This window comes from Somniosus microcephalus, chromosome 2 (assembly GCF_052327205.1).
Source record: "Somniosus microcephalus isolate GS21.2 chromosome 2, FLI_Smic_1.0, whole genome shotgun sequence".
Lineage (NCBI taxonomy): Eukaryota > Metazoa > Chordata > Chondrichthyes > Squaliformes > Somniosidae > Somniosus > Somniosus microcephalus.
Genome location: NC_140988.1, coordinates 141,512,243 through 141,799,384, shown reverse-complemented (window position 1 = coordinate 141,799,384; position 287,142 = coordinate 141,512,243). Strand labels below are relative to the sequence as shown.

Sequence of the window (287,142 nt, the reverse complement as noted above, 5' to 3'; positions counted from 1 at the left end):
TGTGTGTGAGAGAGAGAGAGTGGGAATGTGTGAGAGAGAGAGTGGGAGTGTGTGAGAGAGAGAGTGGGAGTGTGTGTGAGAGAGAGCGGGAGTGTGTGTGAGAGAGAGAGATTGGGAATGTGTGAGAGAGAGAGAGTGGGAATGTGTGAGAGAGAGAGTGGGAGTGTGTGAGAGAGTGGGAGTGTGTGTGAGAGCGAGAGAGAGAGTGGGAGTGTGTGAGAGAGAGAGTGGGAGTGTGTGAGAGAGAGAGAGTGGGAGTGTGTGAGAACTGAGAAAAACCTTGACAAGGTACAGACTTAGTGAACATAGCCTGGCGATCAAAAAAGGCAGACACAGACAGACCCGGCTGCCAAGAGAGGACAGGATATGCTCTCACTGCAGTCAGGGAGTGGTGCAGACAGAGATGCACTTCCTCACAGCTTGTGGAAAATATCAGGGCATCAGGGAGAATTTCTACCAAAAATTCACACAAATATGCCCTGAATTCAGAAATTTGAATGACGACCAAAAACTCCCATACCTACTAGGGGAACAGAGAAACTGTGTAACCTTAGCGGCACACTACGTTACAGCTTGCCATAAACAGAGGGACAACCAGTAAACCTAAGAAAAGAGTATATACAAATTATACGAATGTATATTTATACACTCAGGGATATATCTGTTTATACACTGTATGAATAGCTCTGCGTTTATGTGTTCAACCATAAATGTTTTTCGATGCTTTGGCAACATAAGATGTACCTTATCATGCCAATAAAGCGATTTGAATTGAATTGAATTGAGAGAGGGAGAGTGGGAGTGTGTGAGAGAGAGAGAGAGAGAGAGTGGGAGTGTGTGAGAGAAAGAGGGAGAGAGAGAGTGGGAGTGTGTGTGAGCGAGAGAGTGGTAGTGTGTGTGAGAGAGAGAGACTGGGAGTGTGTGAGAGAGACTGGGGGTGTGTGAGAGAGAGAGAGACTGGGAGTGTGAGAGAGAGACTGGGAGTGTGAGAGAGAGAGACTGGGAGTGTGTGAGAGAGAGAGTGGAGGGTGTGAGAGAGAGAGAGAGAGAGTGGGAGTGTGAGAGAGACTGGGAGTGAGAGAGAGACCGGGAGTGAGAGAGAGACCGGGAGTGAGAGAGAGTGAGAGAGAGAGAGACTGGGAGTGTGTGAGAGAAAGAGAGAGACTGGGAGAGAGAGAGAGAGAGTGAGAGACTGGGAGTGTGAGAGAGAGAGACTGGGAGTGTGAGAGAGAGAGAGAGACACTGGGAGTGTGTGTGAGAGAGAGCGACTGAGAGTGTGTGTGAGAGAGAGATTGGGAGTGTGAGAGAGAGATTGGGAGTGTGAGAGAGATTGGGAGTGTGAGAGAGAGAGAGATTGGGAATGTGAGAGAGATTGGGAGTGTGAGAGAGAGAGAGAGATTGGGAGTGTGAGAGAGAGAGATTGGGAGTGTGAGAGAGATTGGGAGTGAGAGAGAGTGGGCCGCCGCGGCCGCTCACCTGATGGCTTTGGGTCGGGCTCTGGGGCGGGGCTGTTGATGCCGTGGGGAAGTTTTGTGCGCGGCAGCTCCCGGCACGGCCCGCCGCGGCCGGTGACCTGGTGGCTTTGGGTCGGGCTCTCGGGCGGGGCTGTTGACGCCGCGGGGAAATTTTGTGCGCGGCAGCTCCCGGCACGGCCCGCCGCGGGCGGTGACCTGGTGGCTTTGGGTCGGGCTCTGGGGCGGGGCTGTTGACGCCGCGGGGAAGTTTTGTGCGCGGCGGCTCCCGGCACGGCCCGCAACTCAAGGCCCAGGCTTCCCGGGCTGCTAGGCCGCGCCCGGCGCCGGCACAGCCGCTCGAAATGGCCGTCAAAGTAGGCGAGCCTCCGGGCGAAGGGCAGGGGATCACTTCATTTCCTACTGTTGCTAAATACAATTTAAAACACAAATAAATTGTTATTTTCCTTAGTTCCCTAACACACAGAAAGTGTGGGAAAAAAATCGTGAAGAATCAAGATGGCGGCCACTCACCTCGGTTCAGAATGATAAGGCCCGCCCACACACGCACCGATTGGTCAACCGTCAGGTCACTGAACTGTAGGATTGCTTAATCGTCAAGTCACTCAACACTCAACTGTAGGATGGCCCGCCCCCGTGACGCAGCGATTGGTCAACCGTCGGTCAACTGTCAGGTCGCTCGACCGCACGATTGGTCAACCTTCATGTCACTCAATGCTAATGAGCAAATGAGCGGAACTTTTCCCATTTAATGAGCGGAATTTTGAACATTTTTTGGATACCGTGGGCACGATTTTTGTCTGACGGAAAAGTAAATACGCCTTTGACCGGTCCGTAATCGTAAGCTTTCTTTTGATGTGACGCGCGTGTAGGTACGCTCTATAACTTTCGAACGTATAGAGAACGGACAGACAGACAGACAGAAGAGGTCTTTTATATATATAGAAGATAGAAGATAATGATAGGGGCCGAGGTTATGATCTGAAATTGTGGAACTCTATGTTGAGTCCAGAAGGCTGCAAAGTGCCTAATCAAAAGATGAGGTGCTGTTCCTCAAGCTTACGCTGAGCTTCAGTGGAACAATGCAACAGGCCGAGGACGGTGAGGTCTGAGTGGGAATGGAGCGGAGAATTAAAGTGACAGGCAACCGGAAGCTCGGGGTCCCCCTAACGGACTGAACGGAGGTGTTCCGCAAAGCGGTCACCCAATCTGCGTTTGGTCTCCCCAATGTAGAGGAGACCGCACCGTGAGCAGCGAATACAGTATACTAAATTGCAAGAAGTACAAGTAAATTGTTGTTTCACCTGGAAGGGGTGTTTGGGGCCCTGGACAGTGGGAAGGGAGGAGGTAAAAGGCCAGGTGTTGCATCTCCTGCGCTTGCACGGGAAGGTGCCGGGCGAAGGGGAAGGGGTGTTGGGGGTGATAGAGGAGTGGACCAGGGTGTCGCGGAGGGAGCGGTCCCTTCGGAATGCTGAAAGGGGAGGTGAGGGGAAAATGTGTTTGGTGGTGGGATCACGCTGGAGGTGGCGGAAATGGCGGAGGATGATCTGTTGAATGTGGAGGCTGGTGGGGTGAAAGGTGAGGACAAGGAGAACCCTATCGTGGTTCTGGGAGGGAGAAGGGGTGAGAGCAGAAGTTAGAACGGACACGGTCAAGGGCCGTGTCAACGACAGTAGAGGAGAATCCTCGGTTGTGGAAAAAGGAAGACTTGTCGGAAGCACTGGTGTGGAAGGTGGCATCGTCAGAGCAGATGCGGCGGAGACGGAGAAACTGGGAGAATGGAATAGAGTCCTTACAGGAAGCGGGTTGGGAGGAAGTGTAGTCCAGGTAGCTGTGGGAGTCAGTGGGCTTGTAGTGAATGTTTGTCAATAATCTATCCCCAGAGATGGAGACGGAGAAGTCGAGGAAGGGAAGGGAAGAGTCGGAGATGGACCATGAAGGTGAAGGAAAGGTGGAAATTGGAAACAAAGTGAATGAAATTTTCTAGTTCAGGGCGAGAGCAGGAAATGGCACTGATACAGTCATCAATGTACTGGAAAAAGAAGTGAGGGAGGGGGTCTGAGTAGGACTGGAACAAAGAATGTTCCACATATCCCATGAAAAGGCAGGCATAGCTAGGGCCCATGTGAGTTCCCATAGCAACACCTTTGATTTGGAGGAAGTGAGTGGAGTCAAAGGAGAAGTTGTTCAATGTGAGAACAAGTTCAGCCAGGCGGAGGAGGGTGGTGGTGGATGGGAATTGGTTGGGCCTCTGTTCAAGGAAGAAGCGCAGCGCCCTCAGGCCATCCTGGTGGGGGATGGAGGTGTAGAGGGATTGGACGTCCATAGTGAAAAGGAGGCGGTTGGGGCCAGGAAACTGGAAACTGTTAAAGTGGCAGAGAGCGTCGGAAGAGTCGCGGGTGTAGGTGGGAAGAGACTGGACAAGGGGAGAAAAAATAGAGTCGAGATAGAAAGAGGTAAGTTCCGTGCGGCAAGAAACGTTAACTCCGTTACTCTCTTCACAGATGCTGCTTGACCTGCTGAGTATCTTCAGCATTTTCTGTGTCCATTCTTATCTATCCAATCGTAGCCAGAGAATCACCTGCAATGGCTTCTCTTCCCGCTCCGTTACCTCTGGTATCCCTCAAGGATCTATCCTTGGTCCCCTCCTATTTCTCATCTACATGCTGCCACTCGGCGACATCATCCGAAAACACAGCGTCAGTTTCCACGTGTAAGCTGACGACACCAAGCTCTATCTCACCACCTCTCTCCACCTCTCCACAGACTCTAAATTGTTAGACTACTTGTCCGACATCTAGTACTGGATGAGCAGAAATTTCCTCCAACTACATATTGGGATGACCGAAGCCATTGTCTGCGGTCCCCGCCACAAACTCCGTTCCCTAGTCACTGACTCCATCCCTCTCCATGGCAACTGTCTGAGGCTGAACCAGACTGTTCGCAACTTTGGTGTCATATCTGACCCCGAAATGAGCATCTGACCACATATCCGCGCCATCACTAAGAACACCGATTTCCACCTCTGGAACATCGCCCGTCTCTGCCCTTGCCTCAGCTCATCTGCCACTGAAACTCTCAGCCATGCCTTTGTTACCTCTAGACTTGACTATTCCAACTCATTCCTGGCTGGCCTCCCACGTTCTACGCTCAGTAGAGGTCATCCAAAACTCTGCTGCCCGTGTTCTAACTTGCACCAAGTCCCGTTCACCCATCACCCCTGTGCTCGCTGACCTACACTGGCTCCCAGTTAAGCAACGCCTCGATTTTAAAATTCTCATCCTTGTTTTCAAATCCCTCCATAGCCTCTCGCCTCCCTATCTCTGTAATCTCCTCCAGCCCCACAACACTCAGATATCTGCGCTCCTCTAATTCTGGCCTTTTGAGCATCCCTGATTTTAATCGCTCAACCATTGATGGCTGTACCTTCAGCTGCCAAGGCCCTAGGGCTCTGGAATTCCCTCCCTAAACCTCTCCACCTCTCTTTCCTCCTTTAAGACACTGCTTAAAACCTACCTTTTTGATCAAACTTTTGTCATCTGCCCTTATATCTCTTTATGTGGCTCAGTGTCAAATTTTGTTTGATAACGCTCCTGTGAAGCGCCTTGGGACGTTTCACTTCATTAAAGGCGCTATATAAATACAAGTTGGGCGGGCTTAACAAGGTCAATCAAGGGAAAATAGCGTGGGTTGGCCAGAAGTTGATGGAGACGGGCCTGAAACCCGACAAGTGGGAGTCCCGCCTCCAACAGCTTCCCATTGAGAAACTCACCCCCTATATATTCAAAATCAAGACCAAAATCGTAATGAAACAATTGAGTTGTATGTAGTAAGTCTCTTCTGAACATGGAACTAATGAGATCTATAAAAAAAGCCAAATCAGAGAGAGATTAGTTATTGGGATACAGAACAATGATAGGAGAGTTTTAAACAAACCAAAACTGACACTTAGGTTAGGTCCACATATGTAAAACTAGTGAATTGCTAGCAAAGCAACTGAAATAAGTAGCCAGGAAGAATTGCCACGTTTAGTTAGGATAGAAAGGAGAAAATGACTGCAGATCGGAAGCCCACATTTCGGAAAGCTCCTGAAAACGATTGTAAATACTGTGAAAATCACCATGTCAAAAAGGTAGAAGCTTGTCCAGCTTGTGGTTAGAAGTATAATACACATATAGAATTGAACCATTTCTCAGCCAAGTGTCCAAAGTCCAGAAATCAGAACAGCACTACATAAAGCTAACTGTAACTCAGATGAAGGTTACATTCTCTCATTTGAAGTTGTTGAATCTAGAACAAGTTATATGCCAACATAATCAAACAACAAGCAAGTCAGATTGCCACTGTCAACTGTCTACCTGAGAATGAACACTGAGACTGTCTAATGATCCAAGTGACAGAGAGCTTCATGATTCTAACTCTTCATTGCTCATCTTCAACAAACAGAAATGAAGCCCAGTGTTGAAATAGACAAACTATCTGATAAAAACGGAAAGGATTCATAGCTAAGATGAAAGCGGATTTTCCATGCCATAGTATTTCAAATGAGGTTTTATCAGACAAGGGACCACGACTTAATTCAAGGGAATCAGCCATGTCATCAGCTCACCAAAGTTATCGATAGTCAAACAGCAAGGCAGAGAATACTATAAAAATTGCAAAACACTCATACCTCACTATTCTTGACAGGTAAATACATCAAGTGAGACACTGGACAGCTCACCAGCTCAAATACAACAAGCAAGTTCTGAAACAGAGGCTAGTAAGCGATATAAAAGAGCTATACTTTAGAAAAGTCAAAAAGACTAATTTCAACAATAAAACTACGAAAGAGCTTGATAAGCTTAGAGAAAGACAAGTCTCACAATACGTTCAACAGGAAAAGAGAACTGAATGCTAGAAGTGCAACAGCAAGTAGATATCAGATCCTACAGTACAGCAACTCACCTAGGCTTCTTCGGCAGCACCTCCCAAACCCTCGACCTTTTCCACCTAGAAGAACAAGGGCAGCGGGCGCATGAGAACACCACCACCTCCAAGTTCCCCTCAAGTCACACACCATCCTGACTTAGAAGTATATCGCCGATCCTTCATCATTGCTGGGTCAAAATCCTGGAACTCCCTCCCTAACAGCACTGTGGGAGTACCTTCACCACACGGACTGCAGCGGTTCAAGAAGGCGGCTCACCACCACCTTCTCAAGGGCAATTATGGATGGGCAATAAATGCTGGCCTTGCCAGCAACGCCCACATCCCATAAACAAATTTTTTTTAAATGCTGCAGATAGGTGGTGTTTAGGATCAACACACACCTATGGAAAAGAGGATCATTTGTGGAGAAACACAAGAGCCTGGATACACACACTGTAACACACGTGAAACTACCCAGTCAGTCCACAATAAGCCAAGCACAGCCACAAAAGACGACCCTGGCCAGTAACCAACAAAATAGTGAACCAGCACCACAGAAACCTCAGATGGAAAAGACTCCCATCAACACTGTGAATAACAATCTTACTGCCCGAACAAGATGCTGAAAGATTGTTTTCCCTGGCTGGAGAGTCTAGAACTAGAGGGCATAAGACTGAGATGATGAGGAATTTCTTCACTCAGAGGGTTGTGAATCTTTGGAATTCTCTGCCCCAAAGTGCTGTGGATGTTCAATCGTTGAGTATATTCAAGGCTGAGATAGATAGATATTTGGATTCCAGAGGAATTAAGGGATATGGAGATCAGGTGGGAAAGTGGAGTTGAGGTCGAAGATCAGCTATGATCTTACTGAATGGCGGAGCAGGCTAGAGGGACTGTATGAACTACTCCTGCTCCTATTTCTTATTTTATGTTCTAAGGATGGTGGAGTGTTGCAAAAACCATGTAACAGTGACCTTATATAGTCTGTTACATTTTATAAGCAAGTTTTTATTCTTGTAAACAAGTTTGAATTTCCTTTCAGGAAAGAGCTCTATTAATATTGGTGTAACTCTCCTTGCTTTCAAAAGCCTCCTTAAAACCTATCTTTCTGAACATGGTCATCTCTCCTAACTGTACTAATTATTGCCCAGTGTCTGTATCGCCTTTGTGATCTGGCTTTGTACATTTTCTAAGTTAAAGTCGCTATATAAGTGTAACGTGTTCATCTCGATGGATCTGTGGTGGTGGCATTATGAGCGGATCTGTTATCTGGAGTTGTTTTTGAATTGTAAACAAAATTTGCTTTCCTTCCTCATTTGAACAAAATCCTTTAATTAATTCAATATTTATATTCTCCAGCCACACTGAAAGTAACTTCTCCCTATCTCTGTAATCTTCTCCAGCCCCACAACCACGCCCTCCCCCCGAGATATCTGCGCTCCTCTAGTTCTGCCCTCTTCAGCATCCCTGATTATAATCACTCAACATTGGTGACCGTGCCTTCCGCTACCTAGGCCCTAAGCTCTGGAATTTCCCTCCCTAAACCTCTCACCTCCTTTAAGATGCTCCTTAAAACCTACCTCTTTGACCAAGCTTTTGGTCATCTGCCCTAATACAATGTTCCCTCTAATTTTTTTTCCGTGTACGGTCATTTAAATTTGCTGCGCGGTATCTCTTCCAGCTTGTGAGTGGCCTGTGCAGGACATACTGATTGATGCACGGCCGCGCAACTTAATGGGAACATTGCCCTAGTATTTCCTTATGTGGCTCGGTGTCAAATTTTGTTTGGAACGCTCCTGTGAAGCACCTTGGGAGTCGGACATTTTACTATGCTAAAGGCGCAATATAAATACAAGTTGTTGTTGTTATCCAGGAGTCACAGGCAGAAAATTCCCCGACTGTTCCATCTGACCTGGAAGGGTTGGGAGGACCCACACAGAGATTAAATGGTCTAAACGTTGTTAGTTACCGACTAACAAACGCCAGGCCAAAGTCAGGGCCCGGCGGATGGCATGGCGGCCCCGCCCCCCCGCCCGGTGGATGGCATGGCGGCCCCGCCCCCGGTGGATTTATTTATGTAAATATTAGAAATGTTCAACCCACGTCATGAAGACCTAAAAGCGAAGCAGAATGAGTTTAAAAAACGTCATTAACTGACCTCCGCACAACCTGCCCGCCGCCATGCTGATTATTCCACAAGTGTTCCGTTTACTTTATGTGTCCCCCCACGGCACTGCAAACTCCCGAACATCAGTTCCTATCTCGTTCAGATTAAACCAGTGCATTTGAGCAACTGACGTGTGCAGCAACGACAGATTTCCAAGCGACACTGAATATTTCATGCTGCTTGTCATCTCTGTTGTCCCCAAATCATACCCGACTATCAGATTTTAATCAGTGAAATAAAAAAAATGGAGAAGTTACTTTCAGTGTGGCTGGAGAATATAAGTATTGAATTAATTAAAGGATTTTGTTCAAATGAGGAAGGAAAGCAAATTTTGTTTACAATTCAAAAACCACTCCAGGTAACAGATCTGCTCATAACGCCGCCACCACAGATCCATCGAGATCAACACTTTACACTTATATAGCGATTTTAACATAGAAAATGTACAAAACCAGATCACAAAGGCGATACAGACACTGGGCAATAATTAGTACAGTTAGGAGAGATGACCATGTTCAGAAAGGTAGGTTTTAAGGAGGCTTTTGAAAGCAAGGAAAGTTACACCTGTAGGAAAGGAGGTTCCTAGCTGAAGAATTGAGATCGACGCAGAGAATCAAAAACAATAAAATTTAATGAACAAACGAAGTTAAACAGTAAACTGCTGGATACAATGCAAATAGGTCTGGTCTGGTTGAAAGCCTCTCTAGAACTGCTAGAAGGTTCCGAGCACTGACGTCATCACGTTCTTCCCACCGTTGGGGGATCACGTGACGGGCAGCATGACGTCATCACGCGGAGTAAAGGAAAGAAGCCATAGTACAGTTAACAGATAAATTAAAGGTGCAGCCCCCGGTTGCACTACATTGCTGTTAAAGGAATTATAAACAATTGTCCTGAATCCCCTGGTGGCTCCGCCACATACGCCGCCCCCCCCCCCCCCCTAGAATTGTCTTTAACAGAAAAGGTAAGACGAGAAGGGGGTCTGACGAGTTTGTCCGACCGACTGCGATACTCTGGCAACTGGAACGGAGCGCAAGAAGACGAACTGGCAGTTGGCCGTGGTTGGGATGGTGCCGCAGGCGTAGGAGAAGAAGTGGCTGGCTGTGGCTGTACTGGACCGACGGTCAACGGTGGACGCCCACGATGAGGCGGTTGAGCGGGGACGACTGGCTCGCTCAGATCCAGATGAGCCGGTTTTAACCGGTCGATGGAGATGTGGTCAGGCTTACCGCCGACGTCGACTGTGAAAGACTTGTCACCTGACGAGATGACGCGGAACGGACCAGCGTAAGGCGGTTTGAGCGGGTCTCTGAGCATCTTGACGAATGAAAACGTATTCGGCGCTCTTAAGCTCCACCGGGACATGGGAGCGCTGCAGGTCGTGATGATACGTAGGCACTGGGATGAAATGCTTAGCCGCCTCTTGGTGGCTGACGAGCTGCTGAGCTGCGGACCAGGGTTCCGTGTGAGGAGGAAGAAAATCGCCAGGAACTCTGAGTGGTTGGCCGTAAACCAGTTCTGCAGAAGAAGATTGCAGGTCGTCTGTGGTGTATGTAACCTGTTCCACCTTAAGAGAACTTAAGCCTGTTCCACCTTAAGAGATGTACTACTTTCTCTGGCTGCTGTATACGTAATACCGGTGGTGACCACCGGTATATAAGTACTGTGTACTGATATTGCTGTTAGTATAGCCCTGACCTCTGACTAGTAAAGACCTGTTGAAACATTATTCTTGTAGTCTGTGTCAGTAATTAATCTTAAATACAACTAGAACACACAGACTTAACAGTGGCGACGAGTCCGATTCTTACCCTGCGGCAGTTTATATCCACGGCGGCTTCGTCCACAGAACGGGCGTCGAAGAGAGGCATCCACCCTCATCGCCCTGCTGGAAGACACGTCGCGCGGCAGGCATCGAGAACCCGGAGTGCAGAAGATATCCTGAACTCGAAGCCTCCATCAGCGGCAGTCAGCTATCATCCTTCTACCTCGGTGGTGGGTAAGCCGGTCAGCGACGCGAGCAGAAAGTTGGCCGCGTTGGCTGTACAGACGGGGAGGGAAGACGGAGGAATAAGGGCGGTGAGATCGATCGCGACCGGAGATAAGGGCCGGGCCGCATTCGGGCCGAAAGGCGCAGCGCGGGGACATCGATCGCGGCTGGTGATAAGGGCCGGGCCGCATTCGGGCCAAAAAGGCGCAGCGTCTGGGGCGACTGAAGGCGAGAGCCGCGGTGAAGGCGAATGCAGCCGGTGCTAATAACCGGGCTGCAAGAAGGGCTGCGAGGCGCGACATCGGGGAAGCGCGAATGCCCGAGGGAGCCGCGGTGAAGCGGAGACAGCGTCGGGGGAGTTACTAACCGCTGGGAAAGGGGAGCAGCAGCGGCACGCCAAACGCCATTGCAGCCAGCGGGTGAAGAAGGCGAGCGCGGGAAAGACCGCCAAGCGCGGGAAACCGCCATTTTGTAGGCGGAGGGCGAAGACAAGAGCGGGAAGCCGCCATCTTGGAAAAAGGGAAATCACTAAAAAAAAATTGCAACGATGCCTAAACATGGGAACATTAATACCTTTGATAGCGACATCGAAGATTGGGCCACGTATGTAGAACGCATACAAAATTACTGTAAAGCAAATAAAATCCCAGATGATGAGAAAGCACTAACTTTATTAAACTTAATGGGTGCGAAGACATACGGGCAATTGAAACACCTTTTATCACCAGATGAACCGGCGGAGAAGACGTTCGAGGAGATTGTTACTGTCCTGAGAAATCATCTAAACCCCACGCCGCTGATGCTAGCGGAACGATTTAAATTTTACAGCAGAAAGCAGCTGAAAGATGAAAGCAATGCTGAATATTTAATGGAATTGCGTAAGCTAGCAAAGTACTGTCAGTTTGGAACGGGACTAACAGATGCGCTAAGAGATAAATTTGTGTGTGGTTTATTAAAAGAAGATACACAAAAGCGACTGCTCGAGGAGAATGAGCTGACGCTTGAGAAAGCGGTCTCTATGGCAGCATCACACGAAGTCGCAGCGAGAGGCACGGCAGTAATGCAGCTACGGTCACTGGAACTCAGTACAAATCAATTGGTTTTGAGTACTGTAAAATGTTATCGTTGTGGAAAGACAACGCACGATCAGAACCAGTGTTGGTTTAAAAACCAAGAATGCAGAACGTGTGGCAGGCTTGGCCACATAGCTAAAGTATGCCGGTCAGGAAAGAAGACCAGCAACAAAAAGTCACCGCAAGTAAAATACATAAAGGTACACAAGGTGACAAAGAACAGTTCGAACGAACAGAAGTCAGATTCAGACGCCAGCAGTAATGAACTGGGTAGTTTAAGAGTACACAACGTTGGTAAGGATGCAGATCTCCAGACAATTTGGGTCACTCTTCAGATAGCAGGAGTCCAAGTAAAGATGGAATTGGACACTGGATCGGCATTGACAGTCATGAATAAGAAAGATTACAAAAGGTTATTCCAACATATTCCCCTACGGGATACGGAGATTATATTGAAAACATACACGGGGCAAAGAGTGTACCCCATCGGAAAGATAGAGGTAAAAGTGGTCCACAAGGGCAAAGAAAGCCAAGTCGACAGCGGAAGCACGGAGAGCTTCATCCACCCAGACACGGTGAGCCACTACTCCCTCCCCGTCCTGCCAACGCGCAGCCGCATCTCGATGGCATCGAGGTCGCACGCCACAGACATCAGCGGCTACTGTGTCGTGACATTGTCGGTTAAAGGGACAGAGTATAAAAATTTTAAACTCCTCGTACTCCCCCAGCTGTGCGCTGCCGTCATACTAGGGCTGGACTTCCAATCCCACCTCCAAAGTGTAACCCTAGCATACGGTGGACCCCTCCCCCCACTCACAGTCGACAACCAGTGAAAGTTAAACCGCCCACCGCGTAACACCTGCAGCCTATCCACCCTCAAGGTACCGCCACCTTCCCTGTTCGCTAACCTCACCCCCGACTGCAAATCTGTCGCTACTAAGAGCAGGCGGTACAGCGCTGGGGACAGAGCCTTCATTAGCTCTGAGGTGCAGCGACTCCTGAAAGAGGGCATTATTGAGGGGAGCAGCAGCCCCTGGCGTGCCCAGGTGGTGGTAGTCAAGACCGGTGACAAAAATCGCCTGGTTATCGACTACAGCCAGACCATAAACAGATACACCCAGCTGGACGCATACCCCCTCCCCCGCATATCGGACATGGTCAATGAGATTGCACAATACCGCGTATTCTTGACCATCGACCTCAAGTCGGCCTACCACCAACTCCCCATCAGCCCGGAGGACAGCCAGTACACCGCCTTCGAGGCGAATGGCCGCCTCTACCAATTCCTTAGGGTCCCCTTTGGTGTCACCAACGGGGTCTCGGTTTTCCAACGGGAGATGGACCGGATGGTTGACCAGAACGGACTACAGGCCACTTTCCCCTATCTCGATAACGTCACCATCTGCGGCCGCAACCGGCAGGACCATGACGTGAATCTGGAGAAATTCCTCCGTACGGCCCAACGGCTGAACCTCACCTACAATAAGGAGAAATGCGTGTTTAACACAGCGCGCCTTGCCATCCTTGGCTGTGTAGTAGAGAACGGAGTCATCGGCCCCGACCCCGAAAGAATGCGCCCCCTCATGGAGCTACCCCTCCCCCACTGTCCAAAAGCACTTAGGAGAACCCTGGGGCTTTTCGCCTACTATGCCCAATGGGTACCCAATTATGCGGACAAAGCCAGACCCCTCCTGAAAACCACATCCTTCCCCCTCACGGAAGAGGCGTGCGCGGCCTTCTCCCTCATTAAGGGAGACATAGCCAAGGCCACAATGCACGCAGTGGATGAGTCAATCCCCTTCCAAGTGGAGAGCGATGCATCCGACTTCGCCCTAGCCGCTACCCTTAACCAGGAGGGTAGGCCGGTAGCCTTCTTCTCAAGGACCCTACAGGGCCCCGAGACCCGACACTCGTCGGTTGAGAAGGAAGCCCAGGCAATTGTGGAGGCAGTACGGCGCTGGAGGCACTACTTGGCAGGCAAACGATTTACCCTCCTCACCGACCAACGCTCGGTTGCCTTCATGTTTAATAACAAGCTGAGGGGCAAGATCAAGAACGACAAAATCTTGAGGTGGAGAATCGAGCTTTCCACCTATGATTATGAGATCTTGTACCGGCCCGGTAAACTGAACGACCCCCCTGATGCTCTTTCACGCATTACATGCGCCAGCGCGCAAAGTGATAGACTTCAGACCCTCCACAATGACCTCTGCCACCCCGGAGTCACCAGACTCTACCATTTCATTAAGGCCCGCAACCTGCCATACTCCATCGAGGAGGTCAGGACCATGACCAGGAACTGCCAGATCTGTGCTGAGTGCAAACCGCACTTCTATAAGCCGGACAGAGCAAGCCTGATCAAGGCCACCCGCCCCTTCGAGCGTCTGAGCATCGACTTCAAGGGGCCCCTACCGTCATCCGACCGTAATGTGTACTTCCTCAACATCGTTGATGAGTACTCCCGTTTCCCCTTTGCCTTCCCCTGCCCAGACATGACCAGTAACACGGTCATTAAATGCCTGAACAAACTCTTCGCCTTGTTCGGGTTCCCGAACTATATACATAGTGACCGGGGCGCCTCCTTCATGAGCGAGGAACTCCGTCAGTTCCTATTGGAGAGGGGTATTGCAGCAAGCAGGACCACCAGCTACAACCCCTGAGGGAACGGCCAGGTGGAAAGAGAGAACGCGACGGTATGGAAGGCCACCCTCTTAGCCTTAAAGTCTAAGGGCCTCCCAACCTCCCGCTGGCAAGAGGTCCTCCCGATTGCGCTGCACTCCATCCGGTCACTACTTTGCACTGCCATTAACACCACCCCCCATGCTCGAATGTTTGTCTTCCCCAGGAAGTCGACTACGGGAACCACCCTACCAACCTGGCTGACCTCTCCGGGACCCGTCTTGCTGCGAAAGCACGTGAGGGCCCATAAAACGGACCCCCTGGTCGAGAAGGTGAACCTCCTGCACGCCAACCCCCAGTATGCCTATGTGGCTTACCCAGACGGACGGGAGGACACTGTCTCCTTACGAGACCTCGCACCCTCACCTCCCCCTCCCAACCCCCCGAGTCCAGCCGAGGTAGACGGCATGCCGGAACCCCACGAGCCTTTGCCGACTACGCAGACACCAGCTTTAACACCGGATAATGTAACACCGCCGCTGCGACGATCGGAGAGGCTAACGAAGCCTCCGGACAGACTGACATACCAGAGCTGGTAATACACTTCACCCCGCCGGACTCTAATCTAAACAAGGGGTGAATGTGGTAAACCACTGTTATAGTTATCACTGTATATTGTTCTCACTGTTCTCACTGTCACATCACTACACGAGGTCGCCTCTTGTCGCACTGTTATACCTGGGCTGACCACCTCCGACTCCGCCCATTACCTGCCCAGGTATAAAGGTAGCTGACTGGCTAGTATTCCTCCCTGTTGGATCGGATCACCCACGAGGGTGGGCTCTGTTATTTAGCCAATAAAAACCTTCAGTTACGTTCTTAACTCGTCGCCTTTTATTGGACTAATTGATAGGCATATCAGGACTTATATGTGCTACCTGAAGGAGGTCCACCACTACTGGGACGGGAGTGGATTAGGAAAATGAATATGGACTGGCACTCCTTGAAGGCGCTAACGGTAGATTCCGGGGAAACAGATGTCAAACCTAAACGATTGTCCAGAATATTGGATGATGCTAAAGAGGTGTTCCAGCAGGGACTGGGAACACTGAGAGGAATTACGGCAAACATCAAGATTGATGAACATGCACACCCAAAATTTTTCAAAGCCAGACCGGTACCCTATGCAATACGACCTGCTGTAGAAGCGGAACTGGAAGCGCTAGAACGTTCAGGTGTACTGTCTAAGGTAGATTGGAGTGAGTGGGCTACGCCCATTGTTCCCGTTATGAAACATCCTTCGAGCAACAAGCCAGGAGAACCAGGGAAGGTTCGCATCTGTGGAGACTTCAAGATCACCGTTAATCCGGTGCTTCACACGGTGCTTCCGCGGATTGAGGATATTTTTGCTTCGTTGTCTGGCGGGAAACACTTCACCAAGATAGACCTGGCGGAGGCGTACTTGCAGATGGAGGTTGAAGAAGAGTCACGCCAGTACCTCACGATCAACACGCATAGAGGTTTGTACCGGTATAATAGGCTGGTTTTTGGAGTGGCATCGGCTCCAGCAATTTGGCAGAGGGCCATGGAGCAGGTATTACAGGGAATTCCAGGCACACAATGTTACCTGGACGATATTCTGATTACAGGAGATGGTGATGAAGAACACCTCGCAAACTTGGAACTGGTGCTCAACAGACTGAAAGAGTATGGACTTCGAGTTAATCGGCAGAAATGTGAGTTCTTTCAGAAGCGGATCTCGTACTGTGATCATGTCATTGACCGGGAGGGGCTTCATAAGTCTCCTGACAAGATAGAGGCAGTTGTAAAGGCTCCCGCTCCGGATAATGTCTCTCAGTTGAGGTCGTTTCTAGGATTGATTAACCATTACCATAAGTTTCTACCGAATCTATCCACGGTACTGCACCCGCTGAACGCTCTTTTACAGAAGGGGGTACCATGGGAATGGAGCGAAAACTGTAAGCAGGCATTTCGCAAAAGCAAAGAATTGATCACCTCAGAGGAAGTGTTGGCTCACTTCAACCCGACACTGCCTATTCGGTTGGCTTGTGATGCTTCTCCATATGGTATTGGGGCAGTACTCTCACACAAGTTGCCAAATGGCACGGAAAGGCCAGTCGCGTTTGCATCCAGATCATTGACCTCCGCTGAGTGCAACTATGCGCAGATCGATAGGGAGGCTCTCAGCCTTGTATGGGGAGTGAAGAAGTTTAATCATTACCTGCAGGGCCAAAAATTCACACTTCTGACAGACCATCAGCCGTTGGTATCCATTTTTAACCCTTAGAAGGGTGTTTCGGTGATGACAGCACAGAGACTCCAGAGGTGGTCCCTTTTCCTAGGGGCACATCAATATCAAATAGGATTCAAAGGTACAAAGCAGCATGGCAATGCTGATGGGCTGTCACGCCTGCCACTACCTGAAGAAGAAGAGACGACGAAAGTTGACCCTGTTGAGTTATTTCATTCGACCATCATCGAGTGTTTACCAGTCACCAATGCAAGTATTGAAAGAGAAACCAGGAACGACCCGACACTGTCCCGAGTCTACGAGGTGACAGTGAAGGGATGGCCAACACATGGTGATCCTCTGTTACCGGCATTCTCGGCAAGGCGAGACCAGCTGTCCGTCTGCCATGGTACTTTGATGTACGGGACAAGAGTGATTATTCCTCCCAAGTTAAGGGAAAGAGTTCTAAAGGAACTGCATGAAGGTCATCTGGGGGGAGTTAAGATGAAAAGTCTTGCTAGGGCTTATGTATGGTGGCCGGGTATTGACCAACAGATAGAGGAGTTGACAAAAAGCTGCGCTGGGTGCCAAAAAGTGCAAAATGCACCTCCGATCGCACCGCTACACCCATGGGAATGGCCTTCAGCCCCATGGCAACGCGTACATATTGACTTTGCTGGTCCATTCATGGACTCCATGTTCCTAATTGCGGTGGACGCACATTCCAAATGGCCAGAAGTGATCAAGATGAATACCACTACTTCAGAAAAGACAATTGCGGTGTTAAGAACAATATTCGCAAGGAACGGGTTGCCAGAACAGATATGTTCGGACAACGGACCACAGCTCGTGTCGGAAGAATTCCAAAAATTCTTAAAGAAGAATGGGGTGAAACATTATACCTCTGCCCCATATCATCCGGCGACAAACGGGTTGTGATGTAAGAAAAAGGAGACTTACCATCAAGTAACTTTAAAGTAAGCTTTAAGTAACTTATAAACACACTATATACACAAGAGAGGTCTTTACCATGCCTCTGGTAGAAGCCTCTTACAATACTGAACAGACCAGTATTTATACCAGTCCAACAGGAAGTGACATATGACAGGAAGTGAGGTATGTACACAGTTGATAGTTCATAGTTCATAGTTCACAGGAAGTGATGACATAACTTCCCGGAAGTTATCATTTTTATCACATTCTTCCCTCCTGCAGGATTAGGAGGCTGTGGTCTACCTTTTGGTCCGCAGCCGCCGAACAAGGAAGAGTCGCACCCGTTTGGATTCCCGTCGTAGAGGGTCGCTGGTCCGCTTACATGCGGTTGGCCATTGGTCAGAGTCTGTGTGGCCTGGATTGCCCTGTGAAGGGTCGGGGAGATCATGGCTTCGAGTACGAGCCCCAATAGGTTCAAAGTCGGACTGCCTCTGTTCAGAGGGAGGTGCAGAGCTGGTCTGTGGCGGATCAGTACTTTCATGCGCGGTACTGGGAGGGTCGCAACCTTGAGCACGGGGTTCTACCGGCACCAAGCTAGTTGGTGTCCGATCAGGATCCTGGAGAGGGGTACCCGATAGGTCCCAAGAGTTTCCTGGTGAAATGCCATCACCCGATGTCCCACTAGGTCCTGGTGGGCAGGGAGCCAGATCCCGTAATGATACGGTAGATTCTCGGCCGTCGGAATATCGTATGTTTGCATAGGTGGGGTTGGCATCGGTTAGTTCGACCTCGTCTACAAGAGGGTCATTTTTAGACGTCCGACCGTATCTTCGGAGTAATACAGGTCCAGGAGTAGTTAGCCACGACGGGAGTGATGTCCCATGAGATGAGCGACGCTGGAATCCAAAGAACCGCTCATGAGGTGTAGTATTTGTGGCTGTAGAAAGCAGGGACCGTATAGAGTGCAATGCATCCGGAAGCACTGTTTCCCATTGCTGGTCTGGTAGGCCCCGAGATCTTAAAGCGAGACGTACGGAATTCCAGATGATACCGTTATACCTCTCTACCTGCCCATTTCCGATGGGATGGTATGGTGTTGTTTTGCTTGTAGCAATTCCCCGTTCTGAGAGGTAGTCCTTGAGTTCCCTCGACATAAAGGATGGACCCCGATCTGAGTGAATATAAGCCGGCATGCCACAGAGAGAAAATACCTGCTCAAGGCAGCAGATTACTGTGGACGCCAGCATATTGGAGCAGGGGAAGGCAAACGGAAAACGTGAATATTCGTCGATCATGGTGAGCAAATATGTGTTCCGAGTTGAAGAGGGCACTGGGCCCTTAAAATCGATGCTAAGTCGTTGCATCGGTTGGGTTGCATGTATGAGTATACCATCTGAGGGGCGGAAGAACTGAGGTTTTAATTCCGCACAAAGCCGGCATTCTGAGCATATTTTCTTTACATCTCCAGTGGAAAAAGGGAGATTCCGTGATCGTACGAAATGTAGCATGCGCGTAACGCCAGGATGACACAAACCATTGTGGACATCCATGAGAGTGGAGGATGACATAGTGGAGCAGAATGCCCGTGTGAGGGTGTCCGGGGCCACATTCTCCTTGCCAGGCCGATAGAGAATGGTATAACCAAAAGAGGCCAGTTCCATCCTCCAAAGTTGTATTTTATTATTCTTAATTTTGGTTCGTTTTCGATTATCGAGCATGAAGGCGACTGATCGTTGGTCCATGATCAATGTAAAGTGCTGGCGAGCTAGAAAATGGTTCCACTTCCGTACTGCCTCTATGATGGCTGTGGCTTCTTTCTCAACCGGAGGATAATGTAGCTCGGCACCTTGTAAGGTCCTGGACATAAATGCTACAGGACGACCTTCCTGATTCAGAGTAGCCGAGATCGCCACCTCCGAGGCATCACATTCAACCACGAAAGGGAGATTCTCATCAATGGAGTGAAGAGCCGCTTTCTCCAACTGTTTTTTGAGAAGGTTAAAGGCTGCAACAGCCGCTGTTCCCAGTGGAAATGATCTAGCATGCAGCAAGGGTTGGATTTCGTCCGAAAAATGAGGAATCCATTTAGCGTAGTATGCAAACAGACCGAGAGCCCGACGTAAAGAAGCCGGATTCTTAGGTGACGGGAGCTCTTGGAGCGGGCGAAGTCTTTCTGGGTCTGGCTTAATGATACCATTGCCTACGCAGTAGCCAAGGATGTTGATGGTCGGTTGCGACTCAACAGATTTGGATTCATTCAGGGTCAAATTACGGCGATGGAGGGCATCCCGAAATTTTTGGAGGTTGGAGTCGTGTTCCTGTTGATCGTGACCTGCAATGGTAATGTTATCAAGATAGGGAATAGTGTCCCTTAGGTTTTCCTGCTTAACCAGGCCATCCATTGCCCGTTGAAAGACAGCCACTCCATTAGTAACCCCGAATGGGAGGCGACGAAATTGGTACAGCCGTCCATTAGCCTCAAAGGCTGTGTACTGCTTATCTGAGACCTTCAAGGGTAACTGATGATAGGCACTTTTTAAATCGTAAGTTGAGAACACTTTGTATTCGGCCAGTTTATTAACCATATCATCAATGCGTGGCAATGGGTAGGCGTCCAAGTCGGTATATTGATTGATGGTTTGCGAATAATCGATGCATAGTCGCTGTTTGTGAGGTTTTAGAGGGTTCTTGACAATGACGACTTGAGCCCGCCAGGGCGACGAACATGGTTCAATGATATCCTCTGCTAGAAGTCGAGAGATTTCAGCCGCAATAAAAGATTGGTCTTCCTGATTAAAGCGATTTCGTTATTATCGGTTGGCATTGAGGCGGAATACTGGCAAATAATGAGGGTTCATCAAGTGAAGCTGCTGATAATGCACAAAATGGTAATTTAGACGGTATATTAGAAATAGTAAGTCCGGGTTTGGATCCACCAAACTCAATGGTGAGTTTCTTATGCTGTTTTTGGAAGTCCAGCCCTAAGAGGAGATCACTACATAAGTCCTTGAGCACCGAAAGTCGGGTGGAGGGATACATACGACCATGAAGTGTCATATCAACAACACAAAAGCCGGAGATTCTGGTATTAAGTGATGACTGGGCCATCGCAATTGCCTGGTCCGATGGGAAGACATGTAGTTTCAATTTCGCAACAATTTGTTCCTTAATGAAACTATCAGTACTTCCTGAGTCAATTAAGGCATCTAAGGTATGCCCTTTAATTGAAATTTTTGTGGCTGCATGAGACAGGTTCTGTGGGCAAGCAGCTGTAATTGGTGTCGTTGCACAGAGAGTGGCTAAAACTCTCGGTGTGCTTCTTCGGGAGAGAGCTCGAGAGGAAGCTTGATAGGTCCTAGCTGGAGCATCTTGATAGGCCCTAATTGGGGCAGTTCGGTAGGCCTTAGCTGGATTGGCCCTCGTAGAGGCCCTTGATAGGCAAACTTTAGCAAAGTGTCCTTTTTTCCCGCAATAACTGCAGATTGCATTGCGAGCAGGGCAGGTTTTCCTAGGGTGAAAAGCATCTCCACAAAAGAAGCATTCCTTCCTAGATTGCCAAGAGGCTGCTAAAGTGGGGTCGTCCTCCTCTTCTTCATCAGAATTATCAGAATTAGATTCCCCCATGATAGGGTTCACCCGAGACCGCTTGAATTGTCTGGTTGCAGCTACAGCAGCAGATCGAGATCTGGGCAGCTGATAGAGGTCTGCATTTCTCTTTGCCAAATCCAGTGAACAAGCTAGGTCAAAAGCTTTTTGTAGCTCAAGTGTTTTACTTTCTAGTAGACGCTGGCGTATAAATGGAGAGGCAATCCCGCAGATGAAAGCATCACGAATCATTTCTTGGCGGTACAGCTCAGCTGAGGCTGCCTGAAAGTTACAATCTACGCTGAGCCTGCGAAGTTCTTGCAGGAATTCGTCAATTGATTCCCCTGGCCCTTGTCGGGCTGTGGCCAATAGATGTCTAGCATAGACCTCATTTGGGGTCTTCGCATACAGTTTCTTAAGTGCCCGAATCACCTCTTCATAATTATCCCAGTCATCAACATATTCGAACACTTTTGGGGTCACATAATTGACAAGTATCTTCAATTTAGCAGGAGCATCCGCTTTACATTCATCCAGAAAATTCTCAAAAGTACGATACCAATGCTTCCATACCCTGCCAGCTGCTGGTGTATTCGGGTCCAAGTCCAGACGAATAGGTCTAAGGATTTTCTCCATGATGGGTGGTTCCCTGGATCCTTAACTTCCGAGTTTGTCTGAAGGTCTAGTATTTGTCAGTGTAAATACTAAGTTACTTAAATTGATGTAAGAAAAAGGAGACTTACCATCAAGTAACTTTAAAGTAAGCTTTAAGTAACTTATAAACACACTATATACACAAGAGAGGTCTTTACCATGCCTCTGGTAGAAGCCTCTTACAATACTGAACAGACCAGTATTTATACCAGTCCAACAGGAAGTGACATATGACAGGAAGTGAGGTATGTACACAGTTGATAGTTCATAGTTCACAGGAAGTGATGACATAACTTCCCGGAAGTTATCATTTTTATCACAGGTTGGCCAAGAGATTTGTCCAAACAATCAAAAAGGCAATAAAGGCCATGAACGATGATCAGATTCCGCTACAACACAAGGTGGACAATTTCCTAATGGCATATCGAAACGCCGCTCATGCAGTAACTAACCAAAGTCCTGCCATGATGTTTTATAACAGGAGGTTGCGGTCCAGGTTGGACTTGTTAAAACCAAATGTGCGGAGGGAAGTGGAAAACAAACAGTTCCGGCATATTAATAACAAGACCACTCGAAGTTTCGACGTAGGACAACCAGTGTTGGCAAGGGACTATGGAAACGAAAAATGGCAGTCCGGAACAATTCGGGCCAGACAAGGACCTCTGATGTACACAGTAGATATTGGTAACAATGTGATAAGGCGTCATGCGGATCAACTGGTAGAATCGAGAGCAAGGGTCGAACCCATGGTTGCGACAGAGACAACTGTGGAAGACGTTAATGAACCTGAAGCATCTACCTCGGCAGGGAATGTACCTGATGATGACGTCCAATACATAGGAAACCAACTAGAGGAGTCACCTCAGGAGTCACCTCAGCAACAAGAATCAGAGACCACTGAAAGGCGTTATCCAACCCGAATCAGAAGGCCTCCTGAGAGACTGAACCTTTGAACTGTTTATACCTGAAGTTATATATGTATATATGTTATTATGTTATGTTAAATGGGGATATGACTGTTAAGCTAAAAAGGGAGGATTGTGGTGTATGTAACCTGTTCCACCTTAAGAGAACTTAAGCCTGTTCCACCTTAAGAGATGTACTACTTTCTCTGGCTGCTGTATACGTAATACCGGTGGTGACCACCGGTATATAAGTACTGTGTAGTGATATTGCTGTTAGTATAGCCCTGACCTCCAACTAGTAAAGACCTGTTGAAACGTTATTCTTGTAGTCTGTGTCAGTAATTAATCTTAAATACAACTAGAACACACAGACTTAACATCGTCCTTAGGAGCCGTGCGAAGACCCAGCAGCACCCAAGGGAGCCTGTCCACCCAACCAGTCCCACGAAGACTAGCACGCAGTGCAGCTTTAAGGGACCTGTGAAATCTCTCGCACAGACCATTTGCCTGTGGATGATAGGCGGTGGTGCGATGGAGCTTGGTACCCAAACCCTGAGCCACGGCATTCCAAAGTTCCGAGGTAAATTGAGGCCCTCGGTCGGGGGAGATGTCGGCCGGTACCCCGAACCGAGCCACCCATGACGAGATGAAGGCTCTGGAAACGTCCGCCGCTGTGGTAGCAACCAAAGGAATTGCCTCTGGCCACCGGGTGGTGTGGTCTACCACGGTGAGGAGATGCGTGAAACCACGAGAAGAAGGGAGAGGGCCAACCAGGTCCACGTGAACATGGTCGAAGCGACGCTCTGGAACTGGAAAAGTGGCCACTGGGGCCTTAACATGGCGTTGGATTTTGGACTTCTGGCAACTCACGCAGGTATTGGTCCAGTCACGGATGTCAAGATGCATGCCTTTCCAGACGAACCTCTTTGCCATGAGTTGTTGTGAAGCCCTCATACCAGGGTGCGACAAACCGTGGATTGCATTGAAAACTCTCCTGCGCCATTCGACTGGTACAATTGGTCGGGGGACTCCCATCGAGATGTCACAAAGGAGTGTGGTCCCTGCGGCCTGAAAACTGACATCAGCCACTTGTAAGCTGGAAGGTGTGGTCCGGTATGCCTGCACTTCAGGGTCTGCCATCTGTTCTTCTGCCAAACCAACATAGTCGATTCCCAGGTGGACTGCGTGGACCGGGGCGTGGGAGAGTCAATCCGTCACCAGGTTGTCCTTGCCAGACACATGTTGTATGTCTGTTGTAAATTCTGATATGAACGTAAGATGACGTTGTTGCCGAGCCGACCATGGTTCCGCTGTCTTGGCCATGGCAAACGTAAGTGGCTTGTGGTCTACGAAAGCCATGAATGGGCGTCCTTCCAGTAAGAAGCGAAAATGGCGGATGGCCAGGAAAAGTGCCAACAACTCCCTATCAAAGGTACTGTATTTGCGTTCATTTTTTCGCAATTGGCGGCTGAAGAAAGCCAGTGGTTGCCACGTGCCGTTGACCAATTGCTCCTGCCCTGCCCCGATGGCATAGTCAGATGCATCTGTGGTAAGGGCGATGGTTGCACCTGGAAGAGGATGTGCTAACATGGTTGCATCAGCCAAAACGTCCTTAGTGTTGAGGAACGCCTGGTCCATCTGGGGTGTCCAGCCGATGGGGTCTTTACCCGATTTACCTTTTAGAGCCTCGTACAACAGTTGCATTAACAGGGCTGCCTTGGGGACGAAACGATGATAAAAATTGACCATCCCCAGGAATTCCTGGAGAGCCCTGATGGTCTGAGGATGCGGGAACAAGGTAACTGCCTCCACCTTCGTAGCCAGCGGAATGGCGCCTTCTGAGGTGATTCTGTGTCCCAGAAAATCAATGCCTTGTAAGCCAAACTGGCACTTGGCCGGGTTGATAATAAGGCCATGCTGGCTGAGACGAGAAAAAAGGGTACGCAAGTGCGTAATGTGCTCTTTCTTGCTGGTACTGGCGATGAAGATGTCATCAAGGTAGACGAAGATGAACGGCAGATCGCGCAACACAGAATCCATGAGACGCTGGAAGGCTTGCGCTGCGTTCTTCAACCCAAACGGCATACGAAGGAACTCAAAGAGCCCGAAAGGCGTGATGACAGTGGTTTTGGGGACGTCCTGAGGATGAACGGGCACTTGATGATACCCCCGGACAAGGTCTACTTTGGAAAAGATGGAATTCCCTGCCAGGTGGGCCGAAAAATCCTGTATGTGAGGAATCGGGTACCAATCTGGAGTAGTAGCTTCATTCAGGCATCTGTAGTCGCCGCATGGTCGCCATCCGCCACCTGATTTAGGAACAATGTGTAATGGTGAAGACCAAGGACTATTCGATCGTCGAATAATTCCCAGGCGCTCCATGGTATGGAACTCCGCCTTTGCGGCTGCGAGTTTACCGGGTTCCAGCCATCAAGCCCGTGCATAAACTGGGGATCCTATCGTGGTAATGTGGTGCGCCACACCGTGCCTCGCGACTGAAGAAGAAAAAGTGGGCCTGGTGAGCTCCGGAAACTCATCGAGAAGACGAGAGAACTCATCTGGAGATGGGACTGCACAGGCAACTGACCAAGACACAGCGCAACTCCGGCGTGTCCCTCAGGCCCTGTCGCCCTTCTCAGAAACCGCTGGTTTGAGGTAGGTTTTTTTGGGGGGGAAAAACTGCAGGGGGGACGGCAGCATTGGGCTTTCACGCCAAAGCGAGCGTGGTATGCACACCAGGCTGCTGGCGGAGGAGTCGGCTTCGCTCTTGTGGGGGATGGGCACCTCGTGGCCGCACAACATTGTTGTGTGACGGTGAAAATTTTATCTCCTTCTGCAGCGAGTTCAGCACAGTCCATGATCGCGGAATTGGCCAAGGCCGCCTGTACTGGCAACTGGCAGAGAAACAACTCCCGGAACAGAAAACATTCCGATTCCGAGCCCAAGAGCGTGGGCATCTGGCTCATGAGTTCTGATGGCTTTGAGTCCCCGAGGCCGGGCATGGAGATAAGTCTGCGAGCGCGCTCCGACTTGGATAGACCGAAAACCTGCAGTAACCATGTTTTTAAAGCTTCGTACTTGCCATCGTCTGGAGGACTCCCGAGCAGGCTGACGACCCGCGAGGCCGTGGCGCTGTGAAGGGTGGAGACCACGTAATAATAACGGGTCGAATCCGCTAATACTCCTCGGATTGCAAATTGGGCTTCCGCCTGGAAACCACGCGGCTGGTTGTTGCTCCCAAAATTGCAGCAGTTTGAGGGTGACGGCGTTCGTGTCCATGATGTAACTTCAACGAAAATTGTTCGAAGAAATCGGGGTCACCAATGTAGGAACGGAGGTTCCTAGCTGAAGAATTGAGATCGACGCAGAGAATCAAAAACAATAAAATTTAATGAACAAACGAAGTTAAACAGTAAACTGCTGGATACAATGCAAATAGTTCTGGTCTGGTTGAAAGCCTCTCTAGAACTGCTAGAAGGTTCCGAGCACTGACGTCATGACGTCATCACGTTCTTCCCGCCGTTGGGGGATCACGTGACGGGCGGCATGACGTCATCACGCGGAGTAACGGAAAGAAGCCATAGTACAGTTAACAGATACATTAAAGGTGCAGCCCCCGGTTACACTACATTGCTGTTAAAGGAATTATATACAATTGTCCTGAATCCCCTGGTGGCTCCGCCACACACCAATATTAATAGAGCTCTGTAAAGGGAGCAAGATTGAAAGAGTAGAGTAGAGCTAAATACTCTGCCACCAATGGTGAAGGGGATACACAGAACACCAGAGTCAAAATGTCAAACAGTGTTAGCTGGGACATAGGCTGTTTTTGATTGACCTGTAGAAGTGACGCTAAATTGCCCCAGTGTCACCAAATAGAAACATAAAATCAATATAGCAAGTGCCCTTGTAAGGCACCATTAATATAATGAACAAAAAAATCCAATTAAATAATAAGCAACAGAAAAAAGACCACCAATTAAATTGCAATATTGTCATTGGTGTCATAGAAATATAGAAGATAGGAGCAGGAGTAGGCCATTCGGCCCCTCGAGCCTGCTCTGCCATTCAATGAGATCATGGCTGATCATCCAAATTCAGTACCCTGTCCCTGCCTTCTCCCCATATCCCTTGATCCCTTTAGCATTAAGAAATATATCTAACTCCTTCTTGAATATATTTAATGAATTGGCCTCCACTGCCTTCTGTGGTAGAGAATTCCACAGGTTCACCACTCTCTGGGTGAAGGAATTCCTCCTCATCTCTGTCCTAAATGGCATACCCCTTATCCTTAGATTGTGACCACTGGTTCTGGACTCCCCGGCCATCGGGAACATCCTTCCTGCATCTAGTCTGTCTAGTCCTGTTAGAATTTTATAAGTTTCAATGAGATCCCCTCTCATTCTTCTAAACTCCAGCGAGTATAAGCCCAATCGACCCAATCTCTCTTCATACGTCATTCCTGCCATCCCAGGTATCAGCCTGGTGAATCTTCGCTGCACTCCCTCCATGGCAAGAACATCGTTCCTCAGATAAGGCGACCAAAACTGCACACAATACTCTCGATGTGGTCTCACCAGGCCCTGTACAACTGCAGCAAGACATCCTTGTTCCTGTACTCGAACCCTCTCGCTACGAAGGCCAACATACCATTTGCCTTCTTAACCACCTGCTGCACCTGCATGCTTACCTTCAGCGACTGGTGCACAAGGACACCCAGGTCTCGTTGCCCTTCCCCTTCTCCCAATCTATGGCCGTTCAGATAATAATCTGCCTTCCTGTTTTTGCCACCAAAGTGGATAAACTCGCATTTATCCACATTATACTGCATCTGCCATGCTTCTGCCCAATCACCCAACCTGTCCAAATCATACTGGAGTTTCTCGGCATCCTCCTCACAGCACACACGCCCACCCAGCTTTGTGTCGTCTGCAAACTTGGAGATATTACATCTAGTTCCCTCAGCTAGATCATTTATATATATTGTGAATAGCTGGGGTCCTAGGACCAATCCCTGCGGTATCCTAATAGTCACTGCCTGCCACTCGGAAAAAGACCCGTTTATTCCAACTCTTTGCTTCCTGCCTGCCAACCAGTTCTCTATCCAAGTCAGTACCTTGCCCCCAATCCCATGTGCCTTAACTTTACACGCTAATCTCTTATGCGGGACCTTATCGAAAGCCTTCTGAAAGTCCAAATACACCACATCCACTGGTTCTCCCTTATCTATTCTACCAGTTACATCCTCAAAAAATTCCAGTAGATTAGTCAAGCACGATTTACCTTTTGTAAATCCATGTTGACTTTGTCCGATCCTGTCACTGTTTTCCAAGTGCTCTGCTATTACATCTTTTATAATGGACTCTAGCATTTTCCCCACTACCGATGTCAGGCTTACCGGTCTATAATTCCCCGTTTTCTCTCTACCACCTTTTTTGAATAGTGGGGTAACATTAGCTACCCTCCAATCCATGGGAACTGTTCCAGAGTCTATCGAATTTTGAAAGATAACCAGCAATGCATCTACTATTTCTAGGGCCATTTCCTTAAGTACCCTAGGATGTAGATTATCAGGCCCTGGGGATTTATCGGCTTTCAATCCCATCAATTTCCCTAATACCATTTCCCTACAAATACTGAGTTCATTCAGTTCCTCCCTCTCATTAGACCCTATGTTCCCCGACATCTCTGGGAGGTTATTTGTGTCCTCCTTTGTGAAGACAGAACCAAAGTATGTATTTAATTGGTCTGCTGTTTCTTTGTTTCCCATTATAAATTCCCCTGATTCTGACTGCAAGGGACCTACGCTTGACTTCACCAATCTTTTTCTCTTCACATATCTATAAAAGCTTTTACTGTCAGTTTTTATGTTCCCTGCAAGCTTACTCTCATACTCTATTTTCCCCCTCTTAATTAATCCCTTTGCCCTCCTTTGTTGAATCCTAAACTGCTCACAATCCTCAGGTTTACTGCTTTTTCTGGCCAATTTATATGTCCTCTCCTTGGATCTTATGCTATCCCTAATTACCCTTGTTAGCCACAGTTGAGTCTCCTTTATTGTTTTATTTTTATGCCATACAGGGATGAACAAATTCTGTAGTTCATCCATGCGATCTTTGAATGTTTGCCATTGCCTATCAACCGTCAACCCTTTGAGTAACATTCCCCAATCAATCCAACCCAAATTACGCCTCATACCATCGTAGTTTCCTTTACTTAAATTCAGGACCCTTGTCCCTGAGTCAACTACTTCACTCTCCATCTTAATGAAGAATTCTATCCTATTATGATCGCTCCGACCGAAGGGGCCTCGCACAACAAGATTGCTAATTAATCCTTTCTCATTACATAATACCCACTCTAAGATGGCCTGATCTCTAGTTGGTTCCTCAACATATTGGTCCAGGAAACCACCCTGTATACACTCCAGGAATTCCTCCTCCACAGTATTGTTATTAATTTGGTTAGCCCAATCTATATGTAGATTAAAGTCACCCATGATAACTGCTGTGCCCTTATTGCACGCATCTCTAATTTCCCGTTTAATGCCATCCCCAACCTCCGCATTACTGTTTGGAGGTCTGTATACCACTCCCACTAACGTTTTCTGCCCCTTGGTATTTCTCAGTTCTACCCATACAGATTTGACATCATCAGAGCTAATATCTGATGTGCCTCAGTGAATCCGAGACTCAACGTTAACGGAGCAAAGCAAGGCTTTTATTAACTCAGAAAGTAATACACAGTGGAGAAGTGTCTCTCATCCAGAGATCTGCTGTACTCCCTGTGAGACACGCTGGGGCCTGCTTAAGTAGGGGCCAGGTATGGGCGGAGCCCTACACGCAATACAATACAGGTAAGGAAATGAAACTGAAACTAAACTCCCCTGCTTGTCACAGTCACAGGCACAATCAAACACAGAGAATACAGAGTGCCTGATGAATGGCATATTTCATCACATTCACCCCTTCTACAGATTTAGTCTGTTCGGGGGTTTGATAGTCCTCTGTGACCGACGTAGCTGTTGTGGTGCCGCGGGTGTTGGCTGGGTGTCCCCGGTGGCCTCCTGGGTCTCTGCCGGTGGCGCGGCCAGGGTTGTTGAAGGGGTAGTTGGTGGGGGCACCGTTGGTCGATGTTCTTCCGGGGGTGATGAAAGGATAGTGGGTGGGGAAGAGTTGCTGTGATCGTTGTTGCTGTTGTTGTCGTGGTTGTTGTCGTTACCGGCTGGGGCGACGTCTTTTATGGACACGGTGTCCTCCCTTCCGTCGGCGTGCCGGACATACGCGTATTGGGGGTTGGCGTGGAGTAGGTGCACTGACTCCACGAGAGGGTCCGTCTTGTGGCCCCTCACATGCCTTCGTACAAATACCGGACCTGGGGTGGAGAGCCATGACGGCATGGATACGCCTGAGGTGGATTTCCGGGGAAAGACAAACATTCGTTCATGGGGCGTGGCATTAGTGGCAGTACACAATAGCGACCGTATCGAATGGAGCACATCTGGGAGGACTTCCTGCCAGCGGGAGATAGGGAGGCCCTTGGTCCTTAGAGCTAGAGTGACTGCTTTCCATACTGTCCTGTTCTCTCGCTCCACCTGGCCGTTACCCTGGGGGTTGTAGCTGGTGGTACGGCTCGTGGCGATCCCTCTGGACAGCATGTACTGGCGTAGCTCTTCACTCATGAAGGACGCCCCCCTATCCGTATGGATGTAGCTTGGCATACCGAACAGGCAGAACAGGCTGTTGAGGCATTTAATGACCGTGGCGCTGGTCATGTCTGGGCAGGGGAAGGCGAATGGGAAACGGGAGTATTCGTCCACAATGTTCAGGAAGTAAACATTGCGGTCGACTGACGGGAGGGGGCCCTTGAAATCTAAGCTGAGCCGCTCAAAGGGCCGTGTAGCTTTGATTAAGTGGGCTCCATCTGGGCGGTAGAACCGAGGCTTGCACTCAGCGCAAGTGCGGCAGTTCCTGGTCAGAGACCGAACTTCCTCAATCGAGTAGGGTAAGTTGCGGGACTTTATGAAGTGGAACAGCCGTGTGACCCCTGGGTGGCAGAGGTCGTTGTGGAGGGTCTGTAGCCGATCCCCGGTGGCGCTGGCACACATCCCTCGTGAGAGGGCGTCGGGGGATTCGTTAAGGGCCCCTGGCCGGTAAATGATGTCATACTCGAAGGTGGAGAGCTCGATCCGCCACCTGAGAATCTTATCATTTTTAATCTTCCCCTTCTGTTTATTATTAAACATAAACGCTACCGACCGCTGGTCGGTAAGTAGGGTGAAGCGTTTGCCGGCTAGGTAGTGGCACCAGTGGCGCACTGCCTCCACGATCGCTAGGGCCTCCTTTTCCACGGAGGAGTGTCTGATCTCGGGCCCTTGGAGGGTCCTCGAGAAGAAAGCTACGGGCCGCCCCGCCTGGTTGAGGGTGGCCGCCAAGGCAAAGTCAGACGCATCACTTTCCACTTGAAAGGGAGTGTTCTCGTCCACTGCCTGTAGCGTGGCCCGCTCAATATCCCGCTTAATGCTTTTGAAGGTGGTGTGGGCCTCAGCAGAGAGCGGAAAAGAGGATGCTTTCAAGAGGGGGCGGGCTTTGTCGGAGTAGTTGGGGACCCATTGGGCATAATAAGAAAATAACCCCAGGCACCTTTTCAGGGCTTTGGGAGTGTTGGGCAGGGGCAGCTCCCGTAGGGGGCGCAGTCGGTCGGGGTCTGGTCCGATTTCCCCATTCTCCACCACGCTGCCTAGTATGCAGAGGCGCGTGGTGTTGAAAACGCACTTGTCCTCGTTGTAAGTGAGGTTGAGTTTTTGTGCGGTTTTCAGGAACCTCTCGAGGTTCGAGTCGTGATCCTGCTGGTTGTGACCGCAGATGGTGGCGTTGTCGAGGTAGGGGAAGGTTGCCTGCAAGTGGTGGTCATCGACCATGCGGTCCATCTCCCTCTGGAAGACCGAGACCCCATTCGTCACCCCAAAGGGGACTCTGAGGAATTGGTAGAGGCGTCCGTTCGCCTCGAAGGCGGTGTACGGGCGATCCTCTGGTCTGATAGGGAGCTGGTGGTACGCTGACTTGAGGTCGATGGTGGAGAACACCCGGTATTGGGCAATTTGGTTCACCATTTCTGATATGCGGGGTAGCGGGTAGGCGTCTAGTTGGGTGTACATGTTGATCGTTTGGCTATAGTCGATCACCATCCGTTTCTTCTCGCTACCCCTCACCACCACCACTTGGGCGCGCCACGGGCTGTTGCTGCGTTCAATAACGCGCTCCCTCAGCAGCCTGTCCACCTCGGTCGCGATAAACCGCCTGTCCTCCCAGCTGTACCTCCTGCTTTTGGTCGCTATTGGCCGGCAGTTGGGCGTAAGGTTCGCGAATAGCGAAGGCGGCTTTACCTTCAGGGTAGCCAGACCGCACACTGTGAGGGGCGGCTGGGACCCACCGTAATTGAGCGTGATGCTTTGGCGGTGGCACTGGAAATCCAGGCCCAAGATCACGCTCGCACATAGACTCTTCATGATTAGTAATTTAAAATTATCGTATACAGTTCCGTTAACGGACAATTGTATCGCGCAGTAACCCATAATGGTCGATGTCTGGGTTTTATCAGCCATAGAGATGGTGCCCCGAGCAGGGACCACCGTTAGAGAGAGTTGTTGTGCTAGTTGAGGGTGGATAAAACTCTCCGTGCTTCCACTGTCAATTAAACATTTAACCCCGCACCCGTTTACCTCGATGTCCACCATTGATTTGGATGGCGGGTGCGGTCTGGTCTGGTCCACTGTGACCGATGCCACTGTAGGGCCCTGATCGAGACAAGATGGCGTCCACGCTGTCTGCTCACAAGATGGCGGACCCCACGAGGTCGGGCAAGATGGCGTCCAAGATGGCCGCTCCCACGGCGCACACGCAGCGGTGGCGGGTTTTCCAGCGGGGTTCCCTCTGCACACCTTCCCGAAGTGCCCCTTCTTACCGCACTTAAAGCAGGTGGTGCCTTTCGCCGGGCACAGGTTTCTGGTGTGCTTCGGCTGCCCGCAGAAGTAGCAGTTGGGGCCCCGACGCATCGTGGCTGTCGTAGGGCTTCTGGGGGGAGAGCAGGGCCCCGACGGTGTTGGGCTGCCAGGCGGGGAAGATGCCTTCCAAGATGGCGGCGCCCTTGGTGCACACGTGGCGGCGTGGGCGGCGCGAGCTGAAGAGTAGGCGTCCGAGTTTCTCTGGGCCACATCCAGGGATCGCGCTGTGTCCACAGCCTGTTTCAGGTCCAATCCCGTTTTTTCCAGTAGTCTCTGCCGGATGTAAGTGGAGCTGAGGCCTGTGATAAAGGCATCACGAACAAGCTCGTCAGTGTACACTGCGGCTTTTACATCTTGGCACTTGCAGTCTTTGCCAAGCGTTTTCAGGGTGACTAGGAACTCATCCAGCGATTCCCCAGGTCGCTGTGTGCGAGTAGCGAGCAGATGCCTAGCGTACACCTCGTTCATAGGCTGCTGGTAATGCGCCTTTAGGATGTCGCAGGCGGCCGGGTACGTGTCGGCGTCTTGGATGAGGGGGTAAACCCGGTGGCTTACCCAATTCTGCAGGATTCCGAGTTTCATACTTTCAGCGTCCGTAGCGTCTGTGATGGCTGCGGAATTGTCCAGGAAGAATTCCATACACTTAAACCAGTGTCCGAATCGTGCCGATGCGTCCGAAGCATGCGGGTCCAAATCCAAACGTTCGGGTTTCAAGAGTTGATCCATTGCATTGAAAATTGAGTTAATAAAATTGATGTGCCTCAATGAATCCGAGACTCAACGTTAACAGAGCAAAGCAAGGCTTTTATTAACTCAGAAAGTAATACACAGTGGAGAAGTGTCTCTTATCCAGAGATCTGCTGTACTCCCTGTGAGACACACTGGGGCCTGCTTAAGTAGGGGCCAGGTATGGGCGGAGCCCTACACACAATACAATACAGGTAAGGAAATGAAACTGAAACTAAACTCCCCTGCTTGTCACAGTCACAGGCACAATCAAACACAAAGAATACAGAGTGCCTGATGAATGGCATATTTCATCACAATATCCTTCCTTCCAATTGCGTTAATCCCTTCTTTAACCAGCAATGCTACCCCACGTCCTTTTCCTTTTTGCCTATCTTTCCTGAATATTGAATACCCCTGGATGTTGAGTTCCCAGCCTTGGTCACCCTGGAGCCATGTTTCCGTAATCTCAATCATATCATATCCGTTTACCCCTATTTGCGCAGCTAATTCATCCACCATATTATGAATGCTCCTCGCATTAAGACACAAGGCCTTCAGGCTTGTTTTTTTAACACTCTTACAGCTTTTAGAATTATTATTTACTGTGGCCATGTTTGATTTAAACCCTTGATTTCTCTGACTGCCACCTTTGTTTTCCTCCTTCCTGTCTTTTGCTTCTATCCTTTTTTCCCTTTCCTCTGTCTCCCTGCTCAGGTTCCCAACCCCCTGCCATTTTAGTTTAAATCCTCCCCCAGAGCACTAGCAAACACTCCCCCTAGGACATCGGTCCCGGTCCTGCCCAGGTGCAAACCGTCCGGTTTGTACTGGTCGCACCTCCCCCAGAACCGTTTCCAATGTCTCAGGAATTTGAATCCCTCCCCCTTGCACCATTCCTCTAGCCACGTATTCATCTGAAATATCCTTCTATTTCTACTCTGACTAGCACGTGGCACTGGTAGCAATCCTGAGATTACTACCTTTGAGGTCCTATTTTTTAATTTACCCCCTATATTCAGCTTTTAGGACCTCATCCTGTTTTTTACCTATATCGTTGGTACCTATATGCACCACAACAACTGGCTGTTCACCCTCCCCTTCCAAAATGTTCTGCAGCCGCTCTGAGACATCCTTGACCCTTGCACCAGGGAGGCAACATACCATCCTAGAGTCACGTTTGTGGCCGCAGAAACGCCTATCTATTCCCCTTACAATAGAATCCCCTATTACTATAGCTCTCCCACTCTTTTTCCTCCTGTCCTGTGCAGCAGAACCACCCACGGTGCCAGGAAGTTGGCTGCTGCTGCCTTCCCCTGATAAGCCACCCTCCCCAACAATATCCAAAGCGGTATATCTGTCTGAGAGGGGGATTGTCACAGGGGACCCCTGCACTACCTGCCTGCGTCTACTACTCTGCCTGGTGGTCACCCATTCTCTTCCTGCCTGTGCAGCCTTTACCTGCGGTGTGACCAACTCCCTAAACGTGCTATCCACGACGTCCTCAGCAGCGCGATTGCTCCAGTATGTATCCACTCGCAGCTCCAGCGCCGCAATGCGGTCTGTCAGTAGCTGCAGCTGGATACACTTCCCGCACACTTGGTCGTCAGGGACACAGGAAGTGTCCCTGATTTCCCACGTAGTGCAGGAGGAGCATACCACGGCACAGAGGTCTCCTGCCATGACTTACCCTTTAATTAATTCAAATTAACTTAAATCAAATCAATACCACCAATTAAATGATATACTCAAGGGCCCTTGGTTACTAGCACTAGAAACTATAACCACAAAAAATTAAGACCTTCTAAGCTTTATAAAGTATGAACCTTAACTGTCAAACTAACCTGGCCGTACTCACCCAATCAGCTGCTCCCTCCTGCCCGCGTCACGTTTTGAATCGTGACGTGGCTCTGGAATGCCACCGCCGGTCTGAAATTGGTAAGCCTCTGTAAAAAAGCCCGCGAAAGTGAGTTTAAATACTCACCGGGCCTCGGGTCTCTGGTCTCACTGCTCCCTCACCAGCCTCTGTAAGAAAAAGCCCGCGAAAGTGAGTTTAAATACTCACCGGGCCTCGGGTCTCTGGTCTCACCGCTCCCTCACCAGCCTCTGTAAGAAAAAATCTGCGAAAGTGAGTTTAAATACTCACCGGGCCTCGGGTATCTGGTCTCACTGCTCCCTCACCAGCCTCTGTAAGAAAAAGCCCACGAAAGTGAGTTTAAATACTCACCGGGCCTCGGGTCTCTGGTCTCACCGCTCCCTCAGCAGTGTTTACAATACATTTCATACCCTGTGGTTCCCACCAGTCGTCAAAGGCCTCAAGCGTGCTCCCTCTCCAAGGACAGCTGGAGTAAGTTGTGAGGTATGGTGGAATGAGGTTACAGAAGGATGATGACATCGATTTTGAATTTGATACTTTGGCAACCTCGGGAGTCGCCCGGAAATGGGCAATTGGTCTCCCGGCTGCTGCTGTTGGCGACCTGGGAGAAAAAGCCCTTGTATGCGTGGTGCACACATGTCCATAACCCTGCAGCCAATCCACATTGTCTGGGCCCTGCTGGTCACCTCGCTGGCTGAAACGCAGCTTGTTGTACTTCTGGGGAAGATATGTTGGTGGTGGAGGGAGCTGCTGCAGAGTGTGCAAGGGAATAGTTATGATGGACAATTATTAGTTTAATGTGTAAAAGTTCAGTATAAATGATATCAACTGAGTATTGCACAAAGACAAAGCAGGAAAGCAATGTCATGATTAACTGTCCCTCATTAACAGACATAATAAAAACTAACTCTCGTGAGAAATTCTTGAAAAGTTAATAAAAACGAAGCTTTCTGGAGAAACTTAATTTTGTTTGGGATTTGTGTTCAAGTGAGGGAAGTATGAGCTTGTGGGGCAGGATATCTTGGGGGAAGATGAGAATTATTTTTACACAGCTAGTTGTTATGATCTGGAATGCACTGCCTGAAAGGGGGGTGGAAGCAGATTCTGTAACTTTCAAAAGGAGATTGGATAAATACTTGAAAAGGAGACATTTTCTGGGCTATGAGGAAAAGGCAGGGGAGTGGGACTAATTGGATGGCTCTTTCAAAGAGCCAGCACAGGCACAATGGGCCGAATGGCCTCCTCTGTCCTCCTCCCGTATCGTTACCTCTGGTGTCCCCCAAAGACCTATCCTTGGCCCCCTCCTATTTCTCATCTATATGCTGCCCATTGGTGACATCATCCAAAAACACAGCGTCAGTTTCCACATCTACCCTGATGACACCCAGTTGTACCTCACCAACACTTCTCTCGACTCCTCCACAGTCTCTAAATTGTCAGATTGCTTGTCCAACATCCAGTTCTGGATGAGCAGAAATTTTCTCCAATTAAATATTGGGAAAACCGAAACCACTGTTTTCAGTCCCCGCCACAAACTCCGTTCCCTAGCCACTAACTCCATCCCTCTCCCTAACATCTATCTGAGGCTGAACCAGACTGTTCGCAACCTTGGTGTCATATTTGATCCTGAAATGAGCCTCCGACCACATATCCGCGGCATAACGAAGACCGCCTACTTCCACCTCCATAACATCACCCGTCTCCGCCCTTGCTTCAGCTCATCCACTGCTGAAACCCTCATCCATGCCTTTGTTACCTCGAGACTTGACTATTCCAACACACTCCTGGCTGGCCTCCCACATTCTATCCTACGTAAACTTGAGGTCATCCAAAACTCGGCTGCCCATGTCCTAACTCGCACCAAGTCCTGTTCACCCATCACGCCTGTGCTCGCTGACCTACATTGGCTCCCGGTTAAGCAACGCCTCGATTTCAAAATTCTCATCCTTGCTTTCAAATTCCTCCATGGCCTCGCCCCCTCCCTATCTCTGTAATCTCCTTCAGCCCCACAACCCCCCGAGATATCTGCGCTCTTCTAATTCTGCCCTCTTGAGCATCCCTGATTATAATCACTCAACCATTGGTGGCCGAGCCTTCTGTTGTCCAGGCCCTAAGCTCTGGAACTCCTTGCCTAAACCTCTCCACCTCTCTACCTCTCTTTCCTCCTTTAAGACACCCCTTAAAATCTTGCTCTTTGACCAAGCCTTTGGTCACCTGCCCTAATTTCTCTTATGTGGCTCGGTGTCAAATTATTTATCTCATAATACTTCTGTGAAGTGCTTTGGGATGATTTACTATGTTAAAGGCGCTATACAAATACTAGCTGTTGTTGTTGTTATTGTATGCTTCTATAATATAAATTCAAAACCATGATTGTTCCACATGACATAAGCAGGGATTGAATGTTATATAAAAGAGTTCCTGCTCCAAATAAATTCAGGCAGCATGTTAGTGAGGCAGCATCTGACTCAACTTTATTTTATTGCTTTCACCAATCTTTCCACTTAGGTTGCCACACTTCCGAATTGTTCGGCTGTTTCCCAGAATTGAGGATTGCTGCTAGCAACCAAAAAGCATACCAAAAATGGTGGGGAACCAAGGCTCTAATGAGGGTGAGGAACTTAACGTAATTAATATAAGTAGAGAAAAAGAACTAGAGAAACTAATGGGACTAAAAGCTGACAAATCCCCATGACCTGATGACCTACATCCTAGGGTTCTAAAAGAGGTGGCTGAAGAGATAGTAGATGCATTGGTTTTGATCTTCCAAAATTCCCTAGATTCTAGAATGGTCCCAGCGGATTGGAAGGTCACAAATGTAACACCGCTAGTCAAGAAATGAGGGAGAGAAAAAACAGGGAACTACAGGCCAGTTAGCCTGACATCAGTCATCGGGAAAATGCTGGAATCCATTGTTAAGGAAGTGGTATCAGGGTACTTAGAAAATCATAACATGATTAGGCAGAGTCAACATGGTTTTATGAAAGGGAAATCGTGTTTGACAAATTTATTAGAGTTTTTTGAGGATGTAATTAGCAGGGTAGATAAAGGGGAACCAGTGGATGTAGTATATTTGGATTTCCAAAAGGCATTCGATAAGGTGCCACATAAAAGTTTATTATACAAGATTAGGGCTCATGGGGTTGGGGGTAATATAGCATTGATAGAGGACTGGTTAACAGACAGAAAACAGAGAGTGGGGATAAACAAATCTTTTTCAGGTTGGCAGGCTGTAACTGGTGGGGTGCCGCAAGGATCAGTGTTGGGGCCTTAGATATTTACAATCTATATTAATGACCTAGATGAAGGGACCGAGTGTAATGTATCCAAGTTTGCTGACGATACAAAGCTAGGTGGGACAGTAAACTGTGAGGAGAACACAAAGGGCCTGCAAAGGGATATAGATAGACTAAGTTAGTGGGCAGTAAGGTGGAGTATAATGTAGGGAAATGTGAGGTTATTCATTTTGGTAGGAAGAATAGAAAAAAAACATTTTAAATGGTGAGAAACTTTCAAATGTTGGTGTTCAGAGAGATTTGGGTGTCCTCGTGCAAGAAACACAGAAAGCTAACATGCAGGTACAGCAAGCAATAAGGAAGGCAAATGGCATGATGGCCTTTATTGCAAGGGGGTTGGAGTATAAGAGTAAGGAAGTCTTGCTACAATTGTACAGGGCCTTGGTGAGACCATACCTGGAGTACTGTGCACAGTTCTGGTCTCCTTATCTAAGGAAGGATATACTTGCCTTGGAGGCAGTGCAACGAAGGTTCACTAGATTGATTCCTGGGATGAGAGGGCTGTCCTATGATGAGAGATTGTGTAGAATGGGCCCATACTCTCTGGAGTTTAGAAGAATGAGAGGTGATCTCATTGAAACATACAAGATTCTGAAGGGGATTGACAGGGTAGATGCTGAGAGGTTGTTTCCCCTGGCTGGAGTGTCTAGAACTAGGGGGCATAGTCTAAGTATAAGGTGTAAGCCATTTAAGATCAAGATGAGGAGGAATTTCTTCATTCAGAGGGTTGTGAATCTTTGGAATTCTCTGCCCCAGAGGGCTGTGCATGCTGAGTCTTTGAGTATATTGAAGGCTGAGATAGAGAGATTTTTGGACTCTTGGAGAATCAAGGGATATGGAGATCAGGCGGGAAAGTGGAGTTGAGGTCGATGAGCAGCCATGATCTTATTGAATGGCGGAGCAGGCTTGAGGGGCTGTATGGCCTACTCCTGCTCTTACTTCTTATGTTCTTATGTTCGTAGCACTGGAGAGAAGCACTTCACATCCACTGTAGATCACAGAACTACACGCCAGCATGCATCAGCCTTACAATTACCCCCACCCCTATCAGACCTGCTCGAGGAGGCTGTCTGAGTATCTCAACCTGTCCCCGCCTCCCAGGATCCGAGCTGGTCCCGTCCCGCAACCTCCAACAAAGTTATGGCATGGAACATGACCGGCCACAAGGAAATTCCTTGCCTGAGAAATTCTTCTCTGTTTACTAACGGTCCCTTATTAACAGACACAGTAAAACCTAACTCTCGGGAGAAGTTTTTGAAAATGTAATAAAAAAATAAACTTTCTGGAGAAATTTAATTTTGTTTGGGATTTAAGCCCAAGTGAGGGAAGTATGAATTTCTGGGGCAGGATATCCACATTTGTCTTCATCAAATCAGTAAGATCAGGGTGAGGAGGGGAAGCAGACGATGCGACTTGGTCTCCAGTGACTGAAGGAGGGAAGGATGGAGAGGAGCCACTATCTGCAGCCCCTGGGGGTGATCTACCTGGCCGATGGGAAAGAGACAGTTTATGTCAGCCTCTGTTGTGTGCTGTGCACTACAAAACAAAAAGTCAAATATTTTATTTGGGGCTTGGAGATACTAAGACACTCAACTAAGGTAAATACAAAAACATTTGCAGAGGCAAATGCCATGTGATCAATGTCACATGATCAAATCTCCAGAAATACATCAAACCAGAGTTGGCAACCCTAACTTTGGAGGATAGAGAGTCAAAATAGGCCAGCGAAGATGGGAGCTGTGAACAGGCAGGACAGTGTGTGGGCAGAACAAGTTGGAATTTGTTCTGTTGGAGCTCAGGAGATCAAGCAAAGGGCATATGAAAAATCAAGTGTGGAGGTAGCAAAAGCAGGGACAAGAGTTTCAGTGAGTGTAAAGTAAGGGTGGTGGTAGACAATATTGCAACAGTGGAAGTAAGCGATCCTGTTGATGGTTTGATTGTGTTTTTTTTTGTCTTATAACACTCCTATGCAGTGGGATGTTTTACTAGGTCAAAGGCACTATATAAATACAAGTTGTTGTTGAAACTTAGCTGAGGATTGACCAGACACTAAGGTTACACGTTGTCCAGTTCTGGATGACCCGGAATTTCCTCCTAACTAGGTATTGGGAAAACCAATGCCATTGGCCCAGAAATTAGGTTCGGGGGCTTGCCGTGCGTGCAAACCCCTGATGTGCACTTACCCGGCGCGCTGACATTTCAATCCTGGCCCGCATTGCATTTCCTGTCACTGGCCCGCTTCAGGTCCTGCCGCGCTGTGCGTGCGTGACCCAGCGGCGTACTCAGTGCGATGAGCCAGCTGGGATCACGTGAGCACTGGGCAACCAATGGGAGGTTGCAAAAGTTCATTCATGAGTTTGATAGTAAGAACTGTCAAACTCATGAAAACTCCTGGCCCCAAAACACTACTTAAACTTGAATTAAAATTTAAAAAAAATCGCACTACTTAAATGAACTATAAATAACTGTAAAAAACTATTTTAAACAATAATTTTAAATTTTGAAAAAAATTATTATATAAAAAATCAGGGCTAAAAATACACTTACCTTACTGTAAAGTCTTCAAAAATAATGAACCTGTGGAAAAATTTTCTAATTTCACTTACCTGTTAAAAGTAAGTACTTACGGCTGCTTTTTTCACGCGTAAAAACCGGAGTCTTTTCCCCACGGGCAACTCTTCAAAAAAAAGGAAAGTTCAGCGCGCACGCACTACCTGAAACCTCGCACGCATTCTGCCTCTTAACCCCTTGGGTCAGAGGAGAGGAAATGCCGGTTTTCCCCGCATGCGCTGTGCATGCTGAAAACCGGCAATTCCTCCGGGCCCACGCGTGAGTACCCCGTCCGTACTCACGCGTTGGGACAGGAATTACTGGCCCAATGTCTTTGTCCCCTGCCACAAACTGGGTCACCGATTCCATCCCCCTCCCTGGCTACTGGCTCAGACAGAAACCAGACAGCTCGTAACCTCGGCGTCCTATTTGACCCTCAGCTCAGCTTCCGACCCCATACCCTCGCCATCACAAAGACCACCTGTTTCCACCTCCATATTATCTGTCCTTGCCTCGGCTTCTCTGCTGCTGAAACCCCCATCCATGCTTTTGTTACTTCCAGACACAACTATTATAACACACTCCTGGCTGGCCTCCCATCTTCCACCCTCAAGAAATCTGAGCTCATCCCAAACTCTGCTATCTGTATTCTAACCCGCATCAAGTCCCGGTTATCCATCATCCCTGTGCTTGCTGACCTGCTCTCAGATCATGAATGCCTCGATTTAAAAATTTTCATCCTTGTGTTTAAATCCCTTCATGGCCTCGCCTTTTCATATCTCTGTAAACTACTCCAACCCTACAACGCTCCAAGAACTCTGCTTTCTCCAACTCTGGCCTCTTGTAAATCCCTTCCTCACTTTGCACCACCATTGGTGGCCGTGTCTTCAGCTGTCTAGGTTGCACATCCTGGAATTCCCTCCCTAAACCTCTCTGCCTCCCCACCAATCTCTCTCCTCCTTTAAGACTCCTTAATAGCCTACCTCTTTGACTAAGCATTTGGTCACCCCTCCTAATATCTCCTTCTTTTGCTTGTCATTCATATTGTCCGATTATGCATCTTTGAAGCACCTTGGGATGTTTTTCTACATTACAGGCACTCATAGTCATAACATAACAACACAGAAGGAGGCCATTCGGCCCATCGAGTCTGTGCCGGCTCTCTGTAGAGCAATTATATAAATGCAAGTTGTTGTTGTTTACTGTGCATATATTGTGCACACAATATATTGTAAACACGTTGGCCTGGATTTTGCAGTCAGCAGCAAATGGATGGCGCTCACCGCTGACCTCGACGAAAGCTGCCAACAAAGATCGAACGATCTCTGAGGCATTGATTTCCCTTATTCCAATGTCAGTTTCAATCTGGCGTGATCTATAGGGGATCTTTTTCGACGTGCAATTGAGATCAGTGTAGTATTGTGGGATCCCTAATGCGATGCTGCTGTGACAGCAACAAGCTGTCTAAGCAGCCAATCACAATGCAGATTTCTCACAGACAGAGAACTAGGATATGAAGAAGTTGCTTTTATTTGGACTTTAAAAAAATGCTGGAGAGCAAAACAAAGATTGGGGCTCTCACATGGAGAAAAGGTAACCTGAAATAAAGATAAACAAACTTTAAAAAAATATAAGTTTTTTAAAGTTTCTTAAAAAATTAATTTTTATCATAATGGAGAAATTTGACACACCACAAAATTAAAATTAGTTGTTCAGGGCCATAACATTTGCTTATCAGCCAATACATTGTTAAATCCCCAATAACACCTAATCCAACAACGCCAGCCTTTAATGGGGTATTTAACAGCGATATTACCGCGGAAAAGCCCAAGTTTTCATCAGGTTCACTGATTTCACTGATTACATTGACTGCCGGTTATGGGGGGCGGGGCACAGCGCAGCCTGTGTCGGAGTAGTGAATGACTGATTCCAACTTCAGGATTTACACGTTTAGATGCACATGCGCTAAATCCTGAAGTTGCGGTCCGTTTCAAAGGGGTAATAACAGCAAACGCTGTTAATACCCACTGCAAATTCCGGACCATTGTGCCCACCATACATATTGTGCACACTCCATATATCGTGCACACTGTACATATTGTGCACTCTACATATATTGTATATGTACTGTATATATTGTGCACTGTATATTTTGCATGGCATATATATTCTGTACAATGTATATATTGTTCACATGTTGTATACTGTGCACACTATATATTTTACACCATGCATATTACAGACAGTTTGTATATACTATGCATACTGTATAAATTTGCATGGTGTATTTATAGTTCACACTTTGTGTATTTATTGCATAGAATGTATATATATATGGTGCACATTGTATATGCAGTGCACACTGTATGTATTGTGCACAGTATGTGTATTGTATATAGTGCATATACCATGCCTACACTATATATTATGCAGTGTATAAAGAGTGCACACATTGTATATATAGGCCTAGAAATTGGGTATAGCCCCACTTGAGGCGTTAGAACTGGCGCTGCGCAAAGTTTATAGCCAGACGAAACTTATCGCTGCCTGGCGAGATATTGGGTTGCATCGCCCCCAAAGGGGATTGAAGCGCGAACTCAGACGTTGCACGGGGCTCCCAAGGCGCAAAAGTTCAGGCGCTACCCAATATCAGTGCGAACAGGCGCAGCGCAGGTGATCTCAATTACCGGAAACCACGAGACTTCCAGGCGCCAGCCGGCTCTTAAAGGGGTGGGTCAGTCAGCCTGCGCTGCCACACTCAACGCCCTGTAGGCCTCAGAATCGGCGCTCGCCCTTCTCTGGCGCAAGAAACTTGGTCAGGATGGAGAAGGTGAGACAGAGAGCAGAGCGCTTCAGCACTGAGGCTCTGGACCAGTTGGTGTTTGCAGTTGAGCGCCGTCGAGATGTTCTGTATCCTGACAATGGCAAGAGGCCGAATCAAAAGGCTTACCGGCGATCTTGGAGGGAGGTTTCTCAGAGGGTCAACTCCAACAGCATGGCGACCAGGACCCCTGTTCAGTGCAGGAAGAAATTCAACGACCTCACTCGGGTCGTTAGGGTGAGTGCTGGTTATGCAAACTTCTGATTCCCTCCATCTGCACCTGACTTCGAGCACCCTGTTGCCATGATGCCCCAATGGCCATCTGTCAGCAAGCACCCATGGCCCTTTCTGGGCACACACATGGACATTTCACTCAAGGCCACATGTAAGGGCTCTTGCACCATGGGGGGCATGCAATGATCTCTCAAGGCCTCATGTAAGGGCTCTTGCACCATGGGGCGCATGCGATGATTTCTCAAGGCCTCATGTAAGGGCTCTTGCACCATGGGGGGCATGCGATGATCTCTCAAGGCCTCATGTAAGGGCTCTTGCACCATGGGGGGCATGAGATGATCTCTCAAGGCATCATGTAAGGGCTCTTGCACCATGGGGGGCATCAGATGATCTCTCAAGGCATCATGTTACAGAACTTCCCCTTCTTTCCCCTGCAGTCCAAGCTGGCGGCGAGGCAAAAAGACCAGCTTCGAACCGGTGGCGGGCCTCCACAAGTCGTCACTCTGACGGATCTCGAGGAGAGAGTGCACCAGATTCTTGGAGGACGTCTGTCTGGTCCTGTTACCACTGCAGCTGCCGACCCCATTTCCGACAGCAAGGGTAAGGCTCTCTCCTTTTTCAGCTGTTTCCTTCCACTTGGTCCCCCCGCCAGCATGCTTCCTCAGTGTGCAGCCATGTCAGAGCCTTGCTGCAATCTGGCATGCCTTTCCGCCAACCTGTCCTTTTGCTAAAGCCACTCTTCCACCTCCCTGCTTTCAGATGATGCATCACCAACTCGGGCTCAACGCCCTGAAGCTGCCAGTGCCAGTGCCTCCGGAGGCGAGGATCAGGAGGAAGCCGGACCATCCGTTCCAATCTCAGGGGAGCATACACATCTACAGACTGGGGATAGTAGTTCCCTGGAGGGGAGGGGGGGGGGCTCTGAGGATCAGCCAGTTGCCGGAACAAGCGGCATGCAGCAACGCAAGGGGGGTAGGCAAGTTCGGCCACCGTCTCCCCGGAGGGCAAGGCAGGTAGTGATGACTGCTGCACAGAGTACAGAGGAGGTGCGTCGCCTGGCTGAAATGAGCACCCAGGCCTGGCTCAGGCACACTGAGCTGATGGCTGCAGTGGAGAGGATGCCTCAGTCAATAGATACACTGGCAAAGAGTGTGTTGGACTTCGGGGCAACAATGGAGAGGACTCTCCAGGGCTTCGGGGCAACAATGGACAGGACTCTCCAGGGCTTCGGGGCAACAATGGACAGGACTCTCGAGGGCTTCGGGGCAACAATGGAGAGGACTGTGCAGGGCTTCGAGGCCACTATGGAAAGGACTGTTCAGGGCTTCGGACAATCCCTGGAAAGGTCTGTCCAGGGCTTGTCCGAGGCAGTGGAGCGGTCGGCACCGGCCTTGTCCGAAGCAATGGAAAGAACTGTCCAGGGCTTCTCCGAAGCACTGGTACCTGGCTCACAGGTCCTCACTGCTGCCACGCAGTCACTTGCCGGCCTCATCCACACCCAGATTGAGGCAACGCGAACTCTCACTGCAGCCACCCTATCTGCATCAGCTAGGATCACCCCGGTCCCTTCCAGTCCCATACAAGGCCAGGAATCAGTGGAGCATGCGATTGTGGCGGATGAGCCGAGCCGGTTCCCTCAGAGAGCCAGTGTGCCGTCCGACCATGGTGCAGGTGTCCTCTCTTGGCAGGTGACCATTGCACATGCCAGCGCTGGTACGTCTGCAGTGCAGCTGCCACCACTTGCAGGGCACACTGCTTCCAGCCATGCTCAGATCAAGCATCCTGCGTCCGCACCCTCCAAGCCCAGAGGTCGGCCAGGCCGTCCTTCAGGGGCTTCTGCGCTTCCACACAGTCAGCAGGCGTCCCCCAGCCTTCACCCCGCCACTGGGGTTCAATTACGTAGGAGCAGCAGGGAGGGAAGGGGCCGACTGCGAAAGAGAAGTCGTTCTCCATCAAGGGGCCAGCAGTAGAGGGAGGTGCTGAGACGTTTCTTTGGCCAAAATCAAGGAGACCCTCACCTGTTGTAATTGTTGGAAATGGTTTGTTTAGTTTTGCGGCTTTGCCGAAGAGTTAACTGTTATTTTGTTAGTTATGGTTTCTGTTGACATGATGTTGTTTTGCTGTAATGAAAGACTTTTGTGACAATAAAGAGAAGTTTTAATGTGCTATGGTGCACGTGACTAATTACAGTGATGCTGGCCTTCAGAGGCTTTCAAACATCCAAAGTGCGCAGGAGTAAAGACACCCATCATTCCGCCAGAGGGGCCTCGATACGAGTCCTGATGAGCCTCTGACGGATGGCCCTTCCACTTTCAGGAGCCCTTCCATCTTCCTCCTCCTCCTCCTCGTCCGCATGCTCCTCCTCCTCCGCCTGCTTCTCCAGGGTCAGAGGGAAGGTGATGAATTGACGCCTTCGCCTATAAAGGGCAGCTGTAACTTGCCAGATGCAGCAGTGGACTGCAACCTGAGAGATATTCGCAATGTCCCCAGTGGCTGACTGAAAGGATCCGTTGCCATAAAAATTGAGGGCAACAGTCAGTTTAACGGCCACCGACAGAGAGGTCCTGCACCGTAGACGCGGCTGCAGATCCTCAGCAAGCAGGTGGCACAGCTCAGTAATAACGTCCCTCCCGATTCGGAGCCTTCGCACACACTGCTCCTCCGACATGTCAAGGTATAACACCTGCTGCCTAAAGACCCTCGCAGCATACCCTCGGATTGGCCGACCTCCATTGCCCCTCCTCCTTCTGGCCAATCCTGGCCCTCTCTCCCGCCGTCTTTCTGCCCCTTCATAGTGTTCGGCCATGAGGCTGTCGCCCTCCAAAGCATCTCCCATTCCGATGCCAGTTGGTCAAAAGGCTGTTAGGTCTAGTGCTCCAACTTCTCCGGACAGGTTTGAGGGTCCCAAGTACTGTAATGCTAAATTCCAAAAACTCTGCTCCACAGTAGCTCACCAACACTCTCCACCAACGATCGCAATGAACAGGCCAAGTGGCTGAAGCTTCTATACTAGAGCTGTCCCCTTTAAATAGCGCCCCCCGACTCCGAGAAGGGCCTGCTAACGCTCCTTCGAACTGTCACTAATAACGCTAGGCGTAAAGGCTCCGGGCGCCACCCGATATCCGCTCAGGCGCCCTTAAAAGGCGTTGCACAATGAAATGACGTCATGATCTGCTTGTGTTCGCGGGCGCGCGCAAACACTTAGCGCAGGCGTTAAATGTATAGTCAATATGGGAGTTGTCGCTATCTTCATTGCGCCCGCCCCAACATTAGGTAACGCCCCAATTCTCGGTCTCTTTAGGCGCTAACCGCTGGCGCAAACAACCGAATTTCTAGGCCATAGTGTGCACACTGTATAGTGCACATACTGTATATAGATTGTGCACACTCTGGCCAGAATTTTACCGGCGCTCAGAGTGCGGGTTTGGAGGTGGGTTCACTGACAAAATCAAAAAGATTGACATCGGGTCACTATTGTAGGGGGTTTCTCTTGCTCGTTCTGATCTCCTGCCAGGCTTTGTGCAATAATTACCCTTGAGTGGTTCGACCCACTCTCCCCTACGGTTCTAGACCTTGGACTTAGATGCAGAGAACTGTAGTGCAGAGAAAGGACTCAATAGACCAGGTTGAATAGCACGAAATGGATGCTTTTATTTTTAAACAGTTTGAAGCATTACAAAATACATGTCATAGGCACAGATTAAAGTAACTACAATCATGCACAAATTTATGAACTTGACTCTATGGAAATGGGGAACACACGGCACATCGAAAAAGGGAAAACACATTACGATTACCCTTAACTCCCTCCCCTATACCTAAACTAAGTTTTGACCTGAGGAACTCGGGATCATGCTCACCACTCTCAAAATCGCGAAAAAGGGGGTTCGCAGCCTTTTGGCACAGCTTTCCGTCGTCACGTGGATCTGGAAACTTCTGTCGCAGTCGATATTCTCTCTCTCTCGAGGCGGCGGGGTAGACACAGCCTTGATGAGCGCTCGTCAAGGTTGAGATCCACTAGGTCTGTTGTCGATTTGGGTTCATGGAACAGAACAACAACCCGATGGGATGTTGAGGCACGGAAGTGTCAGGCCCGGAATGTCCTTTCTCTCCGGCCTGGATCATCGGTTTTCCTGAGGGTGTCTTCTCCTTCGGCCTGGGTCGTCGATGATCTCCCGACAACAGCACCCGGGCCACCCTCGTCGTCTTCCCGTTGTGGCCGAGCCTTGTCAGGCTGAACACCGACCACGTTGTCTTTTTCACCGAAATTGTCCGTCCGAAGCGTCTTTAAAAAGACGAAGCGTCTTGATCGATTCCGAAGCTACCGAGGTAGAAGAGGCGCCGATGGATCCTGGATCTGTGTAACTGTCACCGTCCGTAACTTTGATGGACTTTCAATCCATAGTTATACCCTTTTGGGACAGTCTTATCTCCCGCCAAATCATAGTCCTGTCTTTGTATTAATTTTGGCGGGCAGAAATCTCTGCAGGGGCGCTTTGTCTTGTAACGGGAGCCGGTGATAACTTAACTGGCCTTCCTGGCCGATAATGTCTTTTAATGTCTTTTACATTGTCACCGTGACTCGGTTCGCATATTGATCGGTCTGGAGATTTCCCTTGATGGCTGTTAAACGGTTTCTCCTTTGTACATTAAATGGGTATAAGTGTTCATGCATTGTCCGCCCATATCTTGATGGGCCCCATCCTGTACTTAGAATCCATTGAATATGTATGCTGTTTCCCTGAGTTTCGGTTCCCCGATACTGGCTTTCGCGGGCTTACTGTCTTCAATCCACAAGCCTGTCTGGCTTGCAGTAACAGAAATCAAATGGTCCAGAAAACTGATCACGAGGCCCGGTGGCCATTTTGTATGCCCTTTTATCAAAGGTTTTTCTGTGCAAGCTTACTTTGGTCAATAAACTGTCTTATTTTATCCTGTTTTCTTGCGTGATTATTGCTGAAAATTTCGAATCTTGCAGGCCCCCCTGTGATACTGATAGCTTGCTAGAGGTATCAATGATCCTTGGTGAGCAAATTTTCCCTGATTCCCCACATCCAAACATTCCTGGCACTTAACTATCTATGACCCTCACGACACATGCAGTTCCCATTTCCGAAAAAAACAAAAATTACTTTGTGCACATTTGGATTACCATAGGCAGCACTTCTTAAACTATAACACATTCATCTGTCAGATGTGCAGGGGTTGATACCCTCTTGCACCACCTGCATACACCTTTTATTAATCCAAAAACTTAAGAACGACTAATAACATAACAATATTCATATCCTTAAAACAAAAACACGCAAATGGCCAAAATCTAAAAATGGAGGGACGCTTAACCTTCAATACCAGCAACTTAAAGTGGGGTGTCTTCTTCCCCCATTCGCACATAGCGTCCTCTCCATTCTCCTGTGTTCTCGTGCCTCTGGAGGCGTTTGCCTCTTTTGCAATGCACGAATAGCAAAAATATCACAATTAAAACCTGACACACTACTAGGATGTGGGATGCTATTCTAATCCAGGCCGGGACATCTATGTTAGTGAACAAGTCCCACCATGGTGGGATGACTATGTCCAATATGTCTTTTCCTATCTCTAGAGTCTTCTGCTCCAGTGTGTAAAAATGTTTCTGTGAAACTATGATGGCTTTTAAAATCTTGGTGAGGTGTTCGGGAAGAGGGGGAATGACATAACCAAAATGCGCGACGAATCGTTGCAAGTCCATGAAATTCTCTTTGACAGTGAGGTGAACGGTGGAGGGTGCAGGAATGGGGACAATTAGTTGTTGTGCCACTTGAACCTCGGCCCTGGGTTTGAAACAGAAACTGCTATCACTGATCGAACACCACTCGTGTTGTCCGTAGCGGTAGTGAGGCGCTGCAGTGGTGACGCAGTATGTCCCACCCCCGATATATGCTACCTGCGGGGGCACATGGTCCTCTGCCATTGCCTCCATGGTGCAATTTATCGGCTTCACGCTAACGGTTCTGAACCCGCACTGTGGTTTCAAAAAGGCATTCAAGTGCTGGGGACACAGGATGATGTGTGCTCCCCGGCTCCGACACCCCGAGAGGTCGGTGCCTGTCATCGTACGCTCCCATCTGATGACGTAAGGCGGGACCACTGCGTAACGAATGTGTGCGCCCCCCTGAATGACTCCAATGTTCTCCACCCTGTATACCGGGGCGGGCTTTGCTGCGGGACCCAACACCGGCATTCTTACCACTATTCCCATGATAGTATGATTTGAACGTCCGCAGTCCACTGGGACTGGGTACGCTTCTGCAGCTAGTCTGAGCTGGCACGGGCTTAATGCATTCTCAAAAGGGTGGAGTGCTTGCAAGTGCTTGTTGCTGATCCAGGACGGGACCAAACCCTGTTTTAAATCCTTAAGATTACTGCGGCCCTCGCCCAGTAACCACACCCCGTATAGCACACAGGCCTCGTTTTGCGCAGCTTGATCGGACGCATTCCGATCCTCCTTAATGAGCGCATTTACCGTCCTCGTGTGTTTCTCCAGCTCAGCTATTATTTCCTTAAAGTGTAGTGTCATGGCCTGGTCCTCATGTAACTCAGAACCCACTACCTTATTTTCGTCTGTCAGTATGTTCCTTAACTGGGCTTTTAAACTGTTGATCTGTGTCTGCAGCTCCACGTTATCTAGAGCGTTGATGACAGATGTCCCAGTATTAAAAGCAGTGAATATGTCATTTACTGTACCCCTTCTTTGCCTCCCGACTCGATCCAAAACTTCTGGTGGTGTGGTGTATAATTTGTCTTTGTCGATGTCGGCAAAGTCAAACTCGTAAAACTGTCTAAACATTCGGGTTAACAGGACCTGGTATAATTGTTCCGTTTCTTTGGGACACCACTCCGGCAATTGTACCTCAGTGAGGTTTAAAATCACTGAGGCCACCGCGGAGTGTACCCCTTGGTACAGCACCTGACCGGTGGGTACCAACACTAAACCGTTCCCGGGTCCCTTGGTGGTGGTTGGGCACCCTTCTTTCTGGGCTAGTGCTACCGGAAGCGTGGGCAGGGGCTTGCGTGGGCGGGTGATGAGTTCAGTGGCGTTTACCGGAATAGGGGAGTATGGGGCTCCGCACGCTCGAGTGCTGACATCCCATCTCATCCCCTTTCCTTCATCCTGCCACTGCCTCTGGAAGAAGATGGATACGCCCTAGGGGCAAACGTGTTTTGAACCCCACATACAGACATATATTCCTTCATCTGGTTCCCACCATTTGTCCCAACACACACGTAATTGTCCGTGAGTCCCCGTAATAGTCCGATGGGTATTATTACCCAGTCGCTCCCACTCGACCGTAGAGTTCCTCATGTCCTTTCCCAGCTTCCGCAGCCACCACCATCGCCTTAGTGGTACGTTCCCATTACACACCAGACAGATCCTCTTTCCCACGGTAACGCTGACTCTGGGTGCAAGGATCCTCACCCGAGGGCACGTTAACGAAGTCTCTTGGTAGGCAAAACCGAAATTGCTGGAGTATTCCGTAGAATTCGTCCCCAACCAACCTGGCCATCTCCCCTAGTGGAAGTAGGTGGCGGTTTCCTCAACCTCTCGCTCCCCTGTCCCATCCGTTGCAATGGGGGCCGTGTCCCCGGAACACTCGAAGATGATGACGTCCTTGGTGCGGCCTCGGTAGGCCCACCCGCACCCGATCGCCACGAACACGATGAGAATCCTTTTCATCATATCCCAGGTTTCTGTAACCAATAAAATGATGTAGCCAGGCTCCCAAATAGGTGCTGGCCTAATTAAATGGACACGCGGGTTCCTGGACCCCACTCCCAAACAAGCACACATACCGGGCAGACTTCAAAATTGTACTCTTAACATTTCTTAACACCGTAAACTTTATATTCCTTAAACTATGATCATAATTACCTAACTTAACTTATGTACAGCGCCGCCCTCCGCGGGGCGGCCTACTGAATTCCTGTGAGGGCTGCAGCGTGCCACACCCTGCGGTGGGGCTGCACTGGCCTTCGGCTTTGATCCCCCGCAGCCTGCCGCTGTTGAACGGGAACCATGCCTTTCTGGGGCTGCTCTAAACCGAGGTTGGGAAAAATGGGGAGAATCTGGCCAAAACTTTCTGGGCTGGGGCGCTCGAGTTGACCTACGAGGGGCTGCTTTGGGTGGGGCTCCCGGGGCTGAGGGACCGGGGGTTGGGACTGTCACCGTCACAGCCTGTGGTTCCACCACAGCTGCCGGCTCCAGCTCCCCTCCCTCAGGCTCCGCCCCCCGGGGCCGGGATTTGTGGCTTCCGACTCCACCTCACCTGTCCCTACAGGTAGTGAGTCTCCGCCCCCATTCCCTACCTCCCCCAAGCTTGAGTCGAGGGTGGGATCGTCGTCCTCTGACTCTTCCTCCTCCGTGATTGGGTCTAAGGCGAGGTCGAGCTGTTCGGGCTCTCCCTCGTCCGAATCCCAAATTAGAGGGGAGACCTCCCACTCCGATGGGGTGGCCCCTCCCTTCACGCAGGCTACTGTTCCAGCCTGTGTGGTCTGTGACTCTGTTACGGGCTGAGGATTTTTGTTCTCAGACCTGGTCCCTTTTGTTGGCCCTTGTGCACCCGATTTAAACAGTTTACACTGGTTAATGTGAAACCATTTGGTACGTCGGGGCACCTTCACTGCATAAACCATGGGGCTGGCCTTGTCCACAATGCTGTAAGGCCCCATGTACAATGGTTCAAAACTCCCTACCCTGGCGTAGTTTCGGACCATGACCTGGTCTCCGACTACCCACTCTTGTTGCTTACGAGGTTCCAGTAACAGTCTATTTCCCTGGTGCTGTCTTCCCATGTTCCCAGCCGCCTGCCCATAAATCTGTTTCAGGCGCTCCAAAAGGGTTTGGATGAATTTGTCTCGTTTCACCTCTCGGAGCTGGCCCTCAGTGAGCACCGGGGCTAGTACATGGGTGGGGGTTCGCATGATCCTTCCAGTCATTAATTCGTGCGGGGAATACCCCGTACTTTTGGACTGGCTGGCTCGGATCCCCATGAGGACTAAAGGCAGGACCTCCGCCCATTTCTGGGGCGAGCCCATTGTCTCTTTCCTCAGCTTTTCCTTGAGGGTCCGATTCATGCGTTCAACAATCCCGGATGACTGGGGATTGTATGCTACGTGCCACTTCCCCTCAATGCCCAAGAGCATGAGGGCGTTCTGCATTACTTGACCGGTGAACTGACTCCCTTGGTCGGACTCTACAAAACGGGGGAGTCCCCACCGTGAGAACACTTCCCGAATCAAGATCTTAGCAGTGCCCAGTGCCGTAGTTGTTCTGCACGGGAAAGCTTCTACCCATTTGGTGAACACATCTACCAGGACAAGGCAGTACTTATATCCTCCCTGGGCGGCGGGCAGGGGCCCTATGTAGTCGACCTGAATCGACTGCCATGGTCCCTTTACCCTCCTGATGTGCCCCATGGGCACCTTCCTTTTGTGGGGGTCTGGGTTGTTTGCAGCGCACACAAGACAGCTTGTGCAGAATTCGCGGACATCGTCCCGAAGTCCCGGCCACCATCCCGCCTGCTCTACCCGCTGCCAGGTAACCTCAGGCCCGGGGTGTCCCGCCACTGGACCCTCGTGGGCCAGTTGCAGGAATTCCCTCCGGTGCTGCTGCGGCACAACCCACTGCTCCTCTCGGAACAGCATGCCTTCTTTGACTGAGAGGGCTGCCGTACTGTATGGACCCTCTACCTGCTTGCCTTCTGTGATGGCTTTTAGGACTGTTTTTAGGGCGGGATCCAGGGTTTGGACGGTCTTTAGGTCTGGGGGCGGTGTCACCCCTGTGTTCCCTGGAATTCCCTCCCTGCCCTGGATTGCCGCCACGGGTCCGGGTTCATAGGGGTCCCAGAGAATGCCGTTGCGGGCACCCTCCCTGGCTAGCGCATCCGCCTGCTGGTTGCCCTGACTGCGGGGTTCTGTGGTGGAATGAGCCTTCACCTTATGGATGAACACCTCCCCTTCCTCTCCCACAGCTGCCAGGATCTTTTCCAGCAAGGGCTTAACTGTTAAAGGCCGCCTGTCCGCAGAGGTATATCCGTGTCGGGACCAGATGGCGAGGTACTCCGTATACGAATTGCATGTGAACATGCTGTCTGAGCAAATCGTGTATGGGGTTGGGAAAATCTCGGGGTGGGTAACCACGTACGCCACCGCGGACAGTTCAGCCTGCTGTGCGCTCATAGTGCTGGGGAGCTTAATTGCCAGGGCAATGTTTGCCGCAGGGTCATAAACTCCACACCCTGTGAGTCGTTCGCCAGCAGATACAGTGCTAGAACCGTCTACGTAGATTTCGCGGCCTGTGGGGTGTATCCCGGCCCGTAAACCTATGTTGACCTCCCATACCCCTTCTACGGAACACCGATGGGCTGTTCCGGGATATACCATGTTGGCTGCGAGCTTTGGCGCGCAGAGGTCTTTAACTTTGAGATCCATCTGGGAAAGGAGGAGGGTCCAGCGCGCAATCCGAGCGCTGCTTACGGTCCCATCCTTAATCCTTCCATCCAGAAGCATCTTTGTGGGGGTGTAATGGGTGAGGAGCGTGATGGGAGAGGTTCCTGTGAAGATCACTGATCTGTTCACAGCCCAATGCGTGGCCAGGAGATGCCGTTCGCAATTGGAGAAACTCCTCTCTACATCCGTGAGCACCCTGGAGGAATAAACTACCGGTCTCAGCTTGCCGTGCCGCTCCTGGAGCAACACGGCGCTCAGGCTGTCCCCACTAGCGGCTACCTCCAGGAAGAACTCCTCTCCCCCATCTATGGTCCCTAGGGCTGGCGCGGTCTGCAGATCTCTTTTCAACTTCTCGAATGCTGCCTGGCACCCTTCATCCCAAGACCACTCGACTCCCTTGTGTAAGAGTCGAAGTAGCGGGGCTGCTGTGGCAGCATAGTCCTCGATGAAATCTCTGCAGTACCCGGTCAATCCCAAAAAGGACCTTACACCCGTTACTGTGTTGGGGATCGGCAGATCTTGTACTGATTCCCTTCTGGCCTTATCTATGGCTCTTTCTCCAGCGCGGATGGCCAGACCCAGGAATTTGACTTCCTGCTGGCCGATCTGTGCTTCCTTTGGGTTTACTTTGAAACCCTTCCTTTCTAACAGTTCCAATAATTCGGCTAATAGTGGACCGTGCTCCTCCCTTGTGTCCGTGAACAGGAGTAGGTCGTCCACATACTGTACTATCTGGATAGCAAAATACTGCAGATGTTGGAAATCCGAAATAACAACAGAAAATGCTGGAAAAACTCAGCAGGTCAGGCAACATCCGTGGAGAGAAATTTGAGTTGACGTTTCGGGTTTGACCCTTCTTCAAAACTGGAGAGAAAAGGAACTAGATCGAAGGCAGGGCTGCGATCGGACAAAAGAATAAAAGAACCAAAAGAAGTAAAAGAGATTAGAAGCTAGACGAGATGGTAATAGGCTGGGATTAGGTGTAAAGTGTACTGGCAGGGCAAAAGATAGCTGCCAGGTGTGAGAGAGAAACAAAAGGAAAGGGGGGGGGGGAGGAAAGGAGTGGAAAAATATAAGTAAAAATGAAATAGGGGCCGAGGTTATGATCTGAAATTGTTGAACTCGATATTGAGACCGGAAGGCTGCAGAGTGCCTAATCGGAAGATGAGGTGCTGTTCTTCGAGTTTACGTTGAGCTTCCGTGGAACAGTACAAGAGGCCAAGGACGGTGAGGTCCGAGTGGGAATGGAGCGGTGAATTGAAATGACAGGCGACCGGAAGCTCGGGGTCACCCTTACGGACTGAACGGAGGTCTCCGGTTCCGACTTACTCCACGTGGATTCCAACTAAACTTCCACCCTTCGTGCTTCGGATCCACCCAGGATTACAAATATCTCCAAGATATTCATCGTTCCTCGAACTACTGCTCTCGCCGCATCCTGAGATCCACGCTCAACGCCATGCGGCGCCACATGAACACACTCGACTTCTCTCTTCAGCAACACCGGCGCACTCTATCTCAAAGCTGTCCGGGTCCTCAGTTCCACTTCATCCTTCGACTCATCCGACGCTTCAACAAAAAACTTTTCTTCTTCCTTTCCGATGTCAAGGATCGCAAGCTTCATCAACTCTTGGACACCAACGCCCCTCCGGAACCTTCTTCCCCTTCACTTTCCTCTGACCCCCCTTCTCCCAATCTCACCCCCTGCCGTGTGTTCACTATCCCCTCTGACCTTCCACTCTCTGACCCTGAACGATCAGTCCTCAGCAAAGGCCTGAGCTTCATCCCCTTACGCCCCCACCTCAATGAATTTCGAGCTCGGCACGATGCTGAGCTCTTTTTCCGCCGCCTTCGTCTCCGTGCCCACTTCTTTGGCCAGGAGTCTTCCCCCCGCACAACTGACCCTTTCTCCCGCTTGCAGAATTCCCATTCTACCTGGACCCCTCCCCCTGGCCTCTTACCCTCTCTAGATCTTTTCATCGCTAACTGCCGACGTGACATCGGCCGTCTCCATTTCTCTGCTCCCCTCACTCACTCCAACCTACCTCCCTCTGAACTTGCAGCACTCCATTCTCTTAGATCCAACCCTGACATTGTCATTAAACCCGCTGACAAGGGTGGTGCTGTTGTTGTTTGGCGTACTGACCTCTACCTAGCGGAAGCTGAACGCCAACTCTCCGACACCTCCTCCTACCTCCACCTGGACCATGACCCCACTACCGAACATCAAACCACCGTTTCCAAGACTGTCACTGACCTCATCTCCTCTGGAGATCTTCCCCCCGCTGCCACCAACCTCATAGTTCCCCAACCCCGCACAGCCCGCTTCTACCTCCTTCCCAAGATCCACAAACAGGACTGCCCTGGTAGACCCATCGTTTCAGCCTGTTCTTGCCCTACGGAACTTATCTCTTCCTATCTTGACTCTATCTTTTCTCCCCTTGTCCAGTCTCTTCCCACCTACATCCGCGACTCTTCGGACGCCCTCCGCCACTTTAACAGTTTCCAGTTTCCTGGCCCCAACCGCTTCCTTTTCACCATGGACGTACAATCCCTCTACACCTCCATCCCCCACCCGGATGGCCTGAGGGCACTCCGCTTCTTCCTTGAACAGAGGCCCGACCAGTCCCCATCCACCACGACCCTCCTCCGCCTGGCTGAACTTGTTCTCACATTGAACAACTTCTCCTTTAACTCCACTCATTTCCTCCAAATCAAAGGCGTTGCCATGGGTACCCGCATGGGTCCTAGCTATGCCTGCCTTTTCGTGGGCTATGTGGAACAATCTTTGTTCCAGTCCTACTCGGGTCCCCTCCCTCACCTCTTTTTCCGATACATTGATGACTGTATCGGTGCCGTTTCCTGCTCTCGCCCCGAACTTGACAATTTCATTCACTTTGCCTCCAATTTCCACCCTTCCCTCACCTTCACATGGTCCATCTCTGACTCTTCCCTTCCCTTCCTCGACTTCTCCGTCTCCATCTCTGGGGATAGGTTATCGACCAATATTTACTACAAGCCCACTGACTCCCACAGCTACCTGGACTACACTTCCTCCCACCCCGCTTCCTGTAAGGACTCTATTCCATTCTCCCAGTTTCTCCGCCTCCGCCGTATCTGCTCCGACGATGCCACCTTCCACACCAGTGCTTCAGACATGTCTTCCTTTTTCCGCAACCGAGGATTCCCCTCTACCGTGGTGGACACTGCCCTCGACCGTGTCAGTTCTATCTCCCGCACCTCTGCCCTCACCCCTGCCCCTCCCTCCCGGAACCACGATAGGGTTCCCCTTGTCCTCACCTTTCACCCCACCAGCCTCCACATTCAACGGATCATCCTCCGGCATTTCCGCTACCTCCAAAGTGATCCCACCACCAAACGTATCTTCCCCTCCCCTCCCCTTTCAGCATTCCGCAGGGACCGCTCTCTCCGAGACACCCTAGTCCACTCCTCTATCACCCCAAACAGCCCTTCCCCTTCGCCTGGCACCTTCCCGTGCAAGCGGAGGAGGTGTAACACCTGCCCCTATACCTCCCCCCTCCCCACTGTCCAGGGCCCCAAACACCCCTTCCAGGTGAAACAGCGATTTACTTGTACTTCTCGCAATCTAGTATACTGTATTCGCTGCTCACGATGCGGTCTCCTCTACATTGGGGAGACCAAACGCAGATTGGGTGACCGCTTTGCGGAACACCTCCGTTCAGTCCGTAAGGGTGACCCCGAGCTTCCGGTCGCCTGTCATTTCAATTCACCGCTCCATTCCCACTCGGACCTCACCGTCCTTGGCCTCTTGTACTGTTCCACGGAAGCTCAACGTAAACTCGAGGAACAGCACCTCATCTTCCGATTAGGCACTCTGCAGCCTTCCGGTCTCAATATCGAGTTCAACAATTTCAGATCATAACCTCGGCCCCTATTTCATTTTTACTTATATTTTTCCACTCCTTTCCTCCCCCCCCCCCTTTCCTTTTGTTTCTCTCTCACACCTGGCAGCTATCTTTTGCCCTGCCAGTACACTTTACACCTAATCACAGCCTATTACCATCTCGTCTAGCTTCTAATCTCTTTTACTTCTTTTGGTTCTTTTATTCTTTTGTCCGATCGCAGCCCTGCCTTCGATCTAGTTCCTTTTCTCTCCAGTTTTGAAGAAGGGTCAAACCCGAAACGTCAACTCAAATTTCTCTCCACGGATGTTGCCTGACCTGCTGAGTTTTTCCAGCATTTTCTGTTGTTATTACTGTACTATCTGGTTGGGCTGGCTAAACTCTTTTAAACTCCCCGCCATGCATTGATGGAAAATGCTGGGGCTGTTGTGAAAACCCTGTGGCAAGCAGTTCCAAGTGTACTGTTGCCCTTTGAAAGTAAAGGCAAACTTGTACTGATCCTCCCGCCGCAGCGGAATGGACCAGAAACCGTTCGAGATGTCCAGCACCGTGAACGTGGTCGCCGATGCTGGAATACTCCCTATTAGGTCTGCAACTGCTGCTACCGTGGGCGCGCAGGCTGGGATGTTACTATTGAGGACTCTGTAGTCCACCGTGGCTCTCCACGAATTGTCCGGCTTCTTTACCGGCCATAAGGGGGAGTTCACGTGAGTGGCTATTGGTCTCAATAAGCCCTGCTGCACCAATGAAGATATTGCGGTCTCCATGTCGGGTTCTGCCTCCTTGGGGAAATTATACTGCTTTTGGGGTCGGATCATGGGGTCCCCATCTACGCTGACTTCAAACCCAGTGACTCTCCCACAGTCGTGCTTGTGGGTGGCAAACGCGGTCAGATTTTCCGACACACACGCCTGCAAGTCCGTTGGGACGTTCGCTACCATGAGCTCGAGATCGTAACCTCCTGACGGCTTCATGGTGCACAGGGCCCCCTTTTCTTCCCTCCCTGGGATTACGACTACCTTACCTAAACCGCTCTCGGCTACCCAGAGACAGTGATTTCTCAGGTCCACGAGGATCCCGTGTTCCACCAAGAAATCAGCCCCGAGGATGCCTTTTCCACCCCCCTCACTCCACTTCAATAGGATACACGTCCATGTGGTGTGGAGTGCTCCCAAATGAATGGAGAGCGGGATGGAGTACGCGCCAGCCTGTTCTCTGCCTGTGAAACCCGCTACTAAGAATGGAGCCTGGGCGGACAGAGGTGAGGTAAAAGGTCTATCTGTGTGGATCACGGTACACGAAGCTCCCGTATCCAACAGGTAACTACCCTTTTCCCTTTCCACCTGCATTTCCACCACAGGTCTTCTCCAGGCGTCATAGCGGAGCGGACACAAGTAGACGGGCTGCGCAGGCGTCAGTCATTTAGGTGTTTCGGTTGGGGTCTCGGGAGCGATAGGGCTGTTGGCGACCGCTACCTTCCCCTGCCAGGTCATCAGAGACTGCATAGTCTCCAAGACTGACTCGATCGTAGCGGGATCCACAACCGCACCACCCCCTGTTGTTGGGGCAGGGGCTACGGTTGGGTTCTGGGCTGGTGCTGGGGCAGCGGTCTGGGCTTGGACTGGTGCTGGGGCAACGGTCTGGACTTGGGCTTGGACTTGGGCTTGGGCTGCGGCGAACATTCTCTCTCTCTTATCCTTCCATGGATTTCTACAGTCCTTGAGCCAATGATCCTCCTTCCCACACCCGTAACAACTGCTGTTGGCTTGGGGAGGGCGGTTTCCCTCCTGATGCCATTCCTTTTTAGCAGAAGCTGCGGGCCTTGCCTCATGTACCTTTCCTTTTAAAACAGGCGTTTTCCTACCCTTGTTGTTCCTGTAACTGATCGTGAGCTGATCAAGTACTAGTTCCTCCGTGGAGCGGGCGTTAGTGGGGTCAAACCATGCTTTGGCCTGCTCCCTCACTATTGGCAAGCAACCTGCTACCAGGCACCGGAGCCAATGAGCCCTTTGTTCATCGTTTAGCGCGTTCCGTTCCGGTCCTCCCAGGCAGCTGCGCCGATACACGGGCCACAACCTTCCGGCGAAAACCCGTGGGGGTTCTCCCTCTAGCTGCACTGTCTTTTCTAAACGGAGGAACGGAGTTCCGTCACCCTCTCCTATAATCTCCAGGATCTCGTCCCGTAACAACTCATATTCCCTGTGCCCTCTCTTGCTCTCGTCAGGGAGACACTGGAGGAGCGAGCTGTCCAGGGAGAACAGCAGCATCTTGGACTGTTCAACCCCGTCGCAGTCATTAACTGCTGCGGTCTGCTTCACGTCCCTAAAATGGACGGAGGGATCTCCTGACTCGGAGAGTTTTGGGATGTGACTTATCATTGCCCTCAGCTGTTGTGCGCTGTGGGGCATTATGATCTGATTCACAAGGGGTCCGTCCTCGCCATTGTCTTCATTCGGACCGAGCCTCCGGTGTCGAGTTGGACACATCGGCGCCGGCCCCGACTCTACTATCTGGTGTTGCTCTACCTCAAGAATCTCTTCATCTACCGTCTCCGTTTCCTTCCCCGGAGTCCAAGACTCATCATAAGCAGGAGGCGCAGAGGGTTCGGGGGTTGGTTCCTGAACTATCTCTTGTGGAATCGGTCTTTTGGATTCCTTGGCTATCAATAGCTGGCTCGCTGGTGGGCTTATGAGACACACCAACCCGTTTGCCTTGGCTAGGGCCGTCCTCGGGTTCTCTTGCTCCCGGCGGCAAGCGCTGTGGTCGGTGCTCTCAGATCTATCCTCCATGGCCATCTTATATGCTGCCCTGGCTCCCAGAAGTTTTTCCTCTTGGGCCTCTATTTGCTTAGCTAGACGGAAACACTTCTCTCTCATTCTACCTTCACAGGCCTTGGCTTCAATGACCTGACATTTTAAATACTCTACCCGGGTTTCGTGGCAGCGAGTTGTGGAGTGGCGTTCCTGATTCAGCGCGTTAAGCGATTCAATCAGTTTTTGACCTCCCGCAACCTTTTCCTCTACGTCTGTAAGCAACCCTTTGATCTGGGCTGTTTGTGCTACAACGGCTTGGTCCAAAAGCTGGACTTGCTTCTTGTAGCACATCAGCCAGACTGCCTTTTCTACAGATTTCTTATGCTCTTTACCCTCTGTCCACTTGATGGCTGCGTCTAGCGGGCGCCTATCCCTTAATAGGTCAGATATCCATTGTTTTGTGAGGTTGACTTTTCCAAAAACATAATCTGCTATTCTTTCATCCATCACATTTCGTTTATTCAGACCTTGATCTAACACACTACTTTCCTGCTGCCAAGGTCCTGCCGCGGTCGCCATTTCTGTAGGGGGTTTCTCTTGCTCGTTCTGGTCTCCTGCCAGGCTTTGTGCAATAATTACCCTTGAGTGGTTCGACCCACTCTCCCCTACGGTTCTAGACCTTGGACTTAGATGCAGAGAACTGTAGTGCAGAGAAAGGACTCAATAGACCAGGTTGAATAGCACGAAATGGATGCTTTTATTTTTAAACAGTTTGAAGCATTACAAAATACATGTCATAGGCACAGATTAAAGTAACTACAATCATGCACAAATTTATGAACTTGACTCTATGGAAATGGGGAACACACGGCACATCGAAAAAGGGAAAACACATTACGATTACCCTTAACTCCCTCCCCTATACCTAAACTAAGTTTTGACCTGAGGAACTCGGGATCATGCTCACCACTCTCAAAATCGCGAAAAAGGGGGTTCGCAGCCTTTTGGCACAGCTTTCCGTCGTCACGTGGATCTGGAAACTTCTGTCGCAGTCGATATTCTCTCTCTCTCTCTCGAGGCGGCGGGGTAGACACAGCCTCGATGAGCGCTCGTCAAGGTTGAGATCCACTAGGTCTGTTGTCGATTTGGGTTCATGGAACAGAACAACAACCCGATGGGATGTTGAGGCACGGAAGTGTCAGGCCCGGAATGTCCTTTCTCTCCGGCCTGGATCGTCGGTTTTCCTGAGGGTGTCTTCTCCTTTGGCCTGGGTCGTCGATGATCTCCCGACAACAGCACCCGGGCCACCCTCATCGTCTTCCCGTCGTGGCCGAGCCTTGTCAGGCTGAACACCGACCACGTTGTCTTTTTCACCGAAATTGTCCGTCCGAAGCGTCTTTAAAAAGACGAAGCGTCTTGATCGATTCCGAAGCTACCGAGGTAGAAGAGGCGCCAATGGATCCTGGATCTGTGTAACTGTCACCGTCCGTAACTTTGATGGACTTTCAATCCATAGTTATACCCTTTTGGGACAGTCTTATCTCCCGCCAAATCATAGTCCTGTCTTTGTATTAATTTTGGCGGGCAGAAATCTCTGCAGGGGCGCTTTGTCTTGTAACGGGAGCCGGTGATAACTTAACTGGCCTTCCTGGCCGATAATGTCTTTTAATGTCTTTTACATTGTCACCGTGACTCGGTTCGCATATTGATCGGTCTGGAGATTTCCCTTGATGGCTGTTAAACGGTTTCTCCTTTGTACATTAAATGGGTATAAGTGTTCATGCATTGTCCGCCCATATCTTGATGGGCCCCATCCTGTACTTAGAATCCATTGAATATGTATGCTGTTTCCCTGAGTTTCGGTTCCCCGATACTGGCTTTCGCGGGCTTACTGTCTTCAATCCACAAGCCTGTCTGGCTTGCAGTAACAGAAATCAAATGGTCCAGAAAACTGATCACGAGGCCCGGTGGCCATTTTGTATGCCCTTTTATCAAAGGTTTTTCTGTGCAAGCTTACTTTGGTCAATAAACTGTCTTATTTTATCCTGTTTTCTTGCGTGATTATTGCTGAAAATTTCGAATCTTACACTATGCCGCTGTAAACCCACCTCCTTGTCAGTTTCCCAAGTGTCGGGTCTGTTATCCCTGAATGGACCCGACACCAAGCGGCGGAACATTATGTCTCACCATTCACTGGAATTCACTAAGACACTTCCAAAGGTGCACACGAATCTGTCCAAGAAGGCAAAGTGTTGAAAATAAAGATATCAATGCCTGACAACACATTAACAGAAACTTAACACGAACATTGGCTAAAGCACACAAGCGCCTACCCATGTGTGTTGTTAGTTTGAATGATTGGACAAGGATGAGGGTGAGTGTGAGGGGTGAGGAGTAAGATGGGGAAGTGATAACGTAGATAGAGAGGGATGGGTGGAGGTATAAGGTAAGTTGGTGTGAGTAAGGATGCGCAGGAGTAGGGGATGTGATGAGTGGCACAGGAGGATGAGGTTGAATGTGGGTTGGCAGTAACATTTCGTGATCTACTGTGATCATTGAAAGGTTTGCGCCACTGCAGCCTAGCCCTCTTCATGATATCCATGCTTGTGCCCTCTGTGTATATACACAGTGTGTACACTGTGTACATAGTGCACACTGTGTATATATCGTGTACACACTGTGTATGTATGTACACAATGTGTGTATATATAGTGTACACACTATGTATGTACAGTGTACACACTGTGTATATAGTGTACACACTGTGTATGTATAGTGTACACACTGTGTATATAGTGTACACTCTGTATATAATGTACACACTGTGTATATATAGTGTACACACTGTATATATAGTGTACACACGGTGTATATAGTTTACACACTGTATATATAGTGTACAGACTGTGTATATAGTGCACACTGTGTATATATAGTGTACACACGGTGTATATAGTGTACGCACTGTGTATATAGTGTACACACTGTATATATAGTGTACACACGGTGTATATAGAGTACACACTGTGTATATAGTGCACGCTGTGTGTATATAGTGTACACAGTGTGTATATATAGTGTACACTCTGTGTATATAATGTACACACTATATATAGTGTACACACTGTATATATAGTGTACACACTGTGTATATAGTGTACACACTGTGTATATAGTGTATGCACTGTGTGTATATAGTGTACACACTGTGCCTATAATGTACACACGGTGCGTATAGTGTACACATGGTGCGTATATAGTGTACACTCTGTGTGTATAGTGTACACTCTGTGTGTATAGTGTACACACTGTGCATATAGTGTACACACTGTGCGTATAGTGCGTATAGTGTACACACTACGTATAGTGTACACACTGTGCCTATAGTGTACACAAAGTGTGTATAGTGTACACAAAGTGTGTATAGTGTACACACGGTGCGTGTAGTGCACACATGGTGTGTGTATAGTGTACACACTGTGCCTATAGTGTACATACTGTGCCTATAGTGTACACACGGTGCGTATAGTGTACACATGGTGTGTATATAGTGTATGCACTGTGTGTGTAGTGTATGCACTGTGTGTATAGTGTACACTTTGTGTGTATAGTGTACACATTGTGCGTATAGTGTACACATTGTGTGTATAGTGTACACACTGTACCTATAGTGTACACACTGTGCCTATAGTGTACACTGTACCTATAGTGTACACACTGTGCGTATAGTGTACACACAGTGCGTATAATGTACACATGGTGTGTATATAGTGTACGCACTGTGTATATATAGTGTACACAGTGCGTATAGTGTGCACACTGTGTATATATAGTGTACACACTGTGTGTATAGTGTACATACTGTGTATAGTGTCCACACTGTGTACATATAGTGTACACTCTGTGTGTATAGTGTACACACGGTGCCTATAGTGTACACACTGTGTGTATAGTGTACACGCTGTGTATATATAGCGTACACACTGTGTGTATAGTGTACACGCTGTGTATATATAGTGTACACACTGTGTGTATAGTGTACACACTATGTATATATAGTGTACACAATGTGTATATAGTGTACACACTGTGTGTATAGTGTACACACTGTGTATATATTAGGGTTGCAAAATTCCAGGAATTTTTAAAAGAGGAAACTTTCCATGGGAATTTTTGGGAATTTATGGGAATTTGGGGAATTTATGGGAATTTTGAGTTTTTTTGCACACTGATGGTTTTTGTCTCTGACTCTTATATTATCTTTGTCATCAAAATAGACATACTGTTCCATACAAATAAAAACAGGCTTTCAAAACATTATTTAGATTATAATTTTGAACTTTATTGAACCCCCACAAAAAAGACCAATTTAAAATAAAATAAGCCAAGTAAGAAGATAAACATATATTAAGAAATTCCTTAATAATTAAGATCCCATCTCTGTTAGTAATTTTAAGAGAGGACCTGTGAAAATAAAATGAAAGAAATAAAAAAAAACAATATTATGCTAGCATGTGCTTTTTTGGGCATAATTCCCAAAATTCCCAAACCAAACTTCCCGTGGAAAATTTCCAGAAATTTCCCGGAAACTTTCAACCCCTTCGCAACCCTAGTATATGTAGTGTACACTCTGTGTGTATAGTGTACATACTGTGTATAGTGTACACTCTGTGTGTATAGTGTACACACTGTGCCTATAGTGTACATACTGTGTATATATAGTGTACATACTGTGTGTATAGTGTACACATTGTGTGTAGCGTACACTTTGTGTAATAGTGTACACACTGTATATATAGTGTACACGCTGTGTGTAATAGTGTACACAATGTGTATGTAGTGCACACATGGTGTATATATAGTGTACACTGTGTGTAATAGTGTACACACACTGTATATAGTGCACACATGGTGTATATATAGTGTACACTGTGTGTATATATAGTGAACACACTGTATATATAGTGTACACTCTGTGTGTAATAGTGTACACAGTGTATATATAGTGTACACTGTGTGTAATAGTGTACACACACTGTGTATATAGTGCACACATGGTGTATATATAGTGTACGCACTGTGTAATAGTGTACACACACTGTGTATATAGTGTACACATGGTGTGTAATAGTGTACACACACTGTATAGTGTACAGTGTGTGTAATAGTGCACACACACTGTATATAGTGTACACATGGTGTATAATAGTGTACACACACTGTGTATATAGTGTACACATGGTGTATAATAGTGTACACAGTGTATATAGTGTACACATGGTGTGTAATAGTGTACACACACTGTATATAGTGTACACATGGTGTATAATAGTGTACACACACTGTATATAGTGTACACATGGTGTGTAATAGTGTACACACTGTATATAGTGTACACATGCTGTGTAATAGTGTACACACACTGTATATAGTGTACACATGGTGTGTAATAGTGTACACATACTGTGTATATAGTGTACACATGGTGTGTAATAGTGTACACAGTGTATATAGTGTACACATGATGTGTAATAGTGTACACACACTGTATATAGTGTACACATGGTGTATAATAGTGTACACAGTGTATATAGTGTACACATGGTGTGTAATAGTGTACACACACTGTATATAGTGTACACATGGTGTATAATAGTGTAAACACTGTATATAGTGTACACATGGTGTGTAAGTGTACACACACTGTCTATAGTGTACACATGCTGTGTAATAGTGTACACACACTGTATATAGTGTACACATGGTGTGTAATAGTGTACACATACTGTGTATATATAGTGTACACATGGTGTGTAATAGTGTACACACTGTATATAGTGTACACATGATGTGTAATAGTGTACACACTGTATATAGTGTACACATGGTGTATAATAGTGTACACACACTGTGTATATAGTGTACACAGTGTGTGTAATAGTGCACACATGGTGTGAGCGCCATGTCAGGGATGCAGTGAGTCGGCGCGGCTCGGGATCGGTCCCTGGCGGGGCGGCGGCCGGGCGCTGTGTTGGTGTCTCTCGGTCTGTCCCGCGCTGCGGGTCCGGGGAGATGTGAGCGTCAGTCAGGCAAAAGGTGAGTGTCGAGCTCCGGGGAGACGCTCGCCGAGCGGGTGGTTACTGGGAGCCGGGGCGGTGTGTCCAGCCTGGCGGTTTAGGAAATGCCCAGGCCTGCGAGCTGCGGAGCCCGAGTTGGGGCTTAAACTGGCGGAGAGCGCGGATTGGGGGGGGTGGGGATGGCGGTGGGCTCGGGGTCTGAGCCGGGCCCGGAGCCCGCTGTCCTTTTGCTGGGTGTCGCTGCAGCCGCGGTTCCGGGTTTGTTTGTGGTGAGAGGGCGGTGGGCCGGCGGGGAGGGCAGTGAAGTGAAGAACAGCCGCTGCTGGTGCCTGTGTTCAGGGAGCCGGGGTCGCCGCTGCCCTTCACTCCTTCATCTTTCTGCGCCCCTGAAAGCGAGCCACTGGGTTTCTGTTTTGAGACGTGAGATGTTGCTGGAAATGTTTCCCTTTGGGGGAAAGTTCAGGCACAACGTCCTGTGTCTTTTGACTTTTATTTTAACGTCTGTATTGCACTCTATCTTTGCTGAGGAGGCTGCAGGATTTCAATTAATACCCAATTTGTAGGAGGGGAAAAAACCTTTTAATTTTTAGCAAGGAGTTTGATTTGCTTGGGCTGTTACTATGCCTGTGGGCCCACTTGATGGTGAATTTCAGTTATTTTGATAGGTGAGGTGTTTTATGAAGAAACTCGTGCCGAAGAGGAAGTATATAATAGAAAGAGGGGTGGAAATGACATTTATACACAAGCTGGTAGAGTGGGTTGTCAGCTTCTTGATGTCATGATTTAGATAATCTTCCATATTTCATTGTTCACGAGTTAATACTAGATTTATAATGCACTTCTGTGCTGTAATAATCAATTTTAGTTGCATCACGTATTGCAGCCTCATCAGCATTACTTCCTGACTTAAAAAGCCCACTGATTTCCATTCCACGTGTATTATAATTCTTATAACTTAGCAGAACAAGTACTGTTGTTTGAAATTTTGTAACAGAACTGTATATTTAATTGGATTGTGTGACTTGAAGAAAAAAACACTAGTGTAACTTATTTTTCAGTATTGCACCTAAATTAATACCACTCCCTAAGTTAATACTAACATCCAGTTTGTGTTTGAGTAGTGTCGCAAGCTCTGATGGATGGTGACCTTCATGATTGGATTGTGGTCCTGAATGAGGTTTTAAGGGGGTCAAGACCAAATATAGTCTCCAGGTGAAATAGAGTTTGCAGGTGGGGAATAATGGGATCAGGGTAAATGGATTTAATTCAATCCCCATTTTAAAGTCATACCTTCTGTCCCTTTATTTATGTATCCTTTGAAAATGCCTGTGTCCACTTTTATAATGGAAAATACCTATGTAAAATTGTCACATAATTACACACCTCTGCCAGTGGTGACACTGCAACACCCATTGCAAGTGTAACTGCAGTATAACAGATGTACATGGGAGTATCCATTATAAACCTGGGCATAAGAATTGATAATGGAAAAGGTTGACAGTAAGTTTGCTCAGATGTAAAATTTCTAATTTAATAAGATGGTAGAATGGGCAAAAACTGTCAGTATGCTTTGTCAGTAAATATGAAGTTGACATTTTTACCTTTTTAAGCAAAGTATTAATTGTACTGGGGGAGAACGGGTGATGTGGCTGAGCAGAAGGATTTGGGGTTCAGGTTCACAAGACATTAAAAGCAGCATCTTAAGTGAGTTACACCATTTAAAAAAAAAAAGACTAATGGAATACTGGGTTCAATGGCAAGAGGCATAGAACATTAAGTGTGTATTGGTGAGTCTATATTTGGAGTACTATGTGCAGTTTTTGGTTCCACATTTGAGGATGTTGAGGCAATAGAGAGAGAGTACAGCACAGATTCACCTAGGATACTGCCTGGTCTGAGGAATACAAATATGAAGAAAGACTTGGAAAAATTGGGACTGTTTTCATTAGAACAGGGGAGATTATGGGGTGGTGTATCGACTATTTCAAATGATTCAGCAGTCTTGAACTTGGGGACAGAAGATTAAATGCAAGAGGTTTAGGATAGCGAGCAGGGGAATGTTCTTTTACATAGATGGCTGTGAGGCTGTGGAATGCACTACGGGAGTTAATGATTGAAGCAGATGCATGGCAGCATGCAAGAATAGGTTAGTTAGGTGGTTGACGGAAAGGGGAATGAAGGAATATGGGAACGGAGCAGGCACATAGGATTAGAACTGCTGCTCATGTTGGGGTAAATACCAACTTGGACTGGTTGGAATGAATAGCCTGTTTCTGTATTGATTTTTTTTTGTATATAACTATGTAAGAAGGTGACACATGGATGGAGAGAGGAAGTGAATACACACGCTGAAGATGGGCTGCTGAATTTTTAGTGTTTTTAGTGTTTAAAGTGGGGAAAAAAAAGGTTCATTTCAAGTTTAAAAAGGTTTTAAAGTTAAATTTAGTTCTAGTTAAGTTAGTTTAGTTTGTTTAGTTAAGTTTAAGTTTAGTTTAGTCTAGATTAAGTAAGGAAGGAAAAGACCACCAAAGGAAAAAAAACCAGAGGAAACTAGAAAAAAAAAGCCAAAGAAAAAAAAAAGAAATAAGGGAAAAAAAAAAACAAACGGGGCCACAGCAGCAGCAGAAGCAAGGTGACTCGGCCGCATCGGGAACCGAGGCGCGAAGGCCGCACGGAGACGCAGCGGCAGCCGGAGCGAGGAGACTCGGGGAGGCCGCTTCGGGAAACGAGGCGAATCGGGGAGGCCGCACGGAGACGCAGCGGCAGCCGGAACGAGGTGACTCGGGGAGCCCGAGCGGCGAACGAGACACGGCCCGATCGGCGGCCGCAGTCCAGCACCCGAGCGACGACCGCAGTCCAGCACCCGAGCGACGACCGCAGTCCAGCACCCGAGCGACGGCCGCAGTCCAGCACCCGAGCGACGACCGCAGTCCAGCACCCGAACGGCGAACGAGGCACAACCCGAGCGGCGGCTGGGCTAGAAAGCCCGGGAAAGGCCCGAGGAGCCAGGCCCAGAGACCTCTGAGGAGAAGGGGAGCAACCAGAAGGCTTCCAGAAGCAAACCAAGACTGTGAGTACAGGGCCCAGGGAGGGAGACTGAAGCCAGGGAAAGGCCCGAGGAGCCAGGCCGAGACAGAGGCACAGAGGCCTCTGAGGGGGAGGGGAACAGCCCGAAGGCACCGGGAAACAGCGGCTCACAGACCCAGACCTGAGAAGGGTGAACCCAGAAGCCGAGGCCCAGGGACCACGGGGTCGGAGAGGGGGACCGGGAAAGCTCGCGAACAGGGAGAGGGAAACACCAAACCCGGGGCCCCAGAAAAGCTTATTCTAAGATCAACAATACTTTACCAAAAATGAGCGAATCAGAAGATCCACAACAGCCCCGCTTCCAGATTCCCCCCAACACTGCAAAAAAAGCTATAAAAGCGATCAAGCATGAGCAGATGAGAGAAAAACCAGAAACACTTTTTGCTGACTGTTACAACAATGGGACAAAAAGTAACCTCATTTTCTACTCAGATCAGCCAGTGGCTTGGATCACAGCAATAAAATCACACTATACCAATGTTAAGCTAGAAAATACCGCAAATGGGTCCATAATGAAAATTAACACACCAGGAGACAGTTCAACTACGACGGTCAACGCGTACAATACCGGGACAATATTAGTGCAAGGCAACCTCGACAAATTTGCAACGGCCTTCAGGACACTGAGAAAATTAACTAAGGGGGGAAGGAACAGCCCCAGAGTGGCCCGCACTCCCCCCAACATTGACAACTTACCAGGAGAAAATCTGCCTGGTCAGGAGGTGAACGAGCCACACAGTTCAAACCAGACACTAACCCCGGGGAACCACAGCCACACGATACAACTGACAAACCCCAGCATAACTACCAGGGAGGAAGCCACACATAGTCCCCCTACCATTCCCAGCTCACCAAGAGAAGAGCAGCATAGCCAGGAAGTGAGTGAGCCCTCCAGGGCCGACCAGCCTAGCCAGGAAGTGAGTGAGCCTACCAGGGCCGACCAGACACATACCCCGGGATCACACAGCCAGATACAACCAAAAGATAAATTTAATCAACTAGAGATAGAGGTGGTTAAACTTAGAGAGGACTTCCTCAAAATGAATGACAATCAAAATCAGGAGAGGGAGAGACACAAGAGAGAGCTGAAGCTACTTGAGAACCAGGTGAATCTACTTAGGAATCAGGTGAAAGAGCTGCAGGAAAAAGAAGAGAGCCATAGAGGAGAGAAAACACCATTAGACCAGCAACCAGAGGCTAGAGATAAGACAAGACAGAGCCGGACGGAACGGCTGCACTCCCACACGGAACAAAAGCAACAGACACACAATACAAGGGGTGCCACACAGACCGACCAGCATACTGATTCTCAATCTTCCCCCACCACCGTGGAACCACAAGCGGGCCGCTCACAAGAGGTACGCACACACCAGACACCCCAGCCCAGCACACACACTATGAGTCCAAGCGAAAGCCACCAGACAGTAAACACAAACAAGGCTGACGTCGTAATACTCATAGACTCAAATGGGAAATTTCTATGGGAGAAAAAGCTATTCCCTAGAAGTAAAGTAGAAAAGATCTGGTGCCCAACAACAAACAGAGCCATGGGATGGCTGACCAAAGCCAGATTAGGCTCCCCCCAACACATAATAATACACACGGGCACAAATGACCTAAAGACCCAACAGAAAGAAGTAGCAACATCGCTCAGAGCAATGATTAGGAAAGCAAGCAGTACATTTCCAAACACTAGAATCACTGTTTCCACAATATTGCCGAGAACAGACTTCAACAACAACACAATTCATGAGATAAATGCCAGCATAGCAAGAGACTGCGAATCAAACCACAACGTACACCTGGCCCAACACCCCACCCTCGATGAGGAATGTCTTTACGACCACGTCCACATCCAAAGGCAAAGAATATCGATCCTTGCTAAAGCCCTGAAGGACGTCGCTTTTAACCGGGTCCATACCCAGACTCCAAGAGGACCCCCCCCCCGACCACCAGAGATCAGCGGGGTACATATCAGGAACACTACAAGGACCACCAACACACCAACCGAGACCAGAGAGGATCCCCATGCAAAACAACAATGTCAGACCTGCACCACTCCTGTCCCACAGGGGAATAGGACTGCTCCCAGCCAGACAGAGGGAGAGATGCACAGGACGTACGCAATACCTCAGACAGAAACAATCCATTAAGAGACAATAAGCAGATGTGCAGCAGCATCTACTTCCGCCTTCTGGATCAAGGACTAATTAATAGAAAGAACTGTAACCAAATTGTATTAACTTTTGTAGACACTTGATGTGATCTTTTTTTTTCCCACACTTAGACACGACAAACACGTACCACTCTTTAACCTATCATAGTAAAAGATCAAACTTAACATGAGATCCTTATATATTTCGACCTGGAATATCCAAGGTCTACGCTCTTCACTGCGAGAAGTGAAAAGTAGGACCCCAGAGTTCATAGATGAAACTAAAGACCTAGATATTATCATTTTACAGGAAACTTGGTATAAAGGAAAAGGACACACTGGCTGTCCCCAAGGGTACACTGAGCTGGTGGTGCCCTCCAATAAATTACCAAGTGTAACCCAAGGCAGAGACTCCGGAGGCATACTGATCTGGTTTAAAACAGAACTTAAGAATTACATCAAATTTATAAAAAAGGGCGAAAACCATATGTGGCTCAAACTTGAGAGGGAGATTATCTCAAACACGCAAGATGTTTACATTTGCGCACTTTATATCCCTCCAATCGATTCCCCGTACTTTAAAGAGGACACCTTCTCCAACATGGAGGGGGAAATTATCCAATACCAGGCCCAGGGGAACGTGTTGATCTGTGGGGACCTCAATTCAAGAACGGGCGAAGAACCAGACTTCACCAATAATCAGGGAAACAATTATGTTTTCGGGAATAACCACTTTGACATCCCTTCCCTTCCATACAGGCATAACTGCGACAAGCAGTCAAATACCAACGGAAAACAGCTACTACAGCTCTGTCGAAACCTGGGTCTGTACATTGTCAATGGTAGGTTCATAGGAGACCTCCTAGGAAGATCGACCTATTGCTCACCTCTTGGCTGCAGCACAGTAGACTATATGATTACAGACTTAGACCCATCCTCTTTCAGAGCATTCACAGTCAAACCACAAACAACACTGTCAGATCACAGTCAAATTACTATGTTCCTCAAAAAGACAGAAACAAACAACATAGAAACACAACCCAGTAAACTGTACAACACCAAAAAATCGTACAGATGGGCCAAAAACGACACGGAAAAATACCAGAAAACAATTAGCAATGCATCAACTCAAGCTCTCTTAGACACCTTTCTGGATAACATATACACTCACAATAAAGAAGGCGTAAACCGGGCAGTTAGTAAACTAAACAATATTTTTGATAATTTGGCAACAAATGCAAACTTGAAAGCTCGCAAGAACAAACCCAAAACAAAAAACTATGAAAAATGGTTTGACCGAGATTGCCATAACATGAGGAAAAAACTTAGAAAAATATCAAACCAAAAACACAGACATCCAGAAAACGAGGAACTACGCCTTACTTATTGTCAGACACTAACACAATACAGAAACACACTCAGAACCAAAAAAGAGCAATATATTAAGAATACACTCAGCTCCATGGAGGAATCCATTGATTCCAATTGTTTCTGGGAAAACTTGAAAACACTACACAAAAAACAACACGACGATTTGGCCATTCAAAATGGGGACACATGGGTAAACCACTTTGAAAAATTATACCAGAAAAAAACACTAAGACCAGAGCAACACCAAATATGCAAAAAACTGGAAAAGCTAGAAATGGCCATAAAAGATAACCAAAACCCGCTGGACGCCATAATAACAGAAAAAGAACTTCTTGAAAAACTCAAGGACCTGCGACCAGGAAAAGCCTGCGGGACAGATGGCATACTAAACGAGATGATTAAACACACAGACAACAAAATGAAACTGGCTATCCTAAAACTCTTCAACTTGGTTCTGAGTGTCGGTTATTTCCCTGATATCTGGAACAAAGGACTCATAACGCCCATATACAAAAGTGGGGACAAAATCGACCCAAACAACTATCGAGGCATCTGTGTAAACAGTAACCTGGGGAAGGTATTCTGTAGCATCATAAACAAAAGACTTATAAACTTCCTTGAGGAGCACAATGTCTTGAGTAAAAGCCAAATTGGATTCCTGCCAAACTATAGAACATCCGATCATATCTTCACCCTACAGACCCTAATTGACAAACACGTTCACAATAACAAAAGCAAAATCTACGCATGCTTTGTAGATTTCCAGAAGGCTTTCGACTCCATCTGGCATGACGGTTTATTCCTGAAACTTATCGAAAGTGGGGTAGGAGGGAAAACATATGATGTAATTAAATCAATGTATACAAACAACAAATGTGCAGTTAAAATTGGAGACAAACAAACAAAATACTTCCCACAGGGGCGGGGGGTGACGCAGGGCTCGCCAATCTCACCGACACTCTTTAATATTTACATAAATGGATTGGCAAAACTACTTGAACAATCTACAGCACCCGGCCTCACCCTATATGAATCCAAGGTTAAATTCCTCCTCTATGCAGACGACCTGGTTCTGCTGTCACCTACTAAAGAGGGGCTACAGCAAAACCTGGACCTGCTGGAGTCGTACTGCCAGACTTGGGCCCTGACAATAAATCCCCAAAAAACCAAAGTCCTTGTGTTCCAGCAAAGATCCAAACATCAGGGACCCAAAATAAATTTCACAGTAGGAACAACCAAAATTGAACAAACCACTAACTACACATACTTGGGCTTAAAAATCAGTTCTACGGGAAACTTCAAACTGGCTGTGAATGAACTGAAAGAGAAAGCAAGAAGGGCTTTCTATGCCATCAAAAAATCAATCCAAATAGAAATCCCAATTAGCATTTGGCTCAAAATTTTCAAATCAGTAATTGAACCAATTGCACTCTATGGCAGTGAGGTATGGGGACCGCTAACTCAACAAGAATTTGCAAAATGGGACAAACACCCAATTGAGATCCTACATGCAGAATTCTGTAAAAGTATCCTCCGGACTCAAAGGAAAACAGTAAACAATGCATGCAGGGCGGAACTAGGCCAATATCCATTAATAATCACTATCCAAAAAAGAGCCACCAAATTTTGGAATCACCTACAAATGAGCAATCCCCAATGCTATCACTACGACGCCCTGAAATGCCAAGAGCTGACCATAAAGAAGAATACCCTCAGTCAATTAGTCCTGGGACTCAGTGAAGTAACTACTAACAATACTAACAATAACCAGCCCCAGGACAGTGACAGGGTAACACAAAGAATTCGACCCAACACAATCGTCGCTAAGCAAAAGGAAAAATATCTGACATATTGGGCAGAAACAACAAAAACCCAAAGCAAACTCAATTGCTACTTGGCCCTAAACAGACAATACAACATAGCTGATTACCTGACCATGGTAAAGGATAACAAACTGAGAAGAACCTTGACAAGGTACAGACTTAGCGAACATAGCCTAGCGATCGAAAAAGGCAGACACAGGCAGACCAGGCTGCCAAGAGAGGACAGGATATGCTCTCACTGCAGTCAGGGAGTGGTGGAGACAGAGATGCACTTCCTCACAGCTTGTGGAAAATATCAGGGCATCAGGGAGAATTTCTACCAAAAATTCTCACAAATATGCCCTGATTTCAGAAATCTGAATGACAACCAAAAACTCCCATTCCTACTGGGAGAGGAGAGAAGCTGTATAACACTGGCGGCGCACTATGTTACAGCTTGCCATGAACAGAGGGACAACCAGTAAACTAAGAAAAAAATATATATAAACAATGCGAATGTATATTTATACACTCAGGGATATACCTGTTTATACACTGTATGAATAGAACTGCGTTTATGTGCTAAACCATAAATGTATTTTGATGCTTTGGCAACATAAGATGTAACTTATCATGCCAATAAAGCGATTTAAATTGTAAAAAAAAAAAAAAAAAAAAAAAAATTGATTGAACCCAATTTTAGTTAGCACCATGTTTTAAAATGCCCGTGCGCTGCGCCTCTCAGCCCACCTAACATTTGAAGTAGGTTTCCAGCTGATTGTTATAACAGCTGGTTGTATGATTGCCAAGTGCGCAGCTCACTGGCATGGTTTTAAAATTAGTTTGGATTAAATTGCTGGCAAGTGTGTCGCCACTACAAGCAGCTGCTAGAGTAACCAGGTGGAAACGTCTTTCGCTCTTGGATAGTTTGAGAGACGCAGAACAATGCACATTAAAACTTGCTGCTAATTAACATTAACATTTCATGGTGTAACACTCCTGTCATAAAACAGCATGTCCTTTGCGTTCTCATGAGCAACACCGTCGGAGATCTCCCCGTATAATGTAACAACATTATGAGCCTGAATTTACGGTCAGAGGCTTCCCGTGAGGAAATGCCTCCGATCCGCAAATAAAGTCCGCGCCCACCTTCTACCTTGGGATCCACGGAGACTCGCGCTCCTGGGACCTCTAGGCGTAGACATGTGTAGAGGCCCATGTATCCTGGGACGCAGGCGGTTCGCAAGCGCCCCTGGGATCAGCTGGGCCCGCCCAACCAATAAAAAAAGGGGATCCCCATTCATGCTTGTGGGGATTCCATTTTCATACGGAATCCCCATAAGCATGAATGGGGATCACAAAAAACACATTTATATACCAAATACATTTAAAAAAATTACATTTAAAATTAATTAAAATACAATTTAATTAAATATTTAAAACATTTTATATTTTTCAAAATTAATGTTTTAAAGGGGCTAAAAAATAACGAACTTATTTTACAGGTTTTTTATGTTTAAATAATTAATAAAAAATATTTTTATGGTCATTTAAACTCTTACACTTGTAAAAGCAGGCCATAAATTTCACGGGCATTCGTTGGACAAATAGCCCAACTCGCCACACGCGAATGTCCATTTCCTGGGGATGAAGCGGATCTGTCAAGAAAAAGACTTACACTTATATAGCGCCTTTCACGACGTCCAAAGCGATTTACAGCCAATGAAGTACTTTTGGAGTGTAGTCACTTGTAATGAAGATTTTTGACATTGCAAGTTCTGGGTTTTCTCGCATGCGGTTTGCACGTGAAAACCTGGATCTTACGGGCTCGTACACGCTGCGCATGCACCCGTAGGCCCCAGAAAATCCGGGCCTATTTTGCATGCATCTGTGTCCTTGCTGTTCAGCGGTTAGTGCCGCAAATGCAAATTTCTGTATCTCACTTCCCATCTGATCTCTAATTAATCTGAGTAAGACACCTTGTGCCTTAAAAGGATACGCTACTACCATTGTTGCAGAGGTTTACACTTTAGCAGCATAATGACGCGTGACGCGTTAAGTGTTGCGTGATATAATCTTGTTCTTTTTAGAAAGCTGACAACCTGGGAGCAGCACCGTGGGAGATCCACTAGTCTATTTAAATGCATCTACCTATTGTCACCCAGCCAAGATGTCCCTACCATACAGAAAAGAAAGGCTATCCCAAAGTGTTTCGCATCTAGTGAAATAGTTTGGAAGTATAGTCACTATTGTAATGTAGGCGAATTTGGCAGCAAATTTATCCACGGACCCACAAATGGCAATGAGATAAATAAACGATTGGATTATGCTGTTTTTTTAACGATGTTGGTTGAGGGATAAATGTTGGCCAGGACATCGGGAGAACTCCCCAGCTGCTCTTTGAGTAATGCCGTGGGATCTTTATGGCCACCTGAGAGGACAGACATGACCTTCGTTTAACATCTCATCTGAAAAATGGCACCTCTGACAATACAGCACTCCCTCAGTGTTAGTAGGGATTATGTGCTCCAGTCCTGGAGTGGGTTTTGAACCCATAACCTTTTGATTTGGGCGAGAGTTCTAACACTGAGCTGAGCCTGGTATCACTGCAGCCATTGATTTATTGTGACTGATGAATAAGTCAAACTACATTTTTGTCACGTGCTTTTCAGATTTTTACCTGTCTTCTCGGGATTGATTTCTGTAATTCTGGCCAATTTTACATGACAGCCATGAATCAGTAACTTTGCAGTTTAGCTTTGACATTTTGGTATTAGAATTAATTTTCTAAGTTGTATATCTGCAACTTTTTAAAATAATTTCAATTCATATACTGTAATATGCAATAGTCCTAAAAGGGAAATCACTTTGTTCTGGCTTGTATGTTATTTCTTCTTCTTTTCATTCCAACAAGAGAGAATAAATGGATTACCTTGAACTAGTGCTAATTTATCTGGATCACTGCAGAAAAACTGGAGGCATGACTTTTAAATGCAGGAAGTGCAACGAGAAAGGCAAGTTCAGGATACAATTGGATGTGCATTTCTTTGTAGAATCTGGAAGCATCACTGAAGATTTTTTAAATTCGTTCCTGGGATGTGGTGTCGCTGGCAAGGCCAGCATTTATTGCCCATCCCTAATTGCCATTGAGAAGGTGGTGCTGAGCCACTGCCTTGAACCGCTGCAGTCTGTGAGATAAAGGTACTCCCATAGTGCTGTTAGGGAGGTAGTTCCTGACTTAGACCCAGTGACAATGAAGGAACGGCGGTATATTTCCAAGTCAAGATGGTGTGTGACTTGGAGGGGAACTTGGAGATGGTGGTGTTCCCATGCACCTGCTGCCCTTGTCCTTCTAGGTGGTAGAGGTCATGGGTTAGGGAGGTGCTGTCAAAGAAGCCTTGGCGAGTTGCTGCAGTGCATCTTGTAGATGGGACACACTGCAGCCACGGTACGCTAGTGGTGGAGGGAGTGAATGTTTAAGGTGGTGGATGGGGTGCCAGTTAAGCGGGCTGCTTTGTCCTGGATGGTGTTGAGCTTCTTGAGCGCTGTTGCAGCTGCACTCATCCAGGCAAGTGGAGAGTATTCCATCACACTCTTGACTTGTGCCTTGTAGATGGTGGAAAGGCTTTGGGAAGTCAGGTGGTGAGACACTCATTGCAAAATACCCAGCCTCTGACCTGCTCTTGTAACCACGGTATTTTTGTGGCTGGTCCAGTTAAGTTTCTGGTCAATGGTGACCCCCAGGATGTTGATGTTGGGGGATTTGGTGATGGTAATGCCGTTGAATGTCAAGGGGCAGTGGTTAGATGCTCTCTTGTTGGAGATAGCCATTGCCTGGCACTTAAGTGGCAAGTAACATTCGCGCCACACATTAGCCCAAGCCTGAATATCGTCCAGGTCTTGCTGTATGCGGGCATAGTCGGCTTCATTACCTGAGGAGTTGCGAATGGAACTGAACACTCTGCAATCATCAGCGAACATCCCCACTTCTGACCTCATGATGGAAGGAAGGTCATCGATGAAGCAGCTGAAGATGGTTGGGCCTAGGACACTGCCCTGAGGAACTCTTGCAGCGATGTCCTGGGGCTGAGATGATTGACCTCCAATAACCACAACCAACTTCCTTTGTGCTAGGTATGACTCCAACCAGTGGACAGTCTTTCCCCTGATTCCTATTGACTTCAATTGACCAAGGCTGTAATGAGGTCTGGAGCCGAGTGGTCTTGGCGGAACCCAAACTGGGCATCCGTGATCAGGTTATTGGTGAGTAAGTGCCGCTTGATAGCACTGGCGACAACACCTTCCATCACTTAGCTGATGATTGAGAGTAGACTGATGGGGCGGTAATTTGCCGGATTGGATTTGTCCTGTTTTTTGTGGACAGGACATACCTGGGCAGTTTTCCACATTGTCAGATAGATGCCAGTGTTATAGCTGTACTGGAACAGCTTGGCGAGAGGTGCTCGTGGCTAGTTCTGGAGCACAAGTCTTCAGCACGACAGCCGGGATGTTGTCGGGGCCCATAGCCTTTGCTGTATCCAGTGCACTCAGCCGTTTCTTGATATCACGTGGAGTGAATCGAATTGGCTGATGACTGGTTTTTGTGATGGTGTGGACCTCAGGAGGAGGCCAAGATGGATCATCCACTCGGCACTTCTGGCTGAAGTATCTGTCAAACACGCAGTTTGGAGATCTGTCTGAGTTAATTTTTTTTTTAAATAGCATATTTTCATTGGTATTTCTCATGGGTAGTCTGTGTTCTAGGAGAACATGTTGCTGTGCCCCTTTTAAGACCATTGCTCGAGCACGTTCTGTAGTAATCAAGATAATTGCTGGTGAATTGGAAATTAGTAAATTGCTTATAAATTATAGGTTCAAGATCAATGGTTGACTTCTTGATATTGAGCTGGAGGAAGTTGACTCAGGCCTTGTTGGACAGTCTGACAGCACAGAGGCAGTCAGCTGGTTGAGAGAACCAGTGGCGAGGTAGTGCTGGGTATCTTCAGCTTCCACACCATCACTGACTGTGCCTGTGGATAATACTACCAAGGGGCAGAATGTGGAAGAGGGGTCTGAGGATAGAAGGAGAGGTGACTGTAAGGGGATGGGTGGAGAACCAGTTGCTGGCTGTGTTTGAGAGGTAGGAATGGGTAGTCAAATGAAGCTGGTTGATGGAGGAGAGGTGTCAGCAGAAGATGGTATGGTGTTAATGCTGTGCTTTGATTGAAAAATTGTAGAAATTAAAAGATACCTAGCAATGTGTGTTTTAAAAATTACCTAGTGATCAAAAAAATCATGTTTTACATGTTATTTATGTTTTGATACAACCAAAACAAAAGGTGCTTGCTGATCTGCATTGGCTCCTGGTCCAGCAATGCCTTGCATTTAAAAATTCTCATTCCTTGTATTCAAATCCCTCCATGGCCTCGCCCCTCCATGGCCTCGCCCCTCTCTATCTCTGTAACCTCCTCCAGCCCTCCGAGAACGCTGCGTTCCGCCCAGTCTGGCCTCTTGGCATCCCCAGTTTCTTTTGCCTCTCCATTGGCGGCTGTGCCTTCAGCTGTCGAGACCCTAAGCTCTGGAATTTCCTCCCTAAACCACTCTGCCTCTCCACCTATTTCTCCTTCTTTAAGGCGCTCCTTTAAAATTTACCTCTTTGACCAAGCTTTTGAAAAGCTATCCTATTATCTCCTTATGTGGCTCGGTGTCAAATTTTGTCTGATAATGCTCCTGTGCAATGCCTTGGGACGTTTTGCTACATTAAAGGTGCTATATCAACAGAAGTTGTTGTATTTAAGCTAAAAAGAATGCTCTTCTGTTAGCCAGTCTCCTCGGTCACACATTTATAAAACTTACTTCAGAAAAGATTGTTTGCCTCAGATGAAAGTCCTGAAGTCTATAATTTACAATGTTTTTATTCCCAAACAATCAAATTAGTTTATATATTTTGGGTTTTGTGCTCTACTGCATGGGCCCTAAAAACAGCAAGTGCTGGTATTGTAGTTGTATAAAAGATCTATTATAAGGAATGATTTATTTTGAATTCTGAGTATAAATCAGTAGAAAGGCATGTGCTTTCCCTCTCCATTTTGGCACATAAATAAACATGTCATCTTTGATAGTATAAACTGGACAAATAAATAAAATTACCGTATAAAATGTTCAATGGTAATTACTTTACACTGTTTCCATGTTTTTATACAATTTAATTTTTTTTTACCATCCAGCCCTTTTGTTCTGTTGATGAATTTTAGTGAATGTTACCAACTTCATCCATATCAACTTGGTATTATGGTGTTAAATGTTGAATTAATCATAAAGTGTGACATGAAATCTAAGAACAGGAGTTGGCCATTTAGCCCCTTGAACCTGTTCTGCCATTCACTGAGATCATGACTGATCTGTATCTTAACTCCATCCACCTGTCTTGGCTCCATATTCTTATATACTCTTGTCTAGCAAAAATCTACTGATCTCGGGTTTAAATTTTTAAAAATTGAGCAAGCATCTACTGCCTTTTTGTGGGATAGAGTTCCACACTTCTACTACCCTTTGTGTGCAGAAGTGTTTCTTAACTTCTCTCCTGAATGGCCTGGCTCTGATATTAAGGTTATGTTCCCTTGTCTTAGACTCCTCCACCAGCAGAAAAAGTTTCTCGCTATCTACCCGATCAATTCCTTTCAAAATCCTAAAAACCTCAATCAAATCACTTGTATTCCAGGGAATGCAAGCCAAGTTTATGTAATCTCTCCTCATAATCTAACCCTTGGAGCCCTGGTAACACTCTGGTGAATCTGCGCTGCACTCCTTCCGAAGCCAATATATCCTTTCTAAGGTGCGGTGCCCAGAACTGTACACAGTACTCCCAGATGTGGTTTGACCGGGGCTTTGTATAACTGTATCAAAACTTCCTCTTTATATTCTAGCTCTCTCATTATAAAGATTAACATTCCATTAGCCTTTTTGATTGATTGTTTTTTGTACCTGACTACTACATATTAGTGATCTGTGTAAATGGACCCCTAAATCTCTTTGGACTTCCACTATTCCTGGCTTTTTACCATTTAAATAATCTCTCCGTTTATTGGTCCAAAATGGATGACCTCACACTTTCCTCTGTTGAAATCCATCTGCCACAGTTTCATCCTCTCACTTAATCTATCAATGTCTCATTGTAATTTTATGCTGCTGTCTGCACTACTTATACCATATCTCTCTAATAATTACACTGAGCAATTTATCTCAGCCAAAATTACTTTTTTTTTTCTACCTCAAGATTCTGGTAACTATACACAAGCACCTTTTATAGTTGTAGAAAGTACTTGTATTTTTTTTAAAGTGTGACCTTCCCACCTTCCTGGTTGATATGTCAATAATTGACGTGAATATTTAATATTTTATTAATGCAGAATTGAATGTCTTTTTGACTTTTGGGGTTAAAGCATTTTGAAGGGGTAGTGTAAGAGCTTCATGTTGCATCTTGCCTGTGCCAGCTGTGGCTCAGTGGATAGCTCGCTAGGTGGGAGGGGCTAGGAGTGAGCAGGTGCTGCTGGCTGCTTGATTATTGCAGGGAGTTGGAGTGAGTTTGTAAAAAGTTGGTGGTGGATTTTTTGTGTTTTTTTTTCCATGTTTTAGGGCTGGAGTGCTGGGCCCCTCCGAGGACAATGTTTCCAGGATGAATTTAATCACGGGAGAAAATGTTTGGGGAACGGAGAATAAAAGGCCCAAAGATTTGGGCCGGGACCCCAGGAGGTTTGGAATAGAAAACACAATGGTGGTTCAGTGCAAGGATAAGGAGACACGAGCTTGGGATATTATCCAGGCGCTACATGAGGACAGTGGCAAGAGAAGCTGCTTTGCCTGCCAACCCAAGCCGAATGTTAGGTTCGAGGTGACAGTCAGTGGCCGAGAGGAGGTGGGAAGACTTTTACTGAGTTTGAAAGTTGGAGATAAGTTCTTGGAGGTATCTCTGCTATATTCTGAAGAGGTGGTGGTCTCATTCTTAAACGTGCTGGTTTATATTGAGGACGATGTGCTAATAAAAAAGTTGGAGTCGTGGGATATTAAAATTTGCTTGGCAATAAAGAGGAGATACTATCCAGGAACGCGGGTAGCAGATGGAACCCGTTATGTAAAAGTATGGTTTCCAGAGCGGGTGAAGTCATTGCCATATAGCATGAAATTCGAGACAATGGAAGGAGTGCAGCACTTCCAAGTACTGCATGATAACCAGGTGAAGGTTATTGTCTTGGACACGACCATCTTGTAAGAAGCTGTCCAGACTTGTACTGTTCTAACTGTGACAAGTCTGGATACATTGCTCGGAGCTGCAAGGCGGAGAGCTGTGGGGTGTGTCACAAAGGCCCCACCCGCTGTGAGTATGAGGCAGAAGGAAGCCCTTTGAGTGACTAGGAGATGGGAGAAGGAGCAGGAGATGTATGTGGAGTGGCCGGAGGAGCGCAGCAGGCAGAGGACACAGCTGTTGAATGGAAGGAGAAAAGCGTGTAGGAAGAGGCAGAAAATTGTGGAGCAGAGAACAGGATGGAGGTGGTGGCAAGCACACCAAGTATGGTGGGAAAGGACAAAGACAGCAGAGGGCAGCACGGGTCGAGGACAGAGTCGAGCCTTGATACGGCTCGGCTCTTCCTAAAGAATCTGCTGTCCACGGGGGGGTGGGGGCGGGAGTGGGGGGAGGCGGGGAGAGTGCAGGGGCGGGAGGCGGGAGAGGGGAGGTGGGAGGGGGGGGCGGGAGGCGGGAGAGGGGAGGTGGGAGGGGGGTGCAGGGGGGGGCAGGTGGCGGGAGCGGGGGGGCAGGAGGCGGGGGGGGCAGGAGGCGGGAGCGGGATGGGGACTAAGTGCAAGTACTCCAAAGAAAGACGGGGAGTCTGACATCTCTGGTAGCAGGCGGGAGCAAGACGAGGAGAGGGTGCAAGAGGCAGGAGCCTTAAAGGGGCAGCAGGATGGTAGCTGGGAGACAAAGGCGTCAGAAGGGAGCAAGATAGGTGCAGATGCGCCGTTTTCCCAGAGAGAGAAGAAACAGGGAGCCAGGGTCAGCGGTGGAGATGAGGCTGAAGGGAGTGGCACTGATGGAGAAGCCGTGATGGCAGGAAGACTCTCCTAAGGGAGATTATGCATCTAACGGGGAGCAGGGACGGGAAGTTACAGAAGAGCTCGATAGTGAGGAGTCAGAGGGGAACCGAGACATGGAAGTGGGGGGTGGGGTGGCATCGTGTGGAAAGGGAAAGGTTAATGAGGGCAGAAGGAGCAGCTTCTCGGCCCAAACCTAATGTAAGGAAGATACTGAAACTGCAGGGAAGGTTCAAACAGGAGGTGAAACAGAGCCGGCGGCTGCAGGAGAAAGCAACAGCTGCCCGAAAAGTTGGGAAGGAGCATGCGCGGAGGGAAGGGCCGGAGATTAAATGATGGGGGGGCGGGGGAAATTATCAGGCACATCTCTTATTTGATTACATTGGTCTCGATTAATGTGAACGGACTGAGGGATGAGAAGAAATTGCAGGGGATGTTGCAGTGTTTTAAAGGCACTGACCTGTTGTGTCTGCAAGAAACCTGTTGGGCTGAGGATATCTCAAAGGGTTTGGAAGGGAGAGGTGTTTGTAAGTTGCGCAAACACTGGTCCAGAAATTCCGATCGCAGGCCTCCCGCCAAGACTGGAGGGGCTCCCGGGAGGCAGAGTTCCGTTGCTGGGCCTCTCCAAACTGTCGGTGCGCAGGGCCCATGTATCCCAGAGGCGCAGGTAGTTCGCAGCATCCCTGGGATCACGTGGGCCATGGGGAGCCAATCGGAGAAGGGAATCTCCATTCATACATTTGACAGGAAGACCTGTCAAATATATGAATAGAGATCACCCCCAAAACATAGGAAAACATTAAATACATTTAAAAAAAAATCACATTTTTAAAATTACTTTAAGTATTTTGAACAAAAATTTTATTTTTTGATAAAAGTAAAGTTTTTAACGGGGCTAAAAAATAAACTTACCTTTAAAGTATTTTTTAAATATAAATCAGTGGAAAACTTTTTAAAAACTTTTTTCAACTCTTATCCTGGTAAAAGCAGACCTTGCACCTGCTTTTACCAGGCGCAAGAATTGTAAGTGTTTTCTGCGGGCGGAGGGTCTCCAAAAAACGGAACTCTCCGCCCGCAGAGGCCCTGCTCCTGGACAGGCATATTTGAAAATTCTTTATCTGAATGCACGTAGCATTCGTAACAAAATGAATGAGTTAACGGCACAAATAACTACATATGGGTATGATCTTGTGGCCATTACAGAAACATGGCTGCAGGGTGACCATGACTGGGAATTAAACATACCAGGTTATTTAACAATCAGGAAGGACAGGCAGGAAGGGAGGGGAGGTGGGGTGGCTATGTTAATAAAGGAAGGAATCACTATAATACAGAGAAATGATATTGGGTCAAAGGAGCAGGATAATGAAACAGTTTGGGTAGAGATAAGGAATAATAAGGGGAAAAAAACACTAGTGGGCGTCGTCGAAAGGCCTCCGAACAGTGGCAACTCTGTTGGACGGAGTATTAATCAGGAAATAGTTGAGGCTTGTAATAAGGGAACAGCTATAATTATGGGGGATTTTAACTATCATATTAACTGGACAAATCAAACTGGGCAGAGCAGCCTTGAGGATAAGTTCATTGAGTGTATTAGGGATGGGTTTCTTGAGCAGTATGTAACTGAACCGACCAGGGGACAAGCAACCTTGGATTTGGTCCTGTGTAATGAGACGGGATTAATTAAAAATGTCCTAGTAAAGGATCCCCTTGGAATGAGTGACCATAACATGGTTCAATTCCATATTCAAGTAGAGGGTGAGAAGGTTGGATCTCAAACAAGCGTGCTGAGCTTGAATAAAGGAGACTATGAAGGTATGAGAGCGGAATTGAGTAGAGTGGACTGGGAAAATAGATTAAAGGTTAAGACGGTACATGATCAGTGGTGTACATTTAAGGAGTTATTTTACAACTTCCAAAAAATATATATTCCACTGAGGAAAAAAGGGTGTAAAAGAAAAGATAGCCATCCGTGGCTAAGTAAAGTAATTAAGGATAGTATCTCACTGAAAACAAAGGCATATAAGGTAGCCAAATCTAGTGGGAAGATAGAAGATTGGGAAGTCTTTAAAAGACAGCAAAAAATAACAAAAAGATTGATTAAGAAAGGGAAGATAGATTATGAAAGTAAATTAGCAAAAAATATAAAAACAGACAGCAAAAGTTTCTATAGTAAAAGAAAAAGGGTGGCTAAAGTAAATGTTGGTCCCTTAGAGGATGAGACTGGGAAATTAATGGTGGGAAACATGGAGATGGCAATAGCGCTGAACAAATATTTTGTATTAGTCTTTACGGTAGAGGACACTAAGAATATCCTAACACTGGACAAACGGGGGGCTCGAGGGGGAGAGGAGCTAAATACGATTAAAATCACTAAGGAAGTGGTACTTGGTAAAATAATGGGACTTAAGCCGGATAAATCCCCTGGACCTGATGGCTTACATCCTAGGGTCTTGAGGGAAGTGGTGGTAGGGATTGTGGATGCATTGGTAATAATTTTCCAAAACTTCCTGGTCTCAGCAAAGGTCCCGGCAGATTGGAAAACTGCTAATGTAACACCCTTATTTAAAAAGGGTAGTAGGCAGAAGGCTGGAAACTATAGACCTGTTAGCCTAACATCTGTGGTTGGTAAAATGTTAGAGTCCATTATTAAGGAGACAGTAACGGGACATTTGGATAAACATAATTTAATAGGACAAACTCAGCATGGTTTCATGAAGGGGAAGTCATGTTTGACAAATTTGCTTGAGTTCTTTGAGGAAGTAACATACAGGGTGGATAAAGGAGAACCAGTGGATGTAGTGTATTTAGACTTCCAAAAGGCATTTGACAAGGTGCCACACAAAAGATTATTGCTCAAGATAAAAAATCATGGGATTGGGGGTAATATTCTGGCGTAGGTGGAGAATTGGCTCTCTAACAGAAAGCAGAGAGTTGGGATAAATGGTTCATTCTCAGACTGGCAATCAGTAACTAGTGGTGATCCGCAGGGGTCAGTGCTGGGTCCCCAACTCTTTACAATCTATATTAACGATTTGGAGAAGGGGACCGAGTGTAACATATCAAAGTTTGCAGATGATACTAAGATGGGAGGGAAAGTAGTGAGTGAGGAGGACATAAAAAACCTGCAAGGGGACATAGACAGGCTAAGTAAGTGGGCAGAGATTTGGCAGATGGAATACAATGCTGGAAAGTGTGAGGTTATGCACTTTGGCAGGAAAAATCGTAGAGCAAGTTATTATCTTAATGGCAAGAAACTGGAAAGTACTGTAGTACAAAGGGATCTGGGGGTCCTGGTGCACGAAACTCAAAAAGTTAGTATGCAGGTGCAGCAAGTGATCAAGAAGGCCAATGGAATGTTGGCTTTTATTGCTAGGGGGATAGAATATAAAAACAGGGAGGTATTGCTGCAGTTATACAAGGTATTGGTGAGACCGCACCTGGAATACTGCATACAGTTTTGGTGTCCGTACTTAAGAAAAGACATACTTGCTCTCGAGTCAGTACAAAGAAGGTTCACTCGGTTAATCCCGGGAATGAGGGGGTGGTCATATGAGGAGAGGTTGAGTAGATTGGGACTCATTGGAGTTCAGTAGAATGAGAGGCGATCTTATTGAAACATATAAGATTGTGAAGGGGGTGGATGCGGTGAGGATGTTCCCAATGATGGGTGAAATTAGAACTAGGGGGCATAATCTTAAAATAAGGGGCTGCTCTTTCAAAACTGAGATGAGGAGAAACTTCTTCACTCAGAGGGTGGTAGGTTTGTGGAATTTGCTGCCCCAGAAAGCTGTGGAAGCTACATCATTAAATAAATTTAAAACAGAAATAGATAGTTTCCTAGAAGTAAAGGGAATTAAGGGTTACGGGGAGCGGGCAGGAAATTGGACATGAGTCTAGGTTCGGAATGGTCATGGCCCTGTGGGTAGTGGAGTGGGCCCAGGGGCCGTGTAGCCTGGTTCTGTTCCTACTTCTTGTGTTCTAATTCTGTTAGATTTCAGGAGATGGTTTTATTCCTGTTCCTGGCTGGGGTGGAGATCGCCTTTACAGAAGGTAAGTACTGTAGAAAATATAGGGACAGAGTGATCTCCTGGAAGAGTTTCGATTGCCTAGATGGGTCGGAGAGGAATTTCCCAGATTTTTTCTCCCAAATTGGCCATTGGGTTTTTTATCTGGTTTTTAGCCTCTCCTGGGAGATCACATGGGTTCGGGTGGGATGGAGTGTGATAGAAGATTTGAGGTTAGGATCAGATCAGCCATGATCTTATTGAATGGTGGAGCAGGCTCGAGGGGCCGATTGGCCTACTCCTGCTCCTATTTCTTATGTTCTTATGTTTCCAGCGCATGCACAGTGTATGCCTAAAACCGGCATTTTCGTTGGCCCGACGGTTGAGCACACAGCACGTACACACCCGTAGGGATCGGAATTTCTGCCTCAGTAACTGTAGAGGAGTGGCTGTATTGGTGAGTCCGTCCATAAAAGACATTGTTGCCTTGGCGGACAAGGACACTGAGGGGAGATTTTTACGGTTAAAGGTAACAATGGAGACATTTAATTGCAATCTTTTTAATATCTATGACCATTGCAAGTGTCGTGAATTTTTTCGGTGGTTATTCACAGAAGTGGCAGAGACGGAAAACCCTTGTATAGTGGGGGATTTTAATGTATTTTTATTTCGGATGGACATTTCAGCCCAGATGACCTTTAAGGATGATAACTCCAGAGGGATGATTGTAAAAATATTTTAAAAGTACAATAGATTAATATATGTTACGGGAGACAAATGAAACTTCAGTTTTGATGTTAATATGTGTTCGATATATGGCTGTGCAGAGTGGCAGAATGTATTTGTATGATACAATGGAATGATCACGATGTGCAGAGAAGATTTACAAGGATGATCCCAGAAATGCGAGGGTATACCTATCGGGAAAGGATGAACATGCTGGGTCTCTTTTCTCTTGCAAAACGAAGGCTGAGCGGTGACCTAATAAAGGTCTTTAAAATGATGACAGGTTTTGATAGAGTGGATACAGAGAGAATGTTTCCACTTGTGGGGAAGAGCATAACTACTGGCCATCAATATAAGATAATCACCAAGAAATCCAATAGGGAATTCAGAAGAAACTTCTTTACCCAAAGAGTGGTGAGAATGTGGAACTCGCTACCACAGGGAGTGGTTGAAGCAAATAGTAGATGCATTTAAGGGGAGGCTGGACAAGCATATGAGGGAGAAGGGAATAGAGGGTTCTGCTGACAGATTTGGATGAGGAAAGACGGAAGGAAGCTCGTGTGGAGCATAAACGCCGGCATGGACTGGTTGGGCCGAATGGCCTGTTTCTATGCCATATATCCTATGTAATCCTATGTTGTAAATGTTTTTAATGTTCAGTAAATATATTTAAAAAAAAAAAAAAAAAAAAAGTGGGTAGCACCCTCGCCTCTGAGTCAGAAGGTTGTGGGTTCAAGTCCCACTCCAGGGACTGAGCACAAAAATCTAGGCTGACACTCTGGTGCAGTACTGAGGGAGCGCTGCACTGTCGGAGGTGCCGTCTTTTGGATGAGATGTTAAACCGAGGCCCTGTCTGCTCTCTCTCGGGTGACACTATTTCGAAGAAGAGCAGGAGAGTTATCCCCAGCGTCCTGGCCATTATTTACCCCTCAATCAATATAACAAAAACAGGTTATCTGGTCATTATCACATTGCTGTTTGTGGGAGCTTGCTGTGTGCAAATTGGCTGCCGTGTTTCCCATATTACAACAGTGACTACACTTCAAAAGTTCATCTTAAAGTGCTTTACAGCCAATGATGTCCAGTGGTCGTGAAAGGTGCTATATAAATGCAAGTCTTTCCTTTTTTTTGCCTGTGCTGCACCTGATCTGCTCTGACTTAGTGGCACTTGTCTTGTTGAGCACAGCACCCAGCCCCACCCCCAAAAATTGTATTTTAACTTTAATTTATTACGAGTTAATGTTTTGTGGCATTGCACGTGGCAAGAATATGATCTCCCTCTTACCTGACTCTGCTGTCTCTATTGCTGTTTCTCGCAATATCTTGTCTTTTCTGCTTATTTCTCCCTTTTTGGTACCTTCTCCATCTTCTAATGTACTCTTTGTCTCCCTTTTGGGTGGAAGGTAGTGAGGGGTGTTGCAGAGAAAGGCGTGACTAAGGGCTGTAGGCTGCATTTGAGGGAGTTTGTAGGGAAAATGTGGCTCCCTTCCCTTCGCTATCTATTTACCTTCCCACTTCCTCCTCACAATTCTACAACTGTTTCACTCCCATTGCTATCCCAGACACTTTCCCTTTGAGCTACCTACTCAACCCCTGTATCCTCCCCTCCCTGTTGCTTCGCTGTCACTTGCTTCACCTGTTACTTTCCATCTGCTCCACCCACTTCCACTTGTAGCTTCCCCAGGATTGTGAAGCTAGAGGCCCACATCCTCTTTTGCTGTCTTCCTTCCCCCTCCTTCACTCGCTTCATATCTGTTTCCATCGGAGGCTTTATTTGTTTTCAAAATCCAATCTGCTTGTGTTTTTTTAAAGAAACCAAATCAGAATGAGGCAAGACCATGTCTCAGTTTCTGCTTAATACACTGAGGTTTAAAGAATGCAAAACAATAGCTACAGTTTATACAGACAGAAGCCAGCCCGGCCACTGTATACAGATAGAAGCAGGTCACTATATACAGACGGCAGCCTGATATATATACAGACAGATCAGGAGTCAATATACAATTTCAAAGTTTGTGGAAGACACCAAATTGAGGGGTAAAGTTTATGCAGAGGAGGACTGTGACAAAGTACAGGATGACATTAACAAACTTGCAGAATGGGCATGTAATTGGCAAATGAACTTCACTATAGTGTGAGGTGGTACATTTTGGTAGGGAGATTTAAGAGGCCACATACGCCTTGGAAAGTAAGGGGGAGAAATTTGGTATCGCCCCGTTTGGGGTGCAATTATCGGCCGGGTACAAAGTTTAGTGCCTGGCGCTAATTATCGCCTTCGATTACAAACTTGGCTTCTATCGCCCCTGGAGGTGATTGGAGCGCTAAATCAGGCACTACACACCTCTCAAGGCGCTAACGCCGAGGAGCGAGGCACTACCTCAGAGCGCTGGCGAAGCTCAAGTGATGTCAGTCAGCAATGGAACACAGACACAATGGTGCCGGCCAGCTCTTAAAGGGGAGGGTCGATCTTGCTCTCCATCCACACCCTGCTCATTGCAGCCTTGAATCTCGGCCTGGAGAGATCCGTACATCAAATCTGCTGGAAAGAACAATGGAGATGCCTAGGGAAAGAGCTCAGAATGCATCTCCCATAGCCTCTTCTAAATCGATGCAAGGAAGGTCAAATCAAAATGAACCTGCAAAGTTCCTTCACACAGCATTGAATCTCTCCAGAAGTGTCTCAATGCGTGGTGCAAAAATGTCACCGACAAAAAAAGGCAGGAAGCTGTTGCCTTTAAATAGCGCTCCCCCAGTCCCTTCCCGACTGCAAAACGCTCCCCTCAACCTGTCACTTGTTAGCGGCAGGGGGCACCACTCAATATCCGGTCTGGGGCATTGCACGCTCAACTGACATCATGATCTCCTGCGCCTGCAGATCGTGGCGATAGTGTTGAGTGTCGCTGCAAAATGTCTGGTCAATTTTGCGAGTGGCGCAAACGTCGCCGCGCCTGGGCACTAGTTGCTTTGCGCCCCATGAGTGCCCTTCAACAGAAGGTGCAAAGCAACCGAATTTTTCCCCCCAAGTGTCTAACTGGGGTAGAGGAACGGTGATTTGGGGGTACAGATACACAAATCACGAAGTAGTGACGTAGTAAGACCATTTATTAAAAAAAAAACCTAAGCACTGGGGTTCATTGCTTTTCAATTCAATCCCTCCAGAAAATAAGTTATGTTAAACTTGTATAGAACCTTGGGTAGTCTACACTGTGAACAGTTCTGGTCCCCATATTATAAAAAGGATACAGAGGAACTGGATGAGGTGCAAAAAAGATTTACTAGAATGATCCCAGGTATAACCTCTCAGTTCTATCAGGAACTATTGAACAGGCTGAGGCTCTTCTCAAAGAGAAGTCACTGGGTGAGCTGACCCAGCTGTTTGATTATGCGACGGTTTGATGGGGTAAACGTAGAGATGTTTCCACTTGCGAGGGAGACAAGAACTAGGGGTCATAAATAGAATACAATAGCAAAATACTGTGGATGCTGGAAATCTGAAATAAACAGAAAATGCTGGAAATACTCAGCAGGCCAGGCAGCATCCGTGGAGAGAAAAACAGAGTTAATGTTTCCGGTCAATGACCCTTCGATAGTCACTAATAAATCCAATGGGGAATTCAGGAGAAACTTCTCTACCCAGAAAGGGGTTAGAATGTGGAACTCGCTACCACAAGGAGTGGTTGAGGTGAATAGCATAGATACATTTAAGAGGAAGGTGGATAACCATATGAGGAAGAAAGGAATAGAAGGATATTATGTTGATGGGTTAGATGAAGGGTAGGAGCAGGCTCGAATGGAGCATAAACCCCATCATGGATTTGTGCTGAGTGGCCTGTTTCTGTGCTGTAAATACTTCGTAATACAATAAATGTGTAATCGGAACAATGTTTTTCTCCACATACCGACAGCATCTCTGATTTTTTTTTGAAAATAGTGCTTCATATAAATGCTACACTCCAGCTTTAAGCACAAAGCTTGATGAGAGTTGGGTCAGTCTGCTAAACCGATTGGCTTGCTAAACAGCGTGATGACGGGAATTTGGTGAGAATGGGGAAGGAGGTGCTAAGTAATTTAAACCAACGAGCAACAATAAATGAGTAAATATATAAATAATCAGAATAATTAATTCGATCTAAGCGGTTAAAACCCTGTACAGAAATATATTGGGAATAGTTTCTGCAACTAATGTAGCCAGTTTAAAATCCAAAGGATGGAAAGGTACGCTTAGTAGATCACAAACCTACTTTTGAAAGTATTTGTGAACAGTATTTAACGATTATCATTTAAATGGTGTGTTGCTTAGCTTCAGTGGCTTATAGTGTCTGTTTTTATTCACTTTGTGGCAGTTAACAGTAAATGCTTTGTGACAATTAACAATAAATTCGACTTGTCTCCTGATCCCAGTGGTATTTCTTGCAACATTACCGTAAGAAGCACTCTATAGAGCACAAGCCACAATTGAAATTATTTGTATTTATGCAGATCTTTGGAATTATGACCATGTTACATGCACTCACGAGATCTCTGCTATTTTGAATCCATATAGAAAGACCTGTTTGGCGTTTTGAAGAACCCTGATATTTGCCTGCAGAATTTTTTTTTTGTTTACCATTTTTAGCAAAAACAACAGTATTTGCAGAGAACTATTTTGTATGACCTTTATCTCTGCATGAAATCTTTGATCTTAAATTTGCTTCTATGGCAGAACATTGCTTAATTTAGTAAATGTAAGTGTTGCTAGAAACCTGGGTATTAATGTCTGCCTGTCTAAGGTGGAGGACCCACCAATGAACAAACTACAGCCTTTTATAAATATATGTATTTTTTAACTTCCTCGCGTTACAACAATGAGCTTATAACTGACCTCAGGATGTACCTGTTTGCCATACATTTCCTGTGCCAAGCAGCTGAATGGTACAGGAAATGTATGGCAAACTCTGGTCTCGTTTGACTTGGTAGCCTTAAAACAGTTCCACCATGGCAGGCCAGTTTTTAGAAAGGCAGTCCTTTTAAGGCCATTAGGAAAGGTCTATCCAGCCATGAATACTCACCTTGTTACATAATATGTTGTGCATTTCATGGTACAGTGAAACCTGTATAAACAGACACCTGCAAAAAGAAACGAGCACATATTGAGAGATCCAAATAACGTGCATGGTTAAATGTGAAAGAAACACTCTGAAATCATGGGTACTCACAAATTACGAATTATGGGCCGCCTTTAATGCACCAAACCCATTTTACAACTTAAAACACCAGACACCGCCTGTTGCTGTATCTGGAACTTTCACTGAGTTGGGATTGCTGGCGCTTCCCTTTACAATTTGCTTCCTTTCTGCCCCCAAATTTTTGAGGTCAGTGTATGCCGGTCAGTGCGAGGCGGCAGCAGATTTTGTGAAGGAAATGGCTTTTGTGGAACGGGGAGCTCTTTATCGAATATGTATAGTGACATAGAAAGTGCTCTATCTCTGGGATTGAGTGCTTGCATAGCTCTATCCCAGGGTTTCTCTGCTGTTATGGGTAACAAACTCTCGATTCTACTGAGAATTTTTACAGTACAGTGACGCCTGCAAAAAACAGACACTTGCTGACAGTTCCAGATAACTTGTATTGTAATAGATAAAAACTGCATCTTTGAAACCATGGGCATGCGCAAATTATGAACTACAGCCAGCCTTCAGTGCACCAGGTCCATTTACAACTCAAAATACCAGACAGTGCGAAGTGGCAGCGGGTGGGGGAAAAAAATGGAGATGTATTTATCCAGCATGCATAACGGCAGCAAAACTGCTCTATCTCTGGGATTGAATACTTGCACGGGCTCTATCACAGGGATACAGAGGTTTCTCTGCAGCTATGGATGCTGGGTAAAGAGATCTCCATTACACAAAAGCTGGGAACAGCCAATGGGGGGAGGGAGTTGGGGGCCCTGAAATTTGTTTGGTGGGGGGGGGGGGTGAAGTATGGGGGAATAGAGATGGAGACTGGGGTCTTGGGTTTGTGGTGGGGGAGAGAGATGGAGAGACTGGTTCCCTTTTTCTCCAGCTCTCGGTTTCACCTCTTCAACTGCATTCATGTGGCCTCCTGATTCTTGGAACCTCTCGCAGCAGCTGCTGGCGCAAAACCACAATGAAGTTTCTCAACTACAGGAGACCAACGTTCCCTTCAAGCTGCGCGGCCACATCCCAGGGAACCCGCGCAGCCAGCTTTTCAATGTAGTGTTTTGAATGGCCCACACAGCCCCTTAAAGGAGCCAAAGAAAAATGAGGAACATTGCAGGGGACCCAAGGTAAATCCAATAACATTTATAGAGGTCCTGTGCTCTGACATCGCTTGGCCTGATCATCACATGATCAAGCCTCCAGGAATGCCTTCAACCAGAGTTGGCAACCTTACTCCACCAGTACATCAGGTATTGATGAGCTTCTAACAATACCCGTACCCACCCCCAGCACCTCAAACATTAACAGCTGTGGCACATGGAGGGAGGGGGTCCCGGACAGGGGTCTGCAGGACATTAATGCCCCCCAATTTGACTGGGATCTGCCAGGCACTCTGGCCCTATAGCAGCCACCTCACCCTGTGCAGTTTGCCAAAATAGCAGATCTCCCTCAATAGAAAAGGACCCTGGGATGGCAATGAATAGGACAACGTGCACAAGCAACTACCTTGCCCAAGTGGCCATTTTTCATCTGTGAACTATATTTGTTGACTGGCTATTTGACCGTGGAGGACTGATTCTGACCTCGCCCTGACTACTTTTTTTGTTTCCAATTTGCTGAAGCTGATTGTAAATGGTTTTCTTGCGGCATTTGTATGGTCACGGTTCAAACTGTAAAATTGAAAATAAAATTAATCATTTTTAAAAACTATTAAGTCAGTGAATGACAGCCTTTGATGGTTACATAGAATATACAGCACAGAAACAGGCCATTCGGCCCTACCATTCCATGTTTATGCTGCTCTTGAGCCTTCTCCCATCCTTCCTCATCTAACTCTTATCAGCATAACCCTCTGTTCCCGTCTCATGCTTATTTAGCCTCCCCTTAAATGCATCTATATTGCCTCAACTACTCCCTGTGGTAGAAATTATTTATATATAATTACACACTACAGACAAAGATCCCAGCTCATAACAAAATTTTTGTTTCCACTTGTAAGATGTACTGAGAGATGTACATTTTCCCCCATTCTTTACCCCCCATCACTTTTGAGTTACATGTCCACCACCTTACGTCTAACAATAAAGATCTTGTGTTTCTTCTTCTGTTTCTGTTTCCATGTTGCTGTTAGCACTGTCCTCCCTATTCTGAGCTATTTAATTTTATATCTAGACTAATAGATTGTGCAACCTTCAAAACTTCTGTTGGATTTCTTGCAGGGACTGAAATTAATATTGGTCCATGATATAGAGAGATGTACATTTAGCAACCGTGACTCAGGATTCAACTGTAATTTGTCAGTGAATACATTCCCACGTCAACATGTACTCGCTACATTTTGCTTAGGAGGTTTCTTGTGCAGGTGTTTGCTTTTGTTCTTCGTGTACTGCCCCAAGACCTGTGTATAAGACAGTTAAGTACACTTGTTAATTTGCTGGTACGGTTTTTATCTGACTGCAGTCTTATTTTTGAGTCTTGGTTTGCAAAAGGCAAGTGTATCTTGTCTCCCAGGATCTGATCCAAATTTATACTGGCTGTACTAGTTACAGCACATGGACATGAGAGAATCTTGTTTATCTGTGTGGATGACCTTGTTTCTAATTATGAAACACCACATGTGTTCAGGAACATTATTGATTCTTGGATCCATCTAGTGCAGCATTGTGAAATCCAGACTAATTGATTATTCATATGTTTTTATTGTATTCGAAAACCTATAGACAGGAACTAAGCAGATTTCATTTTTATTGGTAATGATTGGATATGATACTTATACAGTTACGTTTGTTGTGTTTTGGGTTAAGTATACCTGAAGCTGGAGTGTCTAAACTATGGACCCATGAAGTCCCAGTGATTTAGTCTGCATTTGCTCATGTACTTCAGATTCTGCTCCGTTCACCTGTCTGGATTTTGTGAGTTTAGTGGTTTGGAACAGTCTTTTTTTCTCTGCTGCTATCTCTTTTGCAGATAAATCTTAAGTCCACCAATGAGGAACTAAGGCTATGTAGCACCATAGACTCCACATGGGCACTGTTCTCCCATGGTCTAAACTAAACATGTGCTGCTGCAAAATTGCCTTGGGATTTGCTTGAAGGTGCCCATATTGAGTGAGGTCAGGATGAAAATGTTTTCTTGTTCCTTACTCCTTGCATGGGTGAATAGCTTGCCAACATGCTCTTTCTAAGCAGGCAGATGAAACATGGCCAGTTGGGTGAGGTTAATGGAAGGCTGGCGGTACACCTCAGCCAGAGTTTACGAAGGGAGATACTAGAAAAGGGTAACTGGAACATACTTTTAGCAGGATGTGTGTGTTTTTGTTTTAGATATAATTGTAAAAGCTGCATCATTGACGCCTGACTGATGAGGCTCTGGGAAAGACACAGATTCTCCCTTTTGTTTGGGTGACAAAAGATCCAAAGCAAGTCTTAATTTGAGGCAGTGTCATTCTATGGGTCCATCTAGAATGATGCATGTGGCTGCCTTGCTGATTTGTCTCGGAATGCATTTTGCCTGAAGCTAGCCCAAATATTGGCACTTGCATACTTAGAATTCACCCTGCTAGCTGGGAACAGAGCAGCACACAAGCAATGTTTTTAATTCTATTTTGTCAGATGTCTTCTAAATTCATAGGTCCATAGGGTATGGTAGTATGGAATTGGTCTTGTATGACAAGTACTGTTAACGGCTGAGTGCTCATTTTACATTGGCTTGTAGAAGCATAATTCCTCAGTCCTGAGACAAGGTGTTTTTTTTTTTATTGTGTTCTTGCCTTCAATGGCACAAACCTACCCACAGACTCCAAATGAATTACAGAATCTCAATTTGACATGACCAGCAGTGAAACGAACTTTGAAGTGATTCCTCTGTATAATAAACTATACTATTTGTTCCAATAATCTACAAGAGGTAGCAGATGCTTAAATCATGTATATATGGAGATGGGAAAGATACCTACCCTAAAATGCCATTCACGTAAAAAATAGCACAACTGGAGCTTTGGGGAGCGGAGTAATAGAGGTGTCGAACCTGTGCTGTGTGTAAAACTCAATTTTTATTAAAGGGAGAGAGGTCTTTTTATTAAAAAAAAATGACTCGTGACCTAATTTATTTTAGTAGAAATTGAGCAATTATCAAATTGGTGTTCTTATACTGGACATTTCTGTTTCAAATGGAGTATTGATTCATTTTGTATTACTTCGACAATTCGCTGGCTCACCAAAGATCTTTTTTTCTGTGCAAATTATTATTTGGTAATTACATAGAATTTATGGACCTAATGTAATCCTTTTTCTAGTTCTGGGCTCTTGCTTGTTGATTGCTGTGGAAAGTCCCCAATTGCGGCTTAGTAATTATTGACAAATTGACCTGGAGGAAGTCAATAAAAGTCTGAGAATTTGAATCTTTTTAATATCAGCTACAGAAAGAACCAACACCTTTTATCTATGAAACAGTGTGAAGCTGTTTACATGCACTATTCATATAAATGCTGGTTAGTATAGGAAAATAAATGTGGTCAAATAAGATTCTGATATTGAGTGATCTGGAAAAACATTTACCCAAACACTGTTGAAATCCATTGCTTAAAATATGAAGCGCAGTTGATGACCAATCCCCAACTGTGCCTTTCACACACTGCTTTTGAATTCCTTGCATGTTTTTTTTTTTTCCTCGGCTATATTGGCTGAAGGCTACATTTTCCCCCTTCCCTTCCCCTGCCCCCAATGATTGCTGGAAATTGCATGATATTGGTCCCATTCTTGGAGTGGTGTGAGTTGATAAGGAATTTTACTGCAACCTACACCAATCTAATGGGTAGAAAAGCAGAGGTCTGCACATGCCGACGTAAGTGCATGTGTGGAGATCTGCTCCCTGGTCTTCAATGCTGGAAAATGTTTTAATTAGGAAAGAACTGATCATCTTTTTTCTGTCAGCTTTCCTCCACACTGGCAAATACAGTATAATGCAACTGTGGCACAGTTGTAACCGTTAATCTTGCTTTGGTGTGACATTAAAAGTATGTTGCACTGATGGAAAATGTTAAGTATAGCTTCCGTGTTAAAGAATGTACACCAGGGATTCCTGATCGCGCAGCGAGTAGCTGCACCATAGATACCAGGAAAATCCCAGGCTCAGTTGCTGGTATGTGTTGAGTTAGCTAGGGCGGTGGTAGGAAGGCTACACTTGGCTTTGGTACCCCTGGGCTAGGAAGGAGAAATCCGCTGGGGTTCCCACTCCTGATCACTATCAGTGACTCCTTTTGGAACAGTTTGTCTTGGTGAGTGGCTCAATATAAGGTAAGGGCAGAGATTGGGATTGGCCCCTGTAAGTTAAATAGCCTGCCAGTATTCACTGTTGATACCATTGAAATGCATAATGGCCATTTAGGCAAGGTAATGGTCAGCCTTGGCTCAGTGGTAACACACTTGCCTTTGAGTCCGAAGATTGAGGGTTCAAGCCCCCTCCAGAGATTTGAACACAAAATCTAGACGGATACTTAGTACATTGTCAGAGGTGCAATCTTTCGGATGCGACGTTAAATTGTGGCCCTGTTTGTCCTCCCAGGTGAATATAAAAGATCCCATGGCACTACTCTCAAGAGTAGGGGAGTTCTTCAGGTGTCCTGTCTAATATTTATCCCTCATTGCTATTTGTGGGACCTTGCTTTGTACAAATTGGCTGCTGAGATTTTCCTAATATTACAGCAGTGACTCCATTAAAAAAAAAAGTACTTGGCTGTGAAGTATATTGGGACATCCTGTGGTCGTGAAAGATATATAAATGCAAGTTCTGTCCTCCCCCTCGTTCTTCTCTCCCTTCCTGAGTCAGAAGGTTCTGAGTGCAAATGTCATTGTTGAACTTGAGCACATAATCTAGGCTGTCACTGAGGTAAGTTTTGAGAGATACGATGAGGCATTAAACAACTACAAAGCAAAACTTCATTCTATTTGCTACTCAGTATCTGTGTAACTGTACCCCAGCATTCAGCTTGGGGCCATTGGTTTGGACTAATTGAATCCAAACAGCTTCAGCTGCTGCTGATATCTCTTGCCACAGCAGGCAGATTATCTCTGACCAATGAAGCTAGACCTCCTCCCTTCTGGATGTGGAGGTGTTGCTGTGTCTGAGAAGGAAAAGGAGAATTTTTATAAAATTATACAAGGTTCTGTAGTGTTTGAGAAAAGGGTTTTGGGTTTAATTTGAGAAACTGCTGGGTGATACACCCTTGACTGTAGATTTAGTTAACTCAACTTGTCTAGGTTTGATTTAGTTTGGTAGCGCTGGGAAATGTACTCTCTGAACCTGGATGAATCTTGCCAATACAAATTCTGACTTGGGCAGATGAAAATAAATCGCTGAAAACTTCCAAGCATTTAAAACTTCTTTCTTGCTGACAAATTTCAATTGGTAGACATTGTAGAATTTCCCCTGGCATGGTGATGTAATGGATTGTTGTTGCAGATGAAAAGCAGGGTGTAAACTGAGCACTAAATAAGTTGTGTGGGATGATTGAATTACTAGTACAGGTACAGTAGTTGGGTGTGGATTTCCACAAAGAGCATACTCCGCTCTTCCTACCAAGTCTCCAATTTTGCCTATACTGATTTTAAGCAAGTGTAGTATAGCACAAGGGGAAGCCAGTATAGATCAGAGTAGGTTTAAAATACTGAAAATGAGTATAGATTAGTGATGAAGTTGTAGGAAGAGCAGTGTACCCTCTAATCCAAGTATAGGATTGATTTTGTAATATGGTTTTTAGAATCAACATAGGAGCAGGAGTAGGCAATTCAGCCCCTCGAGCCTGCTCTGCCATTCAATGAGATCATGGCTGATCTGCGACCTAACTCCCTATACCCACCTTTGCCCCATATCCCTTAATACCTTTGGTTAACAGAAAGCTATCAATCTCAGATTTAAAATTAGCAATTGATCTAGCATCAATTGCCGTTTGCGGAAGAGAGTTCCAAACTTCTACCACCCTTGTGTGTAGAAGTGTTTCCTAATTTCACTCTCTTGAAAGGTCTGGCACACCTGGAGTACTGTGTACAGTTTTGGTCTCCATATTTAAAGAGGGATATACTTACATTGGAGGCAGTTCAGAGAAGGTTCACGAGGCTGATTCCGGAGATGAAGGGGTTGTCTTATGAAGAAAGGTTGAGCAGGTTGGGCCTATACGCATTGGAGTTTAGAAGAATGAGAGGTGATCTTATTGAAACATATATGATTCTGAAGGGGCTTGATAGTGTAGATGCAGAGAGGATGTTTCCCCTCGTGGGGGAATCTAGAATTAGGGGGGCATAGTTTCAGAATAAAGGGTCGCCGATTTAAAATGGAGATGAGGAGGAATTTTGTCTGAGTGTTGTGAATCTTTGGAATTCTCTTCCTCAGAGAGCTAAGGAGGCTGGGTCATTGTCTATCTCCACCTTAAATATATTCAGACAGATTTTTGAACGATAAGGGAGTAGTCCAGGGTTATGGAGAGCGGGCAGGGAAGTGGAGTTGAGGCCAAGAACAGATCAGCCATGATCCTATTGAATGGTAGAGCAGGTTCATGGGACCAAGTGACCTACTCCTCCTATTTCTTATGTTCTTATGGCTCTAATTTTTAGACGATGCCCCCGAGTCCTAGCATCCCCAACCAGTGCAAATAGTTTCTCTCTATCTACCCTATCTGTTCCCCTTAATATCTTGAAAACTTCGATCAGATCACCCCTTAACGTTCTAAATTCTATGGAATACAACCCTAATTTGTGTAATCTCTGCTCATAACTTAATCCTTGAAGTCCGGTTATCATTCTGGTGAACCTATGCTGCACTCCCTCCAAGGCTAATATATTCTTCCTACAGTGTGGTGCCCAGAACTGCTCACAATACTCCAGGTGTGGTCTAACCAGGGCTTTTATAGCTGCAGCATAACTTCTGCCCCTTTGTATTCTAGTCCTCTAGATATAAAGGCCAGCATCCCATTAGCCTGCCGATGCAGCGATTCCATCATATACTGAAGCAATTATTATTGTGTGTGTTTACGAAGGAGATCATGGGCGGGCTCCCCAGCACAGAAGTTGGATTTTTCAGGAGGATGGGCCAGAGGAAGAACTAATGGAAATAGAAATTTTAGATAAGGTGGACACTCAGTAACTGTGGAAGATAAGGCAGCAGATCTGGATGGACTTTATTCAAGACTACTTTATCATTAGAAATGTGTGTAGTGCCTGAGGATTGAAAAATAGCTAACAGAATCCCCATCTTTCAAAAGGGTCATGGGGCCGACTCTGAAAACTACAAGCCAGTGAGCTTAATGTCTGTTTTGGGATTGGAAGACATCCTGAACGAGGAGATAATTAAATACCTAGATAGGTATGGAACATAGGAACAGGAGTTGGCCATTCACTGAGCTTATGTCTGATCTGTATCCAAACTCCATCCACCCGTCTTGGCTCCATATCTCTTAATACCCTTGGCTAGCAAAATTCTATCGATTTCAGATAAAATTATTAATTGAGCTAGCATCTACTGCCTTTTTTGTGGGCAAGAGTTCCACTCTTTGTATGAAGAAATGTTTCCTAATTTACCTCCTGAATGGCCTGGCTCTGATTTTAAGGTTCTGTCCCCTTGTATGAGGAATCGGCAATATTTTATGGAAAGTAGGTTTTGCTGAGCAAATTTACTGCGGTTCTTTGAGTTAATGATTGGTCTTGTTGACTAGAAAATTATGTAGATGTGATCTGTGTAAATTTCAATATGACTTTTACTATTGTCTATGCAACATTCATCAACAAGATAGAAAGTCAAAGAAAAAGAGGCAAGCTTATGAGATAGATTGAAAATTGGCTTAACCAGCAAAAGCAAATGATAGTTGTGAATAGAGCTGTGTTGACGTGGCAAGTGGTTAACTTACGAACAGGATGCAGTAGGAATCTGTGCTGCGGCCATTGCTGTTTATAGTTTCTGTAAATGATTTGGAGTTGGAGGCAAAGCCCCTTTGTATAAAACCTAGGATCCCATGTCTATTTAATGGCCTTTGCTACATGTACTCTCACTGTTAAAGGTCTCTGCAACCCTGGACCTTTTCGGATCCTCCATTCTGTTAGCGCCTCAACCTAATTTCTAGGCCTAAGGCTCTTAAGTTCGCCTGGGCGCTGATTTTTGCGCTGCGTTGGGATTAATACCGATTGCCAGAAATTCAGTTTCAGAAACCCTCGAGGGACACTGGGCGAGGCTCGAGGCGCTCCGCGTCCCTCTTGGGGCGCTGAAACTGAATATCACAGTGGCGCTGCGGCACGGCACGCTGCGGTACTGCAGGCCTTCCTCCCATTGTTAAGGGGGAGGGGCCTGCAACAGCGCGATCCCCGATCGCGAGTGCCGGCAAAAGAGCCCGGCACCGAGGAGAAGTGCCGGGCTCTTGGGAAACAGCTGGCAATGCCGCGGGGGTCAGGAGGCCGGGGACGGAGGTGCTGCCCCGCACCTCCACCTTAACTTGTGCCGCTGCCAGCACAGCAAGGCCCCGTGAACCGGGCGCATAGCGAACGGCGCTACAGCGGCGTTCGCTATCAAATATCGCGAATGGGGCGCTGCGCACACCGATGATGTCATCGGTGGCGGCGCAGCGCAACAGGCTGATGCCACCATTAGCGCCCCTGCTGAATATCGCGGGAGGCGCAGCCAGTGGCGCTACAGCCACTGACTGCCTCTTTAGGCGCTAACAGGTGGCGCTACTCACCCAATTTCTCCCCCTTACTGTTTCGAGTAAAATTCCTTTTTCTCAATGTATTTCTGCACATTTTTTTCTGGATTCAACTGTCTCTGTCACTTATTTGTCCACTCTACTAATCAACAACAATGACGCAAAAGGTTAGTTAAAGGAAGGGTGGGTACGATTAAGGGCCAAAAAGCAGATGATCTTGTGGAGGCAGAGGGCATGGCTGAGGTACTAAATGAGTGTTTTGCATCAGTCTTCACTAGAGAAGAGAATGTTGTCAATGTAGCAGTAAAGGAGGAGGCAGTAGCAATATTGGATAGGGTAAATAGATAAAGAGGAGGTAACTAAAAGTTTGGCAATTCTCAAAGTAGAAAAGTCACCAGGTTCGGTTGGGATGCACTCTAGGTTACTGAGGCAAGTAAGGGTGGAAATTGCGGAGGCTGTGGCACAATCTTCCAATCCTCCTTGGATATGGGAGTGGTGTCAGAGGACTGGAGGATTGCAAATGTTACACTCTTTATAAAAAGGGGAGAGTGATTAAACTCAACAACTACAGGCCAGTCAGCCTAATGTTGGTGATGGGGGAAACTGAGTCAATAATCTGGACAGAATTCATTGGCATTTGGAAAAGTATGGGCGAATAAATGAAAGCCAACATGGATTTGTTAAAATCATGTTTGACTAACTTGATCAATTTCTTTGAAGTAACAGATAGGGTTGATGAGGATAATGCGGTTGATGTTGTGTATATGGACTTTTAAAAGGCATTTGACAAAGTACCACATAATAGACTTGTTAGCAAAATTAAAGCCCATGGATTAAGGGGCAGTGGCAGCATGATACAAAATCATCTAAGGGACAGAAAGCAAAGAGTAGTGATGAACGATTGTTTTTCAGACTAGAGGTGTCATACAGTGGTGTCCCCCACGGCTCGGAGTTGGGACAACTGCTCTTTTTGAGATATATTAATGACATTGACTTGGGTATAGAAAGCATAATTTCAAAGTTTGCAAATGACACGAAACTTGGAAATGTAGTAAACAATGAAGAGGATAGTAACAGACTTCAGGAGGATATAGACAGACTGGTGAAATGGGCAGACACGTGGCAGATGAAATTTAACGCAGTGAAGTGTGAAGTGATCCATTTTGATAGGAAGAGGCAACATGAACTAAATGACACAATTTTAAAGGGGGTGCAGGAACAGAGAGACCTGGGGTGTATGAACATAAATGTTTGATCAGAGCAGGAGAAGTTGAGAAGGCTGTTGAGAAAGCTTTATTAACAGAGACATGGAGTACAAAAGGAAGGAAGTTATGCTAAACCTTTATAAAATACTGGTTAGGCCTCAGCTGGAGTATTGTGTTCAATTCTGACACCACACATGAGGAAGATGTCAAGGCTTTGGAGAGGGTGCAGAGGATATTTACTAGAATGGTACCAGGGATGAGGTACTTCAGTTATGTGGAGAGACTGGAGAAGCTGGGGTTGTTCTTCTTAGCAGAGAAGATTACGTGAATATTTGATAGAGGCGTTCAAACTCCTGAATGATTTAGATAGAGTAAATAAGGAGTCCATTGGCAGAAGGTTCGGTAACCAGAGGACACGGATTTAAGGTGATTGGCAAAAGAACTAGAGGCGACATGCGGAAACATTTTTTTACACCGCATATTGTTATGATCTGGAATGCACTGCCTGAAAGGGTGGTGGAAGCAGATTCAATAGTAACATTGAAGAGAATTGGATAAATACTTGAAGGGAAAAAATTCCACAGGACTATGTGGAAAGAACAGGGGAGTAGAATTAATTGGATAGCTCAACCAAAGAGCTGGCACAAGCACGATGGGCCGAATGGCCTCCTTCTGTGCTGTATCATTCTATGATTTATATAGCTCTTTTTAGAAAGCATTTAGGGTCTATTACTTTTTGAGGTGGGGGAAGGAAGCAGAAGGAAAGAAGAGTTTGTTGGCCTGGATGTAGGACAATAGTGCAAGAATTGGGAGAGATGACTGAAACCTTGGTCAGCAAGATGGATATTGAGAAGGTTTTTAAAGGTGGTGAGTGAGAAGTGGAGTGGTGGAAGGGTTTATGGAGAGACTTCCAGAGAGTAGGGCTGAGATACCTGAATGCTCTGCAAAAAACAGAGGGATGTACAAAACTTCAGAGTTGGAGGACCAAAGAGTTTGGGGGGGAATAGAGTGGAGGAGGTTGCAGTGATGGGCTGGGCTGGGGGAGACCATGGAAGGATTTGAGGATGACGATTTTAAATTTAATGCATTGGGCGACGGGTAGTCATTGAGGACAGGGTAATGAGTGAGCATGACAGGATTATGGGTGGTTGAGATTTCAACAGGTTTATGGGGGGGTGGATAGAGGATGGAAGGAGCCATCCTGGAAAAAGGGTGCAATGTTTACCACCCTCCGGTCCTTCGTCACAATTCCTGTTTCCAAATCGTTGTTCATTTCTCCACTGTCACCTCTCCAGCTTCCTTTGGTATTCTTTTCTAATATTAATCCCATTAATTATTAAATATTTATCCCCAGTAGTGGCTAGTTTGTGTCCTCAGTTACTCCTGCAATTTCCTCTAATTAAAAACTGATGCAAAATATTTTTTGAACATCTCTGCCAATGCCTCACTCCTTTACCTGTCCTTTTGCTGATAACTGCTTATAAAAGCCTTTGCTGTTCCCCTTTATATTGACTCTGTCTTCTTTCAAAACCTCTTGGTCTTTCTAAACACACTCTCTCTACTTCCTTTTAATACTTCTTGTATTGGTCACAGCTTCCTTCTGTATTATCCTGCCCTAATATTGATAATCTGCCTCATAAGATTATTGTTCTGACCCTGAAGTGTGCCTGACCTCCAATATCTGTAGGAATAAAGATTGAAAAATGCAAGTAAGTACAGTATACCTCCCCAGTGATTGTTAGTGCCACAAAGGTCTTGCCAAATGGACAGGGAAAGAGTTGCTTTTCAGGTTCATGTAACTAAAAATTTAAGGGGTGACTAGCTTCCAGTTAATTGTTTCTCTTCTAATGTCAGAGAGAGCATGAGCAGGCCATTCATCATGTATAGCTTTTTCCTGCTGTACATGTCCATGTACAGAACCATCAGACTGTTTTCATCCCTGTTGTTGCCTTGACACCAAATCCATATTCTTCTACCCCCTTCAATGGTTTGTTGTTTCTGTCCTCTTCCTATGGCCTGTTTCCATCTTTCTATTGCCCCACTGACTGACTTGCCCATATCAAAGGTTTTATTTTGTATATTGGGATCATTTTCTTAAGTTAAAATGATGTGTCTGATTTTAGGAGAAAAGTTAATTTTAAGCACAAATTCTGTCCACTTGTACCCACTCCCCTCAATTTAGTCCTGCCGTCCAAGTGGTGGGGAACCTTTGAGATGTTTTTTCAAGGTTGTCCCCTTCTGAACTTTAGTGCTGTCAGATTATGGCTGGTGTATCCAAATAGCATGCTATTATAAATTGACTGACGATATATAGTTGTCAGCTTGACTCTGTTGGTAGGACTCATCTAAGTACGCTAGGACTCGTGTTTTATACCCATTTATATTAAGTAGATCTTAAGCATACATTGCGTTGAAGATTATATGTTTTATGGAAGATGAGAACCTCTAGGATATAAACCTTAAAAAAAGACTTGAATTTAATTCTGTACACAATTGTAAGAGGCACAGTATGTTGTAGAATGTACGAATAGCTGGTCTCTCTGAGTGAGCTGGTCTTGCCAACTTTGTTCTTTGATCTAAAACTAGCTCTTGTATCTTGTTTTGTGGAAGCCGTGTTAAAGCTTTGGCAGTTGGAGTGAAAAATGTAAATGTATTGGAATAAATTAATTTGCAGATGCTAATAAAAGAAATTAGTGGCAACAAATGTATGTGTTAATGCTGTCCAGAAAAGTAAATGGCAATCATTAACGTGGGGGTTTGTTGATGAGCAATTCTTTTGGGATCATTAGTTTATCAATGACCTTGCTTCCTTGGAATGTTTCTCTGCAATTAACTCAGACTTGACTCTCTCACAAGTAATTAATTAGTGGAGATATTTATAACACTGGTTGAAGTTGCACATGGTAAGTTGGTAAATATAGTCTCTCTTACCTGTCTTAGCTTTTGTTGCTCTCTCTCTGCTCTCCCCTTGCTCCTATTCCCCTAACTTTTTTGCTTCTCGCTCTCAATAAATCAAATTAGAACAAGAAAACAGTTTCTATCCGTGTGCATGTCTGTCCCCTGTTCTCAAAAAAAAAAAACATTTCAGTATAAACTTTACCCGAATAAAGCTTTTAAAATTTGACCTCACGCTTTTATTGAAATAATATTGAAAAACAACAGTGTAGAAGCTGAAGGAAAATGCCCCATCATTACAGCTGACTAGTACTGATGGACCCCGGGAAATTAGGTAGACTGCACAATCGAAATTCAGCAAAAGGCTTCACTGCTGCAGTGGCAACAATATCCAGTCGAAGCACAGACTTTTGGGAGAAGCTGAGGCCTTTAAGTAAAAACTTAAATACATTTTACAATAAGATAATGCCTTAAACACCTATTTTAGCCTTTTTTTGACATTAAAAATTTCAGTTACTTGGGGGGAGATGGCAATCAAAAATTTTCAGATGAACATTTATCAAAGGATCAAGAAATTTATGAGTGAGTTATGATCTGGAATTTGCTGCCTGAATGGGTGATGGAAGCAGATCCAATAGTACAAAGGTACAGCCTCTGCAAGTTGTCTTGAGGTGTGGAAATGACTGTGTTCCGACAGGCCACAGCGAAAAATCGTATAGACCTCCTCAGAAGACAAACACGGGACACAACCAACAGAGTACCCTTCGTCGTCCAGTACTTCCCCGGAGCGGAGAAACTGCGCCATGTTCTTCACAGCCTTCAACATGTCATCGATGACGATGAACACCTCACTAAGGTCATCCCCACGCCTCCACTACTCGCCTTCAAACAGCCGCCTAACCTCAAACAGACTATCGTTCGCAGCAAATTACCCAGCTTTCAGGAGAACAGCGACCACGACACCACACAATCCTGCCACAGCAACCTCTGCAAGACATGCCAGATCATCAACACAGATACCATCATCACACGTGAGGACACCACCCACCAGGTACATGGTACATACTCGTGACTCGGCCAACGTTGTCTACCTCATACGTTGCAAGAAAGGATGCCCCGGAACCATGCAGACACTGCGACAACGGATGAACGGACACCGCGCAACAATCGCCAGGCAGGAGTGTTCCCTCCCAGTCGGGGAACACTTCAGCAGTCAAGGACATTCAGCCTCCGATCTTTGGGAAAGCATTCTCCAAGGCGGCCTTCGAGACACACGACAACGCAAAATCGTAGAGCAGAAACTGATAGCCAAGTTCCGCACCCATGAGGACGGCCTGAACCGGGATCTTGGGTTCATGTAACCCCACCTGACGTAGGGTCATCCAGACTCGAGTCGTCGTTGGCTTGTCCTCTCTATACAGATGCAGCCGGACCTGCTGTGATTTCCAGCCAAAAAAAATCTTTGTCTTTTTTTGTTTTTCACACAGACCCCAGCATCTGCAACATTTGACCCCTTGTGACCCCACCTCATTGTTCTTTGATGTAATGTTTTCCTGACTGACCTGTTTGGACACCATTCACATCTTTGATTGCTGTGATTATCTCTCTGCCGAGGTGTGATAAATGGCAGTTAGAAAGATTACCTGTAAACATCTGACATTATTCTCTGACTATATAAGCTGTGTCTTTATGCATCTCTCCACTTCACCTGACGAAGGAGCAGCGCTCCGAAAGCTTGTGACTTCAAATAAAGCTGTTGGACTATAACCTGGTGTTGTGTGACTTCTTACATTTGTCCACCCCAGTCCAACTCCGGCATCCCCACACCATTGTTCCTTTAAGACCACCCGTGCATTTATCAAGTGCTTTACGTCTGTCATTGCTTCACATACAGTGAATCACTTTGACATGCAACTGTTATGTAGGCAAGCACTAATGATATAAGCCCAAACAGCAACTTTTTACATTCGCAATAGAAATTGCCATGCATTACAAATGAGGCAGAGCAGGTGCTTCTATATTAATGAGCTGTCTGATGGTCCCCCAACCAAAATCACTTCTTGTCCCTCCCTCCCAAATATAGCTATAACTGAACTTAAGTAGTTTGCATGCCCAAAGTAATGAAGCTGTATATCTGATAACATACATACAGGCAGCAGAAACTTTCCTACTATAGGTTGAACTCCTAAAAAGGATGTTCAAAATAGTGTGGAAGTTCCTAGTATGACTGTGCCAAATTTTAATAGTTCACTCCCTATGCAATAGTTACATTCTGGTGATGCCTTGTAAATAAATCTATTTTGTAATGTTGCATTTTATTCTATGACCGTGGAACCCCATTCTTTCCTTGTATACTTTGATTATACAAATATTTCCATTTATAGAATGCCACCCAAAATATAGAACAATGCCTGTACAAAGTGGCGATGAGGATGATTAAGGGGAGAAGGAACCAAATGCAGTTCAAGAAGTAGGTTTGTAATAATCTTTTGAATAAGTGAGTGGCAGCAAGACAAACTGGTTTAAGGAGGGACTTTCCAAAGAACACCAACCTTGGAGAGGGTGCAGAGGAAATTTACCAGAATGATATTGGGGACGAGGGACTTCAGTTCTGTGGAGAGACTAGAGAAGCTGAGATTGTTCTCTGAGCAACGAAGGTTAATAGAAGTGTTCAAAATTATTAGGAGTTTAGAGTAAATGAGGAAGAACTTTCCACTGACAGGCGGGCTGATAACCAGAGGATACAAATTGAAGATAATTGGCAAAAGAACCAGAGGGGATATGAGGAGAATTTTATTTTTCTGCAGTGAATTATTGTCTGGAATGCACTGACTGAAAGGGTGCTAGAAGCAGATTCTGTACTAACTTTCAAAAGGAAATTGGATATATATTTGAATGGTAGTGACTGAAAGATGAGCCTGTAACAGTGGAGTGGAGGATGTGAGGTACTTGTTTGTATATTTAATAGCTTGCTGGAGACTGGGATTGTTCCCATGGACTAGAGAGAAGCCCATGTGGTACAAATAATTAAAAAGAGCTATAAGTCAGAACTGGGAAACTATAGGCCAGTTAATTTGACTTCAATTCTTGGCAAGTTGCTTTAATGGATCATTAACGAGGCACTATACGACCACTTTGAAATAGAAGGGGTTATTCGTGAATCTTCGCATATCCTCTGGAAAAGAAGGTCCTGTCTCACTAACTTGGTTGAACTTTTTGTGGAAGAATGTAAGAAGTCACACAACACCAGGTTATATAGTCCAACAGCTTTATTTGAAATCACAAGCTTTCGGAGCGCTGCTCCTTCGTCGGGTGAAGTGGAGAAATGCATAAAGACACATTTTTGTGGAAGTTACATAGTTGGTACAGGATAGAAGGCCAGCCACACACAAGGCTAGGATGAGTATTGTGGCGAGCAGATTTTGGGTTGACTTAGACAGAAGTTAGTTACTAATGGTGGGGGCCGATCACTAGTGGAGTCCTGCAGGTGTATCTGTGTTTGGGCCGTTGCTCTTCACCATCTTTATCACTGATCTAGCTGAGGAGGATTAGGGGAACTATCCTGCAAGTTTGTGGATGGCACAAAGATAGGTTATAAAGACCTTAGATGAAAAATAAATAGCAGGTAGGTCTAGATGCAATGGGGGAAATAGGCCCGTGTCTGGCAGATGTCTTTTAATGTGGACAAATGCACTTAAGTAAGGGATCTCCAAGCATGTATACGCCACGCACGGTTGCGTGCTTAAAGCTGCTGATCTGAAGGAGGATGTGGGGGATTACTGTGCATGATTCATTGAAGGCCTGTGACCAATGCCATTAGACGAATGTGGAAGTGAATGGGGTGTTCGGATGTATTGCAACAATTAAATATATAAAGCCAAAAAAGTATCCCTTCTTTGTATAAAGCTTTGGTCAGGCCACATCTTGTGTCACCTCTGTCCAGTTTTGGTGCCGTCATGTCATGGTTAGCATATTAGTCTCATTTCAGTTGTTTCTATGTAATGAGCATTATTCATGACATATAGAGGCCCTGGAAAAGGTTCAGAGGAGAGCCACTAAATTGATACCCAGTTTTACAGCCCTTTGTTACCAGGACAGCTTTAGAGACTGGGGCTTTTTAGTTTGGAAAAGTGTAGACTTGAGCAGATATGATTTGAGGTCTTTAAAATTATGAAAGAATTAGACTCGGTCCAAGTGGATAGGCTGTTTGAGGTAAATAGGATAGGGAGGCTAGAGGGGTACAAGTACAAATTACAAAAGCGTAGAACTAGGTTAGATGCTAGGAGCAGTGTACGGATTTGCTGTAAGCATTCAAAAGGGAGCTGAACGAGTTTGAGTGGCAAAAATCTTTTCACGTAGAATGGAAGTGGGTCACGGGGGTTGTGGTCTCCTGGAGCTTGCTTGGTCACCTTTAGGGGGTCGGAGAAGAATTTTCTAAAGTGTTTTTTCCCCCCAAATTGGCCTAAAGTTTTACGTTTCAATTTGTAGCCTCTCCCAGGAGATTACGTGGCTGCACAGGGGAAGAGAACAACAACTTGTATTTATATAGCAGCTTTAACGTCGTAAAACATCCCAAGGCGCTTCACAGGAGTGTTATAAGACACACAATTTGAACAATTTCAGATCATAACCTCAGTCCCCATTACATTTTTACTTATTTTTTATCCAAACCTTTGTTTTTGGCCCTTTCCCCTCTCTTTTTTTTTTCTCTCCCACATGGCAGCTGTCTCCCATTCTGCCAGAACATTTCACACCTAATCTAGAGCCGTCTTTTGTCTCCACTAGTCCTATCACCATCTCGTCTCGTTTTGAATACCTCTTAATGTCTCTTCACTTCTCTTTTGTTCTCTCCCAGCCTGGCCTTTTAATCTATTTCATTTCCTGTGCTTTTCCAGTCTTGACAAAGGGTTTGACCCGAAACGTTGACTCTTTTTTCTCTCCACGGATGTTGCCTGGCCTGCTGAGTTTTTCCAGCATTTTCTGTTATTTTGGATTTCCAGCATCTGCAGTATTTTGCTATCGTTCAAAATTTGAAGGGTTGGGCTAGGGAATTGGGAGTGCAGAGAACCAGAGAGAGGAGAAATGAAGGGAGGCATGACAATGGGAGAGAGCGGTCAGGGGGGGATAGACAGAAAAATTAAGGGGAGAAAGTGGAAATAAAGTGATCAGCTTGGGTCCGGAGCAGGCAGTCAAAATGCACATGCAGATGCACAGGGAAAACTCAAGTTACATAGGCCTGGTTATGTAGCAATTATTGGGTTACTTATTTCCTGGTAGTAACAGGGAATAGGTTAGAGACAATAGTAGGCAGTCCAGAGTTAAAGCCAGAGGTCCCGAGAAGGGAAAAAGTAGGATGGAGTCCACATGGAGCATCGACCAACAGTTGTCCAAGTTTGGAGACGGGTGTAACAGGCGAGTGAAGTCCAGAAGCTATTTGAAGGGTAGAGAGTTGGAGGATGGAGGTTATTGCCGTGGGAATGAGAATCGGTTGCGGTGCAGAAAGATGATGGTGAAATTGCCACAAAGTTGGAGGTCGCCGCAGATCAGAAGTGGCATAGAAATGTAAAACCACTAGCCAGCAACCAACAAAGCTGCAAAACCAGTAGAACGAGTTACCCAGTTCAGCAGAGAAACAGCAGTGGGGGAAGATGGCCAATGCTACTTTACAAGTTTTTTAGCAATAGAATCCGAGACACAGCAGATGAGCCTTGTGGTGTAGTTCAGTATAGTCCAGTGCAGAAGCATACTCTTGATATCCAGAGACGTTCAGGAATTCGGAAACCAAATTTGAGAAGAAAATTCAATGAGGAGCAGGGGTGAGGGGATGGATAATGACCACCGGACGTCCCAAAGTGCTTTACAGCCAATTAAGTTCTTTTTGAAGTATAGTCACTGTGGTAATGTGGAAAGCGCGGCAGCCAATTTGCGCACAGCAAGCTCCCACAAACAGCAACGTGATAATGACCAGATAATCTGTTTTAGTGATGTTGATTGAGGGATAAATACCGGCCAGGGCGTCGGGGATAACTCCCCTGCTCCTCTTCGAAATTGTGCCATGGGATCTTTTATGTCCACCTGAGAGAGCAGTTTAACGTCTCATCCGAATGACGGCACCTCTGACAGTGCAGCACTCCCTCAGCACTGCACTGGAGTGTTGGCCTAGATTCTTTTTGCTCCCGTCTCTGGAGTGGTCTTGAACCCACAACCTTCTGACTCCGAGGCGAGGGTGCTACCAACTCAGTGGAAGAGAATTGAGGTGATGTGAAAGTTACACCATGCCTGAATGGGACAGGCTTGATGGATGAGCTGGTATTTGTCTGGCCTTTTTCATTTGTCCATGAGATTACACTGGCGAAGACCATGGAGAGATTGGGAAATGAGGATACGGACTGCTGGGGGTTAGGGTGCCAGTGGAGCTTGACTAGGACAGATGTTGGAGACTTGGTGTGGGAGAGGACATGGGCTACAGATTTTTGGATTAGCTGGAGTTTTTGAAGGGGAGGCTCGTGAGAAGGTGTTCAAGAAATCAATTATAGATTGAATTACACACTGATCAAATTTTTTGGCACATATTGACCCTTCAACAAATCACAGAATCACAGAAACCCCACAGTGCAGATAGAGGCCATTTCGGCCCATCGAGCCTGCACCGACAAATGTGACAATTATCTCTGCTTCAGCGTTTTCTAACATATTTGTGGCAATGTGTATAATATTTTAGCATGTAGTATATTTTCTGGTTATTTGCTGCCAAAATCCTCTAACACACACTATGCTTTCATCTTTTTTTAATCTCTTTTATACTTCGATGTACAGCCTCGACTATCTCCTCTTCCCTGTCCTGTGACCCATCCTCTCCCTTCACCGGAGATAATAAAATGTTTATACTTTATAAAAGTGTTTGGGAGTGAATTTGAGGTAATAATTCAGTCTTGTGGTTCTGCAAATGTTCATTAAAGCTGCTCAGCTGGATTGTTGCATTGTCACTTGTTGCCGACCATCTGATGTTCTACATGCGAACAAGAATTTGCATTTTAAAATTCATCTGTAAGAGGAAAAGGGCAAAGTGCAATCTGTTGTGTTATAGTGGGAAACTGACGAGAGATTTTTTTTCTAGACTTAATAGGAATGCCAAAGGAAAAATATGAACCAAAAGATATCCGGAGAATATATGCAATCATGTCATTAGAAGAGGCAGCCAATGGGAAGAAATCACACTGGGCAGAATTGGAAATCTCGGGTGAGTAGATGTGGCTCTCATGCTGCTTTTTCATCATGCAGAGAGTGTTTTTGGACCTTGGACCACAGACCACGTGTCAGCAGCTATTTGAAGGATTAAATGTGAATGTTCCGTTTGTTGTGTATGTACCTTTAAGGGAATAACTGGTCTCAGACTGCAGTACCGGCAGTGACCACCCCTGTATAAAAGGCGCTAGCAAGCCTCTGTAGTTTCAGTTTCCCGATTGACTCCATTCAGTAAAGACTTGTTTAAATCAACTCCTGCTGTCCGTGTCTCAATTATACACGGACATAATACTGGCGACGAGCAGATACGAACTTACCTACAGTCTGCACCACCTCCTGGGATCCATTTCTGAAGCGAAGTGAGCAGAAGTCGAGGCCAGAAGGAAGAAAGAAGCAGTAGAAACGGGCGTCGACCGTGGGCATCCGCCCCTGAGTCAGCGGAGTTGAAGATTGCTGGAGAAGCTGTCGAGAGCGGGGCCTGGTTCCTGTCGACAGTGCTTCAGCTAATCGGGCTGGTGGCAGGTCGTACACTGATCCTTCCTGGGCTGCGGCGGTCGCGAACTCGAGCGGGTGGCTTGCAACGGGGCCGAGCAGCGTTGTCGGGAAGAGGAGAGAGAGAGAGGGTGGAGCACACCGGGCGCGGCCGGTGCTATGAAGCCGGGCAGCGTACGGACCAGAGAAGAGGGAGGCAAGAGTCCCACAGGGTTGTTCCACGACGGGAAAATAATAAAAAAAAGAAATAAACGCGCAGGAAACTGCGAGGAGCTGCAGGTTGCAACGGAAACCGCGGAAAGCAGCGCTAGCAACAGCGGGGAAGAAGGCAAAGCGCGGGAGGCACCATTTTAGGTTTTCACGATGCCGAAGACTGGCTGTATCACTGCCTTTGATAATACAATAGAGGACTGGACCACGTATGTGGAAAGAGTTGAGGTATATTGCGAGGCAAACGAAATAGCCGATGAGAAAAAGGCATCGGTATTGCTAAACTTAATGGGCGCTAGAACGTACGGCCTATTGCGGGACCTGATTACTCCAGCCAAACCGAAGGCGAAGAGTTTTAACGAAATTGTTGCTGTCCTACAGGAACACCTAAACCCTGCACCGCTGCTGATAGCAGAAAGATTTAAATTCCACAGGAGAACTCGGCATAAAGATGAGAGCAATGCTGAGTACCTTACGGAACTACGCAAACTATCAAAGCACTGCCAGTTCGGAGCAGGACTGGCAGATACCCTACGGGACAAATTTGTCTGTGGACTCCTGAGTGAAGGAACACAGAAGAAGTTACTCTCAGAGGAAGAGCTGACGCTAGATAAGGCTTTCAGTGTGGCAGTATCGTACGAAGCAGCAGCCAGGGGAGCTGCGGAAATACAACAAAAGCCACAGGAATACGGTACCCACGAAATGACACGGGGATTTGCAAAATGTTATCGCTGCGGCAGAACTAACCATGACCAGAAGGACTGCTGGTTCAAGGACAAAATATGCAGGCAATGCAGAAAGATGGGACACATTGCACGAGTTTGCAGGTCTGGGAAGAAGACCAGCGACAACAAAAAGGCTACTAAGGAACCGTACAAGAAAGTACAAAAGATGACGGACAGTAGTTCCGAAGACCAGATGAGCGATAGTGAATCCGGGAACAAGAGACTAAGCTGTCTCAAACTTCACAATGTAATCGCAAAAGAGGATCACCGAACCATTTGGGTCACCTTCACGATAGCAGGGTCCCAAGTTAAAATGGAATTGGATACAGGATCAGCGCTAACTGTCATGAATCGACGAGACTACAAGCGGCTATTCTCACACATACCCTTGAGAGAGACATCCATCGTCTTGACGACGTATACGGGGCAAAAAGTATACCCCAGAGGAAAAATAAGGGTGCCTGTCGAATACAACGGCAAGAAAATACGGAAATTGTATCTCGACATACTGCAAAATGGTGGACCACCGTTATTGGGACGTGAATGGATCAGGAAGATAAGCTTAGATTGGCACTCCATTCATGCAATGACGGTGGATGGTAAAAAAGATGACGACATCACTCCTGGACGATTGTCAACAATCTTGGCTAACGCCAAAGAGGTATTTCAACAAGAACTGGGCACGCTTAAAGGCGTAACCCCCTCGATAAAAATAGAAGAGAATGCAATTCCCAAGTTTTTCAAAGCAAGACCGGTACCATATGCAATTCGCCCAGCCGTCGAGGCAGAGCTGGAGAAGGCAGGCGTGTTGTCTAAGGTCGACTGGAGCGAGTGGGCGACACCCATCGTTCCTGTCATGAAGAAAACGTTAAGCAATAAGTCTGAGGAGCCAAGGAAGGTTCGCATCTGTGGGGACTTCAAGGTGACGGTGAACCCAGTCCTTCACACAGTACAATATCCTCTTCCAAGGATAGAAAACATCTTCGCCTCACTATCTGGAGGGAAGTGTTTTACAAAAATTGACCTAGCACAAGCATATTTGCAGATGGAGGTTGAAGAATCCTCTAGGAAGTATCTCACGATAAACACTCACAAAGGTCTTCACCAGTATCATCGATTGGTATTCGGAGTAGCATCGGCTCCGGCGATATGGCAAAGAGCGATGGAACAAGTCCTGCAAGGGATTCCGGGGACTCAGTGTTACTTGGACGACATCCTTGTGACAGGTGAAGATGACAGTGAACACCTTAACAACCTAGAACAGGTGCTCACTAGACTACGGGAACATGGGCTACGATCCAATCGCCCTAAGTGCGAGTTTTTTAAGAAACAGATATCGTATTGTGGCCACGTGATTGATGAAGAGGGGTTACATAAGTCCCCTGACAAAATTGAAGCGGCTGTTAAGGCCCCAGCGCCTGAAAATGTGTCGCAACTGAGGTCATTCCTCGGATTGGTGAATTACTACCGTAAGTTTTTACCGAATTTGTCCACAATTCTGCACCCACTGAACGCCCTACTACGAACGGGAGTAGCATGGAAATGGCGCAATGACTAAGCGGGCCTTTCAGAAGAGTAAGGACTTAATCACTTCAAGAGAAGTATTGGCTCACGACAACCCAGCACTGCCGATCAGACTGGCGTGTGATGCGTCTCGCTACGGCATTGGGGCGGTACTGTCACACAAATTCCTTGATGGTTTAGAGAGGCCGATAGCTTTTGCGTCACGCTCATTAACTTCTGCCGAGCGTAACTACGCCCAGATTGACAGAGAGGCCCTCAGCCTAGTGTGGGGGGTGAAGAAGTTCAATCACTACCTGCACGATCAAAAATTTACTCTACTAACTGATCATCAACCTCTTGTCTCCATTTTCAACCCTTAGAAGGGTGTACCGATAATGACCGCGCAACGGCTGCAGAGGTGGTCCCTTTTCCTAGGGGCACACCAATATGACATCGAGTACAAAGGAACTAAACAGCATGGGAATGCTGATGGATTGTCGTGCCTGCTGTTGCCGACGGTGGAAGAAGACCTTGCAGTGGATCCAATGGAGATATTCCACTCGACCATAGTCGAATGCCTCCCTGTGACGAATGCAAACATAGAAAAGGAAACACGAAATGACCCGACACTATCCCGGGTCTATGATTTAACAGTGAAGGGATGGCCAGCACATGGCGAACCACTGCTGCCAGCATTCTCGCCGAGAAGAGAACAGCTGTCAGTGTGCAGGGGAACTTTGATGTGTGGATCCAGAGTAGTAATTCCACCCAAATTGAAGGATAGAGTGCTCAAATGAGCTTCATGAGGGTCATCTGGGAGGGGTAAAAATGAAGAACTTAGCCAGAGCGTTCGTGTGGTGGCCGGGAATCGATAGAGAAATCGAAGAGATGACCAAGAGCTGTACAGGATGCGAGAAGGTCCAAAACGCCCCACCACAAGCTCCTCTACATCCATGGGAGTGGCCCTCATCTCCATGGCAAAGGGTGCACATTGATTTTGCTGGTCCCTTTATGGACTCGATGTTTTTAATTGCGGTGGATGCACATTCAAAGTGGCCAGAGGTAATAAAAATGTCCTCAACCACCACAGAAAAAACTATCTCAGTTTTACGAACCATATTCGCCAGGAATGGGCTGCCTGAACAGATTTGCTCTGACAATGGACCACAGTTTGTGTCTGAAGAGTTCCGGAGGTTCTTAAAGAACAATGGTGTTAAGCATTACACATCCGCCCCATATCATCCAGCCACTAATGGATTGGCCGAGAGGTTTGTTCAAACATTCAAGAAGGTTATCAAGGCAATGTGTAATGGAGATATACCCCTACAACACAAGGTGGACAACTTCTTGTTTGCCTACCGGAATGCGACACATGCGGTTACCAACCAAACTCCAGCCATGATGTTCTTCAATCGAAGACTACGATGCCGATTGGATTTGGTTAAGCCAAACGTCAGAAGAGATGTGGAGAACAGGCAGTTTCAGAATATGAATGAAAGGCCGACCAGGAGTTTTAAGATAGGTCAACCAGTTTTGGCCCGGGACTACCGCACTGAGAAATGGCAGCCAGGAACGATTTGTACACGGCAAGGACCTCTCATGTATACCGTGGACGTTGGAGAGAGCATTATAAGACGCCATGCTGACCAGATTCTAGAGTCACTGGAAAACGTCAACTCCACACCACGATCTGATACACCTGGCGATGAAATCGACGTACCAATTGCAGCTACCGCAGAATCGGTGATATTGGAAGCAGATGAACCAAACAACGACATTGATCCAGACTCAACCTTGCCAGAAGAACCTGATACTCCAAAGAGGCGTTATCCAGACAGAATCAGGAAGCCTCCTCAAAGACTGAACTTATAATTGCTTAACCTCAACCAATGTATCTAGCAACCGTAATTGTGAGTGTAATTAGTTATCATTTAGTTGTTAAATGAATGTTATGTACTGTTTATCTAAAAGGGGAGGAATTGTTGTGTATGTACCTTTTTTAAGGGAATAACTGGTCTCAGACTGCAGTACCGGCAGTGACCACCCCTGTATAAAAGGTGCTAGCAAGCCTCTGTAGTTTCAGTTTCCCGATTGACTCCATTCAGTAAAGACTTGTTTAAATCAACTCCTGCTGTCCGTGTTTCAATTATACACTGACATAATACCGTTCATGTGAAATTTGATATGTGAAAATTCAACTTTTGAAGTTCCGTTTTGGGCCTGATGTTGCTGCCCTAATTTCAGAATCACTTGGCTTTCTATTGCTTTGTTGTGTCTGAGTCACCTCTCTCTCCCTGCTTGTTTTGCAGACTGCCACAGTTCATTGGTTTTGAAGAACTAGATGCATTTATACTACAGCCTGAGTTTTGGGAAAGCGAACTAATTTTGCCACTCTCCTGTGTTTACCAGTACACAGTGCAGTCTGCTGGTCTTCCAGTAAACCCACTGCACTGTGGGGCCTGTTGATTTGCAAATATGCAGACTGGCAAGTGACAGTTTGGCTAGTATGCATGAACAAAACATAATGTCACTGCCAGTAAGCGTGCTTCTGCTTCAGAGCAGCATTTACTGGCCCCAGGAAGACGGGCAGAAGTTTGGAGAACTAAAGAGCAGGTCTTCTGGGCTGCTGGTCTTGAAGATAAACATGTTGCATTTTTTTAAATGTTGCTACCAGCTATATGAGACCTGCACTACGGAAGATGGCAACATAAGGATAATCTAAAAGTAGCTACTGTTGCAACATGATAAGCAGGTGTTAAACTTGGATCAGCCCGAAAAGCATTTTCATCATAAAAGCAGATTCAATAATAACTTTCAAAAGGAAATTGAATAAATACTTGAAGGGAAACATTTGCAGGGTTATGGGGAAAGAGCAGGGGAGTGGAACTAATTAGTTAGCTCTTTCAAAGAGCCCTCTATGTTTCTATGAAGACTGGCCACTTGGGCAAGGTACCAAAAGGTTGTCGGCGTTCTCTGAACCGTACCATAGCAAGTTTTGGTGCCTTCAGGGTAGGAAGAGAGAAAAGGAGAAAGTTAGAGGAAACCAAATATAAATGCTTTATTTTAAACACCCCTTGAATCAAATCTCATTCTTGTGTTCAGGGCACACGGTGTGTGTCTCATCAAGGTAGCGAGCAATATGGTGACTTAAAAAAAGGTATGATGGTGAGGAACTCTTGTGTTTGAAGTCTCGGGCTACCATTCTCTGCATCAAGCAGAGAGTAAGTTGGATCTGGAGACTAGTCTGTGTCCTAAAAAGGTGCCTTAATTGCAATCTCGAAAGATCCTCACCTATGCCACTATTTCTCACACCAGCCAGCCTTGTGATCAGTTAATGCCATTTTTGTGTTGTGGTTTTGCAAGTAATGGTATGGAGACTAAAATGATATTTAACTCTTCGGCTATTTTCCATTTAAAGACAGTGCCTCTTTTAAATCTGTTGTGCATTTTGCCCGATCACTCAGTAGATTAAATGTAGTTTATACATTGTACATAGATTATACGTCTCAAATGTCCCGGATTCCATCCCTGATCTGTGTGCAGCTGGCTGATCTCAGTTGTGACAGTGGTACAAGTGCTACAGGTGGCATCTGCAGCCCTGGGTTGGGAGGGGAAAAATTCAACTGGCTGTCTACTTCTGTCCAGTGCCTGTGTGTCAGATAGGGGTGGATTGGACCCAGCTGTGATGTCTCCCCACCCCCAGTCATTCCACGATTCCAACTAACAATCACTACTAACGCACAATAATATCTATGCTTTTGCAGACTGACGGATAAAGCAATGCTACCTGAACATTTATTCTGGGTTTCTAAAGGTGCCATGACCACATACCAGAAATCTCGCTGATTGCAAATGCTCACATTAACTTGGAGTCTCTAAAGGATTGTTGAGTAAAGGTGCACATAATCCCACAATTCTGATGGGTAACCAGCAACAAATATTTTATGATGTACAGTCAGTACATGAATATTTTAAAATTTCAGTCTAGGTAAGCTCACCATAAGTTTTTGTGTTTCTAAATTCTTTCTTTTCCTCGTGCAGGTAAAGTGAGGAGCTTGAGTACTTCGCTGTGGTCTTTGACACACTTGACTGCACTGCATCTGAACGACAACAACCTTGCACGCATTCCACCTGATATTGCCAAGCTCCATAATCTAATTTACTTGGATCTATCGTCCAATAAACTGCGCAGTTTACCAGCTGAGCTTGGAAACATGGTGTCACTCAGGTAAGTGACAAAGGCCAGTTTCTCTACTAGCACGTTGGCAATGGCAAGTCAGAGGTTCTCATGGGTTAGTTTTATCAGTAGAAATGGTTAAGAACAGTTCTAAAGTGTATACCTTGTTGAGATCATCTTTATTTTTCCTGAACAACTATTCAACAGTTCAGTCCTGAAGAGTGTGTGTGTGTGAATAAATGTCTAAATTATGACTCAAGTTTTACAACCACACATAAACATGATCTCCATAAGATTTTAACTGTTAGTGATCATTTGCATGGTCTATGATGTGAGTTTTTTGTGGCTTCAGCATTTGAAGGTTGCCTTTAGGATGTTTTAAACCACTATCTTGGATCTATGAATGAATAATTCAAATAATCAGGCTGGGGAGGAGTACATTTTCCATGTCCCAAATGTTCCTATGGCTGAGTGCACATTTACTAGTCTTTGACTAGTAAAAACGAGGGTTGGATCTGTCTGGTTTCTGAATACATATCAGCTTAGTAATGAGGCATTTGGATCTGCGATTCTCTTTTTAGCTTTTTCCTTTTGTTGTAGTTGCTCATCAGAAGACTTAAAAATGAAACTATACCAATTCAGAAGTCCCAGGAAACGAATGGATACATAAAGCCTGGTGAGACAGTAATGCAAAATGCACTGAAACCTAAAGCTTAAATCCCAAAGAAAAGAAGTTTCTTTCTCCTGTGCATCTACGGAATTTGGAGGTGTGTACTAGAATTCTGGAAGAATGCAGCATCAAACCAACATTCTTGGCAAATGCAGTGTCGTCAAGAAATACACCAAGTACTGATTCAAATGTTGCAGTGAAAAATGACAAGAAACCTAAAACCTACTTAAAGAACTACCCAGAAACATCCCACAGCGTGAGGTATAAAAGTTTCTGACTCCTTAGGTATCTGAAAGGAAACCAGTCTGACTATATGGAACTCAAACCTTGAAGTGGGAAAACAGAATTACATTACATTTACTTAACCCCGTACCAGTAATAGTTTTTTTTAAGAAAGTAGACTGAAGTCATTCCTTGTTCAGTCAGGATGACTAGTGGGGAGGGGAGGCGTCACTGCATGAGAGGAAAGCTAAATGGAAGGCAAACTGGCTGGGGCGAGGGAAGAAAGAAATGGATAACTTAACTGGGTGGATCTGAAAACTGCTGTTAGTATGAGTATAAATTTTGTAGAACTTAATATCTGTTTACATACTACAAGTCATGTCGACATAAGCATCCTTCAGTTCCCAGACATGTTATTTTACCTGAGAAAAGATCTCCTGTTGGTGTTGAATTGAAAGTGTACCTTTTACTATAATGTAAGTGAGGTTACAGTGCATGAGTAGCAATGGAAACAGTGCCTCTGGTAGCAATGAAAGCTGTCTTTTTTGGCTGCAGGTGGCCCAAGTGGCTTGGTCCATACTAATAGACTAGTGATGCAGTCTCAATAGCTGGCTTGTGTATGAGCCCTCCCCAACTGTCAGGTAAAGGCAGGCGGACAGAAAATAGTCACAGAATGTAGCTTTCAAATCTTCTGATGCTGTGGAATCCATTTCAAAAGCAAGACAGATGAATTCTACAGCACTCGTAGTACTGCAGAACTGGCTCTTGAAGCAATGCTATGATATAAATGTAGAGATCAGTACTACAATTTGAGTTAGGTGTGTGTGTATATAGTGAGATCCAGACTAAATCTTAGAAATAAATTTTCACAAACTACAAAGATATAAAAACATTTGGCATGCAACAAAAGAACGCCAATAGAGAGAAACTCTGATCAAAAGCCTCAATACAAATTTCTCAAGACCCTAAACTAAGAAGAGCAGTCTTGCAGATCATTGCATCATTTACTAATCAACATCAGGGACAAAGTGTATTAAGCCACAAGACTCCATGTACATTATCAGAAACCTGAGTTCATCTGAAATCTGACTATTTGAACATTTTTGAAGCTGGGGCCCTGCACCAGTGAGAACCTCTGTCTGTCTGAATGGGGGCAAGATCAGATGGAATCGCTCCACGTGCCTGAGCCTCCTCAAGACACCTAGTTGCGTCAGGCCAAAGTGTGACTTTCAGCACCTGGATGGCTTTGACCACAGGCCGGACGTAGCACCAGGACATCCGGCCAGCCACGTCTCTGGCGACATCCAACTCGCTCAGTTGCCATCCAGTACGTTCCTGACTCTGGCCCTCCTCTCCGCCAGCTATGAACACGGAGATGTGGGTTTCAGAAGAGTGGCTGTGATAACTTGGCTGCTACCACAGATGGGGAGTGCTCCTGAAGGCAAGCATGTTCCAGACTCTAATTAGGTCCCGATAGAAGTCAGGCTGCTCCTGCAAAGACCCGTGTATTTCGCGAAGAAGAGCTGCCTGTCATAGTTCAGGCTGTGCATCTGGTAGAAGAAAAACGTTACCAGAGCTTGCCATTTGGGAGGAACTTCCAAGTACATGTATATCTGCAGGGTCTTGGCAACATATTCAGGGGGAGGAATCAAAGCCAGTACCATAATCTAGCAGCCATCAGCTGGTTTATAACCAGCGCATGACCCCTGTAGGATCGCACTGAGTAGTTCTGTCCAGTGCCCATGATGAGCAGCGTCATTTGCTTCCAGCTCTGTCCAGTTTGCTAGCCAGGCTTCCTCAGTGTGGTTGGAGTAGATTTCCAGATGCAGCAGATGAGTGGTGCTCTAGGGGAAAGCCCAGAGCTCCTCTGGCAGGGAGTGCACCTGCCACTGACTGATCTACCAAGGCACATTTATCCCAGTAGATCTTTGCGGAGGGTGCAGCAGAGTACACCTGCTGGCACTCGCGGATTCTCCACTGGTCAACCAGATCCGTGATCATGAGCACATCGTCGGAGTAAGTGGGAAAGACAATCTCCAGCTTGCGCAGAGCCAATCTCGACAGCCTCTTACACAAGAGGTGCAGGAATGGCTCCACATAGTTAGGAGGAGACTGATAATTAGCTAGGTTAGATTTGTTCTGTTTTGTTGTGGATAGGATATACAGGGATAATTGTATATATTGTGGGGTAGATGCTTGTGTCATAGATTCCCAGAAACAGCTTGGTTTGAGGGGCGGCTAGTTCTGGTGCGTAGCTCTTAAACACTGCAGCCAAGATGTTGTCAGGGCATATAGCCTGCACTGTGTCTAGTGCATTCAGCCACTTGTATTAATGTCATGTGGAGTGAAACAAATTGGCTGGACACTGGCATCTATGAAGGTGGGGACCTTGAGATATGTGAAGAGAAAAAGATTGGTAAAGTCAAGCGTAGGTCCCTTCCAGTCAGAATCAGGGGAGTTTATAATGGGGAACAAAGACTTGGCTGACCAATTAAATACATACTTTGGTTCTGTCTTCACAAAGGAGGACACAAATAAACTTCCAGACTTGTCGGGGAACATGGGGTCTAATGAGAGGGAGGAACTGAATGAAATCAGTATTTGTAGGAAATGGTGTTGGGGAAATTGACGGGATCCAGGGCCTGATAATCTACATCCTAGGGTACTTAAGGAAGTGGCCCTAGAAAATAGTAGATGCATTGCTGGTCATCTTCCAGAGTCGATAGAATTTTGGAACAGTTCCCATGGATTGGAGGGTAGCTAATGTAACTCCACTATTTCAAAAAAAAAAAAGTGGTAGGGGAAAAAACGGGGAATTATAGACCGGTAAGCCTGACATCGGTAGTGGGGAAAATGCTAGAGTCCATTATAAAAGATGTAATAGCAGAGCACTTGGAAAACAGTGACAGGATTGGACAAAGTCACCATGGATTTACAAAAGGTAAATCATGCTTGACTAATCTACTGGAATTTTTTGAGGATGTAACTGGTAGAATAGATAAGGGAGAACCAGTGGATGTGGTGTATTTGGACTTTCAGAAGGCTTTCGATAAGGTCCCGCATAAGAGACTAGTGTGCAAAGTTAAAGCACATGGGATTGGGGGTAAGGTACTGACTTGGATAGAAAACTGGTTGGCAGACAGGAAGCAAAGAGTTGGAATAAACGGGTCTTTTTCTGAGTGGAAGGCAGTGACTAGTGGGGTATAGCAGGGATTGGTGCTAGGACCCGAGTTATTCACAATATATATTAATGATCTAGACGAGGGAACTAGATGTAATATCTCCAAGTTTGCAGACGACACAAAGCTGGGTGGGCGTGTGTGCTGTGAGGAGGATGCAAAGAAACTCCAGTACGATTTGGACAGGTTGGGCGATTGGGCAGATGCATGGCAGATGCAATATAATTTGGATAAATGCGAGGTTATCCACTTTGGTGGCAAAAACAGGAAGGCAGATTATTATCTGAACGGCAATAGATTGGGAAAAGGGTAAGTGCAAAGAGACCTGGGTGTCCTTGTACACCAGTCGCTGAAGGTAAGCATGCAGGTGCAGCAGGCGGTTAAGAAAGCAAATGGTATGCTGGTCTTCGTAGCGAGAGAATTCGAGTACAGGAGCAAGGATGTCTTGCTGCAGTTGTACAGGGCCTTGGTGAGACCACATCTTGAGTATTGTGTGCAGTTTTGGTCGCCTTATCTGAGGAAGGATGTTCTTGCCATGGAGGGAGTGCAGCGAAGATTCACCAGACTGATACCTGGGATGGCAGGAATGACGTATGAGGAGAGATTGGGTAGATTAGGCTTATATTCGCTAGAGTTTAGAAGAATGAGCGGGGATCTCATTGAAACTTATAAAATTCTAACAGGACTAGACAGACTAGATGCAGGAAGGCTGTTCCCGATGGCGGGGGAGTCCAGAACCAGGGGCCACAGTCTAAGGATAAGGGGTAAGCCATTTAGGACAGAGATGAGGAGGAATTTCTTCACCCAGAGAGTGGTGAAACTGTGGAATTCTCTACCACAGAAAACAGTTGAGGCCAATTCATTAAATATATTCAAGAAGGAGTTGGATATATTTCTTGAGGCTAAAGGGTCAAGGGGTATGGGGAGAAAGCAGGGACTGGACACTGAATTTGGATGATCGGCCATGATTACATTGAATGGCCTACTCCTGCTCCTATCTTCTATATTTCTGAGAGGAGGCCATGTAGGATATTTCACTCGACACTCTTGGCTGAAGACTCATGCACTTCTGCTGAGTTTCACCATGGTTGGGAATGAGGGATCTTCATGGAGTCGGCTCCTCCCATTAGTTGCCTGATTGTACACTACCTCTCGTGATTGAATGTGATAGGTCTGCAGAATATACTCTGATCTGTTGGTTTTGGGTCTGCTTAGCTTATGGCATGCTGCTTTTGATGTTTAGCATGTAGGTAGCCTTGTGTTGTGTCCATATTAGCTATCTGGAGAAGTTTAACTTCCAGTAGGTGACGCATGTTACATATTGCTTTACTAATCCCTTTTTAAAAATTAAAACTCTTTTTAAATTATAGATCTGATTGTGTAATGATATCATCACATTATTACTTCTGTTTGCAAACAGGTTACTCCAACATAGTGGTAGTGAATCTTTTTTAAAAAAAAAACCCAAAGATATAACATTATTTCAAGGTAGAGGTATTTAAAGCAAAATGATTGCTAGTGGAGTATGAATTTAAATTGTAGCCAACGTGAACAGATGAAGATACAGAGGCATGATGATCTGTGATTAAAATTCATGTACTTAAAGTTGTCACAAGGCCAGAGATGCTGGTGGAATGTCCCTGTGCCATGACTCAAAGCCATTGGCTTTCTTCTTTGCTTGCCGTGCTACTTTTATATTTTAAAAAAAGTTCTTCTATATGATGAACAATATTTTTGTGATTTAAGAAAAATTAACTATACAGCTGAAGAAAATTCTACATTGAAGTATTTTTTCTTCTTCTGCAGGGAATTGCTTTTAAATAACAATCTGTTACGGGTTTTGCCTTACGAACTAGGACGACTGTTCCAGCTACAGACCCTGGGTTTAAAAGGTCAGGGCTGATGAGTATCCTTATACACATTAAATAGCCTGTCTTGCACTTCTGATTTATAGCTTTTAGAAGTTTACAGATGATTTTGTTGAGCCTCCTCTTTCCTTCCCCCACCCACTCTCCATTGCCAGGGTATATTTTATGGCCATTTTGTACATTTGTTTTGTAGCTTTTATGTGTTTAGTGTTCTTTTATCCTGTGGTGTGATTTCAATTTTAAAAAGAAGGGGTGGATGTGATTGAATAAGGTTGAGGTGGTCATTTTTTTTAGTGCTTTTGTGCACTGTGGTTTGATTTTAAGTGAATGAAATGCTGCCATTAAGATCCAAGTAGTTTCTTAATTGTGGATTTGCTGTGCGATGTCTGCCAAAACCACATGTTTGAAGTTCACAGTTGCCAAAAGGACACGAGGAGCAGTATTTTCCTTGCTGTCATGTCATTTTGTAATTGATTAAATTAGACCACAGATGAAACTTTTTCCCCAGCTCTTGTTTCAATTTAAATTATTGATGGCTGGCACGCGTTTCAAAGGCTATTTCTCGAACTTGGCTCATCTGAAGGAGCGTTTTTCAAATGTTTGTGGGAAAACCCCCCAGCAATACAAAAATAAATTCTTGACTCACTGTTTGCGGTGTATACGTCTAGTTCTAGGTGGATGGAAACTGATGTCCACATGGCCTTTTTGGGTCCTTGGACTCCTTGAAAAGCAGTAACCTAGATTTAATTTTTTTAAAATGCATTGCTTACATTTGATTGAAGATATAGATCTGAATACAAGTATAGGAAAAATACTTCCAATCAGCGAGTGAGAGGTGGCATCCTTCATTGCAAAATTTTTTTTTTTTTTGTCATTTACGTCCTTACTTTTAGGTTGCCTACCCTCCATGGTATGCACCAATTCCACTGTCAAGGTGGCAGATCAATGATTTTGGTCAAGCTTCTGCCAGTACTGTTTAATAATTATCTACTAGTTGTGTGAAAGTGACTGATCTATTACTCTTTGATTTTTGTTCTTATCCCTACTCCCAAGGGGGAAATTCTTGGCCACCTCTCAGCTCCTCACCTTGGTGGCTGAGCTGAGATTGGGAAAAATGTCTTTTGGGAAACTAATGAAATCAAATTGTACCACTCTATGGCACAACACCATAATATTCTTTGATTTTTGTGGCAGTGAGTCACCTTGTATATTATCAAAATATATATAATTTAATGGGTTTTTTTGCTGACAGGCAATCCTTTGTCACAGGATATTTTGAATCTCTATCAAGAACCAGATGGAACAAGAAAGCTACTGAACTACATGCTTGACAATTTAGCAGGTATTTTAATGAGCTCTTTCTATTGATGACAAAAAAGTTTAATGCTTACGCTTACTACAGTTACAGCGGTTAATGCATGTAATTTTTTTGAAAGAATTTTGTTAGAATTCAAATTTTATTAAGCTGAAACACAAATCCTAGTGAGAAAGGGAAAATTGTGTTGCACAGTTACAATATACGTATTGCATTTTGATTTTTTTTGTACGTGTAGTAATTTATTTCTATGTTAACAACTTAACAGTGCCACAGACCAAGACATCATTGTGTGTCTCATTCCTTCCTCTCTCCCACTGTTGACCTTCCATTTTCTGCCTTCTTACTATGGCAAAATACTATATGGAGTATGAGTGGCTCTTCATGGAGTAGGAAGAGCAAGCTTTTTCACAGCTTCCGGTGATTGGTTTAGAAATACAGATGCACTACTACAAGTTGCCCATTCTGCAAGCTGCAGCTGATGTGTAGCCAGGGAGACAAAGGAATGAATAGAAAAGCAGGAATCTTGCATTTTAAAAAGAGTGGGTTTTTTTCTCTTCTAAGTTCATCCAGAGCAGCTTCCTCAGAGGCCATGGATCACATTGAAGGAAAGAGACCAAGTGTTGCCAACAGGTAAATATATAGCATACTGACTTCAGTAAACTTGGTTGTATATTTAAGGTGAATCCGTAGCTTCTGACTTTCCCTAATTGTTGCGCAAATAATGTGAAGGATTGATTGATTGTTTTGTGCACAATATATTTTATGATCTATATATTATGAAAAAGTTGATTAATTTAGATAGGGACTTAAGTAGTGAATCAATGGCATATGGTTTGTCAGAAGTTAAAAGATGTTTATGAATTCAAAATGAAGTGTGATGCTACAGTAAACATTTTATCCTGCATCGAGAACAGGGGTTCAGTTGGGACAATGTGCAAACCCTTTTTTTATTCCTAAGATTATTTAGGTGAATTGTAAGTGTAATAGAGGATGATAGGTAGCAGTTTGATGTTCAACGTCGAACATGCCAAGTACACAAAACAGACTTGTGGACTGAAGAATGAATAGTACTTCTTCTTGGATTTGCCCATTGGATAACACATTTGATAACTATTTCAGTAAAATGATTTTGCTGTTATAGTGTATCTTTGTATGGATGTGCCATGTCATGTCTTAAGGATGGCATTTATGAACTGCACCCAGCTTGAAGGACCATATTCTCAGATTCATATTTCTATCTACAAAACAAACATTGTCATGCACCACACAATCTCCTTTCCTTGACCATGTTGTGTTCATTACAGTTCCCCTCGCTTTATTGCTCTTAGACCCCACTTTGATCATCAACTAAATTCTCCAGTGCTAGGTCTTTGTATTGATTTAATGCACTGCCATGTTTTATTTTATTTTCCTGTCCTCAGTAGGTCATTTAGTTCAAATGTCATTCTTCTCCTGATAACAACTGCTTTTGCAGCTGCTGCCAATAACATTCTTTTGTAACTAACTGACCTCTGCTGGTCATTCCATAATATCTGCTATCCAAAGGGCCATCTTGTAATAGGTTGGCTGAGTACACTTACTTTTCATGACAACATAATTACGCTGCTGCATCAACTGGCTTACATAAGAACATAACATAAGAAGTAGGAGTAGGCCACACGGCCCCTCGGGCCTGCTCCGCCATTCAATAGGATCATGGCTGATCTGAACCTGGACTCACGTCCACTTCCCTGCCCGCTCCCCGTAACCCCTAATTCCCTTATCAGCTAGGAAACTGTCTATCTCCGTTTTAAATTTATTTAATGTCGCAGCTTCCACAGCTCTCTGAGGTAGCAAATTCCATAGATTTACTACCCTCTGAGTGAAGAAGTTTCTCCTCATCTCAGTTTTGAAAGGGCAGCCCCTTAGTCTAAGGTTATGCCCCCCAGTTCTAGTCTCACCCATCAGTGGAAACATCCTCCCCACATCCACCCGATCAAGCCCCCTCACAATCTTATATGTTTCGATAAGATCGCCTCTCATTCTTCTGAATTCCAATGAGTAGAGGCCCAACCTACTCAACCTTTCCTCATAAGTCAACCCCCTCATCTCCGGAATCAACCGAGTGAACCTTCTCTGAACTGCCTCAAGAGCAAGCATATCTTTTCTTAAATATGGAAACCAAAACTGTACGCAGTATTCCAGGTGTGGCCTCACCAGTACCCTGTACAACTGAAGCAAGACTTCCCTGCTTTTATACTCCATCCCCCTTGCAATAAAAGCCAAGATTCCATTGGCCTTCCTGATTGTTAAGTCTGTGTGTTATAGTGAGAATTACTACACAGACCACAAGAGTAAATTCAACAGGTCTTTACTGGTTGGAGGTCAGGACTATACTGAATACAATATTATTACACTGTGCTTATATACCGGTGTGGTCACCACCGGTATTACGTATACAGCAGCCAAAGAAAGTAGTACCTTTCTTAAGGTGGAACAGGTTACATACACCACAATCCTCCCTTTTTAGCTTAACAGTCATATCCCCAAATAAACATAACATATATACATATATAACTTCAGGTATAACAGTTCCAAGGTTCAGTCTCTCAGGAGGCTTTCTGATTCGGCTTGGATAACGCCTTTCAGTGGTCTCTGATTCTTGTTGTTGAGGTGCCTCCTCTAGTTGGTTGCCAATGTATTGGGTGTTATCATCATCAAATACATTCTCGGCCGAGGTAGATGCTTCAGGTTCATGAACGTCTTCCACAGCTGTCTCTGTCACAACCATGGGTTCGACCCTTGCTCTCGACTCTACCAGTTGATCCGCATGACGCCTTATCACATTATGACCAATATCTACGGTGTACATCAGAGGTCCTTGTCTGGCCCGGATTGTTCCGGACTGCCATTTGTCGTTTCCATAGCCCCTTGCCATCACTGGTTGTCCTACGTCGAAAGTTCGAGTGGTCTTGCTGTTAATATGCCGAAACTGTTTGTTTGTTTTCCACTTCCCTCCGCACATTTGGTTTTAACAAGTCCAACTTGGACCGCAACTTCCTGTTATAAAACATCATAGCAGGACTTTGGTTAGTCACGGCATGATCGGCGTTTCTATATGACATCAGGAACTTATCGACCTTGCGTTGCAGCGGAATCTGATCATCATTCATGGCCTTAATAGCCTTTTTGAATGTCTGGACAAATCTTTCAGCCAACCCGTTTGTCGCCAGATGATATGGGGCAGAGGTATAATGTTTAACTCCATTCTTCTTTAAGAATTGTTGGAATTCTTCCGATACAAACTGTGGTCCGTTGTCCGAACAGATCTGTTCTGGCAATCCGTTCCTTGCGAATATTGTTCTTAACACCGCAATTGTCTTTTCTGAAGTAGTGGTATTCATCTTGATGACTTCTGGCCATTTGGAATGTGCGTCCACCGCGATTAGGAACATGGAGTCCATGAATGGACCAGCAAAGTCAATGTGTACGCGTTGCCATGGGGCTGAAGGCCATTCCCATGGGTGTAGCGGTGCTATCGGAGGTGCATTTTGCACTTTTTGACACCCAGCGCAGCTTTTCGTTAACTCCTCAATCTGTTGGTCAATATCCGGCCACCATACGTAAGCCCTAGCAAGACTTTTCATTTTAACTCCCCCCAGATGACCTTCATGTAGTTCTTTTAAAACTCTTTCCCTTAACTTGGGAGGAATAATCACTCTTGTCCCGTACATCAAAGTACCATGGCAGACGGACAGCTGGTCTCGCCTTGCCGAGAATGCCGGTAACAGAGGATCACCCCGTGTTGGCCATCCTTTCACTGTCACCTTGTAGACTCTGGACAGTGTCGGGTCGTTCCTGGTTTCTCTTTCAATACTTGCGTTGGTGACAGGTAAACACTCGATAATGGTCGAATGAAATAACTCAACAGGGTCAACTTCCGTCGTGTCTTCATCTTCAGGTAGTGGCAGGCGCGACAGGCCATCAGCATTGCCATGCTGTTTCGTACCTTTGAATTCTATCTGATATTGATGTGCCCCTAAGAAAAGAGACCATCTCTGGGAGACGCTGTGCTGTCATCACCGAAACACCCTTCTTAGGGTTAAAAATGGACACCAACGGTTGATGGTCCGTCAGAAGTGTGAATTTTTGGCCCTGTAGGTAATGATTAAACTTCTTCACTCCCCATACAAGGCTAAGGGCCTCCCTATCGATCTGCGCATAATTGCGCTCAGCGGAGGTCAATGATCTGGATGCAAACGCAACTGGCCTTTCCGTGCCATTTGGCAATTTATGTGAGAGTACTGCCCCAATACCATATGGAGAAGCATCACAAGCCAACCGAATAGGCAGTGTCGGGTTGAAGTGAGCCAACACTTCCTCTGAGGTGATCAATTCTTTGCTTTTGCGAAATGCCTTCTTACAGTTTTCGCCCCAGTCCCATGGTACCCCTTTCTGTAAAAGAGCGTTCAACGGATGCAGCACCGTGGATAGATTTGGCAGAAATTTATGGTAATAGTTAATTAATCCTAGAAACGACCTCAACTGAGAGACATTCTCCGGAGCGGGAGCCTTTACAACTGCCGCTATCTTGTCAGGAGACTTATGAAGCCCCTCCCAGTCAATGACATGACCACAGTACGAGATCCGCTTCTGGAAGAACTCACATTTCTGCCGATTTACCCTAAGTCCATACTCTTTCAGTCTGTTGAGCACCAGTTCCAAGTTAGCGAGATGCTGTTCATCACCATCACCTGTGATCAGAATGTCGTCCAGGTAACATTGTGTGCCTGGAATTCCCTGTAATACCTGCTCCATGGCCCTCTGCCAAATTGCTGGAGCCGATGCCACTCCAAAAACCAGCCTATTGTACCGGTACAACCCTCGATGCGTGTTGATCGTGAGGTATTGGCGTGACTCCTCTTCAACCTCCATCTGCAAGTACGCCTGCGCCAGGTCTATCTTGGTGAAGTGTTTCCCGCCAGACAGTGAAGCGAAAATATCCTCAATCCGTGGAAGCGGATACTGCACCGTGTGAAGCACCGGATTAACGGTGATTTTGAAATCTCCACAGATGCGAACCTTCCCTGGATCTCCTGGCTTATTGTTCGCAGGACGTTTCATAACGGGAACAATGGGCGTAGCCCACTCACTCCAATCTACTTTAGACAGTACACCTGAACGTTCTAGTGCTTCCAGCTCCGCTTCAACCGCAGGTCGTATTGCATAGGGTACCGGTCTGGCTTTAAAAAATTTTGGTTGTGCATGTTCATCAATCTTGATGTTTGCCGTAATTCCTCTGTGTTCCCAGTCCCGGCTGGAACACCTCTTTAGCCTCATCCAATATTCTGGACAATCGTTTAGGTTTGACAGCTGTTTCCCCGGAATCTACCGTTAGTGCTTTCAATGAGTGCCAGTCCATATTCATTTTCCTAATCCACTCCCGTCCTAGTAGTGGTGGACCTCCTTCAGGTAGCACATATAAGTCCATTACTTGGCTTCCTTCGCCCTTGTGGACCACTTCTACCTCTATTTTTCCGATGGGGTACACTCTTTGCCCCGTGTACGTTTTCAGTATAATCTCCGTATCCTGTAAGGGAATATGTTGGAATAACCTTCTGTAATCTTTCTTACTCATGACCGTCAATGCCGATCCAGTGTCCAATTCCATTTTTACTTGGACTCCTGCTATCTTAAGAGTGACCCAAATTGTCTGGAGGTCTGTATCCTTACCAACGTTGTGTATTCTTAAGCTATCCAGTTCATTACTGCTAGCGTCTGAATCTGACTTCTGTTCGGTCAAACTGTTCTTTGTCACCTTGTGTACCTTTGCATATTTTCCTTGCGGTGACTTTTTGTTGCTGGTCTTCTTTCCTGACCGGCATACTTTAGCTATGTGGCCAAGCCTGCCACACGTTCTGCATTCTTGGTTTTTAAACCAACACTGGTTCTGATCGTGCGTTGTCTTTCCACAACGATAACATTTGACAGAACTCAAACCCAATTTGTTTGTACCGAGTTCCGGTGGCCGTAGCTGCATTACTGCCGTGCCTCTCGCTGCGGCCTCGTGTGCTGCTGCCATAGTGACCGCCTTCTCGAGAGATAGCTGATTCTCCTCGAGCAGTCGCCTTTGTGTATCCTGTTTAAATAAACCACACACAAATCTATCTCGAAGTGCCTCTGTCAGTCTCGTTCCAAACTGACAATATTTTGCTAGCTTATGTAATTCCATCAAATATTCAGCATTGCTTTCATTTTGCAGCTGTCTTCTATCGTAAAATTTAAATCGTTCCGCTAGCATCAGCGGCGTGGGGTTAAGATGATTTTTTAGGACAGTAACAATCTGTTCGAACGTCTTATCCGCCGGTTCATCTGGTGATAACCGGTGTTTCAATTGCCCGTATGTCTTCGCATCCATTAAGTTTAGTAATGTTAGTGCTTTATCTGCCTCAGGAATTTTATTTGCCTTACAATAGTTTTGTCTGCGTTCTACATACATAGCCCAGCCTTCTATATCACTGTCGAAGGCATTAATGTTCCCATGTTTAGGCATCGTAGCAATTTATCGTATTTTTAATGTTATCTAAGATGACGGCTTCCCGCTCTTGCCGTCGTCCTCCGCCCACAAAATGGCGGTTTTCCCGCGCTTGGCGGTCTTCACCCGTCCCCCGACGCTGTCTCCACTTCACCGCAGCTCTCGCACCTTCAGTTTCCCCAGACTCTGCGCCTTTAGCCCGAATGCGGCCCTTATCTCCGGTCGCGATCGACCTCACCGCCCTTATTCCTCCGTCTTCCCAGCCCCGTCTGTACAGCCAACGCAGTTGACTTTCTGTCGCGTCGCTGCCCGGCTTACCCACCACGAGGTAGTAGAAGAAGCTGACAGTCGCTGATGGAGGCTTCGAGGTCAGGATGTCTTCTGCACTCCGGTTGCTCGATGGCTGCCGCTCGACGTGTCTTCCCGTAGGTGATGAGGGTGGAAACCTCTCTTCGACGTCCTGTCTGTGGACGAAGTCGCCGTGGAAATTACTGCAGCAGGGTAAGAATCGGACTTGTCGCCACTGTTAAGTCTGTGTGTTTATAGTGAGAATTACTACACAGACCACAAGAGTAAATTCAACAGGTCTTTACTGGTTGGAGGTCAGGACTATACTAAATACAATATTATTACACTGTGCTTATATACCGGTGTGGTCACCACCGGTATTACGTATACAGCAGCCAAAGAAAGTAGTATCTTTCTTAAGGTGGACCAGGCTTAAGTTCTCTTAAGGTGGAACAGGTTACATACACCACACTGATCACCTGCTGTACCTGCATACTAACCTTCTGTGTTTCATGCACCAGGACCCCCAGATCCCTTTGTACTGTAGCACTTTGCAGTTTCTCTCCATTTAGATAATAACTTGCTCTTTGATTTTTTCTGCCAAAGTGCATAACCTCACACTTTCCAACATTATATTCCATCTGCCAAATCTCTGCCCACTCATTTAGCCTGTCTATGTCCTTTTGCAGGTTTTTTATGTCCTCCTCACTCACTGCTTTCCCTCCCATCTTTGTATCGTCGGCAAACTTGGATATGTTGCACTTGGTCCCCTCCTCCAAATCGCTAATATAGATTGTAAAGAGTTGGGGTCCCAGCACTGGCCCCTGCGGAACACCACTAGTTACTGATTGCCAACCCGAGAATGAACCATTTATCCCAACTCTGTTTTCTGTTAGCTAGCCAATCTTCCTCCCATGCCAGTATACTACCCCCAATCACGTGATTTTTTATCTTGTGCAGTAATCTTGGCTTGCAAGATCTTTTCCTGGGGGGTGTTAATGAAGTACCAAAATGGTGTAAAAATATAAGGGAAAAACTTGATGGAATGCAAATCTTCCTTCTCAGAATTATAGAACAATACGGCACAGAAGGAGGCCATTTTCCCTGTGACGGCTCTTTGAAAGACATATCCAATGAGTCCCTTGCTCGTTCCCCACAGCCCTGCGAATTTTTCTCCTTCAAGTATTTACCCAATTCCCTTTTGAAAGTTGTTATTGAATCTGCTTCCACTACCCTTTCAGGCAGTGCATTCCAGATCATCATAACTGTCATTTTTTTCACCGCCTCTGCCAATTACCTAGCACAAAGGAAGGTGGTTGTGGTGGTTGGAGGTCAATCATCACAGCCCCAGGACATCGCTGCAGGAGTTCCTCAGGGCAGTGTCTGTAGTGTATGTGCCTTTAAGAGCCCCCTGTGTACTGTAATGCCGGTAATGGCCACTCGGGCTATATAAGCCTGTATATTGTGTTGTATCAGTTAGTTCCCCTCCAGACTTTGTTTAGTAAACACCTATGAAACCAACTCCTGTCTTCAGTGTCTCTATCAACACACAGACAGAACAGTGGCGACGAATTGGAAACGGACTTACCTGCAATTTGGCAGCACCTCAAGGACATTGATTCCTCTGGCGTCCAAAGTTGAAGAAAAATCAAGAAAAAGAAAAAGCTGTGGTTTCACCAGCTAGCCAAGCTGGTGGCAGGTACTGCAATAATCCTTCCTGGGCGTCGGGCTGGGGCTCCAGCGACTGGCTCTACAGCTAGGCCAAGCAGCGAAAGCGGAGGCAAGCAGTAACAGACGGGGAGGGAGCAGTATTATCGCATAAATTCCCTGATGGCTCGGAACGGCCGATAGCTTTTGCGTCACGCTCATTGAACTCAGCTGAGCGTAACTCTGCCCAAATCGACAGGGAAGCACTCAGCCTGGTATGGGGAGTGAAGAAATTCAACCATTATCTACACGGACAAAAATTTACCTTGTTGACTGACCATCAACCCCTCATCTCCATATTCAACCCTAAAAAGGGTGTTCCCATTATGACAGCGCAAAGGCTACAGAGGTGGTCCCTTTTTCTAGGGCACACCAATACAACATAGAATACAAAGGATCAAAATAGCATGGGAATGCTGACGGGTTATCGCGCCTACCGTTGCCAACGGCAGAAGAAGCACCTACCGTAGACCCAGTGGAGATTTTCCACTCTACCATAGTCGAATGTCTACCAGTAACAAATTCTGCCATTGAAAGGGAAACTAGAAATGACCCGACTCTCTCACGAGTCTACGATTTAACAGTGAAGGGATGGCCAGCACATGGCGAACCACTGTTGCCAGCATTCTCGCAAAGAAGAGAACAGCTGTCAGTGTGCCGAGGAACCTTGATGTGTGGATCCAGAGTGGTGATTCCACCCAAACTCCAGGATAAAGTTCTAAAGGAGCTTCACGAGGGGCATCTGGGTGGAGTGAAAATGAAGAACCTAGCCAGGGCGTTTGTATGGTGGCCAGGTATCGATGGAGACATCGAAGAAATGACCAAGAGCTGCCTAGGATGCCAGAAGGTCCAAAACGCTCCACCCCAAGCCCCTCTACATCCATGGGAGTGGCCCTCATCTCCCTGGCAAAGGGTACACATCGACCTTGCTGGTCCATTTATGGGCTCAATGTTCTTAATCGCGGTTGATGCACACTCCAAGTGGCCGGAGGTAATAAAGATGTCCTCCACCACCACGGGAAAAACCATCACAGTATTAAGGACCATATTTGCCAGGAATGGGCTGCCGGAACAGATCTGTTCTGATAATGGACCGCAATTTGTGTCCGAAGAATTCAGGAAGTTCTTAAAAAAAAAAAAAAATGGGGTTAAGCACTACACGTCCGCCCCATACCATCCCGCCACCAATGGATTGGCTGAAAGGTTTGTCCAGACCTTCAAGAAGGCCATAAAGGCCATGGGTAATGAAGACATAAATCTACAGCATAAGGTGGATAACTTCTTGTTCGCATACAGGAATGCAACACATATGGTTACAAACCAAACTCCCGCCATGATGTTCTTCAATAGAAGCCTAAGATGCCGGCTAGATTTGATCAAGCCCAACATCAGAAGGGACGTGGAGAACCGGCAATTTCAAGGCATGAATGAAAGGCCAACTAGAACCTTCCAGATAGGTCAACAAGTTTTGGCCCGGGACTACCGTACCGAGAAATGGCAGCCTGGAACTATCTGCACACGACTAGGACCGCTGATGTATACCGTGGACATCGGAGAAAGCATAATAAGGCGCCATGCTGACCAAATCATAGTCATCCGAAAAGGGACAACCTACACCACAACTCTATACGCCTAACGATGAAGTAGAGATACCCATACCTACCTCCGATCCGGTGATACTGGAACCCGATGAACCCGACACTGGCATTCAAGCCGAATCAGCCTTGCTAAAAGAACCTACTACACCACCAGAAACTACTACACCACCGAGGCGTTATCCGGACCGAGTCAGGAAGCCTCCAGAGAGACTGACTTATAATTAATTAACTGCAGCAATGTGTAGATTATTTTTCTTGTAACATGTAATTAATAATTACTTAAAATATTATGTACTGGTTGGCTAAAAGGGGAGGAATTGTAGTGTATGTGCCTTTAAGAGCCCCATGTGTACTGTAATGCCGGTAATGGCCACTCGGGCTATATAAGCCTGTATATTGTGTTGTATCAGTTAGTTCCCCTGCAGACTTTGTTTAGTAAACACCTATGAAACCAACTCCTGTCTTCAGTGTCTCTATCAACACACAGACAGAACAGTGTCCTAGGCCCAATCATCTTCAGTTGCTTCATCAACGACCTTCCCTCCATAAGGTCAGAAGTGGGGATATTCACTGATGACTGCACAGTATTCAGTGCCATTCGTAACTCCTCAGATAATGAAGCAGTCCATGCCCACATGCAGCAAGACCTGGACGACATTCAGGCTTGGGCTGATAAGTGGCAGGTAACATTTGCGCCACACAAGTGCCAGGCAATGACTATCTCCCAACAAGCGAGCGTGTAACCACCGCCCCTTGCCATTCAACAGCATTACCATCACCTAATCCCCCACCATCAACATCCTGGGGGTTACCATTGACCAGAAACTTAACTGGACCAGCCATATAAATACTGTGGCAACAAGAGCAGGTCAGAGGCTAGGTATTCTGTGGTGAGTGTCTCACCTCCTGACTCCCCAAAGCCTTTCCAGCATCTACAAGGCACAAGTCAGGAGTATGATGGAATACTCTTCACTTGCCTGGCTGAGTGCAGCTCCAACAACACTCAAGAAGCTCAACATCATCCAGGACAAAGCAGCCCGCTTGATTGGCACCCCATGCACCACCTTAAACATTCACTCCCTCCACCACCGGCGTACTGTGGCTGCAGTGTGTACCATCTACAAGATGCACTGCAGCAACTCGCCAAGGCTTCTTCGGCAGCACCTCCCAAACCCGCGACCTCTTCCACCTAGAAGGACAAGGGCAGCAGGCGCATGGGAACACCACCACCTCCAAGTTCCCCTCCAAGTCACACACCATCCTGACTTGGAAGTATATTGCCGTTCCTTCATCATTGCTGGGTCAAAATCCTGGAACTCCCTCCCTAACAGCACTGTGGGAGTACCTTTACCACACGGACTGCAGCGGTTCAAGGAGGCGGCTCACCACCACCTTCTCAAGGGCAACTAGGGATGGGCAATAAATGCTGGCCTTGCCAGTGACGTCCACATCCCACGAACGAATAAAAAATAAATTAAAAAATCTGTATCCTCTGGTTTCAGACCCTATGGCCACTGGAAACAGTTTCTCATCGTTTTATCAAAACCCTTCATGATTTTGAACACCTAGCAAATCTCCTTTTAACCTTCTCTGCTCCAAGGCGAACAATCCCAGTTTCTCCAGTCTCCACATAGCTGAAGTCCCTCATCCCCGGTATATTCTAGTAAATCTCTTCTGCATCTTCTTTTAAGGCCTTCGCATCCTTCCTAAAAGTGTGGTGCCTAGAATTGGCCACAATACTGCAGCTGGTGCCTAACCAGTATTTGATATAGGTAGAGCATAACTTCCTTGCTTTTGTACTCCACGTCTCTATTTATAAAGCCATGGATCTCGTATGCCTTTTTAACAGCTTTCTCAACTTGACCTCCCATCTTCAAAGATTTGTGCACGTACACCCGCAGGTCTCTCTGTTCCTGCACCCCCCCTTCAAAAGTGCACCATTTAGTTCATATTGCCTCTCCTCATTCATCCTACCAAAGTGAATCACTTCACACTTTTCTGCATTAAATTTCATCTGCCATCTGTCTGTCCATTTCACCAGTCTATGTCCTGAAGTCTTTTACTATCCTCCTCATTGTTTACTACATTTCCAAGTTTCGTGTCATCTGCAAACTTTGAAATTATGCCCTGTATACCCAAGTCCAGGTCATTAATAGACATCAAAAAAAGGAGTGGTTCCAACACTGACCCTTGAGGGATACTATTGTCTACTTCCCTCCAGTCTGAAAAACAACCGTTCACCATTAATACTCGGCTGTCTGTCCCTCAGCCAATTTCATATCCACGCAGCCACTGCCCCTTTAATCCCATGGGCTTCAATTTTACCAACCAGTCTACTATGTGGTAATTTATCAAAGGCCTTTTGAAAGTCCTTATGTACAGCATCAACTGCACTATCCTCATCAACCCTCGCCATTACGTCATCAAAGGTCTCAATCAAGTTAGTCAAATACAATTTAGAATCATAGAATGGTTACAGCACGGGAGAAGGCCTTTCGTCCCGTTGAGCCTGTGCTGGCTCTCCGCAAGAGCACCTTGGCTAGTCCCACTTCCCTGCCCTTTCCCCGTAGCCCTGCAAATTTTTTTCTTTGAGGTACTTATCCAACTCCATTTTGAAAGCTGTGATTGAGTCTGCCTCCCTTTCAGGCAGTGCATTCCAGATCCTAACCACTCGCTGAGTAAAAAAGTTTTTTCTTATGTCGCCTTTGGTTCTTTTGCCAATCACCTTAAATCTGTGTCCTCTGGTTCTCGACCCTTCTGCCAATGGGAACTGTTTCTATCTACTCTGTCCAGAACCCTTATGGTTTTGAACACCTCTATCAAATCTCCTCTCCATCTTCTCTGCTCCAAGGAGAACAGCCCTAGCTTCTCCAGTCTATCCATGTAGTCCCTCATCCCTGGAATCATTCTCGTAAATCTCTTCTGCACCCTCTCTAAGGCCTTCACATCTTTCCTAAAGTGCGGTGCCCAGAATTGGACACAATACTCCAGTTGAGGCCGAATCTTTTATACAGGTTCATCATCATCATTTCCACGCTTTCATACTCTATATACCTTTATTCATGAAGCCCAGGATCCCATAAGCTTTTTTAACTGCTTTCTCAACCTGCCCTGCCACCTTCAACAATCAACAATTTGTGCACATATACCCCTAGGTGTCTCTGCTCATGCACTCCCCTTTAGGATTGTACCCTTTAGTTTATATTTCCTCTCCTCATTCTTTCTACCAAAATGTATCACTGTGCACTTTTCTGCGTTAAATTTCATCTATCATGTGTCCACCCTTTCCACCAGCCTGTCTATATCCTCTTGAAGTCTATCACTCTCCTCCTCACTGTTCACTATACTTCCAAGTTTTGTGTCATCTGCACATTTTGAAATTGTGCCCTGTACACCCATGTCCAAGTCATTAATATACAGGAAACTCTTTGGTATCCGGCACCGATGGGACCGGGATGCTGCAGGTTGATTAAAAATTCCGGATAATGCAGAGGGTTATCTACCGAGGCTATTTTTAACAAAAATAAATAAAAAATCAAGAAATGTGCAGTATACAGTAATTGGGTACTCACCTACAGAATGTTGTGTTAAATGGATGGTGGAAGATGCTTGATTAAGTAAAGTACTGCCAGTTGAGGGCAATCCATAACTCTTTAATCAGAAGAGACTACCGGCAGCGTGGGAGAGTCAGACTCCTGTTGTTATTGGCGCTGTCGGAAGTCCGAACACCTCAAGAAGCTGAGTTGTGGCAATTTGGAGAACTACCCCTACTGACTAACTCGGCCACCGCGGGAGACTCGGACTCGGCAACATTTCCGGTTATTGAGGCGTTGTTTTTGGAGTATGAATTTTGCCAGTTAATAGAGAATTCTGAATATTTAGGTGCCGTTTAAACGAGAGTTTCCTGTATATCAAGAAAAGCAATGGTCCTAGAACTGACCCCTGGAGAACACCACTGTATACCTTCCTCCAGTCCGAAAAACAACCATTCACAGCTACTCTTTGTTGCCTGTCACTTTGTCTTTAACAATCTGTGCTGTCTCATTTTTAACCAATATTTTTCCACTGTGCTGTCTCATTTTTAACCAATATTTTTCCACTGTGCTGTCTCATTTTTAACCAATATTTTTCCACTGTGCTGTCTCATTTTTAACCAATATTTTTCCACTGTGCTGTCTCATTTTTAACCAATATTTTTCCAAGTGCCAATTAATTTTGTCCCTGTTTGATGTGTCTCAAAGTTTCTCCAGCACCGACGGGCTGACTGGCCTTTAGTTGCTGGGTTTATCCCTCTCCCCTTTTTTGAACAGGAGTGTAACATTTGCATTAAAAAAAAGTCAAAACAAATACTAATAATGGAATAAATGGAGTGCACCACAGTAGGATGTATTATGAAATGCACTCCACTTATGATTGTAGACCAGTCAGCTACAAGTGAAATGTATTTATTTATCATAGCCCCCAAGTTGAGAGTATACCTGTGAATAATAGAGCTATATAAGCATTATGAATACTATAATTTTGTTCAGTGTGTCACATCATGGATGTTATATTTAAGTGAGTTTTCATCCCTTAATGCTGATAATGATGTAGTGCTGATGATTTTATATTGCCTGTTTTGCTGTTCGGCAGAGTTCATATTTGATTCAGTTTCCAGTCTATAAACTGTTCAAATTATTCGCCTCTGTTTTCCCCAGCCCCCAATTATAGTAGATCTTGTAAAACTTTTGGTTGTTCCTTTAAATAAAAATCATTTCACGGAAAAAGTTTGTGTCGCACCACAAACATAAAATCATTCACTTTCATCAAGAAAAAATATAAGTATTCCAGAAAGCATTAACAATTTTTACACTCTCATCCTTTCCTTGTATCAGAATTTTGGCACATTTTCACAGAAGGACATGCTAGTAACTCTATCAGTGCTTGTCTCTGTAAACACTGAATTGTTGTCTCAGTAACTTAATTTTCAATAAGTCACTTCTGACGTTTAGTTGATATGTCAGACAAAAGTCAGACAAGTTCTGTTCAAAAGTATGCCTGGCCACACATTTTTGAATCAAAATTATCATGATAAATGCTTTCCCCAGACTTGATGAGTGATTTTCCTTCATTTGATTGCCAATTAGTCTTGAAATGATAGTGGTTAAAAGCAGTATATCCATCTTTGCAATTGTGAACAATGAGTTGCCGCTTCATTGAATGAATTAACAAGTTGATGAAAGACTTTATCTTGTAGACTTTGTGCATGAGCACTAAAATAACCATGCTAAACTGAACCATTTTTATGTAGGTTGTCATGGAATCATAGAATCTTACAGTACAGATGTAAGAGCCTGTGCCGGCTCTTTAAAAGAGTAACTCCTGCTCTTTCCCTATAACCTTACAATTTGTTCCTGTTGCTGCATAAAAAAAATCTCCTACTTATTTTATCAAAAATAAAAAAGCCATCAGTTCTGTTACATATATTTTGTGTTTTTGTTTGAGTAAGTTAAGATTTTACTTTTTTTAATGTCACAACAATATCTGAGTGATGGTGCCGTGCATTGGAGCACAAACATGCAGCTGCCACAAAATCGCACAATGTTTTTTATGAATGTAATCCCCATAAGTGAAGGGACAAATTGAGGCACCGTAGGCTATTCTCATGCAAATCTAGTGGTTGGTTAGAGAACAGAATTTGCAGGGGCTTGAGGGCAGGTTCCCTTCTCATCCCCTTCAGAGTAATGATATGTGGAAAAGGAAGAGTGCAGCATTTTAATGGCCCAGATTTTGCGGTCAGCAGCGAAGGAATCGCGCTCGTCGTTCATTACCCTTACAGCTGCCCACAGACTTTTTGCGGGCTTCTGAGCGGCAGCTTACAGTATTTAGCGATCCTTTTCAGCGCAGCGCCCTCTACAGGGATCTGGGACCTGTTGTAATCAGGAAAGCAACAACGTGAAATAACAACAGAAAATGCTGGAAAAACTCAGCAAGTCAGGCAACATCCGTGGAGAGAAATTTGAGTTGACGTTTCGGGTTTGACCCTTCTTCAAAACTGGAGAGAAAAGGAACTAGATCGAAGGCAGGGCTGCGATCGGACAAAAGAATTAAAGAACCAAAAGAAGTAAAAGAGATTAGAAGCTAGACGAGATGGTAATAGGCTGTGATTAGGTGTAAAGTGTACTGGCAGGGCAAAAGATAGCTGCCAGGTGTGAGAGAGAAACAAAAGGAAAGGGGGGGGGGGGGGGGAAAGGAAAGGAGTGGAAAAATATAAGTGAAAATGAAATGGGGGCCGAGGTTATGATCTGAAATTGTTGAACTCGATATTGAGACCGGAAGGCTGCAGACTGCCTAATCGGAAGATGAGGTGCTGTTCCTCGAGTTTACGTTGAGCTTCCGTGGAACAGTACAAGAGGCCAAGGACGGTGAGGTCCGAGTGGGAATGGAGCGGTGAATTGAAATGACAGGCGACCGGAAGCTCGGGGTCACCCTTACGGACTGAACGGAGGTGTTCCGCAAAGCGGTCACCCAATCTGCGTTTGGTCTCCCCAATGTAGAGGAGACCGCATCGTGAGCAGCGAATACAGTATACTAGATTGCGAGAAGTACAAGTAAATCGCTGTTTCACCTGGAAGGGGTGTTTGGGGCCCTGGACAGTGGGGAGGGGGGAGGTATAGGGGCAGGTGTTACATCTCCTCCGCTTGCACGGGAAGGTGCCAGGCGAAGGGGAAGGGCTGTTTGGGGTGATAGAGGAGTGGACTAGGGTGTCTCGGAGAGAGCGGTCCCTGCGGAATGCTGAAAGGGGAGGGGAGGGGAAGATACGTTTGGTGGTGGGATCACTTTGGAGGTAGCGGAAATGCCGGAGGATGATCCGTTGAATGTGGAGGCTGGTGGGGTGAAAGGTGAGGACAAGGGGAACCCTATCGTGGTTCCGGGAGGGAGGGGCAGGGGTGAGGGCAGAGGTGCGGGAGATAGAACTGACATGGTCGAGGGCAGTGTCAACCACGGTAGAGGGGAATCCTCGGTTGCAGAAAAAGGAAGACATGTCTGAAGCACTGGTGTGGAAGGTGGCATCGTCGGAGCAGATACGGCGGAGGCGGAGAAACTGGGAGAATGGAATAGAGTCCTTACAGGAAGCGGGGTGGGAGGAAGTGTAGTCCAGGTAGCTGTGGGAGTCAGTGGGCTTGTAGTAAATATTGGTCGATAACCTATCCCCAGAGATGGAGACGGAGAAGTCGAGGAAGGGAAGGGAAGAGTCAGAGATGGACCATGTGAAGGTGAGGGAAGGGTGGAAATTGGAGGCAAAGTGAATGAAATTGTCAAGTTCGGGGCGAGAGCAGGAAACGGCACCGATACAGTCATCAATGTATCGGAAAAAGAGGTGAGTAGGACTGGAACAAAGATTGTTCCACATAGCCCACGAAAAGGCAGGCATAGCTAGGACCCATGCGGGTACCCATGGCAACACCTTTGATTTGGAGGAAATGAGTGGAGTTAAAGGAGAAGTTGTTCAATGTGAGAACAAGTTCAGCCAGGCGGAGGAGGGTCGTGGTGGATGGGGACTGGTCGGGCCTCTGTTCGAGGAAGAAGCGGAGTGCCCTCAGGCCATCCGGGTGGGGGATGGAGGTGTAGAGGGATTGTACGTCCATGGTGAAAAGGAAGCGGTTGGGGCCAGGAAACTGGAAACTGTTAAAGTGGCGGAGGGCGTCCGAAGAGTCGCGGATGTAGGTGGGAAGAGACTGGACAAGGGGAGAAAAGATAGAGTCAAGATAGGAAGAGATAAGTTCCGTAGGGCAAGAACAGGCTGAAACGATGGGTCTACCAGGGCAGTCCTGTTTGTGGATCTTGGGAAGGAGGTAGAAGCGGGCTGTGCGGGGTTGGGGAACTATGAGGTTGGTGGCAGCGGGGGGAAGATCTCCAGAGGAGATGAGGTCAGTGACAGTCTTGGAAACGGTGGTTTGATGTTCGGTAGTGGGGTCATGGTCCAGGTGGAGGTAGGAGCAGGTGTCGGAGAGTTGGCGTTCAGCTTCCGCTAGGTAGAGGTCAGTACGCCAAACAACAACAGCACCACCCTTGTCAGCGGGTTTAATGACAATGTCAGGGTTGGATCTAAGAGAATGGAGTGCTGCAAGTTCAGAGGGAGGTAGGTTGGAGTGAGTGAGGGGAGCAGAGAAATGGAGACGGCCGATGTCACGGCGGCAGTTAGCGATGAAAAGATCTAGAGAGGGTAAGAGGCCAGGGGGAGGGGTCCAGGTAGAATGGGAATTCTGCAAGCGGGAGAAAGGGTCAGTTGTGCGGGGGGAGGACTCCTGGCCAAAGAAGTGGGCACGGAGACGAAGGCGGCGGAAAAAGAGCTCAGCATCGTGCCGAGCTCGAAATTCATTGAGGTGGGGGCGTAAGGGGATGAAGCTCAGGCCTTTGCTGAGGACTGATCGTTCAGGGTCAGAGAGTGGAAGGTCAGAGGGGATAGTGAACACACGGCAGGGGGTGAGATTGGGAGAAGGGGGGTCAGAGGAAAGTGAAGGGGAAGAAGGTTCCGGAGGGGCGTTGGTGTCCAAGAGTTGATGAAGCTTGCGATCCTTGACATCGGAAAGGAAGAAGAAAAGTTTTTTGTTGAAGCGTCGGATGAGTCGAAGGATGAAGTGGAACTGAGGACCCGGGCAGCTTTGAGATAGAGTGCGCCGGTGTTGTGTCTCTTCAACCAGTCAGATTGAAGAATCCTCAGAGTCTAAACAAGGAAGTATAAATTAGAATATTTAGTTCCATGTAAAATCATGTCCAGAAAGTGAGAGAGGGAAAGAAAGATGAGATTGAGATAAGAGACAAAGTAAAAAAATTAATAATTTTAAAAAATCTTCAACAATAATTAAATTCTGAAGGAATGAGACTCCACACTTGTAAAATTAAATTTTCAGTGCCAGAGAGGTTGTTTGGCAGTAATTTAGACTTATTAAAAATTCACTTGCACCTGAATGTACCAGCCCCAACATTTTCTGGCGTGTTTAGTGGGTAACTAGTGGGTAAGTTCCGCAACTACACGCCATTCATGCATTTCAATGCCGAATCTCTCAGCGATGTACCAGTGTAGCGAAGCGTGTGGAGGAGCTATACATGTGCGTTTTACTGCAGATGTGCGGATGCCAGAATTTGCTGTCCGATTTACTCCATAATAACGGTGAGGCTGAGCGCTGATAGCCTCACCGTTAGTCTTACACAAAATCCAAGTCATTGTAGTTAGCCTGCTTTTAGTTTCTTTCGGATGAATGAAATTAGTCTTCTGCCGAAAGATTGAATGGTGTTGTGGATTAGCACACTGTCCTTCTCCACTTTGGGGCCCGAGCTTAAATCCAGCTCAGATTGATGGAATGAACGTTTTCTCTCTTTCTAGGCTGCAGGTGTTCAGTTTCTATGTGGAATTGACATTGGGAAAGATGAAACCAGTTCCGTTTGAGCACAAAACAGCTTGTAACTGGCTCCCCCAAGTGGACTAATCGTGAAAGGCACCCATTGATGTAGCAAGGCTATACAGACCAGAAGATCCTAGATTAAATTTTAGTCTGTGCTGAGTTGGATGAGCTCATCTGTGGCAGCAGTTGAGGATCTGCACTTGGCTTCAGGTACAGAGGTGAAAAATTATGCCTAGTACCTGCTTCTGATGGCTCTCTATCTGTCCCTGCTGGAAGTGCACATGTGGACAGGAATAGACGGGGCTCTTTACTGCCACAGTTGAATAGTGTGTTAGATGAGGAATGGGCAGTTGACCAAAATATCATGGGGCTCGTGACATCTGGAACTGTACACCAGCATGAATCAGCACCATCAGGAGAGGAGAGAGAAAATTGGAAATATTTATATTAAAAAAACCTTGATAAAACTAGCTCCCTCAGTAAACTAATGGGGAAAGGCACCAACTGGTGTAATGCAAAGCCAAAATGGCTGGTATGGGAAACGGAAATATCACACTGGTGTAGCTGGTAGTTGTTCTTCTGCAATTATGGATCAAGTACATTGCTGGAGCAGTGTAGAGAGAACTTGAATTATATTGAGCCCATATTACACCTGACCTGAAAATGCTTATTGTTGATGCTACTCCATTTCTCAATACTGCTGTCAGAGCCAAAATTCAAGGAAAATCATATTCCAGATCGATTCTTGGGTACTTCACATTGATTCTAATATGGGCTCCAGTTTCTAATTACATTAGCATGTCTGTGTATGTATGCTAGTATTAATGCTTGGCAAATAATATTCAAAATGTTCTCATGCATTTTTTGGACTACATGGATTTCCATATACTGTATAATGTCCACATATTTTTGTCTTTACCTCTGCTGTATACATAGAATGTTTGATTTATTTTATTGTGTTCTGTTTTGTTTGGATTTGATAGAATGGTGATCAATGTGATCCCAGTATTGGGTAAACTGCTGTTGGTTTACACCTTTTAATGATGTATGGATTTTCTTCACAGCATTGTTCTCTGTCATGTGTTATAATGTTCTATGTGACAAGTATGCCACAAGGCAGCTATACGGCTATTGTCCAACCTGGGCTTTGAACTGGGAGTACAGGAAAAAGGGAATCATGGAAGAAATTGTAAACTGTGATGCAGACATCCTAAGCCTTCAGGTAAGGCAGATGTGCAACAAAACGAAAACATTATCTCTCTCTTCCTGCAAGCAATAAGAAAACAAAAGTTAAGTCAAACAAATTGAGGAGGAAGCTCTTTATTCTTAATGGGCTAGTCTAATAGCTACAATGCTCAGTGTTGGAATCCCAAGTAGGAGGTCTGAGTTCAAATAGCAATCTTTATTTTACCCCATGGTGCAGCATTGTCTGTAGTGATTTCCTATCTCCAGGAAGGGTGAGGGAGTGTGTTGCATGTGTTTGTGTGTGTTTCCTCCCTCTCTTTCCTCCCCCCCCCCCCCCCCCCCCACCCCCACCCTCACGCATCTTAGCAGGATGAAGCTAAGAAGGGAAAAATATGCAACACTCATCCCCTCTTTTTCCCTCCCTCCCCCCCCCTTCCCCATTTAAAAAAAAAAAAGTTGTACCTTTGAAGACTAATTCAAAGATTGCTGCTTCAGAGAACCATAAGCCATATGATGGACAATGGCAACATTGTGAACTTTTAACATTTAGTTAAATTAAATAAGCACACATAATCAGATCTTTCTGGGTATTCTACTTCACTCCAATTCAACAGATTTGGAAGCCCCACAAACCAGTTGGAGCAACTTAACATTTTTGCAGTTTTCTAATTGTAAGAGTTTCCTTTTTTTTGATATTTTCCGAAAGCTCGGTTTTGTGGTGCTGCTTCTCCAGCAGCCTCTTCTGTAATGAATGATTTGTTGTTTCTACTAAGGCTACCTGTGTGACATATTGATTAGTCTGGTCACTGTGGTTTTTCTGTACAGTTGTAAGTCTTTGTATGGAAAATATTAAGAGCAGCTTAGTGGGATATTGTACGAAAGTGAGCTGGAGATGTCCTTTGATGAAAAATTAAAAAATTTACATTGTCAGCTGATCAGCCTTTGTCCTTTTAATAGTTCTCGAGACATATATTAAGAAAAAAAAATATTTCCACTATTTTTATGGGCATCAAATTGGGGAAACAAAGCAGCGAGCGAATGCTCCCCCAGTGTTGATGTTGGAGTACATTGCAGTATTTGTGCACCCCTTGGCAAGTCAGGTAAAGTATCGCATTGCCTGTAGTGATGCCTGCCTCATGTAGGATAAGGGAGTGTATTGCACGTGTCTCCTCTCCAATCCTTCCGATTTTGGGAGACATGAAACAAAGGGGAGAAAAAAAAACACTCCTCTCTCTTTGCTCCTCCCCAACATCCGTTTAAAAAATATTATGCATTTGAAGACCCATTCAAATATTTCTTCAAAAACAAACATATAAATAGTAAAAGGGTAGTCAAATGACAGGTGGGGCTGATTAGGGACCAAAAAGGAGATCATCTTGTGAATGCAGAGGGCATGACTGAGGTACTAAATTAGTTCTTTGCATCTGTTGTCACTAAATCAGAGGTTTCTGCCAATGTCTGAGGTAGTAGAGAAATTGGATAGGATAAAAATAGAGAGAGGTGGTGGTTAAAATGTTGGCAGCACCCAAAGTAGAAAAGCCACTTGGTCTGGATGGAATTCATTCTAGGTTGCTGAGGGTGGAAATTTTAGAGGCTCTGGCTACTATCTTCCAGTCCTCCTTAGATATGGGAGTGGTGCCAGAGGACTGTTGGATTGTAACTGTAACACCCCTGTTCAAAAAAGGACGACAATTAAACCCAGCAACTGCAGGTCAGTTAGCCTAACGTCGATGGTGGGGGAACTTTGAGAGACAATAATCTGGGACAAAACTAATTGGCACTTGGAAATATATGGGTTAATAAATGAAAGCCAGCACAAATTTGTTAAAGGAAAATCATGTTTGACTAACTTGATTTGAGTTCTTAGATGAAGTAATGGTGAGGGTTGATGAGGGTAGTGTGGTTGATGATGTGTGTATGGACTTTCAAAAGATAAAGTACCACATAGTAGACTTGTTGGAAAAATTGAAGCCCATGGGATTAAAGGGGCCGTGGCTGGATGGATAAGTAATTGGCTAAGGGACAGAAAGCGGAGAGTAGTGATGAATGGTTGGTTGTTTTTCAGACTGGAGGGAAGTAGGCAATGGTGTCCCCAAGGGTCGGTGTTGGGACCACTCCTTTTTTTGATGTCTATTAATGACCTGTACCTGGGTATACAGGGCATAATTTCAAAGTTTGCAGATGACACAAAACTTGGAAATGTAGTAAACAGTGAGGACGATAGTAACAGACTTCAGGGGTACATAGACAGATTGGTGAACTGGGCAGCACATGGCAAATGCAATTTAATGCAGAGAAGTGTGAAGTGATTCATTTTGGTAGAAAGAATGAAGAGAGGCAGAAATTTGGGTCGGAGGCTTCCCGCGGGTGCAAGCCCCCGACCTGCACTTACATAGCGCGCCTGCCGTTGTGCTGTGGGCCCGCGTGGGATTCCGATCCTGGGCCTCCTCCAGCTGCTGGTGTGCAGTGCTTGCAAATCCCAGGGGCGCAGTTAGTTTGCAGCGTCCCCTGGGATCACGTGGCCATGGGGAGCCAATCGGAGCAGGGAATCTCCATTCATCGATTTGACAAGAAGACCTATCAAATCTATGAATAGAGATCGGCCCCAAAACCTAAGTAAAATTTCAAGTAATTTTTTTTTTTAAATCACATTTTTAAAATAACTAAATTACATAAATTTAAATTTTTGTTTAAAATAGTTAATTTTTGAAAAAATTAAAGTTTTTATCAGGGCTAAAAATAAACTTACCTTTCTTTAAAGTATTTTAAAATGATAAACCTGTGGAAAAAATGTTTTAATTTTACTTAATTAACCTCTTACCTTGTTAAAAGCAGGCCTTGCGCCTGCTTTTTCCACGCGCAGCTGCTAGGGACTTACCCGCATGGAGAAACCTGTATTTATAAAAAAAAATCAAAAAAAAAATCGGAGGTTCCAGGTCTACGCACTGCCTCTCCGATGCGCACGTTTGACCTCCAAACCCCTTTCTTCAAGGGAACGCAAGTTCCGGTTTCCAGCGCATGCGCGAAACCGGCACTTCCGTCGGCCTTACGGGTGAGTACATAGCGCGTACTCACCCGTGGGGACCCGAATTTCTGGCCCAATATAAACGAAATTGTAAAGTCCGCGCCGCAATAATACACTGACTTCGGGAGAACAGTTTAACAGGTACTTTACTGAACAAGAGGCAGCTTGAAACTGAAACTACAGAAGCCTGCTAGGGCCTTTTATGCAGGGGTGGTCACTGCCGGTACTGCAGTCTAAGACCAGTTATTCCCTTAAAGGGACATACACAACAATTCCTCCCCTTTCAGATAAACAGTACATAACATTCATTTAACAACTAAATAATAACTAATTACAATTACAATTTTCTCAGTAATATATACATCAACTGGAATAGTCATTTATAAGTTCAGTCTTTGAGGAGGCTTCCTGATCCGGACTGGACAGCGCCTTTCTCGAGTATCCTGTTCTGGCGGTGGAGTCAATTCTGGCTCATTGTCATTGGTTGGTTCGTCAGCTTCCAATACCCCTGCTTCTGAGGTAGACGCAATCTGTACTTCGGGCTCATTACCAGGTGCACATGCTTGTGGTACAGGTTTGGCTTGTTCCTGTGACTCTAGAATCTGGTCAGCATGGCGTCTCACGATGCTCTCTCCAACGTCCACTGTGTACATTAGTGGTCCCTGCTGTGTGCATATTGTGCCTGGCTGCCATTTTTCTGTTCGGTAGTCGCGGGCCAAGACTGGTTGCCCTATCTTGAAGCTCCTGGTTGGCTTCTCATTTATGTGCTGGAACTGCTTATCCTCAACATCTTGTCTTATGTTTGGTTTGAGCAAATCCAAGCGACATCTTAGTCTCCGGTTGAAAAACAGTACGGCTGGAGTTTGGTTGGTTACTGCATGTGTCGCATTCCGGTAAGCAAACAGGAAGTTATCCACCTTGTGTTGCAGTGGTATGTCGTCATTATACATTGCCTTTATGGCCTTTTTAAAGGTCTGAACAAACCTCTCAGCCAATCCATTTGTGGCTGGATGATATGAGGCAGATGTGTAATGTTTCACCCCATTATTCTTCAGGAACCTCCAGAAATCCTCAGACACAAACTGTGGGCCATTGTCGGAACAGATCTGTTCTGGCAACCCATTCCTGGCGAAGATGGTCCTTAGGACTGCAATAGTTTTTTCCGTGGTGGTGGAGGACATTTTAATGACCTCTGGCCATTTCGAATGGGCGTCCACAGCGATTAGAAACATTGAGTCCATAAATGGACCAGCGAAATCAATGTGTACCCGTTGCCATGGAGATGAGGGCCACTCCCATGGATGTAGTGGGGCCTGTGGTGGAGCATTTTGGACCTTCTGGCATCCTGTGCATCTCTTGGTCATATCCTCGATTTCTTTATCGATTCCCGGACACCGCACAAACGCCCTGGCTAGGCTCTTCATTTTTACCCCTCCCAGATGACCCTCGTGAAGCTCATTGAGTACTCCATCTCTCAACTTGGGTGGAATTACCACTCGGGATCCACACATCAAGGTTCCCCGGCACACTGACAGCTGTTCCCTCCTTGGCGAGAATGCTGGCAACAGTGAGTTGCCATATGCTGGCCATCCCTTCACCGTCAAATCATAGACCCGAGAGAGTGTCGGGTCATTTCGGGTTTCCTTCTCAATACTTGCGTTTGTAACAGGCAAACATTCGACTACGGTCGCATGGAATATCTCCACCGGGTCCACTGCAGGTGCTTCTTTCGCCGTAGGCAACGGTAGGCGCGACAGCCCATCAGCGTTTCCATGTTGTTTCGTACCTTTGTACTCTATGTCATACTGATGTGCCCCTAGAAAAAGTGACCATCTTTGCAGCCGTTGCGCCGTCATCACCGGAACGCCCTTTGGGTTAAAAATTGAGACCAGGGGTGGTTGATCAGTCAGTAGGGTGAATTTCTGCCCGTGCAGATAGTGATTGAACTTCTTCACCCCCCACACCAGGCTGAGGGCCTCCCTGTCTGTCTGGGCGTAGTTATGCTTGGCTGAGGTTAGCGAGCGCGATGCAAAGGCTATTGGCCTCTCTGAACCGTCACGGAATTTGTGTGACAGCACTGCTCCAATGCCGTAAGGTGACGCATCACATGCCAACCGAATCGGTAGTGTTGGGTTGTAGTGGGCCAATACTTCTTTTGAAGTGATTTGGCATTTACATTCCTGAAAGGCACGCTTACACTCATCACTCCATTTCCATGTTATACCAGTTTGAAGGAGGGCGTTCAGTGGGTGCAGAATTGTAGATAAATTCGGCAAGAACTTATGGTAGTAGTTCACCAACCCGAGGAACGACCTCAGTTGCGACACATTTTCTGGTGCTGGAGCCTTGACTACAGCCTCAATCTTGTCCGGCGACTTATGCAACTCTCCCTCATCAATCATGTGGCCACAATACGAGATTTGTCTCCTGAAGAACTCTCATTTGGGACGGTTGGCTCGTAGCCCATATTCTTGCAATCTCGTGAGCACCTGTTCCAGGTTGGCAAGGTGTTCATTGTCATTTTCGCCCGTAACCAGGATGTCGTCCAAATAACACTGGGTCCCCGGGATCCCTTGCAGGTCTTGTTCCATTGCCCTCTGCCACATAGCCGGGGCCGATGCTACCCCAAATACCAGTCGATTGTACTGGTAAAGGCCTTTGTGAGTGTTTATCGTGAGGTATTTCCTAGATGCTTCTTCCCCCTCCATTTGTAGATACGCTTGAGCCAGGTCAATCTTTGTAAAACGTTTCCCTCCAGATAGTGAGGCGAAAATATCTTCTATCCACGGAAGCGGATACTGTACTGTGTGCAGAACTGGGTTCACAGTCACCTTGAAGCCCCACAAATGCGAACCTTCCTTGGCTCCCCAGGCATGCTGCTCAATGCTTTCTTCATTACAGGAACGATGGGTGTGGCCCACTCGCTCCAGTGCACCTTGGACAGCACCCCCGAACGCTCCAGACTCTCCAGTTCAGCTTCCACAGCTGGGCGTATGGCACTGGTCTGGCCTTGACAAATTTTGGGGTTGCGTTATCCTCAATCTTAATGGTTGCCTTTACTCCTTTTAGAGTCCCAAGTCCTTGTTGGAACACCTCTTCCGCGTCAGATAGAATTTGTGACAGACGTCCAGGTGCGACGTCATCATCTTTTTTGTCAGTCACAGTTAGTGCCAGAATGGAATGCCAATCCAGTTGTAGTGTTCGGATTCATTCACGTCCCAATAATGGTCCTCCATCTCGTAGTATATACATGTATAGTTTCTGTGTTTCCTTTCCGTTATATTCAACTGTCACCCTTATTTTTCCTCTGGGGTAGACCTTTTGCCCCGTGTATGTCTTCAATACAATGGATGTGTCCTTTAAGGGTATGTGTGAGAATAGCCGCTCATAGTCTCGTCGATTCATGACAGTTAGGGCTGATCCTGTGTCCAATTCCATCTTCACTGGGGACCCTGCTATCATGAGGGTGACCCAAATGGTTCGGTGATCTTCTTTTGCGATCACGTTGTGTAACTTTAAACAACTTAGTCGCCTGCTCCCGGAGTCCTTATCACTCTCCTGATCTTCTGAACTACTATCTGTCAGTTTCTTTACTTTCCTGTACTGTTCCTTTTGTAGTTCTTGTCATGTTGGTCTTCTTTCCCGACCTGCAGACTCTTGCTATATGTCCCATTTTCTCGCATTGCCTGCATATTTTGTCTTTAAACCAGCAGTCCTTCTGCTCATGGGTTGTTCTGCCGCAGCGATAGCACTTTTCGGCTCCATACGCCATTTCGTTAGCGTTGTATTCTTGTGGTTTCTGTTGTATTTCCGCAGCTCCCTGTGCTGCTGCTTCGTAGGATACTGCCACGCTGAAAGCCTGTTCTAGCGTCCGGTCCTTTTTTGAAAGTAGTCGTTTCTGGGTTCCTTCACTCTGGAGCCCGCAGACAAACTTATCCCGTAAGGTGTCTGCCAGTCCTGCTCCGAACTGGCAGTGCTTCGATAACTTGCGTCGTTCCGTAAGATAGTCAGCATTGCTCCCATCTTTGTGCTGGTTTCTTTTATGGAACTTGAATCTTACTGCTATCAGCAGTGGTGTAGGGCTTAGATGTTCCTGTAAGATATGAACAATCTCCTCAAAACTTTTCTCCATTGGTTTAGCTGGGGTAATTAAATTCCACAATAGGCCGTACGTACTCGCACCGATCAGATTTAATAATACCGACGCCCTCTTTCCATCAGCCACCTTATTTGCCTTGCAGTACACTTCAATTCTTTCCACATACGTGGTCCAGTCTTCTACCTCGTTGTCGAAAGCAGTGATACTGCCACTTTTCGGCATCTTGGGGGATTTAAAATGGCGCCTCCCGCGCTTTTGCTTCTTCCCCAATGGAATAAAATGGCGCCTCCCGCGCTTTTGCTTCTTCCCCAACGGGATAAAATGGCGCCTCCCGCGCTTTTGCTTCTTCCCCTTACTGCCACGCTGCTCCTAGCGTTCTACGGGGTAATGGCGGCGACCCGCAGCTTCGGCGCATCTTGCTTTCCTTCCCCCCCCCCCCCCCCCTGTTTAGTTTCTCTCCGCTGTCCTGTACTCGAGCACCGACCGCGCCCTGTGCGCGCCACCCTCTTTTGTTTTCTTTTCCCGGCGACGCTGCGCGGCCCGATTTGTACAGCCGCTCGGTCGAGCTTGAGCCCGCCGCAGTCCGGAAGGGTCAGCGCGCTTACCTGCTACCAGCACGATTCGCTGGAACCACAGTCTCTCCCGCAATTCTCCAAACACCGATGGATTCTTTGGGCGGTTGCCCTCGGTCGACGCCCGTTGCTCCGACTACAACCTTCCAGGACCTTCCTTTCAGGCGAGATCCCCGTGAGATGATGCCACACTGCAGGTGAGTTCGAACTTACTCGTCGCCACTGTAAAGTCCGCGCCTCAATAATACACGGACTTCGGGAGAACAGTTTAACAGGTACTTTACTGAACAAGAGGCAGCTTGAAACTGAAACTACAGAAGCCTGCTAGGGCCTTTTATACAGGGGTGGTCACTGCCGGTACTGCAGTCTAAGACCAGTTATTCCCTTAAAGGGACATACACAACAGAAATGGTACAATTTTAAAGGGGGAGCAGGAACAGAGAGCCCCCTCAAGGCTTTTTATCTTCAGCGATATAGTACATTGACTTTCAGGAGAAGTTTTATATGCTTGGTTTTAATTCAGTGGCTGTTCCTTTTAAATCCACTCACCGTATATAGTCAATCTAAACTGACGAGTAGATTCCTATGCCAAGTCTATTTCGATACATTGGTGCAAGTGTTCTTAATTAAAGGCTGGTGAAATAATTCAAACTTAAAACGATTCTCTCTGGTTGGTTCAGCTTATACATGACTGACTGACTGACTGTACCTTTCTAAAAGTTGAATGGTCAGAAATTCAACAGCCAGGTAGTCCTGGTAACTCTCTTGTGGGATTTTAAAACGCTGTCTGTTCAAATCAAAGAGTGAGTTTGAAACTCCTGAAAACAAGAAAAATTAATTTGAATTTCCAAGTAACAGTGTAAATTAATTGGTTTACCATAGTAGTGTTAAAAAAAATTCAGTGGGGAAAAACACTTATCTAAAAGTTACTTACAATGAGGTTTCCTTATTCTTAAGAGTTGGAATCTTATTTTATCTGCTCGAACTTGGATGCAAGGATATCTATTGTAAATATATGACTTGCTTAAGTGCTTCTTCATCTTTTGTTTAACAAGTTTGTTTAATATTTTTAACTTAAAATGAGATCTGATGTGATGTGCGGGTTAGGTTGATTTGGCTATGATAAATTGACCCTTAGTGTTAGGGGATTAAATATGTGGGGTTACGGGGATAGGGTGGGATATGTGTCGGTGCAGGCTCGATGGGCCGAAATGGCCTCTATCTGCACTGTGGTGATTCTGTGGTACTTTCAAAGATTGGGTTGAAATCTTATGGAGACAGAAGATAGTTCAAGTAGCTAAAAGAAATTGCCAGTCCTGAGTACGCTGTTGTAAACATGTAGTTTTTGGCTTTTATTCTATTATTTTTAAGTGACTATTTTCATCCCTCACCTTTTACTTGTATGCATTCTCCATATGGGATAGATGGACTTGTGTAACCATGTGGAATGGTCTCTCGGAGCAGAAAAGGGCAGAATATTCACCATTGTTTTACCACCATAGATTATGTCCTCTGTAACCTCCTCCAGCCCTACAACACTCAGAGATCTCTGCGTTCCTCCAATTCTGGCCTCTTGCGTATCCCCAATTTTAATTGCTCGACCATTGGCGACTGTGGCTTCAACTGCTGTGGCCCCAAGCTCTACAATTCCCTCTCTAAACCTTTCTGCGTCTCCTACCTCTGTCCTCCTTCTTTAAGGTGCTCCTTAAAACCTACCTCTTTGACCAAGTTTTTGGTCACCTGCCCTAATACCTCCTTATGTGACACGGTGTCAAGTTTTGTTCGATTAGCTCCAGTGAAGCGCCTTGGGACATTTTACTGTGTTAAAGGTGCTATATATAAATGTAAGTTGTTGTGACTGTATTGCATTGTCCCACCTGGTCCTTCGCCACATTTCTGCAGCTTTAGCCACCATGGACCATGCCACCTTCCTCCAACATCTCGCCTCCATTTTCCAGCTCAGTGATGGTGTCCTTGCTTGGTTCCACTATTGCTTATCTGATTGTACCAAGAGCAGCAATGGCTTCTTTTTCTGCCTCTGCAATCCCCCCAAAGATCTTTCCTTGGCCCCCTCCATTTCCTCATCTACATGCTGCCCCTTGGTAACATCATTTTCAGGTATGAGGTCAGATTCCACATACATGTATATTGACGACACCCAGATTTACTTCTCCACCACCTCTCTTTACCTGCGCACTGCCTCTGTCTTATCAAGCTGTCCGACATCTAGTCTGGAATGAGGTGCAATTCCCTACATTATCTCTCAATCCTCTAACGCCTCAAATTTAAAATTCTGATCCTCGTGTTTAAATTCTTCATGACCTTGTGCCTTCCTATTTCTGTAACCTCCTCCAGGTCTACAGACACCCCTCCCCGAACACACACTTCCTCTGATTCAGGCCTCTTGTTCATGCCGCTCCCTTTGTCCCACCATCAGCGGCCGTGCCTTCCGCTCCTACACCCAAGCTCTGGAATTTACTCCCTAAATCCCTCTGTCTGTCCATCTCTCTCTACTCTTTTAAGACTTTTTAAACATACCACTTCGACCAAGCTTTTGGTCACCCCTCCTAATACTTCCTTCTTTGACTTGGTGCTCTTTATTTTTGTTTGTTTGCGCCTCTGAAGTGCCATGGGATGTTTTTCTATGTTAAAGGCGTTGTATAAATGAAAGTTGTTTTGAAGGAGACATTTCCTCCTGTGAGGTGGCTGAGAATTGATAAATACTCAGCTCACGTACTCACAAATTTCTTGGGGTATCTGCTATTATCAGTACTCAAACCCGTGTTAATTTTTTGGCTAATAATCTTTTTTAATACCACTGTTTTCCTCTGATTGTTGATACGTATTCATATGGGTCAAGGACCTTTCACTTAATTTGCAAAACCTTCTTTCAAATATTCCTGTGCTTCCCAGCCACATTGTTTAATCATTCTGTATCTCTTGGCCTTCTTTGCTTTTGAAAAAGGATGTGTCTTCATTACAGGGGCAGTGTCCCATTATATAATTTTTAATTGCTTTGCTGTGCTTATGCACCAACGAGATTGTAATGATCACAATTTTTTTCTGATTATATCTGGTGCTACAAATTAAGAATGTGAATAGTATAGTGCATTGTAAAGCAGACAGCGTAGAAAATAAATGTTAAACTCAACATTGGTCTTGTAACTTCCACACAATGCATCACATTTCACCTAATGTACTGCTAAAAGGCAATCCATGTGTGTATGTATATAATTTTTAAACACTATTTCTTGTGCACCACAGCCAAAATGATTGTGTAGAAATCACTTGTTATTTTAAACTGTTTTAGTTGGTGCTTTCATTTCCCATCTGTTGTCTGACCTATTTGGAAACTAAGCTCAGTGAATTGGTGAGAGATTGTGCTCAATTACAAGAGCAGTGGACGTTAAATACCAAAGCGGCCCAAATCCAGTCATTACAGCCTTGGTCCAAGTGTGGTCAAAAGAGCTGAATTCTAGAGGTGAAGTGAGAGTGACTGCCCTTGACATCAAGGCAGCATCTGACCGAGTGTGGCATCAAAGAGTCCTAGTTAAATTGAAGTCAATGGGAATCCGGGGGAAAACTCTCCACTAGCTTGGGTCATACCTAGCACAAAGGAAGATGGTTGTGGTTGTTGGAGGTCAAGCATCTCAACCCCAGGACATTGCTGCAGGAGTTCCTCGGGGTAGTGTCCTCAGTCCAACCATCTTCAGTTGCTTCATCAATGACCTTCCCTCCATTATAAGGTCAGAAGTGGGGATGTTTGCTGATGGTTGCACAGTGTTCGGTTCCATTCGCAACTCCTCAGATAATGAAGCAGTCCATGCCCGCATGCAGCAACACCTGGACAACATTATGCCAATTAATTGAAGCTTTTAAGATAATAAAGCAAATTGACCATATTGATTCAGGCAAACTTTATTCTGGCAAAGGACTCAACACTTCTTTGTAGGGGGCAGAGGAATGAAAGCTTTAAAAAAAAAAAAAAATTGGTAGTTTGGAGTAAGAAGTCAAGATTTTTTTTATTACCCAAAAGAGCAATAATATTGTAGAATAAATTACAAGAATGGACTCTACAAATGGTTACGAAGAATGTTTTCATGGAGAGAAGGGATTGAGAGAGATGGTGAAAATTGTGAAAATGGAGTTGATCCATCAGAAGCAATGGGCTTGCTTAGCTCCACAGGTCTTTTTCTGTTCCTAAAAATTCTTGTAATTTTAGAGTGGCTATGCATAGCAGCATTAGTTAAATCCACAGCATACATTTAAGAATGCCTGCTCTCCCCTCCAAAAATAAACTGGAGGACAGTCCTGAGCTAGAAAAAGGGTTGTAAATAGAAGACTCTCTCATTTTGGGTCCAAGCCATATTTGTTGGAAGAAATGTTTAAATCTGTTCGAAAGCCTCTGTCATGAAATTCATGCTAGTGCTAGGTTTAATGCTTCAAAATTAAATTATATTTACTTCAGAATTTTTAGCCAATTGTGCTGTTGTTGTGTTTTCATAGATGTTTGAGATTAAAAACATGTTTTTTTTTTCTTTTTAATAGGAAGTAGAAACAGAGCAATACTTTAATCTCTTCTTGCCTGAGTTGAAGCAGCGAGGCTATGATGGGTTCTTCTGTCCAAAATCTCGTGCCAAATTAATGTCTGAACAGGAAAAGAAGCATGTAGATGGATGCGCAATATTCTTCAAAACAGCGAAGTATGTGTAGACTGTTAGATGATACACTGCCTGTGTCCCAGTCATCTACTGTTGATTGCTGTTCTCAATTTGTCAATTTCACTACGGGCACTGATGTATGTTGGTGACGTTAACTACACTCATCACTGCATCTATAATGACTGCCACGGTCAAAAAAAAGCAACCAATCCAGAGTATGGCAACCTCATGAATTTACAGCATAGGTTTATAAAATAATGAATTAAAGGCTATAACCTAATTTTGGTGTTACGGCGATAGCTAATGTGGTTTATGTTGTCTTCTAAACACTGATGAAATTATTGCTTTGTATAGCTAGTTCTTCTCTCTTACTGCAAATGTGGGCTTCTTCCTAGAAAACCTCATTCGCAGTAGCCGAGTGTAGCATACTTTCCCACTTTGTGTTTGTGGTATCCCTTGTAACAATAGAGATGGGGAGCTTCTTCCCAGAGCGAGAGAAATTTTGAGCGCATGACATGCCACCCTGCATTTGCTCACTTCTGAAAGGCAGACTAGTGCAGCATTAACAGAGGATTGGGGCCATGTTAGTTGCCCACCTGCTTGGCTAGGGGATGTTAAGTGTAACAAACAGGATCAAAAGGTTGAGGGGGGTGGTGGTAGGCGGTGGGAAGGAAACTGAGAAAGTGAATGAAATTTAGGGCACAATTTTTTTAAAGCTATGGGATAAATTTTCATCGTCCGTTTTCCAGGAACAGAGTTTTGCACATTAAGACTTAATATTGTGAATTCCTGGGAACATTCTGAGAACAAATTTTTAAAAACAAAATGGTGCGAGATGCTAGGGAGTCTCGCTTTGCTCCAGAGCCAGATCGAGCCTTGACTCTGGTATCTGGTGCAACCTGGAAGTTAGACTTGACAATGTGCCCATTCCCATGTCCATTCTGCCGATGTCCAGTTGAGCTCCAATTCCCTGCCAATCTCGTTAGAATACGTCTGAACGTAAATCGGCGTTAAACAATCGGGGCCACAGGAAACTGCTGAACTCTCACCATATATTCCTTCTTTAAGTATGAAAATTAAAGTTTCAACTTATTTAACCATCATTCATGTACATTAAGCACAGCATATTTAAGAACCTGCAATCGGGAGAAGTGTTTCAATTTTTAATGTGACATACTTGTGTCCTAATGCATTCAAGAAAACAAAGTACAGTGCAGGTCTCCGTGAGGATCGACAACAACTTGTATTTATATAGCGTCTTTATCGTAGTAAAACGTCCTAAGGTGCTTCACTGGAGCGTTATCAAACAAAATTTGACACTGAGCCACATATGGAAATATGAGGGCTGATGACCAAAAGTTTAGTCAGAGGTAGTTTTTAAGGAGCTTCTTCAAGGATGTTAACGAAGCAGGGAGATTTAGGGAGGGAATTTCAGAGTTAGGGCCTTGGCAGCTGAAATCACAGCCGCCAATGGTGGAGTGATTTAAAATATGCGATGCGGAAGAGGCCAGAATTTGGAGGAGCGCAGAGATGTCGTAAGGACATAAGAAATAGGAGCAGGAGTAGGTTATATGGCCCCTCGAGCCTGTTCTGCCATTCAATAAGATCATGGCTGATCTTCGACCTCAACTCCTCTTTACCGCCCAATCCCCATATCCCTTGATTCCCCATGAGTCCAAAAATCTATCGATCTCTGTCTTGAATATACTCAACCACTGCCCTCTGGGTAGAGAATTTCAACGTTTCACAACCCTCTGTGTAAAGAAAATTCTCCTCATCTCAGACCTAAATGGCTGACCTCTTACCCTGAGACTATGCCCCCTAGTTCTAGACTCTCCAGCCAGGGGAAACAGCCTCTCAGCATCTACCCTGTCGAGCCCTTTCAGAATCTTGTATGTTTCAATGAGATCAGCTCTCATTTGTCTAAGTTCCAGAGAGTATAAGCCCATTCTACTCAATCTCTCAGGGCTGGAGGAGGTTACAGAGATAGGGAGGGGGTGAGGCCATGGAGGGATTAGAATTTTAAAATTGAGGCGTTGCTTAATTGGGAGCCAGTGTAGGTCAGCGAGGATGGGTGAATAGGACTTGGCGCGAGTTAGGACACAGGCAGCTGAGTTTTGGATGACCTCAAGTTTATGGAAGGGGAAGATGGGAGGCCGGCCAGGAGTGCCACAGGAAACTGCCAAACTCTCACCATATATTCCTTCTTAAAGTATGAAATTGGAATAGTCAAGTCCAGAGGTAACAGGCATGGATGAGGGTTTCAGCAGCAGATGAGCTGAGGCGCAGCTGGAGTCGGGCGATGTTACGGACGTGGAAATAGGCGGTCTTGGTGGTGTGGATATGTGGTTGGGAGCTCATTTCAGGGTCAAATATGACGCCAAGATTGCGAATAGTCTGGTTCAGCCTCACAGTTGTCAGGGAGAGAGATGGAATCGAAGGCTAGGGGGCAGAGTTTGTGGCAGGGACTGAAGACTATAGCTTCGGTCTTCCCAATATTCAGTTGGAAGAAATTTCTGCTCCTCCAGTACTGGATGTCAGACAAGCAGTCTGACAATTTAGAGACAGTGAAGGTCGAGAGAGGTGGTGGTGGTGAGTTAGAACTGGGTGTTGTCAGCATACATGTGGAAACTGATGCTGTGTTTTCGGATGATGTCGCTGAGGAGCAGCATGTTGATTGAAAAATAGGAGGGGGCCAAGGATAGATCCTTGGGGGACACCAGAGGTAACGGTGCGGGAGCTGGAATAAAAGCCGTTGCAGGTGATTCTCTGGCTTCGACTGGATGGATAAGAATGGAACCAAGTGAGTGCCGTCCCACTCAGCTGGAGAGGCGTTGGAGGAGGATGGTGTGGTCAACTGTGTAAAACGCTGCAGACAAGTAGAGAAGGACGAGGCGGGCTAGTTTCCCTTTGTCGCACTCGCAGAGGATGGAAGCCTTTTGTGACTAATCAGAACTGTTTTGGTACTGTGGCAGGGGCAGAAACCTGATTGGAGGGATTCAAACATGAAGTTCTGGGAAAGATGGACACAGGTTTGGGAGGCGACAGCTCGTTCAAGAACTTTGAAGAGGAAAGGGAGGTTGGAGATAGGGTGGTAGTTTGCAAGGACGGAGGGAGTCAAGGGTTGCTTTTTTGAGGAGAGGGGTAATTACGGCAGATTTGAAGGAGAGGGGGACGGTACCTGAAAGAGAATTGCTAACATGGGGGCCACTAAGGGAAGTTGGGTGGTCAGCAGTTTAGTGGGAATAGGGTTGAGAGCAGGAGGTGGGTTTCATGGACAAGATGAGCTCAGAGGGCATAAGGAGAGACCGGAAAGAAACTAGAGAAAGATGCGAGTTCAGGGCTAGGGTGGGGGGAACCTTAGAAGTTTGGCTCAGTGGGCTAGGGCAGCATTTCTCAAACTGGGTTCCGCAGACTTTCCAGAGGATCCGCGACCAGAGGTAATTTCAAGCCAACTCCTTTATAAAACCGACACTGATTCAGTTCTTGTGAATTATTCTCAATGGCTGGGCCCGCCTCCTCAGGCCCACAGTTCTCACTCACTTTGCAACGAGTGCTCCCTGCTGGTTGAGCCGATTCCTTTCCTTGGCGCCATGGCTCTGTGACATCCACCCGACAAGTGATCAGAGTGCCTGCAGGGCCCTTCAAACACGAGCCTGAACATGTTCACACAAACATGTACAATCTCAGTGTAGCTATTAACACAACATGCCAGTGGGACAGTATGGCGGTGAGTCATGCTTCCAGCAGCATTCCAGCAGGTGCATGGGTGCTTGTGTCCTCGCTCACCTTGGGCAGCCTGCTGATGCTTTAAAAATTGTCCAGTACTAAGTGGCTAATAGTGGCTATCAGTTGCTGCGAAGTACCCAGAATTAGTGTGAGAAGCGGGCACACCCATCTCGCTGATATCTGTAAGTAAATACTGTACCTGTTTTCTTTAAAAGCATCATTAAAACACACTTCACATGCAACACTTTCATATTAGGAGTATTCCATAGTATTATAATTTAGATGGGGGAGTCCATGATTACTAATCGATTTGAAAAGGGGTCCTTCAACCAAAAAAGTTTGAGAACCACGAGGCTAGGGGAAGGGAAGGTGGCAGCTGAAATGACAAATGAACCCATGAGTTCCTTGCACTTGTTGGTGAGGGTGGAGGGGGTTTAAGAAGACGGTTTGCGATAGAGAAAAGAAGCTGGGTGTTACCTTTGTAATAAAAAATGCTTGAAACATTGCAATAAACCTCCAGAAAATTGCATTTGTTTCCTGCTATGCCTGAAAATCTGGTTGTAATTTGAAGAGGGCCTATAAGCAAGCACAATTGCAGGAAACTCAGGCTTTGTAACTTGAAGGCAAAGGCACAAAGATGATGTGTACAGATGATAGAAAAGAGTAAACCGGTCTCAAAGTTCTGAACCCGTTGCTCTATTGTTTTCTGTATCATATGTGACCTCGTGTAAGTTTAGCATGCCATACGTTTAGCACCCCTACTCTGGGTGCTTCTATAGGTTTTTCATGGAGAGAAAAAAGAGACCGGGTGTTGTACCTATGGAGAAAGTGAGTGCAAGCTCCTGTCTACCGCTCAGATTTTTTAGGTGTAGTAATTGTGTTCTACCACTCGAGGGAACTCTTAATATTTACATCGTTTACTTGAAACATTGGACAGTTGCAATGCAGCATTAAAGTCAAGTCTTCGATATGTAAATCATTTTCCTGTTTTCCCCCAAATTCCTGATGAGGGTTAATCTTAGTTTCCCAGTGCACTTACTTTAAACAAGATTAATACTGTGCAAGACAACTGACGTCGTTCACTCCATAGTTCAGTTATGGACATCTCAGTGTTTTTTTTCCTCTCTCAAACCTGCTGAGAACTTTTAGATGGTGGGAATAATGCACTTTGAGTGGTTTCTGGTCAGTTAATTTTGTGCAGTACATAATTAATAGTTGTTTTTGTTCCAGTATAAATTCTAAAGGAGGTTCCCCAAAAAATGTGGGCTAATTAGTGGCAAATTTATATATGTTAGACTGCTTTATATTTACATAGAGAAACATAGAAGGTAGGAGCAGGAGTAGGCCATTCGGCCCCTCGAGCCTGCTCCGCCATTCAATGAGATCATGGCTGATCATCCAAATTCAGTACCCGGTCCCTGCCTTCTCCCCATATCCCTTGATCCCTTTAGCCTTAAGAAATATATCCAACTCCTTGAATATATTTAATGAATTGGCCTCCACCGCCCTCTGTGGCAGAGAATTCCACAGGTTCACCACTCTCTGGGTGAAGAAATTCCTCCTCATTTCAGTCATAAATGGCTTACCCCTTATCCTTAGACTGTGACCCCTGGTTCTGGACTCCCCGGCTATCGGGAACATCCTTCGTGCATCTAGTCTGCCCAGGCCTGACAGAATTTTATAGGTTTCGATGAGATCCCCTCTCAATCTTCTAAACTCCAGTGAGTATAAGCCCAGTTGACACAATCTCTCCTCATACGTCATTCCTGCCATCCCAGGTATCAGCCTAGTGAATCTTCGCTGCACTCCTTCCATGGCAAGAACATCCTTCCTCAGATAAGGCGACCAAAACTGCACACAATACTCAAGGTGCGGTCTCACCAAGGCCCTGTAAAACTGCAGCAAGACATCCTTGTTCCTGTACTCGAATCCTCTTGCTACGAAGGCCAACATACCATTTGCCTTCTTAACCGCCTGCTGCACCTGCATGCTTACCTTCAGCGACTGATGCACAAGAACACCCAGGTCTCGTTGCACTTCCCCTTCTCCCAATCTATTGCCATTCAAATAATAATCTGCCTTCCTGTTTTTTCCACCAAAGTGGATAACCTCACATTTATCCACATTATAGTGCATTTGCCATGTTTCTGCCCAATCACCCAACCTGTCCAAATCGTACTGGAGTTTCACGACATCCTCCTCGCAGCATACCCTCCCACCCAGCTTTGTGTCGTCTGCAAATTTGGAGATATTACATTCAATTCCCTCGTCCAGATCACTAATATATATTGTGAACAGCTGGGGTCCTAGGACTGATCCTTGCGGAACCCCACTAGTCACTGCCTGCCACTCGGAAAATGACCCGTTTATTCCAACTCTTTGCTTTCTATCTGCCAACCAGTTCTCTATCCAAGTCAATACCTTGCCCCCAATCCCATGTGGCTTAATTTTGCACGCTAATCTCTTATGCGGGACCTTATCGAAAGCCTTCTGAAAGTCCAAATACACCACATCCACTGGTTCTCCCTTATCTATTTTACCAGTTACATCCTCAAAAAATTCCAGTAGATTAGTCAAGCATGATTTACCTTTTGTAAATCCATGTTGACTTTGTCCGATCCTGTCACTGCTTTCCAAGTGCTCTGCTATTACATCTTTTATAATGGACTCTAGCATTTTCCCCACTACCGATGTCAGGCTTACCGGTCTATAATTCCCTGCTTTTTCTCTACCACCTTTTTTGAATAGTGGGGTAACATTAGCTACCCTCCAATCCATGGGTACTGTTCGAGTCTATCGAGTTCTGGAAGATGACCAGCAATGCATCTACTATCTCCAGGGCCACTTCCTTAAGTACCCTAGGATGTAGATTATCGGGCCCTGGGGATTTATCGGCCTTCAATCCCGTCAACTTCCCCAACACCATTTCCCTACAAATACTGATTTCTTTCAGTTCCTCCCTCTCATTAGTCCCTATGCTCCCTGACATCTGTGGGAGGTTATTTGTGTCCTCCTTTGTGAAGACAGAACCAAAATATGTATTTAATTGTTCTGCCATTTCTTTGTTCCCCATTATAAGTTCCCCTGATCCTGACTGTAAGGGACCTACACTTGACTTCACCAATCTTTTTCTCTTCACATATCTATAAAAGCTTTTCCATAATAGAGCCTGTCCCACTTCACCACCACCCTATTGCTGTGAGCGGGAATGAAGGCTGCAGTAATTTCCTTTATTGTACCTGATTGTACCTCATCCTGCCATCGAAATGAGATCAGGCAGACAAGAATATGTAACTTCTGTCTTGTTCAGTCCATCCGATTCAAAATGGAGGCACTGGATAGATTAAAAAAAATTGTTCTCTGGATGTGGATGATGCTGAGGCTGAATTTATTGCTCATCACATTTTGCATGAGAAGGTAATGGTGGACAGCCTTCTTGAATTGCTGCAATCCTTGTGGTGACAGTACTTCCACAATGTTAATAGGTAGGGAAATCCAGGATTTTGACCTAGCAATGATGAAGGGTAGCAAGAGTGCTATAGCACTTGCATTTCACTCTTTATTTTTGAGGATGTAATGATGGTTGAATTGTGGTATCAGAAGTTTTAAAGTTTGTAAAACCTGCAGCTTTGCTAAATTTACTGTGACTTGTAACCCTTTTCTATGTTCATTAAAGAGTCTTCCACTTCTGTTAATTCCAATCTGTCATTCCTTTCCCTCTTTGAGAGTGAATAGTGTAATGCCTTCTCTCTCCCTTCTTCCCCTCAGATTTGCATTGGTGCAGAAGCACACAGTGGAATTCAACCAATTGGCAATGGCCAATTCAGATGGATCTGAAGCCATGCTAAATCGAGTCATGACAAAAGATAATATTGGGGTAGCAGTGCTCTTGGAGGTGCACAAGGATCTTTTTGGAGGTACATGTTTTGTATTCTTAAAACTGCAAGTGAGAACCAAATGAATTGACCTTACTTTTGGTAAGGCTAGTGCTGGTGATGTTTTGGCCAACTGCTCAGATGTTTCCTTTCGAGGGATGATTTAAAATGTCTGGTTGGAATTTCTTCTTGAAGAAAAGTGCAATACTTTTGCTATCCTACTGATTTTGTAAGCTAAATGTGACGATCAACTTTTATTTTGCCTTCCTACTTATTCAAAGAGCGTTTATTGTACTTCTGTACGCTGCATATAAAAGCCAAGCTATGTACAGTACTTGCATTTCTTTACCTCCTGTTTGGCTTCTTCCAATTCATGCCCCATTCTTTAGGTAAAAGGTTGGCCTCTGTTAATGCTACCCTTCAGAAAATTGGCTGGAGGTGAGCCAGTGTGGCCCATGGTGATTTACTTTTTGATTATTTTGCTTATGGAATATACCACTCCTTGATGTTGGCTATCATTGTTTTCACTTCAATTCCAGACAACAAAAATATTTGTAATAATCATATAATCGATGTACTCAAAGAATAATGCAAGTGAAACAATATTTGGGATTCTGTTCAGTTTATTTATTGCTATTTGTGAAACTTCACAATGAATATTTACTGAAGGGTGTAGTTGCAGATGCTTCAGAATTACCTAATCCAAATGAAAAACAGGGTTATTCCAACAAGCTGGTCATTCATTTTTTTCCCCTCCATGAAACAGAACAGTGAGTGTATATGGATGTTTTCAGATTGTACAAGATTATTGTCTCATTTGCATTGGATGGGGTAGACCAGAAGTTGGGTACGTGGGTATGAGATGCTTTTGTATCTACAAGGGGTGCCTTTTGCTCTTTATAATTTGGGCAGAACTATATTAATGCCCACCAGGCCAAATTGGCAGTGGCCCTCAGCTAAGCAACTATCCCAAGGGTAGCTCAACAAACTGTAAAATGTACCAGTTAACACTGCACTGGTAGGTTGGAGCTTCAGTTGGCAAGTAGGGCTGGAAAATGTTTATGTATAATATAACCTCTGGGTCAAAGACTGACATTTGTTTTGAGTTATTAATTTAGGTGTAATTTATTAGTGATCGAACGAAGACAGTATAGCTAGATTTTCATAAAGTGAGTGTAACTGATCTGAAAAAGAGATTGAGATCTGTAATGCTCGATCAAGGGCATTTCTGTTGTGGGTTTCACTGGATGCTGGAAACTTCCACCTGGAACAGCCAGGAGCTTCATTTGAATATGTTATTGCTGTTTTGATGACCTCACTTTGAAAACCATGTAATTTCCTAATCCTAACTATGTTTAATCTACTCAGCTGTACATGGAAGTTAATTTCAAGAGCCCTGTAAGAAGATCTTTTGCACAATTTTCAGTCCATTTGTCAACCATTTTCCTTGCTTTTTTGCTGGTGTTACTTTGATATTCAGGAGTCGTGGCAGCCAGTTTCCTACCCCCTCTCCCCCCCCCCCCCCCCCCCCCCCCAACAGCTACAATGGTGCCTCAATGGGTTCTTCCATGGGAATCCTCCATACTTGTCCTTTTTGTAGGAAGAGGCAAAGCACCATTGGAGAGATGAAAGGCAGGTCAGCCTGTACCAGAAGCGTTTGATGACCCTCTACTAATACCCTCATGACTACATTTACAAACCCAGACACACACAACTGGGCAACTACTTGTGCAGGCTGTGATTCATAATCCAGGCTGTAAAAGATTTGACACATCCTGCCGAGTGACCTGCAGCCAAACTTGCCTGTAGCCACAGTGCAGCCAGTGGTTGTGAAGGTCACAACAACCAATAACTTCTGTGCCCTGGACCTTAGTCAGAAGGTTGTGGGTTCAAGTCCCACGCCAGAGACTTGAGCACACAATCCAGGCTAACACTTCAATGTAATACTGAGGGAGTGCTGCACTGTCCGAGGTGCCGTCTTTCAGATGAGACATTAAACCGAGGCCCCGTGCCTCCCCTCAGGTGGACGTAAAAGATCCCATGCCACTATTCAAAGAGCAGGAGAGTTCTTCTGGTGTCCTGGCCAATATTTATTCCTCAACCAACATCTAAAAGAGATGATCTGGTCATTTATTTCATTGCTGTTTGTGGACCTTGCTGTGTGCAAATTAGCTGCTGTGTTTCCTACAGTATGTGACTACACTTCAAAATTACTTAATTGCCTGTAAAGTGTTTGGGGTGCCCTGAGGTTGTGAAAGGTACTATATAAATGCAAGTTTGTTCTTTCGATTGCTACATACATTAAAAACATCATCCCTTTCAGGTGTGAAGACACTTCACGGAACAGAAAAGCAGCTAATTCTGGTGGCCAATGCACACATGCACTGGGACCCTGAGTACTCTGATGTGAAGCTCATCCAAACCATGATGATTATTTCTGAACTCAAAGCTATTCTTGAGAAGTCAGCTGGTTCTCTTAGGCCAAGTTGCCCTTCTGCAGACCCTAACTCCATCCCATTGGTGCTGTGTGCAGATCTCAATTCACTGCCAGATTCGGGTAAGACCATCAAGGACGAGATATGATGACTCGTACCTGTACAGTGCTTGTGAATTTTAAAAAGAAATCTATGCAAATTTTATTAGGATTTTGTGTACAGTCCACTGTTTGTTGCTCATAGTTGAAATGTGTATCCTTAACATGATGCAAAAAGTCCAGTTCAATTTAGTACAAGTGAGTTGCCTCTGATTAACAGAGTGCCTTTAGGAAATAATAACTAATCAAAATGGAATTACAGGTGGTGTTCAATAGAATACAATATAATTGGATACAATTTTATTTTAAGCAGTGCTTTGTGCAGTTCATGTTAAGTTGCTGTGTGTGTAAGACAACGCAGCACGGAGGCCATTGTAATGCAAGCTGTAAAACAAATTTGCCAGTATATCCAGTCTGTCAACTGCACATTTGTGGTAACTGATGAGCGATGGCTTGGGTGCATCACACTGACTCCATTTGTCGTGCAGGTGTTGTGGAATACTTGAGCACTGGAGGTGTTGCACAGAATCACAAAGACTTCAAGGAGCTGAGGTACAACGAGTGTTTGACGAACTTCAGCTGTAATGGAAAGAATGGAACTTCTGATGGCAGAATTACTCATGATTTCCAACTCCAGAGCGCCTATGAAAACAACTTGATGCCTTACACAAATTACACTTTTGACTTCAAGGTAAGTGGTAGGCTGCACTGTGGTTTCCATTATGTTGGGCTTGTGGAATCTGTTTGCAGATAATGCTGATCTTTTTCATAGTTCATTGTTGGTTACAAGGATGATTATTTAACAAAGATGATTATTTAACGATGCGGTCTCCTCTACATTGGGGAGACCAAACGCAGATTGTGCGACCGCTTTGAGTAACACCTCTGTTCAGTCCGTAAGGGTGACCCTGAGCTTCCGGTCGCCTGTCACTTTAATTCACCACTTCACTCCCGCTCTGATCTCTCTGTCCTCGGCCTATTACATTGTTCCAATGAAGCTCAACGTAAGCTCGAGGAACAGCACCTCATCTTTCGATTAGGCACTTTACAACCTGCCGAACTCAACATCAAGTTCAACAATTTCGGATAATTATCCCTGCCCCCATTTTTCATGTAGTATGATTTTTGCCACTCCCATTTGCAACATTTTATCTTTCCTGCCTCTTACAAAAGTACAGGATGTTCTTTCAATTCCTTCCTCCCCTCCTAACCCCCCCCCCCCCACCCTGCCGTCTCTGTACCTGCTTAATATCTGTTACATCTCCAGCTTTTTCCAGTTCTGATGAAGGGTCCCAGACCTGAAACGTTAACTCTGTTTCTCCTCCATGGATGCTGCCTGGCCTGCTGAGTAATTCCAGCATTTTCTGTTGTTATTTCAGATTTCCAGCATCCGCAGTATTTTGCTATTATATTGATTATTTAACTGCACCATTTTGATATGTTTTGACATCCCCCCCCCCCCCCTCCTCCCACCACCAGCATTTTGCCATGCAACTGTTATCATATGTAACGCCTGTCCACTTGCCTCTTCCCAAAGCATTGTCCAGGGCCTTAACTGTTCCTTCCATGTGAGACAACAACTTGCACTTGCTTCCTTCTATCTAATATATACTGTACTCATTGTTCAGTGTGTGGTCTCCATTTTGGGTGACCTCCTATGCTGAATAGCTCTGCTCTGTCTCAAGTATCATCCTGACCTACCTGTGGCTCACTACCCCTCTTTTCCCCCCCCTCCCCCCCAACTCCACTCTGGCCTGCTTTTTTTTGTTTCCTGCTCTGTTTTAACCAAGCTCGATGCAAGCTTCATTGAGCAGTTTTCATCTTCTTGGTACTCCGAGCCCACTGTTGTGAACGTTAACTTGTTTATTTCCAGCATTTATTATTTTTGTTTGATTTCTAAAATTTGCAGTTTTTGTTTACAGTTTTCATACTATGAATTGACCCAATGTCATCCTGAAGCATGGTGCTTTATAGCTTCAGTGCCTGCACTCCTTTTGTCAACTAATAGTTGACCCCTCACACCTCTAACCACTAATCTCTCATCAGTGAAACCTTTCTGGTCGTCCTCTATTTTATTAATACTGCTATGGTTGGTCCTCCTCTCAACTTTCCCCTCTCGCTCCTTCTAAGTTGCAATCTATGTTTCAATGCCTGGACCTTATCCCTTAAAAAAAAAATTACAGCACAGAAAGAGGCAATTCAGCACATTGTACTTGCATAACTTCCCACACTCTGTCCTTCTTTAACTCATTTTATTCCAGGACCTTGAAACAGTAGTCTTACTTCCGAGGCTCTCCCTCTTCATACAGTCAACCTTTTGCAACCCTGCTTTACCTTCTTGCTTCAACTTTGGTTACTTGTACTATTGACTTGACCCGTCACTCTAGTTTCTTAGTTAAACAAAAACTAATGCTTGCTGTAGGATTAGCAACCGCACCTGCAGCTCTGCTCTTTCATTATTTAAGACTTTTTTGTGTTTGCTGATGATGAGTCTGCTTTCTGAGGTGTTTTTCACCCTTCTTTGGTGTCCAGGCACAGTTGGCACCTTAGAGGACAAAGGGACCTGCTCCAGATGACAACCAAGGGCATGGTTGACCATTGTCCCTTCTCTGCCATAACCTGCTTCACTATGGCTGAGTGATCAGAACCTCTATGTGAAAAGAGTTATGGGTGTAAATTCATGTCTCACCATTACAGGTGTAAATTGTCAGAGTTGCAGCACCAGTTCCAATTTCTATTCTGAAATATCTTAACACTGTGAGGAAGCTACTGGTGTTATGATGGGTTAGAGGATGCAGCTTATGGTAGTACACTTGTGTTCACTGACTTGGCACTAATTGTAACGTGCTGACTAACCCAGTTTTATAAAAGTTCCATTTGAGATGTACACTGCCTTTTTTTGTTGTTTTTCTCACTGAGAATATATCACTTGATACTGATCTTGCTGAAGCATATCATTTGGTGCTTTATTAGATTCAGTCATATGGCAACCATCTCGTATTGTGGTTTCATTTTGAGAATGCCTTTGCATCAAGCCAGGTCTATGGAGGCAGCGATGAGGTTTATAAAACACATTTAGGAGATACTGATGCTGTGTGGGCAGCTGAAAATTGACCACCAAAGCAGGGACTACACAACCAAGTCACTCACTTTGCAGCGACTAGTCCATACATTTCCTTATAGCTTTGCAATGGCTGTATGGGGTAAAATGTTCAATTGCACAGCATAAGATTAAGGGGTATGGAATTACGGGAAGGATAACAAATTGGTTAGAAGGGACAAAATAGAGTTGGGGTTAAAGGCAGTTTTTCTAGAGTAATTGGAAGTGGGTAGTGGTGTCCCACAGGTACAGTTCTGGGGCCACTTCTGTTCACTACATATCAATAATTTGGATATAAGCTGAGTGGGAGTGGTGTCAAAATTTGCAGATGATACAAAAATAGGAGGTAGAGCTAATTCTTTAGAAGACCAAAGGAAGCTGCTGAGGAATATTGATGAGGTGGGGGAATGGGCTAAAAAGTGGCAGATTGAATTGAATGTCAGTATGAGATTATTTTGCTAAAAAATTAAGAGCATGAATTATATTCTGGTGCTGTGGAAGAGCAGAGGGATTTGAGGTACAGGTTTACAGGACATTAAAGGCACTATCTCAGGTTGATGAGGCTGTTAAAACCTAGAATTCAATTGGTAATTTTTTTTAAATCATGTGGTATAGAATAGGAAAGGGGTATCGATGAGCCTATATAAAACCTTAAAACCTCAGTTAGAGTACTGTGTGCTGTATCCCACACTATAGGAAGGATGATTAACTTTAGACAGGATACAACGCAGATTCACTGAGATTTTGCCTGTTATTTGTAAATACAAATATGAAGTGAGACTTAAAAAAATGAGTCTTTATTTTGTTGCAGCAATGTAAATAATAGAAGTGGGCCTAATTGGCAGCTCATCGAGCCGGCACAGGCACAATGAGCCAAATGGCCTCCCTTTGTGCTGTATGATTCTAAGTGTTTAAACTTATGAGAGGATGGGACGGGGTAGATAGAAGCAGACTGTTTTCAGTAGTTGAGGGGTCTAGAACAAGTAACCACAGATACCAGATTAAATGTATGAGATTCAGAACAGATACATTTCTTTACAGAGAGTTATGAGGCTGTGGAATTCACTTCCAATGTTAGTGGAAGAGGCAGAAACTGTCAACATTCAAGATTAAATTGGATAGGTGGATGAAGGAAAGGGGGGGGGAAAAGGGATATGGGAATGGGGTGGGTAAAAGGCAGCAGGCACATTCGAACACGACCACCTCCAAGTCCCCTTCCAAGTCGCACACCATCCTGACTTGGAAATATATCGCCGTTCCTTCATCGTCGCTGGGTCAAAATCCTGGAACTCCCTCCCTAACGGCACTGTGGGAGTACCTTTACTACACGGACTGCAGCGGTTCAAGAAGAATTGGTGCAGGAGGGAGGGCTTTAGTTTCCTGGATCACTGGGTCTGCTTCTGGGGAAGTTGGGACCTGTATAAGTCGGACGGGTTGCACCTGAACCGGAATGGGAACAACATCCTTGCGGGAGGTTTGCTAGTACTGTTGGGGGAGGTTTAAACTAACTTGGCAGGGGGAGCTATAGTAGGGGGTGATGCACAGCCAAATATAGAGGAAAAAACAAGTCAGCCTGGAAGGCAGGGCAAATATGTAATGGCACAAGGGAGTATGGCAAGGCTGGATGGCATTTATTTTAATGCAAGGAGTCTTGCGAGTAAGGCAGATGAATTGAAGGTGTTGATGAACACATGGGAGTATGATATTGTTGCTATCACAGAGACGTGGTTGAGGGAGGGGCAGGACTGGCAGCTCAATATTCTGGGGTATAGAATCTTCAGGCGAGACAGAGGCGGGTGTAAACAGGAAGGGGGTGTCGCAATATTAATCGAGGAGTCAATTACTGCTGTAAGGAGGGATGATATCTTGGGTTCCTCTAATGAGGCCATATGGGTAGAACTTAAAAACAAAAAGGGGGCAAGCACTTTGCTGGGAGTGTACTATAGGTCCCCAAACAGTCGGGAGGAGATGGAGGAACAGATATGTAGGCAAATCTCAGAGAAGTGTAGAAATAATAGGGTAATAATAGGGGATTTCAACTTACCCAATATTAATTGGGATAGTCAGAGTGTGAAAGGCTTGGAGGGTGCGGAATTCATAAAGTGCATCCAGGAGAGCTTTTTGAGCCAGCATGTAGAAAGTCCTACAAGAGAGGGGGCGGTACTGGACCTAATTCTAGGGAATGTAGCTGGGCAAGTGGTAGATGTGTCAGTAGGAGAGCATTTTGGTGACAGTGACCATAATTCGGTGAGATTTAAAAGGACAAAGATGGACCGGAAATAAAGGTTCTAAATTGGGGGAAGGCCGATTTTAATATGATAAGGCAGGATCTGGCCAAAGTGGATTTGGATAAGTTACTTGTAGGAAAATCCACATCAGAACAGTGGGACTCTTTCAGAAAGGAAATAGAGAAAGTACAACGCCAACATGTTCCCGTAAAGGTCAAGGGTGGGACCAACAAGCCCAGGGAACCCTGGATGTCAAGGGATATACAAGAATGGATTAGGAAAAAAAGGGAGGCTTTTGGCAGATACAAAGGACTAAAAACAGTGGAATCCCTAGAGGAGTATAGAAAGTGCAGGGGGGTACTTAAAAAAAAAAAAAAAAAAAAAAAATTAGGAGAGCGAAGAGGGCATGAAAAAACACTGGTGGGCAAAATAAAGGAAAATCCCAAGGTGTTTTACAAGTATATTAAGGGCAAGAGGATAACCAGGGAAAGAGTAGGGCCCATTAGAGACCAAAGTGGCAATCTATGTGTAGAGCCGGAAGATGTGGGTGAGGTTTGAAATGAATATTTTGCATCTGTGTTCACTATGGAGAAGGACGATATAGGCATAGAAATCAGGCAGGGGGATTGTGATATACTTGAACAAATTAATATTGAGAGGGAGGAGGTACTAGCGGTTTTAGCGGGCTTAAAAGTGGATAAATCCCCAGGCCCAGATGAGATGTATCCCAGGCTGCTGTGTGAGGCAAGGGAGGAGATTGCAGGGGCTCTGACACAAATTTTCAGAACCTCTCTGGCCACAGGGGAGGTGCCAGAGGACTGGAGGACAGCTAACGTAGTACCATTATTCAAGAAGGGTAGTAGGGATAAACCAGGAAATTACAGGCCAGTGAGCCTAACATCAATTGTAGGGAAATTATTGAAATAAATTCTGAGGGACAGAATTAGCCTCCACTTGGAGAGGCAAGAATTAATCAAAGATAGTCAGCATGGCTTTGTCAGGGGGAGATCATGTCTAACCAAATTGATTGAAATTTTAGAGGGGGTGACAAGGTGTGTGGATGAGGGTAGTGCAGTTGATGTGGTCTACATGGACTTCAGTAAGGCTTTTGACAAAGTCCCGCATGGGAGACTGGTCAAGAAGGTAGGAGCCCATGGGATCCAGGGCAATTTGGCATATTGGATCCAAAATTGGCTTTATGGCAGGAGGCAGAGGGTGATGGTCGATGGTTGATTTTGTGACTGGAAGCCTTTGTCCAGTGGTGTACCGCAGGGATCGGTGCTGGGTCCTTTGTTGTTTGTAGTGTACATTAATGATTTAGATATGAATGTAGGAGGTATGATCAGTAAGTTCGCAGATGACACGAAAATTGGTGGAGTGGTAAATAGCGAGGAGGGAAGCCTCAGGCTACAGGACGATATAGACGGGTTGGTCAGATGGGCAGAACAGTGGCAAATGGAATTTAACCCTGAAAAGTGTGAGGTGATGCATTTTGGGAGGACTAACACGGCAAGGGAATACACAATGAATGGTAGGATCCTAGGAAGGACAGAGGATCAGAGGGACCTTGGTGTGCATGTACATGGATCCCTGAAGGCAGCAGGACAGGTAGATAAGGTGGTTAAAAAGGCATATGGGATACTTGCCTTCATTAGTCGAGGCATAGAATATAAGAGCAGGGAGGTTATGATGGAGCTCTACAAAACTCTGTTTAGTCCACAGCTGGGATACTGTGTGCAGTTCTGGTCGCCACACTGTAGGAAGGATGTGATTGTATTGGAGAGGGTGCAGAGGAGATTCACCAGGATGTTACCTGTGCTGCAGTGCCTCAGCTATGAAGAGAGACTGGACAGGTTGGGGTTGTTTTCCTCAGAGCAGAGAAGGCTGAGGGGGGACCTGATTGAGGTGTACAAAATTATGAGGGGCATAGATAGGGTAGATAGAAAGGAACTTTTCCCCTTAGTAGAGGGGTCAATAACCAGGGGGCATAGTTTCAAGGTGAGGGGATTTGAGGAAAAACTTTTTCACCCAGAGGGTGGTTGGAATCTGGAACTCACTGCCTCAAAGGGTGGTAGAGACAGGAACCCTCACAACATTCAAGAAGCATTTAGATGAGTACTTGAAACGCCATAGCATACAAGGCTACGGACCAAGGGCACAGCAGTCATCATGGGTGACTTTAATCTACCTATAGATTGGGCTAACCAAATTAGTAACAATACTGTGGAGGAGGAATTCCTGGAGTGTTTACGGGATGGTTTCCTGGACCAATATGTCGAGGAACCAACCCGAGATCAGGCCATCTTAGACTGGGTATTATGTAATGAGAAAGGATTAATTAGCAATCTTGTACGAGGCCCCTCGGGTCGGAGCGATCATAATATGATAGAATTCTACATTAAGATGGAGAGTGAAGCAGTTGACTCGGAGACTAGGGTCCTGAATTTAAATAAAGGAAACTACGATGGTATGAGGCGCGAGTTGGGTAGGATTGACTGGGGAATGTCACTCAAAGGGTTGACAGTGGATAGGCAATGGCAAACATTCAAAGATCGCATGGATGAACTACAGAATTTGTTCATCCCAGTTTGGCATAAAAATAAAACAAGAAAGGTGACTCAACCATGGCTAACAAGGGAAATTGGGGATAGCATAAGATCCCAAGGAGAGGACATATAAATTGGCCAGAAAATGCAGTAAACCTGAGGATTGGGAGCAGTTTAGGATTCAATAAAGGAGGACAAAGGGATTAATTAAGAAGGGGAAAATAGAATATGAGAGTAAGCTTGCAGGGAACTTAAAAACCGACAGTAAAAGCTTTTATAGATATGTGAAGAGAAAAAGATTGAAGTCAAGCGTAGGTCCCTTGCAGTCAGAATCAGGCGAATTTATAATAGGAAACAAAGAAATGGCTGACCAATTAAATACATATTTTGGTTCTGTCTTCACAAAGGAGGACACAAATAACTTCCCAGAGATGTCGGGGAACATAGGGTCTGATGAAAGGGAGGAACCGAAAGAAATCAGTATTTGTAGGGAAATGGTGTTAGGGAAATTGACGGGATTGAAGGCCAATAAATCCCCAGGGCCTGATAATCTACAGTCTAGGGTACTTAAGGAAGTGGCCCTAGAAATAGTAGATGCATTGCTGATCATCTTCCAACATTCGATGGAATCTGGAACAGTACCCATGGATTGGAGGGTAGCTAATGTTACCTCACTATTCAAAAAAGGTGGTAGAGAGAAAACGGGGAATTATAGACCGGTAAGCCTGACATCGGTAGTGGGAAAAATGCTAGAGTCCATTATAAAAGATGTAATAGCAGAGCACTTGGAAAACAGTGACAGGATCGGACAAAGTCAACATGGATTTACAAAAGGTAAATCGTGCTTGACTAATCTACTGGAATTTTTTGAGGATATAACTGGTAAAATAGATAAGGGAGAACCAGTGGATGTGGTGTATTTGGACTTTCAAAAGGCTTTCGATAAGGTCCCGCATAAGAGATTAGCGTGTAAAGTTAAGGCACATGGGATTGGGGGCAAGGTATTGACTTGGATAGAGAACTGGTTGGCAGACAGAAAGCAAAGAGTTGGAATAAACGGGTCTTTTTCCGAGTGGCAGGCAGTGACTCGTGGGGTACCGCAGGGATCGGTCCTTGGACCCCAGCTATTCACAATATATATTAATGATCTAGACAAGAGAACTAGATGTAATATCTCCAAGTTTGTAGACGACACAAAGCTGGGTGGGCGTGTGTGCTGTGAGGAGGATGCCGAGAAATTCCAGGATGATTTGGACAGGTTGGGTGATTGGGCAGAAGCATGGCAGATGCAATATAACGTGGATAAATGTGAGGTTATCCACTTTGGTGTCAAACAGGAAAGCAGATTATTATCTGAATGGCAATAGATTGGGAGAAGGGGAAGGGCAACGAGACCTGGGTGTCCTTGTGCACCAGTCGCTGAAGGTAAGCATGCAGGTGCAGCAGGCGGTTAAGAAGGCAAATGGTATGTTGGCCTTCGTAGCAAGAGGGTTTGAGTACAGGAACAAGGATGTCTTGCTGCAGTTGTATAGGGCCTTGGTGGGACCACATCTTTAGTATTGTGTGCAGTTTTGGTCGCCTTATCTGAGGAAGGATGTTTTGCCATGGAGGGAGTTCAGCGAAGATTCACCAGGCTGATACCTGGGATGGCGGGAATGACGTATGAGGAGAGATTGGGTCGATTAGGCTTATACTCGCTGGAGTTTAGAAGAATGAGAGGGAATCTCATTGAAACTTATAAAATTCTGACAGGACTGGACAGACTAGATGCAGGAAGGATGTTCCCGATGGTCGGGGAGTCCAGAACCAGGGGTCAGAGTCTAAGGATAAGGGGTAAGCCATTTGGGACAGAAATGAGGAGGAATTTCTTCACCCAGAGAATGGTGAACCTGTGGAATTCTCTTACCACAGAAGGCAGTAGAGGCCAATTCATTAAACATATTCAAGAAGGAGTTGGATATATTTCTTAAGGCTCAAGGGATATGGGGAGAAAGGCTCAAGGGATATGGGGAGAAAGCAGGGACAGGGTACTGAATTTGGATGATCAGCCATGATCGCATTGAATGGTGGAGCAGGCTCGAGGGGCCGAATGGCCTACTCCTGCTCCTATCTTCTATGTTTCTATGCTGGAAAATGGGATTAGAATAGATAGGGCTTGATGGCCGGAGTGGACACGATGGGCCTCTTTCTGTGCTGTTTAACTCTGTGACTAAGGCGGCTCACCACCACCTTCTCAAGGGCAACTAGGGATGGGCTATAAATGCTGGCCTTGCCAGCGACACCCCCATCCCATAAACAAATAAAAATATGATTAGGACTATTTGCTCATGTGGCGGGTAAACGCAGATACTGACTCTTTGATCCAAATGGCATATTTCTGTGTTGTCACTTATGTACATATAGCCTTGAGACACTGCTTTCAGAGTGACGTCATCTCTCTTGGGTTTCAACATTTATGGTATTTTAGCTCAAATAAAAAGATAAGACTTTGCATTTTTATAAAGCACTTTACAAGGCCTCAGGACATTCCAAAGAGCTTCAAAGCCAATTAAGTATTTTAGAAGTGTAGTCATTGTTGTAATGTAGGGAAGTGCAGCAATCAATTTTGAGCACAGCATGGTCCCCCATAACTAGCAATGATATAAATGATCAGATAAAATGTTTGTGATGCTGATTTAAAGGATAAATGTTAGTTAGGCCACTGGGTGAATTTCACTGCTCTTCCTCAAATAGTGTCATGGGATCTTTTATATCCACCTGAGTGGGTAGATGGGCCCTTGGTTTAGCATCTTATTTGAAAGACGGCACCTCCAGCGGTGCTAAACTCCCTCAGCACTGCATTGACATATCAGCCTAGATTATGTGCTGAAGTCTCATGAATGGAGGGTTGAACCCAAATGTCCTCAAAGGCAAGAGTGCTACCTATTGGCAAGTCTGACGCATGACATTTAAGTAGCTCTGATTAGGTTTGATATTCTGATTCCATGCTGATAAACAGAAATGCTGTAGAATCGTGTACAATATATTTTATCCACCAATGGTGGCAGAGAGAATGATTGCTGTAGTAGTACATGGGTTAACATTCAAGATATCCCACATGGTGACTTTGCAATCTCAGCTCTGTCTTCGGGTCCGTGCTCTTAAAGTACTATCCTACAGGGAGAGCGAAGCATGTAAACGCAATGGTCAGGTTAACTTAGACTGCTTTTGTATAAGTCCTAGTGGTTAGCTGATGGGAGGTTACCAACCTGTCTCTTTGTCTCCCCATTTCCTTGAGCTATCTTCCAATTTTGTTCGTGAATTATGTAACACAATGGTAACCTTTATGACTGTGAATGTGTTTGTGATGTTAGCAAGGTGGAAGTGTGTTCAAAAGGTGCAGGTTCATGTTAGTCCGCACTTTAATGCTAATTTGGTCTCTTTTCTTTTTTCAGGGTGTTATTGACTACGTTTTCTATTCCAAGACTCTAATGAACGTGCTGGGTGTTCTTGGGCCTTTGGATCCTCAGTGGCTTGTAGAAAACTCTATCACTGGATGTCCACACCCTCATATCCCTTCTGACCACTTCTCACTGTTAATACAGCTTGAACTTCAGCTTTCCTTGCCACCATTGATGAATGGTGTGCATTTACCCAGCAGGAGGTAGTGGAGCCCTGTCCTGGAGGCACTGCCTGCTTTTATGGACATGTACAGTTGTAAAATCAAAGTATGAAGGAGTGAAGTATGGCTTGTAAAACCTTATTTGTTCTCTTTTTTAATGTATGTGTTCTGTATGTTTCTAGTATTGCTGTTTCACCGTTTATTTCACTGTATTCTCACTGAGGCTGGAGGAAACAAAAACTTACTTTAAAAGGTTTATTACCCAGACCATTGGAGACACTGGAGATCGCATTCTTTACAACTCTGAAAGCATTTTATCACAATGTTATGTGTTAAGTGTTTGTGTTTTCCTGTTGGATTACGCACCTAATCTGGCATTGAAACAGCAGCATTACATGCTTTGCCATACAGTGCCATTGATTTCTCTTCCAAAGACCGACAGGCAGAACACCTTCAGATGTTTGTTCTGAGCTTTGTCCCTGCCCTAGTTGCCTTGGATCTATTTATACATCTGCTATTGAAATTGTGTTGACTCATTTCACAAGTTTGAGTGAGAATTTGATATCTTTCCATTTGCCACCCTTGATTTCCTTGCCTGTCTCAATCATATATTCTCATGGTTCACTTTGTCTTTGGCGCTTCTCTTTTCAGCTTTTGATGGCCAATCAGAAGCTCCACTCATCTCTCTGGCCCTGTCACAGCTAAGTGGAATCTCTCTTTGGGTGATCCTGAGTGGTGAGGTAATTGAAGCCAAAGGGGGTTCTGTCCAGCTGTGGTTTGGTTTGACGTTTTTCTGCCTTTTTTTTGTTTGTAATGTGGTTCATATCTGGTTTTACTGAAGAAGATGCCCATTGCTTATTGATTTATAGAGAGAGAGACAGACAAAAGGTTCAGGGTTTCCAAACTGATTACTAAACATGTACTGCAGCTAATGGAAATGGCAATGGGCTTTGTAGAATTTAAAAATTATCCCATTGACCTAGAAATAAGGTTTTGGTTGAAAAAAAAATTGCTACTTGGAATGTTTTTCTTCCCAATTGAACTGGCAGTGACCAACTCCTTCCAGGGGGCATGGTGGTCATGGACATAGCCCAGTGCTGCTCCATCAGCCAGCAGGAGGCACAATTCAATGGAGTGATTCATCCGGACCAAATTTTCCTTTCCACAATGAAATAAACATGCAGTAAGCAGTGATTGAGGTGCATCAGAAATAATTTGGGCATGAAGTCAAGTAAAGCACCGAAAACATTACTGTGCTCTGAATAAGCACCATCTAATGGTCATTAATTTTCATGTTGTGTATTCCAACAATCTACTGCACTTTATAAAGAAATGGGTTTTGATTGGTGCATTATATAGCACATCAGTCTAATATGCCCCCAACCACCCCCAAAAAAATTACTGCATTTCAACAACGCACTTGTAGGATTAACTTATTTGAATCAGCAGAACAACATATCTTCTGATGTGTAAAATCTGTTTTTAGTTTAATATATAATGCTAGTATTATATCAGATAAAGTTTTCAAGTGGACAAGACCTATTTATAGAATTTACTAATGACCTCTTTTGATATCTATGACTGGATTCTTGACTTCAAGATTGTCTGAAATCTGAAGTTTTAAGTCAGCACTTTAATTCTACAGCCTCATAAATTTTTGAAAGGATGTCATGTTTTTAAGGACATGAATTATGGCGCAATATAAAGTTAATGAGCATGAAAGAGAGACCGGAGGCACCAAGTAAATTCTAAAACTTTTTTTGTTTTGCATTCTCCTCTTGGTGAGAGAATTTGAACTTTTTAGACCCTTTTAAATCCTAAGGCTTCATGTGCTTAAAATTCTTGTGATGACCCTGCTTCTTAAAACTTGATAACTTGGCTTCTTCCTTCATGCAATTCTTTTAATAACTACAAAGCAATATTATTTTCCCATACTTCACTCCCAATATTTTGTTCGATCTATTTGTATAAAATGGAATTTAAAATTCACCTGTAATGATTGTATATGAACTACAGAGGAGCCCATTTGCTGGATTTTTCGCTTTCTTTTTTATAATTGAAGAGGAAAACAGTTTTGGGGAAAGCTTACTGTTAATAGCTGCAAATTTTGTCTGCTTTCAATATAAATGAATCGAGACACTCTGTTGCAAGAGGGTGTTCATCAGGTTTTCTTTGCTTCTGTATGCATTTTTCCAGAGTTCCGATAACTGTACTTTAAAAATATATATATATATATATATAATTGAGGGAAAGAACATTTTAAGAAAAAATGAAATGGAGATGACGGCAAGTTTGCCGTGTGTGTTTATCCTAGTTGTTCAGGCAAAAAATAAAGAAAGCACAGTCAGATTCATGTATGTTTCTGTTATGTTTTTGTCCCTCGTTTCATAACGTGCCTCATTCGATTTGCTCAAGCAGCAACACTGCCCAAGCAAGCAGAGAAAACCTGACAGGCCTTCTCCAGGCAACTTTTAAAATTCTATACAATAAATCTGTTAAGATTTGTGAGATTTTATGTATAAAACCCCACCCCCACAGAAAAACAACTTAAAAACAGTTTTGTACAAGCTCTGTAATGTATTTAACTTTGGTGTAAGGAGTGTGGGACATTGGAAACCGCACCATAAGTCAGGTATGGCACAATGAGTTCTGAGACCAGCTTTATTCCCATCTCATTCCCAGCACAGCTTATCTTTTGTTTTTGCCTTTCTGTAATGCAGGAGTACTATCTTAGGCGACAAAGCCTGCATATGCGTAAAGATTTTTGTCACTTCTTGGGTATTGTGCATTTTGATGTGGCGAGATTTCCTTTCCTTGTTCAGTATCCTTCCCCCCGCCTTATCAAATGTACTTACTAACTCTGAATGGATTGAAAAGCTACTGAATTCCAGTCTTTCAAGGTTTCATATCACTCTGTACAAAAGCATGTATGTTGGATAATGTTGTTTAAAATGAAGTACGGGTCTCATGACTTAAGACAGTCACAAAAGGCAGGTTTTCGTAGTAGTAATTATATATTTCTATGAATTGGATATGCAGAGCCTGATATTCATTACACTGCAGATAACCAAAAAATGTGCTTAATTGAAACCATATTGCAGTACCATATAATCAGCTTTTAATTCACAGGTGCTTTTAAAGTTCAATAAAGGAGCATTCCTGAATTGACCTAATTTAAATGGATTTTCCAGGCCATTTCTTGGAGGTAATTTCTAAGTACCTCTGGCATTTTAAAATTGGATCAGACTCCAAGAGCAGGTGAAATATGTTGCACTTTTGTTAATTTGATCTAGATTAACTTGATTTATTTTGGCATACCTCTGCCTTGCTAATCCATAAATGAATCATTGAAAGCTTTGGTGGTTTTGTTGACTGATTATAGCTCCCCTCCCATGGCATTAGGGAAGAGACCAAGTTCTCTGGAGGACAAGTGGGTTCAGAGTGTTTGCATGTTGTACACCAGCTGTTTATTCTGTATTACAAGTTTTATGTTTAAGTACAAGAGTTGGTGAAATGATTCTTGTATAGATGTGCTATGCTGCAAACAGCTAAAAAGGATGTCTGTTGATGGGGTTTTTAAATTTGTTTTCTGCAGTTGGACTCTATTCTGGAAAGTGCAATCTCAAGACATAAATACTTAATTTAAAAGAAGTGAATTTGAACAGAAATTCCAGTTAAGTTTATAAAAAAAAAAAAATAGCTTGGTATAGATTTTGGGAGTGGACAGTGGGATTTTAGAGTGAGCTGTAGTTAAATAACAGTTACATAGCTTGGGGATACTGTGCATGTTTTTAGATGTTATGTTACTTGCAACACCAAAAATAAGAGTGATATGACTCTTTTTGAGACCTATGGTGCTTCTGTATGCAAAACATTGCCTATATTGTATTAAAGGATTATAGTTTGTAAATGTAGCAATGATTTAGTTAATTTTTTAAACATGAATCAAACATTTTCAGCATTTGACCACCTTTTTATTTTTTTTAACATCCTTTTTAAAAAAATAAATAAATAAATAGTTTTTGCTCTTAGAAAATTATCATGGTGGTTAATAGGAAATGAAAGTGGACTGTGTTGGATCGCCAGTGTCTGTTTTGGACCATTAGTCACTGGATAGTATTCATTTTCCTGAACTTTGAGTAGTCAGATGTTGCTTTTCTCTCTCTCTTCCCCATTCCCCTTCTCCCCAACAATGTTTGTGTATGTTGTTTCTTCCTGAATCCACTCTATGGGTTAAAAATGTGTTGGTTTAGTAAGAGTAAATTGCCTCTTGCTGATGTAGTAGGTGGTAATTTACTTGTACTAAATAAGTAGTAGGAAGTTCTTGGATTTTCACCAGCTGAAATTTTTTGCATTTTTTTTTTTTTAAAGTTGTTACTAGTCAAAAAAGTGAAAACCTTTAATTTACACAAGTCACTTAAGCATTTTGCATTATCCAATCTGCTCTAGACTTGTGTTTTGTTTCCAGTTATGGGGAATATACCAACCAAGCCAGTAACTGTACTCGCAGTCTGTCTTTAAACTTGTGGCAGCTCAGATTGGGGTGCTTCACTTCTACTACTGCGTGAAAGGTTTAAAAAGAACAAGTATTTTTCCCTATGGAGTTCGGGTACTGCTCTCAATGTATGGGGCTAAATTATGTCTGCTTGTTCCCTTGCACTTGTATTTTTTTTTCTTTTGACTGTAGGCAATAAATGGCCATTTGAAAATTGTTCTCTTGTGTTTAATGAGTTTTGCATGAAGCTGCATGGGAACACCCCCTGAAAGCTGGTGAGTTGCTTTTATTTCCACATTGCCATTTTATGCAAATTGTCACAGGAGGATATTCTATTTGGTAGTGTAAATTGGAACCTAAAACTGCATGTTTAACTTCTCATCATTCTGCTGCCACTGTATTTTTGCTGGTGTGGTGGACCAAAATGGCCACATGCAATTAAAACAGACAATTTATCTCCTTCATTTACCTCCAGATACATAATCCCCCAGGAAAAAAACCCATCTAGGGCACTATCTCTAACAAGTTGTGCTTTGACTGGTTAATGTTATTCATAATGCCTTGTGCTGACCTGTGCTGTTAATATTTTTTTCCCCCATGATTAACAGCAGATTTTTCTACGACATGAGAAAAAATTCACACATTTTGATTTATTGGTTTCCTGTACATTGGAAAGTGGTTGAAAACCTTTCCTGCAATCTCTGGACATTTTCTATACAGGCCCTTTCAAAATTTCTCATTGTTTTGTAGTTTTGGTCTGCAGAGTTCTCGCTGCAGAGGCGTGCTGCAACTTCTATGGTTTTAAAAAAAAAATTTAAAAAAAAATCCACAGGGAGGGAAGGATATCATTTAAGCTCGAAGCTATGGGGATTCAGGGTAAACCTCTGCTATTGCTAAGTGGAGTGCCCCAGGGATAAGTGGGACGGCTACTGTTTCTAATTTATGTTCATAACGTGACTCAAAAACCCAATGCAAATTGGTAAAATTTGCAGATGATGCTAAACTAGGACTGGTGGAATCGGAGGGGGCAGCTCAGAAATTACAGAATTGAGTTTGACAAAATATGTAAATAGGCAGAACCGTGACAGATGAAAATTAATCAGAAGTGTGCAGTACATAGGACAGGAAAATGGGCAACCCACATACTCCATGAATAGTGTTGAAATAGCTTAGGATGAAGTTGAGAGCCCCAAGACTTGAGTAGGCTTGCATGTTCGACTAATGCAGACTAGCAATCAAAAAAATGAATAGAATGTTGAACTATATAGCCAATACAGTAGGATACAAGTCAGAAATTGTGATTTAAATTGTATAGTGCTTAGGTCAGTCTGTACCTTGAGTACACCGTCCAGTTCTGGTTGCTGAGGAACACAGGAAACATTTTAATACCTCCACGGGCTTTTCCCTCCCTGGGATTTTCCCTTCCTATCTTCATGGTCTCTTCCAGCCCCACTATATATACACCCCCACCCCCAAATCCCTGTCCCTCTGATTGTATCCTCCCTCCATTCATTGCACCATTGGCGGTCATGCCTTCAGCCACCTAGATTCCACTGGAATTCCCTCTCTTAAACCCATCTGCCTCTCCACCTCCCTACTTTTATGCCCTCCTGAAAATCCACCTCTCTAACCAAGCTTTTGGTTACTCTCCTTCTGTGGCTTGAAGTCAGTTTTCTCCTGCTTCCATGAAGTGTCTTGGTTTGCGTTTTTCTATTTTAAAGGTGCTTTATAAATGCAACTTGTTGAGTGATTTGAGTTGATTAAAAATATAACGGTTTTGGGGATGAATTGGAACTTCTACAACCAACACCAAAGAAGCGAATTTTAACCCTACCCACTCGGCAAAAAACTGGGTGGGTGGACAATTAAAATTGTCCAAGTTACTTGCCTGTCCTGGAGATGTCGGGAACTGATGGTTCCCAATTTTAACTATGCTCAAGATGAGCAGGTGGCGAAGACACCTGCCCAAAGCTGGTGGTGTCCTTTTTTTACATATGCATGTCGCGTCCCGATGACATTATTAGAATCCGACTACAATTTTAACTTGGCAGCCTGAATGGGAAGTCATTAAGTTTACCGCCAGGTGAAGACAATGGGGAAGAGGATCGGGGGCAGAAGAGATGCAAAAAAAGTAAGTTTTTTTTACTGTATTTTCCGTGAGGGGTCATTTGTGGGGCAGCACTTCTGTAGACTTCTCTGACATACTTGGGTGTGAATAGTTCAGTCATGGGTAAGTTTCTAGTGGCTATGATACAAATTAATACTCTCCATGAGTTAATTAAGGACAGCAACATGGATTTGTGAAAGGCAAGTTGAGTGATACATGTAATGGAGTTCTTTGGAGCATGTTGATAAAGGGAATGCAGTGAATGTTATGCATATGGATTTTCAAAAATGTAACACGGGAGGCTTGATAAAATTAAGGCACAAGATATTGAAGGGAGTGACCGCATGGATGGGAAGTTGGTCAAAGGACAGAAAAGAGAATAGTGCTTAATGAGTATTAAAAGGACTACACCTAAATAATAAAAATTCAAAAAAGATTAGAGGAGTGGGGAGACTTGGAGGTTCAGATACACACACTTTGAAAAGTGGGAGAACAAGTTGATCAAACTTTAAAAATAAAATAGCATCCTAGGTTGTATAGATAGGGGTACTGAATACAAAAGCAGAGGTACTGTTAAACCTATTCAAATCATTAGTTAGGCCATAGTTAGAGTATTGTGTCTAGATTTGGGTGCCTAATTTAAGGAAGGATGTCAGGACCATGGAGATGGTGTAGGAGGGATTCACTAAGCTGCTGCCTTGGATGAAAGGCTTTAGTTATGAGGAGAGACTACAAAAACTGGGCTCTTTTCATTAGATGAAAGAAGGGTAAGAGGCGACTTGATTATGTTCAAAATTATATGGGGTTTTGATAAGGTAGAGGGGGGGGGAGAAACTAATTTCACTGGTTAGTGAGTCAGTAACTAGAAAGTATAAATTTAAGATTATCAGCAAAAGAACCAAGAGTGGCTCAGATTTTTTTTAACATAGTGGGTTGTTAGGATATGGAATACCAGCTTTTAAAAGGAAAATGGATAAATATTTGAAAGAAAAAATTAAGTGGGTCTGGGGGGACAGGGCAGGGGAATGTTGGCCCTGAATTTGTGGTGCGTTACAACAACGCGCGAAGAGCCTTTGCTGTTATTACCCCTTTGAAACTGACCGCAACTTCAGGATTCAGTGCATGCACATCCGAACGCAGAAGTCCTGAAGTTGCGGTCAGTCATTCACTGCTCCGACACTGGCTGTGCTGTGCTACCCCAAGCCGGCAATCCGTATAATCAGGGAAATTAGTGAAACTGACAAAAGCTTCAGCTTCTCCAGGGTCATATCGCTGTTTGTTACCCCCATTAAAAATTAGACCCTGTTGGATTAGGTGTAACTGGGGTTTTAACAGCGTTTTGACTGCTAAACAAACGTTATGGCCCTGAAAAACTAATTTTAATTTTGTGGAGTGTCAAATTTCTCCATTTTAATAAAAATTACAATTTTTAAGAAACTTAAATGTTTTTTAAAAGTTTGTTCATATTTATTTCAGCATACCATTTCCCCATGAGAGCCCCAATCTTTGTTTTGCTCTCCAGCATTTTTAAAAAGTCATAACAAAAGGCGCTTCTTCACTTCCTAATTTCCTGTCTAAGAATTCTGCATTGTGATTGGCTGCTTAGACAGCTTGTTGACACCTTTGCTTCGCCGCTGACCACAAATTACGGGCCATTGAGTAAATTTAATAAAATGTAAAAAAAAAATCCACACATTAGCTTTCCCTTTCCTTCACAAAAGCAATAACTTTGCAGCTCATAGGGTTATAGATTTGGAGAAATTGATAATGATGTGCTTTAGATTAACCAGCAGAACAATAAATTGAGTCACAATGATATATTTAATACAAAGTAAATAGCAGTATCATCTGGCTGGAGGCCCCCACACCTTTGGGCTTTACAGGTACCAAAAGCTGTCTCTAATTACAGTTGAGCCTACTCCTGGCAGAAGATCTCCTATTTATAGAAAAACTAGAGAGTCAGTGGCTGGTAATCAGATATGGGAACTCTTCACCGACTTTGTCCCTCCTTAGCCCTAGGAATGTGCTGACCTTTTGATTTTTTTTTTTAATTGATGAATTATGTGGAACTCCACAAGGTGGGAAGATGTGATCCTGCTCCACAGTACTACGTGATTTAAGCAGGTATCTGTTGTAGCTATGCTTTAATGCGTTCAATCAAGCATGCAGATACGTCGAATTAAATCAGAGTCAGGCAGACAGGCTCATAACTGTGATCTTTACTTTATTGGTAAAATGGCTGACTGCAGCTTTCCCGGGTAATTCCCATAATGCAATGCACTACATTACCATATTAACTGGTGTTAAACTCGCACTCAATACACAACATCCCCCTTTTCCTTGTAAGCAACTGTTTGTAAACTGCAAGTTTGTTTCCAATAACACTGCATAACTTATTTGATTTATAAACTTTTTACAAACTTGTGTCTTACCACACAACTAAATAATTCCCAGGTTTAAACATTTGACATAATCAGACAGTCTTTGGGGTTTTCTTTTAACCCTTTGAGGTCTGGCTGTATTGGGTATGTCTGACATGTTAGTGTCAGTGGGTATTGCCTGCGTCACAGTAGTATGTGTCAGGGTCTACTACACTGTCTTCAGTCCCTTGTGTTTCCTCCTGCTCGTGGAGTGTCTCCTTTGGTCCATTGGTTCTGTATTTCTTCACAAACGTAGTGTTTCTCGAGTAGCGTGCTCCTTCTGGAGATTCTACGACTACTTGACTCCCTGTTTTACTCAAAACTTTGTGTGGTGTGGCATTAAAAGGAGTGGTGAACTTGTCCACTTTGTCCTGCTGTACCAGAACCGTGTCGCCAACTTCCACCTCTGAGTATTGTGTTCTCCGCCGTTCATCTGTGTACAGTTTGGACTTGCCTTTTTGTTCTGCGTCCCGGTCACGTACTTCCATGTCTGCGCGCGACTCTGATGTCTGGCAGCTTTCCTCTCATCTTCCGTTTAAAGAGCAGTTCTGCCGGGCTCTTTCCTGTCGTGGCATGGTCAATGCTCCTGTACACAGTCACATATTTTCTAAGTTCACGTTTCCAATCTAGTCCTACTGACTGAGCAATTCTGATTCTCTTCATCAGTGATGCATTCTGGCGCTCGACTTCTCCGTTAGCCTGAGCCCATTTTGCTGTCGTTTTCAGGTGTTTGATCCCATTGTTTTCACAGTATTCTTTGAATAATTCAGATCTGAATTGGGGACCATTATCAGATTTGCAGGTGATTGGCAAACCATGACGGCTGAAGATTGACTCTAAACTATCAATAACCTTCTCTGTTGTTGTGGAGGTCATGATGTCGTATTCATAGTAGCGACTATAATAATCAACTACCACAAGAATGGAGTGGTTGGATGGCAAGGGTCCCAGTAAGTCTATAGCTACATCCTGCCAGGGGCCCTCCGGTAATGGTGTTGGTCTCAACGGTTCAGGTGGGTCAGGTCCGGCTACTATCTGACAGCCGTGGCACGCTTTACAGTGTTTTTCAGCTGCCTTGTCCATGCCAGGCCACCAAACCTTGGTTGTGAGATGTTGCTTTGTCCCAACTATTCCCAAGTGTCTTTCATGTGCTAACACCAGGGTTCGTGCGTGTAACACTGTGGGTAGCACGATGCGTGTTCCCCGAAGAACTCGGTACCCCACTACGCACAGCTCATTTGCAATTGCTGCATAAGCTTTACAGTTCTCAAAATGTCCGTTTGTGATTGCCTTCCGTACCTCAATCAGCTCTGGGTCGGTAGCAGAGGCTTCCTCCACCTCTTTAGTAGTGAGTGCTTTTGGTGTCACACTCACAGCTACAAATCTCACGTATTCATCGGAGCCATGAGAATGTGTCTCCTGTTTTGCTATCTCCCCCAGCAATCGTGACAGTGGGTCTGCAATGTTTTGCTTGCCTGGAATGTGTATCACCTTAAAATCATACGGCTGTAATCTAAGTACCGATCTCTGTATACGGGCACAGGGTTTAGAGTGTGGGCCGTATATCACTTGTAATGGCTTGTCAGTTACCAAGTTAAACTTTCGGCCATACACATATGGATGCAGCCTCTCAAGCCCATACAAGAGCTAAGGCCCCTCTCTCTGTTTGAGAGTATTTCCTCTCTGTCTGTTAAACTACGACTTACATAGCATATTGGCACCTCTTGTCCCTGTTGGTCCTGAACTAGTACTGCGCCTAAACCTACAGGACTGGCATCTGTTATCACCTGGGTTGGTGCGTCCTTATCAAAATATGCTAAAGTGCCGGCTCTGGCCAACTCTTCCTTGAGTGCACTGAATGACTGTCTCTGTTGTGATCCAAATTTAAATGGTGTGTCTTTTCTCGTCAGGCGTCGCAGTGGCTCTGATAGTGTTGCAAACTGCGGGATGAATCTGCTACTGTACCCAACGAGTCCCAAGAAACTCCTCACCTCTGTAGCATTCTCTGGTTCCCGAGCTTCTGCCACCGCTCGCACTCTCTCTGCTGTTGGTCCGATGCCCTTTTCAGACAACAGGATTCCCATGAAAATCAATCGGTCCATGTTGAATTGGCACTTCTCTGAGTTTAGTGTCAGTCCACTTTCCATTAGTCTAGTCATGACAGCGTGCAGGCGCCTGTCGTGCATTTCCTGGTCGTGTGCATGCACGATAATGTCGTCTGAGATGTTTTCAACACCCTCTATTCCAGCTAAGGCATTAGCTATCTCGTGCTGATATTGCTCACTAGCTGAAGATGCACCGAATATCAGCCTCTTGTACCTGTATATTCCGTTATGTACTGCAAACGTTGTGATTTCTCGTGACTCGGGTCAGTTCTAGCTGGTGATAACCCCATTTCAGGTCCAGCTTACTAAACACCGTTGAGCCGTTCATACCTTGGAGTATCTCATCAACGGTCGGGATTGGATATCGTTCCCTCACTATTGCCTGGTTTGCTCGTCTCATGTCTAGGCATAACCTTGCATCCTTATCCGCTTTTGGTACAGTAACCACAGGATTTACCCATGGGGTGGGACCAGTTACAGGTTCGATAATGTCCATGTCCCTCAATTGTTTTATTTTGGCCTCTACTGCCCCCCTTAAGTTGAATGGTATACGGCTGAGTGGCTGGGCCACAGGCTTCACTTGTGGGTCGATATACAAACTGATCTGTTTTGTGTTCAGCCTTCCTACTCCCTGGAACACCTTTTGGATACCGCTGTTCTAGTAGCTGTCTTACATCTACCACAGCTGAAACATCTGCGCCTATTTTTATAACTCCCAGTTTCACCCTTCCTAGCAACAGTTCTCCATGGCCTTTAACCACAATGAACTCCGCCTGCTCAGTTCTCTTACTTATTGTAATCCCACATGTGAATACACCTTTAACTGACAGTGGTCGGCTAGAAGCATAAGAGAATAACTTTCTCTCTGTCTTAGGGACATGTGACTGACACTTAATGTTACTAGTTGCACCCGAATCAATTAACATTCTCAGGTTTACTCCCCCCACACAAAAGGTAAGTCTCTGTCACGTTATTTCCAGTAACAGCCAATGTATTTTGTTCCTCTATATTGTTCACACTGGGTTTCTTTGTACCCTTTGTGCGGCATACTTTGGAGAAATGATCCATTCCCTTGCACTTATGACACGTTTGTCCGCGTGCTGGGCATTTCGGATCTCTGCCCATGTGGTCTGTGTGTCCACATCTGTAACATTTCCTTTCGTTCCTATCGCCATTTCCCTTTGGTTTCTCTGTCGAGCTTTTCGCACAATACCCTCTTTTCTGTGTAACATGACAAACCGTATCTGTCTCCGCCTTCTCTGTACATGACATGGCTGACATCTGCTCCTCGACGTTTTCACATAGTGAGGCCAATTGCAACGTGCGGGCGAGCGTTAGATCATGCCCTTCCTCTAGCAATTTCCTCCGCACATAGGCTGACGTGCACCTACTCAGGATAGCGTCTCTTATTTGATTATCCACCACCCCCCCCCAAAAGCACAGTCTTTAGCAGCCTGCCGCAAGCGAGTAGCAAATTGTTGCACAGTCTCACTTGCCTTCTGAGACAACTTATGAAAAGTCTGTCTAGCAAATGCTGCGTTGACCTGGGGCACGAAGTAGTGATTCAAAGCACTAACCGCCGCCGTGTAGTCTGCTGGCTGTCCTGTGGAGTCGAAAAGATATTATGGACATCTGGTCCTGCTAGGTGTAGAAGTAGAGCTCTTCTCCTGCTTCATGGCAGCTGTAGAGGTATCATCAATAATGAGTCCTTGCCGTCGGCATAAAGCTCAAAAGACGTTAACCATCTCGTCTATCTTGGACCCAACGTGGCTGGCTCGGCGAAGCAAGCAAAATTTTGAATGCCGGCCTTCTCCATCCTAGCTAACTAAAACTTGGGCAACTACCTTTTTAAAAAGATTCTGTCCGTTATCCTCGTCGCCAATGTTGTATCTATGCTTTAAGGCATTCAATCAAGCATGTAGATACGTCGAATTAAATCAGAGTCAGGCAGACAGGCTCATAACTGTGATCTTTACTTTATTGGTAAAATGGCTGACTGCAGCTTTCCCAGGTAATTCCCATAATGCAATGCACATTACATTACCGTATTAACTGGTGTTAAACTCACAATCAATACACGACAGTATCTTTTATGCAGCCAGTTTTAAAAAGATACCTTTCATGTACATAGGCTGTGAAACCTATGAATTACTTATTTTTTTGTAATGTAGTCAGGTTGTTTTGTAGGTAAACATGGTAGCAAATTGTCACACGGCAAGTCCCAAAAAGTAGCAATGAGATAAGTGTGACCAGTTAATCTGTTTTGCTGGTTTTGGTTTTAGGGATTAATATTGGCTAGGGTACCAGAAAAACAGTCCAGTGGGGGCCTCCAGCCGGATGATACTGCTATTTACTTTGTATTAACTATATCATTGTGACTCAATTTATTGTTGTGCTGGTTAATTTAAAGCAAATCATTATCAGTTTCTCCAAATCTATAACCCTACGAGCTGCAAAGTTATTGCTTTTGTGAAAGAAAGGGAAAGCTAATGCGTGGATTTTTAACCTCCACCTGGCTGAATGAGGTCAAACTCTGTCTGCAGTAGCAAGAGGCACGTTACTTATCTGGGTTCTTTGATTAGAGGATAGAAGTGCCTTTGCCATTTGGTCTTGGACAAACTTTTCAGATTTTTCAATGTGAACCAGAATTGGCACTTTTTAAATTTTAACTGAGCATTGAATTTTAGCAGTGTGGACTTTAGTAGCACATAATAAAATAAGAAATGGTTACTTGAGATATGGTGGATTGGTTCCTGAATGAGTAACAAAAAATGATGCGCAGTTATAGCATAGTGTTCTCTTACACTACATGCAGCATTATAATTTTCCATTATGGTTTCAGGTGCTAAAACCATTTAACACTTTCAGTATTAGTGCAGCATCCTCATGAGCACAAGCCTGATCCCAAAAGTGCAACAATGGGCAAATCCCATCAAATATTTCAACCGTGAACAGCTCCACTGCCAATTGGTAGCAGTCACGTGTAATTCGTTCAAGCGTTTGATTATTACATAATATTTACAGCACACAAACAGGCCATTTAGCCCAACAGATCCATGCTGGTGTTTTTGCTCCACATGAGCCTCCTCCCACCACTACACAATAGCAAATCTGAAATAACAACAGAAAAAGTGCTGGAAACACTCAGCAGGTCAGGAGAGAGAAACAGCGTCAACGTTTCGGGTCGAACCCTTCGGCAGAACTGGAAAAGGTTAGGGAAGAGAGATTTTTAAGCAGGGGCAGGGAGGAGGGGAGGAAAGAACAAAGGGAAGGTCTGTGATGGGATGGAAGGCAGGAGAGATTGACTGACAAAAGGGATGATGGTGCAAGGCAAAAGGAGATGGTAATGGGAAATAACAGAAAATGCTGGAAAAACTCAGCAGGCCAGGCAACATCCGTGGAGAGAAATTAGAGTCAACGTTTCGGGTCAAAACCCTTTATCAAGACCTTTTATCAAGGGTTTTGACCCGAAACGTTGACACTAATTTCTCTCCACGGATGTTGCCTGGCCTGCTGAGTTTTTCCAGCATTTTCTGTTGTTTCGGATTTCCAGCATCTGCAGTATTTTGCTAGCGTACAAGATGGTAATGGGACAAGTTAAGAAACAAAAGATGGCTCTAGATGTGTGAATGATGATGGTAGCAACATTAACAGCTACCATATGAGGAAACAAGAGAAAAAAATATATAAAGAAATACAGGGGCCAATTTATAGTTTGAAATTGTCGAACTCGATGTTAAGTGCAGAAGTGCCTAATAGAAAGATGAGGTGCTGTTCCAACGAAGCTCAACGTAAGCTCGAGGAACAGTGCAAGAAGCCAAGGACGGAGAGGTCAGAGTGGGAGTGGAGGAGAGAATTAAAGTGACAGGTGACCGGAAGCTCGGGGTTAGGCTTGCGGACTGAACGGAGGTGTTCCGCAAAGCGGTCACCCAATCTGCATTTGGTCTCCCCAGTGTAGAGGAGACTGCATTGTGAGCAGCGAATATAGTATACTAAATTGTAAGAAGTACAAGTAAATCACTGTTTCACCTTGAAGGAGTGTCTGGACGGTGGGAAGGGAGGCGGTAAAAGGGCAGGTGTTGCATCTCCTGCGCTTGCATGGGAAAGTGCCAGGGGAACGGGTGTTGGGGGTGATAGAGGAGTGGACCAGGGTATCACGGAGGGCGCGGTCCCTTCGGAATTCTGAAAGGGTTGGGGGGGGAGGGGAAGATGTGTTTGGTGGTGGGATCACGCTGGAGGTGGCGGAAATGGCGCAGGATGATCCGTTGAATATGGAGGCTGGTGGGGTGAAAGGTGAAGACAAGGGGAACCCTATTGTGGTTCTGGGAGGGAGGGCAAGGGGTGAGAACAGAAGTGCGGGAAATGGAACGGACACGGTAGAGGACAATCCTCGGTTGAGGAAAAAGGAAGACATACCGGCAGCACGAGTATGGAAGGTGACATAGTCAGAACAGATCATACTCCCACCACTGTTCCCCCTAGGGTGCGTGGCCTGGAGCCAAATAGTCCTGGCAGAACCCAAACGAAGCACCAATGAGCAGGTTATTGATGAGTAAGTGCTGCTTGATACCATTGTCGACAACACCTTCCATCACTGCTGATGATTGAGAGTAGACAGATGGCATAGTAATTGGCTGGCTTGGATTTGTCCTTTTTGTGGACAGGACATACCTGAGCAATTTTCCAGATTGTTGGGTAGATGCCAGTGTTGTAGCTGTACTGGAACAGTTTGGCTGGAGGCAGAGCTAGTTCTGGAGCGCAAGTCTTCAGCACTACAGCAGGGATGTTGTCGGGGCCCATAGCTTTTGCTGTATCCAATGTGCTCAGCCATTTCTTGATATCACGTGGAGTGAATCGAATTGGCTGAAGACTGGCTTCTGTGATGGTGGGGATCATCCACTCAGCACTTCTGGCTGAAGATGGTTGCAAACGCTTCAGCCTTGTCTTTTGCACTCACATGCTGGGCTCCGCCATCATTGAGGATGGGGATATTCATGGAGTCTCTTCCTCCTGTTAGTTGTTTAATTTTCCACCACCATTCACAACTGGATATGGCAGGACTGCAGAGTTTTGATCTGATCTGTTGATTGTGGAATCACTTAGCTCTGTCTATAGCTTGCTGCTTCTGCTGTTAGCATGCATGTAGTCCTGTGTTGCAGCTTCCTCAGTTTGACACCTCATTTTTAGATACGCCTGGTGCTGCTCCTGGCATGCTCTTCTACACTCCTTATTGAGCCAGAGTTGGTCCCCTGGCTTGATGGTAATGGTAGAGTGAGGGATATGCTGGGCCATGAGGTTGCAGACTGTGGTGGAATACAATACTGCTGCTGCTGATCAGAACATAAGAATTAGGAGCAGGAATAGGCCATCTGGCCCCTCGAGCCTGCTCCACCATTCAATAAGATCGTGGCTGATCTTCAACCTCAACTCCACCTTCCCACACTATCCCCATATCCCTTGATTACTCGAGTTCAAAAATCTATCTATCTCAGCCTTGAATATACTCAGACTCGGCGTCCACAGCACTTTGAGACAGGGAATTCCAAAGATTCACAACCCTCTGAGTGAAGAAATTCCTCCTCATCTCAGTCTTAAAAGGCCAGCCTCTTATCCTGAGTCTCTGGCCCCTAGTTCTAGACTCTTTAGCCAGGGGAAACAATCTCTCAGCATCTATCCTGTTAGTCCCCCTCTGAATCTGAGATATTTCAATGGGATTACCTCTCATTCTTCTAAACTCCAGAGTGTATCGGCTCAATCTCTCCTCATAGGACAACCCTCTCATCCCAGGAATCAATCTAGTGAACCTTTGTTGCATGCCTCTCAGGCAAGTGTATCATTCCTTAAATAAGGAGACCAAAACTAGTACTCCAGATGTGGTCTCACCAGAGCCCTGTACAATTGTAGCAAGACTGCCTTACTCTTGGACTCCAACCCTCGAGCAATAAAGCCCCAACATGCCATTTGCTGTACCTGCATGCTAACTCTGTGTTACCTGTACGAGGACACCTAAATCTCTGAACACCAACATTTAATAGTTTCTCACCATTTAAAAAAATTGTTTTTCTATTTTTCCTACCAAAGCGAATAACCTCACATTTCTGCCACCTTATTGTCCACTCGCTTAACCTGTCTATATCTCTTTGCAGACTCTTTGCATCCTCCTCACATCTCACTTTTCCACTTAGCCTTGTATAGTCAACAAACTTGAATACTCAGTCCCTTCATCCGAGTCATTAATTAGATTGTAAATAGCTGAGGCCCAAGCACTGATCCTTGCAGCATCCCACTAGTTACAGCCTGCCAAACTGAAAATGACCCGTTTATCCCTACTCCGTTTTCTGTCTGTTAACTAATCCTTTATCTGCAAACAGCGGAAGGAGTGCACGTCAACTCAAGCACCCCACCCACCCACCCCTTAACCACCGTCTGCCCACCTGTAACTGGGACTGTAGGTCCCGCATTGGACTCATCAGTCACCTGAGAACTCATTTTTAGTGTGGATGCAAGTCATCCTCGGTTCCGATAGACTGCCTAAGAAGACGATGACTAATTAACCCTGTCTCATTACACGAAACAAGATTAAAAATTAGCCTGTTCCTGGTAATTCCATGACACATTGTTCTAGGAAACTGTCTCGAATACATTCTGTGAATTTGTCCTCCAGACTACCCTGGCCAATTTGATTTACCCAATCTATATGCAGATAAAAGCCCCCCATGATTATTGTATTACCTTTGTTACAAGCTATTATTTCTTGATTAATACTTGTCCAATGGTATAGCTACTGTTAGGACTATAAACTACTCCCACCATTGTTTTCTGCCCCTTGTTATTTCTTATCTCCACCCATACTGATTCTACTTCCTGATCTTCTGAGCCAAGATCCTTTCTCACTACTGTCCTTATATCATCCTTAATTATCAGGGCTAACCACCCCCACCGCCCCCCCCCCCCCATTCCATTCTCCCTGTCTTTGATATCAGGTACCCTGGAATATTTAGTTCCCAACCCTGGTCACCTTGCAACCATATCTCTGTAATGGCTATTACATCATATCTATTTGTGCCACTGATTTGTCCATCTTGTTATGAATGCTTCGCGCATTCAGATAAAGAGCCTTTAATTTTAACTTTTTAACATTGTTCCCCTCTTTCGCCTTATTCACTGATGCACTATTACCATTAAACTCTGTCCCTTCCTGTAACACTCTTATCTTTACCCAAATCGCTACACTGCTCCATTGCCTTGACTTTTCTCTTTAGATTTCTAAAGTCTGCCCTGTTCTCTTTTTCACCCCCCCCCCCCCACCTTTTTAGTTTAAAGCCCTGTCTACAGCCCTAGTTATTCGATTCACCAGGACACTGATCCCAGCCGGTTTCAGTGGAGACTGTCCCAACGGAACAGCTCCCTCTTTCCCCAGTACTGGTGCCAGTGCCCCATGAATCTAAACCCCTTCCTCCCACACCACTCTTTGAGCTATGCATTTAACACTGATCTGTTTGTCCCTATGCCAATTTGCGTGTGGCTCAGATAACAATCCAGAGATTATTACTATTGAGGTTCTGCTTTTTAATTTGGACCCTAGCTCCTCAAACTCAGCAGAACCTCATTCCTAGTTGTACCAATGTTGTTGGTTCCTATGTGGACCACAACAACTGGAGTCTCCCACTCCAAATTCTTCTCCAGCCATGAGGAGATATCCTTAACCCTGATACCAGGCAGGCAATACAGCCTTCGCAACTCCCGATCGCGGCTGCAGAGAACAGTATATATCCTCCCGACTATACTGTCCCCTACCACTACAACATTCCTTTTCTCTTTCCCGTTTCCCTCCGCACCCCCAAAAAAAAAAACTTGAATGGCCTCCTGTACCATGGTGCCGTGGTCCGTTTGCTCATCCACACAGGCAGCAAGAATCTCATACCTGTTGGATAAGGGCCAAGGCTCCTCCAGCACAGCACCTGAGGTCCACTTACCAGCCTGAGTTGCAGTCACACCCTCCTGTTCTTGACCACTATCCAGATGTGTACTACTACCTAACCTAAGGGGTGTGACTGCCTCTTGGATCAAAGTGTCCAGATAACTCCTCCTCTCCCCCCATAATGCTGTGCAATGTTTGCACCTCGGACTCCAGCTCAACAACTGAGCTGAAGTTCCTCAAGTTGCAGACACGTACTGCAGATGTGGTTGTCCGGGATCGAGATGCTCTCCACAAACTCCCACAGGCTGCAGTTGTGGCACACTACCTGCATTGACATCCCTTTTTAACCTTGTTTTAATTATTTAGTTAATTAAAGTTTATGTATTTAATTATTAAACAAAATTAGGACTCATGGGATTGGGGGTAATATACTAGCATGGATTGAGGATTGGTTAATGGACAGCATGGACAGAAACCAGAGTAGGAATAAATGGGTCATTTTCGGGTTGGCAGGCTGCAGCTAGTGGGGTACCGCAAGGATCGGTGCTTGGGCCTCGGCTATTCACAATCTACATCAATGATTTGGATGAGGGGACCAAATGTAATATATCCAAGTTTGCTGATGATAAAAACTGGGTGGGAATGTAAGCTGTGAGGAGGATGCAAGGAGGCGTCAAGGGGATAGAGACAGGCTAAGTGAGTGGGCAAGAACATGGCAAATGGAATATAATGTGGAGAAATGTGAAGTTATCCACTTTGGTAGGAAAAATAGAAAAGCAGTGTATTTTTTAAATGGTGAGAGATTGGGAAATGTTGGTGTTCAGAGGGACCTGGGTGTCCATGTACATGAATCACAAAGTTAACATGCAGGTACAGCAATTAATTGGGAAAGCAACAGGTATGTCGGTTTTTATTACAAGAGGATTTGAGTATAAGAATAAAGACGTCTTACTGCAATTATATAGGGCCTTGGTGAGACCACACCTGGAGTATTGTGTACAGTTTTGGTCTCCTTGCCTAAGGAAGAATATACTTGCCATCGAGGGAGTACAACGAAGGTTCACCAGATTGGTTCCTGGGATGGGGGGATTGACCTATGAGGAGAGATTAAATAGACTAGGCCTATATTCTCTAGAGTTTAGAAGAATGAGGTTTGATTTCATTGAAACATTTTAAATTCTTATAGGGCTTGACAGGGTAGATGCAGGGAGGATGTTTCCCCTGGCTGTGGAGTCTAGAACCAGGGGTCACAATCTCAGAATAAGGGGTAGGACATTTAGGACTGAGATGAGGAGAAATTTCTTCTGGAATTCTCTACCCCAGAGGGCTGTGAAGGCTCAGTCGTTGAGCATATTCAAGATAGAGATCGATAGATTTTTGAATATTGAGGGAATCAAGGGATATGGGGATATTGCAGGAAAGTGGAGATGAGGTAGAAGATTAGCCATGATCTTATTGAATGGCGGAGCAGGCTCAAAGGGCCAAATGGCCTGCTCCTGCTCCCTATTTCTTATGTTTCTTATTAACTTAGCTTACAGTTTAGTTTTTAACTTTGTAGGGGGTGGTGTGTGCAGTCAGCTTTGCCCCTGGCTGTTTTTGAGTGGTTCGAATCGCTCCCACACCCCTGGGTTCTAGACACCGGACTTGGGTACAGGCGGCGATACAGAATTGGAGTAGACAACTGGTTTGGTGCAAGAAAACTGTATTTTATTTAGAGTCACTTAAAATTACACACTTAAATTACTGGAGTGATTACAGGCATACAAAAGTACACTTAATTAAGAATGGGGAACACACGGCACAACAAGGGAAAATCACATTAATAATCCCCCTACCCTTGTCCCACCCCCAGTACCTAACTAAATTGCACTACGAGAGCCAGGGATTATGCTCACCAATAAGGGTTTCTTGACAGTTTGAATCCTGTCAATTAAGCCGGTTGCGCTTTTGGGGTTCGCTCTTTGTGTCCTTTGGGGCCTGCCGTCGCCACGTGGTGCCAGTCTTAGAATCTGCAAAGATTCTTCAGTTGGGTGGAGTCCGCAGATGCGGTAAGGGCACGGTTGTGGATTTGCCTGGGTAAGTACCTTCTTTTCTCCGTTATTGATAGGGAGTAGAGTCTTTGGGGTCGATTTTCCTGAAGCTGTCGGGAAGAAGGCGGGACTACAACTTTCGGGTTTTAAACCCGCCTACTTCAACGTCCAGCCAATCCGTGCGATTTTCCCTTGATTGACCTTGTTGAGCCCACTCAGCAGGCCAATTAAGGGCCACCCGGCAACAGGTGACGTCACAGACTGCAATTTCATCTGTCAAGAGTTCTTGACAGATGAAATATCGGTGTTTCACAGCTGTTTGAAGCTGTGAAACACTGACAGTCTGAGTTCTAACATGAGTTCTTCTGCACAGACTCAGTTAGAACTCTCAGCAGCACTCAAAGCTGAAGGCTGTCACTTTTCACAGATCGCAGCCGTTCAGCTTTAAGTGCCGGCTGAGTGATGGGCTCCCGACGGCTACAGGAAGAAAGGCTGTTAAGGTAAGTGATGTAAGAAAAAGGAGACTTACCATCAAGTAACTTTAAAGTAAGCTTTAAGTAACTTATAAACACACTATATACACAAGAGAGGTCTTTACCATGCCTCTGGTAGAAGCCTCTTACAATACTGAACAGACCAGTATTTATACCAGTCCAACAGGAAGTGACATGACAGGAAGTGAGGTATGTACACAGTTCACAGGAAGTGATGACATAACTTCCTGGAAGTTATCATTTTTATCACATTCTTCCCTCCTGCAGGATTAGGAGGCTGTGGTCTACCTTTTGGTCCGCAGCCGCCGAACAAGGAAGAGTCGCACCCGTTTGGATTCCCGTCGTAGAGGGTCGCTGGTCCGCTTACATGCGGTTGGCCAGAGTCTGTGTGGCCTGGATTGCCCTGTGAAGGGTCGGGGAGATCATGGCTTCGAGTACGAGCCCCAATAGGTTCAAAGTCGGACTGCCTCTGTTCAGAGGGAGGTGCAGAGCTGGTCTGTGGCGGATCAGTACTTTCATGCGCGGTACTGGGAGGGTCGCAACCTTGAGCACGGGGTTCTACTGGCACCAAGCTAGTTGGTGTCCGATCAGGATCCTGGAGGGGTACCCGATAGGTCCCAAGAGTTTCCTGGTGAAATGCCATCACCCGATGTCCCACTAGGTCCTGGTGGGCAGGGAGCCAGATCCCGTAATGATACGGTAGATTCTCGGCCGTCGGAATATCGTATGTTTGCATAGGTGGGGTTGGCATCGGTTAGTTCGACCTCGTCTACAAGAGGGTCATTTTTAGACGTCCGAACGTATCTTCGGAGTAATACAGGTCCAGGAGTAGTTAGCCATGACGGGAGTGATGTCCCATGAGATGAGCGACGCTGGAATCCAAAGAACCGCTCATGAGGTGTAGTATTTGTGGCTGTAGAAAGCAGGGACCGTATAGAGTGCAATGCATCCGGAAGCACTGTTTCCCATTGCTGGTCTGGTAGGCCCCGAGATCTTAAAGCGAGACGTACGGAATTCCAGATGATACCGTTATACCTCTCTACCTGCCCATTTCCGATGGGATGGTATGGTGTTGTTTTGCTTGTAGCAATTCCCCGTTCTGAGAGGTAGTCCTTGAGTTCCCTTGACATAAAGGATGGACCCCGATCTGAGTGAATATAAGCCGGCATGCCACAGAGAAAATACCTGCTCAAGGCAGCAGATTACTGTGGACGCCAGCATATTGGAGCAGGGGAAGGCAAACGGAAAACGTGAATATTCGTCGATCATGGTGAGCAAATATGTGTTCCGAGTTGAAGAGGGCACTGGGCCCTTAAAATCGATGCTAAGTCGTTGCATCGGTTGGGTTGCATGTATGAGTATACCAGCTGAGGGGCGGAAGAACTGAGGTTTTAATTCCGCACAAAGCCGGCATTCTGAGCATATTTTCTTTACATCTCCAGTGGAAAAAGGGAGATTCCGTGATCGTACGAAATGTAGCATGCGCGTAACGCCAGGATGACACAAACCATTGTGGACATCCATGAGTGGAGGATGACATAGTGGAGCAGAATGCCCGTGTGAGGGTGTCCGGGGCCACATTCTCCTTGCCAGGCCGATAGAGAATGGTATAACCAAAAGAGGCCAGTTCCATCCTCCAAAGTTGTATTTTATTATTCTTAATTTTGGTTCGTTTTCGATTATCGAGCATGAAGGCGACTGATCGTTGGTCCGTGATCAATGTAAAGTGCTGGCGAGCTAGAAAATGGTTCCACTTCCGTACTGCCTCTATGATGGCTGTGGCTTCTTTCTCAACCGGAGGATAATGTAGCTCGGCACCTTGTAAGGTCCTGGACATAAATGCTACAGGACGACCTTCCTGATTCAGAGTAGCCGAGATCGCCACCTCCGAGGCATCACATTCAACCACGAAAGGGAGATTCTCATCAATGGAGTGAAGAGCCGCTTTCTCCAACTGTTTTTTGAGAAGGTTAAAGGCTGCAACAGCCGCTGTTCCCAGTGGAAATGATCTAGCATGCAGCAAGGGTTGGATTTTGTCCGAAAAATGAGGAATCCATTTAGCGTAGTATGCAAACAGACCGAGAGCCCGACGTAAAGAAGCCGGATTCTTAGGTGACGGGAGCTCTTGGAGCGGGCGAAGTCTTTCTGGGTCTGGCTTAATGATACCATTGCCTACGCAGTAGCCAAGGATGTTGATGGTCGGTTGCGACTCAACAGATTTGGATTCATTCAGGGTCAAATTACAGCGATGGAGGGCATCCCGAAATTTTTGGAGGTTGGAGTCGTGTTCCTGTTGATCGTGACCTGCAATGGTAATGTTATCAAGATAGGGAAAAGTGTCCCTTAGGTTTTCCTGCTTAACCAGGCCATCCATTGCCCGTTGAAAGACAGCCACTCCATTAGTAACCCCGAATGGGAGGTGACGAAATTGGTACAGCCGTCCATTAGCCTCAAAGGCTGTGTACTGCTTATCTGAGACCTTCAAGGGTAACTGATGATAGGCACTTTTTAAATCGTAAGTTGAGAACACTTTGTATTCGGCCAGTTTATTAACCATATCATCAATGGGTAGGCGTCCAAGTCGGTATATTGATTGATGGTTTGCGAATAATCGATGCATAGTCGCTGTTTGTGAGGTTTTAGAGGGTTCTTGACAATGACGACTTGAGCCCGCCAGGGCGACGAACATGGTTCAATGATATCCTCTGCTAGAAGTCGAGAGATTTCAGCCGCAATAAAAGATTGGTCTTCCTGATTAAAGCGCCGCGATTTCGTTATTATCGGTTGGCATTGAGGCGGAATACTGGCAAATAATGAGGGTTCATCAAGTGAAGCTGCTGATAATGCACAAAATGGTAATTTAGATGGTATATTAGAAATAGTAAGTCCGGGTTTGGATCCACCAAACTCAATGGTGAGTTTCTTATGCTGTTTTTGGAAGTCCAGCCCTAAGAGGAGATCACTACATAAGTCTTTGAGCACCGAAAGTCGGGTGGAGGGATACATACGACCATGAAGTGTCATATCAACAACACAAAAGCCGGAGATTCTGGTATTAAGTGATGACTGGGCCATCGCAATTGCCTGGTCCGATGGGAAGACATGTAGTTTCAATTTCGCAACAATCTGTTCCTTAATGAAACTATCAGTACTTCCTGAGTCAATTAAGGCATCTAAGGTATGCCCTTTAATTGAAATTTTTGTGGCTGCCTGAGACAGGTTACAGAATCACAGAAACACAGAAACCCCACAGTGCAGATAGAGGCCATTTCGGCCCATCGAGCCTGCACCGACACATATCCCACCCGATCCCCGTAACCCCACGTATTTAATCCCCCTAACACTAAGGGTCAATTTTTATCATAGCCAATCAACCTAACCCGCACATCTTTGGACTGTGGGAGGAAACCGGAGCACCCGGAGGAAACCCACGCAACACGGGGAGAATGTGCAAACTCCACACAGACAGTCGCCCGAGGCCGGATTCGAACCCGGGTCCCTGGCGCTGTGAGGCAACAGTGCTAACCACTATGCCACCGTGGGCAAGCAGCTGTAATTGGTGTCGTTGCACAGAGAGTGGCTAAAACTCTCGGTGTGCTTCTTCGGGAGAGAGCTCGAGAGGAAGCTTGATAGGTCCTAGCTGGAGCATCTTGATAGGCCCTAATTGGGGCAGTTCGGTAGGCCTTAGCTGGATTGGCCCTCGTAGAGGCCCTTGATAGGCAAACTTTAGCAAAGTGTCCTTTTTTCCCGCAATAACTGCAGATTGCATTGCGAGCAGGGCAGGTTTTCCTAGGGTGAAAAGCATCTCCACAAAAGAAGCATTCCTTCCTAGATTGCCAAGAGGCTGCTAAAGTGGGGTCGTCCTCCTCTTCTTCATCAGAATTATCAGAATTAGATTCCCCCATGATAGGGTTCACCTGAGACCGCTTGAATTGTCTGGTTGCAGCTACAGCAGCAGATCGAGATCTGGGCAGCTGATAGAGGTCTGCATTTCTCTTTGCCAAATCCAGTGAACAAGCTAGGTCAAAAGCTTTTTGCAGCTCAAGTGTTTTACTTTCTAGTAGACGCTGGCGTATAAATGGAGAGGCAATCCCGCAGATGAAAGCATCACGAATCATTTCTTGGCGGTACAGCTCAGCTGAGGCTGCCTGAAAGTTACAATCTACGCTGAGCCTGCGAAGTTCTTGCAGGAATTCGTCAATTGATTCCCCTGGCCCTTGTCGGGCTGTGGCCAGTAGATGTCTAGCATAGACCTCATTTGGGGTCTTCGCATACAGTTTCTTAAGTGCCCGAATCACCTCTTCGTAATTATCCCAGTCATCAACATATTCAAACACTTTTGGGGTCACATAATTGACAAGTATCTTCAATTTAGCAGGAGCATCCGCTTTACATTCATCCAGAAAATTCTCAAAAGTACGATACCAATGCTTCCATACCCTGCCAGCTGCTGGTGTATTCGGGTCCAAGTCCAGACGAATAGGTCTAAGGATTTTCTCCATGATGGGTGGTTCCCTGGATCCTTAACTTCCGAGTTTGTCTGAAGGTCTAGTATTTGTCAGTGTAAATACTAAGTTACTTAAATTGATGTAAGAAAAAGGAGACTTACCATCAAGTAACTTTAAAGTAAGCTTTAAGTAACTTATAAACACACTATATACACAAGAGAGGTCTTTACCATGCCTCTGGTAGAAGCCTCTTACAGTACTGAACAGACCAGTATTTATACCAGTCCAACAGGAAGTGACATGACAGGAAGTGAGGTATGTACACAGTTCACAGGAAGTGATGACATAACTTCCCGGAAGTTATCATTTTTATCACAGTAAGTACAGGTAAGTAAAAGTTCTTTACACACTTTGGACACATGCACCCATCACTCACCTGAGCACCGACATCGCGACCCCTCCAACTCCTTCAACCTGACGGCCTGCCTGCTCTAACCTGGCGTGGTTTGGAGCCGTCGGGAATCCCACACGAAACCCCTCAAAATAGGGATTAGGCTAAAAACTGCCTGTTAACAGGCAGTTAATTGGCACTAATCCCTTCCCGCCTGGTTTCGGTGGGTCCCAGTGCGGGGCGGGTACCCGCCGCCCCTGAAACTTGCGTTGGGCGGGATGGTGTCGGGACCCCCAAATTCGGGATTTTCTCCCCCCACGCGCCTGAAACCCCGCCTGACGGCTCCAGGAAGATCGACCCCTTTGTTGGGTACTTTAGCTTGTAGAGTGGAAAACTTCGGGTTTTGTTCTTCCGGTGGTGGTCTGGTCATTGAGTTTTGTTGCGGTTGGGGTTCGGTTGGCGGTCTTCGGTGTCGGCTCGGTCGCGGTGGCCTAGATCATTACCTGTGCAGCGGTAATGATCTGAAGGTATGGTTTACCCGGCCCTTTTGTTACCGCGGTGCTCGGTCTCTGTAAGGCTGTGGTTGCGGCCTAGTCATCTTTGGTCGAGCCTGCCCTCCCGTGCCTCCTCACCGTGATGTTCCGCGAGCCTTCCGGTTGGATGCCCCTGAAGGCTTCTGTCAGTCGTGTCGGCGTACCTGCCGTCTCCCTGCTTCTTTGCGTTTCGAGTATCCTTGCTCTGAGCATGTGCCTGCTACCCTGAGCCTGCTTGCTTACTTTGGTTACCGGCGGGCCTACAATTATACTGTTTTAGAGTTCGTTATCTGCGCGCCAAATCAGGGCTAGTTCTTTGTCTGATTTTTGGCGGGCTCGTTAAGGTGATTATAGTCGTTCACCTTAACTGGTTTTTGGGCAGTTGTCCCGTTGTTAAATGGTTTTTAATGTCTTGGTGTTTGTTTATGCATAATGTAAATCGGTGTCTTCCTGGCTTGGTAGCTAGTTTGAACTGTAGGCGATTATATATGCATAGTCTTGATGGGTTTTAAGTTTGTGCAAGATTAAGCCTCTTCCTGAGCTGATTTGTTTCAAAGGGAAGAATGCGTGTTCTGTCTCCTTCAGCTGTCTGGTTTGAAATCACACATTAAAGCTGTCTTCCACAGGCCCGGGCATGTCAAGTTTTTGAGTTTTGAACTTGACATGCTGCGCAGGGCCCTGCTTTTAACCTTGCAGGTCTTTGCCATGAAGTCCAAAAGCCATTGTCCTTCAGGGTTCCCTTATTTAATAACTTGTCCTTCAGGATACCTTGTTGAATAACTTGTCCTTCAGGGTCCCTTAATTAATAACTTGGGAAATGTGGGAATTTTGTGAATCCTACAACTCATTGCTAGATCTAGTTTAAGTTCTAGGTAGATGAAATTAAATATTTACTTGTAACACAAAGCACTCCAAGTATTGGAGGCAAAAGCAGCACCTCCTTCCCCCTCTGCTCCGAATTCCCACTCTCTCCAAATTCCCACATTCAATAGTGCACTCGGTTTAAGACATTCTGTGCAGACCACTGTGCCCAGTTTTGAGTCGCTTAATCTGTTCTGAATCTATCCCGTTTAGCACGGTGGTAGTGCCACACAACACGATGGAGGGTGTGCTCAGTGTGAAGGCGGAACTTCGTCTCCGCAAGGACTGTGCGGTGGTCACTGCTAATAATATTATCACGGACAGGTAGATTGGTGAGGATGAGGCCAAGTAGATTTTCCCTTGTGTTGGTTCTCTCGCCACCTGCTGCAGTCCCAGTCTGGCAGTTATGTCCTTCAGGACTCGGCCAGCTCGGTCAGTAGTGGTGCTACTGATCCACTCTTGGTGATGGACGTTGGAGTCCCCCACCCAGAGTACATTCTGTGCCCTTGCTACCCTGAGTGCTTCTTCCAAGTGGTGTTCAACATGGAGGAGTTCTGATTCATCAGCTGAGGGAGGGCGGTAGGTGGTAATCAGCAGGAGGTTTCCATGCCCATGCTTGAACTGAAGCCATGAGACTTCATGGGGTCAGGAGTCAATGTTGAAGACTCCCAGGGCCACTCCCTCACGACTGTATACTACTGTGCCGTCACCTCTGGTGATGGAGTAGTTTGGGACATTGGCTGAAATGTATGATTCTGTGAGTATGACTACGTCAGGCTGTTGCTTGACTAGTCTGTGGGACAGCTCTCCAAATTTTGGCACAAGGCCCCAGATGTTAGCGAGGAGGACTTTGCAGGGTTGACTGGGCTGGGTGTGCCGTTGTCATGTCCGAAGCTGGTGCCGAGGTCGATGTTGGGTGGTCTGTCTGGTTTTATTCTTGTTGTTTTTCATAGTGGTTTGTTACAACGGAGTGGCATGCTAGGCCATTTCAGAGGGCAGTGAAGAGTCATGTATAGGCCAGACCAGGTAAGGACGGCAGATTTTCTTCCCTAAAAGGACATTAGTGAACCAGATGGGTTTTTACAACAATCCAGTCGTTTCATGGTCAGCATTACTGATACTAGCTTTTTATTTAATTAACTGAATTTAAATTACCCATTTGCTCTGATGGGATGTGAACTCGTGTCTCTGGATCATCAGTCCAGGCCAGTAACATCACCACTATGCTACCGCACCCCCCCAAAAAAACCTCAGTTCTGGTATCACTCTAAATATATTTTGTGCCTCATCCAGTGCCTCTATATCCTTTTTTATAATGTGGAGATCAGAACTATCCACAGTAATCCAAGTGCAGTCTAACCAAGGTTCTATACAAGTTTAACAGAACTTTTATACTTTTCAATTCATAGAATCATAGAAATTTACTGCACAGAAGGAGACCATTTGGCCCATTGTGTTTGTGCCGGCCGAAAAACAGCTATCCAGTCTAATTCCACTTTCCAGCTCTTGGTCCATAGCCTTGTAGGTTGTAGCACTTCAAGTGCATATTCAAGTACTTTTTAAATGTGATGAGTTCCAGACCCCACCGCCCTCTGGGTGAAAAAAGTTCTCCTCAACTTCTCTAATCCTTCTACCAATTACTTTAAATCTATGCCCCCTGATTATTGACCTCTCTGCTAAGGGAAATAGATCCTTCCTATCCACTCTATCTAGGCCCCTCATAATTGTATACACCTCAATTAAGTCTCCCCTCAGCCGCCTCTGCTCCAAAGAAAACAACCCCAGCCTATCCAATCTTTCCTCATAGCTAAAATTCTCCATTCCTGGCAAATCCTCTTAAATCTCCTCTGTACCCTCTCTAATGCAATCACATCTTTCCTGTAATGTGGTGACCAGAACTGTATGCAGTACTCTAGCTATGGCCTAACTAGTGTTTCATACAGTTCAAGCATAACCTCCCTCCTCTTGTATTCTATGCCTCGGCTAATAAAGGAAAGTATCCCACATGCCTTTGTATGCACCTTATCTACCTGTCCTTCCATCTTCAGGAATCTGCGGACCTGCACTCCAAGGTCCCTCTATTCCTCTACACTTCTCGGTATCCTACCATTTATTGTGTATTCCCTTGCCTTGTTAGCCTTCCCCAAATGCATTATCTCACACTTCTCCGGATTGAATTTCATTTGCCACTTTTCTGCCCACTTGACCAGTCCATTGATAATTTCCAGCAGTCTACAGCTTTCTTACTATCGAGCACACAGCCAATTTTTGTATCGCCTGCAAACTTCTTAATCATGCCCCCTACATTGAATTCTAAGCCATTGATATCTACCACAAAAAGCAAGGGACCTAGTACTGAGCACTGCAGAACCCCACTGGAAACAGCCTTCCAATCACAAAAACACCCGTCGACCATTACCCTTTGCTTCCTGCTACTGAGCCAATTTTGGATCCAACTTGCCACTTTCCCTTGGATTCCCATGGGCTTTTACTTTTCTGACTAGTCTGCCATGTGGGACCTTGTTAAAAGCCTTGCTAAAATTCTCTAGACATGAACCCCAATGTTTTGTTTTTTCTAATCCTATTAATCTGCGTCATTACTTTTAGTGATCTGTGTATCTGATTATGGAAGTTAAGCCATTTGGTTTAGTTTGGTACTTAGAGCATTGATGGACACCCACATCCTATTCACCTTCTAAATTCCAAGAAACATTAATCATCAACCATGTCAAACCATTGATCTGTAACAGCTTTTTAAACCAGATGTCAAAGTAAAATGGTTAAACTTCTTTTAGAACTTATATTTAAAATGTGCACAGAAGGGACTTTCTGCAACATGATGTGTCAATGCTGTATTTATTTATGGAGAAGAATAAATGTTTGGGTTTATTATTAGTATATAATAGAGCTGATTTCATCGTAGCTGAACAGATTGAATAATATAGTATATAAATTCATGCTTATGGCTGAATCAGCAGGGCTGTCCATCTGCCTCTTTCACTTCCTAGCTGAAAATTAATTGGTTACTGATGAAGTTTACCTTTCTTTCCACGGCAGGTTATTGATTTGAAACGTTTTAATGCCCTGACAGTTGATAAGCCAATAAACAAGTTTTTGGTTTCTTAGACCCTATTGTGATAAACTTTGTTTTGAAGAAGGGTCTGCACCTGAAACATTAACTTGTCTCTCCTCTCCACAGCTGGTGCCTGACCTGCTGAGCGTTTCTAGCTATTTCTGTTTCTGGTTCAGATTTCCAGCGTCTGTAGTATTTTGTTTTTGTACAGATTTGTTGTTTTCAAAGATTACATACTTGGCTAAATCATTGTTCATTCATATGGCATTTGCAGAGAGATGCACTGGGTATGTTGGCATGGTTGAACATACTTAGAAGGTATTGCATACTAAGGGAACGATACTGGGAACGTGTCTCATGTCTTTAGATGGTGTTGCTGGATTAGGCCACTGCCATTTGCAGTGTGTTGAGTGAGATTGCTTTCTCATCCTTCCTCTCTTTTATAACTGGGGTAAAATATCTTCAATTTTTAATGCCCTCCAACAAGTAAATTTGAGTGTGTGAATAAACTACTACCTCTGAACTATTCTAACTACAGTGAAATCTTGTTCTAATATTAACTTGCTCTGCAATGAGCTTTGTCCCAGGTTCCAGCGAAGTAAAATATAGGAACTCTGAACACGATTGTGGGAATCCCTATAAAGAAATAAATTTATAATGTGAGTTTCCAACCTCAGGATGTTCCAGAATGCTTCACAGCCGAAGAAGTACTTTATATAAATTAAAAAAAATTAAAAAAATTGTAGTCACTGTTGTAATGTAGGAAACATTAGTTTATAATAAATTGATTTCATTGTATTTGGATATTTTGCATCTAAACTATTGGTTCTCTCACCATAAGGATAATATTCAGTTAGAATTATGGTTCAGTGGTTGCAATGTTTTTGAGCACTGTGTGGGATGGGAGGAGACTGGGGTAATTTCCCTTCATTCGGCTGAGTTTTTGATCTTACTCTTGGCACTGTAAGGAGGTGCTGAGTGCAGACTGGTTCACTTTAGCTTTGGAAGAGGCCTGAGAGCAGATCACTCATCTGCCCTTTCACGGCAGTTAGTATGGGGAGACCAGAAGTGAGAAAATTAAGGAGTAAATATCTCCCAAGTTGAATACGGTTTAATGGCTATCTGCAATGGATACATGAAATGAGAAAAGACTCATCAACCTGTTCCTTCCACATGTACAATCCATTCCATTGTGGACTTTATACAATCCATTTCATCTCCAGAAAAAAGCCTCTGGCAGAGTAACAGGGAAACATTCTGTAAAGGTAAATCTATGGCACAGTATGGGCCACTAGGAGGCATTTCTGCAATTTATTTGGCTTGAACTCATTAGGTAGACCCCAGGGGTGCAGATCAGCCCATATTGCCTATTATCTTTATCCATTTACGTTTTTTAAACTTAGTTGAAGGAAAATGTTTTTATGCCTTCCAGAATTGTAACGGTAAAATTTCATATAATTTCATGTGAATCCTGTCAGTGGTTTGCCAGATCTCTCTACCCTAACTTCAGCACTCCTAGTGCACTATTGGATCACCTATCAGGAAGTTGCATACCACTAACCCAAGATCTTCCAGCTATTAATTTTATTGATGGAAAATTATGGGCTGGAGATGTACAATTTCCTGATGTGCACTCCCACCGCTAGGAGCGTTGAAGCAGAAAATGCAGGTCCCACCTTGCAGAATGCTAATCCTTTATTATTCAGTTATTTTCTGTCCTAGGTCTGGTGGCATTATGGAAGAACTGCTTCCCACTGTTAGATTTTCCTCATTCCACTAAAATGTTCCTCAGTTTATCATTTGACATGGGCAAAAAAAACCCCCATAACTCTTAAACCAAGTTTCTCCAATAATTTTCGTCGGTAAACCTGCTTGACTTGATTTTGACCGACATCATTGTGTTCCGGTTGCAGTCTGTTATAGACAGTTTAACTTAGGTGTTGATCGGTAAAACTGCTTATAGCGATTCAGAGAATTACATAGAAACAGGCGTTTTGGCTCAACCAATCTGTGCTGGTGTTATCCTTCACATGGGCAGTAGATGTAATCCCATGTGCCTGCTCTGTTCCCACATTCCTTTTCCCCTTTCAACCACCTATTCTTAAACAATAGCAAAATACTGCGGATGCTGGAAATCCGAAATAACAACAGAAAATGCTGGAAAAACTCAGCAGGCCAGGCAGCATCCATGGAGAGAGAAACAGAGTTAACGTTTCAGGTCGAAGACCTTTCGTCCTATTCTTAAATGTTGACATGGTCTCTGCTTCAATCATTAATTCCAGTAATGCATTCCACAGCCTCACAACCCTCTGCATAAAAAGTTTCTCCTGCTCTGTTCTTAATCTCTTGCATTTAATCTTGTATCTATATCCCCTTGTTCCAGATCCATCAATCACCGGAAACAGTCTGTTTCTAACTACCCTGACCCATCCCATCACAATTTTAAACACCTCTATCAAATCACTACTTAATCTCCTCTGTGCTATGGAAACACCACCAATTTTTCAAGTCTTTCTGCATAATTTCTCATACCATGCAGCATCCAAATAATCTGTGCCTTACTTTCTCTATTGCCTCAACATCATTCCTACAGTGTGGAGCCCCAAACTGCACACACTACTCCCACTGTCGTCTTAAGCTTTTGTATAGATTCACCATTACATCTTGATTTTTATATTCTATACCTCTTGCCGTAAATTCCTTTAGCTTTTTATAGCCTTGACTACTTGAGGTACTGCTTAATGTGAACATGAATCCACCAATCTCTCTGTTTCTACACTGGATGAGGACTTTCTGGATCTCGATCACCTGAGAGGCAGCGCTCGACAGTTTAGAAAATGGATAGCTTTGAGAGAAATAACAACAGAAAATGCTGGAAAAACTCAGCAGGTCAGGCAACATCCGTGGACAGAAATTTGAGTTGACGTTTCGGGTCGAACCCTTCTTCAAAACTGGAAAGAAAAGATAGATCGGAGGCAGGGCTGCGATCGGACAAAAGAATAAAAGAAACAAAAGAAGTAAAAAAGAGACAATAAAAGGTGTTAGAAGCTAGACGAGATGGTAATAGGCTGAGATTGGGTGTAAAGTGTACTGGCAGGGCAAGGGATAGCTGCCAGGTGTGAGAGCGAAACAAAAGCTTAGAGAGAAGTGGGTGACCAGCCACAGGGGCTGCAGAGGGAGAAAGGACTTGGTACAGGGAATCCCTGAGTTACTGGAACTATTCAATGGATACATGGTGTTGGATAAGTATGAGGTGGACAGTGACTCGGAGGAGTCACTGGAGCAACAGACTACCCGGGAATGAGAGGCAGGTAAAGTATAACAATAGGAGAGTGTGGGATTCTATAATCAGTGATATGACTGGCCATTTTGCAGTCATGAGCAGGAGTCCCCAATGGTATGTTGCCACGTCATTGCCAGGGTGGCGAACAATGCAAGCTGGAGGAGTGGCACCTCCAGCCTTCCAGCTTTAATATTGAGTTTCTACATCTTAACCATTGCTCACATTTTCACGGAAACCAGTTGCTAGTAATGGAGGACGGCTGCACCAGAGCCACTGGGAGTGGAGGAGGTGTGGGCTGGGGCTCTGGGTGGGGATCCTCTATTGGTATACAGTCAGCCGAGTGGTCCGCACTCCTGGGGTCTACCTATCTTTCTCGGCCACATTCCTGGGCCACAGGAGGCTTCTCTTTGCCAGATTTTCCATTGCTTCCCCCTCTGTTGTGCCGCTGTAGCTGTTTAACCTCTGGATCCATCTTTTGTTTCTTTACTTGTCCCATTATCACCCCCTCTTGCCTTGCATCAGATTCTCTTTTGTCATTTAATCAAACCTGCCCTCCACTTATCACAGACCTTCCCTTTTTTCATTTCTTCCCCTCCCCCCTTATCCCTTGCTCTGTACTTGCTTAAAAATGGCTAATCTCTTAACATTTTCCAGTTCTGATGAAAGGTCAATGACATAGATTGTTTCACTCCCCACAGATGCTGCCTGACCTGCTGACTGTTTTCTGTTTTTATTTTAGATTTCCAGCATCTGCAGTATTTTAATTTTGTTCCAAAAAATTAGATTCAGGATTGAATATGTGAATGCACAAAATATTCAGAACAAAATTGGAGAATTAGAAGCTTTCATAACTATGGAAGAATAAGATATAATAGCTAGTTTATAAAGGACTGGTAACTTAATATTCATAGTTACAACATTTTTAGGAGGGATGGGGACTGAAATGGATGGGTAGCATGACCGTGTTTTAAAAAGATTCTATCACAATGTTAGGATGTCCTCAACATCAACAACTTGCATTTAATAGCACCTTTAATGTAGTAAAACGTCCCAAGATGTTTCACAGGAGCGTTCGCAAACAAAATTTGACACCGAGCCACATGAGATATTAGAACAGGTGACCCAAAGCTTGGTCAAAGAGGTAGGTTTAAAGGAGCGTTTTAAAGGAGAAGCAGGAGACGGAGAGGTTTCGAGAGCCTAGCCAACTGAAGGCACAGTCGCCAATTGTGAAGGGATGAAAATCGGGGATGCACAAGATGCTGGAATTGGAGGAGTGCAAAGATCTCTAAGGGTTGTAGGACTGGAATAGGTTACAGAGATAGGGGAGGAGCAAGGCCATAGAGAGATTTGAAAACAAGTATGAGAATTTTAAAATGGAGGCGTCGTTGGACTGGGAGCAAATGTAGGTCAGCAAGCACAAGGATGATGGGTGAATGTGGCTTGGTGGGATGCTGGCATTGGAATAAGTCAAGTCTAGAAGTAACAAAGCCATGGCTGAAGGTTTCAACAGCCGATGAGCTGGGGCAGGGGTGGAGACGGGTGATGTTGCGCAAGTGGAAGTAAGCGGTCTTGGTGATAGAGAGGTTATGGGATTGGAAGCTCAGTTCAGGGTTAAGTAGGACACACAGGTTTCGAATGGTCTGGTGCAGCCTCAGACAGAGACTAGGGAGAGGGGTGGAGTCAGTGGCTAGGGAACGGAGGTTGTGGCAGGGACCAAAGACAATGGCTTCAGTTTACCCAGTATTGGAGGAAATTTCTGCTCATGCAATACTGGATGTTGGGACAAGCAGCATGATAAATCAGAGGCGGTGGTGGTGAAGTAGAGCTGGGTGTCGTCACATACATGTGTGACCTGATGTGTTTTTGGATGATGTTGCTGAGGGACAGCATGTAGATGTGAAATAGGAGGGGGCCAAGGATAGATCCTTGGGGGGACTCCAGCGGTAACTGAGCAATTAGAGAAGCCATTGTAGTTGATTTTCTGGCTACAACTGGATTAATAGGAATGGAGCCAGGTGAGGGCAGTCCCACAATGGTGTGGTCAACCGTGACAAAGATTGCAGACTGATCGAGAAGGACGAGCAGGAATAGATTACCACAGTCACATAGAATGTCATTTGTGACTTTGATGAGGGCCATTTCAGTGCTGGTGACAGGAGTGGAAACCTGATTGAAGGGGTTCAAAATGGAGTTGCCATCAAGGGTTGCCTCAAGACAGAATTCTCATGAAAATGAAGGGACATTGTACAATTCTTGGTGTACATTACAGGCTACCAAACGGTGATAATGAGATAGAGGAGGAGATCTGCAGGTAGCTCAGGAATATATATAGGAACAACAGGGCAATGATATTGGCTGATTTTAACAATCCCAAGATAGATTGGAATAAACATGAATGTGGGGAACACCTTTTAGAATGCATCCAGGATGGCTTCCTAGATCAGTATGTTTCTGGTTGAACAAGGAAAGAAGCATTGTTTGATTAGGTTCTGGAAATCAAGAGGGACAAATAACAACTAATGTGAGAGTAGGGGAACATTTGGGAAATAGTGACCACAATGTAGTTAGATTCAATGTCATAACAGAAGGATAATGTAAGATTCAAAGTGAAGGGGTCTGGTCTGGAAAAGGCAAAGTTCAGTGAGATGAAAAGGAATCTGGCAGTGAAAAGTCTTCAAATTTGAGATGGATAGAGTGCAAAATAAAAATATTCTTATGAGGCAAAAGGTGGGTGCATCATATAGAGTTCTGTGGCTAATGAGAGATTAAAGCTAAGGTAAAACTTAAAAGGAAGTTATATGATAAAGCTAGGGCTAGCAATACTAAAGATAATGATGGGAAAGTGTAGTAGGGAGGTGAAAAGGGAGTCTGAAAAAGGCTAACTGATAATATGAATGGAAATAATTTAAAAAAAATCAGAACTCAAGGTAGATAAGTCACTGGGCCCTGATGGCATGGACACCACGCTGCTGAAAGAAGTCAGAGAGGAGATAGAGGCTCGGGCCACAATATTTTAATCCTTCAATATACAAATTGTGCCATTGGATTGGAGAGCAGCCAATGTAACCTTGTTGAAGAAGGGTAAATCAGATAACTATAGATCACCATACTCGCAGTGGGCAAGTCTCTGGCAGCAGTGCAGGCTTTGAAAATTTATTCCAGTGTCCAAGCAAGTGATGTAAGATAGATTACAAAGCTAGAATTCCTACAATCAAATATTCAGCCAGTTTTAGAAAATCAGTATGAAACATGTAAAGTTTCAAACAATTTATACATGTAACTATAATGAGAGAGGATCTATTTATTTTGGATGTGTGTGAACAATAGAAAATCAAATTTAAATCCCTTTTATATGTTACACTTTGTCAATTTATTGGTTCAAATATTTTGAGATGTTAAACCTTGTGCCCCAAAAACTGTTTGAAAGTAGCAAAAGACTATTGGCACATGTTAAAAGGGGTTATGTGGATCTCTTAATGCTATGATATTAGCTGGAGTGTTAGCAAGTGAAATAGCAGCAAACAAACCCTGTTATGGCACAGACTGTTAGAGTAAATCTTAAACAGCAAAAGCTTGGCTTCTCGTGAACAGTAGAACATTCTCTGTTGTAGGGGCAGTTCACATTCATTCAGTGGATGACTCCTCTGTGGTGACTCGACTAGTTTCTTCTGTTCTAGGAAATACAAAAACAAAGATTGTGTGTGTTTGATGCAGTAGATAGAAAATTCATTTGTGATTTAAACCATAAACCAATATATTGAAGCCTGCTGGATAAGCAATGCCACTGGAGGAATGAAAAAGATACAAATATTATACACTGTTGTTAGATGAATGAGCAAGTTCTAAGTTAATAGAGAAACAAGAATGAAAGTGCAGTAGATGTGGTCTATGTGGATTTTCAGAAGGTATTGAATAAGTTGTCTTACAGGAGGCTTTTTACAAAAAATCAGGTATATACTATAAGAAGAAATGCAGCAGCATGGATAGAAAGCTGGTGATGGACAGGAAACAAGGTTAGGGTTAATTAGTGTCGCTCAGATTGAAAAAGGGTTAGAAGTGTTGTACCCCAGTGGTCAGTGCTAGATCCAGTTTTATTCCTGATAAAAATAGATGATGTGGACTTCAGCATAGGGAGCATGATTTCTAAACTTGCTGATGACACAAAAGTAAGGGTTTGGCAAACAGTGAGGTAGACAGAGAGGTTGGAGGAATAGGCAGACAGGTGACAAATGCAGTTTAATGTGGGGTAATACATTCAGAAATGAAAATGAGAGTATATACTGGACAGATCTTGAAGGATGGAAAGAGAAACCAATGGGACCAAATACTTAATTTTCTGAAAGTGTGTGCAGGTAGATTAATCCATAAGAATGCCAAAAACATTTTCGATTTTATAAATGGGGGCATAGAGTTCAAGAATGAAGAAATAATACATTTATAAAAGCCAACGATTAGGCCACAGTTCGAGTAGTGCGTGCAGTTTTGGGCACACATTATAGAAAGCCTTTAAAGCCATAGAGAGCATCCAGTGTAGATTCACTGGGCTGATGCCAAGGATGGGAAACTAGAGTTATGAGGGGAGACTTGAAATACTGTAGTGGGGCTATTTCCACTGGAGCGGGAAGGCTGAGATTTAATGAGGTTTTAAAAATTATGAGGAGGTTTGATAGGGTGAATAAGGACAGACTATTATGTCTGGTTGAGAAGCCAGAAATAAGGGTCACTAAAAGTGAGGTTAGGAGAAATGTCTTTACTCGGAGGGCTGTTGGAGCATTGAATGCTCTCTGCCGCAGAGAATGTTTGAGTGTGAGACCATGGCATGTTTGAAGGGAAGATTGAACAAATCTTTGAAGCAGAGAAAGATACAAAGCTCAGGAGAGAGACCTGGGCAGTGAGATTTAGTTTGGGTTGCTCTGGCAAAAAGCTAGCACAGGCACAATGAGCTGAATAGCCTCTTTCTCTACTGTAAACTTCTGCAGAGCTGCGCAAAGCCACATTACAGTGAGATCTGAAAGGGGGAAAGAAGATGCATAAAAGTTAGTGCAGAGTAGTGGGGCATGATGGGGAAATTTTGGTTCTATATAAAAATGGTCAGGAGAGGTGTTGTATAGCATTACCTCATATAATCACGTGACTGGGCTGGCTACAAGAGATATAATCAAAAACATAGAAATGTAAATGTTGCAAGACAAAGGGGATCCTCAAGATGTGTAACCGGCCTAGAAACCAGACGGTCTAACAATATCCCAAGGAAATTAAGTAGATCAGGAAACAGACATGAAGTCGACGATTCTTGGGGACTAGGACAAAGGGCCAGTAAACAAATGCTAATAAGAATGAAATGATGTTATAACGCAGAACATTCTAGAAGGTAGGCGGGAACAATGTATAGCACATCAAACTATACGTATAAATAAATATCGACTAACTGCTGTAACAATTTGAAGAAGCTTGACTAAGGCGGGCGCAGGCTATCTTCCCACCGGTGCGAATAAAGGCTGTTTGGACTCTCGATCTCAGACTTGTGTTGAGCGATTTGAAATTCCTCCACAACAGATCTATGTGTAACAGCTGTTCCTTGCATTGTACATAGAGTTGAAGCTTGTAGATTGAGGAAACATTGCAGAGTCTGTGTGTTGCAGCTGTATTGTACTGTACTGTATTTTCAGTGTACATTGTAGGCACTAGCACATGGCATTGATGTATTGTCTTGGTGGCTCCGTTTGATGACAGATCTCGCATTTATCAACAAGTTACTCTTTGTAGTGATTTGTATTGTGTGTGTGTGTTCACTCAAACTACTCATTGTAGACCAATAATACCCAACTGTTTGTTTATTCATAGACACGCACACCAGTAGGTATAGAGAGCAGCATTAAAATAAATCACATTAGACTAAAACAATTTTGGCACTTTGCCAGATTTTAGCCAGATGAATCAGTAATTATGACACTTCATCAGCCTTAGTTGGAAACATGCACACATGTCTGTGCGGTCTCCAACTAGGGCTGATGTTGCAGTCTAGTAATATCCCAATCTGCTGAATTATTCATGTGCGCATCACACGTGCACCTGTCAGTAGGTGGGCAGAATTAATCTTTTACCATTTATTGAGGAAGGAAACGACTCTCTTGACCCATTGAGTTTCGGGGTTGACGCAGACCTTTTTCCCATGCTTCAAAGTAATTCTGTAACACACAAGTAGGAATTCTATTGATTAAAACATTTAAAAATAAAATGTCAAAGCTCCTGCAGGTGAATTTACCATCCTAAATGTTATGTCTGACATTGGTGATAGGTACTCAATTGCCTTGGCCTGAGCCCTTGGAGTTTGATAGTGTTGTTATCGTTGTATTGTGTCTGACATTGGATATAGGTATTCAATTGCTTTTGCCTGTGAGTGTGGTTTTGGATCAGCCATTAAAAGCAACATGAACTGAGCTCTGCATACGGCCTCTGGATTACCTTTGCAAACGCAACATTTGGCGACGAGGATGGCTGAAATCTCTCTTCCACCACCTCCTCCCTTCCTCGCACTACCCGGTGAGCCCCCGATCCCATGGGTTCGCTGGCTACAGTCCTTTGAAACCTACCCCACCGCTCTCTGACTAGAAAATGTGAGTGCAGCACAGAAAAAGGCACTGTTATCCCATTGCTTGGGAGTGGAGGGCCAGCGTGTTCTTGGGACATTAGGCACAGCAGACTCAATTCAAACATATGGGCCCAGTAATTCCTGTCGGGGGCTTGCCACGCGTGCAAGCCCCCGATGTGCACTTACCCGGCGCGCTGACATCTGAAACCTGGCCCGCAGTGGATTTCCTGTAAGTGGCCCGGTTCTGATCTCGGCGCGCTGTGCTAACCTGACCCAGCGGCGTAGTTAGTGCGATGTGCCGGCTGGGATCAGGTGAGCACTGTTCAGCCAATCAGGGGAGGGGAAACTTCATTCATACGTTTGATAGTAAAGACTGTCAAACTCATGAAAAGTACGGCACCCCAAAACACTACTTAAACTTTAAGTAAAATTTTAAAAAGCATCCCAATAATTAAATTAACTATGAATAACTTTAAAATATTTTAAACAATTAATCAAATTTTTGAAAAAAATAAATTTTTAAAAAATAGGGTCTAAAACTAAACTTACCTTGCTGTAGATTGTTTAAAAATCATAAACCTGTGGGGGAAAAAAAAAAATTCTAAATTGTACTAAAAGACCACTTACCTGTAAAACTAAGTACTTACGTGTGGTTTTTCAATGCGTAAAAACCGGAGCCCTTTACACATGCGCAAATCTGTAAAAATACAGGAAATCCAAGTCGCACGCGCTGCCCAATACCGCGCATGCGTTCAGCCTCTTAACCCCTTGGGTCAGAGGACAGGAAATGTCGGTTTTCAGCGCATGCGCTGTGCATGCTGAAAACCGGCAATTCCTCCTGGCACACGCGTGAGTACCCTGTCCGTACTCACGCGTTGTGACAGGAATTACTGGGCCATGATGTGGCTGTGGCTCTGTTAAGCACACACTTCTCTGCCCCACAAAAGTGCCCTCCTGCGGCGAGTCATTTTTAGACAGCGTCACCAACTTTCCAGCGAGTCTGTGCATCAATACGTGGCGAATTTGAGGGGGGTTAGCTAGCTCGTGCAAGTTCGGTGCACTACAAGACGAGATGGTGCGTGATCAACTAATAGAGCACACCAACAACGTGAGAGTGCGTGAAAGACTGTTACTTGAGTCCAACGATCTGTGGTTGTCACAGGCAGTTAACATTGCCTTTCAAGTGGAGCCTGCAGCCGAATGTGCAGCAAAACTAGCACACACACCCAGTGACGGCGCCCTCGGCCCCGACAGCCCTGACATTGTAATGCTCGCGCTACTGCGGCAACAGTGTGGAAACTATGGATCTCGTTCACATGCTACCAGAGCGCAGAATTGCCCTGCGCGCGGCCAAGCCTGTTGCAATTGTGGAAAACAAAATCACTTTGCCAATGTCTGCCGCTCTGCCACGGTTGCTACAAATGAACACTCTCAGTCCTCGAGCACTATAATTCACAACGTGAGCTCTGGGCCAGTAGTGGCTTTCAAGTCATGCACAATTAACCTGAATGATGTGTGCATCCCTCTCTTGTTGGATACCGGCGCCAGCGTCTCACTGCTGAATGTGGACACATTCAAACGTTTTTTCAACTCCCTGCCACACTCTGCGCCCTCCACTGCCCTTTGCGGGTATGGTAATTTGAAAATTGGACTAGTGGGCTCAGTCAACCTCACTGTACGCTATGGAACAAAAGTTTTGCCAGATTTTTGTTTTCATGTGGCACGCCAAGGAGCTAACCTGATGGGACTGGATCTTTTCACTGACCTGGGTTTTTCTCTCTTGGACACCGGCGGGTCTGCGATTCTGCACGTCGCCTCACCATGGTGCCAAACATGGCCAGCACTCTTCGAGGGTCTGGGCTGCCTGACTGCCTTCACCCACCAGCCCATGGTTGACTCCACCGTTACCCCTGTCATTCAGCCACTGCGCCGCATCCCGCTTGCTCTCCGTGACGGGGTCACAGTGGAACTAAAGCAGCTACTGGAAGCTGGCATCATCGAACCAGTTGATGTCTCCCCATGGGTCTCCAACCTGGTGGTCGCAACGAAAAAGTCAGGTGGTCTACGCATCTGTGTCGATCTTTGAGCAGTGAATAAAGCCGTAATCCCTGACAAATATCCACTGCCCACGCCAGCGGAACTCAGTGCAGTTCTATGGTTCCATCCTGTTCTCGAAACTGGACCTTCGACAGGGCTATCTACAGGTTCCCCTCCACCCCAGCAGCAGGGACCTCGCTGCTTTTGTGACACATGCTGGCATCTTTCGGTACACCAGGATGCCATTTGGACTGAGCTCTGTACCCAGCTGCTTCCAAAAGGTGATGTCCTCTGTGCTCGTGGGCATTCCTGGGGTGGCCATCTACCTGGATGACATCGTCGTGCATGGGCCCTCGACCTCCACTCACGACGAACGCCTTCAGAGTTTTCACGGCTCTAGCAAAACACAAGCTCACACTGAATGGCGAAAAGTGTGTCTTTGCTGTTTCAGAGATCGAATTTGTGGGGTTTCGGTTGTTGGCTGACGGTATATCCCCACTCCAGTCAAACGTGGATGCCATTCAGAGCATCCCAGAACCCAGCTCTGCAGCACAGGTTGCCTCCTTCCTTGGCATGACTGGGTACTACCTGAAGTTTTTGCCCCAGTACTCAGCCACCACAGCCCCACTGCGCCAGCTCCTGCGAAAGGATGAGCCCTGGGTGTGGTCACAAGCCTGTACAGAAGCTGTTCGCCTCCTCAAATCACAGCTCACGTCGCCTCCAGTGTTGGCTCACTTTGATGTCGCCAGCCCCACCCTCGTCACCTGCGACGCGTCCGCTGCAGCTGTGGAGGCGGTGTTATCGCAGATACAGAATGGAGTGGAGAAACCAATCGCCTTTGCCTCCCGAGCCCTTAGCCCCACTGAACAGAAGTGCTCAGTAGGCGAGTGTGAGGCGCTGGCGTGCGTCTGGGCATGTGAGCGGTGGCACCTGTACACATATGGCCGTGCCTTCACCCTGCGAACCGATCACCAGGCTCTCACTGCCCTGCTGTCGACATCCGGCACGGGCCACAGACCACTGCGTCTACACCGCTGGTCTGACCGTCTACACCGCTGGTCTGACCGCCTCCGCCAATACAATTTCAGTCTCCAGTTCACACCAGGACGTGACAACGTTGTTGCAGATCTGCTCTCCCGCACTGTCTCTGCCCCAGCCCCACTCGTCTGGTCTGAACATGTGGAACAGGACATCGTCCAGATGCTGCACATGCCTCTCCAAACCATAGTCTCTCTCCAGGAGCTCAAAGAGGCTTCTGAACAGGATCCGGCCCCCTCCCAGCTGTGCACCTTCATCAGAGATGGCTGGCCTCGCAAGGTGCCTGAGGAACTGTCTGCCTACTCCAGAGTTAAAGAGGAGCTCTCCTGCTGGAATGACTCCTGTGTTGCACGTGGGCTCTGCACTGTGGTCCCAAGTGCCCTTCGTGCGCGTGTTTTATCCATGGCGCACGAGGGCCACTTGGGCACAGTGAAGCTCAAACAATGATGCCGAGACCTAGTGTGGTGGCCGGGTATCGACCGGGAAATCGAGGCCCTGGTCAAGGACTGTGCAGCCTGCCTTGTAAGTGGCAAGACTGGCCACCAAGCTCCTGCAACTCCTTACCTGGCCCCCCTCAGCCCTGGGAGCACCTGCAGCTGGACGTCTGCGGGGAGATCCATGGTGTCCCCCACCATCAACGGTTCCCAGTGGTGACCTATGACCTGCACTCAAAATGGCCAGAGGTCACTGCCGTGGGCTCCGTCACCTCTTGGGTCATCATCGATATCCTTGAGTCCCTCTTCTCCCACTGGGGGCATCCAACGGCCGTCACCACAGACAATGGCCCCCAAATGGTCTCTTCGGAACCCTCCTCTTACCTTGAGAGCAAGGGCATCTGTCACATACGCAGCGTACTACCACCCCGAGTCAAATGGGGGGATGGGGGGGGGTGGAGCGTTTTAACCAGACACTGAAAAATGGCCTCCGAGCACACCGATCCCAGGGGTGTGCGTTTGACAAGGCCCTCCTCCACACACTGCTGCACTACAGAGCCTCCCAGCATTCCACTACAGGGGTCTCACTCGCATCCCTCATGCTAAGCCGTGGGCTCATGCTGCCCCTTGGCAGGCTCCGCCCCTCGCTAGTTCAGAGCCCTGCTCCACGGGCTCAAGCCACAGTCGCTAGACAGCAGGAGAAGATGGAACTCCGCTTCGACCAGTCGAAGAGGGCCAAGGCGCCCAACATCTCAGTCTCCGATTGGGTCAGAGTCCGCAGGCCTCACCGCAACAATAAGATGGCCTCATTCTGGTCCTCCCCTCTCCAAATCAGCCGCCAACTTGGACCAGCCACTTTCTGCCTCGCTGACAGCTCTCGGTGGCATGCCAGCCGCCTTCGGAAGGTGCCAGCACCCCATGATGCGGGATTATACGGACCTAATCCCCAAGCCTTACCCCCAGAGTGGCGGGATGCACATGTGGCTCAGCCAGCCAACCCTCAAGCAGATATTGTGCCTCAGCCTGCTCCTCACCAGTCCCCACTTCGGCCTGCTCTTCACCAGTCCGCACCTCGGCCTGTTCGTACACGTTCTCGCCCTGGCCACCTACAGGACTTTGTCACTACATTTCATGTTTGAAATTCTGTGAGGGGGGAGGAAATGTTATGTCTGACATTGGTGATAGGTACTCGATTGCCTTGGCCTGAGCACATGGAGTTTGATAGTGCTGTTATCGTTGTATTGTGTCTGACATTGGATATAGGTATTCAATTGCTTTTGCCTGTGAGTGTGGTTTTGGATCAGCCATTAAAAGCAACATGAACTGAGCTCTGCATACGGCCTCTGGATTATCTTTGCAAACGCAACACTAATCTAAATGGGTAGTGATGCAGCAAGTGAGTACTAAGGATGTCTGCAGGCCCAGGGTCGGCCAGCTGTGGATGATGGGTTTTAGTACCCTGGGTGCATCGAATCAAGAAGGCTCCACATTTAACTATAGTAAATATCAGGATGTAGGATCTTCAAGACGTGCCTTTTACAACACAAAATCATGCTGTACAATGATGTAAAGTTTAAAAACTGAAATTCTAAGAGAAATTCTTTGTGACGGCAAAAAGCTTTCTAATCAGAAAGATGGTTCTTGATTGCACTATATAAGAATAACTGACAAATGCAAGGACATTGAAAGGGTCTATAAATTTCTTGGGGCTGAAATTGCAGCAGTTAGGCCAGGATTGAGCCTGCTGGTGAATTCCGTTGCTGACTGTGCTGAAGTTCGCTGGTTTGGGGGAGAGGCCATGAGGAGCAATCTTTTGGTAGTTTGAGTGTGTATCAGCGGTGGCCCCTGCTGAAGTTACCAAAATTGCTGGTGGAAGGTTGCTGGGGAATGGGGATGGTGCTGGGTTACCTTCTCATTTTCTGGGGTTCCCTGCCTAGGATCCCTAGGTGGGTGCCAGTTCTGCAAGGTGTCTGGGAGAACTGTGTCAGGAGGCCGCTTGTAAATCTTTAACAAATAAATTGCCTCCCCTCATCTTCTGGGGTCCAGGCCCCGATTCTAGCTCATTTCGCAAGTGAATCTTGCCAGGTGACGGGGGGAGGTACGCTAGGTGAGACCAGGCTACAGCTAGTTCTGACTGAGGGCCTGGCTGTACGACCTCTACTTAAGGTCCTCGCCCACAGTCCCACACCCTCTTGTATCAATGGCATTTTAGGGGCAGGTGGAGGCTATCCTGGAAGCTGTACCCTACAGACAGTACCCAGCATATATGGGTCTTTGTGACGTGGGGCTATTCTGACTGACTCAGTCCAATTTACAGTGGGCGCCCACATGAACAGCAAAGGAATTTTGGCCCTAGCCTGTCCATGGTGACTGCTTTAAGTGCCAACAATAAATATGTGATTCAGTTTTGACCACTATTAGATCAGCTGTAAATTGAATTTCTCCAATATAGTAAACATTTCCTGGTTCTACTGTATGTAAATTAAGTAAAAACTAACAAAGAAAATTAAAAAGTTGAAGTAAAAGTTTTAATTCTTTTGACTTGGGTGATTTAAATGCTTACTTGAACGTTGCTTTAATACTTACACAATTTCTACTTTTCTGCAGTAGGAGCCCTGGAGAAAGATGTTGACATTTTGATATTTTCTTGGATGAATGAACTTAGAGATGACTTTCACACATTTGCATCTTGAGTTTGTTATGGTGCCTATACACAGACCTGGAGTGTAAAAGGAAAGAATTGAATGAGGAAACACAAGAACAAGAAGGGCTCACAATCGCAAAGAAATGTGAAAATATGTGAGTTACATAAACAACAATTACATTGACTTGTTCCTGCGCTGTACATTCTTTCAGCCCAACTATTCCATGCCGGTGTTTATGCTCTTTGCGAGTCTCCTCTTGCCCCTCTTCATCTCCCTCGTATGTTTATCTACCTTTCCCTTATTTGCCTCAACTACTACCTGTGGTAGCGAGTTCCACATTTTAACCACTCTCTGGGTAAAGAAGATCCTCCTGAATTCTCTCTTGGATTTAATGGTGACTATCTTGTATTTATGACCCCTAATTTTAGACTCCCCCCATAAGTGGAAACATTTTCCCTATACATAGCTTGACACAGGCTATCCTCTTGAAGTAGTCAGCATTTACATTTTGTCATACTAGCAGACTTGCTGTGGCTTTGCTCGAGAGAGAGTTGGAAGTTTTAATCAGCACAGGGTTTTGTGTCCAAATAGGAATGCCAAGGCCACTGATTTAACAGCATTGGAAATTGGCCTGGGTCTGGGATCCAGTCCCAACGTTCAGTAATACAGACGTCTGGTGCACTGAGAGTGGTCGAGGGGTTTGGGAGCACTGAAAAGGAGCCCTGGGGTGGGTCGAGGGGGCTCCTGGGGCCCAGGGTGATTGAGGAGGAGGAGGGCCAGGGAGTATTTGGGGCCTGAGTTTGGCACTATTGGGAGATTTCTAGAATCTGGCAGTATTTGGGGGCAGGGTATAGCAGCCTTCTGGAGTACTGGGGTCAAGAGAATACATAGAAACATAGAAGATAGGAGCAGGAGTAGGCCATTCGGCCCCTCGAGCCTGCTCCGCCATTCAATGAGATCGTGGCTGATCATCCAAACTCAGTACCCTGTCCCTGCTTTCTCCCCATATCCCTTGATCCCTTTAGCCTTAAGAAATATATCTAACTCCTTCTTGAATATATTTAATGAATTGGCCTCTACTGCCTGCTGTGGTAGAGAATTCCACAGGTTCACCACTCTCTGGGTGAAGAAATTCCTCCTCATCTCTGTCCTAAATGGCTTACCCCTTATCTTTAGACTGTGACCCCTGGTTCTGGACTCCCCCTCCATTGGGAACATCCTCCCTGCATCTAGTCTGTCTAGTCCTGTTAGAATTTTATAAGTTTCAATGAGATCCCCTCTCATTCTTCTAAATTCCAGCGAGTATAAGCCCAATCGACACGATCTCTCCTCGTACGCCATTCCTGCCATCCCAGGTATCAGTCTGGTGAATCTTCGCTGCACTCCCTCCATGGCAAGAACGTCCTTCCTCAGGTAAGGTGACCAAAACTGCACACAATACTCAAGGTGCGGTCTCACCAAAGCCCTGTACAACTGCAGCAAGACATCCTCCTTCTTGTACTCGAACCCTCTTGCTACGAAGGCCAACATACCATTTGCCTTCTTAACCGCCTGCTGCACCTGCATGCTTACCTTCAGCGACTGGTGCACAATGACACCCAGGTCTCTTTGCACTTCCCCTTCTCCCAATCTATTGCCATTCAAATAATAATCTGCCTTCCTGTTTTTGCCACCAAAGTGGATAACCTCACATTTATCCACATTATTGTGCATTTGCCATGTTTCTGCCCAATCACCAAACCTGTCCAAATCGTACTGGAGTTTCACGACATCCTCCTCACAGCTTATCCTCCCACCCAGCTTTGTGTCGTCTGCAAATTTGGAGATATTACATCCAATTCCCTCGTCCAGATCATTAATATATATTGTGAACAGCTGGGGTCCTAGGACCGATCCTTGCGGTACCCCACTAGTCACTGCCTGCCACTCTGAAAACGACCCGTTTATTCCAACTCATTGCTTTCTGTCTGCCAACCAGTTCTCTATCCAAGTCAATACCTTGCCCCCCAATCCCATGTGCCTTAATTTTGCACGCTAATCTCTTATGTGGGACCTTATCAAAAGCCTTCTGAAAGTCCAAATACACCATATCCACTGGTTCTCCCTTATCTATTTTACCAGTTACATCCTCAAAAAAATTCCAGTAGATTAGTCGAGCATGATTTACCTTTTGTAAATCCATGTTGACTTTGTCCGATCCTGTCACTGCTTTCCAAGTGCTCTGCTATTACATCTTTTATAATAGACTCTAGCATTTTCCCCACTTCCGATGTCAGGCTTACTGGTCTATAATTTCCTGCTTTTTCTCTACCACCTTTTTTGATTAGTGGGGTAACATTAGCTACACTCCAATCCATGGGTACTGTTTCAGAGTCTATCGAGTTCTGGAAGATGACCAGCAATGCATCTTCTATCTCTAGGGCCACTTCCTTAAGTACCCTGGGATGCAGACCATCAGGCCCTGGGGATTTATCGGCCTTCAGTCCCATCAATTTTCCTAACATCATTTCCCTACAAATACTGATTTCTTTCAGTTCCTCCCTCTCATTAGACCCTATGTTCCCCGGCATCTCTGGGAGGTTATTTGTGTCCTCCTTTGTGAAGACAGAACCAAAGTATGTATTTAGTTGGTCTGCCATTTCCTTATTTCCCATTATAAATTCCCCTGATTCTGACTGTAAGGGACCTACGCTTGACTTCACCAATCTTTTTCTCTTCACATATCTATAAAAGCTTTTACAGTCAGTTTTTATGTTCCTTGCTAGCTTACTCTCATATTCTATTTTCCCTTTCTTAATTAATCCCTTTGCCCTCCTTTGTTGACTCCTAAACTGCTCCCAATCCTCAGGATTATTGCTTTTTCTAGCCAATTTATATGTCCTCTCCTTGGATCTTATGCTGTCCCTAATTTCCCTTTTTAGCCATGGTTGAGTCACCTTTTTTGTTTTATTTTTATGCCAAACTGGGATGAGCAAATTCTGTAGCTCATCCATTCGGTCTTTGAATGTTTGCCATTGCCTATCCACCGTCAACCCTTTGAGTGCCATTCCCCAATCAATCCTACCCAACTCGCTCCTCAGACCATCGTAGTTTCCTTTATTTAAATTGAGGACCCTTGTCTCTGAGTCAGCTACTTCATTCTCCATCTTAATGAAGAATTCGATCATATTATGATCGCTCTGACCCAAGGGGCCTCGTACAAGATTGCTAATTAATCCTTTCTCGTTACATTATACCCAGTCTAAGATGGCCTGATCTCTGGTTGGTTCCTCGACATATTGGTCCAGGAAACCATCCCGTAAACACTCCAGGAATTCCTCCTCCACAGTATTGTTACTAATTTGGTTGGCCCAATCTATATGTAGATTAAAGTCACCCATGATGACTGCTGTGCCCTTATTGCACGCTTCTTTAATTTCCCTTTGAATGCCATCCCCAACCTCCGACTTACTGTTTGGAGGTCTATATACCACTCCCACTAATGTTTTTTTCCCCTTTAGTATTTCTCAATTCTACCCATACAGATTCCACATCATCAGAGCTAATATCCTTCATTACAATTGTATTAATCCCTTCTTTAACCAGTAATGCTACCCCACCTCCCTTTCCTTTTTGCCTATCTTTCCTGAATATCGAATACCCCTGGATGTTGAGTTCCCAGTCTTGGCTATCCTTGAGCCATGTTTCCGTAATCCCAACCAAATCATATTCGTTTACCTCTATTTGCGCAGCCAATTCATTCACCTTATTACAAATGCTCCTCGCATTAAGACACAAAGCCTTCAGGCTTGTTTTTTTAACGCTCTTAGACCTATTAGAATTATTATTTACTGTGGCCACGTTTGATTTAAACCGTTGATTTCTCTGACTGCCACTTTTGTTTTTCTCCTTCCTATCTTTTGCTTTTATCCCTGTTTTCCTTTCCTCTGTCTCCCTGCTCAGGTTCCCAACCCCCTGCCATTTTAGTTTAAACCCCCCGAACAGTGCTAGCAAACCTCCCCACAAGGATATTTGTCCCGCTCTGGTTCAGGTGCAACCCGTCCGACTTGTACAAGTCCCACCTTCCCCAGAAGCAGGCCCAGTGATCCAGGAAACTAAAGCCCTCCCTCCTGCACCAACTCATTAGCCACGCATTCATCTGCTCTATCCTCCTATTCCTATACTCACTAGCACGTGGCACCGGGAGTAATTCGGAGATTACAACCTTTGAGGTCCTACTCTTCAATCTGCTACCTAGCTCCCTAAATTCTTTCTGCAGGGCCTCATCCCTCTTCCTACCTATGTCATTGGTCCCAATGTGAACCACGACCTCTGCCTGTTCACCCTCCCCCTTCAGAATGCCCTGCAGCCGTTCAGTGACATCCTTGACCCTGGCACCAGGGAGGCCAATTGGAGCAGGGAATGCCCATTCATAAGTCAAAACTTATAAATACTACGGGCTCCAAAACATCACTAAATCTTCAAATAAATTTTTTAAAAATCACTTTTTAAATAAACTATAAATTGCATGAAATTTTTGAAAAAAATAATTATTTCATTTTATGACGGGGCTAAAAATAAACTTGGCTTGCTTTAAAGTATTTAAAAATAATAAACCTGTGGAAAAAATGTTTTAATTTTAATTAATTCACCACCTACCTTGTGAAAAGCAGGTTTTATGTCTGCTTTTTAAATGTGTAAATTCTGGAGACTTACCCTCCCGGGAAAACCTGCAAAAAAAACGTAAGTTCGATGCGCACGCGCAGCCTCTCCTGCGCATGCATTCGAACTCTGAACCCCTTCTTTCAGGGGAATGGAAGTGCCGGTTTCCCGCGCATGCGCAGTACATGCAGGAAACCGCCACTTCCATTGGGCCTACGGGTGAGTACCCCATGTGTACTCACCCATGGAGACCTGAATTTCTGGGCCATTACCTTTCTCCATTATTCTGTGAAAATATGTTTGAGTGCCCTACTACTCTTTATTTTGTACATTCCTTTACCTATGTGTTTAATTTTTAATCTTAATATTTTAAAGCTGAGAATGCACACAAGTACCATTTAATATAGATACGTGCCCCAAAATCCCCAGGGTTAAAGAACATAGCCTGATTTCCACATAGGGATCCAAGAATGTTTGGGTGGAGCCTGGTTACTGGTTGGGAGGCATGGGTGGATCTTCTGCCTCCATCCCCTTGTCAGTGGAGTTCTTGGGCTTCCCTGGGATTTCTACCAATTATGGCCTGAGTCAGCCTCAGCGGAACCTGCATGAGGCAAGAGCTGACATGAATCGTTCAAGGTCTCAATAATGCCCCAAACCTATACGAGATTAAGTTAATCAATCTTGGAAGGAATCAACTACCTTAGTCTGCAGGTACAAAGGCTTCAGTCAGAGCTGAAGAATCTTGTCTGCTTTTTTTCCCTCAAAAGCCTGAAGATGCCTCACATGCAGCAATTTTGGTAAGGTGTATACGGACAAGAGCCTGCCCTTATCAAAATAGTCCCCCCGCCGCTCACTCGCTCGCTTTCTGTGCCCCCCGCCACTCGCTGGCTCATTCTCCGCCACCCTGCCCCTTGCTCCCTCGATCAACGCGCCCCCGCCCTCGCTCGCTCTGCGGCCCCCCGACCCGCCCTCGCACGCTCTCCGCCCCCCGACCCTCCCTCGCTCGCTCTCCGCGCCCTGCCCTCGCTCGCCCTCCGCGCCCCCGCCCTCGCTCGCCCTCCGCCCTCGCTCGCCCTCCGCCCCCCGCCCCTCGCTCGCCCTCCGCCCCCCGCCCTCGCTCGCCCCTCCGCCCCCCGCCCTCGCTCGCCCCTCGCTCGCCCTCCGCCCCCCGCCCTCGCTCGCCCTCCGCCCTCCGCCCCCCGCCCTCGCTCGCCCCCCGCCCTCGCTCGCCCTCCGCCCCCCGCCCTCGCTCGCCCTCCGCCCCCGCCCTCGCTTGCCCTCCGCCCCCCCGCCCTCGCTCGCCCCCCCGCCCTCGCTCGCCCTCCGCCCCCCGCCCTCGCTCGCCTCCGCCCCCGCCCTCGCTCGCCCCCCGCCCTCCTCGCCCCCCGCCCTCGCTCGCCCCCCGCCCCTCGCTCGCCCTCGCTCGCCCCCGCCCTCGCTCGCCCTCGCTCGCCCCCGCCCTCGCTCGCCCTCGCTCGCCCCCCGCCCTCGCTCGCCCCCCGCCTCGCTCGCCTCGCTCGCCCCCGCCCTCGCTCGCCCTCGCTCGCCCCCCGCCCTCGCTCGCCTCGCTCGCCCCCCGCCCTCGCTCGCCCTCGCTCGCCCCCCGCCCTCGCTCGCCCTCGCTCGCCCCCCGCCCTCGCTCGCCCTCGCTCGCCCCCCGCCCTCGCTCGCCCTCGCTCGCCCCCCGCCCTCGCTCGCCCTCGCTCGCCCCCCGCCCTCGCTCGCCCTCGCTCGCCCCCGCCCTCGCTCGCCCTCGCTCGCCCCCCGCCCTCGCTCGCCCTCGCTCGCCCCCCGCCCTCGCTCGCCCTCGCTCGCCCCCCGCCCTCGCTCGCCCTCGCTCGCCCCCCCGCCCTCGCTCGCCTCGCTCGCCCCCCGCCTCGCTCGCCCTCGCTCCGCCCTCGCTCGCCCTCGCCACGCCTCGCCCGCCTCGCTCGCCCCCCCGCCCTCGCCCGCCCTCGCTCGCCCCCCGCCCTCGCTCGCCTCCGCCGCCCCCTCCCCTCGCCCCCTCCTCGCCCCCCCGCCCCCCCGCCCTCGCCCCCCCCCCCCCTCCCGCTCGCCCCCCCCGCCCTCGCTCGCCCTCCGCCCCCCCGCCTCGCTCGCCCTCCGCCCCCGCCCTCCGCTCGCCCCCCGCCCTCGCTCGCCCTCCGCCCCCCGCCCTCGCTCGCCCCACCGCCCTCGCTCGCCCTCCGCCCCCCCGCCCTCACTCGCCCTCCGCCCCCCCGCCCTCGCTCGCCCTCCGCCCCCCCGCCCTCGCTCGCCCTCCGCCCCCCCGCCCTCGCTCGCCCTCCGCCCCCCGCCCTCGCTCGCCCCCCGCCCTCGCTCGCCCTCCGCCCCCCGCCCTCGCTCGCCCCACCGCCCCTCGCTCGCCCTCCGCCCCCCGCCCTCGCTCGCCCTCCCGCCCCCCCGCCCTCGCTCGCCCTCCGCCCCCCCGCCCTCGCTCGCCCTCCGCCCCCCGCCCTCGCTCGCCCTCCGCCCCCCGCCCTCGCTCGCCCTCCGCCCCCGCCCTCGCTCGCCCTCCGCCCCTCGCTCGCCCCTCCGCCCCTCGCTCGCCCTCCGCCCCTCGCTCGCCCTCCGCCCCTCGCTCGCCCTCCGCCCCTCGCTCGCCCTCCGCCCCTCGCTCGCCCTCCGCCCCTCGCTCGCCCTCCGCCCCTCGCTCGCCCTCCGCCCCCGCCCTCGCTCGCCCTCCGCCCCCGCCCTCGCTCGCCCTCCGCCCCCCCGCCCTCGCTCGCCCTCCGCCCCCCCCGCCCTCGCTCGCCCTCCGCCCCCCCCCGCCCTCGCTCGCCCTCCGCCCCCCGCCCTCGCTCGCCCTCCGCCCCCCCGCCCTCGCTCGCCCTCCGCCCCCCCCGCCCTCGCTCGCCCTCCGCCCCCCGCCCTCGCTCGCCCCCCCGCCCTCGCTCGCCCCCCCCGCCCTCGCTCGCCCCCCGCCCGCCCCTCGCTCGCCCTCGCTCGCCCCCCGCCCCCATTGCTCGCTTTCTCGTGCCGCACCCCTTCTTATTTAGACACCAGTCAGCTGAGTGTCATAAGAAATCGGCGCAGGAGCAGGCCGTTCGGCCCATCGAGCCTGCTCCGCCATTCAATAAGATCATGGCTGATCTTCTACCTCATCTCCACTTTCCTGCACTATCCCCATATCCCTTGATTCCCTTAATATTCAAAAATCTATCAATTTCTGTCTTGAATCTACTCAACAACTGAGCCTCCACAGCCCTCTGGGGTAGAGAATTCCAAAGATTCACCACCCTCTGAGTGAAGATATTTCTCCTCAGCTCAGTCCTAAATGGCCGTCCCCTTATTTTGAGACTGTGACCCCTGGTTCTAGACTCCCCAGCCAGGGGAAACATCCTCCCTGCATCTACCCTGTCAAGCCCTGTAAGAATTTTGTATGTTTCAATGCGATCACCCCTCATTTTTCTGAACTCTAGAGAATAAAGGCCCAGTCTACTCAATCTTTCCTCAGAGGACAATCCCCCCATCCCAGGAACCAGTCTGGTGAACCTTCGTTGCATTCCCTCTATGGCAAGTATATCCTTCTTTAGGTAAGGAGACCAAAACTGTACACAATACTCCAGGTGTGGTTTCACAAGAGCCCTATATAATTGCAGTAAGACATTTTTACTCTTCTACTCAAATCCCCTTGTAATAAAGGCCAACATACCATTTGCTTTCTTAATTGTTTGCTGTACCTGCATGTTACCTTTGTGATTCGTGTACAAGGACACCCAGGTCCCTCTGAACACCAACATTTCCCAGTCTCTCACCATTTAAAAATTACTCTGCTTTTCTATTTTTCCTACCAAGGTGGATAACGTCACATTTCTCCACATTATATTCCATTTGCCATGTTCTTGCCCACTCACTTAGCCTGTCTATATCTCATTGAAGCCTCTTTACATCCTCCTCACAACTTACATTCCCACTTAGCTTTGTATCATCAGCAAACTTAGTTATATTATTTTGGTCCCTTCATCCAAATCATTGATGTAGATTATGAATAGCTGAGGCCCAAGCGCTGATCCTTGCGGTACTCCACTAGTTACAGCCAGCTAATCCGAAAATGATCCGTTTATCCCTACTCTCTGTTTTCTGTTCAGTAACCAATCCTCAATCCAAGCTAGTATATTACCCCCAATCCCATGAGCTTTAATTTTGTTTAATAGCCTCTTGTGTGGCACCTTATCGAATGCCTTCTGAAAATCCAAATACACCACATCCACTGATTTCCCCCTTATCTATTCTGCTAGTTACAACCTCAAAAAACTCTAACAGATTTGTCATACATGATTTCTCTTTCACAAATCCGTGTTGACTCTGCCCAATCCTATTATTATTCTCTAAGTGCCCTGTTACCACATCCTTAATAATAGATTCTAGCATTTTCCCTACTACTGATGTCAGGCTAACTGGTCTGTAGTTCTCCATTTTCTCTCTCCCTCCTTTCTTAAATAGTGAGGTTACAGTTGCCACCTTCCAATCCACGGGAACCGTTTTAGAATCAATGGAATTTTGGAAGATGACAACCAATGCATCCACTAACTCTGCAACCACCTCTTTCAAAACTGTAGGATTTTGGCCATCAGGTCCAGGGGATTTATCAGCTTTAGAAACACCTTTCATTTACAGTACAACTGAAGTGGTTTCATCGACATCAAATTAGCAGATAGTTCGAAAATAGGCATTTAACAGCAAACCAGAGGTCAGACATTAAATAATCTGCTTTACATAGAAACATAGAAGATAGGAGCAGGAGTAGGCCATTCGGCTGCTCGAGCCTGCTCCACCATTCAATGAGATCATGGCTGATCATCCAAATTCAGTACCCTGTCCCTGCCTTCTCCCCATATCCCTTGATCCCTTTAGCCTTAAGAAATATATCCAACTCCTTCTTGAATATATTTAATGAACTGGCCTCCACTGCCCTCTGTGGCAGAGAATTCCACAGGTTCACCACTCTCTGGGTGAAGAAATTCCTCCTCATCTCAGTCCCCTTATCCTTAGACTATGACCCCTAGTTCTGGACTCCCCGGCCATTGGGAACATCCTTCCTGCATCTAGTCTGTCCAGGCCTGACAGAATTTTATAGGTTTCGATGAGATCCCCTCTCAATCTTCTAAACTCCAGTGAGTACAAGCCCAATCGACACAATCTCTCCTCAGATGTCATTCCTGCCATCCCAGGTATCAGCCTGGTGAATCTTCGCTGCACTCCTTCCATGGCAAGAACATCCTTCCTCAGATAAGGCGACCAAAACTGCACACAATACTCAAAATGTGGTCTCACCAAGGCCCTGTACAACTGCAGCAAGACATCCTTGTTCCTGTACTCGAACCCTCTTGCTACGAAGGCCAACATACCATTTGCCTACTTAACTGCCTGCTGCACCTGCATGCTTACCTTCAGTGACTGATGCACAAGAACACCCAGGTCTCTTTGCACTTCCCCTTCTCCCAATCTATTGCCATTCAAATAATCTGCCTTCCTGTTTTTGCCACCAATGTGGATAACCTCACATTTATCCACATTATAGTGCATTTGCCATGTTTCTGCCCAATCACCCAACCTGTCCAAATCGTACTGGAGTTTCACGACATCCTCCTCGCAGCATACCCTCCCACCCAGCTTTGTGTCGTCTGCAAATTTGGAGATATTACATCCAATTCCCTCGTCCAGATCATTAATATATATTGTGAATAGCTGGGGTCCTAGGACTGATCCTTGCGGTACCCCACTAGTCACTGCCTGCCACTCGGAAAATGACCCGTTTATTCCAACTCTTTGCTTTCTATCTGCCAACCAGTTCTCTATCCAAGTCAATACCTTGCCCCTAATCCCATGTACCTTAATTTTACGAGAAAATCTCTTATGCGGGACCTTATCGAAAGCCTTCTGAAAGTCCAAATACACCACATCCACTGGTTCTCCCTTATCTATTTTACCAGTTATATCCTCAAAAAATTCCAGTAGATTAGTCAAGCACGATTTACCTTTTGTAAATCCATGTTGACTTTATCCGATCCTGTCACTGTTTTCCAAGTGCTCTGCTATTACATCTTTTATAATGGACTCTAGCATTTTCCCCACTACCGATGTCAGGCTTACCGGTCTATAATTCCCCGCTTTTTCTCTACCACCTTTTTTGAATAGTGGGGTAACATTAGCTACCCTCCAATCCATGGGTACTGTTCCAGAGTCTATCGAGTTCTGGAAGATGACCAGCAATGCATCTACTATCTCCAGGGCCACTTCCTTAAGTACCCTAGGATGTAGATTATCGGGCCCTGGGGATTTATCGGACTTCAATCCCGTCAACTTCCCCAACACCATTTCCCTACAAATACTGATTTCTTTCAGTTCCTCCCTCTCATTAGTCCCTATGTTCCCCGACATCTCTGGGAGGTTATTTGTGTCCTCCTTTGTGAAGACAGAACCAAAATATGTATTTAATTGGTCTGCCATTTCTTTGTTCCCCATTATAAATTCCCCTGATGCTGACTGTAAGGGACCTACGCTTGACTTCACCAATTTTTTTCTCTTCACATATCTATAAAAGCTTTTACAGTCAGTTTTTATGTTCCCTGCAAGCTTACTTTCATAATCTATTTTCCCCCTCTTAATTAATCCCTTTGTCCTCCTTTGCTGAATCCGAAACTGCTCCCAATCCTCAGGTTTGCTGCTTTTTTTGGCCAATTTATATGTCCTCTCTTTGGATCTTCTGTTATCCCTAATTTCCCTTGTTAGCCACGGTTGAGTCAGCTTTTTTGATTTATTTTTATGCCAAACTGGGATAAACAAATTCTGTAGTTCAGCCATGCGATCATTGAATGTTTGCCATCACCGTCAACCCTTTGAGTGACATTACCCAATCAATCCTACCCGACTCGAGTCTCATACCATCAAAGTTCCCTTTATTTAAATTCAGGACCTTAGTCTCTGAGTCAACTACTTCACTCTCCATCTTAATGAAGAACCCTATCATATGATCGCTCCGACCCAAGGGGCCTTGTACAACAAGATTGCTAATTAATCCTTTCTCATTGCATAATACCCAGTCTAAGATGGCCTGATCCCTAGTTGGTTCCTCGACATATTGGTCCAGGAAACCATCCCGTATACACTCCAGGAATTCCTCCTCCGCAGTATTGTTACTAATTTAGTTAGCCCAATTTATATATAGATTAAAGTCACCCATGATGACTGCTGTGCCCTTATTGCACGCTTCTCTAATTTCCCTTTTAATGCCATCCCCAACCTCTGCATTACTGTTTGGGGGTCTATACACCACTCCCACTAATGTTTTCTGCCCTTTGGTATTTCATTCTTTAATTATCATTCTTCCTGCATGTTTAGAGGTACAAAGTACAACGTTCTGAGCCAAATTAGTACGTTATAATACCTTTCAGAGACCAAATCAACCTAGCAGGCTGTATTATTATGAGAATGTAAACTTTTCCAATAGATTGGAGGGTTGAATTCTATAATGAGAGCCCTAAACTTAAGAAAATGTGTTATTTGCATTTTTTTTCCAACAAATACTTCTCCAGTAGGACTTAGTGGCCCTGATTTTTTTCCTCTCCTCCTGACCTCTGCTAATTTAAAATCCATGCACTACAACCTTGACTGAACCTGGCTTATTTTCTGGGTTCAGCTGCATTATAGTGAGAGCAGGACTGGTGTCCGAGAATTGATGCTTACTCAAAGTGAGTCCTGGAAAGCTGAGTGGTGAAATTGAGCCCTGCTGGTTGCTCGCATATACAGCAAAAATGAAATGGTCTCCTTTGTTGGAGGCCTGAAGATGTTGTGGGCAGCCCCTGTACAGGTCTGCAAGGGCTGACTGGCAATTTCTGTGAGACCCTCTTTCTCTGAACACTCCTTCTCTGGCAGATGCCAGGCAGAGACTCAGTAAATGACGTGGGAGGCATCACACTGGCAACAGTTTACTGGCAAAATTTAAATGCTCTTGCCTGATTCAGGCAGACCATCCCACTCATGTTTGCCATGATTCAGGAATTCATTATAGCCCAGTAACGGGCGGTATCTTTAGAAAAGTTTGAGAATTAGCGCCAGGCGCTAATGCTTTAGACTGCACGCAAAATTCATTCTCACTGCTCAAAGAAATGTTTGGGGCGCTAAATTAAGTCTTAAAGGCCTAGCTCAGTGGCGTTACACTCAAAGGGTGGACTAATATTGGGTGCAATCTAATTGCAACTCATCATTGCCACAGGCTTTTCCCAGTACTTTGAGGGGAGGTTCATTGATACTGCGGCACCTCATTCTCAGCATTGCTGGCTGTGCAGCTGCCTCGGTAAGGAGAAGCACAACAAGTAGAAGGAGCCAGAGGACTGAAGCAGGTGTGCTCATGGCAGATCCACCTCAGTCGGGTGGTTAGGGTGATTGAATGCTTCAACAAATGCTACATACCACCATCTGTACCACAAGCTTCACACACTGCCCAAAGCTATCTAATACACTGCTCCTTGCTTAATTGAAGGTAGGAGAAGTGCTGTTGGAATACCCTTGGAGGGTAAGGCTTCCTGGTGAGAGCCCTGATGCCCCTCCTCATCCCTCTGTGTATATTTTCCTGTATTTCTCGCTGCCTATGCTCTCTCTGCTGTAGATCCTGGAGGGTGAGGTGACATGCCAGTACAGCCCCCAATAATGTTGGCAAGTGTAGCAGTTTGAATCTTTGAGCAATAAAAAGGAAGCTTGAAATTGCTCATACAAACTGCTCCACTGGCTGAAACTGACAAGAAGCCACTGAAACTAACCTGCCCTGATAGCTGCGAGTGATTAATACTGATGCCTTTAAATAACGTTGCTGGAGCCGGCTTCAGTCAGCTGTGCGCCTGCACTCCCTGTCGCTGTCTGGCTGAGGCGCAAAGGTAAGTGGTGACAATTAATTTTGCAGATCGGGCGCCTGGTGAGTGTTGCACACTCACTGACGTCACAACCTGCCTGGCGTTGAAGTCCCCAGCAGTACCTCATACCGGCAGCGCAACAAGGGGGCTGGATTTGCTGTGTGGTGCTGGAATCTGCTCACCCTGGCGCTACTGCATCAGCGCCCCGTTGCCGTCTTCTGCAGGCGCTAATGGGAGGCGCTAACCTACTGAATTTTTCCGCTTGTGTCAAGCACAAAGGGGTCATCTCCACCCATTTTTAGAACATAAGAATATAAGAATTATGAGCAGGAGCAGGCCAAACGGCCCTTTGAGCCTGCTCCACCATTCAATAACATCATGGCTGATCTTCAACTTCAACTCCACTTTCCTGCATTATCCTCATATCCCTTGATTCCCCTAGAGTCCAAAAATCTATCAATCTCAGCCTTGAATATACTTGATAATTCAGCCTCCACAGCTCTCTGGGGCAGAGAATTCCAAAGATTCACAACCCTCTGAGTGAAGAAATTCCTCCTCATCTCAGTCCTAAATGGCTGACCCCTTATCTTAAGACTGTGTGCACCCTGGTTCTAGACTCCCCAGCCAGGGGAAACAACCTCTCAGCATCTACCCTGTCAATCCCCCTCAGTATGTTATATGTTTCAATGAGATCACCTCTCATTCTTCTAAACTCCAGAGTGCATAAGCCCAATCTACTCAATCTCTCCTCAGAGGACAATTTTTGCTCTGCCTAATGCTCTAGAAGCAGGTGGCCTGGAGCATTTCCCCTAGAAGCTGTTCTTTTATGCAGCCATGTCTAAATTCAAGACTTGCTATGTCCAACTCCCTTCCTTATTCGATTAACGGTACATCCTTACCGGATTTCCCCCCTTCAAGTTGATTGTTTCTCCACCATTCTTGTTTTTGTGTTTCTGTGTAAGTTACATATAACTCAAAAGATCAACGGCCCTTAACCATCAGAATATATCAGAAAATAAACGAGCAAAGCAAAATTCAAAACGTAAAGTTTCACTTGCAGCACATATAAGAGCAATGGTCTGCCTACAATATAACTGATGCATGCATTTTGGGCACTCGAACTGTTATGTTGAGCCACAAAAACATGCCTGTCTATCAGGATGATTAAAGCAGCCATTAGGCTAGACTATCGAATTTATTTGAAAGAAAAAAGAAAGACTTGCATTAATATAGTGCCTTTCACGACCGCTGGCCGTCCCAAAGCGCTTTACAGCCAATGAAATAGTTTTTACTGTTATAATGTAGGAAATGTGTCATGTAGGAAATTTGACTCAACCTACTTGTAAATAACCCAACTCAAATCCTGATTTTAGTCATTGAAACTTCTGTGAAAATCAAGAGTGCAATTTAATTTTTCCTCGATCAAAGGGGAAATGAAACACAAGCAAGTTGGTCAATTTAGCTTGTATTGGCTTTCACCCTTAAACGTTTAGTGCACAGGTTCCTTTTCTTTGCAGTTTTCTAATTTAAAAGGTAAAGATTAGCTGTGGAAAATTTTCAGGGTCTGAGGCTGTAAACAATTGCGACTAGAATGCATTCCTATCATTTGAAGTTGTCACCTCTATTAACATTATAGTAAAAAAATATGGATCGGCAGATCTTACCATGAGCAGCCAAGCAGATCACAATCATACCTAACAGCAAAAATATTATTGGGATCTTCATTGTTGAGTGCGTCTGGGTTTCTTCTAATTTTCAGTTGCAGCAACTCGACGCCTTCAGTGTATTAGTTTGGCACATTTGGTTCTTGTGTTTAATAGGAAGATTTGGGGAAGTTATGAAAATTATGTTGTCAGAACCTCAAGAACTGCGTCATCACATTTGACTTACCACAATGCCATATTCATTGCTGGTGCATTCTGAAATTTGATGAGCAATTTCTGCTTAAAAACACCTTTGATGCATGGATGGATTTCTTCCCTTCATTTGTGCTTTTTTTTAAGCTGCGGTGCATTCCAATGACACAAAATTACTGTGATCCCTTTTGTCCTGTGTATTGTGTAACCACATAATGTACATTAAGATTTATTTTAAAGATTTATTGCACTATATTACATTGTGCTAGCTGTGGCTCAGTGGGTAGCACACTCGTTTCTGAGTCAGAAGGTTGTGGGTTCAAGTCCCACTCCAGGGACTTGCGCACACAAATCTAGGCTTGACTCCAGTGCAGTGCTGAGGGAGTGCTGCACTGTCGGAGGTGCCGTTTTTCGGATGAGATGTTAAACCGAGGCCCCATCTGCTCTCTCAGGTGGATGTAAAAGATCCCATGGCACTATTTCGAAGAAGAGCATGGGAGTTATCCCCAGTATCCTCGCCAATATCTATCCCTCAATCAACATAAGAATAGATTATCTGGTCATTATCACATTGCTGTTTGCGGGAGCTTGCTGTGCGCAAATTGGCTGCCGCGTTTCCCACATTACCACACGCCAAAAGTACTTCATTGGCTGTAAAGCGCTTTGAGACGTCCGGTGGTCATCAAAGACGCTGTATAAATGCAAGTTTTTTTTATTGCCTAATCTTAAAAACTGTGCTAAATCTTGAAAACTGGTGGCTAAAACCCTTTAAGATATTGGCACACGGAAGATTAACACATGAATTTTTTTCTACAAATTTAATGTTAAAGCAGTGGACAAAGTAATTGCATAGAAACTTATTAATGCACGGAAACTTAATGAGGGACTTCATAATTTCTAAGCTTTCTGGAATTGACTTGCTATCCAATTTTCCAGCTGCCTGTTGTCCATCAATGCTTTTTCTGCAGCATGGCAAAGATTGTGGATTCATCAATGAGTGGGGTATGTAATGACAAAAGCATGATAACTCTGCTTCAACAAAGTTAGTGATTGTGCTTCCTCTTTTTATATATCTTTCTGTTGTGTTCCATAGAAAGAAGAATTTGACTTTTAAATTCCAAATAATGATGTGGCACTTTTCTAGTGCTGTGCTCCGAATTCACCCCAAGACTTGTGAGAATTACAAGCCTGGCTTTCAGTTCAAAGGTCAATAAATAAAACTGCTTAATGGTGGAGGACTGCAAATTATTATTCCTAACTGCTTAGTTTTATTATTGTGCAGTAACTGCATTTTTATTCATTTCTTGCTATGAAATAAACTTTAAATATTATGTGACAGGAATATATTTATATTAAAATATAGTAGGCTTGAATTTCATCGTAACATTCTACTTTGAGTTAGGTATTACCAATTGGGAAGATATGTCATTGCTGGCCTCTGCCCTACAGCATTGTATTGCTTACAGATTTATTAGGCTAGTAATTGCTGTTGGTGCTTTAGTGGGCAAACACTAGAAAGAGAAGGCTGAGGGGTGACCTAGTAGAGTTTTTTTAAATTATGAAGGGGTTTGATGAGGTAAATGTAGAAAAGATGTTTCCACTTATGGGGAGTCCAAAACTAGGGGTCATAAATATAAGATAGTCACTAATAAATCCAATAAAGAATTCAGAAGAAACTTCTTTACTCAGAGTCGTAAGAATGTGGAACTTGTTACCACATGGAGTAGTTGAGGCAAGAGCATAGCTGCTTTAAGGGGAAGCTAGATAAGTACATGCAGGAGGAAGGAACAGAAGGAGTTCTGACGAAAGGTCATCAACCTGAAACGTTAACTCTGTTTCTCTCTTCACAGATGCTGCTCGACCTGCTGAGTATCTCCAGCATTTTCTGTTTTTATTTCAGATTTCCAGCATCTGCAGTATTTTCTTTTTGTATGCAGATAGCATTAGGTGAAGTGGGGTGGGAGGAGGCTCGTGTGGAGCATAAACACCGGCACAGACCAGTTGAGCCAAGTGGCCTGTTTTTGTGCTATAAATTCTATGTAACGCCCAACACATTCAAATGACATTCCTCAATCTATTGCCTTAATGCAGAAATGAACCCATTTGTAGCAGGCAAAAGAATGTAATAAGGATACGTTAACTGTTCAGATAGGATTACTGACTCATTTCTGGGCTACAATGTCCAAGAAGTCGATTTTTACCATCACCCTCCTGATACGAAAAATAAAAATGGAAATGGCCTTTGGTAAGCAATGTAGGAATGTATGTAACATAATCTTCTGCCTTAAGACCTGGACGTACTGAAGTTCTACTGATCAAGTTTGTGGTTTTTTAAAAAGTAGGGGTTGGCTGTGATATGAAAACTAAAAGCAACCTTTGGTAAACAATTCAGGGATGTTGATAAGATAATCGCTGCCTTATGACATAAACAGAGTGATAGTGGGAGGAATATCTCCTCCAATAAAGCTGGGCCACAGTGGCATCATCCAGTGGGAGTAATTGATGTTCCATCTCCTCAGTGAAGCCCCACATCTTTATTCTCCTTCGTGAACACCTGGGGATGCTCATGGAACAACTCCTCTAACTGTTGCTTTTTACAAATTATTGTTCCTTGGGCAGAGCTTTGTGCACGGAAGAAAGAACAATTTTCTATAGCAACTTCACAAATCTTTGGTTAGGCACCACACATTAGGATGGATATCAAGGCCTTGGAGATGGTACAGAGGAGCTTTACCAGGATGATACCAGGGATAAGGAACTTAAGTTGTGTGGAGAGATTGTAGAAATTGGGATTGTTCTCCTTGGAGCAAAGAAGGTAAGGAGAGGTATTCAAAATTAGGAGGGGTTTTGATTGAGCAAGTAGGGAGAAACTGTTTCCTCTGGCAAGTGGGTCGACAACCAGAGGTGATGGATTCAAAATGATTGGCAAAAGAACTAGAGGGGAAATGAGAAATAACTTCACACAGTTGTTAAGAGCTGGAACGCACTACCTGAAAGGCTGGTGAAATCAGATTCCATAGGAACTTTCAAAAGGCAATTGGACATGTACTTGAAGATGACTAATTTATGGGGTTATGGGGAGAGAGCTTGGATGTGGGGCTAAATTGGGCAGCTCTTTCAAATAGCTGGCACAACAGGCTGAATGGCCCCCTTGTACGATAGCAAAATACTGCAGATGTTGGAAATCCGAAATAACAACAGAAAATGCTGGAAAAACTCAGCAGGTCAGGCAACATCCGTGGAGAGAAATTTGAGTTGACGTTTCGGGTTTGACCCTTCTTCAAAACTGGAGAGAAAAGGAACTAGATCGAAGGCAGGGCTGTGATCGGACAAAAGAATAAAAGAACCAAAAGAAGTAAAAGAGATTAGAAGCTAGACGAGATGGTAATAGGCTGTGATTAGGTGTAAAGTGTACTGGCAGGGCAAAAGATAGCTGCCAGGTGTGAGAGAGAAACAAAAGGAAAGGGGGGGGGGGAGGAAAGGAGTGGAAAAATATAAGTAAAAATGAAATAGGGGCCGAGGTTATGATCTGAAATTGTTGAACTCGATATTGAGACCGGAAGGCTGCAGAGTGCCTAATCGGAAGATGAGGTGCTGTTCCTCGAGTTTACGTTGAGCTTCCGTGGAACAGTACAAGAGGCCAATGACGGTGAGGTCCGAGTGGGAATGGAGCGGTGAATTGAAATGACAGGCGACCGGAAGCTCGGGGTCACCCTTATGGACTGAATGGAGGTGTTCCGCAAAGCGGTCACCCAATCTGCGTTTGGTCTCCCCAATGTAGAGGAGACCGCATCGTGAGCAGCGAATACAGTATACTAGATTGCGAGAAGTACAAGTAAATCGCTGTTTCACCTGGAAGGGGTGTTTGGGGCCCTGGACAGTGGGGAGGGGGGAGGTATAGGGGCAGGTGTTACACCTCCTCCGCTTGCACGGGAAGGTGCCAGGCGAAGGGGAAGGGCTGTTTGGGGTGATAGAGGAGTGGACTAGGGTGTCTCGGAGAGAGCGGTCCCTGCGGAATGCTGAAAGGGGAGGGGAGGGGAAGATACGTTTGGTGGTGGGATCACTTTGGAGGTAGCGGAAATGCCGGAGGATGATCCGTTGAATGTGGAGGCTGGTGGGGTGAAAGGTGAGGACAAGGGGAACCCTGTCGTGGTTCCGGGAGGGAGGGGCAGGGGTGAGGGCAGAGGTGCGGGAGATAGAACTGACACGGTCGAGGGCAGTGTCCACCACGGTAGAGGGGAATCCTCAGTTGCGGAAAAAGGAAGACATGTCTGAAGCACTGGTGTGGAAGGTGGCATCGTCGGAGCAGATACGGCGGAGGCGGAGAAACTGGGAGAATGGAATAGAGTCCTTACAGGAAGCGGGGTGGGAGGAAGTGTAGTCCAGGTAGCTGTGGGAGTCAGTGGGCTTGTAGTAAATATTGGTCGATAACCTATCCCCAGAGATGGAGACGGAGAAGTCGAGGAAGGGAAGGGAAGAGTCAGAGATGGACCATGTGAAGGTGAGGGAAGGGTGGAAATTGGAGGCAAAGTGAATGAAATTGTCAAGTTCAGGGCGAGAGCAGGAAACGGCACCGATACAGTCATCAATGTATCGGAAAAAGAGGTGAGGGAGGGGACCCGAGTAGGACTGGAACAAAGATTGTTCCACATAGCCCATGAAAAGGCAGGCATAGCTAGGACCCATGCGGGTACCCATGGCAACGCCTTTGATTTGGAGGAAATGAGTGGAGTTAAAGGAGAAGTTGTTCAATGTGAGAACAAGTTCAGCCAGGCGGAGGAGGGTCGTGGTGGATGGGGACTGGTCGGGCTTCTGTTCAAGGAAGAAGCGGAGTGCCCTCAGGCCATCCGGGTGGGGGATGGAGGTGTAGAGGGATTGTACGTCCATGGTGAAAAGGAAGCGGTTGGGGCCAGGAAACTGGAAACTGTTAAAGTGGCGGAGGGCGTCCGAAGAGTCGCGGATGTAGGTGGGAAGAGACTGGACAAGGGGAGAAAAGATAGAGTCAAGATAGGAAGAGATAAGTTCCGTAGGGCAAGAACAGGCTGAAACGATGGGTCTACCAGGGCAGTCCTGTTTGTGGATCTTGGGAAGGAGGTAGAAGCGGGCTGTGCGGGGTTGGGGAACTATGAGGTTGGTGGCAGCGGGGGGAAGATCTCCAGAGGAGATGAGGTCAGTGACAGTCTTGGAAACGGTGGTTTGATGTTCGGTAGTGGGGTCATGGTCCAGGTGGAGGTAGGAGGAGGTGTCGGAGAGTTGGCGTTCAGCTTCCGCTAGGTAGAGGTCAGTACGCCAAACAACAACAGCACCACCCTTGTCAGCGGGTTTAATGACAATGTCAGGGTTGGATCTAAGAGAATGGAGTGCTGCAAGTTCAGAGGGAGGTAGGTTGGAGTGAGTGAGGGGAGCAGAGAAATGGAGACGGCCGATGTCACGTCGGCAGTTAGCGATGAAAAGATCTAGAGAGGGTAAGAGGCCAGGGGGAGGGGTCCAGGTAGAATGGGAATTCTGCAAGCGGGAGAAAGGGTCAGTTGTGCGGGGGGAAGACTCCTGGCCAAAGAAGTGGGCACGGAGACGAAGGCGGCGGAAAAGGAGCTCAGCATCGTGCCGAGCTCGAAATTCATTGAGGTGGGGGCGTAAGGGGATGAAGCTCAGGCCTTTGCTGAGGACTGATCGTTCAGGGTCAGAGAGTGGAAGGTCAGAGGGGATAGTGAACACACGGCAGGGGGTGAGATTGGGAGAAAGGGGGTCAGAGGAAAGTGAAGGGGAAGAAGGTTCCGGAGGGGCGTTGGTGTCCAAGAGTTGATGAAGCTTGCGATCCTTGACATCGGAAAGGAAGAAGAAAAGTTTTTTGTTGAAGCGTCGGATGAGTCGAAGGATGAAGTGGAACTGAGGACCCGGACAGCTTTGAGATAGAGTGCGCCGGTGTTGCTGAAGAGAGAAGTCGAGTGTGTTCATGTGGCGCCGCATGGCGTTGAGCGTGGATCTCAGGATGCGGCGAGAGCAGTAGTTCGAGGAACGATGAATATCTTGGAGATATTTGTAATCCTGGGTGGATCCGAAGCACGAAGGGTGGAAGTTTAGTTGGAATCCACGTGGAGTAAGTCGGAACCGGAGACCTCCGTTCAGTCCGTAAGGGTGACCCCGAGCTTCCGGTCGCCTGTCATTTCAATTCACTGCTCCATTCCCACTCGGACCTCACCGTCCTTGGCCTCTTGTACTGTTCCACGGAAGCTCAACGTAAACTCGAGGAACAGCACCTCATCTTCCGATTAGGCACTCTGCAGCCTTCCGGTCTCAATATCGAGTTCAACAATTTCAGATCATAACCTCGGCCCCTATTTCATTTTTACTTATATTTTTCCACTCCTTTCCTCCCCCCCCCCCCTTTCCTTTTGTTTCTCTCTCACACCTGGCAGCTATCTTTTGCCCTGCCAGTACACTTTACACCTAATCACAGCCTATTACCATCTCGTCTAGCTTCTAATCTCTTTTACTTCTTTTGGTTCTTTTATTCTTTTGTCCGATCGCAGCCCTGCCTTCGATCTAGTTCCTTTTCTCTCCAGTTTTGAAGAAGGGTCAAACCCGAAACGTCAACTCAAATTTCTCTCCACGGATGTTGCCTGACCTGCTGAATTTTTCCAGCATTTTCTGTTGTTATTTTGAATGGCCCCCTTCTCTGCTGTAAGATTCTATGGGCGGGGGGGGGAAACTCATTAGCGACCATTTTGGGTCACTAACATTGCCTGGGTGCTAAATTTAGCGCCCGGTGAAAAATAGCGCTGGCAATCACTAACTTCAGTTTTAGCGCACCAAAAGTGAGGTGGAGCACTAATTCAAGCGCTCCACTTCCTTCTTGGAGCGCTAACCCCGAATATTGGGGCGGTGCATTCTGCAGTGCTACGCACTGGGCCACGTAACGCTGCTGCATGGAAGTGCTCCTCCCCTCATTAAAGGGGAGGGCCCAAGCCCACAACTCTGCGGGGCCCTACCTTGACCAACAGGGAGCGGCGGGCTGCCAGATTGCGGCACAGACCCCACGTTGAAAGAGGCAACACGCTACGACCAGTAAGTCAGCTGATTTTTTTTACCCCCGCCCGCTACCTTCCCTTTACATATCGCCCCACGAACCTCCTGCCGCTCCGTTCTCGCCCCCTGAATCAGTCGCTGTCATTGCCCAGTGCAGATTCGGGGGCGTGGGGCAATTTTGCAGGCGGGGCGAAAACGGGGCGCTGCGCACTGTGATAACGTCGTCATCGCCTGCGCAGTGGAGCGTGGCGCTACTGGTTACCGCCACCGCTGAACTCCCACTGAATTTAGCGGGAGTCGTTGGCGGCGCCGTGCCCGGGTGAAAAGTCATTGAAGGCGTTGGTGTTCGTTATGGAGTGACGGAGGGCAGTACTCTATTCGGCAATTCCCAGCAGGCCCTCGTCTCAAGTCTTCTGCACCATGTGGAGGGAGGTTGCCCAGCAGGTCTCGGGCAGTACAGTGGTTCCCAAGACCCCCACACAGTGCAGGAAGAAATTTAACAACCTCACTCGGGTGGTCAGGGTGAGTCAATGCTTCAACAAATGCTACATACCACCATCTGAACCTTAGTCTGCACACACTGCCCAAAGCACCACACCCCCAGCACTCACCCACCAACAATTTCTACCTACCAACTCTCACACCCACATCTCACACCTTGCACACAATGACAGCTATTCAACTATGGCAGGCACATCACCCAAACACATTGCTCCACACTCACTCACACACTTTTCTTTCCCTTGCAGGCCAAGATAGCTCACAACAGGAGGGAGCAGGAGCACACAGGCAGGGGACAAGCTGACACCCAACCACTGTCTGAGCTGGAGAATCGAGTGCTGCACATTATTGGGCGTCAGGTGGTTGGCGCCAAGGCCAGTGCCGATGTTTGACTCCCTTGGGGACAACAACAGTATGTTCGTCCCTTCTCCTTCTTCTCGCATCCCACTTCCCCCTCACCCCACAAGCGTCTCTCACTTTCCAGCTAATCATGCTGGCTGTATGTCTTTCTCCCTTCCTGCCCCCTCCACTCACCTTAACCCGACTCTTGTGTCTTTATGCTTTCAGATAATGAGCAAGCACCTGAGCAGCCTGTCCCTGAGGGCACCATAGACAACGAGGCAGGAGAAGCGGAGGAGGAAGAACACACCGCGTCACTGCAAGTCTCACCCGCAGATACCAGCTCAGATACAGGCACTACGTGTTCTTTAGAGGCTTGTATAGTAGTGGGATCTGCACAAGGTGAGTCACCGGGGACGAGTGGGCTGCAGCAAGGCCAGGGGGAAAGGGTAGCTCGGTGGCCAGCTCCCAGGAGGGTGAGTTCGCGCGCGAGTTCTGCTGCACAGGACTCCGATGAAGGGTGATGGGCATGCACATGGAGATGATAGGTGCAATGGCAAGGGTGCCCGACAGCCTCTCGGCAATGGTAAGGAGTGTGGAGGAGTCCGCCTCCAACATTACACAAGGCTCTGTGCACAACTTTGTTCCCATCATTTCCAGTCTGCAATGGATGGTAGACTCCCAGGGAGACTGTGGCGACCCAGACCTGATGCCGCATGTGATGGGCGATCTGGCAGCTTGCATTGCAGCACAGGCGGAAGCGGCGCAATGTCTTAGTGCTGTAATGCAATCTATGCTTGGTGCCATCCACTCAGACTGGACTCATGCAGTCTCAGATTGATGCCACGCAAGCTCTGACTGCTGCCATCATGGCTGGTTCTACCACCATCGACCGGGGCTTTCATGGTGTCGCAGCAGGCCAGCAATCTGTGCTGCAACAGATTGTTAGGGATGCTGAGGTGCTGCCCTGGGGGAGTGACAGTGGGTCAGTGAAGCTGGAACCTGCGGTCCTCTCTGAGGATGACAGCATTCCTGCTCCCACCACTGGCACTCCGCCATTGCCCTTGTCGCTGCCTGTCATCCAGCTAGCCCAGACTGCTGCCACCCATGCTGAGGTGGTGCAGTCTACAGCCGGGCCTTCTAGGCCCAGAGCTGGTCGAGGACGGCCTGCAAGGCCATCTGAAGTCTTCCGCACAGACACTCAGCAGCCTTCCACCAGACCTGCTGCAGCCAGTGGGCCAACACACCGTAGGAGCACTAGAGTAGGCAAAGGTACAGTAACGAGAGACACTAAGGGATTGCACAAGGGTGAATAGGTTGCTGTAAATGTGTTCACTGATTATTGATCAATTTATTAATTCAGTTTGGATTATTTTGTGGTGTCTCTCATTTCAGCTTTGCGCTGTGATATGACCTGCGACAGGGATGGAATGATGGGGATGTGGTGAGCAATGGGGATGTGGGGTTCAATTTATTGGAACTGCAGTCTGATGAGGTGGTCACAGACCGTCCTTCCGGAAGGCTGATTGAGTGGCTCCCTCTCCTCCTCGCTCCTCCTTGATCCACCTCCACTTCCTCCTCCTGAGGTGCTCCCGCAATCCCTGGTGGCAAGGGCTGGGCCCTCATGATGGCTAAGTTGTGGAGCATGCAGCAGACCACGAGGGAATGGGACACCCGCTCAGCCAAATACTAGAGGGCTCCTCCCGAGCGATCAAGGCAGCGGAACCATTGCTAGAGCACTCCGATGGTCTGCTTGATGATGTTCCTGGTGGCGGCATGGTTCTCATTATATGAGTGCTGCGCAGGGGTGTTGGGGTTGCAGAGGGGAGTCATGAGCCAGGTGGAGAGCGGGTAGTACTTGTCTCCGACCAGCCAGCTTGACGTGTTGGCTGGAAGAGTGCTGGCACACTGGTCTGGTGCAGGATGAAGGCATCATGGCTGCTGCCAGGATAGCGGGCATTCAAATTGAGGATTTGCTGTGTGTGGTAGCACACCAACTGCACATTGAGTGGTAGCCTTTGCAGTTACGGAAGATCTCGGGATTGTTATGCGGTGCCCGCAAAGCCACGTGGTTGTTGTCAATAGCGCCATGCACCATGGGGAATCTGGCTATCCTGGCAAAGCCATATGCACATTCGTCCTGCTTCTCTCTGGTGATGGGGAAGGAAATGTAGTCCCTTCTCCTACTGTAGAAAGCCTCTGTGACCTCCCGGATGCAGCAATGGATGGTGAACTGCGAGATGTTAGCTATATCTCCTGTTGCAGACTGGAAGGATCCACTGGCGAAGAAATTGAGGGCGATGGTGACCTTGACTGCCACTGGGAGAGCTGTGGTCGCCCTGATCTGAGGCTCCAGGTCTGATTGCAGGAGGTGGTAGAGTTCTGTGACCACATCCTTGGTGGTGGAGCCTTCTAATACACTCCTCACTTAATTGGAGGTAGGAGAATTGCTCTCGGAATAAATTCGGAGGGTAAGGCCTTTAAAAAGACAAATCTAAAGGCACTGTATCTGAATGCACGAAGCATTCATAATAAGATTGACGAATTAACAGCGCAAATAGATGTAAATGGATACGATATAATTGCGATTACGGAGATATGGCTGCAGGGTGACCAAGGCTGGGAGCTGAATATCCAAGGATATTCGATATTTAGGAAGGACAGGCAAAAAGGAAAAGGTGGTGGGGTGACGTTGTTAATAAATGATGAAATTAGAGCAAGGATATTGAGAGAGGATATTGGCTCAGAAAATCAAGATGTAGAATCAATCTGGGTGGAGCTAAGAAGCACCAAGGGGCAGAAAACATTGGTGGGAGTTGTCTATAGGCCTCCAAACAGTAGTAGTAATGTAGGGGATGGCATAAACAGGAAACCAGAGATGCATGCAACAAGGGTACTACAGTAATCATGGGTGACTTTAATCTACATATAGACTGGCCAAACCAAATTAGCAATAATACTGTGGAGGATGAATTCCTGGAGTGTGTACGAGATGGTTCTTTTAGACCAGTACATTGAGGAGCCAACTAGGGAACAGGCTATCCTAGATTGGGTATTGTGCAATGAGAAGGGGTTAATTAAGAATCTTGTTGTGCGGGGTCCTTTAGAGAAGAGTGACCATAACATGATAGAATTCTTCATTAAGATGGAAAGTGAAGTCCAATCAGAAACTAGGGTCCTAAATCTAAACAAAGGAAACTACGAAGGTATGAGGAGTGAGTTGGCTATGCTAGATTGGGGAGCTTGATTAAAAGGCATGACGGTGGATAGGCAATGGCTAACATTTATGGAACGAATGCATGAATTGCAACAGTTATACATTCCTTTCTGGCGCAAAAACACAAAAGGAAAAGCGGCTCAACCATGGCTAACGAAAGAAATTAAGGATAGTATTAGATCCAAAAAGGAGTCATGTAAAGTTGCCAGAATAAGTAGCAAGCCTGAGGATTGGGAACAGTTTACAATTCAGCAAAAAAGGACCAAGAGATTGATTAAGAGGGGAACAAATAGAATGAGAGTAAACTTTCAAAGAACATAAAAGCAGACTATAAAAGCTTCTACAAGTATGTAAAAATAAAAAGATTAGTAAAGATAAATGTAGGTCCCTTAGTCAGAAACGGGAGAATTTATAATGAGGAACAAGAAAATGGCAGAACAATTTATAAATAAAAAAAAATACTTTGGTTCTGTCTGTGGTAAACCACTTTTATCGTTACACTATAGTTATCACTGTTGTATTGTTATCACCGTTATCACTGTTGTATCACGATACGAGGTCGCCTCTTGTCGCGCTGTTATACCTGGGCTGACCACCTCCGACTCCGCCCATGGCTCCACCTACCTGCCCAGGTATAAAGGTAGTCGACTGGCTGGTATTCCTCCTTGTTGGACCCGATCACCCACGAGGGTGGGCTCTGTTATTTAGTCAATAAAAACCTTTAGTTACGTTCCTAACTCGTCGCTTTTTATTGGACGAATTGATAGGTATATCAATTTTATTGACTAAATTTTAAAGATGTCTACTACTGGCCAGCCAGAAGCCCTCCCAGAAGCACAGCCACACCAGCCGGCTTGGCTGCAAGCCCTCAAACCACCGTACCTGGATCTAAACCCACAGGCAGCAAACGCAGCCCTCAACTTCAAACACTGGCTGGACTGCTTCGAATCCTACCTGGAAGAATCCGGCGCCCCGCAGAGATCCAAACTAAGACTTCTGAACGCCCAAGCGAGCCCGAGAGTATACGCACTCATACAGGACACGACTACGTACGAGGCCGCTATCAACCTACTGAAACAGCAGTACCGCAGCCCGGTAAATTACATGTACACCAGGCACCTCCTAAGATCCCGCCCGCAACAGCCAGGAGAGTCTGTAGCTGAATTTTTACGGGCGCTAAGAGCACTCGGCAGGAACTGTGACTTTAAAGCGGTGACGGCTGTTGAAAATACGGAAGATAATATCCGCGATGCCTTTGTGAAAGGCCTACGGTCCGACTACTCACGGCAAAGACTGCTTGAAGCTAAAGACCTCGACCTGGACAAAGCTGAAGCCCTCGCTCTCTCCCTGGAGGTGGCCCATCAGGACCAGGAGGCGTTTTCCAGGTACTGCTCGCGACCCTGGGACTCGGGCCCGACCCCTACCGCAATACCCTTCGCAGCGCCGCCCCCGGGACCTACCTCAGCGTCGGCGTCCCGGACCCGACCGGGCCCGCCACCCCCGGTACCGGCTCCGACATCGGGCACCCGCGATCGGGCCGCCGGCTGCTTCTTTTGCGGCCAGGAGAAGCACCCGAGGTCGCGCTGCCCAGCCAGGAACTCTACCTGCACAACCTGCAGGAAGAAAGGCCATTTCTCTAAGGCCTGCAGGAGCGGATCTTCAGAGGCCAGCAGTGCCTCATGCGAACTGTGGGGGCGGCCATCTTCTTTCACGGCAACTGAGGCCAGTATCCCCACACGTGAGTCATGGGGGCGGCCATCTTTGATCAAGGCAACCGACCCCAATAGTGCCTCATGTGAGTTATGGGGGCAGCCATCTTCTCCGCCATTTTGTCCTACCTCGTGGGAGACGCCATTTTACCCACCACGCCCGACTGCCACCGGGCCCCCGGACCCGACGACCGCCTCGCCCGCAGACGACAACGACTCGCTTACCTACACGCTAGCCTCCGTCACTCTGGATCAAGCCCGCCCACACCACCTGTCCAAGTCGATGATGGACATCAAAGTAAACGGCCACGCCACGACCTGCCTGTTCGACAGCGGAAGCACGGAGAGCTTCATCCACCCAGACACGGTGAGCCACTACTCCCTCCCTGTCCTGCCAACGCGCAACCGAATCTCGATGGCATCGAGGTCCCACGCCACGGACATTAGCGGCTACTGTGCTGTGACCTTGTCGGTTAAGGGTACAGAGTATAAAAACTTTAAACTCCTCGTCCTCCCCCAGCTCTGCGCTGCCGTCCTACTAGGGCTGGACTTCCAATCCCACCTCCAAAGTGTAACCCTAGCATACGGTGGAACCCTAGCATACGGTGGACCCCTCCCCCCACTCACAGTCGACAACCAGCGAAGGTTAAACCGCCCACCGCGTAACACCTGCAGCCTATCCACCCTCAAGGTGCCGCCACCTTCCCTGTTCGCTAACCTCACCCCCGACTGCAAACCCGTCGCTACCAAGAGCAGGCGGTACAGCGCTGGGGACAGAGCTTTCATTAGCTCTGAGGTGCAGCGTCTCCTGAAGGAGGGCATCATCGAGGGGAGCAACAGCCCCTGGCGTGCCCAGGTTGTGGTCGTTAAGACCGGCGATAAAAATCGCCTGGTCATCGACTACAGCCAGACCATAAACAGATACACCCAGCTGGACGCATACCCCCTTCCCCGCATATCTGACATGGTCAATCAGATTGCACAATACCGCGTATTCTCGACCATCGACCTTAAGTCGGCCTACCACCAACTCCCTATCCACCCCGAGGACCGCCAGTACACCGCCTTCGAGGCGAATGGGCGCCTATACCACTTCCTTAGGGTCCCCTTCGGTGTCACCAACGGGGTCTCGGTCTTCCAAAGGGAGATGGACCGGATGGTTGACCAGAACGGACTGCAGGCCACATTCCCCTACCTAGATAACGTCACCATCTGCGGCCACGACCGGCAGGACCACGACGTGAATCTGGAGAAATTCCTCCGTACAGCCCAACGGCTGAACCTCACCTACAATAAGGAGAAATGTGTGTTTAACACCTCGCGCCTTGCCATCCTTGGCTGTGTAGTAGAGAACGGACTCATCGGCCCCGACCCCGAAAGAATGCGCCCCCTCATGGAGCTACCCCTCCCCCACTGCCCTAAGGCACTTAAGAGAACCCTGGGGCTCTTCGCCTACTATGCCCAATGGGTGCCCAATTATGCGGACAAAGCCAGACCCCTCATGAAGTCCACATCCTTCCCCCTTACGGAGGAAGCGTGCGCAGCCTTCTCCCTCATTAAGGGAGACATTGCCAAGGCCACTATGCACGCAGTGGATGAGTCCATCCCCTTCCAAGTCGAGAGCGATGCATCCGACTTCGCCCTAGCCGCCACCCTTAACCAGGAGGGGAGACCGGTGGCCTTCTTCTCAAGGACCCTACAGGGCCCTGAGATCCGACACTCGTCGGTCGAGAAGGAGGCCCAGGCGATTGTGGAGGCGGTACGACGCTGGAGGCACTACCTGGCAGGCAAACGATTTACCCTCCTTACCGACCAACGTTCGGTCGCTTTTATGTTTAATAACAAGCTGAGGGGCAAAATCAAGAATGACAAGATCTTGAGGTGGAGAATCGAGCTCTCCACCTACGATTATGATATCTTGTACCGGCCAGGTAAGCTGAACGAACCCCCCGATGCTCTGTCACGAATTACATGCGCCAGCGCGCAAAGTGATAGACTTCAGACCCTCCACAACGACCTCTGCCACCCCGGGGTCACCAGACTTTACCACTTCATTAAGGCCCGCAACCTGCCCTACTCCATCGAGGAGGTCAGGACCATAACCAGGAACTGCCAGACCTGCGCCGAGTGCAAACCGCACTTCTTTAGGCCGGACAGAGCAAGCCTGATCAAGGCCACCCGCCCCTTCGAGCGCCTGAGCATCGACTTTAAGGGGCCCCTCCCGTCCTCTGACCGTAATGTGTACTTCCTCAACATTGTTGATGAGTACTCCCGTTTCCCCTTTGCCTTCCCCTGCCCAGACATGACCAGTACCACGGTCATTAAATGCCTGAACGACCTCTTCGCCTTGTTCGGGTTCCCAAACTATATACATAGTGACCGGGGCTCCTCTTTCATGAGCGAGGAACTCCGTCAGTTCCTACTAGCGAGAGGTATTGCAGCAAGTAGGACCACCAGCTACAACCCCCAAGGGAATGGCCAGGTGGAAAGAGAGAACGCGACGGTATGGAAGGCCGTCCTCTTAGCCTTAAAGTCTAAGGGCCTCCCAACCTCCCGCTGGCAGGAAGTCCTCCCGACAGCGCTGCACTCCATCCGGTCACTACTTTGCACTGCCGTTAACGCCACCCCCCATGAACGAATGTTTGTTTTCCCCAGGAAGTCGACTACGGGAACCACTCTACCAACCTGGCTGACCTCTCCGGGGCCCGTCTTGCTGCGAAAGCACGTGAGGGCCCATAAAACAGACCCCCTGGTCGAAAGGGTGAACCTCCTGCACGCCAACCCCCAGTACGCCTACGTGGCTTACCCAGACGGGCGGGAGGACACTGTCTCCTTACGAGACCTCGCACCCTCGGGCACTCCGGAGACACCACCTTTACCCCCCCCCACCACCCCCCCAATTCCAGCCCAGGTAGACGGCATGCCGGAACCCCACGAGCCTTCGCCGACCACGCAGACACCAGCACTAACACCGGATAATGCAGCACCGCCGCTGCGACGATCGGAGAGGCTTACGAGGCCTCCGGACAGACTGACATACCAGAACTGGTAGTACACTTCACCCCGCCGGACTCAAATCTAAACAAGGGGTGAATGTGGTAAACCACTTTTATCGTTACACTATAGTTATCACTGTTGTATTGTTATCACCGTTATCACTGTTGTATCACGATACGAGGTCGCCTCTTGTCGCGCTGTTATACCTGGGCTGACCACCTCCGACTCCGCCCATGGCTCCACCTACCTGCCCAGGTATAAAGGTAGTCGACTGGCTGGTATTCCTCCTTGTTGGACCCGATCACCCACGAGGGTGGGCTCTGTTATTTAGTCAATAAAAACCTTTAGTTACGTTCCTAACTCGTCGCTTTTTATTGGACGAATTGATAGGTATATCACTGTCTTCAAGGAAGAGGACACAAATAACTTCCCAGAAATGCTAGGGAACCAAGGGTCTAGTGAGAAGGAGGAATTAAAGGAAATTAGTATTAGTAAAACAAATAGTGCTGGAGAAATTAATGGGACAGAAAGCCGATAAATCCCCAAGGCCTGGTAATTTGCATCCCAGAGTACTAAAAGGTAGCCACGGAAATAATGGATGCATTGGTTGTCATCTTCCAAAATTCTATAGATTATGGAACAGTTCCTGCAGGTTGGAGGGTGGCAAACATAACCCCGCTATTTAAAAAAGGAGGGAGAGAAAATAGGGAACTACAGGCCGGTTAGCCTAACATCAGTAGTAGGGAAAATGCTAGAGTCTATTGTAAAGGATGTGATAACAGGACACTTAGAAAATACAAATGGGATTAGACAAAGTCAACATGAATTTATGAAAGGAAATAGTGTTTGACAAACCTACTGGAGTTTTTTGAGGATGTGACTGGTAGAATAGATAAGGGAGAACCAGTGGATGTGGTGTATTTGGATTTTCAAAAGGCCTTTGATAAAGTCCCACATAAGAGGTTAGTGTGCAAAATTAAAGCACATGGGATTGGGGGTAATATACTGGCATGGATTGAAAATTGGTTAACAGACAGGAAACAGAGAGTAGGAATAAATGGGTCTTTTTCGGGGTGGCAGCCGGTGACTAGTGGGGTGCCGTAGGGATCAGTGCTTGGGCCCCAGCTATTCATAATATATATCAATGATTTGGATGAGGGAACCAAATGTAATATTTCCAAGTTTGCTGGCAACACGAAACTAGGTGGGATTGAGAGTTGTGAGGAGGATGCAAAGGGGCTTCAAGGTGATTTAGACAAGTTGAGTGAGTGGGCAAATACATGGCAGATGCGGTATAACATGGATAAATGTGAAGTTATCTACTTTGGTAGGAAAAACAGAGTATTATTTAAATGGTGATAGATTGGGAAATGTTGATGTACAGAGGGACCTGGGTGTCCTTGTACACCAGTCACTGAAAGCAAACATGCAGGTGCAGCAAGCAGTTAGGAAGGCAAATGGTATGTTGGCCTTCATTGCAAGAGGATTTGAGTACAGGAGCAAGGATGTCTTACTACATTTATACAGGGCCTTGGTGAGACCACACCTGGAGTACTGTGTGCAGTTTTGGTCTCCTTACCTAAGAAAGGATATACTTGCCATAGAAGGGAGTGCAGCGAAGATTCACCAAACTGACTCCTGGGATGGCAGCACTGTCGTATGAGGAGAGATTGGGTTGACTAGGCCTGTATTCACTAGAGTTTAGAAGAATGAGAGGGGATCTCATTGAAACATATAACATTCTGACAGGGCTAGACAGACTGGATGCAGGGAGGATGTTTCCCCTGGCTGGGGTGTCTAGAACAATGGGTCACAGTCTCAGGACACAGGGTAGGACATTTTGGACTGAGATGAAGAGAAATTTCTTCACTCAGATGGTGGTGAAATTGTGGAATTCTCTACCACAGAAGGCTGTGGTGGCCAAGTCACTGAATATATTTAAGAAGGAGATAGATAGATTTCTAGACACAAAAGGCATAAAGGGGTATGGGGAGAGAACGGGAATATAGTCATGATCATATTGAATGACGGAGCAGGCTTGAAGGGCCGAATGGCCTACTCCTGCTCCTATTTTTCTGTTTCTAGGGCGAAGTCGACTGCCAGTACAGCCCCCATTAATGTAAAGAAGTGTAGCACTTTTAAATGTTGTGAGAATAAATGTAACTAATTTTTAGCTGCCACAACACTCCTGATACTAAACAACCTTTAAATGCCTGAATGAATCAGTTTCACAATGTCAAACTGACAAGGAAGCAGTGAAACACCACTATCCTGACAGCTGCGACTCATTACTGAGGATCCCTTTAAGTAGTGCCTTGGAGCCGGCATCCGCCTGCTTGATGCCTCCTCTCCCTGTCAGGGCAAGACGCTAACGCAGGTGGTGAAAATGAATTTTACAGATCGGGCGCCCAGTGAGCATTGTACGCTCACTGACGTCACTATCTGCCTGATGTTGAAGTCCCCGGTGGCAGCTGCTGGCGGCGGTGCTACAAGGGGCTGGATTTGGCGGGCTGGATTTGGCGTGCGTCACTGGATTCGCCTCGCCCTGGCGCTATTGCATCAGCACATCGTTAGCGTCCCTGCCAGGCGCTAGCTGGAGGTGCTAACTAACTGAATATTTCCCCGTAATGGAAATCTGTATGGGGCATGCCGACCTCTGCGCCTGAATTCCCACTTCCATTACACTAGGCTCTGCATTGGGAGCACTCATTTATAAAATCTACTGCTTACTGACTTGTGTGTCTCTGGATAAGGTATTTGCATCCCCAATAGTCACTTGCTCCACGTTTGTGACAATCTATTGAAACCTCATTTGATGTAGCTGCTCCTTACATAATCTACGTAAGGAAGAATCCCTGTTCTAGTCTGTGGCTGAAGTTGTACTTCTTCTGTGCAAAGGTTAGCCCCACAATCAGCTTCAATTACTATTCAGACTGCTCCCAATGTTCTGCCTCCTGTAAACCAAAATTTAGAAATTATGCATGCATTTAATGGGATGATTGCCTTGGAGCTAATAATCTAGGTTATACTGAATATAGTATGGGATATCGAACGTATATTTGTCCATTTATAATGGAAGAGGAGGAGGAGCAGGAGGGATTAGATGGATGGAGAGTGAGGGCAGCAAATTTAAAGGATACAACCTTCAATATATTACCACCAGATCATTTTGAGTAGCGATGGGGAATCTGTGTAATAATCATCCAGGCTGCGGTCCAAACGTAGAGGTCAGGTACTGATGCATTCTTCAGGAGAGCTGAGAAATTTAACCAGCTTGACGGTGTGATGTGGCTATAGCTTTTGTTGCCATTGCTTGGATTCCCAAAGTGTAGGTTGCAATGGATGGACACATTGCTTTCAAGTTCCTGGGGGGGGGAATATTCAGTAGCTTAGCGCCTGCAGATGGCAGTAACAGGGCGCTGATACAGTAGCACCAAGGTGAGTTGAATCCCCCCCCCCCCCCCCCCCCCATTGTGAGGTACCTTCAACGCTAGGCAGGTCGTGACATCAGTGAGCGTGCAGTAGGCGCCCCCTCTGGAAAATTCATTGTCGCCACTTACCTTAGTGCCTCAACCAAACAGCGACAGGGAGAGCTGGTGTGCAACTGCAGGAAACCGGCTCCAGCAACATTATTTAAAGGCATCAGCATTAATCACTCTCGGCTGTCGGGGCAGGTTAGTTTCAGTGGGTTCTTGTCAGTTTCAGCCAGTGGAACAGTTTGTATGAGTAATTTTAAGCTTCTTTTGTATCAGCAGTCTTCTGGCAAGTGCAAAGTAGCTACATTTATTTATTTTTTAATTCGTTCATGATGTCGCTGGCAAGGCCGGCATTTATTGCCCATCCCTAAGTGCCCTTGAGAAGGTGGTGGTGAGCCACCTTCTTGAACCTCAGAGGGTAGTTGAGAGTCAACCACGTTGCTGTGGGTCTGGAGTCACATATAGGCCAGACCGGGTAAGGTTTCCTTCTCTGAAGGACATTAGTGAACCAGATGGGTTTTTACGACAATCCGGTAGTTTCATGGTCACCATTACTAATACTAGCTTTTTAATTCCAGATTTATTTAATTGAATTTAAATTCCCCAGCTGCCTGTGGTGGGATTTGAACTCCCGTCTACCGGTTATTAGTCCAGACCTCTGGATTATTAGCTCAGTGACATTAGCACTTTGCTACCATACCCATACTACAAAGTAGCTACATTTATTGCTCAAAGATTAAACTGCTAAACTTGGCAACATTATTGGGGGCTGTACTGACATGTCACCTCACCCTCCAGAATCTATGGTGGAGGGAGCGTAGGCAGCCAGAAATATGGGAACATTTGCGCAGAGGGATGGATGTCGGGGCTCTCACCAGGAGGCCTTACCCTCCGAGGTTATTCTGACAGCACTTCATCTACCTTCAATTAAGTGAGGAGCAGTGTATTAGATGGCTCCTCATCACTAAGGTGGTGGAAATCTGCCACCTCCTCCAAACAGACCTCCAGCCTCACAGCAGGATGACTTAAATCCCAGACCCCTTTTGCTCACCACCTGCCCATCATACCATCCCTGTGTCATGCCATATCACACTGTTCTCCTGGGTAAAAAGGTGAACTGAGAGAGACCACAAAATTTTGCAAACTCCTTGAATAAATTTATGCATAAACATATCACTCATATTCTAATAACTAATGACCCTTGTGCCTGCCATAGTTGAATAGCTGTAATTGTGTGCAAGGCATGAGATGTGGGTGTGAGCATTGGTAGATAGAGATTGTTGGTGGGTGAGTGCTGGCGATGTGGTGCTTTGGGCAGTGTGTGAAGCTCGTGGTACAGATGGTGGTATGTAGCATTTGTTGAAGCATTCAATCACCCTGACCACACGACTGAGGTGGTTCTGCCATGAGCACACCTGCTTCAGTCCTCTGGCTCCTTCTACTTGTTGTGCTTCTCCTTATTGAGGCTGCTGCACAGCCAGCAATGCTGAGAATGAGGTGCTGCATTATCAATGAGCCTCCCCTTTAAGTACTGGGAAGGCCTGTGGCAATGACGAGTTGCGATTAGACTGCACCTGATATTGGTCCACCCTTTGAGAGTAACGCCACTGAGCTAGGCATTTAAGACTTAATTTCGCACCCCAAACATTTCTTTGAGCAGTGAAAATGAATTTTGCATGCAGTCTAAAGCATTAGTGCATGGTGCTAATTCGCAAACTTTTCTAAAGATACCGCCCATTCCTGGGCTATAATTAATTTGTAGCCCCTAGTGTTAGCCCCATCAATTTCCTGAACAGAAAAGCGTTCCACTTGTTTAATGTTCAGATTTTATGTGGCCAGATGCAAAAGGGGAAAAATGCAGTATCGACCATTTTGGGGCACTAACTTTAGTGTCTGACGTTAATTCGTGCCAGTGACCGCGAAATTGAGTTTTAGCACCCCAAGAGGGAAGTGGAGTGCTAAATCAAGCACTTTACTTCCTTCTTAGGACACTAACGTCGGAGAGCGGGGCAGAAACTTCAGCAGCGCTACACACTGGGCCATGCAGCGTTACTGCATCCAAAGGCTCCTTCTCTCCCTTAAAGGGAAGGGCCACCACTGCAGGCTCCACAATTTTAAAAATACCTACCTGGACCACCAAGGCAGCCATAATCCCATGTGATCAGCCCGGCACTCAAGCAGAGTGCCGGTCTGATCAATCGCAGGCATGAACCTGCGGAAAAAAACTAGAACAGGAAAGGTAAGTTTTTTTTTCCCATTTACCTTGGCCACCTCGCCTTTAATCAGCACCCCCGAAGCGGCCGGCCGCCCAATGCACACCTCCTGCAGCTGTCTGTGTTTTCGACCAGTGCTGCTGCAGGGGGCGGAAGTCAATTTTGGGTTCGGGGCGATGCACATGGCGATGACGTCACGATCTTCGCGTGAAGGAGTTCCTGATGCAATGCCGTAGCACCGCCACGAAACTCCCGCCGAATATGGCAGGAGTCGAGGTCAACGCCGCACCCGGTTGCAAAACCATTTGCGCCCCGGCGGGGGCACTAATGAGAGGTGCAAAGGCACCCAATTTCACCCCCAAAGAATCTTACACATCAATACAAGATTACCTGAAAGTTGCCATGATATATTTGTCCTTGGGAATTCTGTACTCCCTGTGCTCTTCAAGGAAGATAACCATGTCAATGAATGGCTTATGGGTGATTAGGCATATTCTTTGCTGCCATGCATAATGATTGCTAAGATTTACAAGAACAGCAGCTGAGGAGCACTACAACAAGGCTCTAATCACGTAGTTATTGAGAACCCTTGGGTTCTTAAAGCAGTGCTTTTGTTTCCTCAATAGGACAGAAGGGGCCTTGTGCTATGCTCTGTGTCCTGATTATTTGTAGCCTGCTGCGCCCTGCACACCTTTGCCATCCAAAAAGGCCTGGTGGCCCTGGCTGTTTTGGAGATGACAGTACAATGAGGAAATCATCAGGATAACCACCACTCAGAGGACTTGTCAGTGACTGCTGTGAGGGCCATATGTACACCACTTATCAATAAAGTGTTTTAATTTGATAGCAAAATACTGCAGATGTTGGAAATCCGAAATAACAACAGAAAATGCTGGAAAAACTCAGCAAGTCAGGCAACATCCGTGGAGAGAAATTTGAGTTGACGTTTCGGGTTTGACCCTTCTTCAAAACTGGAGAGAAAAGGAACTAGATCGAAGGCAGGGCTGCGATCGGACAAAAGAATAAAAGAACCAAAGAAGTAAAAGAGATTAGAAGCTAGACAAGATAGTAATAGGCTGTGATTAGGTGTAAAGTGTACTGGCAGGGCAAAAGATAGCTGCCAGGTGTGAGAGAGAAACAAAAGGAAAAGGGGGGGGGAAAGGAAAGGAGTGGAAAAATGTAAGTGAAAATGAAATAGGGGCCGAGGTTATGATCTGAAATTGTTGAACTCGATATTGAGACCGGAAGGCTGCAGAGTGCCTAATCGGAAGATGAGGTGCTGTTCCTCGAGTTTACGTTGAGCTTCCGTGGAACAGTACAAGAGGCCAAGGACGGTGAGGTCCGAGTGGGAATGGAGCGGTGAATTGAAATGACAGGCGACCGGAAGCTCGGGGTCACCCTTACGGACTGAACGGAGGTGTTTAATACAGTCCACCTTTGTCATCATAGGCATAACTGCTCCCCAGCTTCAAAGAAATAAGAAATCCTTCAAACCTAGAGCATCATATCATTTTGCATCGAACCTCTTTGACGAGCCAGGTCTTAATCATCTGACTGAATAAGTAAGCATGGAATAAGTGCACCCTTTCCCATATAATTTTCAATAATAAAAAAAGCATAACATAAATGCATATTATTTATTGAAACAGTGATTTCTAAAGTACACTGATTCTCTGTGGTATCTAAACGTGTGTCTTTATAGTACATTTGTATAGTGTCTTTAATATAGAAAAATATCCCAAGACCCGGCTGTTATGTTCATAAATAAATAGACGTTTTCATTATGAACAGCTAGCTTGAGCTAGTCATTTATTCAGCCATGTGGACTAGTGTACAGGCATCCATCTTGACTACTGCCTTGTGGGTAGCCCCCTACTAAACATACAGCTCCACCTAGTGTACCATTCTAGAATGACATGTTACTGATCATTACATCCCCCTTCCTTAGAGGTTAAACAAAATCAATATCAATCAATCATAATGACATAAACATCTTCACAACAGTCAACACATTTTCAAAGCTTTACTTTATGAACTCTAAGATTTTCATTCTTTTATTATAGTTTTCTTTGTACTCAAAGATTAAGTCTATCAGGCTTTTTTACTTCACGTGTGGATCTTCTCTGCATAGGTAAGTCTGATGTGTTTTCATGAGAGCCTGTATGTGTGTTTGTGTTAGCTTGTTCTGGTGGTGAGTGACAAGATTCAGTTGCAGCATTGTCATCGATTTGCTCTTGGATAGTTTCTTGTGTTTTCAGGAGGGAACGGCTGTTCCTCCTGAGAATCTGTCCTTCCTCAGTTCTAACGGTGTATGACCTTGGTCCTACTTCCTCAAGAATTGTAGCTTTCCTGTTCCATGCATCTGGATCCTCAATCCTGACAACATCATCCCTTGTCAATGGTTTCAGAGTTTTGGATGATTTGTCATAGTGTGATTTCTGTTTCAGCTTTAACAGTTGAAGTCTCTGTCTCAGTTCCTTACTCTGCTTTTCTTTTGCACAGCAGGGTAGCGTGGTGCACAACTTGCGACCCATTAGGAGCTCAGCAGATGAAGAACCACAGTCTAAAGGGGAGGCTCGGTAGCTCAGCAGGGTGAGATAAGGATCAGACTTGCTTTCTGTTGCTTTCTTCAGTAGCTGTTTGAGAACTTGAACACCTTTCTCTGCCTTACCATTCAACTGAGCATACAGAGGACTGGAGAGAAACTTGGAGTGGGAGGGGGAGGATCCAGTTGTCGTGGTCCATGTTGGTACCAACGACATAGATAGGACAAGGAAGGAGGTTCTGCTGAGGGAGTTTGAGCAGCTAGGGGCCAAATTAAAAAGCAGAACCACAAGGGTAATGAGCCACGAGCGAATTTGGCTGGGACAAATAAAATTAGAGAGTTAAATGCGTGGCTCAAAGCCTGGTGTGGGAGAAATGGGTTTTGCTTCCTGGGACACTGGCACCAGTACTGGGGCAGGAGGGAACTGTTCCGTTGGGACGGGCTTCGCTTGGCCAGTGCTGGGACTAGAGTCCTGGCGGATCATATAACTAGGGCTGTAGAGAGGGCTTTAAACGAACTAGTGGGGGGGAGGTTCCTAGAGAGCAAATAATAAAAATGACAACAGAGAAGGTCATAGACTTAGGTAGCAGTGGGGAAATTAACAACCAGGGCATGTCAGGAAGGGGCAGAAGGTATGGAGTAAAAGGTAAAGTAATAAAAAGGGCAAAAGCAGGAACTAAGTGTCACAAAACATCTTTGAAAGTTCTCTATCTGAATGTACGTAGCATTCGTAACAAAATAGACGAGTTAATGGCACAAATAACTACATATGGGTATGATCTTGTGGCCATTACAGAAACATGGCTGCAGGGTGACAATGCCTGGGAATTAAACATACCAGGTTATTTAACGATCAGGAAGAACAGGCAGGAAGGAAGGGGAGGTAGGGTGGCTATGTTAATAAAGGAAGGAATCACTGTAATACAGAGAAATGATATTGGGTCAAAAGATCAGGATAATGAAACAGTTTGGGTGGAGGCAAGGAATAATAAGGGGAAAAAAACACTAGTGGGCGTAGTCTATAGGCCTCCGAACAGTGGCAACTCTGTTGGACAGAGTATCAATCAGGAAATAGTTGAGGCTTGTAATAAGGGAACATCTATAATTATGGGGGATTTTAACTATCATATTAATTGGACAAATCAAATTGGGCAGGGCTGCCTTGAGGATGAGTTCATTGAGTGTATTAGGGATGGGTTTCTTGAGCAGTATGTAACTGAACCGACCAGGGGGCAAGCAACCTTAGATCTGGTCCTGTGTAACGAGACAGGATTAATTAAAAATGTCCTAGTAAAGGATCCCCTTGGAATGAGTGACCATAACATGGTTGAATTCCATATTCAATTAGAGGGTGAGAAGGTTGTATCTCAAACAAGCGTGCTAAGCTTGAATGAAGGAGACTATGAAGGTATGAGAGTGGAATTGAGTAGAGTGGATTGGGAAAATAGATTAAAGGGTAAGACGATACATGATCAGTGGTGTACATTTAAGGAGTTATTTTACAACTTCCAAAAAAATATATTCCACTGAGAAGAAAAGGGTGTAAAAGAAAAGACAGCCATCCGTGGCTAAGTAAAGAAATTAAGGATAGTATTCGACTAAAAACAAGGGCATATAAGGTAGTCAAATCTAGTGGGAGGATAGAGGATTGGGAAAACTTTAAAAGACAGCAAAAAATAACAAAAAGATTGATTAAGAAAGGGAAGATAGATTATGAAAGTAAATTAGCAAAAAATATAAAAACAGTTAGTAAGAGTTTTTATAGTTATATAAAAAGAAAAAGGGTGGCTAAAGTAAATGTTGGTCCCTTAGAGGATGAGACCGGGAAATTAATGGTGGGAAATATGGAGATGGCAAAAACACTGAATGAATATTTTATATCAGTCTTTACAGTAGAAAACACTAAGAATATCCCAGCACTGGACAAACAGGGGGCTAAAGGGGGGGAGGAGCTAAACACGATCAAAATCACTAAGGAAGTGGTACTCGGTAAAATAATGGGACTCAAGGCAGATAAATCACCTGGACCTGATAGCTTACATCCTAGGGTCTTGAGGGAAGTGCCGGTAGGGATTGTGGATGCATTGGTAATAATTTTCCAAAACTCCCTGGACTCGGCAAAGGTCCCGGCAGACTGGAAAACTGCTAATGTAACACCCTTATTTAAAAAGGGCAGTAGACAGAAGTCTGGAAACTATAGACCGGTTAGCCTAACATCTGTGGTAGGTAAAATTTTGGAGTCCATTGTTAAGGAGACAATAACAGGACATTTGGATAATCATAATTTAATAGGACAAAGTCAGCATGGTTTTATGAAGGGGAAGTCATGTTTGACAAATTTGCTGGAGTTCTTTGAGGAAGTAACATATAGGGTGGATAAAGGGGAACCAGTGGACGTAGTGTATTTAGACTTCCAAAAGGCATTTGACAAGGTGCCACGCAAAAGATTATTGCTTAAGATAAAAAATCACGGGATTGGGGGTAATATTCTGGCATGGATAGAGGATTGGCTTTCTAACAGAAGGCAGAGGGTTGGGATAAATGGTTCATTCTCAGACTGGCAATCAGTAACTAGTGGTGTTCCGCAGGGGTCAGTGCTGGGTCCCCAACTCTTTACAATCTATATTAACGATTTGGAGGAGGGGACCGAGTGTAACATGTCAAAGTTTGCAGATGATACTAAGATGGGAGGGAAAGTAGGGAGTGAGGAGGACATAAAAAACCTGCAAGGGGACATAGACAGGCTAAGTAAGTGGGCAGAGATTTGGCAGATGGAATACAATACTGGAAAGTGTGAGGTTATGCACTTTGGCAGGAAAAATCATCGAGCAAGTTATTATCTTAATGGCAAGAAACTGGAAAGTACTGAAGTACAAAGGGATCTGGGGGTCCTGGTGCACGAAACTCAGAAGGTTAGTATGCAGGTGCAGCAAGTGATTAAGAAGGCCAATGGAATGTTGGCTTTCATTGCTAGAGGGATAGAATATAAAAATAGGTATTGCTTCAGCTGTACAAGGTATTGGTGTCCATACTTAAGAAAAGACATACTTGCTCTCGAGTCAGTACAAAGAAGGTTCACTTGGTTAATCCCGGGGATGAGGGGATGGACATATGAGGAGAGGTTGAGTAGATTGGGACTCTACTCATTGGAGTTCAGAACAATGAGAGGCGATCTTATTGAAACATATAAGATTGTGAAGGGGTTGGATCGGGTGGATGCGGGGAAGATGTTCCCGATGATGGGTGAAACTAGAACTAGGGGGCATAGTCTTAGAATAAGGGGCTGCTCTTTCAAAACTGAGATGAGGAGGAACTACTTCACTCAGAGGGTGGTAGGTCCATGGAATATGCTGCCCCAAAAAGCTGTAGAAGCTACATCATTACATAAATTTATAACAGAAATAGACCGTTTCCTAGAAGTAAAGGGAATTAAGGGTTACGGGGAGCGGGCAGGAATTTGGACTTGCTTCTAGGTTCGGATCGGTCATGGCCCTGTGGGTAGCGGAGCGGGCCCAGGGGCCGTGTAGCCTGATCCTGCTCCTATTTCATGTGTCTAATTCTGTTAGATTCAGGAGATGGTTCTGTGATAGTGGATTTGCGGTTAGGATCAGATCAGCCATGATCTTATTGAAAGGCGTAGCAGGCTCGAGGGGCCGATTGGCCTACTCCTGCTCCTATTTCTTATGTTCTTATGATGTGATGTGTTGAAAGTCATAATTTGCTGCAAACTGTTGCCACTCCTTACAGTTGAAGCACGGACCATTGTCGCAAACGGCAATCCTGGGAATTCCATGTCTGGCGAAGATGGATTTAACATGCATTATGACACTGCTTGTTGATGTGCTTGAGAGCAGCGCCATCTCAGGATAGTTAGAATAGTAGTTAATCACTATTAGATAGTCTTTACCATTCAAATGAAAGAGGTCCATACCAACCTTTTGCCATGGTGCTGTTGGTAAGTCAGCTACTATCATTGGTTCCTTTGCTTGTTTGTTTTGGTGTTTCTGACATGTCTCACATATGCCTATCATGTTCTCAATGTCCTTATTTATGCCAGGCCAATAAACAGTGTCCCTTGCTCTCCTTTTGCATTTTTCAATTCCGAGGTGTCCCTCATGAATCCTTTTGAGCATGTCTTGACGTAGAGCCTGTGGAATGACTATTCTGTTCTGTTTTAGTAATAGTCCACTTGTGACACTTAACTCTGACCTGATGTGATAATACTTTGGACAGGAACCTTTTGGCCAACCATGATGAATGTTCTCTATTACTGTTTGTAACACTCTATCTTTTACTGTTTCTTCTGCTATTTGCTTTGATTTTGTGTCTGACATGGGCAGCGCAGCAGTGACCATACTCACATGAACATCCACGTCTTTCTCAGTAGAGCTCACATGACTCATTGTGGGTGCTCGGGATAGTGCATCTGCTAACACTGTGTTTGCCTGGTGTGTAGATCAGTTCAAAGTCATATCTTTGCAGCTTCATCATGAGTCGTTGAATTCTTGGAGACATCTCATTCAGGTTTTTTTTTTATGATGGCAACCAGTAGGCAGTGGTCTGTCTCAACTGTGAAGGTGGGAAGTCCATATATGTAGCCATGGAACTTTTCTAGTCCAACTACCAAGCCTAGACATTCCTTTTCAATCTGGGCATATCGACACTCAATCAGTCATAGACCTGGAGGCATAGGCAACAGGCTTCCAATCTTCACCCTCTGCTTGTAGCAAGACCACCCCTAAGCCATCTTTTGATGCATCCGTTGACACTTTGATTCTCTTTGTTGGGTCAAAGAAGGTGAGTACAGGTGTGGTTGTCAGCACTGTTTTAAGGTTCATCCACTCTTGTTCGTGTCTTTCTGTCCATGCAAACTCATTTATTTTATGTAGCAGGTCTCGCAGACAGGCTGTCTTGGCTGACAAGTTAGGAATGAACTTTCCAATGAAGTTTATCATCCCCATGATGCGTAGCACTCCTTTTTTGTCAGTGGGTCGGGGCATGTTGAGTATGGCATTTACTTTTTCCATATCTGGCTCTATTCCTTTACCAGATAGATTATCTCCTAGGAAAGTGACTTCCTGGATGCCAAACTGGCACTTGGCTTTGTTGAGCTTCAGTCCATTCCGGCGTATGCTCTGTAGCACTTTAGTCAGTCTCTCATTGTGTTCTTTCAGTGTGGAGCCCCAGATGATGATGTCATCAACATAGACCTGAACTCCTTCCAGACCTTCAATTATGTGTTCCATCGCTCTATGAAAGATTTCAGATGCAGATATTATCCCGAAAGGCATTCTGAGGAAACAATACCTGCCAAATGGTGTGTTGAAGGTACAGTATTTGGTGCTCTCTTCATCCAGTTTTAGTTGCCAAAATCCTTGTGAGGCATCGAGCTTTGTGAAGTATCTGGCACCTGACATTTCACTGGTGATTTCTTCTCGTGTATGTACCACTGGCTGAGCATCCTCCTTTAGCTGGATCTTGTAAGTGAATGGTAGAACTCCAAATCATTTGAACACATCCTGGAAATTACTCACTACAGAATCCACCGAGTCATCTGGTCTGCTTATGGCACAGTTTATACGGTAGACTCTCTTGACCAGTTCTAAGTCCTCACAAGCTTTGTCACCTAGTAGTGAATCAAGTCCTTCAGCCACAGCAGAAAACATGAGATGATGCACTTTGTCTTTGTCACTTAAGTGTGCATACACCTAAGCTATCTATTTTCTGTCCATTATAGTTCTTCAGTAGTACTGACTTTTTCTGTATTTTGGGTTTTTCTTTCATATTTTTAATGTCACTCATACTGATTAAGTTTGCTTTTGCCCCAGTGTCTAGTTTCAATGTAACTAATGCTCCATTTACCTGCAGTGGCATGATCCATCTGTCCTCTTCTACTGCATTAACTTTATGTTCAGCATTGTCCATTCCTGAGGGCTGCACATTTTCTGTATCCTTTTCTATATTGTCACATGACACCACCCCTACAAAAAATGTCTCACTTAAATCTGTGTCCTCAATCACATTGACTTGTTGCCCTTTCTTTGTTTTTACTTTTGAAAATCATTGTTTGGCAAAGTGATTCTTTCCATTACATTTTGTGCACATTTTTCCAAACGCTGGGCATTGTCTTGACTGGTGCTGGTAACCAGAGTGTTTACAATTAAAAGTTCCATCCTCCGATTGCTTTGCATTTCTATTTTGCCCACTTTTCTTCCCCTTGTAGGACACAGGACCGACAGCAGCACAGTCACTCATTACAGTCGCATCATTATTAATTTCACTGAAAGTCTTTGCGTGCTGTTGAGCTAGCTCATTGGCATGGCATATTTTCACAGCATCCTCCAATGTTAGTTCGGTTTCTCTCAACAAACGTTCCCTGACTCTCATCATGAATACCAAACACAATCTGGTCACGAATCATGGATGATTTCAGCTCAGAGAAATTACATGTCTGTGCTTTCCGTTTCAGATCGGTCACAAAGCTATCAAAAGTCTCATTTTGCTGCTGTGTCCGTGAACGGAACACGTACCTCTCGTAGGTCTCATTCTTTTTGGGAGAATAATGTGTATCAAACTTCTTTAGCACATCGTCCATCTTTTCTCTGTCCTCCTCTTGATTAAATACAAACGTATCACCTGCGGGCCTGCAACCGTGAGCAGTAACGCTATTTTCCTTGCATCTGGCATCGTACCGAACCCGATGGCAGCAATGTAGAGTTTGAATTGTTGTTTGAAAGTCCGCCAATTGCAGTCGACATTCACCGTGAGTTTCAAACCCTCTGGTGGCTTCAAATTCTCCATGTCGCATTTCACAATATTCAGCAGATATTACCACTTCTGGTACCATGTTATGTTCGTAAATAAATAGACGTTTTCATTATGAACAGCTAGCTTGAGCTAGTCATTTATTCAGCCATGTGGACTAGTGTACAGACATCCATCTTGACTGCTGCCTTGTGGGTAGCCCCCTACTAAACATACAGCTCCACTTAGTGTACCATTCTAGAATGACATGTTACTGATCATTGCACCGGCGTCATCTCCTACTTGGGAAATGTGTGGTACTGTGAGAAGGAAGACTAGATGCCTGGCACGTGCTGTCATGCTGAGAAATGGCATACTCTTGAAGATCGCTTTCAGTAACACTATCTAATAGTGACCAAGGGGCACAGAGGACGAGATGGGAGGGGTTCTGACAGAGCAACATGTGAAAGAATCTTGATACAGAGACTCCTGTGCAACTTGTCCTCAAAATCCTCTTCCTCCACATTATCATCGTCATCATAATGCATGAGAATGACTCCTTATTTCCTGCTCCTTCTCCTCCTGTCATCATTTCTAGCCCAATATGCTCCCTAGAGTATTACATAAAAAGAGAAGTTGAAAATGTGTCTTTTTAATTATCACTGTATGGCGTAGATTTTGACTTTGTGTGATAAAGTAAAATGGGTGATGGCGAGTCGGCAGCCAGTTTAACATCTCTCCTGATTTTTATTTCCATTGAAGTTGATTCAATATCACCCGTTTTACATATTAGCCAAGTCTCATGTAAACCGATTATACAGTAAGAGTGAGTATTTTGACAAATATATTGTGACTTGATTGTTTGTGAATTATTGGGCTCACCTCACCTACAAAACAGAAATATTGTTAGACATTTTTCAATTTATAAATGTTAACATTTATGTAAATAGCGTCTGGGATGTAATTACAGCTATGGGCCCAGATATTCGAGGGTTTAGCGCTGGCCGTTAAGGCCCGATTCAGTGAAAAAAAATGGCAGCCGCCGCACTCCCACTCGCTGCCGACTGGTCCCGCGGCAGCCACCATTTTCACCTGGGCGGTAGCGCTGCCAATTTGTGCGCTCGCTATCATTATGGAGATTATGTAGTTCGTGACACCGGTGAGTTTACAACGCTCACTTGATGCCTGATCTGCCATTTTGGAGTTCGCCGCTCCAATTACCGGCCTGTCTTAATTATGACCAGCTGAGCAAGTGTGCTCACAAGCAGGAAGGAGGCTCCAGGAAGGGATCATCAGCAACAACTTGCAGCTGACATGTTTCTGCAGATAGACTGGCTCGGTACAACTTTCTGCAACTCCAGCAGCTTTATAAACTTCTTTCAAGTTCCTAAGGTAACAGGGAGCGTTGTTGCAAGTTCATTCTTATTTCAAAGCTTCTGCTCCCAACACTTGCTCATAGTCATGGGGTTGTACTGGCAGTCGACCTTGCGCTCGAGGGAGCAGAAGCAACGAGGAAGAGGAGGAGATGCACGGAGAGGGAGGAGGGCCAGGTGGGCTCTCAACAGTTTTCCGAGATCACTTCTCTTATCTCCATTTAAGCGAGGAGCAGTGTATTAGGAGGCTCCACTTCAGCAAGGAGTTGGTGATAGAACTCTGCCACCTCCTGCAACCAGACCTGCAGCCTGATAATAGGGTGACCACGGCTCTCCCAGTGGCAGTCAAGGTCACCGTTGTAAGATCCATTCCTCCCCCCACAGTAAAAATTGGACTATGAAATATAAAAACCAGAACTGCACAACCTGCAAAAAGAGATGGGCAACAAAGGGTTAATTCAAACATTGCAGACGAACCAGCACGAGACTGGATATCAATGATATCACACAATCTAAAATACGAATGCTTCTGAACAAGAACAGTCGCATATTCATTTACCTTAAGGAGTTACATTGTTAAAGAAGACCATGGCCCCAGAATAACTAGTATCGGTGCAGGCCTAGACAATGGGCTGGGCCTTGAACCATTTGAATACGAATGCTAACAGAAATCAACAACTAGCATATACAGTCACCTTGGGAAAGTTGCATTGTTAGAAAGGTATCTCTAAGCAATGGACAATACGAGGGACAATTAGCCATTGCAAGTTCTCTGCTAGAGACATTCACACATTTTGAAGGGCAGGAAATGTGTTTCAAGATACTGCAAGTTGATTTTGTTTTAAAGTAAGAGGCACTTTGAAGAGAGTGTGTGGGAAGCCTTCGGAAGAACAGCGAGTAGAAAGATTTGGGCCTACAATCAACAGGAAACAGCCGATCGGGAGTGGTGATTGTATGTTTCAGTCAAATCATAGAGGAGGCTTTTGTGATTGAGTCTGAGTAAGTTTGTAAGTTTCAGTCAGGTCACAATAAGGGTTTTGTGATTGAGTCTGGGTAAATTTATATGTAACAGTCAAATCGTGGACGGGTTTATGTAGGGGGCATCTTTTCTGTGGTTTACGGTAATTTACTTGGTCAGCAGCCTTTGCCTGCACTCTGATCAATTCCAATCTTTTACCTGGTTTACGGTAATTTACCTGGTCAGGCAGCCTTTGCTGCTGCACGCTAAGCCAATTTCCAAACAGCGGTTTCGAATCGCTAACCCCACCTTCCAGTTCTGACTGAAGGACTTATAATTAATGATATATTAAAAACGGGCAACTGGTCTGAATGTGAGAAAATCAACTTTTATTACACTAAAGAAACTATAATCAAATTTTAAACTATGCCACACGAACACAGTAATTACAGTAAAATTGCTTAAATGGGGGAAGGTAGATGGCAAAAACGAGGGATTAATGGCTACAATGTTAATTAAACAATCTTAGCAATTTCCCCTAAATTGCCACCCCCCTTTTAACTCCTTACTAGGTTGCCTTGCTGAGGAGTCAGAAACCTGCTCACCTGTGGGCCAAGGAAAATAAGAGAGTGATAGCTTCTCAGGAGCTATCTTTATATCCTGCCAGCTCTTGCTGTTTGGTGCTGAAAAGGCTCTGTGTGCAAAATTCGCGCCCAAAAGTTTGAATACACAAGAGAAAGACTGTGATTGGCTGATTCAAACTGGTTGGAGTGGTTTGGATGTGTCTACCTTCTGGGGCTGAAGTGTACCCGCCCACATCCGGAGTTCACCTGGGCTAAAACAAAAGGGAATCCAACTGCCCTATTGTTCAGTAATGGGTGATTCAAAAACCCATTCAATCCAAACTGTTCTCTTTCAAAAGTTCTTTTCCGGAGTTTCATTGTGTCTCAATGTGTGTAAGGGCTTTGAATGGGGCTGGATTACTGTGTAAACGGAAACCGATTGTTTTGCGGTTACTGCTCAAGTGGATAATCCCTTAAGTCAATAAACAAACAGCGATTGCTTCTGAGAAGGGAAACTCCCTTGTTTGATTGACAGATCTGACTGCCACTGCTTGATCCTCCCACTTACACAGACATCCACGAGCTGCTTTTGTCTTTTGGCCATGCTTTCTGATGGCCATTTTTTAAACCCCTTTACAATTACCAAACTCCAGGGAACAATTTTATTAATAAAGTGTACTGTCTTAAAGTGTGCGAATTTTTCCACAAAGTTCCTCTATTCCGGTGTTGTCCACGTGCTGTCCATCTCAACGCAGCCTTTTGCGGTTCTGGGCACGTTTTAAAACTTTGTCCAACCCAGAGACAATTCAAATCACACAATTCTTCGTCCACGATGTGGACAAATATTTTCCGATCTTCAGGGATTTAGGTGATTTCTGTGAACCCCTACAGTCCTCCCTTTGGATACTTCCAACTTGATTGTAGTATCCACTCGAAGGAGTGAGCAAAATTTTCTGACCCCCGACAAACAACCATCCCCTGTGTTTACCTATAGCTACCTACCACTGATCCCCGACCCGTCTATTCCCCTCAAATTCGAGAAAAACCGTGGTACGGTAGGCATCTTACAGATACATCAGTTTACAATAAGGGGTCTCATACCCCTGCATCACTTGTTACATTATACAAAGCAATTAAAATTTACAATCACTTGTTACATTACAACTTATTACAAAATGTTGCAATCTTAGTCATACAATGTAATCAAAATGATCCCAAGCACGGAGAGGGTTCTACACCTCTGCTCAATGTGGAGTTGTCACAAAATGATCCCAAGCATGGAGAGGATCCTACGCCTCTGCTCAACTTGGGGCTGTAACACAAAATACAAAAAAACTTGAACAACGTGCTTTAAACAAACCCCGACCATCACGTTCCAATGATGGGTCGTGAAATTCGAGTGGGTATTGCTCCTCCCACCCGGGTAGTAAATGTTCCTTCCACCCCCGTTGAATGGTCTTAAACCTTTAAAACATACAGAATGGATTTACAGACCAGCCTGCTCCGCCAGCCCCGAGCCGTTCCCTTGTCCTTTGTGGAGGCGGGGTACCCCTCATGTTTAAAATTACCTTGGCACAGACCGAGACCGGGGAGCATGGGATTGTGACTCCCAGTCCCTCCCCCTCCCGTCTTCCCTCGACTGGCTGCAGAAAATGATGGGTGCCTGTGTGGCGGCTCTCCCTGGCACCACACTCAAACTTGGATCCCAGATCCGGCCACCCACTCATCCTCCCCAGCCACACTTACACTCTAGCTTTTCCCGTGGGCCCCCGGGTGAGTCCCTCCCTTCCCCGAACGCACCCACACGACTCTTGGGTCTCCACCCTCCCCTTTACAATCTTTCCCGGGCCATCACCACCCACTCCCGGGGAGCGCGTCCCTATCTGACAAGGCGCCCGTGCTTCCCCACCATAACTCCTCAACAGCGAGGTCTCTCGCAAGTGAACTTCGGTCAGGATAGTGCTAGGTTGGGGGCCATGCCCCACCCAGCTGGGGCCATCCCTTCCGCGTAGGAGGAGTAGGCAAGTTCCTCCAGACCCTGTCCGGTTTCTCCCGAAGGTCGCTGCGGGGTTTCCCTGTAGATTAGTCCAGTGGCGAGGTGATCCCCAACATTCTGTATCCTTATCTTTATTCGATGCCCAGCTCGGGCTGGGCGAACAGGGCTGCTTCTTCGTCCAATCTCCTGCAAAAACTTAAAAGGACATGCAGCCAGGTCTCTGACTGACCTGCTGCCTTAGGTGGAGGCGTGGTCGGCTCCCTCGACCTCGGACCAAAAATACAAACATTTGGCACACTTATAAACTTAAACCTAAACTTAAACTACAACAGTTAATTTTAAACTTACAATTTACACCTTAAAGCAAGCTATACAATGTAACTTAACACAAAGCTATAATACAAATGCCGCCCGTCTCCAGATGGCCAGGCTAATCTCTGGCACTGTCGCAGATCACTGCTGCCTGCAGCAAAGCTGGACTGCCTCCTGCCTCTTGTCCCTCCCAGCTTATGGCTGCTGGTTGGGGACCTCTGCCCTTTGGCTTCTCCCTGGTTCAGGAGGCCGCCCTACTCCACTGAAAAGTGGGTGACCATGCTTTCTTGGGCTGGGGCACCCGAAGAGACCTTCTGAAGGGCACCTGAAGAGACCTTCTGAGGGGCGTCTCTTTGGGGGAAACTTTGGCTGGTGGACCCTGAGCTTGGGTCACAGCCCTAGTTGGCTGGGAACCTTCTCCCCCTGATGCAAACATCCCGGACTGTATAAGATACCTGGCAGCCTGCCGGTACTCCTGGTTTGTCTCCTTTTCCCTACCCACTCCTTTACTGGGGGCGGGTATTCCCTCACCACCCGCTGCTGGTGGCTGGAAATTTTCCTCCCCATGTCCAAAACCTGTTACCAGCTCTCCTGCAAGAGGAATTGCTATCCCTGCCTCCCCAGGGTCCCACATCATGGGGGGGACCACTCTAGAAGCGGGCTGGGAAGCTGGTCCCTTTAAACAGGCGACTGCGCCTGCGCGAATCTTCTCCCGAGTCCCTCGGCAGAGGCTGTGAAGCCTCTGTCTTCAAGCAGGCGCCTGCGCAAGGAAACCGAAAAAGAGCCACTGTGGTCCCACCGGCAACTGCGCCTGCGTGAACCTCCTCCTCGGAGTCCCGCGGCAGAGGCTGGTCTGGCTTCAAACAGGCGATTGCGCCTGCACGGGAAAACTGATGAGCCACTGGGGTCCCGCAGGCAACTGTGCCTGCGTGAAAAATCTTTTCAAAGGGCCAGGGAACTGCTACACTCTCACAGGCAACCGCGCCTGCGTGTTCCGTTTGTTTGAAAAAGATAGGAAGAACCGCTGGGTCTTCCAAGTAGGCCACTGCGCCTGCGCGTATGTATTGGGAAGCGGGGACCTTTAAACGGCCGACTGCGCCTGTGCGCTCGGCCTCACAGTGAGCAAGAGCCGCTGGGGGTTCCAATTTCACGACTGTGCCTGCGCAAACCTGGTGTTGGCAAACCTCTCCCCTCAGGCGTGCGACTGCGCCTGTGCGGGAAAACTGATAAGGATCCGCTGGGGTTACGGGCTGGGGAACTGTGCCTGCGCGAACCTGGCCTTGGGAAACCTCTCCCCTCAGGCGCACAACTGCGCCTGCGTGAACCTGGTGTTGAAAAGACTGGGGAAATCCTGTCTCCAGACCAGCGACTGCGCATGTGCGGGCAGTCTCCAAGCGATCTTCTGTGAATGGAATGGCAGCAGTCTGCAAATTTCTAATCTCAGGTTGCTGTTTCTCTGTTTCTGAGCCACATAACTTGTTCAAATTTAAACTTTGGTCAAAATTTAGGTCCCACTGGGGCGGGGAAGTGTCCCAATTTGTGGGCTGGACAACTTTTCCCTGGAAACAAGCCACAGCGCCTGTCTTTACAGGCTGTGAACTTGAACTTGTCTGGTCAGATTTATACAATTTTCCTAAATTTCTCTGTGTCCCATCCCTGCCTGTAATCACTGCCACTGGCCCGGACCCATATGGGTCCCAGAAAGTGCCTGCACATGCACCCTCCTTGACCAGCATATCGGCCAGTCATTGTGGGGAGGCAGAGGTGGGTGCAGCACCACTGATGGCTGCTACCTTTCCCTGGTTGGTCAGGAGAGACCGCATTGCCTCCAGTATCGACTCGACTGAGGCGGGGGAAATTCCTGTCTCTACCATTTGAGTTGGGGCTGCGGGGGTCCCGGCTTTATCGTCTCTCTCAGGCCTTTTACAATCCCTGCGCCAGTGGCCCTCCTCCCCGCACCTGTAACAAGTGACCTTGTTCTGGGAGGGACGGCTCCCCTCCTGGCGCCACTCTTTCTTATATTGAGCCCCAGGTTTAACCTCGTGGACTTTACCCTTTTGCTGGGGGTCTCACTATTCCTCCCATTTCTATATGCTACCGTGAGCTGCCGGATTACAGTCTCTTCAATTACTAGGGGTTTCGGTGGTCAAACCAAGTATCAGCTTTTACCTTTATCTGGGGCAGGCAATTGGACACCAGGCAACGAAGCCATTGGGTCTGCTGCCACTGGTTCAGTTGTGCCCTATCTTGTCCCCCTGCACAGGCACGGTTGTGGACTGGCCACAGCCTGTCTGCGAATGCCTGCAGGGTCTCCCCTTCATTCTGCTGGGTTTTCCCTACGTGATCGAACGGATTGCCATCGTTCGCACCCATGGCTTCCAGTATTTCCTCCTTCAGGTCCTCAAAACCCTTCTGCCCTCTCTTAGCCTCATCTGAAAGGGTCTGATAGAGCTTGCTATCCACAGAGAAAAGCAACATTCTGGCTTTCTCTTCATCATCACAGCCGTTAACACCGGCTGCCTGGTCTACTTGTTGGAAGTGCATTGAGGGGTCTCCCTTTTCAGAGAGCATGGGAATATGTTTCACCATGACTCTGAGCTGTTGGGTATCATAGGGTACCAGATAGGTATGCTGAACAGCCCCTGGGTCATTATCGTTCATGGGCACACCGTACCTCCGTTGTCGGAGGGGGTACACTGGTCCTGGTCCCGGCCTGCCTAGCGGGACCTGCTGGCGTTCTCCTACCACCCCATTGTCCACCCCTCCTTGCTGCCAGAGCTCCTCAAAACCCGGAGCTGTGGGCTGCTGTCTTGGGATCACTAATTCCCTAACCAGCTTTTCCCTTGGTGTTGCCTGTGGGGTGGTTTGATTTGGGCTGCTGGTAAAATCCGGCTGACCTGCTTTCAGGCCGATTACACAAATCATCCCCTTTGCTCCCTTTAAATCCACCTTAAGGCTTTCTATCTCTGCTCTACAGGGGCCATGATCTGCTTCACTAAACCTTTGGTCGCAGGCCAGCTTATAAGCTGCTGTAACTCCTGAGATGAGGCGGACATTCTCTTCCCGCAGTCTCATCTCGCTATCTCTGGCCTCAGTGACTTCCTGCACAAGGCGCTCTATCTCTGCCTGGCATTTTCCCAACACTGACTCCCGATTCTTGGCCTCTGTCACCTGCTCCTGCTTCCTCATTTCACCCTTCTTAACCCAGCCTCCTATGCTCTAATAGGTCAGCTTACACGCTGCTGCTAACATCTGCAGGGCTGCCCACAGACTGAAAGCAAGAAAGGCAAGAGCTGATGCTTTCTCCAGATCCAGACCACTTATCACATCAAGAACTGCCTCCAGTCCTGCTGCAGTCGCCAATGTGTAGGGGGGCATCGTTTCCATGGTTTATGGTAATTCACCTGGTCAGGCAGCCTTTGCTGCTGCACTCTAAACCAATTTCCAAACAGCGGTTTTGAATCGCTAACCCCACCTTCCAGTTCTGACTGAAGGACTTATAATTAATGATATATTAAAAACGGACAACTGGTCTGGATGTGAGAAAATCAACTTTTATTACACTAAAGAAACTATAATCAAATTTTAAACTATACCACACGAAAACAGTAATTACAGTAAAATTGCTTAAATGGGGGAAGGCAGACAGCAAAAACGAGGGATTAATGGCTACAATGTTAATTAAACAATCTTAGCAATTTCCCCTAAATTACCACCCCCTAACTCCTTACTAGGTTGCCTTGCTGAGGAGTCAGAAACCTGCTCACCTGTGGTCCAAGGAAAATAAGAGAGAGATAGCTTCTCAGGAGCTATCTTTATATCCTACCAGCTCTTGCTGTTTGGCGCTGAAAGGGTCTGTGTGCAAAATTCGCACCCAAAAGTCCGAATACACAAGAGAAAGGCTGTGATTGGCTGATTCAAAGTGGTTGGAGTGGTTTGGATGTGTCTACCTTCTGGGGCCGAAGTTCACCTGGGCCACATCTGGAGTTCACCTGGGCTAAAACAAAAGGGAATCCAACTGTCCTATTGTTCAGTAATGGGTGATTCAAAAACCCATTCAATCCAAACTGTTCTCTTTCAAAAGTCCTATTCCGGAGTTTCATTGTGTCTCAATGTGTGTAAGGGCTTTGAATGGGGCTGGATTACCGTGTAAACAGAAACCGATTGTTCTGCGGTTACTGCTCAAGTGGATAATCCCTTAAGTCAATAAACAAACATCGATT

At 46.0% G+C, this 287,142-nt stretch overlaps 3 protein-coding genes across 10 annotated transcripts in view; 1 reads left to right on the top strand and 2 right to left on the bottom strand.

The window, feature by feature from the left end:
* The window catches only part of mrpl1 (mitochondrial ribosomal protein L1), a 141,200-nt gene extending 132,553 nt beyond the window's left edge, over positions 1-8,647 (bottom strand). For 5 of the 7 annotated variants that reach the window (XM_085963189.1, XM_085963197.1, XM_085963192.1 and 2 more), the window contains exons 1-2: positions 8,542-8,581; positions 5,245-5,334 (exon numbers count right to left, since the gene is read on the bottom strand). In XM_085963189.1, coding sequence (XP_085819315.1) covers positions 5,245-5,334; positions 8,542-8,566 — 115 coding nt within the window. In that variant the 5' untranslated portion in view covers positions 8,567-8,581. Of the gene's footprint in view, positions 1-5,244; positions 5,335-6,419; positions 6,465-8,541 lie in introns of all 7 variants that reach the window. The other 2 variants (XM_085963193.1, XM_085963220.1) reach the window with 2 other exon arrangements.
* Positions 8,648-67,135: 58,488 nt separating this feature from the next.
* cnot6l (CCR4-NOT transcription complex, subunit 6-like) lies at positions 67,136-189,408 on the top strand. Its single transcript, XM_085963182.1, has 12 exons — positions 67,136-67,281; positions 115,556-115,678; positions 122,655-122,841; positions 128,668-128,753; positions 129,982-130,071; positions 130,609-130,677; positions 150,605-150,762; positions 162,970-163,124; positions 170,580-170,728; positions 173,010-173,243; positions 173,708-173,910; positions 184,528-189,408. Exons 2-12 carry the CDS (start codon positions 115,567-115,569, stop codon positions 184,738-184,740), a joined length of 1,656 nt encoding a protein of 551 aa, XP_085819308.1. The 5' UTR covers positions 67,136-67,281; positions 115,556-115,566; the 3' UTR covers positions 184,741-189,408.
* Positions 189,409-219,794: 30,386 nt separating this feature from the next.
* Positions 219,795-246,895, bottom strand: LOC147122987 (interleukin-8-like). 2 transcript variants are annotated; one of them, XM_085963176.1, is made up of 4 exons: positions 246,759-246,895; positions 231,543-231,675; positions 224,960-225,043; positions 219,795-222,528 (listed from the first exon to the last, which is right to left on the bottom strand). In XM_085963176.1, coding segments are annotated over exons 1-4 (279 nt in total). In that variant the 5' UTR covers positions 246,820-246,895; the 3' UTR covers positions 219,795-222,527. The 2 variants fall into 2 exon arrangements, with proteins under 2 accessions (XP_085819302.1, XP_085819299.1); XM_085963173.1 differs by lacking the exon at positions 219,795-222,528 and having other exon boundaries at positions 224,691-225,043.
* Positions 246,896-287,142: the final 40,247 nt, after the last annotated feature.

Coding starts and splice junctions, on each gene's coding strand:
- cnot6l (XM_085963182.1), top strand. CDS start 115,567: ATGCCAAAGGAAAAATATGAACCAAAAGATATCCGGAGAATATATGCA. Junction 115,679..122,654: donor GGCAGAATTGGAAATCTCGG/GTGAGTAGATGT, acceptor TTCCTCGTGCAG/GTAAAGTGAGGAGCTTGAGT. Junction 163,125..170,579: donor ATATTCTTCAAAACAGCGAA/GTATGTGTAGAC, acceptor TCTTCCCCTCAG/ATTTGCATTGGTGCAGAAGC.
- LOC147122987 (XM_085963173.1), bottom strand. CDS start 246,819: ATGAAGATCCCAATAATATTTTTGCTGTTAGGTATGATTGTGATCTGC. Junction 231,676..246,758: donor GATCTGCTTGGCTGCTCATG/GTAAGATCTGCC, acceptor TTTACACTCCAG/GTCTGTGTATAGGCACCATA. Junction 225,044..231,542: donor TGCAGAAAAGTAGAAATTGT/GTAAGTATTAAA, acceptor TGTGTGTTACAG/AATTACTTTGAAGCATGGGA.